The sequence below is a fragment of the Salmo salar genome, chromosome 09 (assembly GCF_965601325.2).
Source record: "Salmo salar chromosome 09, fSalSal1, whole genome shotgun sequence".
NCBI classification, from domain to species: domain Eukaryota; kingdom Metazoa; phylum Chordata; class Actinopteri; order Salmoniformes; family Salmonidae; genus Salmo; species Salmo salar.
The window spans coordinates 107,696,773-107,985,130 of NC_138299.1; the positions used below are offsets into that span (position 1 = coordinate 107,696,773).

The following is a 288,358-nucleotide window of genomic DNA, read 5'->3' on the forward strand; positions in this document are numbered from 1 at the left end:
TTGGATCAGCATAAAACTTTGCACATACACTGCTGCCAACTAGTGGTCAAAATCTAAATTGCAGCAGGGCTGGAATAATACATTATGGCCTTTCTCTTGCATTTCAAAGATGATGATACAAAGAAAATATAAAAGAAAGGTTGCTTTTTTCTTTGTATTATCTTTTACCAGATCTATTGTTTTATATTCTCCTACATTCAATTCACATTTCCACAAACTTCAAATAGTTTCCTTTCAAATGGTACCAAGAATATGCATATCCTTGCTTCAGGGCCTGAGTTACAGGCAGTTAGATTTGGGTATGTCATTTTAGGTGAAAATTGAAAAAAAGGGGCTGATCCTTATTAAACAGGTGAGAGTCCTAGAAGTGGTTTTATATTACATACACCTCCTCCCTTATTCACACACTAAAGGATTGGGATAACCTGGTTTGGTTATCTTGTTCTATCTAGGTGTAGTCGCTCACCTCTCTCTCTGTCATTGTAAAGCGTGTCTGACCCAGGTTGTGTTCAGTAAAGAACAACATTGTCGAAAGTTCAGATAGAAATGATTATAATCATATCATCTCTATTATTAGGCCTACAAACTATCTTCGACGTGTGTGTATAGTCATCCATCTGAACTCAACCCTGTTGATGCTGCTCTTTATTGAAGATGGGTTGTGTTCATTAGAGCACACACCATAACAAAACGTGTTCCAAATGAAAAAAAACTAAACAAGCGTTTTGATATTGAACAAGTTCAGATAGTATTCTACTTCCTGTTTCATTGTGTTTTCTGACATGTTTTGCCTTCTGAACATTACCCTGTCCTTTACTGACTTCTCTGTCCGTCTGCGTTGAGCCGGGCTATGAGGTACTAGTGGACTTGTCTAGATGGAGAGACAGAGGCAGGAGGAGCCTACAGGGGAGGAGTGGCTGTGGGTGTTGAGGTGGTGCACGTGCCAGTCCATGCCTGGGGGCCAGAGAGGGCCGAGTAGATAGCAGCTGAGCCGCTTTGCTCTGCCCTCCCTACAGACACTGGTGGGAGGCAGCCTCAGTAAATGACGCAGGAACATGTGAAGAATGGATGAAGAGAGAGAGAGAGAGAGAGAGAGAGAGAGAGAGAGAGAGAGAGAGAGAGAGAGAGAGACGTGTACTGTAGTACAACAAGCAGGCTTAACATCCAGACGTGGTACAGTACTGTAGTACAACAAGCAGGCTTAACATCCATACATTCACATACTTTACTTATTTACACAAGGCTCCATGGGAAATTAAATACCTATTTGATCCGACCACCTTTTGCGAAAATGTTTTGAAGTTGACTATCAGTCTGCAACTGCCACAAGACAGTCCTATCTTCATCCTTCCCTTCCTGACATTTACATTTTTTGTAATTTAGCAGACGCTCTTATCCAGAGCGATTTCCATGAACAATTAGTGTTTAAAAGTGCCTTGCTCAAGGGCACATCGGCATATTTTTCACCTTTTGCTCTGGGATTCGAACTAGTGACCTTTCGGTTACTGGTCCAGTGTTCTAACCGGTGATGTAAGATACCTGCATTTTAATATTCTCTTTCATCTTCCCTAACATACAGTGGCATTTTTCCTATTTTGTTGCGTTACAACCTGGAATTAAAATTGATTTTTGGGGGGGTTGTATCATTTGATTTACACAACATGCCTACCACTTTGAAGATGCAAAATATTTTTTATTGTGACACAAGCAAGAAATAAGACAAAAAAACAGAACTTGAGCGTGCATAATTATTCACCCCCCTATTTCTGACTTTTGTGACTCCTCTACTTGGCTGGAAAATGTTTGTATGCTTTTGTAAGTGGGGCGCTGTCCTCAGATAATCGCATGGTATGCTTTTGCCGTAAAGCCTTTTTGAAATCTGACACAGCGACTGGATTAACAAGAAATTAATCTTTAAGCCGATGTATAACACTTGTATATTTTATGAATGTTTATTATGAGTATTTCTGTATTTTGAATTTGGCGCTCTGCAATTTCACCGGATGTTGGCCAGGTGGGACATTACCGTCCCACCTGCCCATAAGAAGTTTTTAAGAACAGCCCTTAACTGTGGTATATTGGCCATAACCAGTGTTTTCGGAAAGTATTCAGACCCCTTGACTTTTTCCACATTTTGTTATGTTACCCCATAATGACTAAGTGGAAATAGTTTTTTAGAAATTTTTGCTAATTTATTAAAAATAAAAAACAAAAGTTTGGACACACCTACTCATTCCAGGGTTTTTCTTTATTTTTACTATTTTCTACATTGTAGAATTATAGTGAAGACAATCGAACTATGAAATAACACATATGGAATCATGTAGTAACCAAAAAAGTGTTAAACAAATCAAAATATATTGGATATTTTAGATTCTTCAAAGCAGCCACCCTTTGCCTTGATGACACCCAGTAAAATACTACTTGAGTAAAAGTCTAAAAGTATTTGGTTTTAAATATACTTAACTATCAAAAGTAAAAGTATATATAATTTCACATTTGGACCCTATTTTAAAAATGTTCACCGACAATGACATACCCAAATCTAACTCCCTGTAGCCCAGGCCCTAAAATGACAGACCCAAATCTAACTGCCTGTAGCCCAGGCCCTAAAATGACAGACCCAAATCTAACTGCCTGTAGCCCAGGCCCTAAAATGACAGACCCAAATCTAACTGCCTGTAGCCCAGTATCTGAAGCAAGGATATGCATACACATCAAATTTTATCAGTCACATGCGCCGAATACAACAGGTGTAGACCTTACCTTGAAATGCTGAACTACTTACTTACAAGCCCTTATCCAACAATGCAGTTTTAAGAAAAATAAGAGTTAAGTAAAAACATAGATAAGTAAAAAATAACAAATAATTAAAGAGCAGCAGTAAAATAACAGTAACAAGGCTATATACAGGGGGTACCGGTACAGAGTCAATGTGCTGTTAGTCAAGGTAATTGAGGTAATATGTACATGTAGGTAGAGTTATTAAAGTAACTATGCACAGATAACCAGAGAGTAGCAGCAGCGTAAAAGAGGGGGTGGGGTGGGGGGGGGGGGGGGGATGCAAATAGTCCGGGTAGCCATTTCATTAGATGTTCCTGGGGGTAGAAGCTGTTAAGAAACCTTTTGGACCTAGACTTGGTGCTCCAGGTACTGCTTGCCGTGCGGTAGCAGAGAGAACAGTCTGTGACTAGGGTGGCTGGAGTCATTGACAATTTATAGGACCTTCCTCTGACATCGTCTGGTATAGAGGTCCTGGATGGCAGGAAGCTTAGCCCCAGTGATGTACTGGGCCGTACGCACTATCCTCTGTAGTGCCTTGCGGTCGGAGGCCGAGCAGTTGCCATACCAGGCTGTGATGCAACCAGTCAGGATGCTCTCAATGGTGCAGCTGTAGAACTTTTTGAGGATCTGAGTACCCATACCAAATCTTTTCAGTCTCCTGAGGGGGAATAGGTTTTGTCGTGCCCTCTTCTCGACTGTCTTGGTGTGCTTGGACCATGATAATTTGTTGGTGATGTGGACACCAAGGGACTTGAAGCTCTCAATCAGCTCAACTACAGCCCTGTCGATGAGAATGGGGACATGCTCCATCCTTCTTTTCCTGTAGTGTATAAACTATTTGCATGTTTCCATCAAATTAACTTGTTCCGGATTTAAGACTGCCCGTGATGACATTGTGCACAAAATAATAACTTTTGCGGTTAAATTCCAAATAAATGTACCAAATTAAAAAATACAACGTGATGAGATGATTATGGACAGAAGAGCAAGATTCTCGCTCTTATCCATAATGTCATCATGTAGACTAGCCTACCAGCACTGTATCTGGGAGCTGTTGGCTGGAGAGCACATGCCAAGACCAGAGGAGGCACATTGACTACACAACACTATCGGTACAGTTGAAAATGGGATAGAAACACATTGGACATTTAATACATTGAACATTTAGATTTGATTCGAACAAACTTCCGTGAAAAAGTACATTTTGCGTCATCACGCACTGGTTTTGGAAAACACACCACTGCTGGGAAAAAGTGGTTTCTACTGACAATTGAGATGTATAAACTATGCCATAAGGAGACAACGAGCAGATAAGAGGCAAACCATAATTTCAATTAAGACATTAATGAGCGAGCCCGGATGGACATAGTCAATATAACTATTTCTTCAGCACTTCTGAAATGTACAGGGACAGAATTCAGAACATGGGCCATTATTACCTGTACACCAAGTCAGAACCGTAGGATAAATAAAGGGGGCATATAAGCAGACAATGAAAGCTCTTACAATATTCAATGATTACATGTATCTAAAATTAGCTATAGGCAGATTGCCATGTCTCATTTTCGATTAATTGAAAATTATCCATTTTTTCAAAGTATCTCTCTTTTTCAAACAAGCATTGCAGAGTTGGCTACAATTTCATCCCCCTGAAAAGATAGAACAAATATTATGGCTGAACTCAAACATGCTGGTTGATAAAATACCTGTATTTATGGGAAAGATGTTTGAAAAGGGTATTTTATTCTTAAATTATATTGTAAATTGGAATGGTAGAGTTATGTCCTTTGTGGAGTTATCAGAATTGTATGGGAAGGTCTGCTCAATCCAAGAGTACAACCAATTGATTACAGCATTACCCCAAAAATGGAGGAGGCAGGTGGCAGCGGGAGGAGGTAGGGAACTGGTCTTTCTGCCCAATATAAAGGATCAAAACTGGCGGAGGAATAAAAATAGCATAAATAGGAAAGTATACCAGTTTCATTTGAGGACCAGGATGTTGACAACTGTGCCATACAGATTGCAAAATAGTTGGGAAGAGATTTTTGATGTACCGATTCCATGGTACATGGTGTATGAGTTGATATACACTGCTCAAAAAAATAAAGGGAACACTTAAACAACACAATGTAACTCCAAGTCAATCATACTTCTGTGAAATCAAACTGTCCACTTAGGAAGCAACACTGATTGACAATAAATTTCACATGCTGTTGTGCAAATGGAGTAGACAACAGGTGGAAATTATAGGCAATTAGCAAGACACCCCCAATAAAGGAGTGGTTCTGCAGGTGGTAACCACAGACCACTTCTCAGTTCCTATGCTTCCTGGCTGATGTTTTGGTCACTTTTGAATGCTGGCAGTGCTTTCACTCTAGTGGTAGCATGAGACGGAGTCTACAACCCACACAAGTGGCTCAGGTAGTGCAGCTCATCCAGGATGGCACATCAATGCGAGCTGTGGCAAGAAAGTTTGCTGTGTCTGTCAGCGTAGTGTCCAGAGCATGGAGGCGCTACCAGGAGACAGGCCAGTACATCAGGAGACGTGGAGGAGGCCGTAGGAGGGCAACAACCCAGCAGCAGGACCGCTACCTCCGCCTTTGTGCAAGGAGGAGCAGGAGAAGCACTGCCAGAGCCCTGCAAAATGACCTCCAGCAGGCCACAAATGTGCATGTGTCTGCTCAAATGGTCAGAAACAGACTCCATGAAGGTGGTATGAGGGCCCAACGTCCACAGGTGGCGGTTGTGCTTACAGCCCAACACCGTGCAGGACGTTTGGCATTTGCCAGAGAACACCAAGATTGGCAAATTCGCCATTGGCGCCCTGTGCTCTTCACAGATGAAAGCAGGTTCACACTGAGCACGTGACAGACGTGACAGAGTCTGGAGACACCGTGGAGAACGTTCTGCTGCCTGCAACATCCTCCAGCATGACCGGTTTGGCGGTGGGTCAGTCATGGTGTGGGGTGGCATTTCTTTGGGGGGCCGCACAGCCCTCCATGTGCTCGCCAGAGGTAGCCTGACTGCCATTAGGTACCGAGATGAGATCCTCAGACCCCTTGTGAGACCATATGCTGGTGCGGTTGGCCCTGGGTTCCTCCTAATGCAAGACAATGCTAGACCTCATGTGGCTGGAGTGTGTCAGCAGTTCCTGCAAGAGGAAGGCATTGATGCTATGGACTGGCCCGCCCGTTCCCCAGACCTGAATCCAATTGAGCACATCTGGGACATCATGTCTCAATAAAAATTCAAAAATAAAACATAATAAAAAGTACATTTGAATGACACTGAGGGACAGTGTTTTTACAACTAATGCCGGTTTGCCTGAGGCTGATGCGGGCAGTTGTTTGTACACATGCATATACACACGCTCTCATTCAAATAAACACATACAAGAACACACACATACATGTAATAGTGCCAGACATGCACACAAACATACAGTTGGCATTGCTGTTATGATTTCACTTGTCCTTGATGTCCTTTGTTTTAAATGTATTATTTTGTTGTATTTTTTTTTGCATTGTTGTTTGATGTTTTCTTCTGTCTTTTCCTTTTTTCTCTTTAGTTCATTCTCTTGGTTGTTGGTGCATTGGGGGGTTCTTGGGGGTGGGGAATGGAATGGAATGAATTGTATTTTTTATTTTTCTTCCTGGGGGGGGTTGTAGGAGGGGTCTCGAATGGTGGAGGGACAGCTACTGGGGAACTATGGGGGGGATCTTGGAGGGTTCGGGTTCACGTTTTTTGGCCTGGTGGTAGATCTGTCAACGTGCCCTTGAGCAGGGCATTGACCCTGGATGCTTCTGTGTGTCGCTCTGAATGGGAGTCTGTTGGATGACTGGTATGATGTAGTTGTTGGGCGGCTTCCCTGCAAGTATATTGTATATTCAATAAATTAAAAAAATATAATTATAAAAAATAAAAAATGTTAAAAAGCAGACAATGAAAGTTCTTACAATATTCAATGATTACTTTTATCTAAAACAGGCTATAGGCTACATGCGCCACCAAGTCAGAACAGTAGGCTAAGTTATGAGGGGGAAAGGGACCAAATTATTAGGGTGAGGCACATGGGCTACTAACAGCTTACTACACAACATACACTTAGTATTACTTTCTTAGCTACAGTATACATATCTCCCTGGTATATTACATAATTTATGCAGCATCATAAAATACATTTTTGGACTCACCTCATTGTGCTGTGCTCACTCGAACAGGAAGGTGGCGCAGGGGTCCCTATTGTGGGCAAATTCTGTCATCAACCTTTGTCATCAATCTGGCATTCTGTGGATTTATGGTGCTTTCAAGACAACTGGAAACTCAGGAAAAAAAAATAGTTTGAATCATGTCGTCAGTGATCTTCAGGTCGGCGCTCTATGTAACAGGTAGGAAATAGCTGTTTTTATAAGGTTTTTTCTCAGATCAGTCTTGGGAAGTTGAACAATAAACAGAGCTGTGTCTCTGTTGCCCAACTCATGTAACCTCACCACAGTACTTAGTAGTAGTGGCACCTTTCCTAATAGTATAGGGTGAAATGTTACAAATAACTCACTGTATGCAGCCCCTCAGATTATGTGGGTTAATACCATGGAGAATCCACCTGTAATACATCCCAATACCTAAGGCAGGTTAGGTCCCCTACTCCAAGGCAGTAGTAATGAAAAGAAAGTTCTGCTTTAAAATAATGAAAATATATTGTCAGTTTTAGGCAACAACACTATCAGGCACAATTTCACAGTTCACAGAATAACCTACCTCACGTGCAGCCTAGCTTGAAGACAACCAATGAAAACATAGCAATACAACCTAGCAGTCTTACAGCATTTATCTCAGATATCACAATAACGAAACAAAACTGAAATAAAGAATGACAGCCGTTACGGTGTTCATGGAGTCTGTATGAGGTCCAGCAGGGACTCAAATAATAGAGGAAGTCTGCAACGTTGTCACGGAAATATTATTCTCCTTTGAATGGCTAATTAGGCCTACATGTTTGTTATTGACAGTGTCCCTTCTTATCCTTGCACTACTATGTAAAGTCAAACAACTGAAAAGTCCACAACTTCAGATGTCCTCTTCTTTCAGGACATAAACAGGAAGTTCAATTACTTCCACGGGAATCTTTTATAACTAAATCACTTCAACTCATAGCTCTCCTCTGGTGTTGGTAACAATTATTTGATGTCTATCATTCTGGTGGGTAGCTAGCAAGCATCACTCTGGCTGGTAGCTAGCTCCATCGAATGAACTCACGTTAATCCCAAAGGTGAAAATGACAGTAATTCGGTAGTATGGAACAATCCTCTTCCAGAACCAGCACGTCCTCTTTCTCCAACGATACTAATCGTTATCGTTCTCTCTCTCCTCCTTTTGCAACACACTTGCCTGTGCACTCCCTCGCACCACCTCCCCCCAGGACCTTTTTAGAGCCGGCCGTGAAGTTACCTGACTCATAGTAGTCTTGGAAAGTCCCTGAACAGAACAGCAATAGCCATATCCCATATCCGCCACATCCGCCATATCTAGAAAGAGGCTTGAGTTCCCGACTTGGAATTCCGAGTTTTCCTAGTCGGAGCTCTTTTTTTCAGAGTTCCCAGTTGTCTTGAACTCATTGAAGTCTGAGATTTCCCAGTTCCGAGTTTCCAGTTGTTTTTAACAAGGCAGTAGTCATGCTGGATTGACAGCGTGGTCAATGTATTCAACTTTTTCTGGCCCATGGTGTGCTGCGAGGGAATGTTTATCCTTTTAAGCTTGGAAAAGAGATCCTTAAACCAAGACTTGGACCTCACACCCTCTCCACTGAATAGCAGGCTAGTGATTGCTTTGCAACGTATGCAGTTAACCGCTGATTCCTTCCAAACCACTCATTGTTGAATTTACAATGTCCAACTTGTTGTGTAATGTTTATGGCCAATGAGCACCCATACGTTTTATCTATAATTTCTCTTTATATGTCAAGGATTGAAAAGATAGAAAAGGATTTGCCAGAAGATTGTCTACTTGTTTCATAATGATATCTGCTAGCTAAGATTTTGAAAGTATGATGCTGACATTATCAGTCCAATCAAAGGTACGGTAGATATAACTGGATTAGATGTAGTTTTATCTGTGGCCAATGACCTTGAGCATTCTTGGATGGGCACTTCTAATATAACTCTATGGCAGTACCCAAGGGGGCTTGAATTTTTTAGTTCTCCCCGTAGATTTGGCAGTGACGTAGTGTCCCCATGAGTGACAGAACACTGAGCCAATCACGGCGTAACTGGAGAGATTATCAACCAGTACGCTCTGTATTTTCTGCTGGCTTGCCCCACCACCACAGACAGCACTGAGCTAGGCTGAAACACCTGCCTTTTGGAGTTGCCCCACCACCACAGAAAGCACTGAGCTGGGCTGAAACACCTGCATTTTGGAGCTGCCCCACCACCACAGAAAGCACTGAGATGGGCTGAAACACCTGCATTTTGGAGCTGCCCCACCACCACAGAAAGCACTGAGCTAGGCTGAAACACCTACATTTTGGAGCTGCCCCACCACCACAGAAAGCACTGAGCTAGGCTGAAACACCTGCATTATGGAGCTGCCCCACCACCACAGAAAGCACTGAGATGGGCTGAAACACCTGCATTTTGGAGCTGCCCCACCACCACAGAAAGCACTGAGCTAGGCTGAAACACCTGCATTATGGAGCTGCGCTACCACCACAGAAAGCACTGAGCTAGGCTGAAACACCTGCATTTTGGAGCTGCCCTACCACCACAGAAAGCACTGAGCTACTCTGAAACACCTGCATTTTGGAGCTGCCTTACTCAAGAAAACCAGAAAGAGACCATGTTTTGTATGCAGCTTTATTAACTGTTTTTTCCTCTTTTTTTTTACATTGTTTGCAAACTGATATGTGACACGTATTAATGCCAAAATGACATGCAAAACAGGCAACAACAAAACAAACAAACAAAAAGAAAGCTAAACAGCTCTGTCCCACGTGCCCTGAAGGACAGGTCGCCACTGAACTCAACTCAACCAAAGATGTTATGAGAACTAAACCAGAGGTGGTTTGCCGTGCCCCAAATTCAGAGAATGCTTTATGAAAAAATATATACATTTCTCTGTGTATTTATGGTGTTTTGCTCCTTCTTCAGCTTCTATGTTGCATTTTATGATGGTTTCCCATGCATGCATGTGCTGCATTTACCACAAGGAGCTCATCTTATTGCTTGAAAACATCCACATTTTTCAGAACCCACCAGTCCTTGAGCATATCAATGGACGTTTTTGTGACATACTTGGCTAAACACCAACAGACAGGAGAGGAGAAATGCACAGTGAAAAGGTCCCTGCATCTCTCTCTCTATCTATCTCTCTAATTCAAGGGGTTTTATTGGCATGTGTTAACATTGAAAAAGCAAATTAAGTAGATAATAAACAAAAGTGAAATAAACAATAAAAATGACCAGTAAACATTACACTCACAGAAGTTCCAAAATAATAAAGACAATTCAAATGTCATATTATGTATATATACAGTCTCTCTTCTCTCTCTGTCTCTCTCTTTCGCTGTCTCTCTCTGTCTCTCTCTCTCTCTCTCTCTGTGTGTGTGTGTGTCTCTCCCTCTGTGTGTGTGTCTCTCTCTCTCTCTGTGTGTCTCTCTCTCTCTCTGTGTGTGTCTCTCTCTCTCTCTGTGTGTGTCTCTCTCTCTCAGCCTGGAGACGAGCTTGTTACTATCAGAGTGACATGACTTGACGTGTGGTTGAAAGACTGACATTAAGGAAGTATGGTGTCTATGGATCAGAATGTATCCCTAGGCTATCAGTGGACACATGTTAGCGTGGCATATTTAGTCACAACAACCTCTGAAATGTGGGCATTAGTCTAATGCATTGATGTTATAACCTGGAGTAAACCTAATATAATGCATTGGTGTTATAACCTGGAGTAAACCTATTAGTCTAACGCATTGATGTTATAACCTGGAGTAAACCTAATATAATGCATTGATGTTATAACCTGGAGTAAACCTAATATAATGCATTGGTGTTATAACCTGGAGTAAACCTAATATAATGCATTGGTGTTATAACCTGGAGTAAACCTAATATAATGCATTGGTGTTATAACCTGGAGTAAACCTAATAGCTGCAGATAACTTCCAACAACAACAAAACAGCTGTGTTCGAATACTCATACAAACGCACTAACCATGCTATTTGTGACGTACTTTGAGTATGTAGTATGCTTATTGGTCATAGTATACAAGCAGTGGACACTATTTCTGTGCTTTTAGGTCCCATAATGTAATTCTTTAGAAAATGGGGGTGGAAAATATGCAGCCGGAGTCATAGGAGAGCGGAAAATGTTGATAATAAAGTAATGACTTTTCAAATAAGTTACGTTACATGTTATTTTGGCTGGCAATTTGTTAATTTTAGAACAGACAATCTGACAACACTCTGGTACACCAGAGTGAATTTACGAACATATCCATAGTGTGTCAGAGCGCAGAATAACTGATAAACGTCGGCCCCAAAAAAAAGGCATAATTAAATTGTTGCTGGCAGCACAGTTACAGTCACCAACGCTCTGGATAACATGAAAACAGCTCTGCTAGGGGGAGTAAAATGGTCAGAGTGAGGTGCTCTCTCATTTGTTTCTGGAAGTAGCTAGCCAACGTTAGCCAGCAAGCCTACCCCACGGCCAGAGCATCCAGTGTGCGCTCTGAATTTACGCCCAGAGCGCACTCTCCGGTAGTCACTCTCCTGTAGTCACTCTTCCGTAGTCACTCTCCGGTAGTCACTCTCCGGTAGTCACTCTTCCGTAGTCACTCTTCCGTAGGTCGAGCTAGTAATATGTTACAGGTAGCAAGAGGTTGCATAGCAACAGCATCAACTTCCGGTAGACAGGCGAAGCGCTAGTACGCTCGGTATACTAAAATGAACTAATAGTATGTAATAAATACACATTAAGTATGTAGTATACAGTATGTTAGTATGGGTATTGGAACACAGCTCTTGGTTTTACATGCACAATCATTATACAATGAATGACCCTGTGTTGCAACAAACCTTCTTCACAAATACAAGTAATATCAATACTGTAGACACAAACAAAATTATTATTATTATTTGCCCAAGGTTTGGTTCTGTTATTTTTGGGCTAAGTTCCAATGAACAGTGCAGTGAATGGTTACGCAGAAGGCCAGTCAACAGAGTACCGTTGACACTGAGGCACACAGCATGGTCAAGGTCCGGAATCTTCACTTTCTCTTTGTTTAGGGCTTTTAGCCATTTGGTGTCACAGCAGTTGAAAGAGTTGCCACTGACATACAACACATCAAGACATTGAGACAAACGATCAACCAAAGATTCATTCATAGACGTTAGACTGTTATTTCTCACGTCAAGTTCCATCAAAGGAGAACAGCCGATGATGCTCGGGAAGACATCTACATTGTTGTTGGACATGTTGAGTCGTCTCAATGCTTTCAGACAAGGCAGAGACAAGGCTGAGGTTGCCATGTTGTTCCCACTGATACTCAGAGACTGGAGACTACTCTGCAACCCTTCTAGAGCGCCAATATCCAAGATTATATCTACATTGCTGGCCAGGTTGAGAGAAACCAAAGGGGTTCTTTCAAATGTGTTCCGATGGAGTGTTTTGATCCCGTTGTCTTGGAGATCTAGACTTCTCAGAGTTTTGATATTCCAGAAGGAAACACAGGAGGACATATTATTAGGACTAACTCTCGTTGTCTGAGATGGTCCCAGTTGGTCCTTTGGATCACAAGGCCTCACAGAGTTCTCCTTCAGGTTTAATGTCTCTATGTTTGGTAGGGCTTCCAGGAAGAAGGTGGAGAGTTGTCGAAGGCCGTTGTTCTGCAGGTCGAGGTAGCGTAGGGACGGAAAGGTCAAGGAAGGTTGGTGGTAGCCTCCAACATGGTCGCTGCAGCACTTCGTTGTGTTATAGCTGATGTCCTGTAGACAGTTCTGGCTGAGGTTCAGCGTCACCAAAGACGTCAGATGGCTCAGAGTCTCCACAGGTAGAGACCTGAAGTGGTTACTACTGAGGTCCATGTAAACTAACGGCATCAGTTTCCAGTTAGAGTATATGTTGTTGTCTGCAGGATAATTTACCTCATCTTCACTTGTTAGTTCTCTGTACAGAGAGTCTGCCTCTGATATTAGGGTGTCTGTCTCTAAGGTCCCCACCATGTTGTTCTGTAGGTGGAGGTATCTCAACCTGTTGGTCTTGGGAACCATGGGGAAATAGATGAGGTTGTTGAAGCTCAGATCTAAGATCTCCAACTCGTATGGGTGACCGTCCTCACGGGTGACAAAGAACTCTATGGAATTCCTGCTAAGATTCAAGAGTTTCACCTGATGGAGTTTAAAATCACAGATGTAGACTAGATTATTTCTGGCTAAATTTAAGATCTTGAGTTTCTTCAACGGTTCAAACGTTCCCTCCTCTATTGCCGTGATCAGATTGTTCTCGATGCGAATGCTTCTCACGCTCAGGCTCTCTGCAAACAGCTTGGTCGTGAGTCGCGTCAAAACGTTGCCCATGAGATCTAGGTGTTCTAGAATTGATTTGTCACGAAGGTAAAGTTCCGCCGCGTCATCATCCAGACCGTTCATAGAGATATCCAACCTCCTCAGTCTGTGGAGAGACCCAAGAGCTTGGCTGTTACTGTCCACATTGTGGTTCAATGCATTCCTGGCCAAGTTCAGCTCTTGAAGCTGGGCCACGTCTCTGAAAGCCCCTTCAGATATGATCTCCAGCTGGTTGTAGCTGAGGTCCAGTCTCAGTAGGGATGGAAGACCCAGACTCTGGCTGTTTATATGTCTTATAACGTTGTTGGACACGTCCAGCTTCCTCAGCCTCACGTCCAGCCCCTCAGGAACAGATGATAGGTTCCTGAACCGCCAGGAAGTTGTCTCCTTGAAACGAGAAAGATGAGAGAAACTACAAAGCTTTCAACACCGTCTATAAAGTGTTTTGATGTATGAAATAAAATTAAGCAGAAATATAAAGGGTTTTGATGTATGAAATAAAATGAAGCAGAAAAGTACTCTCCATCGTCAAAATAACAATGTCTGTTTGACATGCTATTTCAGCAAACCAAAAGCCTTCCAGTGACCAAAACCTGTCACTCAATAGTCTAATTCCATATATGTAAAATCAACCTAAGAAGCCGTGACAGTACAGTGTTACTGAGCTCTGTATTCAGATGTGTCAAAGGTGACACCAACTGGGTTTAAACACTGGTCTCCTGCCTGCCACAAGAACATGCTTTTCCTCTGAGTTAAACCCTTCAAATTAACTCAGAAAGCTAACGCACGTGTTCAGGTCTCAGGCAAGGTTACTCATCAAGTGAGAATGTTTCATTGAATCAGATCCATTAAATCTACATTACTTCTCTGACTTTTATATTGAAAAGATTTCGCCAGCCTACCTGTTGGTCATCATGTAGCCTTCCAGTCACAGTGTTGAACTGCATGAGACTGTGAGACAGAGAGCAGTACAGCAGTAGGACTAGCAGTAGCACTAAGCTGAATGTGGTAGCTGTGGGTCTGATCATTCTCCTGTCTCTGTCCTAACAACGCGACACTGAGCTACATCAGTCCTCAACACCCATCTCAGCCATTTATAGCTGACGGTCATTAAAAAAAAAAAAAAAAAAGAGATGAAAAAAAGGCTGTGGACACCAGATACGCTTTGTGGACCTTCTGTTTACTCAACAAACTCATTACACATTGTTACACTACAGAGATACATATCTACAAGTCGGAGACGGACAGAAATTACACGTATTATTATTGACACGTTTGTTATTAGTGTATCAAAATAAGCTCTTTTATAGAATAGAAATAAAAATAAAAATACAATAAAATGGGCTGTGGCATTGAAAATAACCATAAAACATGTCCTTATTTAGACATGTGACATGTTTGATAATCACAATTATTGTGTCATTTAGAATAGATTTTATGTCAACCGGTCTGGAAAATCTGTCCCTCCTAGCCAGGTATATTGATCCTCTGTTTGTTCCTGCTATAGTCCTGGGGAAACGGAACCTATCCAGGTATATTTATCCTCTGTTTGTTCCTGCTATAGTCCTGGGAAAACAGAAACCTTTCCGAAATAGAAAGGAAGAATAAATAAACGAGGAGAGTGGGAGGAAGGAAATCCTGAAAGGTATCAACAAACACACAGAAATACTCTGTGATGACAGAACACACACACACACACACACACACACACACACACACACACACACACACACACACACACACACACACACACACACACACACACACACACACACACACACACACACACACACACACACACACACACACAGACACACACACAGAGAAAACCCTGTTGATAGAGTTATGCATAGCACACAACCAACCAGGTGGACCAGGACTACCAGAAAACTTTATTACACTTGAACTATTGACACATATGGAAACAAAACATTTAACGTACGCTGGACATCACCCATACTCAGCACAACAGCATTCAAGGTCTATTTCATACTGGCAGATTATTCACATGAAAATAGTTTAGAAAAATAACACTTCTGCTCCCACCCATCTTCCACTCCACATCATCCTGTCAGAGGAGGACATCCACAAAAAAAAAAGCATAATCCTGCTCATGGCATCAAGTCCCACACCTCCCGCTGGTGACTTCTGTCTCCTGGTAGTCAGTTCAGCCGTATGATGCCAAAGAAGGTTGAGTCTGCGTCCATGGAGACCTGGGCTTGGGGACGATCTGGGATCACCAGCTCCAGCTCGTCTTCTCTCTCCAGCTTCACCATGCCTGAGACAGAACAGACAATCATACACAAGAAGACCTCATAGAGACGATGAAGTAACTCTGTAGGACAGCTCAGCCCCAGAAGTGACTCTTCGTACCAACTGAATTCAAGAATTTGCTACGTGTTGCCTGGAATTCAACACTCTCCGTGTTGGTCTCTCCAACCCCCATTGGCTCACGTCTGAGAAGTAGAGGTTACATCCTGTAAGTCTGATATCTGATTGGAGGTTAACTTTACAGTAATACTATTGGTCAACAACTCTGGTTTTGAATCCAAACAACTCAGATGCTTATAAAAGGGTCTAAGATTCATTGTTCTTTCTGTTATGTGTTCCTGACCTGCTGTGGTGAGATTCTCTCTCTCTCTCTCTCACTCTCTCTCTCTCTCTCTGACCATCTTGTAATGCTTGATAATGTCTTGTATGTGAATCCATTCATTTGACAAAGTCATTAAATATACTTGAATTTAGAATACATTCTGACACATTTCTTCATTGCCTATTACTGAAACTCAACTATAGTGTTACATTACTGTAACTATAGTGTTCTATTACTGTAACTATAGTGTTATATTACAGTAACTGGTGTTAAATTACTGTAACTATAGTGTTCTATTACTGTGTTCTATTATAGTGTTCTATTACTGTAACTATAGTGTTCTGTTACTGTAACTATAGTGTTCTGTTACTGTAACTATAGTGTTCTATTACTGTAACTATAGTGTTATATTACTGTAACTATAGTGTTATATTACAGTAACTATAGTGTTAAATTACTGTAACTATAGTGTTCTATTACTGTAACTATAGTGTTAAATTACTGTAACTATAGTGTTCTATTACAGTAACTATAGTGGTCTATTACTGTAACTATAGTGTTTTATTACTGTAACTATAGTGTTTTATTACTGTAACTATTGTGTTCTATTACTGTAACTGTTGTGTTCTGTTACTGTAACTATAGTGTTATATTACAGTAACTGGTGTTAAATTACTGTAACTATAGTGTTCTATTACTGTGTTCTATTATAGTGTTCTATTACTGTAACTATAGTGTTCTGTTACTGTAACTATAGTGTTCTGTTACTGTAACTATAGTGTTCTATTACTGTAACTATAGTGTTATATTACTGTAACTATAGTGTTATATTACAGTAACTATAGTGTTAAATTACTGTAACTATAGTGTTCTATTACTGTAACTATAGTGTTAAATTACTGTAACTATAGTGTTCTATTACAGTAACTATAGTGGTCTATTACTGTAACTATAGTGTTTTATTACTGTAACTATAGTGTTTTATTACTGTAACTATTGTGTTCTATTACTGTAACTGTTGTGTTCTGTTACTGTAACTATAGTGTTCTGTTACTGTAACTATAGTGTTCTGTTACTGTAACTATAGTGTTATGTTACTGAAACTCAACTATAGTGTTGTATTACAGTAACGATAGTGTTCCATTACTGTAACTATAGTGTTCTGTTACTGCAACTATAGTGTTCTGTTACTGTAACTATAGTGTTCTGTTACTGTAACTATAGCGTTCTGTTACTGTAACTATAGCGTTCTATTACTGTAACTATAGTGTTATATTACAGTAACTAGAGTGTTCTATTCCTGTAACTCAACTATAGTGTTCTATTACTGTAACTATAGTGTTCTATTACTGTAACTATAGTGTTCTATTACTGTAACTATAGTGTTCTATTACTGTAACTACAGTTTTCTATTACTGTAACTAGAGTGATATTACTGTAACTAGAGTGTTTCATTACTGTAACTCAACTATAGTGTTATATTACAGTAACTATAATGTTCTATTACTGTAACTATAGTGTTCTATTACTGTAACTATAGTGTTATATTACAGTAACTAGTGTTAATGGAGGAAAACTCGCCTCCCTGCGGACCTGGCATCCTTTCACTCCCTCCTCTCTACATTTTCCTCTTCTGTCTCTGCTGCTAAAGCCACTTTCTACCACTCTAAACTCCAAGCATCTGCCTCTAACCCTAGGAAGCTCTTTGCTACCTTCTCCTCCCTCCTGAATCCTCCTCCCGCTCCCCCCCCTCCTCCCTCTCTGCGGATGACTTCGTCAACCATTTTGAAAAGAAGGTTGACGACATCCGATCCTCGTTTGCTAAGTCAAACGACACTGCTGGTCCTGCTCACACTGCCCTACCCTGTGCTTTGACCTCTTTCTCCCCTCTCTCTCCAGATGAAATCTCGCGTCTTGTGACGACCGGCCGCCCAACAACCTGCCCACTTGACCCTATCCCCTCCTCTCTTCTCCAGACCATTTCCGGAGACCTTCTCCCCTACCTCACCTCGCTCATCAACTCATCCTTGACCGCTGGCTACGTCCCTTCCGTCTTCAAGAGAGCGAGAGTTGCACCCCTTCTGAAAAAACCTACACTCGATCCCTCCGATGTCAACAACTACAGACCAGTATCCCTTCTTTCCTTTCTCTCCAAAACTCTTGAACGCGCCGTCCTTGGCCAGCTCTCTTGCTATCTCTCTCAGAATGACCTTCTTGATCCTAAACAGTCAGGTTTCAAGACTGGGCATTCAACTGAGAATGCTCTTCTCTGTGTCACGGAGGCTCTCCGCACTGCTAAAGCTAACTCTCTCTCCTCTGCTCTCATCCTTCTAGACCTATCTGCTGCCTTTGATACCGTGAACCATCAGATCCTCCTCTCCACCCTCTCCGAGCTGGGCATCTCCGGCACTGCGCACGCTTGGATTGCGTCCTACCTGACAGGTCGCTCCTACCAGGTGGCGTGGCGAGAATCTGTCTCCGCACCACGTGCTCTCACCACTGGTGTCCCCCAGGGCTCTGTTCTTGGCCCACTCCTATTCTCGCTATACACCAAGTCACTTGGCTCTGTCATATCCTCACATGGTCTCTCATATCATTGCTATGCAGATGACACACAATTAATCTTCTCCTTTCCCCCTTCTGACAACCAGGTGGCGAATCGCATCTCTGCATGTCTGGCAGACATATCAGTGTGGATGATGGATCACCACCTCAAGCTGAACCTCGGCAAGACGGAGCTGCTCTTCCTCCCGGGGAAGGACTGCCCGTTCCATGATCTCGCCATCACGGTTGACAACTCCATTGTGTCCTCCTCCCAGAGTGCTAAGAGCCTTGGCGTGACCCTGGACAACACCCTGTCGTTCTTCACCAACATCAAGGCGGTGACCCGATCCTGTAGGTTCATGCTCTACAACATTCGCAGAGTACGACCCTGCCTCACACAGGAAGCGGCGCAGGTCCTAATCCAGGCACTTGTCATCTCCCGTCTGGATTATTGCAACTCGCTGTTGGCTGGGCTCCCTGCCTGTGCCATTAAACCCCTACAACTCATCCAGAACGCCGCAGCCCGTCTGGTGTTCAACCTTCCCAAGTTCTCTCACGTCACCCCGCTCCTCCGCTCTCTCCACTGGCTTCCAGTCGAAGCTCGCATCCGCTACAAGACCATGGTGCTTGCCTACGGAGCTGTGAGGGGAACGGCACCTCCGTACCTTCAGGCTCTGATCAGGCCCTACACCCAAACGAGGGCACTCCGTTCATCCACCTCTGGCCTGCTCGCCTCCCTACCTCTGAGGAAGCACAGTTCCCGCTCAGCCCAGTCAAAACTGTTCGCTGCTCTGGCACCCCAATGGTGGAACAAGCTCCCTCACGACGCCAGGACAGCGGAGTCAATCACCACCTTCCGGAGACACCTGAAACCCCACCTCTTCAAGGAATACCTGGGATAGGATAAAGTAATCCTTCTAACCCCCCCCTTAAAAGATTTAGATGCACTATTGTAAAGTGGTTGTTCCACTGGATATTATAAGGTGAATGCACCAATTTGTAAGTCGCTCTGGATAAGAGCGTCTGCTAAATGACTAAAATGTAAATGTAAATGTTAAATTACTGTAACTATAGTGTTCTATTACTGTGTTCTATTATAGTGTTCTATTACTGTAACTATAGTGTTCTGTTACTGTAACTATAGTGTTCTGTTACTGTAACTATAGTGTTCTGTTACTGTAACTATAGTGTTCTGTTACTGTAACTATAGTGTTATATTACTGTAACTATAGTGTTATATTACTGTAACTATAGTGTTATATTACAGTAACTATAGTGTTAAATTACTGTAACTATAGTGTTCTATTACTGTAACTATAGTGTTAAATTACTGTAACTATAGTGTTATATTACTGTAACTATAGAGTTAAATTACTGTAACTCAACTATAGTGTTCTATTACTGTATCTATAGTGTTATGTTACTGTATCTATAGTGTTCTATTACTGTATCAATAGTGTTCTATTACTGTAACTCAACTATAGTGTTCTATTACTGTAACTATAGTGTTCTATTAATGTAATTATAGTGATCTATTACTGTATCTCTACTATAGTGTTCTATTACTGTAACTATAATGTTCTATTACTGTAACTATAGTGTTATATTACTGTAACTATAGTGTTCTTTTACGGTAACTCAACTATAGTGTTATATTACTGTAACTCAACTATAGTGTTCTATTACTGGTCTTCCATTCATTTGACAAAGTCAATAAATATACTTTAATTTAGAATACATTCTGACACATTTCTTCATTGCCTATTACTGAAACTCAACTATAGTGTTCTATTACTGTAACTATAGTGTTATATTACAGTAACTATAGTGTTATATTACAGAAACTAGTGTTAAATTACTGTAACTATAGTGTTCTATTACTGTGTTCTATTATAGTGTTCTATTACTGTAACTATAGTGTTTTATTACTGTAACTATATTGTTCTGTTACTGTAACTATAGTGTTCTGTTACTGTAACTATAGTGTTATATTACTGTAACTATAGTGTTATATTACAGTAACTATAGTGTTATATTACAGTAACTAGTGTTAAATTACTGTAACTATAGTGTTCTATTACTGTGTTCTATTATAGTGTTCTATTACTGTAAATATAGTGTTCTGTTACTGTAACTATAGTGTTCTGCTACTGTAACTATAGTGTTATATTACAGTAACTATAGTGTTAAATTATTGTAACTATAGTGTTCTATTACTGTAACTATAGTGTTATATTACTGTAACTATAGTGTTATATTACAGTAACTATAGTGTTAAATTACTGTAACTATAGTGTTCTATTACTGTAATTATAGTGTTCTATTACTGTATCTCTACTATAGTGTTCTATTACAGTAACTATAGTGTTATATTACAGTAACTATAGTGTTAAATTACTGTAACTATAGTGTTCTATTACTGTAATTATAGTGTTCTATTACTGTATCTCTACTATAATGTTCTATTACTGTAACTATAATGTTATATTACTGTAACTATAGTGTTATTTTACTGTAACTCAACTATAGTGTTATATTACTGTAACTCACTATAGTATTCTATTACTGGTCTTCCATTCATTTGACAAAGTCAATAAATATACTTTAATTTAGAATACATTCTGACACATTTCTTCATTGCCTATTACTGAAACTCAACTATAGTGTTCTATTACTGTAACTATAGTGTAATATTACAGTAACTATAGTGTTATATTACAGTAACTAGTGTTAAATTACTGTAACTATAGTGTTCTATTACTGTGTTCTATTATAGTGTTCTATTACTCTAACTATAGGGTTTTATTACTGTAACTATAGTGTTCTGTTACTGTAACTATAGTGTTCTGTTACTGTAACTATAGTGTTATATTACTGTAACTATAGTGTTATATTACAGTAACTATAGTGTTATATTACAGTAACTAGTGTTAAATTACTGTAACTATAGTGTTCTATTACTGTGTTCTATTATAGTGTTCTATAACTGTAAATATAGTGTTCTGTTACTGTAACTATAGTGTTCTGTTACTGTAACTATAGTGTTATATTACATTAACTATAGTGTTAAATTATTGTAACTATAGTGTTCTATTACTGTAACTATAGTGTTCTATTACTGTAACTATAGGTTTCTATTACAGTAACTATTGTGGTCTATTACTGTAACTATAGTGTTTTATTACTGTAACTATAGTGTTTTATTACTGTAACTATTGTGTTCTATTACTGTAACTGTTGTCTTCTGTTACTGTAACTATAGTGTTCTGTTACTGTAACTATAGTGTTCTGTTACTGTAACTATAGTGTTATATTACTGAAACTCAACTATAGTGTTATATTACAGTAACTATAGTGTTCTATTACTGTAACTATAGTGTTCTGTTACTGCAACTATAGTGTTCTGCTACTGTAACTATAGTGTTCTGTTACTGTAACTATAGTGTTCTATTACTGTAACTATAGAGTTCTATTACTGTAACTATAGTGTTATATTACAGTAACTATAGTGTTCTATTACTGTAACTCAACTATAGTGTTCTATTCCTGTAACTCAACTATAGTGTTCTATTACTGTAACTATAGTGGTCTATTACAGTAACTATAGTGGTCTATTACTGTAACTATAGTGTTTTATTACTGTAACTATAGTGTTCTATTACTGTAACTATTGTGTTCTGTTACTGTAACTATAGTGTTCTGTTACTGTAACTATAGCGTTCTGTTACTGTAACTATAGCGTTCTATTACTGTAACTATAGTGTTATATTACAGTAACTATAGTGTTCTATTCCTGTAACTCAACTATAGTGTTCTATTACTGTAACTATAGTGTTCTATTACTGTAACTATAGTGTTCTATTACTGTAACTATAGTGTTCTATTACTGTAACTATAGTGTTCTATTACTGTAACTACAGTTTTCTATTACTGTAACTAGAGTGATATTACTGTAACTACAGTGTTTCATTACTGTAACTCAACTATAGTGTTATATTACAGTAACTATAATGTTCTATTACTGTAACTATAGTGTTCTATTACTGTAACTATAGTGTTATATTACAGTAACTAGTGTTAATGGAGGAAAACTCGCCTCCCTGCGGACCTGGCATCCTTTCACTCCCTCCTCTCTACATTTTCCTCTTCTGTCTCTGCTGCTAAAGCCACTTTCTACCACTCTAAACTCCAAGCATCTGCCTCTAACCCTAGGAAGCTCTTTGCTACCTTCTCCTCCCTCCTGAATCCTCCTCCCCCTCCCCCCCTCCTCCCTCTCTGCGGATGACTTCGTCAACCATTTTGAAAAGAAGGTTGACGACATCCGATCCTCGTTTGCTAAGTCAAATGACACTGCTGGTCCTGCTCACACTGCCCTACCCTGTGCTTTGACCTCTTTCTCCCCTCTCTCTCCAGATGAAATCTCGCGTCTTGTGACGGCCAGCCGCCCAACAACCTGCCCACTTGACCCTATCCCCTCCTCTCTTCTCCAGACCATTTCCGGAGACCTTCTCCCCTACCTCACCTCGCTCATCAACTCATCCTTGACCGCTGGCTACGTCCCTTCCGTCTTCAAGAGAGCGAGAGTTGCACCCCTTCTGAAAAAACCTACACTCGATCCCTCCGATGTCAACAACTACAGACCAGTATCCCTTCTTTCCTTTCTCTCCAAAACTCTTGAACGCGCCGTCCTTGGCCAGCTCTCTTGCTATCTCTCTCAGAATGACCTTCTTGATCCTAATCAGTCAGGTTTCAAGACTGGGCATTCAACTGAGACTGCTCTTCTCTGTATCACGGAGGCTCTCCGCACTGCTAAAGCTAACTCTCTCTCCTCTGCTCTCATCCTTCTAGACCTATCTGCTGCCTTTGATACCGTGAACCATCAGATCCTCCTCTCCACCCTCTCCGAGCTGGGCATCTCCGGCACCGCGCACGCTTGGATTGCGTCCTACCTGACAGGTTGCTCCTACCAGTTGGCGTGGCGAGAATCTGTCTCCGCACCACGTGCTCTCACAACTGGTGTCCCCCAGGGCTCTGTTCTTGGCCCACTCCTATTCTCGCTATACACCAAGTCACTTGGCTCTGTCATATCCTCACATGGTCTCTCATATCATTGCTATGCAGATGACACACAATTAATCTTCTCCTTTCCCCCTTCTGACAACCAGGTGGCGAATCGCATCTCTGCATGTCTGGCAGACATATCAGTGTGGATGACGGATCACCACCTCAAGCTGAACCTCGGCAAGACGGAGCTGCTCTTCCTCCCGGGGAAGGACTGCCCGTTCCATGATCTCGCCATCACGGTTGACAACTCCATTGTGTCCTCCTCCCAGAGTGCTAAGAGCCTTGGCGTGACCCTGGACAACACCCTGTCGTTCTCCACCAACATCAAGGCGGTGACCCGATCCTGTAGGTTCATGCTCTACAACATTCGCAGTGTACGACCCTGCCTCACACAGGAAGCGGCGCAGGTCCTAATCCAGGCACTTGTCATCTCCCGTCTGGATTATTGCAACTCGCTGTTGGCTGGGCTCCCTGCCTGTGCCATTAAACCCCTACAACTCATCCAGAACGCCGCAGCCCGTCTGGTGTTCAACCTTCCCAAGTTCTCTCACGTCACCCCGCTCCTCCGCTCTCTCCACTGGCTTCCAGTCGAAGCTCGCATCCGCTTCAAGACCATGGTGCTTGCCTACGGAGCTGTGAGGGGAACGGCACCTCCGTACCTTCAGGCTCTGATCAGGCCCTACACCCAAACGAGGGCACTCCGTTCATCCACCTCTGGCCTGCTCGCCTCCCTACCTCTGAGGAAGCACAGTTCCCGCTCAGCCCAGTCAAAACTGTTCGCTGCTCTGGCACCCCAATGGTGGAACAAGCTCCCTCACGACGCCAGGACAGCGGAGTCAATCACCACCTTCCGGAGACACCTGAAACCCCACCTCTTCAAGGAATACCTGGGATAGGATAAAGTAATCCTTCTAACCCCCCCCTTAAAAGATTTAGATGCACTATTGTAAAGTGGTTGTTCAACTGGATATTATAAGGTGAATGCACCAATTTGTAAGTCGCTCTGGATAAGAGCGTCTGCTAAATGACTAAAATGTAAATGTAAATGTTAAATTACTGTAACTATAGTGTTCTATTACTGTGTTCTATTATAGTGTTCTATTACTGTAACTATAGTGTTCTGTTACTGTAACTATAGTGTTCTGTTACTGTAACTATAGTGTTCTGTTACTGTAAATATAGTGTTCTGTTACTGTAACTATAGAGTTATATTACTGTAACTATAGTGTTATATTACTGTAACTATAGTGTTATATTACAGTAACTATAGTGTTAAATTACTGTAACTATAGTGTTCTATTACTGTAACTATAGTGTTAAATTACTGTAACTATAGTGTTATCTTACTGTAACTATAGAGTTAAATTACTGTAACTCAACTATAGTGTTCTATTACTGTAACTATAATGTTCTATTACTGTAACTATAGTGTTATATTACTGTAACTATAGTGTTCTTTTACTGTAACTCAACTATAGTGTTATATTACTGTAACTCAACTATAGTGTTCTATTACTGGTCTTCCATTCATTTGACAAAGTCAATAAATATACTTTAATTTAGAATACATTCTGACACATTTCTTCATTGCCTATTACTGAAACTCAACTATAGTGTTCTATTACTGTAACTATAGTGTTATATTACAGTAACTATAGTGTTATATTACAGTAACTAGTGTTAAATTACTGTAACTATAGTGTTCTATTACTGTGTTCTATTATAGTGTTCTATTACTGTAAATATAGTGTTCTGTTACTGTAACTATAGTGTTCTGCTACTGTAACTATAGTGTTATATTACAGTAACTATAGTGTTAAATTATTGTAACTATAGTGTTCTATTACTGTAACTATAGTGTTATATTACTGTAACTATAGTGTTATATTACAGTAACTATCGTGTTCTATTACTGTAACTCAACTATAGTGTTCTATTCCTGTAACTATAGTGTTCTATAGTTACAGTAACTTTTGAGTTCTATTACTGTAACTATAGTGCTATATTAAAGTAACTATAGTGTCCTATTACTGTAACTACAGTGTTAAATTACTGTAACTATAGTGTTATATTACTGTAACTATAGTGTTCTATTACTGTAACTCAACTATAGTGTTCTATTACTGTAACTATAGTGTTCTATTACTGTAACTCAACTATAGAGTTCTATTACTGTAACTATAGTGTTATATTACAGTAACTATAGTGTTCTATTACTGTAACTCAACTATAGTGTTCTATTCCTGTAACTCAACTATAGTGTTCTATTACTGTAACTATAGTGTTCTATTACTGTAACTATAGTGTTCTATTACTGTAACTATAGTGTTCTATTACTGTAACTACAGTTTTCTATTACTGTAACTATAGTGTTAAATTACTGTAACTATAGTGTTCTATTACTGTAACTATAGTGTTAAATTACTGTAACTATAGTGTTCTATTACTGTAACTATAGTGGTCTATTACAGTAACTATAGTGGTCTATTACTGTAACTATAGTGTTTTATTACTGTAACTATAGTGTTCTATTACTGTAACTATTGTGTTCTGTTACTGTAACTATAGTGTTCTGTTACTGTAACTATAGTGTTATATTACTGAAACTCAACTATAGTGTTATATTACAGTAACTATAGTGTTCTAATACTGTAACTATAGTGTTCTGTTACTTCAACTATAGTGTTCTGTAACTATAGTGTTCTGTTACTGTAACTATAGTGTTCTATTACTGTAACTATAGAGTTCTATTACTGTAACTATAGTGTTATATTACTGTAACTATCGTGTTCTATTACTGTAACTCAACTATAGTGTTCTATTCCTGTAACTATAGTGTTCTATAGTTACAGTAACTATTGAGTTCTATTACTGTAACTATAGTGCTATATTAAAGTAACTATAGTGTTCTATTACTGTAACTACAGTGTTAAATTACTGTAACTATAGTGTTATATTACTGTAACTATAGTGTTCTATTACTGTAACTCAACTATAGTGTTCTATTACTGTAACTATAGTGTTCTATTACTGTAACTCAACTATAGTGTTCTATTACTGTAGCTATAGTATTCTATTACTGTTACTATAGTGTTCTATTACTGTAACTATAGTGTTCTGTTACTGTAACTATAGAGTTCTATTACTGTAACAATAGTGTTATATTACAGTAACTATAGTGTTCTATTACTGTAACTCAACTATAGTGTTCTATTCCTGTAACTCAACTATAGTGTTCTATTACTGTAACTATAGTGTTCTATTACTGTAACTATAGTGTTCTATTACTGTAACTATAGTGTTCTATTACTGTAACTATAGTGTTAAATTACTGTAACTATAGTGTTCTATTACTGTAACTATAGTGTTAAATTACTGTAACTATAGTGTTCTATTACTGTAACTAATAGTGGTCTATTACAGTAACTATAGTGGTCTATTACTGTAACTATAGTGTTCTATTACTGTAACTATTGTGTTCTGTTACTGTAACTATAGTGTTCTGTTACTGTAACTATAGTGTTATATTACTGAAACTCAACTATAGTGTTATATTACAGTAACTATAGTGTTCTAATACTGTAACTATAGTGTTCTGTTACTTCAACTATAGTGTTCTGTAACTATAGTGTTCTGTTACTGTAACTATAGTGTTCTATTACTGTAACTATAGAGTTATATTACTGTAACTATAGTGTTATATTACAGTAACTATCGTGTTCTATTACTGTAACTCAACTATAGTGTTATATTACAGTAACTATCGTGTTCTATTACTGTAACTCAACTATAGTGTTCTATTCCTGTAACTCAACTATAGTGTTCTATTACTGTAACTATAGTGTTCTATTACTGTAACTACAGTTTTCTATTACTGTAACTAGAGTGATATTACTATAACTAGAGTGTTCCATTACTGTAACTCAACTATAGTGTTATATTACAGTAACTATAATGTTCTATTACTGTAACTATAGCGTTCTATTACTGTAACTACAGTGTTCTATTACTGTAACTACAGTGTTCTATTACCGTAACTCAACTATAGTGTTATATTACAGTAACTATAGTGTTCTATTACTGTAACTCAACTATAGTGTTCTATTACTGTAACTATAGTGTTCTATTAATGTAATTATAGTGTTCTATTACTGTATCGCTACTATAGTGTTCTATTACTGTAACTATAATGTTCTATTACTGTAACTATAGTGTTCTTTTACTGTAACTCAACTATAGTGTTATATTACTGTAACTCAACTATAGTGTTCTATTACTGGTCTTCCATTCATTTGACAAAGTCAATAAATATACTTTAATTTAGAATACATTCTGACACATTTCTTCATTGCCTATTACTGAAACTCAACTATAGTGTTCTATTACTGTAACTATAGTGTTATATTACAGTAACTATAGTGTTATATTACAGTAACTAGTGTTAAATTACTGTAACTATAGTGTTCTATTACTGTGTTCTATTATAGTGTTCTATTACTGTAAATATAGTGTTCTGTTACTGTAACTATAGTGTTCTGCTACTGTAACTATAGTGTTATATTACAGTAACTATAGTGTTAAATTATTGTAACTATAGTGTTCTATTACTGTAACTATAGTGTTATATTACTGTAACTATAGTGTTATATTACAGTAACTATCGTGTTCTATTACTGTAACTCAACTATAGTGTTCTATTCCTGTAACTATAGTGTTCTATAGTTACAGTAACTTTTGAGTTCTATTACTGTAACTATAGTGCTATATTAAAGTAACTATAGTGTCCTATTACTGTAACTACAGTGTTAAATTACTGTAACTATAGTGTTATATTACTGTAACTATAGTGTTCTATTACTGTAACTCAACTATAGTGTTCTATTACTGTAACTATAGTGTTCTATTACTGTAACTCAACTATAGAGTTCTATTACTGTAACTATAGTGTTATATTACAGTAACTATAGTGTTCTATTACTGTAACTCAACTATAGTGTTCTATTCCTGTAACTCAACTATAGTGTTCTATTACTGTAACTATAGTGTTCTATTACTGTAACTATAGTGTTCTATTACTGTAACTATAGTGTTCTATTACTGTAACTACAGTTTTCTATTACTGTAACTATAGTGTTAAATTACTGTAACTATAGTGTTCTATTACTGTAACTATAGTGTTAAATTACTGTAACTATAGTGTTCTATTACTGTAACTATAGTGGTCTATTACAGTAACTATAGTGGTCTATTACTGTAACTATAGTGTTTTATTACTGTAACTATAGTGTTCTATTACTGTAACTATTGTGTTCTGTTACTGTAACTATAGTGTTCTGTTACTGTAACTATAGTGTTATATTACTGAAACTCAACTATAGTGTTATATTACAGTAACTATAGTGTTCTAATACTGTAACTATAGTGTTCTGTTACTTCAACTATAGTGTTCTGTAACTATAGTGTTCTGTTACTGTAACTATAGTGTTCTATTACTGTAACTATAGAGTTCTATTACTGTAACTATAGTGTTATATTACTGTAACTATCGTGTTCTATTACTGTAACTCAACTATAGTGTTCTATTCCTGTAACTATAGTGTTCTATAGTTACAGTAACTATTGAGTTCTATTACTGTAACTATAGTGCTATATTAAAGTAACTATAGTGTTCTATTACTGTAACTACAGTGTTAAATTACTGTAACTATAGTGTTATATTACTGTAACTATAGTGTTCTATTACTGTAACTCAACTATAGTGTTCTATTACTGTAACTATAGTGTTCTATTACTGTAACTCAACTATAGTGTTCTATTACTGTAGCTATAGTATTCTATTACTGTTACTATAGTGTTCTATTACTGTAACTATAGTGTTCTGTTACTGTAACTATAGAGTTCTATTACTGTAACAATAGTGTTATATTACAGTAACTATAGTGTTCTATTACTGTAACTCAACTATAGTGTTCTATTCCTGTAACTCAACTATAGTGTTCTATTACTGTAACTATAGTGTTCTATTACTGTAACTATAGTGTTCTATTACTGTAACTATAGTGTTCTATTACTGTAACTATAGTGTTAAATTACTGTAACTATAGTGTTCTATTACTGTAACTATAGTGTTAAATTACTGTAACTATAGTGTTCTATTACTGTAACTAATAGTGGTCTATTACAGTAACTATAGTGGTCTATTACTGTAACTATAGTGTTCTATTACTGTAACTATTGTGTTCTGTTACTGTAACTATAGTGTTCTGTTACTGTAACTATAGTGTTATATTACTGAAACTCAACTATAGTGTTATATTACAGTAACTATAGTGTTCTAATACTGTAACTATAGTGTTCTGTTACTTCAACTATAGTGTTCTGTAACTATAGTGTTCTGTTACTGTAACTATAGTGTTCTATTACTGTAACTATAGAGTTATATTACTGTAACTATAGTGTTATATTACAGTAACTATCGTGTTCTATTACTGTAACTCAACTATAGTGTTATATTACAGTAACTATCGTGTTCTATTACTGTAACTCAACTATAGTGTTCTATTCCTGTAACTCAACTATAGTGTTCTATTACTGTAACTATAGTGTTCTATTACTGTAACTACAGTTTTCTATTACTGTAACTAGAGTGATATTACTATAACTAGAGTGTTCCATTACTGTAACTCAACTATAGTGTTATATTACAGTAACTATAATGTTCTATTACTGTAACTATAGCGTTCTATTACTGTAACTACAGTGTTCTATTACTGTAACTACAGTGTTCTATTACCGTAACTCAACTATAGTGTTATATTACAGTAACTATAGTGTTCTATTACTGTAACTCAACTATAGTGTTCTATTACTGTAACTATAGTGTTCTATTAATGTAATTATAGTGTTCTATTACTGTATCGCTACTATAGTGTTCTATTACTGTAACTATAATGTTCTATTACTGTAACTATAGTGTTCTTTTACTGTAACTCAACTATAGTGTTATATTACTGTAACTCAACTATAGTGTTCTATTACTGGTCTTCCATTCATTTGACAAAGTCAATAAATATACTTTAATTTAGAATACATTCTGACACATTTCTTCATTGCCTATTACTGAAACTCAACTATAGTGTTCTATTACTGTAACTATAGTGTTATATTACAGTAACTATAGTGTTATATTACAGTAACTAGTGTTAAATTACTGTAACTATAGTGTTCTATTACTGTGTTCTATTATAGTGTTCTATTACTGTAAATATAGTGTTCTGTTACTGTAACTATAGTGTTCTGCTACTGTAACTATAGTGTTATATTACAGTAACTATAGTGTTAAATTATTGTAACTATAGTGTTCTATTACTGTAACTATAGTGTTATATTACTGTAACTATAGTGTTATATTACAGTAACTATCGTGTTCTATTACTGTAACTCAACTATAGTGTTCTATTCCTGTAACTATAGTGTTCTATAGTTACAGTAACTTTTGAGTTCTATTACTGTAACTATAGTGCTATATTAAAGTAACTATAGTGTCCTATTACTGTAACTACAGTGTTAAATTACTGTAACTATAGTGTTATATTACTGTAACTATAGTGTTCTATTACTGTAACTCAACTATAGTGTTCTATTACTGTAACTATAGTGTTCTATTACTGTAACTCAACTATAGAGTTCTATTACTGTAACTATAGTGTTATATTACAGTAACTATAGTGTTCTATTACTGTAACTCAACTATAGTGTTCTATTCCTGTAACTCAACTATAGTGTTCTATTACTGTAACTATAGTGTTCTATTACTGTAACTATAGTGTTCTATTACTGTAACTATAGTGTTCTATTACTGTAACTACAGTTTTCTATTACTGTAACTATAGTGTTAAATTACTGTAACTATAGTGTTCTATTACTGTAACTATAGTGTTAAATTACTGTAACTATAGTGTTCTATTACTGTAACTATAGTGGTCTATTACAGTAACTATAGTGGTCTATTACTGTAACTATAGTGTTTTATTACTGTAACTATAGTGTTCTATTACTGTAACTATTGTGTTCTGTTACTGTAACTATAGTGTTCTGTTACTGTAACTATAGTGTTATATTACTGAAACTCAACTATAGTGTTATATTACAGTAACTATAGTGTTCTAATACTGTAACTATAGTGTTCTGTTACTTCAACTATAGTGTTCTGTAACTATAGTGTTCTGTTACTGTAACTATAGTGTTCTATTACTGTAACTATAGAGTTCTATTACTGTAACTATAGTGTTATATTACTGTAACTATCGTGTTCTATTACTGTAACTCAACTATAGTGTTCTATTCCTGTAACTATAGTGTTCTATAGTTACAGTAACTATTGAGTTCTATTACTGTAACTATAGTGCTATATTAAAGTAACTATAGTGTTCTATTACTGTAACTACAGTGTTAAATTACTGTAACTATAGTGTTATATTACTGTAACTATAGTGTTCTATTACTGTAACTCAACTATAGTGTTCTATTACTGTAACTATAGTGTTCTATTACTGTAACTCAACTATAGTGTTCTATTACTGTAGCTATAGTATTCTATTACTGTTACTATAGTGTTCTATTACTGTAACTATAGCGTTCTGTTACTGTAACTATAGAGTTCTATTACTGTAACAATAGTGTTATATTACAGTAACTATAGTGTTCTATTACTGTAACTCAACTATAGTGTTCTATTCCTGTAACTCAACTATAGTGTTCTATTACTGTAACTATAGTGTTCTATTACTGTAACTATAGTGTTCTATTACTGTAACTATAGTGTTCTATTACTGTAACTATAGTGTTAAATTACTGTAACTATAGTGTTCTATTACTGTAACTATAGTGTTAAATTACTGTAACTATAGTGTTCTATTACTGTAACTAATAGTGGTCTATTACAGTAACTATAGTGGTCTATTACTGTAACTATAGTGTTCTATTACTGTAACTATTGTGTTCTGTTACTGTAACTATAGTGTTCTGTTACTGTAACTATAGTGTTATATTACTGAAACTCAACTATAGTGTTATATTACAGTAACTATAGTGTTCTAATACTGTAACTATAGTGTTCTGTTACTTCAACTATAGTGTTCTGTAACTATAGTGTTCTGTTACTGTAACTATAGTGTTCTATTACTGTAACTATAGAGTTATATTACTGTAACTATAGTGTTATATTACAGTAACTATCGTGTTCTATTACTGTAACTCAACTATAGTGTTATATTACAGTAACTATCGTGTTCTATTACTGTAACTCAACTATAGTGTTCTATTCCTGTAACTCAACTATAGTGTTCTATTACTGTAACTATAGTGTTCTATTACTGTAACTACAGTTTTCTATTACTGTAACTAGAGTGATATTACTATAACTAGAGTGTTCCATTACTGTAACTCAACTATAGTGTTATATTACAGTAACTATAATGTTCTATTACTGTAACTATAGCGTTCTATTACTGTAACTACAGTGTTCTATTACTGTAACTACAGTGTTCTATTACCGTAACTCAACTATAGTGTTATATTACAGTAACTATAGTGTTCTATTACTGTAACTCAACTATAGTGTTCTATTACTGTAACTATAGTGTTCTATTAATGTAATTATAGTGTTCTATTACTGTATCGCTACTATAGTGTTCTATTACTGTAACTATAATGTTCTATTACTGTAACTATAGTGTTATTTTACTGTAACTCAACTATAGTGTTATATTACTGTAACTCAACTATAGTGTTCTATTACTGGTCTTCCATTCATTTGACAAAGTCATTAAATATACTTGAATTTAGAATACATTCTGACACATTTCTTCATTGCCTATTACTGAAACTCAACTATAGTGTTACATTACTGTAACTATAGTGTTCTATTACTGTAACTATAGTGTTATATTACAGTAACTATAGTGTTATATTACAGTAACTAGTATTAAATTACTGTAACTACAGTGTTCTATTACTGTGTTCTATTATAGTGTTCTATTACTGTAACTATAGTGTTCTATTACTGTAACTATAGTGTTCTGTTACTGTAACTATAGTGTTCTGTTACTGTAACTATAGTGTTCTGTTACTGTAACTATAGTGTTATATTACTGTAACTATAGTGTTATATTACAGTAACTATAGTTTTCTATTCCTGTAACTATAGTGTTCTATAGTTACAGTAACTATTGAGTTCTATTACTGTAACTATAGTGCTATATTAAAGTAACTATAGTGTTCTATTACTGTAACTACAGTGTTAAATTACTGTAACTATAGTGTTATATTACTGTAACTATAGTGTTCATTTACTGTAACTCAACTATAGTGTTCTATTACTGTAACTATAGTGTTCTATTACTGTAACTCAACTATAGTGTTCTATTACTGTAGCTATAGTATTCTATTACTGTTACTATAGTGTTCTATTACTGTAACTATAGTGTTCTGTTACTGTAACTATAGAGTTCTATTACTGTAACTATAGTGTTATATTACAGTAACTATAGTATTCTATTACTGTAACTCAACTATAGTGTTCTATTCCTGTAACTCAACTATAGTGTTCTATTACTGTAACTTTAGTGTTCTATTACTGTAACTAAAGTGTTCTATTACTGTAACTATAGTGTTCTATTACTGTAACTACAGTTTTCTATTACTGTAACTATAGTGTTAAATTACTGTAACTATAGTGTTCTATTACTGTAACTATAGTGTTCTATTACTGTAACTATAGTGGTCTATTACAGTAACTATAGTGGTCTATTACTGTAACTATAGTGTTCTATTACTGTAACTATTGTGTTCTGTTACTGTAACTATAGTGTTCTGTTACTGTAACTATAGTGTTCTGTTACTGTAACTATAGTGTTATATTACTGAAACTCAACTATAGTGTTATATTACAGTAACTATAGTGTTCTAATACTGTAACTATAGTGTTCTGATACTTCAACTATAGTGTTCTGTAACTATAGTGTTCTGTTACTGTAACTATAGTGTTCTATTACTGTAACTATAGAGTTCTATTACTGTAACTATAGTGTTATATTACAGTAACTATCGTGTTCTATTACTGTAACTCAACTATAGTGTTATATTACAGTAACTATCGTGTTCTATTACTGTAACTCAACTATAGTGTTCTATTCCTGTAACTCAAATATAGTGTTCTATTACTGTAACTATAGTGTTCTATTACTGTAACTAGAGTGATATTACTGTAACTAGAGTATTCCATTACTGTAACTCAACTATAGTGTTATATTACAGTAACTATAATGTTCTATTACTGTAACTATAGCGTTCTATTACTGTAAATATAGTGTTCTATTACTGTAACTACAGTGTTCTATTACTGTAACTACAGTGTTCTATTACCGTAACTCAACTATAGTGTTATATTACAGTAACTATAGTGTTCTATTACTGTAACTCAACTATAGTGTTCTATTACTGTAACTATAGTGTTCTATTAATGTAATTATAGTGTTCTATTACTGTATCGCTACTATAGTGTTCTATTACTGTAACTATAATGTTCTATTACTGTAACTATAGTGTTATTTTACTGTAACTCAACTATAGTGTTATATTACTGTAACTCAACTATAGTGTTCTATTACTGGTCTTCCATTCATTTGACAAAGTCATTAAATATACTTGAATTTAGAATACATTCTGACACATTTCTTCATTGCCTATTACTGAAACTCAACTATAGTGTTACATTACTGTAACTATAGTGTTCTATTACTGTAACTATAGTGTTATATTACAGTAACTATAGTGTTATATTACAGTAACTAGTATTAAATTACTGTAACTACAGTGTTCTATTACTGTGTTCTATTATAGTGTTCTATTACTGTAACTATAGTGTTCTATTACTGTAACTATAGTGTTCTGTTACTGTAACTATAGTGTTCTGTTACTGTAACTATAGTGTTCTGTTACTGTAACTATAGTGTTATATTACAGTAACTATAGTGTTAAATTACTGTAACTATAGTGTTCTATTACTGTAACTATAGTGTTAAATTACTGTAACTATAGTGTTCTATTACTGTAACTATAGTGTTTTATTACTGTAACTAGTGTTCTATTACTGTAACTATAGTGTTATATTACAGTAACTATCGTGTTCTATTACTGTAACTCAACTATAGTGTTCTATTCCTGTAACTATAGTGTTCTATTACTGTAACTCAACTATAGTGTTCTATTACTGTAACTATAGTGTTCTATTACTGTAACTCAACTATAGTGTTCTATTACTGTAACTATAGTGTTCTGTTACTGTAACTATAGAGTTCTATTACTGTAACTATAGTGTTATATTACAGTAACTATAGTGTTCTATTACTGTAACTCAACTATAGTGTTCTATTCCTGTAACTCAACTATAGTGTTCTATTACTGTAACTATAGTGTTCTATTACTGTAACTATAGTGTTCTATTACTGTAACTATAGTGTTCTATTACTGTAACTACAGTTTTCTATTACTGTAACTATAGTGTTAAATTACTGTAACTATAGTGTTCTATTACTGTAACTATAGTGTTAAATTACTGTAACTATAGTGTTCTATTACTGTAACTATAGTGGTCTATTACAGTAACTATAGTGGTCTATTACTGTAACTCAACTATAGTGTTCTATTACTGTAACTATAGTGTTCTATTACTGTAACTATAGTGTTCTGTTACTGTAACTATAGTGTTATATTACTGTAACTATAGTGTTATATTACAGTAACTAAAGTGTTAAATTACTGTAACTATAGTGTTCTATTACTGTAACTATAGTGTTAAATTACTGTAACTATAGTGTTCTATTACTGTAACTATAGTGTTTTATTACTGTAACTAGTGTTTTATTACTGTAACTATAGTGTTATATTACAGTAACTATAGTGTTATATTACAGTAACTAGTATTAAATTACTGTAACTACAGTGTTCTATTACTGTGTTCTATTATAGTGTTCTATTACTGTAACTATAGTGTTCTGTTACTGTAACTACAGTGTTAAATTACTGTAACTATAGTGTTCTATTACTGTAACTATAGTGGTCTATTACAGTAACAATAGTGTTATATTACAGTAACTAGTATTACATTACTGTAACTACAGTGTTCTATTACTGTGTTCTATTATAGTGTTCTATTACTGTAACTATAGTGTTCTGTTACTGTAACTATAGTGTTAAATTACTGTAACTATAGTGTTCTATTACTGTAACTTTAGTGGTCTATTACAGTAACTATAGTGTTCTTTTACTGTAACTATAGTTTTATATTACTGAAACTCAACTATAGTGTTATATTACAGGAACTATAGTGTTCTAATACTGTAACTATAGTGTTCTGTTACTGTAACTATAGTGTTCTGTTACTGTAACTATAGTGTTCTTTTACTGAAACTCAATATAGTGTTCTATTACTGTAACTATAGTGTTGTATTACTGTAACTACAGTTTTCTATTACTGTAACTAGAGTGATATTACTGTAACTAGAGTGTTCCATTACAGTAACTATAGAGTTCTATTACTGTAACTATAGTGTTCTATTACTGTAACTATAGTGTTCTATTACTGTATCTATAGTGTTGTATTACTGAAACTCAACTATAGTGTTATATTACAGTAACTATAGTGTTCCAATACTGTAACTATAGTGTTCTGTTACTGCAACTATAGTGTTCTGTTACTGTAACTATAGTGTTCTGTTACTGTAACTATAGTGTTCTATTACTGTAACTATAGAGTTCTATTACTGTAATTATAGTGTTCTATTACTGTAACTACAGTTTTCTATTACTGTAACTAGAGTGATATTACTGTAACTAGAGTGTTCTATTACTGTAAATATAGTGTTCTATTACTGTAACTATAGTGTTCTATTACTGTAACTATAGTGTTCTATTACTGTAACTCAACTATAGTGTTCTATTCCTGTAACTCAACTATAGTGTTCTATTACTGTAACTATAGTGTTCTATTACTGTAACTATAGTGTTCTATTACTGTAACTATAGTGTTCTAATACTGTAACTACAGTTTTCTATTACTGTAACTAGAGTGATATTACTGTAACTAGAGTGTTCCATTACAGTAACTTTAATGTTCTATTACTGTAACTATAGTGTTCTATTACTGTAACTATAGTGTTAATTACTGTATCTATAGTGTTCTATTACTGTAACTATAGTGGTCTATTACAGTAACTATAGTGGTCTATTACTGTAACTATAGTGTTTTATTACTGTAACTATAGTGTTCTATTACTGTAACTATTGTGTTCTGTTACTGTAACTATAGTGTTCTGTTACTGTAACTATAGTGTTCTCTTACTGTAACTATAGTGTTCTATTACTGTAACTATAGTGTTGTATTACTGTAACTACAGTTTTCTATTACTGTAACTAGAGTGATATTACTGTAACTAGAGTGTTCCATTACAGTAACTATAGAGTTCTATTACTGTAACTATAGTGTTCTATTACTGTAACTATAGTGTTCTATTACTGTATCTATAGTGTTGTATTACTGTATCTATAGTGTTATATTACTGTAACTATAGTGTTATATTACTGTAACTCAACTATAGTGTTCTATTACTGTAACTATAGTGTTCTATAGTTACAGTAACTATTGAGTTCTATTACTGTAACTATAGTGCTATATTACAGTAACTATAGTGTTCTATTACTGTAACTACAGTGTTAAATTACTGTAACAATAGTGTTATATTACTGTAACTATAGTGTTCTATTACTGAAACTCAACTATAGTGTTGTATTACTGTAACTATAGTGTTCTATTACTGTAACTCAACTATAGTGTTCTATTACTGTAGCTATAGTATTCTATTACTGTTACTATAGTGTTCTATTACTGTAACTATAGTGGTCTATTACAGTAACTATAGTGGTCTATTACTGTAACTATAGTGTTTTATTACTGTAACTATAGTGTTCTATTACTGTAACTATTGTGTTCTGTTACTGTAACTATAGTGTTCTGTTACTGTAACTATAGTGTTCTGTTACTGTAACTATAGTGTTATATTACTGAAACTCAACTATAGTGTTATATTACAGTAACTATAGTGTTCTAATACTGTAACTATAGTGTTCTGTTACTTCAACTATAGTGTTCTGTAACTATAGTGTTCTGTTACTGTAACTATAGTGTTCTATTACTGTAACTATAGAGTTCTATTACTGTAACTATAGTGTTATATTACAGTAACTATCGTGTTCTATTACTGTAACTCAACTATAGTGTTCTATTCCTGTAACTATAGTGTTCTACAGTTACAGTAACTATTGAGTTCTATTACTGTAACTATAGTGCTATATTAAAGTAACTATAGTGTTCTATTACTGTAACTACAGTGTTAAATTACTGTAACTATAGTGTTATATTACTGTAACTATAGTGTTCTATTACTGTAACTCAACTATAGTGTTCTATTACTGTAACTATAGTGTTCTATTACTGTAACTCAACTATAGTGTTCTATTACTGTAGCTATAGTATTCTATTACTGTTACTATAGTGTTCTATTACTGTAACTATAGTGTTCTGTTACTGTAACTATAGAGTTCTATTACTGTAACTATAGTGTTATATTACAGTAACTATAGTGTTCTATTACTGTAACTCAACTATAGTGTTCTATTCCTGTAACTCAACTATAGTGTTCTATTACTGTAACTATAGTGTTCTATTACTGTAACTATAGTGTTCTATTACTGTAACTATAGTGTTAAATTACTATAACTATAGTGTTCTATTACTGTAACTATAGTGGTCTATTACAGTAACTATAGTGGTCTATTACTGTAACTATAGTGTTTTATTACTGTAACTATAGTGTTCTATTACTGTAACTATTGTGTTCTGTTACTGTAACTATAGTGTTCTGTTACTGTAACTATAGTGTTCTGTTACTGTACCTATAGTGTTATATTACTGAAACTCAACTATAGTGTTATATTACAGTAAATATAGTGTTCTAATACTGTAACTATAGTGTTCTGTTACTTCAACTATTGTGTTCTGTAACTATAGTGTTCTGTTACTGTAACTATAGTGTTCTATTACTGTAACTATAGAGTTCTATTACTGTAACTATAGTGTTATATTACAGTAACTATCGTGTTCTATTACTGTAACTCAACTATAGAGTTATATTACAGTAACTATCGTGTTCTATTACTGTAACTCAACTATAGTGTTCTATTCCTGTAACTCAACTATAGTGTTCTATTACTGTAACTATAGTGTTCTATTACTGTAACTACAGTTTTCTATTACTGTAACTAGAGTGATATTACTGTAACTAGAGTGTTCCATTACTGTAACTCAACTATAGTGTTATATTACAGTAACTATAATGTTCTATTACTGTAACTATAGCGTTCTATTACTGTAAATATAGTGTTCTATTACTGTAACTACAGTGTTCTATTACTGTAACTACAGTGTTCTATTACCGTAACTCAACTATAGTGTTCTATTACTGTAACTCAACTATAGTGTTCTATTACTGTAACTATAGTGTTCTATTAATGTAATTATAGTGTTCTATTACTGTATCGCTACTATAGTGTTCTATTACTGTAACTATAATGTTCTATTACTGTAACTATAGTGTTATTTTACTGTAACTCAACTATAGTGTTATATTACTGTAACTCAACTATAGTGTTCTATTACTGGTCTTCCATTCATTTGACAAAGTCATTAAATATACTTGAATTTAGAATACATTCTGACACATTTCTTCATTGCCTATTACTGAAACTCAACTATAGTGTTACATTACTGTAACTATAGTGCTCTATTACTGTAACTATAGTGTTATATTACAGTAACTATAGTGTTATATTACAGTAACTAGTATTAAATTACTGTAACTACAGTGTTCTATTACTGTGTTCTATTATAGTGTTCTATTACTGTAACTATAGTGTTCTATTACTGTAACTATAGTGTTCTGTTACTGTAACTATAGTGTTCTGTTACTGTAACTATAGTGTTCTGTTACTGTAACTATAGTGTTATATTACTGTAACTATAGTGTTATATTACAGTAACTATAGTGTTAAATTACTGTAACTATAGTGTTCTATTATGTAACTATAGTGTTAAATTACTGTAACTATAGTGTTCTATTACTGTAACTATAGTGTTTTATTACTGTAACTAGTGTTTTATTACTGTAACTATTGTGTTCTATTACTGTAACTATTGTGTTCTGTTACTGTAACTATAGTGTCCTGTTACTGAAACTATAGTGTTCTGTTACTGTAACTATAGTGTTATATTACTGAAACTCAACTATAGTGTTATATTACAGTAACTATAGTGTTCTATTACTGTACCTATAGTGTTCTGTTACTGCAACTATAGTGTTCTGCTACTGTAACTATAGTGTTCTATTACTGTAACTATAGAGTTCTATTACTGTAACTATAGTGTTATATTACAGTAACTATAGTGTTCTATTACTGTAACTCAACTATAGTGTTCTATTCCTGTAACTCAACTATAGTGTTCTATTTCTTTAACTATAGTGTTCTATTACTGTAACTATAGTGTTTTATTACTGTAACTAGTGTTCTATTACTGTAACTATAGTGTTATATTACAGTAACTATCGTGTTCTATTACTGTAACTCAACTATAGTGTTCTATTCCTGTAACTATAGTGTTCTATTACTGTAACTCAACTATAGTGTTCTATTACTGTAACTATAGTGTTCTATTACTGTAACTCAACTATAGTGTTCTATTACTGTAACTATAGTGTTCTGTTACTGTAACTATAGAGTTCTATTACTGTAACTATAGTGTTATATTACAGTAACTATAGTGTTCTATTACTGTAACTCAACTATAGTGTTCTATTCCTGTAACTCAACTATAGTGTTCTATTACTGTAACTATAGTGTTCTATTACTGTAACTATAGTGTTCTATTACTGTAACTATAGTGTTCTATTACTGTAACTACAGTTTTCTATTACTGTAACTATAGTGTTAAATTACTGTAACTATAGTGTTCTATTACTGTAACTATAGTGTTAAATTACTGTAACTATAGTGTTCTATTACTGTAACTATAGTGGTCTATTACAGTAACTATAGTGGTCTATTACTGTAACTCAACTATAGTGTTCTATTACTGTAACTATAGTGTTCTATTACTGTAACTATAGTGTTCTGTTACTGTAACTATAGTGTTATATTACTGTAACTATAGTGTTATATTACAGTAACTAAAGTGTTAAATTACTGTAACTATAGTGTTCTATTACTGTAACTATAGTGTTAAATTACTGTAACTATAGTGTTCTATTACTGTAACTATAGTGTTTTATTACTGTAACTAGTGTTTTATTACTGTAACTATAGTGTTATATTACAGTAACTATAGTGTTATATTACAGTAACTAGTATTAAATTACTGTAACTACAGTGTTCTATTACTGTGTTCTATTATAGTGTTCTATTACTGTAACTATAGTGTTCTGTTACTGTAACTACAGTGTTAAATTACTGTAACTATAGTGTTCTATTACTGTAACTATAGTGGTCTATTACAGTAACAATAGTGTTATATTACAGTAACTAGTATTACATTACTGTAACTACAGTGTTCTATTACTGTGTTCTATTATAGTGTTCTATTACTGTAACTATAGTGTTCTGTTACTGTAACTATAGTGTTAAATTACTGTAACTATAGTGTTCTATTACTGTAACTTTAGTGGTCTATTACAGTAACTATAGTGTTCTTTTACTGTAACTATAGTTTTATATTACTGAAACTCAACTATAGTGTTATATTACAGGAACTATAGTGTTCTAATACTGTAACTATAGTGTTCTGTTACTGTAACTATAGTGTTCTGTTACTGTAACTATAGTGTTCTGTTACTGTAACTATAGTGTTCTTTTACTGAAACTCAATATAGTGTTCTATTACTGTAACTATAGTGTTGTATTACTGTAACTACAGTTTTCTATTACTGTAACTAGAGTGATATTACTGTAACTAGAGTGTTCCATTACAGTAACTATAGAGTTCTATTACTGTAACTATAGTGTTCTATTACTGTAACTATAGTGTTCTATTACTGTATCTATAGTGTTGTATTACTGAAACTCAACTATAGTGTTATATTACAGTAACTATAGTGTTCCAATACTGTAACTATAGTGTTCTGTTACTGCAACTATAGTGTTCTGTTACTGTAACTATAGTGTTCTGTTACTGTAACTATAGTGTTCTATTACTGTAACTATAGAGTTCTATTACTGTAATTATAGTGTTCTATTACTGTAACTACAGTTTTCTATTACTGTAACTAGAGTGATATTACTGTAACTAGAGTGTTCTATTACTGTAAATATAGTGTTCTATTACTGTAACTATAGTGTTCTATTACTGTAACTATAGTGTTCTATTACTGTAACTCAACTATAGTGTTCTATTCCTGTAACTCAACTATAGTATTCTATTACTGTAACTATAGTGTTCTATTACTGTAACTATAGTGTTCTATTACTGTAACTATAGTGTTCTAATACTGTAACTACAGTTTTCTATTACTGTAACTAGAGTGATATTACTGTAACTAGAGTGTTCCATTACAGTAACTTTAATGTTCTATTACTGTAACTATAGTGTTCTATTACTGTAACTATAGTGTTAATTACTGTATCTATAGTGTTCTATTACTGTAACTATAGTGGTCTATTACAGTAACTATAGTGGTCTATTACTGTAACTATAGTGTTTTATTACTGTAACTATAGTGTTCTATTACTGTAACTATTGTGTTCTGTTACTGTAACTATAGTGTTCTGTTACTGTAACTATAGTGTTCTCTTACTGTAACTATAGTGTTCTATTACTGTAACTATAGTGTTGTATTACTGTAACTACAGTTTTCTATTACTGTAACTAGAGTGATATTACTGTAACTAGAGTGTTCCATTACAGTAACTATAGAGTTCTATTACTGTAACTATAGTGTTCTATTACTGTAACTATAGTGTTCTATTACTGTATCTATAGTGTTGTATTACTGTATCTATAGTGTTATATTACTGTAACTATAGTGTTATATTACTGTAACTCAACTATAGTGTTCTATTACTGTAACTATAGTGTTCTATAGTTACAGTAACTATTGAGTTCTATTACTGTAACTATAGTGCTATATTACAGTAACTATAGTGTTCTATTACTGTAACTACAGTGTTAAATTACTGTAACAATAGTGTTATATTACTGTAACTATAGTGTTCTATTACTGAAACTCAACTATAGTGTTGTATTACTGTAACTATAGTGTTCTATTACTGTAACTCAACTATAGTGTTCTATTACTGTAGCTATAGTATTCTATTACTGTTACTATAGTGTTCTATTACTGTAACTATAGTGGTCTATTACAGTAACTATAGTGGTCTATTACTGTAACTATAGTGTTTTATTACTGTAACTATAGTGTTCTATTACTGTAACTATTGTGTTCTGTTACTGTAACTATAGTGTTCTGTTACTGTAACTATAGTGTTCTGTTACTGTAACTATAGTGTTATATTACTGAAACTCAACTATAGTGTTATATTACAGTAACTATAGTGTTCTAATACTGTAACTATAGTGTTCTGTTACTTCAACTATAGTGTTCTGTAACTATAGTGTTCTGTTACTGTAACTATAGTGTTCTATTACTGTAACTATAGAGTTCTATTACTGTAACTATAGTGTTATATTACAGTAACTATCGTGTTCTATTACTGTAACTCAACTATAGTGTTCTATTCCTGTAACTATAGTGTTCTACAGTTACAGTAACTATTGAGTTCTATTACTGTAACTATAGTGCTATATTAAAGTAACTATAGTGTTCTATTACTGTAACTACAGTGTTAAATTACTGTAACTATAGTGTTATATTACTGTAACTATAGTGTTCTATTACTGTAACTCAACTATAGTGTTCTATTACTGTAACTATAGTGTTCTATTACTGTAACTCAACTATAGTGTTCTATTACTGTAGCTATAGTATTCTATTACTGTTACTATAGTGTTCTATTACTGTAACTATAGTGTTCTTTTACTGTAACTATAGAGTTCTATTACTGTAACTATAGTGTTATATTACAGTAACTATAGTGTTCTATTACTGTAACTCAACTATAGTGTTCTATTCCTGTAACTCAACTATAGTGTTCTATTACTGTAACTATAGTGTTCTATTACTGTAACTATAGTGTTCTATTACTGTAACTATAGTGTTAAATTACTATAACTATAGTGTTCTATTACTGTAACTATAGTGGTCTATTACAGTAACTATAGTGGTCTATTACTGTAACTATAGTGTTTTATTACTGTAACTATAGTGTTCTATTACTGTAACTATTGTGTTCTGTTACTGTAACTATAGTGTTCTGTTACTGTAACTATAGTGTTCTGTTACTGTACCTATAGTGTTATATTACTGAAACTCAACTATAGTGTTATATTACAGTAAATATAGTGTTCTAATACTGTAACTATAGTGTTCTGTTACTTCAACTATTGTGTTCTGTAACTATAGTGTTCTGTTACTGTAACTATAGTGTTCTATTACTGTAACTATAGAGTTCTATTACTGTAACTATAGTGTTATATTACAGTAACTATCGTGTTCTATTACTGTAACTCAACTATAGAGTTATATTACAGTAACTATCGTGTTCTATTACTGTAACTCAACTATAGTGTTCTATTCCTGTAACTCAACTATAGTGTTCTATTACTGTAACTATAGTGTTCTATTACTGTAACTACAGTTTTCTATTACTGTAACTAGAGTGATATTACTGTAACTAGAGTGTTCCATTACTGTAACTCAACTATAGTGTTATATTACAGTAACTATAATGTTCTATTACTGTAACTATAGCGTTCTATTACTGTAAATATAGTGTTCTATTACTGTAACTACAGTGTTCTATTACTGTAACTACAGTGTTCTATTACCGTAACTCAACTATAGTGTTCTATTACTGTAACTCAACTATAGTGTTCTATTACTGTAACTATAGTGTTCTATTAATGTAATTATAGTGTTCTATTACTGTATCGCTACTATAGTGTTCTATTACTGTAACTATAATGTTCTATTACTGTAACTATAGTGTTATTTTACTGTAACTCAACTATAGTGTTATATTACTGTAACTCAACTATAGTGTTCTATTACTGGTCTTCCATTCATTTGACAAAGTCATTAAATATACTTGAATTTAGAATACATTCTGACACATTTCTTCATTGCCTATTACTGAAACTCAACTATAGTGTTACATTACTGTAACTATAGTGCTCTATTACTGTAACTATAGTGTTATATTACAGTAACTATAGTGTTATATTACAGTAACTAGTATTAAATTACTGTAACTACAGTGTTCTATTACTGTGTTCTATTATAGTGTTCTATTACTGTAACTATAGTGTTCTATTACTGTAACTATAGTGTTCTGTTACTGTAACTATAGTGTTCTGTTACTGTAACTATAGTGTTCTGTTACTGTAACTATAGTGTTATATTACTGTAACTATAGTGTTATATTACAGTAACTATAGTGTTAAATTACTGTAACTATAGTGTTCTATTATGTAACTATAGTGTTAAATTACTGTAACTATAGTGTTCTATTACTGTAACTATAGTGTTTTATTACTGTAACTAGTGTTTTATTACTGTAACTATTGTGTTCTATTACTGTAACTATTGTGTTCTGTTACTGTAACTATAGTGTCCTGTTACTGAAACTATAGTGTTCTGTTACTGTAACTATAGTGTTATATTACTGAAACTCAACTATAGTGTTATATTACAGTAACTATAGTGTTCTATTACTGTACCTATAGTGTTCTGTTACTGCAACTATAGTGTTCTGCTACTGTAACTATAGTGTTCTGTTACTGTAACTATAGTGTTCTATTACTGTAACTATAGAGTTCTATTACTGTAACTATAGTGTTATATTACAGTAACTATAGTGTTCTATTACTGTAACTCAACTATAGTGTTCTATTCCTGTAACTCAACTATAGTGTTCTATTTCTTTAACTATAGTGTTCTATTACTGTAACTATAGTGCTATATTACAGTAACTATAGTGTTCTATTACCGTAACTACAGTGTTAAATTACTGTAACTATAGTGTTATATTACTGTAACTATAGTGTTCTATTACTGTAACTCAACTATAGTGTTCTATTACTGTAACTATAGTGTTCTATTACTGTAACTCAACTATAGTGTTATATTACTGTAGCTATAGTATTCTATTACTGTTACTATAGTGTTCTATTACTGTAACTATAGTGTTCTGTTACTGTAACTATAGTGTTATATTACTGTAACTACAGTGTTCTATTACTGTGTTCTATTATAGTGTTCTATTACTGTAACTATAGTGTTCTATTACTGTAACTATAGTGTTCTGTAACTGTAACTATAGTGTTCTGTTACTGTAACTATAGTGTTATACTACTGTAACTATAGTGTTATATTACAGTAACTAAGGTGTTAAATTACTGTAACTATAGTGTTCTATTACTGTAACTATAGTGTTAAATTACTGTAACTATAGTGTTCTATTACTGTAACTATAGTGTTTTATTACTGTAACTAGTGTTTTATTACTGTAACTATTGTGTTCTATTACTGTAACTATTGTGTTCTGTTACTGTAACTATAGTGTTCTGTTACTGTAACTATAGTGTTCTGTTACTGTAACTATAGTGTTCTGTTACTGTAACTATAGTGTTCTGTTACTGTAACTATAGTGTTCTGTTACTGTAACTATAGTGTTATATTACTGAAACTCAACTATAGTGTTATATTACAGTAACTATAGTGTTCTATTACTGTAACTATAGTGTTCTGTTACTGCAACTATAGTGTTCTGCTACTGTAACTATAGTGTTCTGTTACTGTAACTATAGTGTTCTATTACTGTAACTATAGAGTTCTATTACTGTAACTATAGTGTTATATTACTGTAACTATAGTGTTCTATTACTGTAACTCAACTATAGTGTTCTATTACTGTAACTATAGTGTTCTATTACTGTAACTCAACTATAGTGTTCTATTACTGTAGCTATGGTATTCTATTACTGTTACTATAGTGTTCTATTACTGTAACTATAGTGTTCTGTTACTGTAACTATAGAGTTCTATTACTGTAACTATAGTGTTATATTACAGTAACTATAGTGTTCTATTACTGTAACTCAACTATAGTGTTCTATTCCTGTAACTCAACTATAGTGTTCTGTTACTGCAACTATAGTGTTCTGCTACTGTAACTATAGTGTTCTGTTACTGTAACTATAGTGTTCTATTACTGTAACTGTAGAGTTCTATTACTGTAACTATAGTGTTATATTACTGTAACTATAGTGTTCTATTACTGTAACTATTGTGTTCTGTTACTGTAACTATAGTGTTCTGTTACTGTAACTATAGTGTTCTGTTACTGTAACTATAGTGTTATATTACTGAAACTCAACTATAGTGTTATATTACAGTAACTATAGTGTTCTAATACTGTAACTATAGTGTTCTGTTACTTCAACTATAGTGTTCTGTAACTATAGTGTTCTGTTACTGTAACTATAGTGTTCTATTACTGTAACTATAGAGTTCTATTACTGTAACTATAGTGTTATATTACAGTAACTATCGTGTTCTATTACTGTAACTCAACTATAGTGTTCTATTCCTGTAACTATAGTGTTCTACAGTTACAGTAACTATTGAGTTCTATTACTGTAACTATAGTGCTATATTAAAGTAACTATAGTGTTCTATTACTGTAACTACAGTGTTAAATTACTGTAACTATAGTGTTATATTACTGTAACTATAGTGTTCTATTACTGTAACTCAACTATAGTGTTCTATTACTGTAACTATAGTGTTCTATTACTGTAACTCAACTATAGTGTTCTATTACTGTAGCTATAGTATTCTATTACTGTTACTATAGTGTTCTATTACTGTAACTATAGTGTTCTGTTACTGTAACTATAGAGTTCTATTACTGTAACTATAGTGTTATATTACAGTAACTATAGTGTTCTATTACTGTAACTCAACTATAGTGTTCTATTCCTGTAACTCAACTATAGTGTTCTATTACTGTAACTATAGTGTTCTATTACTGTAACTATAGTGTTCTATTACTGTAACTATAGTGTTAAATTACTATAACTATGGTGTTCTATTACTGTAACTATAGTGGTCTATTACAGTAACTATAGTGGTCTATTACTGTAACTATAGTGTTTTATTACTGTAACTATAGTGTTCTATTACTGTAACTATAGTGTTATATTACAGTAACTATAGTGTTAAATTACTGTAACTATAGTGTTCTATTATGTAACTATAGTGTTAAATTACTGTAACTATAGTGTTATATTACAGTAACTATAGTGTTAAATTACTGTAACTATAGTGTTCTATTATGTAACTATAGTGTTAAATTACTGTAACTATAGTGTTCTATTACTGTAACTATAGTGTTTTATTACTGTAACTAGTGTTTTATTACTGTAACTATTGTGTTCTATTACTGAAACTATAGTGTTCTTTTACTGTAACTATAGTGTTATATTACTGAAACTCAACTATAGTGTTATATTACAGTAACTATAGTGTTCTATTACTGTAACTATAGTGTTCTGTTACTGCAACTATAGTGTTCTGCTACTGTAACTATAGTGTTCTGTTACTGTAACTATAGTGTTCTATTACTGTAACTATAGAGTTCTATTACTGTAACTATAGTGTTATATTACAGTAACTATAGTGTTCTATTCCTGTAACTCAACTATAGTGTTCTATTACTTTAACTATAGTGTTCTATTACTGTAACTATAGTGCTATATTACAGTAACTATAGTGTTCTATTACCGTAACTACAGTGTTAAATTACTGTAACTATAGTGTTATATTACTGTAACTATAGTGTTCTATTACTGTAACTCAACTATAGTGTTCTATTACTGTAACTATAGAGTTCTATTACTGTAACTCAACTATAGTGTTATATTAATGTAGCTATAGTATTCTATTACTGTTACTATAGTGTTCTATTACTGTAACTATAGTGTTCTGTTACTGTAACTATAGTGTTATATTACTGTAACTACAGTGTTCTATTACTGTGTTCTATTATAGTGTTCTATTACTGTAACTATAGTGTTCTATTACTGTAACTATAGTGTTCTGTTACTGTAACTATAGTGTTCTGTAACTGTAACTATAGTGTTCTGTTACTGTAACTATAGTGTTATATTACTGTAACTATAGTGTTATATTACAGTAACTATAGTGTTAAATTACTGTAACTATAGTGTTCTATTACTGTAACTATAGTGTTAAATTACTGTAACTATAGTGTTCTATTACTGTAACTATAGTGTTTTATTACTGTAACTAGTGTTTTATTACTGTAACTATTGTGTTCTATTACTGTAACTATTGTGTTCTGTTACTGTAACTATAGTGTTCTGTTACTGTAACTATAGTGTTCTGTTACTGTAACTATAGTGTTCTGTTACTGTAACTATAGTGTTATATTACTGAAACTCAACTATAGTGTTATATTACAGTAACTATAGTGTTCTATTACTGTAACTATAGTGTTCTGTTACTGCAACTATAGTGTTCTGCTACTGTAACTATAGTGTTCTGTTACTGTAACTATAGTGTTCTATTACTGTAACTATAGTGTTCTATTACTGTAACTCAACTATAGTGTTCTATTACTGTAGCTATGGTATTCTATTACTGTTACTATAGTGTTCTATTACTGTAACTATAGTGTTCTGTTACTGTAACTATAGAGTTCTATTACTGTAACTATAGTGTTATATTACAGTAACTATAGTGTTCTATTACTGTAACTCAACTATAGTGTTCTATTCCTGTAACTCAACTATAGTGTTCTGTTACTGCAACTATAGTGTTCTGCTACTGTAACTATAGTGTTCTGTTACTGTAACTATAGTGTTCTATTACTGTAACTGTAGAGTTCTATTACTGTAACTATAGTGTTATATTACTGTAACTATAGTGTTCTATTACTGTAACTATTGTGTTCTGTTACTGTAACTATAGTGTTCTGTTACTGTAACTATAGTGTTCTGTTACTGTAACTATAGTGTTATATTACTGAAACTCAACTATAGTGTTATATTACAGTAACTATAGTGTTCTAATACTGTAACTATAGTGTTCTGTTACTTCAACTATAGTGTTCTGTAACTATAGTGTTCTGTTACTGTAACTATAGTGTTCTATTACTGTAACTATAGAGTTCTATTACTGTAACTATAGTGTTATATTACAGTAACTATCGTGTTCTATTACTGTAACTCAACTATAGTGTTCTATTCCTGTAACTATAGTGTTCTAAAGTTACAGTAACTATTGAGTTCTATTACTGTAACTATAGTGCTATATTAAAGTAACTATAGTGTTCTATTACTGTAACTACAGTGTTAAATTACTGTAACTATAGTGTTATATTACTGTAACTATAGTGTTCTATTACTGTAACTCAACTATAGTGTTCTATTACTGTAACTATAGTGTTCTATTACTGTAACTCAACTATAGTGTTCTATTACTGTAGCTATAGTATTCTATTACTGTTACTATAGTGTTCTATTACTGTAACTATAGTGTTCTGTTACTGTAACTATAGAGTTCTATTACTGTAACTATAGTGTTATATTACAGTAACTATAGTGTTCTATTACTGTAACTCAACTATAGTGTTCTATTCCTGTAACTCAACTATAGTGTTCTATTACTGTAACTATAGTGTTCTATTACTGTAACTATAGTGTTCTATTACTGTAACTATAGTGTTAAATTACTATAACTATAGTGTTCTATTACTGTAACTATAGTGGTCTATTACAGTAACTATAGTGGTCTATTACTGTAACTATAGTGTTTTATTACTGTAACTATAGTGTTCTATTACTGTAACTATTGTGTTCTGTTACTGTAACTATAGTGTTCTGTTACTGTAACTATAGTGTTCTGTTACTGTACCTATAGTGTTATATTACTGAAACTCAACTATAGTGTTATATTACAGTAACTATAGTGTTCTAATACTGTAACTATAGTGTTCTGTTACTTCAACTATTGTGTTCTGTAACTATAGGCTGCTGTCGTGCTTACTGTAACTATAGAGTTCTATTACTGTAACTATAGTGTTATATTACAGTAACTATCGTGTTCTATTACTGTAACTCAACTATAGAGTTATATTACAGTAACTATCGTGTTCTATTACTGTAACTCAACTATAGTGTTCTATTCCTGTAACTCAACTATAGTGTTCTATTACTGTAACTATAGTGTTCTATTACTGTAACTACAGTTTTCTATTACTGTAACTAGAGTGATATTACTGTAACTAGAGTGTTCCATTACTGTAACTCAACTATAGTGTTATATTACAGTAACTATAATGTTCTATTACTGTAACTATAGCGTTCTATTACTGTAAATATAGTGTTCTATTACTGTAACTACAGTGTTCTATTACTGTAACTACAGTGTTCTATTACCGTAACTCAACTATAGTGTTATATTACAGTAACTATAGTGTTCTATTACTGTAACTCAACTATAGTGTTCTATTACTGTAAATTTAGTGTTCTATTAATGTAATTATAGTGTTCTATTACTGTATCGCTACTATAGTGTTCTATTACTGTAACTATAATGTTCTATTACTGTAACTATAGTGTTATTTTACTGTAACTCAACTATAGTGTTATATTACTGTAACTCAACTATAGTGTTCTATTACTGGTCTTCCATTCATTTGACAAAGTCATTAAATATTCTTGAATTTAGAATACATTCTGACACATTTCTTCATTGCCTATTACTGAAACTCAACTATAGTGTTACATTACTGTAACTATAGTGTTCTATTACTGTAACTATAGTGTTATATTACAGTAACTATAGTGTTATATTACAGTAACTAGTATTAAATTACTGTAACTACAGTGTTCTATTACTGTGTTCTATTATAGTGTTCTATTACTGTAACTAAAGTGTTCTATTACTGTAACTATAGTGTTCTGTTACTGTAACTATAGTGTTCTATTACTGTAACTATAGTGTTCTGTTACTGTAACTATAGTGTTCTGTTACTGTAACTATAGTGTTATATTACTGTAACTATAGTGTTATATTACAGTACCTATAGTGTTAAATTACTGTAACTATAGTGTTCTATTATGTAACTATAGTGTTAAATTACTGTAACTATAGTGTTCTATTACTGTAACTATAGTGTTTTATTACTGTGACTAGTGTTTTATTACTGTAACTATTGTGTTCTATTACTGTAACTATTGTGTTCTGTTACTGTAACTATAGTGTTCTGTTACTGTAACTATACTGTTCTGTTACTGAAACTATAGTGTTCTGTTACTGTAACTATAGTGTTATATTACTGAAACTCAACTATAGTGTTATATTACAGTAACTATAGTGTTCTATTACTGTAACTATAGTGTTCTGTTACTGCAACTATAGTGTTCTGCTACTGTAACTATAGTGTTCTGTTACTGTAACTATAGTGTTCTATTACTGTAACTATAGAGTTCTATTACTGTAACTATAGTGTTATATTACAGTAACTATAGTGTTCTATTACTGTAACTCAACTATAGTGTTCTATTCCTGTAACTCAACTATAGTGTTCTATTACTTTAACTATAGTGTTCTATTACTGTAACTATAGTGCTATATTACAGTAACTATAGTGTTCTATTACCGTAACTACAGTGTTAAATTACTGTAACTATAGTGTTATATTACTGTAACTATAGTGTTCTATTACTGTAACTCAACTATAGTGTTCTATTACTGTAACTATAGTGTTCTATTACTGTAACTCAACTATAGTGTTATATTACTGTAGCTATAGTATTCTATTACTGTTACTATAGTGTTCTATTACTGTAACTATAGTGTTCTGTTACTGTAACTATAGTGTTATATTACTGTAACTACAGTGTTCTATTACTGTGTTCTATTATAGTGTTCTATTACTGTAACTATAGTGTTCTATTACTGTAACTATAGTGTTCTGTTACTGTAACTATAGTGTTCTGTAACTGTAACTATAGTGTTCTGTTACTGTAACTATAGTGTTATATTACTGTAACTATAGTGTTATATTACAGTAACTATAGTGTTAAATTACTGTAACTATAGTGTTCTATTACTGTAACTATAGTGTTAAATTACTGTAACTATAGTGTTCTATTACTGTAACTATAGTGTTTTATTACTGTAACTAGTGTTTTATTACTGTAACTATTGTGTTCTATTACTGTAACTATTGTGTTCTGTTACTGTAACTATAGTGTTCTGTTACTGTAACTATAGTGTTCTGTTACTGTAACTATAGTGTTCTGTTACTGTAACTATAGTGTTATATTACTGAAACTCAACTGTAGTGTTATATTACAGTAACTATAGTGTTCTATTACTGTAACTATAGTGTTCTGTTACTGCAAGTATAGTGTTCTGCTACTGTAACTATAGTGTTCTGTTACTGTAACTATAGTGTTCTATTACTGTAACTATAGAGTTCTATTACTGTAACTATAGTGTTATATTACTGTAACTATAGTGTTCTATTACTGTAACTCAACTATAGTGTTCTATTACTGTAACTATAGTGTTCTATTACTGTAACTCAACTATAGTGTTCTATTACTGTAGCTATGGTATTCTATTACTGTTACTATAGTGTTCTATTACTGTAACTATAGTGTTCTGTTACTGTAACTATAGAGTTCTATTACTGTAACTATAGTGTTATATTACAGTAACTATAGTGTTCTATTACTGTAACTCAACTATAGTGTTCTATTCCTGTAACTCAACTATAGTGTTCTGTTACTGCAACTATAGTGTTCTGCTACTGTAACTATAGTGTTCTGTTACTGTAACTATAGTGTTCTATTACTGTAACTATAGAGTTCTATTACTGTAACTATAGTGTTATATTACTGTAACTATAGTGTTCTATTACTGTAACTCAACTATAGTGTTCTATTACTGTAACTATAGTGTTCTATTACTGTAACTCAACTATAGTGTTCTATTACTGTAACTATAGTGTTCTATTACTGTAACTCAACTATAGTGTTCTATTACTGTAGCTATAGTATTCTATTACTGTTACTATAGTGTTCTATTACTGTAACTATAGTGTTCTGTTACTGTAACTATAGTGTTATATTACTGTAACTACAGTGTTCTATTACTGTGTTCTATTATAGTGTTCTATTACTGTAACTATAGTGTTCTATTACTGTAACTATAGTGTTCTGTTACTGTAACTATAGTGTTCTGTAACTGTAACTATAGTGTTCTGTTACTGTAACTATAGTGTTATATTACTGTAACTATAGTGTTATATTACAGTAACTATAGTGTTAAATTACTGTAACTATAGTGTTCTATTACTGTAACTATAGTGTTAAATTACTGTAACTATAGTGTTCTATTACTGTAACTATAGTGTTTTATTACTGTAACTAGTGTTTTATTACTGTAACTATTGTGTTCTATTACTGTAACTATTGTGTTCTGTTACTGTAACTATAGTGTTCTGTTACTGTAACTATAGTGTTCTGTTACTGTAACTATAGTGTTCTATTACTGTAACTATAGTGTTATATTACTGAAACTCAACTATAGTGTTATATTACAGTAACTATAGTGTTCTATTACTGTAACTATAGTGTTCTGTTACTGTAACTATAGTGTTATATTACTGTAACTACAGTGTTCTATTACTGTGTTCTATTATAGTGTTCTATTACTGTAACTATAGTGTTCTGTTACTGTAACTATAGTGTTCTGTAACTGTAACTATAGTGTTCTGTTACTGTAACTATAGTGTTATATTACTGTAACTATAGTGTTATATTACAGTAACTATAGTGTTAAATTATTGTAACTATAGTGTTCTATTACTGTAACTATAGTGTTAAATTACTGTAACTATAGTGTTCTATTACTGTAACTATAGTGTTTTATTACTGTAACTAGTGTTTTATTACTGTAACTATTGTGTTCTATTACTGTAACTATTGTGTTCTGTTACTGTAACTATAGTGTTCTGTTACTGTAACTATAGTGTTCTGTTACTGTAACTATAGTGTTCTGTTACTGTAACTATAGTGTTATATTACTGAAACTCAACTATAGTGTTATATTACAGTAACTATAGTGTTCTATTACTGTAACTATAGTGTTCTGTTACTGCAACTATAGTGTTCTGCTACTGTAACTATAGTGTTCTGTTACTGTAACTATAGTGTTCTATTAATGTAACTATAGAGTTCTATTACTGTAACTATAGTGTTATATTACTGTCACTATAGTGTTCTATTACTGTAACTCAACTATAGTGTTCTATTACTGTAACTATAGTGTTCTATTACTGTAACTCAACTATAGTGTTCTATTACTGTAGCTATAGTATTCTATTACTGTTACTATAGTGTTCTATTACTGTAACTATAGTGTTCTGTTACTGTAACTATAGAGTTCTATTACTGTAACTATAGTGTTATATTACAGTAACTATAGTGTTCTATTACTGTAACTCAACTATAGTGTTCTATTCCTGTAACTCAACTATAGTGTTCTATTACTGTAACTATAGTGTTCTATTACTGTAACTATAGTGTTCTATTACTGTAACTATAGTGTTCTATTACTGTAACTACAGTTTTCTATTACTGTAACTATAGTGTTAAATTACTGTAACTATAGTGTTCTATTACTGTAACTATAGTGTTAAATTACTGTAACTATAGTGTTCTATTACTGTAACTATAGTGGTCTATTACAGTAACTATAGTGGTCTATTACTGTAACTCAACTATAGTGTTCTATTACTGTAACTATAGTGTTCTATTACTGTAACTATAGTGTTCTGTTACTGTAACTATAGTGTTATATTACTGTAACTATAGTGTTATATTACAGTAACTATAGTGTTAAATTACTGTAACTATAGTGTTCTATTACTGTAACTATAGTGTTAAATTACTGTAACTATAGTGTTCTATTACTGTAACTATAGTGTTTTATTACTGTAACTAGTGTTTTATTACTGTAACTATAGTGTTATATTACAGTAACTATAGTGTTATATTACAGTAACTAGTATTAAATTACTGTAACTACAGTGTTCTATTACTGTGTTCTATTATAGTGTTCTATTACTGTAACTATAGTGTTCTGTTACTGTAACTATAGTGTTAAATTACTGTAACTATAGTGTTCTATTACTGTAACTATAGTGGTCTATTACTGTAACTACAGTTTTCTATTACTGTAACTATAGTGTTAAATTACTGTAACTATAGTGTTCTATTACTGTAACTATAGTGTTAAATTACTGTAACTATAGTGTTCTATTACTGTAACTATAGTGGTCTATTACAGTAACTATAGTGGTCTATTACTGTAACTCAACTATAGTGTTCTATTACTGTAACTATAGTGTTCTATTACTGTAACTATAGTGTTCTGTTACTGTAACTATAGTGTTATATTACTGTAACTATAGTGTTATATTACAGTAACTATAGTGTTAAATTACTGTAACTATAGTGTTCTATTACTGTAACTATAGTGTTAAATTACTGTAACTATAGTGTTCTATTACTGTAACTATAGTGTTTTATTACTGTAACTAGTGTTTTATTACTGTAACTATAGTGTTATATTACAGTAACTATAGTGTTATATTACAGTAACTAGTATTAAATTACTGTAACTACAGTGTTCTATTACTGTGTTCTATTATAGTGTTCTATTACTGTAACTATAGTGTTCTGTTACTGTAACTATAGTGTTAAATTACTGTAACTATAGTGTTCTATTACTGTAACTATAGTGGTCTATTACAGTAACAATAGTGTTATATTACAGTAACTAGTATTAAATTACTGTAACTACAGTGTTCTATTACTGTGTTCTATTATAGTGTTCTATTACTGTAACTATAGTGTTCTGTTACTGTAACTATAGTGTTAAATTACTGTAACTATAGTGTTCTATTACTGTAACTTTAGTGGTCTATTACAGTAACTATAGTGTTCTTTTACTGTAACTATACTGTTATATTACTGAAACTCAACTATAGTGTTATATTACAGGAACTATAGTGTTCTAATACTGTAACTATAGTGTTCTGTTACTGCAACTATAGTGTTCTGTTACTGTAACTATAGTGTTCTGTTACTGTAACTATAGTGTTCTATTACTGTAACTATAGAGTTCTATTACTGTAATTATAGTGTTCTATTACTGTAACTACAGTTTTCTATTACTGTAACTAGAGTGATATTACTGTAACTAGAGTGTTCTATTACTGTAAATATAGTGTTCTATTACTGTAACTATAGTGTTCTATTACTGTAACTATAGTGTTCTATTACTGTAACTCAACTATAGTGTTCTATTCCTGTAACTCAACTATAGTGTTCTATTACTGTAACTATAGTGTTCTATTAGTGTAACTATAGTGTTCTATTACTGTAACTACAGTTTTCTATTACTGTAACTAGAGTGATATTACTGTAACTAGAGTGTTCCATTACAGTAACTTTAATGTTCTATTACTGTAACTGTAGTGTTCTATTACTGTAACTATAGTGTTATTTACTGTAACTATAGTGTTCTATTACTGTAACTATAGTGGTCTATTACAGTAACTATAGTGGTCTATTACTGTAACTATAGTGTTTTATTACTGTAACTATAGTGTTCTATTACTGTAACTATTGTGTTGTATTACTGTAACTACAGTTTTCTATTACTGTAACTAGAGTGATATTACTGTAACTAGAGTGTTCCATTACAGTAACTATAGAGTTCTATTACTGTAACTATAGTGTTCTATTACTGTAACTATAGTGTTATATTACAGTAACTATAGTGTTATATTACAGTAACTAGTATTAAATTACTGTAACTACAGTGTTCTATTACTGTGTTCTATTATAGTGTTCTATTAATGTAACTATAGTGTTCTGTTACTGTAACTATAGTGTTAAATTACTGTAACTATAGTGTTCTATTACTGTAACTATAGTGGTCTATTACAGTAACAATAGTGTTATATTACAGTAACTAGTATTAAATTACTGTAACTACAGTGTTCTATTACTGTGTTCTATTATAGTGTTCTATTACTGTAACTATAGTGTTCTGTTACTGTAACTATAGTGTTAAATTACTGTAACTATAGTGTTCTATTACTGTAACTTTAGTGGTCTATTACAGTAACTATAGTGTTCTTTTACTGTAACTATACTGTTATATTACTGAAACTCAACTATAGTGTTATATTACAGGAACTATAGTGTTCTAATACTGTAACTATAGTGTTCTGTTACTGCAACTATAGTGTTCTGTTACTGTAACTATAGTGTTCTGTTACTGTAACTATAGTGTTCTATTACTGTAACTATAGAGTTCTATTACTGTAATTATAGTGTTCTATTACTGTAACTACAGTTTTCTATTACTGTAACTAGAGTGATATTACTGTAACTAGAGTGTTCTATTACTGTAAATATAGTGTTCTATTACTGTAACTATAGTGTTCTATTACTGTAACTATAGTGTTCTATTACTGTAACTCAACTATAGTGTTCTATTCCTGTAACTCAACTATAGTGTTCTATTACTGTAACTATAGTGTTCTATTAGTGTAACTATAGTGTTCTATTACTGTAACTACAGTTTTCTATTACTGTAACTAGAGTGATATTACTGTAACTAGAGTGTTCCATTACAGTAACTTTAATGTTCTATTACTGTAACTGTAGTGTTCTATTACTGTAACTATAGTGTTATTTACTGTAACTATAGTGTTCTATTACTGTAACTATAGTGGTCTATTACAGTAACTATAGTGGTCTATTACTGTAACTATAGTGTTTTATTACTGTAACTATAGTGTTCTATTACTGTAACTATTGTGTTGTATTACTGTAACTACAGTTTTCTATTACTGTAACTAGAGTGATATTACTGTAACTAGAGTGTTCCATTACAGTAACTATAGAGTTCTATTACTGTAACTATAGTGTTCTATTACTGTAACTATAGTGTTCTATTACTGTATCTATAGTGTTGTATTACTGAAACTCAACTATAGTGTTATATTACAGTAACTATAGTGTTCCAATACTGTAACTATAGTGTTCTGTTACTGCAACTATAGTGTTCTGTTACTGTAACTATAGTGTTCTGTTACTGTAACTATAGTGTTCTATTACTGTAACTATAGTGTTTTATTACTGTAACTAGTGTTTTATTACTGTAACTATTGTGTTCTATTACTGAAACTATAGTGTTCTGTTACTGTAACTATAGTGTTATATTACTGAAACTCAACTATAGTGTTATATTACAGTAACTATAGTGTTCTATTACTGTAACTATAGTGTTCTGTTACTGCAACTATAGTGTTCTGCTACTGTAACTATAGTGTTCTGTTACTGTAACTATAGTGTTCTATTACTGTAACTATAGAGTTCTATTACTGTAACTATAGTGTTATATTACAGTAACTATAGTGTTCTATTCCTGTAACTCAACTATAGTGTTCTATTACTTTAACTATAGTGTTCTATTACTGTAACTATAGTGCTACATTACAGTAACTATAGTGTTCTATTACCGTAACTACAGTGTTAAATTACTGTAACTATAGTGTTATATTACTGTAACTATAGTGTTCTATTACTGTAACTCAACTATAGTGTTCTATTACTGTAACTATAGAGTTCTATTACTGTAACTCAACTATAGTGTTATATTAATGTAGCTATAGTATTCTATTACTGTTACTATAGTGTTCTATTACTGTAACTATAGTGTTCTGTTACTGTAACTATAGTGTTATATTACTGTAACTACAGTGTTCTATTACTGTGTTCTATTATAGTGTTCTATTACTGTAACTATAGTGTTCTATTACTGTAACTATAGTGTTCTGTTACTGTAACTATAGTGTTCTGTAACTGTAACTATAGTGTTCTGTTACTGTAACTATAGTGTTATATTACTGTAACTATAGTGTTATATTACAGTAACTATAGTGTTAAATTACTGTAACTATAGTGTTCTATTACTGTAACTATAGTGTTAAATTACTGTAACTATAGTGTTCTATTACTGTAACTATAGTGTTTTATTACTGTAACTAGCGTTTTATTACTGTAACTATTGTGTTCTATTACTGTAACTATTGTGTTCTGTTACTGTAACTATAGTGTTCTGTTACTGTAACTATAGTGTTCTGTTACTGTAACTATAGTGTTCTGTTACTGTAACTATAGTGTTATATTACTGAAACTCAACTATAGTGTTATATTACAGTAACTATAGTGTTCTATTACTGTAACTATAGTGTTCTGTTACTGCAACTATAGTGTTCTGCTACTGTAACTATAGTGTTCTGTTACTGTAACTATAGTGTTCTATTACTGTAACTATAGAGTTCTATTACTGTAACTATAGTGTTATATTACTGTAACTATAGTGTTCTATTACTGTAACTCAACTATAGTGTTCTATTACTGTAACTATAGTGTTCTATTACTGTAACTCAACTATAGTGTTCTATTACTGTAGCTATGGTATTCTATTACTGTTACTATAGTGTTCTATTACTGTAACTATAGTGTTCTGTTACTGTAACTATAGAGTTCTATTACTGTAACTATAGTGTTATATTACAGTAACTATAGTGTTCTATTACTGTAACTCAACTATAGTGTTCTATTCCTGTAACTCAACTATAGTGTTCTGTTACTGCAACTATAGTGTTCTGCTACTGTAACTATAGTGTTCTGTTACTGTAACTATAGTGTTCTATTACTGTAACTGTAGAGTTCTATTACTGTAACTATAGTGTTATATTACTGTAACTATAGTGTTCTATTACTGTAACTATTGTGTTCTGTTACTGTAACTATAGTGTTCTGTTACTGTAACTATAGTGTTCTGTTACTGTAACTATAGTGTTATATTACTGAAACTCAACTATAGTGTTATATTACAGTAACTATAGTGTTCTAATACTGTAACTATAGTGTTCTGTTACTTCAACTATAGTGTTCTGTAACTATAGTGTTCTGTTACTGTAACTATAGTGTTCTATTACTGTAACTATAGAGTTCTATTACTGTAACTATAGTGTTATATTACAGTAACTATCGTGTTCTATTACTGTAACTCAACTATAGTGTTCTATTCCTGTAACTATAGTGTTCTAAAGTTACAGTAACTATTGAGTTCTATTACTGTAACTATAGTGCTATATTAAAGTAACTATAGTGTTCTATTACTGTAACTACAGTGTTAAATTACTGTAACTATAGTGTTATATTACTGTAACTATAGTGTTCTATTACTGTAACTCAACTATAGTGTTCTATTACTGTAACTATAGTGTTCTATTACTGTAACTCAACTATAGTGTTCTATTACTGTAGCTATAGTATTCTATTACTGTTACTATAGTGTTCTATTACTGTAACTATAGTGTTCTGTTACTGTAACTATAGAGTTCTATTACTGTAACTATAGTGTTATATTACAGTAACTATAGTGTTCTATTACTGTAACTCAACTATAGTGTTCTATTCCTGTAACTCAACTATAGTGTTCTATTACTGTAACTATAGTGTTCTATTACTGTAACTATAGTGTTCTATTACTGTAACTATAGTGTTAAATTACTATAACTATAGTGTTCTATTACTGTAACTATAGTGGTCTATTACAGTAACTATAGTGGTCTATTACTGTAACTATAGTGTTTTATTACTGTAACTATAGTGTTCTATTACTGTAACTATTGTGTTCTGTTACTGTAACTATAGTGTTCTGTTACTGTAACTATAGTGTTCTGTTACTGTACCTATAGTGTTATATTACTGAAACTCAACTATAGTGTTATATTACAGTAACTATAGTGTTCTAATACTGTAACTATAGTGTTTTGTTACTTCAACTATTGTGTTCTGTAACTATAGTGTTCTTTTACTGTAACTATAGTGTTCTATTACTGTAACTATAGAGTTCTATTACTGTAACTATAGTGTTATATTACAGTAACTATCGTGTTCTATTACTGTAACTCAACTATAGAGTTATATTACAGTAACTATCGTGTTCTATTACTGTAACTCAACTATAGTGTTCTATTCCTGTAACTCAACTATAGTGTTCTATTACTGTAACTATAGTGTTCTATTACTGTAACTACAGTTTTCTATTACTGTAACTAGAGTGATATTACTGTAACTAGAGTGTTCCATTACTGTAACTCAACTATAGTGTTATATTACAGTAACTATAATGTTCTATTACTGTAACTATAGCGTTCTATTACTGTAAATATAGTGTTCTATTACTGTAACTACAGTGTTCTATTACTGTAACTACAGTGTTCTATTACCGTAACTCAACTATAGTGTTATATTACAGTAACTATAGTGTTCTATTACTGTAACTCAACTATAGTGTTCTATTACTGTAAATTTAGTGTTCTATTAATGTAATTATAGTGTTCTATTACTGTATCGCTACTATAGTGTTCTATTACTGTAACTATAATGTTCTATTACTGTAACTATAGTGTTATTTTACTGTAACTCAACTATAGTGTTATATTACTGTAACTCAACTATAGTGTTCTATTACTGGTCTTCCATTCATTTGACAAAGTCATTAAATATTCTTGAATTTAGAATACATTCTGACACATTTCTTCATTGCCTATTACTGAAACTCAACTATAGTGTTACATTACTGTAACTATAGTGTTCTATTACTGTAACTATAGTGTTATATTACAGTAACTATAGTGTTATATTACAGTAACTAGTATTAAATTACTGTAACTACAGTGTTCTATTACTGTGTTCTATTATAGTGTTCTATTACTGTAACTAAAGTGTTCTATTACTGTAACTATAGTGTTCTGTTACTGTAACTATAGTGTTCTATTACTGTAACTATAGTGTTCTGTTACTGTAACTATAGTGTTCTGTTACTGTAACTATAGTGTTATTTTACTGTAACTATAGTGTTATATTACAGTAACTATAGTGTTAAATTACTGTAACTATAGTGTTCTATTATGTAACTATAGTGTTAAATTACTGTAACTATAGTGTTCTATTACTGTAACTATAGTGTTTTATTACTGTAACTAGTGTTTTATTACTGTAACTATTGTGTTCTATTACTGTAACTATTGTGTTCTGTTACTGTAACTATAGTGTTCTGTTACTGTAACTATAGTGTTCTGTTACTGAAACTATAGTGTTCTGTTACTGTAACTATAGTGTTATATTACTGAAACTCAACTATAGTGTTATATTACAGTAACTATAGTGTTCTATTACTGTAACTATAGTGTTCTGTTACTGCAACTATAGTGTTCTGCTACTGTAACTATAGTGTTCTGTTACTGTAACTATAGTGTTCTATTACTGTAACTATAGAGTTCTATTACTGTAACTATAGTGTTATATTACAGTAACTATAGTGTTCTATTACTGTAACTCAACTATAGTGTTCTATTCCTGTAACTCAACTATAGTGTTCTATTACTTTAACTATAGTGTTCTATTACTGTAACTATAGTGCTATATTACAGTAACTATAGTGTTCTATTACCGTAACTACAGTGTTAAATTACTGTAACTATAGTGTTATATTACTGTAACTATAGTGTTCTATTACTGTAACTCAACTATAGTGTTCTATTACTGTAACTATAGTGTTCTATTACTGTAACTCAACTATAGTGTTATATTACTGTAGCTATAGTATTCTATTACTGTTACTATAGTGTTCTATTACTGTAACTATAGTGTTCTGTTACTGTAACTATAGTGTTATATTACTGTAACTACAGTGTTCTATTACTGTGTTCTATTATAGTGTTCTATTACTGTAACTATAGTGTTCTATTACTGTAACTATAGTGTTCTGTTACTGTAACTATAGTGTTCTGTAACTGTAACTATAGTGTTCTGTTACTGTAACTATAGTGTTATATTACTGTAACTATAGTGTTATATTACAGTAACTATAGTGTTAAATTACTGTAACTATAGTGTTCTATTACTGTAACTATAGTGTTAAATTACTGTAACTATAGTGTTCTATTACTGTAACTATAGTGTTTTATTACTGTAACTAGTGTTTTATTACTGTAACTATTGTGTTCTATTACTGTAACTATTGTGTTCTGTTACTGTAACTATAGTGTTCTGTTACTGTAACTATAGTGTTCTGTTACTGTAACTATAGTGTTCTGTTACTGTAACTATAGTGTTATATTACTGAAACTCAACTATAGTGTTATATTACAGTAACTATAGTGTTCTATTACTGTAACTATAGTGTTCTGTTACTGCAAGTATAGTGTTCTGCTACTGTAACTATAGTGTTCTGTTACTGTAACTATAGTGTTCTATTACTGTAACTATAGAGTTCTATTACTGTAACTATAGTGTTATATTACTGTAACTATAGTGTTCTATTACTGTAACTCAACTATAGTGTTCTATTACTGTAACTATAGTGTTCTATTACTGTAACTCAACTATAGTGTTCTATTACTGTAGCTATGGTATTCTATTACTGTTACTATAGTGTTCTATTACTGTAACTATAGTGTTCTGTTACTGTAAATATAGAGTTCTATTACTGTAACTATAGTGTTATATTACAGTAACTATAGTGTTCTATTACTGTAACTCAACTATAGTGTTCTATTCCTGTAACTCAACTATAGTGTTCTGTTACTGCAACTATAGTGTTCTGCTACTGTAACTATAGTGTTCTGTTACTGTAACTATAGTGTTCTATTACTGTAACTATAGAGTTCTATTACTGTAACTATAGTGTTATATTACTGTAACTATAGTGTTCTATTACTGTAACTCAACTATAGTGTTCTATTACTGTAACTATAGTGTTCTATTACTGTAACTCAACTATAGTGTTCTATTACTGTAACTATAGTGTTCTATTGCTGTAACTCAACTATAGTGTTCTATTACTGTAGCTATAGTATTCTATTACTGTTACTATAGTGTTCTATTACTGTAACTATAGTGTTCTGTTACTGTAACTATAGTGTTATATTACTGTAACTACAGTGTTCTATTACTGTGTTCTATTATAGTGTTCTATTACTGTAACTATAGTGTTCTATTACTGTAACTATAGTGTTCTGTTACTGTAACTATAGTGTTCTGTAACTGTAACTATAGTGTTCTGTTACTGTAACTATAGTGTTATATTACTGTAACTATAGTGTTATATTACAGTAACTATAGTGTTAAATTACTGTAACTATAGTGTTCTATTACTGTAACTATAGTGTTAAATTACTGTAACTATAGTGTTCTATTACTGTAACTATAGTGTTTTATTACTGTAACTAGTGTTTTATTACTGTAACTATTGTGTTCTATTACTGTAACTATTGTGTTCTGTTACTGTAACTATAGTGTTCTGTTACTGTAACTATAGTGTTCTGTTACTGTAACTATAGTGTTCTGTTACTGTAACTATAGTGTTATATTACTGAAACTCAACTATAGTGTTATATTACAGTAACTATAGTGTTCTATTACTGTAACTATAGTGTTCTGTTACTGTAACTATAGTGTTATATTACTGTAACTACAGTGTTCTATTACTGTGTTCTATTATAGTGTTCTATTACTGTAACTATAGTGTTCTGTTACTGTAACTATAGTGTTCTGTAACTGTAACTATAGTGTTCTGTTACTGTAACTATAGTGTTATATTACTGTAACTATAGTGTTATATTACAGTAACTATAGTGTTAAATTACTGTAACTATAGTGTTCTATTACTGTAACTATAGTGTTAAATTACTGTAACTATAGTGTTCTATTACTGCAACTATAGTGTTTTATTACTGTAACTAGTGTTTTATTACTGTAACTATTGTGTTCTATTACTGTAACTATTGTGTTCTGTTACTGTAACTATAGTGTTCTGTTACTGTAACTATAGTGTTCTGTTACTGTAACTATAGTGTTCTGTTACTGTAACTATAGTGTTATATTACTGAAACTCAACTATAGTGTTATATTACAGTAACTATAGTGTTCTATTACTGTAACTATAGTGTTCTGTTACTGCAACTATAGTGTTCTGCTACTGTAACTATAGTGTTCTGTTACTGTAACTATAGTGTTCTATTAATGTAACTATAGAGTTCTATTACTGTAACTATAGTGTTATATTACTGTAACTATAGTGTTCTATTACTGTAACTCAACTATAGTGTTCTATTACTGTAACTATAGTGTTCTATTACTGTAACTCAACTATAGTGTTCTATTACTGTAGCTATAGTATTCTATTACTGTTACTATAGTGTTCTATTACTGTAACTATAGTGTTCTGTTACTGTAACTATAGAGTTCTATTACTGTAACTATAGTGTTATATTACAGTAACTATAGTGTTCTATTACTGTAACTCAACTATAGTGTTCTATTCCTGTAACTCAACTATAGTGTTCTATTACTGTAACTATAGTGTTCTATTACTGTAACTATAGTGTTCTATTACTGTAACTATAGTGTTCTATTACTGTAACTACAGTTTTCTATTACTGTAACTATAGTGTTAAATTACTGTAACTATAGTGTTCTATTACTGTAACTATAGTGTTAAATTACTGTAACTATAGTGTTCTATTACTGTAACTATAGTGGTCTATTACAGTAACTATAGTGGTCTATTACTGTAACTATAGTGTTTTATTACTGTAACTATTGTGTTCTATTACTGTAACTATTGTGTTCTGTTACTGTAACTATAGTGTTCTGTTACTGTAACTATAGTGTTCTGTTACTGTAACTATAGTGTTATATTACTGAAACTCAAATATAGTGTTATATTACAGTAACTATAGTGTTCTAATACTGTAACTATAGTGTTCTGTTACTTCAACTATAGTGTTCTGTAACTATAGTGTTCTGTTACTGTTACTATAGTGTTCTATTACTGTAACTATAGAGTTCTATTACTGTAACTATAGTGTTATATTACAGTAACTATCGTGTTCTATTACTGTAACTCAACTATAGTGTTCTATTCCTGTAACTCAACTATACTGTTCTATTACTGTAACTATAGTGTTCTATTACTGTAACTACAGTTTTCTATTACTGTAACTAGAGTGATATTACTGTACCTAGAGTGTTCCATTACTGTAACTCAACTATAGTGTTATATTACAGTAACTATAATGTTCTATTACTGTAACTATAGCGTTCTATTACTGTAAATATAGTGTTCTATTACTGTAACTACAGTGTTCTATTACTGTAACTACAGTGTTCTATTACCGTAACTCAACTATAGTGTTATATTACAGTAACTATAGTGTTCTATTACTGTAACTCAACTATAGTGTTCTATTACTGTAACTATAGTGTTCTATTAATGTAATTATAGTGTTCTATTACTGTATCGCTACTATTGTGTTCTATTACTGTAACTATAGTGTTAAATTACTGTAACTATAGTGTTCTATTACTGTAACTATAGTGGTCTATTACAGTAACTATAGTGGTCTATTACTGTAACTATAGTGTTCTATTACTGTAACTATTGTGTTCTGTTACTGTAACTATAGTGTTCTGTTACTGTAACTATAGTGTTCTGTTACTGTAACTATAGTGTTATATTACTGAAACTCAACTATAGTGTTATATTACAGTAACTATAGTGTTCTAATACTGTAACTATAGTGTTCTGATAGTTCAACTATAGTGTTCTGTAACTATAGTGTTCTGTTACTGTAACTATAGTGTTCTATTACTGTAACTATAGAGTTCTATTACTGTAACTATAGTGTTATATTACAGTAACTATCGTGTTCTATTACTGTAACTCAACTATAGTGTTATATTACAGTAACTATCGTGTTCTATTACTGTAACTCAACTATAGTGTTCTATTCCTGTAACTCAACTATAGTGTTCTATTACTGTAACTATAGTGTTCTATTACTGTAACTACAGTTTTCTATTACTGTAACTAGAGTGATATTACTGTAACTAGAGTGTTCCATTACTGTAACTCAACTATAGTGTTATATTACAGTAACTATAATGTTCTATTACTGTAACTATAGCGTTCTATTACTGTAAATATAGTGTTCTATTACTGTAACTACAGTGTTCTATTACTGTAACTACAGTGTTCTATTACCGTAACTCAACTATAGTGTTATATTACAGTAACTATAGTGTTCTATTACTGTAACTCAACTATAGTGTTCTATTACTGTAACTATAGTGTTCTATTAATGTAATTATAGTGTTCTATTACTGTATCGCTACTATAGTGTTCTATTACTGTAACTATAATGTTCTATTACTGTAACTATAGTGTTATTTTACTGTAACTCAACTATAGTGTTATATTACTGTAACTCAACTATAGTGTTCTATTACTGGTCTTCCATTCATTTGACAAAGTCATTAAATATACTTGAATTTAGAATACATTCTGACACATTTCTTCATTGCCTATTACTGAAACTCAACTATAGTGTTACATTACTGTAACTATAGTGTTCTATTACTGTAACTATAGTGTTATATTACAGTAACTATAGTGTTATATTACAGTAACTAGTATTAAATTACTGTAACTACAGTGTTCTATTACTGTGTTCTATTATAGTGTTCTATTACTGTAACTATAGTGTTCTATTACTGTAACTATAGTGTTCTGTTACTGTAACTATAGTGTTCTGTTACTGTAACTATAGTGTTCTGTTACTGTAACTATAGTGTTATATTACAGTAACTATAGTGTTAAATTACTGTAACTATAGTGTTCTATTACTGTAACTATAGTGTTAAATTACTGTAACTATAGTGTTCTATTACTGTAACTATAGTGTTTTATTACTGTAACTAGTGTTCTATTACTGTAACTATAGTGTTATATTACAGTAACTATCGTGTTCTATTACTGTAACTCAACTATAGTGTTCTATTCCTGTAACTATAGTGTTCTATAGTTACAGTAACTTTTGAGTTCTATTACTGTAACTATAGTGCTATATTAAAGTAACTATAGTGTTCTATTACTGTAACTACAGTGTTAAATTACTGTAACTATAGTGTTATATTACTGTAACTATAGTGTTCTATTACTGTAACTCAACTATAGTGTTCTATTACTCTAACTATAGTGTTCTATTACTGTAACTCAACTATAGTGTTCTATTACTGTAGCTATAGTGTTCTATTACTGTAACTATAGAGTTCTATTACTGTAACTATAGTGTTATATTACAGTAACTATCGTGTTCTATTACTGTAACTCAACTATAGTGTTCTATTCCTGTAACTCAACTATAGTGTTCTATTACTGTAACTATAGTGTTCTATTACTGTAACTACAGTTTTCTATTACTGTAACTAGAGTGATATTACTGTACCTAGAGTGTTCCATTACTGTAACTCAACTATAGTGTTATATTACAGTAACTATAATGTTCTATTACTGTAACTATAGCGTTCTATTACTGTAAATATAGTGTTCTATTACTGTAACTACAGTGTTCTATTACTGTAACTACAGTGTTCTATTACCGTAACTCAACTATAGTGTTATATTACAGTAACTATAGTGTTCTATTACTGTAACTCAACTATAGTGTTCTATTACTGTAACTATAGTGTTCTATTAATGTAATTATAGTGTTCTATTACTGTATCGCTACTATTGTGTTCTATTACTGTAACTATAGTGTTAAATTACTGTAACTATAGTGTTCTATTACTGTAACTATAGTGGTCTATTACAGTAACTATAGTGGTCTATTACTGTAACTATAGTGTTCTATTACTGTAACTATTGTGTTCTGTTACTGTAACTATAGTGTTCTGTTACTGTAACTATAGTGTTCTGTTACTGTAACTATAGTGTTATATTACTGAAACTCAACTATAGTGTTATATTACAGTAACTATAGTGTTCTAATACTGTAACTATAGTGTTCTGATAGTTCAACTATAGTGTTCTGTAACTATAGTGTTCTGTTACTGTAACTATAGTGTTCTATTACTGTAACTATAGAGTTCTATTACTGTAACTATAGTGTTATATTACAGTAACTATCGTGTTCTATTACTGTAACTCAACTATAGTGTTATATTACAGTAACTATCGTGTTCTATTACTGTAACTCAACTATAGTGTTCTATTCCTGTAACTCAACTATAGTGTTCTATTACTGTAACTATAGTGTTCTATTACTGTAACTACAGTTTTCTATTACTGTAACTAGAGTGATATTACTGTAACTAGAGTGTTCCATTACTGTAACTCAACTATAGTGTTATATTACAGTAACTATAATGTTCTATTACTGTAACTATAGCGTTCTATTACTGTAAATATAGTGTTCTATTACTGTAACTACAGTGTTCTATTACTGTAACTACAGTGTTCTATTACCGTAACTCAACTATAGTGTTATATTACAGTAACTATAGTGTTCTATTACTGTAACTCAACTATAGTGTTCTATTACTGTAACTATAGTGTTCTATTAATGTAATTATAGTGTTCTATTACTGTATCGCTACTATAGTGTTCTATTACTGTAACTATAATGTTCTATTACTGTAACTATAGTGTTATTTTACTGTAACTCAACTATAGTGTTATATTACTGTAACTCAACTATAGTGTTCTATTACTGGTCTTCCATTAATTTGACAAAGTCATTAAATATACTTGAATTTAGAATACATTCTGACACATTTCTTCATTGCCTATTACTGAAACTCAACTATAGTGTTACATTACTGTAACTATAGTGTTCTATTACTGTAACTATAGTGTTATATTACAGTAACTATAGTGTTATATTACAGTAACTAGTATTAATTTACTGTAACTACAGTGTTCTATTACTGTGTTCTATTATAGTGTTCTATTACTGTAACTATAGTGTTCTATTACTGTAACTATAGTGTTCTGTTACTGTAACTATAGTGTTCTGTTACTGTAACTATAGTGTTCTGTTACTGTAACTATAGTGTTATATTACAGTAACTATAGTGTTAAATTACTGTAACTATAGTGTTCTATTACTGTAACTATAGTGTTAAATTACTGTAACTATAGTGTTCTATTACTGTAACTATAGCGTTTTATTACTGTAACTAGTGTTCTATTACTGTAACTATAGTGTTATATTACAGTAACTATCGTGTTCTATTACTGTAACTCAACTATAGTGTTCTATTCCTGTAACTATAGTGTTCTATAGTTACAGTAACTATTGAGTTCTATTACTGTAACTATAGTGCTATATTAAAGTAACTATAGTGTTCTATTACTGTAACTACAGTGTTAAATTACTGTAACTATAGTGTTATATTACTGTAACTATAGTGTTCTATTACTGTAACTCAACTATAGTGTTCTATTACTCTAACTATAGTGTTCTATTACTGTAACTCAACTATAGTGTTCTATTACTGTAGCTATAGTATTCTATTACTGTTACTATAGTGTTCTATTACTGTAACTATAGTGTTCTGTTACTGTAACTATAGAGTTCTATTACTGTAACTATAGTGTTATATTACAGTAACTATAGTGTTCTATTACTGTAACTCAACTATAGTGTTCTATTCCTGTAACTCAAATATAGTGTTCTATTACTGTAACTATAGTGTTCTATTACTGTAACTATAGTGTTCTATTACTGTAACTATAGTGTTCTATTACTGTAACTACAGTTTTCTATTACTGTAACTATAGTGTTAAATTACTGTAACTATAGAGTTCTATTACTGTAACTATAGTGTTAAATTACTGTAACTATAGTGTTCTATTACTGTAACTATAGTGGTCTATTACAGTAACTATAGTGGTCTATTACTGTAACTCAACTATAGTGTTCTATTACTGTAACTATAGTGTTCTATTACTGTAACTATAGTGTTCTGTTACTGTAACTATAGTGTTATATTACTGTAACTATAGTGTTATATTACAGTAACTATAGTGTTAAATTACTGTAACTATAGTGTTCTATTACTGTAACTATAGTGTTAAATTACTGTAACTATAGTGTTCTATTACTGTAACTATAGTGTTTTATTACTGTAACTAGTGTTTTATTACTGTAACTATAGTGTTATATTACAGTAACTATAGTGTTATATTACAGTAACTAGTATTAAATTACTGTAACTACAGTGTTCTATTACTGTGTTCTATTATAGTGTTCTATTACTGTAACTATAGTGTTCTGTTACTGTAACTATAGTGTTAAATTACTGTAACTATAGTGTTCTATTACTGTAACTATAGTGGTCTATTACAGTAACAATAGTGTTATATTACAGTAACTAGTATTAATTTACTGTAACTACAGTGTTCTATTACTGTGTTCTATTATAGTGTTCTATTACTGTAACTATAGTGTTCTGTTACTGTAACTATAGTGTTAAATTACTGTAACTATAGTGTTCTATTACTGTAACTTTAGTGGTCTATTACAGTAACTATAGTGTTCTTTTACTGTAACTATACTGTTATATTACTGAATCTCAACTATAGTGTTATATTACAGGAACTATAGTGTTCTAATACTGTAACTATAGTGTTCTGTTACTGCAACTATAGTGTTCTGTTACTGTAACTATAGTGTTCTATTACTGTAACTCAACTATAGTGTTCTATTCCTGTAACTCAACTATAGTGTTCTATTACTGTAACTATAGTGTTCTATTAGTGTAACTATAGTGTTCTATTACTGTAACTACAGTTTTCTATTACTGTAACTAGAGTGATATTACTGTAACTAGAGTGTTCCATTACAGTAACTTTAATGTTCTATTACTGTAACTGTAGTGTTCTATTACTGTAACTATAGTGTTATTTACTGTAACTATAGTGTTCTATTACTGTAACTATAGTGGTCTATTACAGTAACTATAGTGGTCTATTACTGTAACTATAGTGTTTTATTACTGTAACTATAGTGTTCTATTACTGTAACTATTGTGTTCTGTTACTGTAACTATAGTGTTCTGTTACTGTAACTATAGTGTTCTATTACTGTAACTATAGTGTTATATTACTGAAACTCAACTATAGTGTTCTATTACTGTAACTATAGTGTTGTATTACTGTAACTACAGTTTTCTATTACTGTAACTAGAGTGATATTACTGTAACTAGAGTGTTCCATTACAGTAACTATAGAGTTCTATTACTGTAACTATAGTGTTCTATTACTGTAACTATAGTGTTCTATTACTGTATCTATAGTGTTGTATTACTGAAACTCAACTATAGTGTTATATTACAGTAACTATAGTGTTCCAATACTGTAACTATAGTGTTCTGTTACTGCAACTATAGTGTTCTGTTACTGTAACTATAGTGTTCTGTTACTGTAACTATAGTGTTCTATTACTGTAACTATGGAGTTCTATTACTGTAATTATAGTGTTCTATTACTGTAACTACAGTTTTCTATTACTGTAACTAGAGTGATATTACTGTAACTAGAGTGTTCTATTACTGTAAATATAGTGTTCTATTACTGTAACTATAGTGTTCTATTACTGTAACTATAGTGTTCTATTACTGTAACTCAACTATAGTGTTCTATTCCTGTAACTCAACTATAGTGTTCTATTACTGTAACTATAGTGTTCTATTACTGTAACTATAGTGTTCTATTACTGTAACTATAGTGTTCTAATACTGTAACTACAGTTTTCTATTACTGTAACTAGAGTGATATTACTGTAACTAGAGTGTTCCATTACAGTAACTTTAATGTTCTATTACTGTAACTATAGTGTTCTATTACTGTAACTATTGTGTTCTGTTACTGTAACTATAGTGTTCTGTTACTGTAACTATAGTGTTCTGTTACTGTAACTATAGTGTTATATTACTGAAACTCAACTATAGTGTTCTATTACTGTAACTATAGTGTTGTATTACTGTAACTACAGTTTTCTATTACTGTAACTAGAGTGATATTACTGTAACTAGAGTGTTCCATTACAGTAACTATAGAGTTCTATTACTGTAACTATAGTGTTCTATTACTGTAACTATAGTGTTCTATTACTGTATCTATAGTGTTGTATTACTGTATCTATAGTGTTATATTACTGTAACTATAGTGTTATATTACTGTAACTCAACTATAGTGTTCTATTACTGTAACTATAGTGTTCTATAATTACAGTAACTATTGAGTTCTATTACTGTAACTATAGTGCTATATTACAGTAACTATAGTGTTCTATTACTGTAACTACAGTGTTAAATTACTGTAACAATAGTGTTATATTACTGTAACTATAGTGTTCTATTACTGTAACTCAACTATAGTGTTCTATTACTGTAACTATAGTGTTCTATTACTGTAACTCAACTATAGTGTTCTATTACTGTAGCTATAGTATTCTATTACTGTTACTATAGTGTTCTATTACTGTAACTATAGTGTTCTGTTACTGTAACTATAGTGTTCTATTACTGTAACTATAGTGTTAAATTACTGTAACTATAGTGTTCTATTACTGTAACTATAGTGGTCTATTACAGTAACTATAGTGGTCTATTACTGTAACTATAGTGTTTTATTACTGTAACTATAGTGTTCTATTACTGTAACTATTGTGTTCTGTTACTGTAACTATAGTGTTCTGTTACTGTAACTATAGTGTTCTGTTACTGTAACTATAGTGTTATATTACTGAAACTCAACTATAGTGTTATATTACAGTAACTATAGTGTTCTAATACTGTAACTATAGTGTTCTGTTACTTCAACTATAGTGTTCTGTAACTATAGTGTTCTGTTACTGTAACTATAGTGTTCTATTACTGTAACTATAGAGTTCTATTACTGTAACTATAGTGTTATATTACAGTAACTATCGTGTTCTATTACTGTAACTCAACTATAGTGTTCTATTCCTGTAACTATAGTGTTCTACAGTTACAGTAACTATTGAGTTCTATTACTGTAACTATAGTGCTATATTAAAGTAACTATAGTGTTCTATTACTGTAACTACAGTGTTAAATTACTGTAACTATAGTGTTATATTACTGTAACTATAGTGTTCTATTACTGTAACTCAACTATAGTGTTCTATTACTGTAACTATAGTGTTCTATTACTGTAACTCAACTATAGTGTTCTATTACTGTAGCTATAGTATTCTATTACTGTTACTATAGTGTTCTATTACTGTAACTATAGTGTTCTGTTACTGTAACAATAGAGTTCTATTACTGTAACTATAGTGTTATATTACAGTAACTATAGTGTTCTATTACTGTAACTCAACTATAGTGTTCTATTCCTGTAACTCAAATATAGTGTTCTATTACTGTAACTATAGTGTTCTATTACTGTAACTATAGTGTTCTATTACTGTAACTATAGTGTTCTATTACTGTAACTACAGTTTTCTATTACTGTAACTATAGTGTTAAATTACTGTAACTATAGAGTTCTATTACTGTAACTATAGTGTTAAATTACTGTAACTATAGTGTTCTATTACTGTAACTATAGTGGTCTATTACAGTAACTATAGTGGTCTATTACTGTAACTCAACTATAGTGTTCTATTACTGTAACTATAGTGTTCTATTACTGTAACTATAGTGTTCTGTTACTGTAACTATAGTGTTATATTACTGTAACTATAGTGTTATATTACAGTAACTATAGTGTTAAATTACTGTAACTATAGTGTTCTATTACTGTAACTATAGTGTTAAATTACTGTAACTATAGTGTTCTATTACTGTAACTATAGTGTTTTATTACTGTAACTAGTGTTTTATTACTGTAACTATAGTGTTATATTACAGTAACTATAGTGTTATATTACAGTAACTAGTATTAAATTACTGTAACTACAGTGTTCTATTACTGTGTTCTATTATAGTGTTCTATTACTGTAACTATAGTGTTCTGTTACTGTAACTATAGTGTTAAATTACTGTAACTATAGTGTTCTATTACTGTAACTATAGTGGTCTATTACAGTAACAATAGTGTTATATTACAGTAACTAGTATTAATTTACTGTAACTACAGTGTTCTATTACTGTGTTCTATTATAGTGTTCTATTACTGTAACTATAGTGTTCTGTTACTGTAACTATAGTGTTAAATTACTGTAACTATAGTGTTCTATTACTGTAACTTTAGTGGTCTATTACAGTAACTATAGTGTTCTTTTACTGTAACTATACTGTTATATTACTGAATCTCAACTATAGTGTTATATTACAGGAACTATAGTGTTCTAATACTGTAACTATAGTGTTCTGTTACTGCAACTATAGTGTTCTGTTACTGTAACTATAGTGTTCTATTACTGTAACTCAACTATAGTGTTCTATTCCTGTAACTCAACTATAGTGTTCTATTACTGTAACTATAGTGTTCTATTAGTGTAACTATAGTGTTCTATTACTGTAACTACAGTTTTCTATTACTGTAACTAGAGTGATATTACTGTAACTAGAGTGTTCCATTACAGTAACTTTAATGTTCTATTACTGTAACTGTAGTGTTCTATTACTGTAACTATAGTGTTATTTACTGTAACTATAGTGTTCTATTACTGTAACTATAGTGGTCTATTACAGTAACTATAGTGGTCTATTACTGTAACTATAGTGTTTTATTACTGTAACTATAGTGTTCTATTACTGTAACTATTGTGTTCTGTTACTGTAACTATAGTGTTCTGTTACTGTAACTATAGTGTTCTATTACTGTAACTATAGTGTTATATTACTGAAACTCAACTATAGTGTTCTATTACTGTAACTATAGTGTTGTATTACTGTAACTACAGTTTTCTATTACTGTAACTAGAGTGATATTACTGTAACTAGAGTGTTCCATTACAGTAACTATAGAGTTCTATTACTGTAACTATAGTGTTCTATTACTGTAACTATAGTGTTCTATTACTGTATCTATAGTGTTGTATTACTGAAACTCAACTATAGTGTTATATTACAGTAACTATAGTGTTCCAATACTGTAACTATAGTGTTCTGTTACTGCAACTATAGTGTTCTGTTACTGTAACTATAGTGTTCTGTTACTGTAACTATAGTGTTCTATTACTGTAACTATGGAGTTCTATTACTGTAATTATAGTGTTCTATTACTGTAACTACAGTTTTCTATTACTGTAACTAGAGTGATATTACTGTAACTAGAGTGTTCTATTACTGTAAATATAGTGTTCTATTACTGTAACTATAGTGTTCTATTACTGTAACTATAGTGTTCTATTACTGTAACTCAACTATAGTGTTCTATTCCTGTAACTCAACTATAGTGTTCTATTACTGTAACTATAGTGTTCTATTACTGTAACTATAGTGTTCTATTACTGTAACTATAGTGTTCTAATACTGTAACTACAGTTTTCTATTACTGTAACTAGAGTGATATTACTGTAACTAGAGTGTTCCATTACAGTAACTTTAATGTTCTATTACTGTAACTATAGTGTTCTATTACTGTAACTATTGTGTTCTGTTACTGTAACTATAGTGTTCTGTTACTGTAACTATAGTGTTCTGTTACTGTAACTATAGTGTTATATTACTGAAACTCAACTATAGTGTTCTATTACTGTAACTATAGTGTTGTATTACTGTAACTACAGTTTTCTATTACTGTAACTAGAGTGATATTACTGTAACTAGAGTGTTCCATTACAGTAACTATAGAGTTCTATTACTGTAACTATAGTGTTCTATTACTGTAACTATAGTGTTCTATTACTGTATCTATAGTGTTGTATTACTGTATCTATAGTGTTATATTACTGTAACTATAGTGTTATATTACTGTAACTCAACTATAGTGTTCTATTACTGTAACTATAGTGTTCTATAATTACAGTAACTATTGAGTTCTATTACTGTAACTATAGTGCTATATTACAGTAACTATAGTGTTCTATTACTGTAACTACAGTGTTAAATTACTGTAACAATAGTGTTATATTACTGTAACTATAGTGTTCTATTACTGTAACTCAACTATAGTGTTCTATTACTGTAACTATAGTGTTCTATTACTGTAACTCAACTATAGTGTTCTATTACTGTAGCTATAGTATTCTATTACTGTTACTATAGTGTTCTATTACTGTAACTATAGTGTTCTGTTACTGTAACTATAGTGTTCTATTACTGTAACTATAGTGTTAAATTACTGTAACTATAGTGTTCTATTACTGTAACTATAGTGGTCTATTACAGTAACTATAGTGGTCTATTACTGTAACTATAGTGTTTTATTACTGTAACTATAGTGTTCTATTACTGTAACTATTGTGTTCTGTTACTGTAACTATAGTGTTCTGTTACTGTAACTATAGTGTTCTGTTACTGTAACTATAGTGTTATATTACTGAAACTCAACTATAGTGTTATATTACAGTAACTATAGTGTTCTAATACTGTAACTATAGTGTTCTGTTACTTCAACTATAGTGTTCTGTAACTATAGTGTTCTGTTACTGTAACTATAGTGTTCTATTACTGTAACTATAGAGTTCTATTACTGTAACTATAGTGTTATATTACAGTAACTATCGTGTTCTATTACTGTAACTCAACTATAGTGTTCTATTCCTGTAACTATAGTGTTCTACAGTTACAGTAACTATTGAGTTCTATTACTGTAACTATAGTGCTATATTAAAGTAACTATAGTGTTCTATTACTGTAACTACAGTGTTAAATTACTGTAACTATAGTGTTATATTACTGTAACTATAGTGTTCTATTACTGTAACTCAACTATAGTGTTCTATTACTGTAACTATAGTGTTCTATTACTGTAACTCAACTATAGTGTTCTATTACTGTAGCTATAGTATTCTATTACTGTTACTATAGTGTTCTATTACTGTAACTATAGTGTTCTGTTACTGTAACTATAGAGTTCTATTACTGTAACTATAGTGTTATATTACAGTAACTATAGTGTTCTATTACTGTAACTATAGTGTTCTATTACTGTAACTATAGTGTTCTATTACTGTAACTATAGTGTTAAATTACTATAACTATAGTGTTCTATTACTGTAACTATAGTGGTCTATTACAGTAACTATAGTGGTCTATTACTGTAACTATAGTGTTTTATTACTGTAACTATAGTGTTCTATTACTGTAACTATTGTGTTCTGTTACTGTAACTATAGTGTTCTGTTACTGTAACTATAGTGTTCTGTTACTGTACCTATAGTGTTATATTACTGAAACTCAACTATAGTGTTATATTACAGTAACTATAGTGTTCTAATACTGTAACTATAGTGTTCTGTTACTTCAACTATTGTGTTCTGTAACTATAGTGTTCTGTTACTGTAACTATAGTGTTATATTACAGTAACTATCGTGTTCTATTACTGTAACTCAACTATAGAGTTATATTACAGTAACTATCGTGTTCTATTACTGTAACTCAACTATAGTGTTCTATTCCTGTAACTCAACTATAGTGTTCTATTACTGTAACTATAGTGTTCTATTACTGTAACTACAGTTTTCTATTACTGTAACTAGAGTGATATTACTGTAACTAGAGTGTTCCATTACTGTAACTCAACTATAGTGTTATATTACAGTAACTATAATGTTCTATTACTGTAACTATAGCGTTCTATTACTGTAAATATAGTGTTCTATTACTGTAACTACAGTGTTCTATTACTGTAACTACAGTGTTCTATTACCGTAACTCAACTATAGTGTTATATTACAGTAACTATAGTGTTCTATTACTGTAACTCAACTATAGTGTTCTATTACTGTAACTATAGTGTTCTATTAATGTAATTATAGTGTTCTATTACTGTATCGCTACTATAGTGTTCTATTACTGTAACTATAATGTTCTATTACTGTAACTATAGTGTTATTTTACTGTAACTCAACTATAGTGTTATATTACTGTAACTCAACTATAGTGTTCTATTACTGGTCTTCCATTCATTTGACAAAGTCATTAAATATACTTGAATTTAGAATACATTCTGACACATTTCTTCATTGCCTATTACTGAAACTCAACTATAGTGTTACATTACTGTAAATATAGTGTTCTATTACTGTAACTATAGTGTTATATTACAGTAACTATAGTGTTATATTACAGTAACTAGTATTAAATTACTGTAACTACAGTGTTCTATTACTGTGTTCTATTATAGTGTTCTATTACTGTAACTATAGCGTTCTATTACTGTAACTATAGTGTTCTGTTACTGTAACTATAGTGTTCTGTTACTGTAACTATAGTGTTCTGTTACTGTAACTATAGTGTTATATTACTGTAACTATAGTGTTATATTACAGTAACTATAGTGTTAAATTACTGTAACTATAGTGTTCTATTATGTAACTATAGTGTTAAATTACTGTAACTATAGTGTTCTATTACTGTAACTATAGTGTTTTATTACTGTAACTAGTGTTTTATTACTGTAACTATTGTGTTCTATTACTGTAACTATTGTGTTCTGTTACTGTAACTATAGTGTTCTGTTACTGTAACTATAGTGTTCTGTTACTGAAACTATAGTGTTCTGTTACTGTAACTATAGTGTTATATTACTGAAACTCAACTATAGTGTTATATTACAGTAACTATAGTGTTCTATTACTGTAACTATAGTGTTCTGTTACTGCAACTATAGTGTTCTGCTACTGTAACTATAGTGTTCTGTTACTGTAACTATAGTGTTCTATTACTGTAACTATAGTGTTATATTACAGTAACTATAGTGTTAAATTACTGTAACTATAGTGTTATATTATGTAACTATAGTGTTAAATTACTGTAACTATAGTGTTCTATTACTGTAACTATAGTGTTTTATTACTGTAACTAGTGTTTTATTACTGTAACTATTGTGTTCTATTACTGTAACTATTGTGTTCTGTTACTGTAACTATAGTGTTCTGTTACTGTAACTATAGTGTTCTGTTACTGAAACTATAGTGTTCTGTTACTGTAACTATAGTGTTATATTACTGAAACTCAACTATAGTGTTATATTACAGTAACTATAGTGTTCTATTACTGTAACTATAGTGTTCTGTTACTGCAACTATAGTGTTCTGCTACTGTAACTATAGTGTTCTGTTACTGTAACTATAGTGTTCTATTACTGTAACTATAGAGTTCTATTACTGTAACTATAGTGTTATATTACAGTAACTATAGTGTTCTATTACTGTAACTCAACTATAGTGTTCTATTCCTGTAACTCAACTATAGTGTTCTATTACTTTAACTATAGTGTTCTATTACTGTAACTATAGTGCTATATTACAGTAACTATAGTGTTCTATTACCGTAACTACAGTGTTAAATTACTGTAACTATAGTGTTATATTACTGTAACTATAGTGTTCTATTACTGTATCTCAACTATAGTGTTCTATTACTGTAACTATAGTGTTCTGTTACTGCAACTCAACTATAGTGTTATATTACTGTAGCTATAGTATTCTATTACTGTTACTATAGTGTTCTATTACTGTAACTATAGTGTTCTGTTACTGTAACTATAGTGTTATATTACTGTAACTACAGTGTTCTATTACTGTGTTCTATTATAGTGTTCTATTACTGTAACTATAGTGTTCTATTACTGTAACTATAGTGTTCTGTTACTGTAACTATAGTGTTCTGTAACTGTAACTATAGTGTTCTGTTACTGTAACTATAGTGTTATATTACTGTAACTATAGTGTTATATTACAGTAACTATAGTGTTAAATTACTGTAACTATAGTGTTCTATTACTGTAACTATAGTGTTAAATTACTGTAACCATAGTGTTCTATTACTGTAACTATAGTGTTTTATTACTGTAACTAGTGTTTTATTACTGTAACTATTGTGTTCTATTACTGTAACTATTGTGTTCTGTTACTGTAACTATAGTGTTCTGTTACTGTAACTATAGTGTTCTGTTACTGTAACTATAGTGTTCTGTTACTGTAACTATAGTGTTATATTACTGAAACTCAACTATAGTGTTATATTACAGTAACTATAGTGTTCTATTACTGTAACTATAGTGTTCTGTTACTGCAACTATAGTGTTCTGCTACTGTAACTATAGTGTTCTGTTACTGTAACTATAGTGTTCTATTACTGTAACTATAGAGTTCTATTACTGTAACTATAGTGTTATATTACTGTAACTATAGTGTTATATTACTGTAACTCAACTATAGTGTTCTATTACTGTAACTATAGTGTTCTATTACTGTAACTCAACTATAGTGTTCTATTACTGTAGCTATGGTATTCTATTACTGTTACTATAGTGTTCTATTACTGTAACTATAGTGTTCTGTTACTGTAACTATAGAGTTCTATTACTGTAACTATAGTGTTATATTACAGTAACTATAGTGTTCTATTACTGTAACTCAACTATAGTGTTCTATTCCTGTAACTCAACTATAGTGTTCTGTTACTGCAACTATAGTGTTCTGCTACTGTAACTATAGTGTTCTGTTACTGTAACTATAGTGTTCTATTACTGTAACTATAGAGTTCTATTACTGTAACTATAGTGTTATATTACTGTAACTATAGTGTTCTATTACTGTAACTCAACTATAGTGTTCTATTACTGTAACTATAGTGTTCTATTACTGTAACTCAACTATAGTGTTCTATTACTGTAGCTATGGTATTCTATTACTGTTACTATAGTGTTCTATTACTGTAACTATAGTGTTCTGTTACTGTAACTATAGAGTTCTATTACTATAACTATAGTGTTATATTACAGTAACTATAGTGTTCTATTACTGTAACTCAACTATAGTGTTCTATTCCTGTAACTCAACTATAGTGTTCTATTACTGTAACTATAGTGTTCTATTACTGTAACTATAGTGTTCTATTACTGTAACTATAGTGTTCTATTACTGTAACTACAGTTTTCTATTACTGTAACTATAGTGCTATATTACAGTAACTATAGTGTTCTATTACCGTAACTACAGTGTTAAATTACTGTAACTATAGTGTTATATTACTGTAACTATGGTGTTCTATTACTGTAACTCAACTATAGTGTTCTATTACTGTAACTATAGTGTTCTATTACTGTAACTCAACTATAGTGTTCTATTACTGTAGCTATAGTATTCTATTACTGTTACTATAGTGTTCTATTACTGTAACTATAGTGTTCTGTTACTGTAACTATAGTGTTATATTACTGTAACTACAGTGTTCTATTACTGTGTTCTATTATAGTGTTCTATTACTGTAACTATAGTGTTCTATTACTGTAACTATAGTGTTCTGTTACTGTAACTATAGTGTTCTGTAACTGTAACTATAGTGTTCTGTTACTGTAACTATAGTGTTATATTACTGTAACTCTAGTGTTATATTACAGTAACTATAGTGTTAAATTACTGTAACTATAGTGTTAAATTACTGTAACTATAGTGTTCTATTACTGTAACTATAGTGTTTTATTACTGTAACTAGTGTTTTATTACTGTAACTATTGTGTTCTATTACTGTAACTATTGTGTTCTGTTACTGTAACTATAGTTTTCTGTTACTGTAACTATAGTGTTCTGTTACTGTAACTATAGTGTTATATTACTGAAACTCAACTATAGTGTTATATTACAGTAACTATAGTGTTCTATTACTGTAACTATAGTGTTCTGTTACTGTAACTATAGTGTTATATTACTGTAACTACAGTGTTCTATTACTGTGTTCTATTATAGTGTTCTATTACTGTAACTATAGTGTTCTGTTACTGTAACTATAGTGTTCTGTAACTGTAACTATAGTGTTCTGTTACTGTAACTATAGTGTTATATTACTGTAACTATAGTGTTATATTACAGTAACTATAGTGTTAAATTACTGTAACTATAGTGTTCTATTACTGTAACTATAGTGTTAAATTACTGTAACTATAGTGTTCTATTACTGTAACTATAGTGTTTTATTACTGTAACTAGTGTTTTATTACTGTAACTATTGTGTTCTATTACTGTAACTATTGTGTTCTGTTACTGTAACTATAGTGTTCTGTTACTGTAACTATAGTGTTCTGTTACTGTAACTATAGTGTTCTGTTACTGTAACTATAGTGTTATATTACTGAAACTCAACTATAGTGTTATATTACAGTAACTATAGTGTTCTATTACTGTAACTATAGTGTTCTGTTACTGCAACTATAGTGTTCTGCTACTGTAACTATAGTGTTCTGTTACTGTAACTATAGTGTTCTATTACTGTAACTATAGAGTTCTATTACTGTAACTATAGTGTTATATTACTGTAACTATAGTGTTCTATTACTGTAACTCAACTATAGTGTTCTATTACTGTAACTATAGTGTTCTATTACTGTAACTCAACTATAGTGTTCTATTACTGTAGCTATAGTATTCTATTACAGTTACTATAGTGTTCTATTACTGTAACTATAGTGTTCTGTTACTGTATCTATAGAGTTCTATTACTGTAACTATAGTGTTATATTACAGTAACTATAGTGTTCTATTACTGTAACTCAACTATAGTGTTCTATTCCTGTAACTCAACTATAGTGTTCTATTACTGTAACTATAGTGTTCTATTACTGTAACTATAGTGTTCTATTACTGTAACTATAGTGTTCTATTACTGTAACTACAGTTTTCTATTACTGTAACTATAGTGTTAAATTACTGTAACTATAGTGTTCTATTACTGTAACTATAGTGTTAAATTACTGTAACTATAGTGTTCTATTACTGTAACTATAGTGGTCTATTACAGTAACTATAGTGGTCTATTACTGTAACTATAGTGTTTTATTACTGTAACTATTGTGTTCTATTACTGTAACTATTGTGTTCTGTTACTGTAACTATAGTGTTCTGTTATTGTAACTATAGTGTTCTGTTACTGTAACTATAGTGTTATATTACTGAAACTCAAATATAGTGTTATATTACAGTAACTATAGTGTTCTAATACTGTAACTATAGTGTTCTGTTACTTCAACTATAGTGTTCTGTAACTATAGTGTTCTGTTACTGTTACTATAGTGTTCTATTACTTTAACTATAGAGTTCTATTACTGTAACTATAGTGTTATATTACAGTAACTATCGTGTTCTATTACTGTAACTCAACTATAGTGTTCTATTCCTGTAACTCAACTATAGTGTTCTATTACTGTAACTATAGTGTTCTATTACTGTAACTACAGTTTTCTATTACTGTAACTAGAGTGATATTACTGTAACTAGAGTGTTCCATTACTGTAACTCAACTATAGTGTTATATTACAGTAACTATAATGTTCTATTACTGTAACTATAGCGTTCTATTACTGTAAATATAGTGTTCTATTACTGTAACTACAGTGTTCTATTACTGTAACTACAGTGTTCTATTACCGTAACTCAACTATAGTGTTATATTACAGTAACTATAGTGTTCTATTACTGTAACTCAACTATAGTGTTCTATTACTGTAACTATAGTGTTCTATTAATGTAATTATAGTGTTCTATTACTGTATCGCTACTATAGTGTTCTATTACTGTAACTATAATGTTCTATTACTGTAACTATAGTGTTATTTTACTGTAACTCAACTATAGTGTTATATTACTGTAACTCAACTATAGTGTTCTATTACTGGTCTTCCATTCATTTGACAAAGTCATTAAATATACTTGAATTTAGAATACATTCTGACACATTTCTTCATTGCCTATTACTGAAACTCAACTATAGTGTTACATTACTGTAACTATAGTGTTCTATTACTGTAACTATAGTGTTATATTACAGTAACTATAGTGTTATATTACAGTAACTAGTATTAAAGTACTGTAACTACAGTGTTCTATTACTGTGTTCTATTATAGTGTTCTATTACTGTAACTATAGTGTTCTATTACTGTAACTATAGTGTTCTGTTACTGTAACTATAGTGTTCTGTTACTGTAACTATAGTGTTCTGTTACTGTAACTATAGTGTTATATTACTGTAACTATAAGTGTTATATTACAGTAACTATAGTGTTAAATTACTGTAACTATAGTGTTCTATTACTGTAACTATAGTGTTAAATTACTGTAACTATAGTGTTCTATTACTGTAACTATAGTGTTTTATTACTGTAACTAGTGTTTTATTACTGTAACTATTGTGTTCTATTACTGTAACTATTGTGTTCTGTTACTGTAACTATAGTGTTCTGTTACTGTAACTATAGTGTTCTGTTACTGAAACTATAGTGTTCTGTTACTGTAACTATAGTGTTATATTACTGAAACTCAACTATAGTGTTATATTACAGTAACTATAGTGTTCTATTACTGTAACTATAGTGTTCTGTTACTGCAACTATAGTGTTCTGCTACTGTAACTATAGTGTTCTGTTACTGTAACTATAGTGTTCTATTACTGTAACTATAGAGTTCTATTACTGTAACTATAGTGTTATATTACAGTAACTATAGTGTTCTATTACTGTAACTCAACTATAGTGTTCTATTCCTGTAACTATACTATAGTGTTCTATTACTGTAACTATAGTGTTCTATTACTGTAACTATAGTGTTCTATTACTGTAACTATAGTGTTCTATTACTGTAACTACAGTTTTCTATTACTGTAACTAGAGTGATATTACTGTAACTAGAGTGTTCCATTACTGTAACTATAGATTTCTATTACTGTAACTATAGTGTTCTATTACTGTAACTATAGTGTTCTGTTACTGTATCTATGGTGTTGTATTACTGTATCTATAGTGTTATATTACTGTAACTATAATGTTCTATTACTGTAACTCAACTATAGTGTTCTATTACTGTAACTATAGTGTTCTATAGTTACAGTAACTATTGAGTTCTATTACTGTAACTATAGTGCTATATTACAGTAACTATAGTGTTCTATTACCATAACTACAGTGTTAAATTACTGTAACTATAGTGATATATTACTGTAACTATAGTGTTCTATTACTGTAACTATAGTGTTCTATTACTGTAACTCAACTATAGTGTTCTATTACTGTAGCTATAGTATTCTATTACTGTTACTATAGTGTTCTATTACTGTAACTATAGTGTTCTGTTACTGTAACTATAGTGTTATATTACTGTAACTACAGTGTTCTATTACTGTGTTCTATTATAGTGTTCTATTACTGTAACTATAGTGTTCTATTACTGTAACTATAGTGTTCTGTTACTGTAACTATAGTGTTCTGTAACTGTAACTATAGTGTTCTGTTACTGTAACTATAGTGTTATATTACTGTAACTATAGTGTTATATTACAGTAACTATAGTGTTAAATTACTGTAACTATAGTGTTCTATTACTGTAACTATAGTGTTAAATTACTGTAACTATAGTGTTCTATTACTGTAACTATAGTGTTTTATTACTGTAACTAGTGTTTTATTACTGTAAATATTGTGTTCTATTACTGTAACTAGTGTGTTCTGTTACTGTAACTATAGTGTTCTGTTACTGTAACTATAGTGTTCTGTTACTGTAAATATAGTGTTCTGTTACTGTAACTATAGTGTTATATTACTGAAACTCAACTATAGTGTTATATTACAGTAACTATAGCGTTCTATTACTGTAACTATAGTGTTCTGTTACTGCAACTATAGTGTTCTGCTACTGTAACTATAGTGTTCTGTTACTGTAACTATAGTGTTCTATTACTGTAACTATAGAGTTCTATTACTGTAACTATAGTGTTATATTACAGTAACTATAGTGTTCTATTACTGTAACTCAACTATAGTGTTCTATTCCTGTAACTCAACTATAGTGTTCTATTACTGTAACTATAGTGTTCTATTACTGTAACTATAGTGTTCTATTACTGTAACTATAGTGTTCTATTACTGTAACTACAGTTTTCTATTACTGTAACTATAGTGCTATATTACAGTAACTATAGTGTTCTATTACCGTAACTACAGTGTTAAATTACTGTAACTATAGTGTTATATTACTGTAACTATAGTGTTCTATTACTGTAACTCAACTATAGTGTTCTATTACTGTAACTATAGTGTTCTATTACTGTAACTCAACTATAGTATTCTATTACTGTAGCTATAGTATTCTATTACTGTTACTATAGTGTTCTATTACTGTAACTATAGTGTTCTGTTACTGTAACTATAGTGTTATATTACTGTAACTACAGTGTTCTATTACTGTGTTCTATTATAGTGTTCTATTACTGTAACTATAGTGTTCTATTACTGTAACTATAGTGTTCTGTTACTGTAACTATAGTGTTCTGTAACTGTAACTATAGTGTTCTCTTACTGTAACTATAGTGTTATATTACTGTAACTATAGTGTTATATTACAGTAACTATAGTGTTAAATTACTGTAACTATAGTGTTCTATTACTGTAACTATAGTGTTAAATTACTGTAACTATAGTGTTCTATTACTGTAACTATAGTGTTTTATTACTGTAACTAGTGTTTTATTACTGTAACTATTGTGTTCTATTACTGTAACTATTGTGTTCTGTTACTGTAACTATAGTGTTCTGTTACTGTAACTATAGTGTTATATTACTGAAACTCAACTATAGTGTTATATTACAGTAACTATAGTATTCTATTACTGTTACTATAGTGTTCTATTACTGTAACTATAGTGTTCTGTTACTGTAACTATAGAGTTCTATTACTGTAACTATAGTGTTATATTACAGTAACTATAGTGTTCTATTACTGTAACTCAACTATAGTGTTCTATTACTGTAACTATAGTGTTCTATTACTGTAACTATAGTGTTCTATTACTGTAACTATAGTGTTCTATTACTGTAACTACAGTTTTCTATCACTGTAACTATAGTGTTAAATTACTGTAACTATAGTGTTCTATTACTGTAACTATAGTGTTAAATTACTGTAACTATAGTGTTCTATTACTGTAACTATAGTGGTCTATTACAGTAACTATAGTGGTCTATTACTGTAACTATAGTGTTTTATTACTGTAACTATTGTGTTCTATTACTGTAACTATTGTGTTCTGTTACTGTAACTATAGTGTTCTGTTACTGTAACTATAGTGTTCTGTTACTGTAACTATAGTGTTATATTACTGAAACTCAACTATAGTGTTATATTACAGTAACTATAGTGTTCTAATAGTGTAACTATAGTGTTCTGTTACTTCAACTATAGTGTTCTGTAACTATAGTGTTCTGTTACTGTAACTATAGTGTTCTATTACTGTAACTATAGAGTTCTATTACTGTAACTATAGTGTTATATTACTGTAACTACAGTTTTCTATTACTGTAACTAGAGTGATATTACTGTAACTAGAGTGTTCCATTACTGTAACTCAACTATAGTGTTATATTACAGTAACTATAATGTTCTATTACTGTAACTATAGCGTTCTATTACTGTAAATATAGTGTTCTATTACTGTAACTACAGTGTTCTATTACTGTAACTACAGTGTTCTATTACCGTAACTCAACTATAGTGTTATATTACAGTAACTATAGTGTTCTATTACTGTAACTCAACTATAGTGTTCTATTACTGTAACTATAGTGTTCTATTATTTTAATTATAGTGTACTATTACTGTATCGCTACTATAGTGTTCTATTACTGTAACTATAATGTTCTATTACTGTAACTATAGTGTTATTTTACTGTAACTCAACTATAGTGTTCTATTACTGTAACTCAACTATAGTGTTCTATTACTGGTCTTCCATTCATTTGACAAAGTCATTAAATATACTTGAATTTTGAATACATTCTGACACATATCTTCATTGCCTATTACTGAAACTCAACTATAGTGTTACATTACTGTAACTATAGTGTTCTATTACTGTAACTATAGTGTTATATTACAGTAACTATAGTGTTATATTACAGTAACTAGTATTAAATTACTGTAACTACAGTGTTCTATTACGTGTTCTATTATAGTGTTCTATTACTGTAACTATAGTGTTCTGTTACTGTAACTATAGTGTTCTGTTACTGTAACTATAGTGTTCTGTTACTGTAACTATAGTGTTATATTACTGTAACTATAAGTGTTATATTACAGTAACTATAGTGTTAAATTACTGTAACTATAGTGTTCTATTACTGTAACTATAGTGTTAAATTACTGTAACTATAGTGTTCTATTACTGTAACTATAGTGTTTTATTACTGTAACTAGTGTTTTATTACTGTATCTATTGTGTTCTATTACTGTAACTATTGTGTTCTGTTACTGTAACTATAGTGTTCTGTTACTGAAACTATAGTGTTCTGTTACTGTAACTATAGTGTTATATTACTGAAACTCAACTATAGTGTTATATTACAGTAAATATAGTGTTCTATTACTGTAACTATAGTGTTCTGTTACTGCAACTATAGTGTTCTGCTACTGTAACTATAGTTTTCTGTTACTGTAACTATAGTGTTCTATTACTGTAACTATAGAGTTCTATTACTGTAACTATAGTGTTATATTACAGTAACTATAGTGTTCTATTACTGTAACTCAACTATAGTGTTCTATTCCTGTAACTCAACTATAGTGTTCTATTACTGTAACTATAGTGTTCTATTACTGTAACTATAGTGTTCTATTACTGTAACTATAGTGTTCTATTACTGTAACTACATTTTTCTATTACTGTAACTAGAGTGATATTACTGTAACTAGAGTGTTCCATTACAGTAACTATAGATTTCTATTACTGTAACTATAGTGTTCTATTACTGTAACTATAGTGTTCTATTACTGTATCTATAGTGTTGTATTACTGTATCTATAGTGTTATATTACTGTAACTATAGTGTTCTATTACTGTAACTCAACTATAGTGTTCTATTACTGTAACTATAGTGTTCTATAGTTACAGTAACTATTGAGTTCTATTACTGTAACTATAGTGCTATATTACAGTAACTATAGTGTTCTATTACCGTAACTACAGTGTTAAATTACTGTAACTATAGTGTTATATTACTGTAACTATAGTGTTCTATTACTGTAACTATAGTGTTCTATTACTGTAACTCAACTATAGTGTTCTATTACTGTAGCTATAGTATTCTATTACTGTTACTATAGTGTTCTATTACTGTAACTATAGTGTTCTGTTACTGTAACTATAGTGTTATATTACTGTAACTACAGTGTTCTATTACTGTGTTCTATTATAGTGTTCTATTACTGTAACTATAGTGTTATATTACTGTAACTATAGTGTTCTATTACTGTAACTCAACTATAGTGTTCTATTACTGTAACTATAGTATTCTATTACTGTAACTATAGTGTTCTATTACTGTAACTATAGTGTTCTATTACTGTAACTACAGTTTTCTATTACTGTAACTAGAGTGATATTACTGTAACTAGAGTGTTCCATTACAGTAACTATAATGTTCTATTACTGTAACTATAGTGTTCTATTACTGTAACTATAGTGTTAAATTACTGTAACTATAGTGTTAAATTACTGTAACTATAGTGGTCTATTACAGTAACTATAGTGGTCTATTACTGTAACTATAGTGTTTTATTACTGTAACTATAGTGTTCTATTACTGTAACTCAACTATAGTGTTCTATTACTGTAACTATAGTGTTCTATTACTGTAACTCAACTATAGTGTTCTATTACAGTAGCTATAGTATTCTATTACTGTTACTATAGTGTTCTATTACTGTAACTATAGTGTTCTGTTACTGTAACTATAGAGTTCTATTACTGTAACTATAGTGTTATATTACAGTAACTATTGTGTTCTATTACTGTAACTCAACTATAGTGTTCTATTACTGTAACTATAGTGTTCTGTTACTGTAACTACAGTTTTCTATTACTGTAACTATAGTGTTAAATTACTGTAACTATAGTGGTCTATTACAGTAACTATAGTGGTCTATTACTGTAACTATAGTGTTTTATTACTGTAACTATAGTGTTCTATTACTGTAACTATAGTGTTCTGTTACTGTAACTATAGTGTTATATTACTGTAACTACAGTGTTCTATTACTGTGTTCTATTATAGTGTTCTATTACTGTAACTATAGTGTTCTATTACTGTAACTATAGTGTTCTGTTACTGTAACTATAGTGTTCTGTAACTGTAACTATAGTGTTCTGTTACTGTAACTATAGTGTTATATTACTGTAACTATAGTGTTCTATTACTGTAACTATAGTGTTAAATTACTGTAACTATAGTGTTCTATTACTGTAACTATAGTGTTTTATTACTGTAACTAGTGTTTTATTACTGTAACTATTGTGTTCTATTACTGTAACTATTGTGTTCTGTTACTGTAACTATAGTGTTCTGTTACTGTAACTATAGTGTTATATTACTGAAACTCAACTATAGTGTTATATTACAGTAACTATAGTGTTCTATTACTGTAACTATAGTGTTCTGTTACTGTAACTATAGTGTTCTGTTACTGTAACTATAGTGTTCTGTTACTGTAACTATAGTGTTATATTACTGTAACTATAAGTGTTATATTACAGTAACTATAGTGTTAAATTACTGTAACTATAGTGTTCTATTACTGTAACTATAGTGTTAAATTACTGTAACTATAGTGTTCTATTACTGTAACTATAGTGTTTTATTACTGTAACTAGTGTTTTATTACTGTAACTATTGTTTTCTATTACTGTAACTATTGTGTTAAATTACTGTAACTATAGTGTTCTATTACTGTAACTATAGTGTTAAATTACTGTAACTATAGTGTTCTATTACTGTAACTATAGTGGTCTATTACAGTAACTATAGTGGTCTATTACTGTAACTATAGTGTTTTATTACTGTAACTATTGTGTTCTATTACTGTAACTATTGTGTTCTGTTACTGTAACTATAGTGTTCTGTTACTGTAACTATAGTGTTATATTACTGAAACTCAACTATAGTGTTATATTACAGTAACTATAGTGTTCTAATAGTGTAACTATAGTGTTCTGTTACTTCAACTATAGTGTTCTGTAACTATAGTGTTCTGTTACTGTAACTATAGTGTTCTATTACTGTAACTATAGAGTTCTATTACTGTAACTATAGTGTTATATTACAGTAACTATCGTGTTCTATTACTGTAACTCAACTATAGTGTTCTATTCCTGTAACTCACCTATAGTGTTCTATTACTGTAACTATAGTGTTCTATTACTGTAACTACAGTTTTCTATTACTGTAACTAGAGTGATATTACTGTAACTAGAGTGTTCCATTACTGTAACTCAACTATAGTGTTATATTACAGTAACTATAATGTTCTATTACTGTAACTATAGCGTTCTATTACTGTAAATATAGTGTTCTATTACTGTAACTACAGTGTTCTATTACTGTAACTACAGTGTTCTATTACCGTAACTCAACTATAGTGTTATATTACAGTAACTATAGTGTTCTATTACTGTAACTCAACTATAGTGTTCTATTACTGTAACTATAGTGTTCTATTAATGTAATTATAGTGTTCTATTACTGTATTGCTACTATAGTGTTCTATTACTGTAACTATAATGTTCTATTACTGTAACTATAGTGTTATTTTACTGTAACTCAACTATAGTGTTATATTACTGTAACTCAACTATAGTGTTCTATTACTGGTCTTCCATTCATTTGACAAAGTCATTAAATATACTTGAATTTAGAATACATTCTGACACATTTCTTCATTGCCTATTACTGAAACTCAACTATAGTGTTACATTACTGTAACTATAGTGTTCTATTACTGTAACTATAGTGTTATATTACAGTAACTATAGTGTTATATTACAGTAACTAGTATTAAATTACTGTAACTACAGTGTTCTATTACTGTGTTCTATTATAGTGTTCTATTACTGTAACTATAGTGTTCTATTACTGTAACTATAATGTTCTGTTACTGTAACTATAGTGTTCTGTTACTGTAACTATAGTGTTCTGTTACTGTAACTATAGTGTTATATTACTGTAACTATAGAGTTATATTACAGTAACTATAGTGTTAAATTACTGTAACTATAGTGTTCTATTACTGTAACTATAGTGTTAAATTACTGTAACTATAGTGTTCTATTACTGTAACTATAGTGTTTTATTACTGTAACTAGTGTTTTATTACTGTAACTATTGTGTTCTGTTACTGTAACTATAGTGTTCTGTTACTGTAACTATAGTGTTCTGTTACTGAAACTATAGTGTTCTGTTACTGTAACTATAGTGTTATATTACTGAAACTCAACTATAGTGTTCTATTACTGTAACTCAACTATAGTGTTCTATTACTGTAACTATAGTGTTCTATTAATGTAATTATAGTGTTCTATTACTGTATCGCTACTATAGTGTTCTATTACTGTAACTATAATGTTCTATTACTGTAACTATAGTGTTATTTTACTGTAACTCAACTATAGTGTTATATTACTGTAACTCAACTATAGTGTTCTATTACTGGTCTTCCATTCATTTGACAAAGTCATTAAATATACTTGAATTTAGAATACATTCTGACACATTTCTTCATTGCCTATTACTGAAACTCAACTATAGTGTTACATTACTGTAACTATAGTGTTCTATTACTGTAACTATAGTGTTATATTACAGTAACTATAGTGTTATATTACAGTAACTAGTATTAAATTACTGTAACTACAGTGTTCTATTACTGTGTTCTATTATAGTGTTCTATTACTGTAACTATAGTGTTCTATTACTGTAACTATAGTGTTCTGTTACTGTAACTATAGTGTTCTGTTACTGTAACTATAGTGTTATATTACTGTAACTATAAGTGTTATATTACAGTAACTATAGTGTTAAATTACTGTAACTATAGTGTTCTATTACTGTAACTATAGTGTTAAATTACTGTAACTATAGTGTTCTATTACTGTAACTATAGTGTTTTATTACTGTAACTAGTGTTTTATTACTGTAACTATTGTGTTCTATTACTGTAACTATTGTGTTCTGTTACTGTAACTATAGTGTTCTGTTACTGTAACTATAGTGTTCTGTTACTGAAACTATAGTGTTCTGTTACTGTAACTATAGTGTTCTATTACTGTAACTATAGAGTTCTATTACTGTAACTATAGTGTTATATTACAGTAACTATAGTGTTCTATTACTGTAACTATAGTGTTCTGTTACTGCAACTATAGTGTTCTGCTACTGTAACTATAGTGTTCTGTTACTGTAACTATAGTGTTCTATTACTGTAACTATAGAGTTCTATTACTGTAACTATAGTGTTATATTACAGTAACTATAGTGTTCTATTACTGTAACTATAGTGTTCTGTTACTGCAACTATAGTGTTCTGCTACTGTAACTATAGTGTTCTGTTACTGTAACTATAGTGTTCTATTACTGTAACTATAGAGTTCTATTACTGTAACTATAGTGTTATATTACAGTAACTATAGTGTTCTATTACTGTAACTCAACTATAGTGTTCTATTCCTGTAACTCAACTATAGTGTTCTATTACTGTAACTATAGTGTTCTATTACTGTAACTATAGTGTTCTATTACTGTAACTACATTTTTCTATTACTGTAACTAGAGTGATATTACTGTAACTAGAGTGTTCCATTACAGTAACTATAGATTTCTATTACTGTAACTATAGTGTTCTATTACTGTAACTATAGTGTTCTATTACTGTATCTATAGTGTTGTATTACTGTATCTATAGTGTATCTATACTGTATCTAGCCTTCCCTGTAGCTCAGTTGGTAGAGCATGGTGTTTGCAACACCAGGGTTGTGGGTTCGATTCCCACGGGGGGCCAGCACAGAAAAAAAAAATGTATATAATTGTATGAATTGTATGAAATGTATGCATTCACTACTGTAAGTCGCTCTGGATAAGAGCGTCTGCTAAATGACTAAAATGTAAATGTAAAAATGTTATATTACTGTAACTATAGTGTTCTATTACTGTAACTCAACTATAGTGTTCTATTACTGTAACTATAGTGTTCTATAGTTACAGTAACTATTGAGTTCTATTACTGTAACTATAGTGCTATATTACAGTAAAAATAGTGTTCTATTACCGTAACTACAGTGTTAAATTACTGTAACTATAGTGTTATATTACTGTAACTATAGTGTTCTATTACTGTAACTATAGTGTTCTATTACTGTAACTCAACTATAGTGTTCTATTACTGTAGCTATAGTATTCTATTACTGTTACTATAGTGTTCTATTACTGTAACTATAGTGTTCTGTTACTGTAACTATAGTGTTATATTACTGTAACTACAGTGTTCTATTACTGTGTTCTATTATAGTGTTCTATTACTGTAACTATAGTGTTCTATTACTGTAACTATAGTGTTCTGTTACTGTAACTATAGTGTTCTGTAACTGTAACTATAGTGTTCTGTTACTGTAACTATAGTGTTATATTACTGTAACTATAGTGTTATATTACAGTAACTATAGTGTTAAATTACTGTAACTATAGTGTTCTATTACTGTAACTATAGTGTTAAATTACTGTAACTATAGTGTTCTATTACTGTAACTATAGTGTTTTATTACTGTAACTAGTGTTTTATTACTGTAACTATTGTGTTCTATTACTGTAACTATTGTGTTCTGTTACTGTAACTATAGTGTTCTGTTACTGTAACTATAGTGTTGTGTTACTGTAACTATAGTGTTCTGTTACTGTAACTATAGTGTTCTATTACTGTAACTATAGAGTTCTATTACTGTAACTATAGTGTTATATTACTGTAACTATAGTGTTCTATTACTGTAACTTAACTATAGTGTTCTATTACTGTAACTATAGTGTTCTATTACTGTAACTATAGTGTTCTATTACTGTAACTACAGTTTTCTATTACTGTAACTAGAGTGATATTACTGTAACTATAGTGTTCTATTACTGTAACTCAACTATAGTGTTCTATTACTGTAACTATAGTGTTCTATTACTGTAACTATAGTGTTCTGTTACTGCAACTATAGTGTTCTGCTTCTGTAACTATAGTGTTCTGTTACTGTAACTATAGTGTTCTATTACTGTAACTATAGAGTTCTATTACTGTAACTATAGTGTTATATTACTGTAACTATAGTGTTCTATTACTGTAACTCAACTGTAGTGTTCTATTACTGTAACTATAGTGTTCTATTACTGTAACTATAGTGTTCTATTACTGTAATTATAGTGTTCTATTACTGTAACTACAGTTTTCTATTACTGTAACTAGAGTGATATTACTGTAACTAGAGTGTTCCATTACAGTAACTATAATGTTCTATTACTGTAACTATAGTGTTCTATTACTGTAACTATAGTGTTAAATTACTGTAACTATAGTGTTAAATTACTGTAACTATAGTGTTCTATTACTGTAACTATAGTGGTCTATTACAGTAACTATAGTGGTCTATTACTGTAACTATAGTGTTTTATTACTGTAACTATAGTGTTCTATTACTGTAACTCAACTATAGTGTTCTATTACTGTAACTATAGTGTTCTATTACTGTAACTCAACTATAGTGTTCTATTACTGTAACTATAGTGTTCTGTTACTGTAACTATAGTGTTATATTACTGTAACTACAGTGTTCTATTACTGTGTTCTATTATAGTGTTCTATTACTGTAACTATAGTGTTCTATTACTGTAACTATAGTGTTCTGTTACTGTAACTATAGTGTTCTGTAACTGTAACTATAGTGTTCTGTTACTGTAACTATAGTGTTATATTACTGTAACTATAGTGTTATATTACAGTAACTATAGTGTTAAATAACTGTAACTATAGTGTTCTATTACTGTAACTATAGTGTTAAATTACTGTAACTATAGTGTTCTATTACTGTAACTCAACTATAGTGTTCTATTACAGTAGCTATAGTATTCTATTACTGTTACTATAGTGTTCTATTACTGTAACTATAGTGTTCTGTTACTGTAACTATAGAGTTCTATTACTGTAACTATAGTGTTATATTACAGTAACTATAGTGTTCTATTACTGTAACTCAACTATAGTGTTCTATTACTGTAACTATAGTGTTCTGTTACTGTAACTACAGTTTTCTATTACTGTAACTATAGTGTTAAATTACTGTAACTATAGTGTTCTATTACTGTAACTATAGTGTTAAATTACTGTAACTATAGTGTTCTATTACTGTAACTATAGTGTTAAATTACTGTAACTATAGTGTTCTATTACTGTAACTATAGTGTTTTATTACTGTAACTAGTGTTTTATTACTGTAACTATTGTGTTCTGTTACTGTAACTATAGTGTTCTGTTACTGTAACTATAGTGTTCTGTTACTGTAACTATAGTGTTATATTACTGAAACTCAACTATAGTGTTCTATTACTGTAACTCAACTATAGTGTTCTATTACTGTAACTATAGTGTTCTATTAATGTAATTATAGTGTTCTATTACTGTATCGCTACTATAGTGTTCTATTACTGTAACTATAATGTTCTATTACTGTAACTATAGTGTTATTTTACTGTAACTCAACTATAGTGTTATATTACTGTAACTCAACTATAGTGTTCTATTACTGGTCTTCCATTCATTTGACAAAGTCATTAAATATACTTGAATTTAGAATACATTCTGACACATTTCTTCATTGCCTATTACTGAAACTCAACTATAGTGTTACATTACTGTAACTATAGTGTTCTATTACTGTAACTATAGTGTTATATTACAGTAACTATAGTGTTATATTACAGTAACTAGTATTAAATTACTGTAACTACAGTGTTCTATTACTGTGTTCTATTATAGTGTTCTATTACTGTAACTATAGTGTTCTATTACTGTAACTATAGTGTTCTGTTACTGTAACTATAGTGTTCTGTTACTGTAACTATAGTGTTAAATTACTGTAACTATAGTGTTCTATTACTGTAACTATAGTGTTAAATTACTGTAACTATAGTGTTCTATTACTCTAACTATAGTGTTTTATTACTGTAACTAGTGTTTTATTACTGTAACTATTGTGTTCTGTTACTGTAACTATAGTGTTCTGTTACTGTAACTATAGTGTTCTGTTACTGTAACTATAGTGTTATATTACTGAAACTCAACTATAGTGTTCTATTACTGTAACTCAACTATAGTGTTCTATTACTGTAACTATAGTGTTCTATTAATGTAATTATAGTGTTCTATTACTGTATCGCTACTATAGTGTTCTATTACTGTAACTATAATGTTCTATTACTGTAACTATAGTGTTATTTTACTGTAACTCAACTATAGTGTTATATTACTGTAACTCAACTATAGTGTTCTATTACTGGTCTTCCATTCATTTGACAAAGTCATTAAATATACTTGAATTTAGAATACATTCTGACACATTTCTTCATTGCCTATTACTGAAACTCAACTATAGTGTTACATTACTGTAACTATAGTGTTCTATTACTGTAACTATAGTGTTATATTACAGTAACTATAGTGTTATATTACAGTAACTAGTATTAAATTACTGTAACTACAGTGTTCTATTACTGTGTTCTATTATAGTGTTCTATTACTGTAACTATAGTGTTCTATTACTGTAACTATATTTTTCTGTTACTGTAACTATAGTGTTCTGTTACTGTAACTATAGTGTTATATTACTGTAACTATAAGTGTTATATTACAGTAACTATAGTGTTAAATTACTGTAACTATAGTGTTCTATTACTGTAACTATAGTGTTAAATTACTGTAACTATAGTGTTCTATTACTGTAACTATAGTGTTTTATTACTGTAACTAGTGTTTTATTACTGTAACTATTGTGTTCTATTACTGTAACTATTGTGTTCTGTTACTGTAACTATAGTGTTCTGTTACTGTAACTATAGTGTTCTGTTACTGAAACTATAGTGTTCTGTTACTGTAACTATAGTGTTCTATTACTGTAACTATAGAGTTCTATTACTGTAACTATAGTGTTATATTACAGTAACTATAGTGTTCTATTACTGTAACTATAGTGTTCTGTTACTGCAACTATAGTGTTCTGCTACTGTAACTATAGTGTTCTGTTACTGTAACTATAGTGTTCTATTACTGTAACTACAGTTTTCTATTACTGTAACTAGAGTGATATTACTGTAACTAGAGTGTTCCATTACAGTAACTATAATGTTCTATTACTGTAACTATAGTGTTATATTACAGTAACTATAGTGTTATATTACAGTAACTAGTATTAAATTACTGTAACTACAGTGTTCTATTACTGTGTTCTATTATAGTGTTCTATTACTGTAACTATAGTGTTCTATTACTGTAACTATAGTGTTCTGTTACTGTAACTATAGTGTTCTGTTACTGTAACTATAGTGTTATATTACTGTAACTATAAGTGTTATATTACAGTAACTATAGTGTTAAATTACTGTAACTATAGTGTTCTATTACTGTAACTATAGTGTTAAATTACTGTAACTATAGTGTTCTATTACTGTAACTATAGTGTTTTATTACTGTAACTAGTGTTTTATTACTGTAACTATTGTGTTCTATTACTGTAACTATTGTGTTCTGTTACTGTAACTATAGTGTTCTGTTACTGTAACTATAGTGTTCTGTTACTGAAACTATAGTGTTCTGTTACTGTAACTATAGTGTTCTATTACTGTAACTATAGAGTTCTATTACTGTAACTATAGTGTTATATTACAGTAACTATAGTGTTCTATTACTGTAACTATAGTGTTCTGTTACTGCAACTATAGTGTTCTGCTACTGTAACTATAGTGTTCTGTTACTGTAACTATAGTGTTCTATTACTGTAACTATAGAGTTCTATTACTGTAACTATAGTGTTATATTACTGTAACTATAGTGTTCTATTACTGTAACTATAGTGTTCTATTACTGTAACTATAGTGTTCTATTACTGTAACTATAGTGTTCTATTACTGTAACTACAGTTTTCTATTACTGTAACTAGAGTGATATTACTGTAACTAGAGTGTTCCATTACAGTAACTATAATGTTCTATTACTGTAACTATAGTGTTCTATTACTGTAACTATAGTGTTAAATTACTGTAACTATAGTGTTCTATTACTGTAACTATAGTGGTCTATTACAGTAACTATAGTGGTCTATTACTGTAACTAAGTTTTTTTTTTACTGTAACTATAGTGTTCTATTACTGTAACTCAACTATAGTGTTCTATTACTGTAACTCAACTATAGTGTTCTATTACTGTAGCTATAGTATTCTATTACTGTTACTATAGTGTTCTATTACTGTAACTATAGTGTTCTATTACTGTAACTATAGTGTTATATTACAGTAACTATAGTGTTCTATTACTGTAACTCAACTATAGTGTTCTATTACTGTAACTATAGTGTTCTGTTACTGTAACTACAGTTTTATATTACTGTAACTATAGTGTTAAATTACTGTAACTATAGTGTTCTATTACTGTAACTATAGTGTTAAATTACTGTAACTATAGTGTTCTATTACTGTAACTATAGTGGTCTATTACAGTAACTATAGTGGTCTATTACTGTAACTATAGTTTTTTATTACTGTAACTATAGTGTTCTATTACTGTAACTCAACTATAGTGTTCTATTACTGTAGCTATAGTATTCTATTACTGTTACTATAGTGTTCTGTTACTGTAACTATAGAGTTCTATTACTGTAACTATAGTGTTATATTACAGTAACTATAGTGTTCTATTACTGTAACTCAACTATAGTGTTCTATTACTGTAGCTATAGTATTCTATTACTGTTACTATAGTGTTCTATTACTGTAACTATAGAGTTCTATTACTGTAACTATAGTGTTATATTACAGTAACTATAGTGTTCTATTACTGTAACTCAACTATAGTGTTCTATTACTGTAACTATAGTGTTCTGTTACTGTAACTACAGTTTTCTATTACTGTAACTATAGTGTTAAATTACTGTAACTATAGTGTTCTATTACTGTAACTATAGTGTTCTGTTACTGCAACTATAGTGTTCTGCTACTGTAACTATAGTGTTCTGTTACTGTAACTATAGTGTTCTATTACTGTAACTATAGAGTTCTATTACTGTAACTATAGTGTTATATTACTGTAACTATAGTGTTCTATTACTGTAACTCAACTATAGTGTTCTATTACTGTAACTATAGTGTTCTATTACTGTAACTCAACTATAGTGTTCTATTACTGTAGCTATAGTATTCTATTACAGTTACTATAGTGTTCTATTACTGTAACTATAGTGTTCTGTTACTGTATCTATAGAGTTCTATTACTGTAACTATAGTGTTATATTACAGTAACTATAGTGTTCTATTACTGTAACTCAACTATAGTGTTCTATTCCTGTAACTCAACTATAGTGTTCTATTACTGTAACTATAGTGTTCTATTACTGTAACTATAGTGTTCTATTACTGTAACTATAGTGTTCTATTACTGTAACTACAGTTTTCTATTACTGTAACTATAGTGTTAAATTACTGTAACTATAGTGTTCTATTACTGTAACTATAGTGTTAAATTACTGTAACTATAGTGTTCTATTACTGTAACTATAGTGGTCTATTACAGTAACTATAGTGGTCTATTACTGTAACTATAGTGTTTTATTACTGTAACTATTGTGTTCTATTACTGTAACTATTGTGTTCTGTTACTGTAACTATAGTGTTCTGTTATTGTAACTATAGTGTTCTGTTACTGTAACTATAGTGTTATATTACTGAAACTCAAATATAGTGTTATATTACAGTAACTATAGTGTTCTAATACTGTAACTATAGTGTTCTGTTACTTCAACTATAGTGTTCTGTAACTATAGTGTTCTGTTACTGTTACTATAGTGTTCTATTACTTTAACTATAGAGTTCTATTACTGTAACTATAGTGTTATATTACAGTAACTATCGTGTTCTATTACTGTAACTCAACTATAGTGTTCTATTCCTGTAACTCAACTATAGTGTTCTATTACTGTAACTATAGTGTTCTATTACTGTAACTACAGTTTTCTATTACTGTAACTAGAGTGATATTACTGTAACTAGAGTGTTCCATTACTGTAACTCAACTATAGTGTTATATTACAGTAACTATAATGTTCTATTACTGTAACTATAGCGTTCTATTACTGTAAATATAGTGTTCTATTACTGTAACTACAGTGTTCTATTACTGTAACTACAGTGTTCTATTACCGTAACTCAACTATAGTGTTATATTACAGTAACTATAGTGTTCTATTACTGTAACTCAACTATAGTGTTCTATTACTGTAACTATAGTGTTCTATTAATGTAATTATAGTGTTCTATTACTGTATCGCTACTATAGTGTTCTATTACTGTAACTATAATGTTCTATTACTGTAACTATAGTGTTATTTTACTGTAACTCAACTATAGTGTTATATTACTGTAACTCAACTATAGTGTTCTATTACTGGTCTTCCATTCATTTGACAAAGTCATTAAATATACTTGAATTTAGAATACATTCTGACACATTTCTTCATTGCCTATTACTGAAACTCAACTATAGTGTTACATTACTGTAACTATAGTGTTCTATTACTGTAACTATAGTGTTATATTACAGTAACTATAGTGTTATATTACAGTAACTAGTATTAAAGTACTGTAACTACAGTGTTCTATTACTGTGTTCTATTATAGTGTTCTATTACTGTAACTATAGTGTTCTATTACTGTAACTATAGTGTTCTGTTACTGTAACTATAGTGTTCTGTTACTGTAACTATAGTGTTCTGTTACTGTAACTATAGTGTTATATTACTGTAACTATAAGTGTTATATTACAGTAACTATAGTGTTAAATTACTGTAACTATAGTGTTCTATTACTGTAACTATAGTGTTAAATTACTGTAACTATAGTGTTCTATTACTGTAACTATAGTGTTTTATTACTGTAACTAGTGTTTTATTACTGTAACTATTGTGTTCTATTACTGTAACTATTGTGTTCTGTTACTGTAACTATAGTGTTCTGTTACTGTAACTATAGTGTTCTGTTACTGAAACTATAGTGTTCTGTTACTGTAACTATAGTGTTATATTACTGAAACTCAACTATAGTGTTATATTACAGTAACTATAGTGTTCTATTACTGTAACTATAGTGTTCTGTTACTGCAACTATAGTGTTCTGCTACTGTAACTATAGTGTTCTGTTACTGTAACTATAGTGTTCTATTACTGTAACTATAGAGTTCTATTACTGTAACTATAGTGTTATATTACAGTAACTATAGTGTTCTATTACTGTAACTCAACTATAGTGTTCTATTCCTGTAACTATACTATAGTGTTCTATTACTGTAACTATAGTGTTCTATTACTGTAACTATAGTGTTCTATTACTGTAACTATAGTGTTCTATTACTGTAACTACAGTTTTCTATTACTGTAACTAGAGTGATATTACTGTAACTAGAGTGTTCCATTACTGTAACTATAGATTTCTATTACTGTAACTATAGTGTTCTATTACTGTAACTATAGTGTTCTGTTACTGTATCTATGGTGTTGTATTACTGTATCTATAGTGTTATATTACTGTAACTATAATGTTCTATTACTGTAACTCAACTATAGTGTTCTATTACTGTAACTATAGTGTTCTATAGTTACAGTAACTATTGAGTTCTATTACTGTAACTATAGTGCTATATTACAGTAACTATAGTGTTCTATTACCATAACTACAGTGTTAAATTACTGTAACTATAGTGATATATTACTGTAACTATAGTGTTCTATTACTGTAACTATAGTGTTCTATTACTGTAACTCAACTATAGTGTTCTATTACTGTAGCTATAGTATTCTATTACTGTTACTATAGTGTTCTATTACTGTAACTATAGTGTTCTGTTACTGTAACTATAGTGTTATATTACTGTAACTACAGTGTTCTATTACTGTGTTCTATTATAGTGTTCTATTACTGTAACTATAGTGTTCTATTACTGTAACTATAGTGTTCTGTTACTGTAACTATAGTGTTCTGTAACTGTAACTATAGTGTTCTGTTACTGTAACTATAGTGTTATATTACTGTAACTATAGTGTTATATTACAGTAACTATAGTGTTAAATTACTGTAACTATAGTGTTCTATTACTGTAACTATAGTGTTAAATTACTGTAACTATAGTGTTCTATTACTGTAACTATAGTGTTTTATTACTGTAACTAGTGTTTTATTACTGTAAATATTGTGTTCTATTACTGTAACTAGTGTGTTCTGTTACTGTAACTATAGTGTTCTGTTACTGTAACTATAGTGTTCTGTTACTGTAAATATAGTGTTCTGTTACTGTAACTATAGTGTTATATTACTGAAACTCAACTATAGTGTTATATTACAGTAACTATAGCGTTCTATTACTGTAACTATAGTGTTCTGTTACTGCAACTATAGTGTTCTGCTACTGTAACTATAGTGTTCTGTTACTGTAACTATAGTGTTCTATTACTGTAACTATAGAGTTCTATTACTGTAACTATAGTGTTATATTACAGTAACTATAGTGTTCTATTACTGTAACTCAACTATAGTGTTCTATTCCTGTAACTCAACTATAGTGTTCTATTACTGTAACTATAGTGTTCTATTACTGTAACTATAGTGTTCTATTACTGTAACTATAGTGTTCTATTACTGTAACTACAGTTTTCTATTACTGTAACTATAGTGCTATATTACAGTAACTATAGTGTTCTATTACCGTAACTACAGTGTTAAATTACTGTAACTATAGTGTTATATTACTGTAACTATAGTGTTCTATTACTGTAACTCAACTATAGTGTTCTATTACTGTAACTATAGTGTTCTATTACTGTAACTCAACTATAGTATTCTATTACTGTAGCTATAGTATTCTATTACTGTTACTATAGTGTTCTATTACTGTAACTATAGTGTTCTGTTACTGTAACTATAGTGTTATATTACTGTAACTACAGTGTTCTATTACTGTGTTCTATTATAGTGTTCTATTACTGTAACTATAGTGTTCTATTACTGTAACTATAGTGTTCTGTTACTGTAACTATAGTGTTCTGTAACTGTAACTATAGTGTTCTCTTACTGTAACTATAGTGTTATATTACTGTAACTATAGTGTTATATTACAGTAACTATAGTGTTAAATTACTGTAACTATAGTGTTCTATTACTGTAACTATAGTGTTAAATTACTGTAACTATAGTGTTCTATTACTGTAACTATAGTGTTTTATTACTGTAACTAGTGTTTTATTACTGTAACTATTGTGTTCTATTACTGTAACTATTGTGTTCTGTTACTGTAACTATAGTGTTCTGTTACTGTAACTATAGTGTTATATTACTGAAACTCAACTATAGTGTTATATTACAGTAACTATAGTATTCTATTACTGTTACTATAGTGTTCTATTACTGTAACTATAGTGTTCTGTTACTGTAACTATAGAGTTCTATTACTGTAACTATAGTGTTATATTACAGTAACTATAGTGTTCTATTACTGTAACTCAACTATAGTGTTCTATTACTGTAACTATAGTGTTCTATTACTGTAACTATAGTGTTCTATTACTGTAACTATAGTGTTCTATTACTGTAACTACAGTTTTCTATCACTGTAACTATAGTGTTAAATTACTGTAACTATAGTGTTCTATTACTGTAACTATAGTGTTAAATTACTGTAACTATAGTGTTCTATTACTGTAACTATAGTGGTCTATTACAGTAACTATAGTGGTCTATTACTGTAACTATAGTGTTTTATTACTGTAACTATTGTGTTCTATTACTGTAACTATTGTGTTCTGTTACTGTAACTATAGTGTTCTGTTACTGTAACTATAGTGTTCTGTTACTGTAACTATAGTGTTATATTACTGAAACTCAACTATAGTGTTATATTACAGTAACTATAGTGTTCTAATAGTGTAACTATAGTGTTCTGTTACTTCAACTATAGTGTTCTGTAACTATAGTGTTCTGTTACTGTAACTATAGTGTTCTATTACTGTAACTATAGAGTTCTATTACTGTAACTATAGTGTTATATTACTGTAACTACAGTTTTCTATTACTGTAACTAGAGTGATATTACTGTAACTAGAGTGTTCCATTACTGTAACTCAACTATAGTGTTATATTACAGTAACTATAATGTTCTATTACTGTAACTATAGCGTTCTATTACTGTAAATATAGTGTTCTATTACTGTAACTACAGTGTTCTATTACTGTAACTACAGTGTTCTATTACCGTAACTCAACTATAGTGTTATATTACAGTAACTATAGTGTTCTATTACTGTAACTCAACTATAGTGTTCTATTACTGTAACTATAGTGTTCTATTATTTTAATTATAGTGTACTATTACTGTATCGCTACTATAGTGTTCTATTACTGTAACTATAATGTTCTATTACTGTAACTATAGTGTTATTTTACTGTAACTCAACTATAGTGTTCTATTACTGTAACTCAACTATAGTGTTCTATTACTGGTCTTCCATTCATTTGACAAAGTCATTAAATATACTTGAATTTTGAATACATTCTGACACATATCTTCATTGCCTATTACTGAAACTCAACTATAGTGTTACATTACTGTAACTATAGTGTTCTATTACTGTAACTATAGTGTTATATTACAGTAACTATAGTGTTATATTACAGTAACTAGTATTAAATTACTGTAACTACAGTGTTCTATTACGTGTTCTATTATAGTGTTCTATTACTGTAACTATAGTGTTCTGTTACTGTAACTATAGTGTTCTGTTACTGTAACTATAGTGTTCTGTTACTGTAACTATAGTGTTATATTACTGTAACTATAAGTGTTATATTACAGTAACTATAGTGTTAAATTACTGTAACTATAGTGTTCTATTACTGTAACTATAGTGTTAAATTACTGTAACTATAGTGTTCTATTACTGTAACTATAGTGTTTTATTACTGTAACTAGTGTTTTATTACTGTATCTATTGTGTTCTATTACTGTAACTATTGTGTTCTGTTACTGTAACTATAGTGTTCTGTTACTGAAACTATAGTGTTCTGTTACTGTAACTATAGTGTTATATTACTGAAACTCAACTATAGTGTTATATTACAGTAAATATAGTGTTCTATTACTGTAACTATAGTGTTCTGTTACTGCAACTATAGTGTTCTGCTACTGTAACTATAGTTTTCTGTTACTGTAACTATAGTGTTCTATTACTGTAACTATAGAGTTCTATTACTGTAACTATAGTGTTATATTACAGTAACTATAGTGTTCTATTACTGTAACTCAACTATAGTGTTCTATTCCTGTAACTCAACTATAGTGTTCTATTACTGTAACTATAGTGTTCTATTACTGTAACTATAGTGTTCTATTACTGTAACTATAGTGTTCTATTACTGTAACTACATTTTTCTATTACTGTAACTAGAGTGATATTACTGTAACTAGAGTGTTCCATTACAGTAACTATAGATTTCTATTACTGTAACTATAGTGTTCTATTACTGTAACTATAGTGTTCTATTACTGTATCTATAGTGTTGTATTACTGTATCTATAGTGTTATATTACTGTAACTATAGTGTTCTATTACTGTAACTCAACTATAGTGTTCTATTACTGTAACTATAGTGTTCTATAGTTACAGTAACTATTGAGTTCTATTACTGTAACTATAGTGCTATATTACAGTAACTATAGTGTTCTATTACCGTAACTACAGTGTTAAATTACTGTAACTATAGTGTTATATTACTGTAACTATAGTGTTCTATTACTGTAACTATAGTGTTCTATTACTGTAACTCAACTATAGTGTTCTATTACTGTAGCTATAGTATTCTATTACTGTTACTATAGTGTTCTATTACTGTAACTATAGTGTTCTGTTACTGTAACTATAGTGTTATATTACTGTAACTACAGTATTCTATTACTGTTACTATAGTGTTCTATTACTGTAACTATAGTGTTCTGTTACTGTAACTATAGTGTTATATTACTGTAACTACAGTGTTCTATTACTGTGTTCTATTATAGTGTTCTATTACTGTAACTATAGTGTTATATTACTGTAACTATAGTGTTCTATTACTGTAACTCAACTATAGTGTTCTATTACTGTAACTATAGTATTCTATTACTGTAACTATAGTGTTCTATTACTGTAACTATAGTGTTCTATTACTGTAACTACAGTTTTCTATTACTGTAACTAGAGTGATATTACTGTAACTAGAGTGTTCCATTACAGTAACTATAATGTTCTATTACTGTAACTATAGTGTTCTATTACTGTAACTATAGTGTTAAATTACTGTAACTATAGTGTTAAATTACTGTAACTATAGTGGTCTATTACAGTAACTATAGTGGTCTATTACTGTAACTATAGTGTTTTATTACTGTAACTATAGTGTTCTATTACTGTAACTCAACTATAGTGTTCTATTACTGTAACTATAGTGTTCTATTACTGTAACTCAACTATAGTGTTCTATTACAGTAGCTATAGTATTCTATTACTGTTACTATAGTGTTCTATTACTGTAACTATAGTGTTCTGTTACTGTAACTATAGAGTTCTATTACTGTAACTATAGTGTTATATTACAGTAACTATTGTGTTCTATTACTGTAACTCAACTATAGTGTTCTATTACTGTAACTATAGTGTTCTGTTACTGTAACTACAGTTTTCTATTACTGTAACTATAGTGTTAAATTACTGTAACTATAGTGGTCTATTACAGTAACTATAGTGGTCTATTACTGTAACTATAGTGTTTTATTACTGTAACTATAGTGTTCTATTACTGTAACTATAGTGTTCTGTTACTGTAACTATAGTGTTATATTACTGTAACTACAGTGTTCTATTACTGTGTTCTATTATAGTGTTCTATTACTGTAACTATAGTGTTCTATTACTGTAACTATAGTGTTCTGTTACTGTAACTATAGTGTTCTGTAACTGTAACTATAGTGTTCTGTTACTGTAACTATAGTGTTATATTACTGTAACTATAGTGTTCTATTACTGTAACTATAGTGTTAAATTACTGTAACTATAGTGTTCTATTACTGTAACTATAGTGTTTTATTACTGTAACTAGTGTTTTATTACTGTAACTATTGTGTTCTATTACTGTAACTATTGTGTTCTGTTACTGTAACTATAGTGTTCTGTTACTGTAACTATAGTGTTATATTACTGAAACTCAACTATAGTGTTATATTACAGTAACTATAGTGTTCTATTACTGTAACTATAGTGTTCTGTTACTGTAACTATAGTGTTCTGTTACTGTAACTATAGTGTTCTGTTACTGTAACTATAGTGTTATATTACTGTAACTATAAGTGTTATATTACAGTAACTATAGTGTTAAATTACTGTAACTATAGTGTTCTATTACTGTAACTATAGTGTTAAATTACTGTAACTATAGTGTTCTATTACTGTAACTATAGTGTTTTATTACTGTAACTAGTGTTTTATTACTGTAACTATTGTTTTCTATTACTGTAACTATTGTGTTAAATTACTGTAACTATAGTGTTCTATTACTGTAACTATAGTGTTAAATTACTGTAACTATAGTGTTCTATTACTGTAACTATAGTGGTCTATTACAGTAACTATAGTGGTCTATTACTGTAACTATAGTGTTTTATTACTGTAACTATTGTGTTCTATTACTGTAACTATTGTGTTCTGTTACTGTAACTATAGTGTTCTGTTACTGTAACTATAGTGTTATATTACTGAAACTCAACTATAGTGTTATATTACAGTAACTATAGTGTTCTAATAGTGTAACTATAGTGTTCTGTTACTTCAACTATAGTGTTCTGTAACTATAGTGTTCTGTTACTGTAACTATAGTGTTCTATTACTGTAACTATAGAGTTCTATTACTGTAACTATAGTGTTATATTACAGTAACTATCGTGTTCTATTACTGTAACTCAACTATAGTGTTCTATTCCTGTAACTCACCTATAGTGTTCTATTACTGTAACTATAGTGTTCTATTACTGTAACTACAGTTTTCTATTACTGTAACTAGAGTGATATTACTGTAACTAGAGTGTTCCATTACTGTAACTCAACTATAGTGTTATATTACAGTAACTATAATGTTCTATTACTGTAACTATAGCGTTCTATTACTGTAAATATAGTGTTCTATTACTGTAACTACAGTGTTCTATTACTGTAACTACAGTGTTCTATTACCGTAACTCAACTATAGTGTTATATTACAGTAACTATAGTGTTCTATTACTGTAACTCAACTATAGTGTTCTATTACTGTAACTATAGTGTTCTATTAATGTAATTATAGTGTTCTATTACTGTATTGCTACTATAGTGTTCTATTACTGTAACTATAATGTTCTATTACTGTAACTATAGTGTTATTTTACTGTAACTCAACTATAGTGTTATATTACTGTAACTCAACTATAGTGTTCTATTACTGGTCTTCCATTCATTTGACAAAGTCATTAAATATACTTGAATTTAGAATACATTCTGACACATTTCTTCATTGCCTATTACTGAAACTCAACTATAGTGTTACATTACTGTAACTATAGTGTTCTATTACTGTAACTATAGTGTTATATTACAGTAACTATAGTGTTATATTACAGTAACTAGTATTAAATTACTGTAACTACAGTGTTCTATTACTGTGTTCTATTATAGTGTTCTATTACTGTAACTATAGTGTTCTATTACTGTAACTATAATGTTCTGTTACTGTAACTATAGTGTTCTGTTACTGTAACTATAGTGTTCTGTTACTGTAACTATAGTGTTATATTACTGTAACTATAGAGTTATATTACAGTAACTATAGTGTTAAATTACTGTAACTATAGTGTTCTATTACTGTAACTATAGTGTTAAATTACTGTAACTATAGTGTTCTATTACTGTAACTATAGTGTTTTATTACTGTAACTAGTGTTTTATTACTGTAACTATTGTGTTCTGTTACTGTAACTATAGTGTTCTGTTACTGTAACTATAGTGTTCTGTTACTGAAACTATAGTGTTCTGTTACTGTAACTATAGTGTTATATTACTGAAACTCAACTATAGTGTTCTATTACTGTAACTCAACTATAGTGTTCTATTACTGTAACTATAGTGTTCTATTAATGTAATTATAGTGTTCTATTACTGTATCGCTACTATAGTGTTCTATTACTGTAACTATAATGTTCTATTACTGTAACTATAGTGTTATTTTACTGTAACTCAACTATAGTGTTATATTACTGTAACTCAACTATAGTGTTCTATTACTGGTCTTCCATTCATTTGACAAAGTCATTAAATATACTTGAATTTAGAATACATTCTGACACATTTCTTCATTGCCTATTACTGAAACTCAACTATAGTGTTACATTACTGTAACTATAGTGTTCTATTACTGTAACTATAGTGTTATATTACAGTAACTATAGTGTTATATTACAGTAACTAGTATTAAATTACTGTAACTACAGTGTTCTATTACTGTGTTCTATTATAGTGTTCTATTACTGTAACTATAGTGTTCTATTACTGTAACTATAGTGTTCTGTTACTGTAACTATAGTGTTCTGTTACTGTAACTATAGTGTTATATTACTGTAACTATAAGTGTTATATTACAGTAACTATAGTGTTAAATTACTGTAACTATAGTGTTCTATTACTGTAACTATAGTGTTAAATTACTGTAACTATAGTGTTCTATTACTGTAACTATAGTGTTTTATTACTGTAACTAGTGTTTTATTACTGTAACTATTGTGTTCTATTACTGTAACTATTGTGTTCTGTTACTGTAACTATAGTGTTCTGTTACTGTAACTATAGTGTTCTGTTACTGAAACTATAGTGTTCTGTTACTGTAACTATAGTGTTCTATTACTGTAACTATAGAGTTCTATTACTGTAACTATAGTGTTATATTACAGTAACTATAGTGTTCTATTACTGTAACTATAGTGTTCTGTTACTGCAACTATAGTGTTCTGCTACTGTAACTATAGTGTTCTGTTACTGTAACTATAGTGTTCTATTACTGTAACTATAGAGTTCTATTACTGTAACTATAGTGTTATATTACAGTAACTATAGTGTTCTATTACTGTAACTATAGTGTTCTGTTACTGCAACTATAGTGTTCTGCTACTGTAACTATAGTGTTCTGTTACTGTAACTATAGTGTTCTATTACTGTAACTATAGAGTTCTATTACTGTAACTATAGTGTTATATTACAGTAACTATAGTGTTCTATTACTGTAACTCAACTATAGTGTTCTATTCCTGTAACTCAACTATAGTGTTCTATTACTGTAACTATAGTGTTCTATTACTGTAACTATAGTGTTCTATTACTGTAACTACATTTTTCTATTACTGTAACTAGAGTGATATTACTGTAACTAGAGTGTTCCATTACAGTAACTATAGATTTCTATTACTGTAACTATAGTGTTCTATTACTGTAACTATAGTGTTCTATTACTGTATCTATAGTGTTGTATTACTGTATCTATAGTGTATCTATACTGTATCTAGCCTTCCCTGTAGCTCAGTTGGTAGAGCATGGTGTTTGCAACACCAGGGTTGTGGGTTCGATTCCCACGGGGGGCCAGCACAGAAAAAAAAAATGTATATAATTGTATGAATTGTATGAAATGTATGCATTCACTACTGTAAGTCGCTCTGGATAAGAGCGTCTGCTAAATGACTAAAATGTAAATGTAAAAATGTTATATTACTGTAACTATAGTGTTCTATTACTGTAACTCAACTATAGTGTTCTATTACTGTAACTATAGTGTTCTATAGTTACAGTAACTATTGAGTTCTATTACTGTAACTATAGTGCTATATTACAGTAAAAATAGTGTTCTATTACCGTAACTACAGTGTTAAATTACTGTAACTATAGTGTTATATTACTGTAACTATAGTGTTCTATTACTGTAACTATAGTGTTCTATTACTGTAACTCAACTATAGTGTTCTATTACTGTAGCTATAGTATTCTATTACTGTTACTATAGTGTTCTATTACTGTAACTATAGTGTTCTGTTACTGTAACTATAGTGTTATATTACTGTAACTACAGTGTTCTATTACTGTGTTCTATTATAGTGTTCTATTACTGTAACTATAGTGTTCTATTACTGTAACTATAGTGTTCTGTTACTGTAACTATAGTGTTCTGTAACTGTAACTATAGTGTTCTGTTACTGTAACTATAGTGTTATATTACTGTAACTATAGTGTTATATTACAGTAACTATAGTGTTAAATTACTGTAACTATAGTGTTCTATTACTGTAACTATAGTGTTAAATTACTGTAACTATAGTGTTCTATTACTGTAACTATAGTGTTTTATTACTGTAACTAGTGTTTTATTACTGTAACTATTGTGTTCTATTACTGTAACTATTGTGTTCTGTTACTGTAACTATAGTGTTCTGTTACTGTAACTATAGTGTTGTGTTACTGTAACTATAGTGTTCTGTTACTGTAACTATAGTGTTCTATTACTGTAACTATAGAGTTCTATTACTGTAACTATAGTGTTATATTACTGTAACTATAGTGTTCTATTACTGTAACTTAACTATAGTGTTCTATTACTGTAACTATAGTGTTCTATTACTGTAACTATAGTGTTCTATTACTGTAACTACAGTTTTCTATTACTGTAACTAGAGTGATATTACTGTAACTATAGTGTTCTATTACTGTAACTCAACTATAGTGTTCTATTACTGTAACTATAGTGTTCTATTACTGTAACTATAGTGTTCTGTTACTGCAACTATAGTGTTCTGCTTCTGTAACTATAGTGTTCTGTTACTGTAACTATAGTGTTCTATTACTGTAACTATAGAGTTCTATTACTGTAACTATAGTGTTATATTACTGTAACTATAGTGTTCTATTACTGTAACTCAACTGTAGTGTTCTATTACTGTAACTATAGTGTTCTATTACTGTAACTATAGTGTTCTATTACTGTAATTATAGTGTTCTATTACTGTAACTACAGTTTTCTATTACTGTAACTAGAGTGATATTACTGTAACTAGAGTGTTCCATTACAGTAACTATAATGTTCTATTACTGTAACTATAGTGTTCTATTACTGTAACTATAGTGTTAAATTACTGTAACTATAGTGTTAAATTACTGTAACTATAGTGTTCTATTACTGTAACTATAGTGGTCTATTACAGTAACTATAGTGGTCTATTACTGTAACTATTGTGTTTTATTACTGTAACTATAGTGTTCTATTACTGTAACTCAACTATAGTGTTCTATTACTGTAACTATAGTGTTCTATTACTGTAACTCAACTATAGTGTTCTATTACTGTAACTATAGTGTTCTGTTACTGTAACTATAGTGTTATATTACTGTAACTACAGTGTTCTATTACTGTGTTCTATTATAGTGTTCTATTACTGTAACTATAGTGTTCTATTACTGTAACTATAGTGTTCTGTTACTGTAACTATAGTGTTCTGTAACTGTAACTATAGTGTTCTGTTACTGTAACTATAGTGTTATATTACTGTAACTATAGTGTTATATTACAGTAACTATAGTGTTAAATAACTGTAACTATAGTGTTCTATTACTGTAACTATAGTGTTAAATTACTGTAACTATAGTGTTCTATTACTGTAACTCAACTATAGTGTTCTATTACAGTAGCTATAGTATTCTATTACTGTTACTATAGTGTTCTATTACTGTAACTATAGTGTTCTGTTACTGTAACTATAGAGTTCTATTACTGTAACTATAGTGTTATATTACAGTAACTATAGTGTTCTATTACTGTAACTCAACTATAGTGTTCTATTACTGTAACTATAGTGTTCTGTTACTGTAACTACAGTTTTCTATTACTGTAACTATAGTGTTAAATTACTGTAACTATAGTGTTCTATTACTGTAACTATAGTGTTAAATTACTGTAACTATAGTGTTCTATTACTGTAACTATAGTGTTAAATTACTGTAACTATAGTGTTCTATTACTGTAACTATAGTGTTTTATTACTGTAACTAGTGTTTTATTACTGTAACTATTGTGTTCTGTTACTGTAACTATAGTGTTCTGTTACTGTAACTATAGTGTTCTGTTACTGTAACTATAGTGTTATATTACTGAAACTCAACTATAGTGTTCTATTACTGTAACTCAACTATAGTGTTCTATTACTGTAACTATAGTGTTCTATTAATGTAATTATAGTGTTCTATTACTGTATCGCTACTATAGTGTTCTATTACTGTAACTATAATGTTCTATTACTGTAACTATAGTGTTATTTTACTGTAACTCAACTATAGTGTTATATTACTGTAACTCAACTATAGTGTTCTATTACTGGTCTTCCATTCATTTGACAAAGTCATTAAATATACTTGAATTTAGAATACATTCTGACACATTTCTTCATTGCCTATTACTGAAACTCAACTATAGTGTTACATTACTGTAACTATAGTGTTCTATTACTGTAACTATAGTGTTATATTACAGTAACTATAGTGTTATATTACAGTAACTAGTATTAAATTACTGTAACTACAGTGTTCTATTACTGTGTTCTATTATAGTGTTCTATTACTGTAACTATAGTGTTCTATTACTGTAACTATAGTGTTCTGTTACTGTAACTATAGTGTTCTGTTACTGTAACTATAGTGTTAAATTACTGTAACTATAGTGTTCTATTACTGTAACTATAGTGTTAAATTACTGTAACTATAGTGTTCTATTACTCTAACTATAGTGTTTTATTACTGTAACTAGTGTTTTATTACTGTAACTATTGTGTTCTGTTACTGTAACTATAGTGTTCTGTTACTGTAACTATAGTGTTCTGTTACTGTAACTATAGTGTTATATTACTGAAACTCAACTATAGTGTTCTATTACTGTAACTCAACTATAGTGTTCTATTACTGTAACTATAGTGTTCTATTAATGTAATTATAGTGTTCTATTACTGTATCGCTACTATAGTGTTCTATTACTGTAACTATAATGTTCTATTACTGTAACTATAGTGTTATTTTACTGTAACTCAACTATAGTGTTATATTACTGTAACTCAACTATAGTGTTCTATTACTGGTCTTCCATTCATTTGACAAAGTCATTAAATATACTTGAATTTAGAATACATTCTGACACATTTCTTCATTGCCTATTACTGAAACTCAACTATAGTGTTACATTACTGTAACTATAGTGTTCTATTACTGTAACTATAGTGTTATATTACAGTAACTATAGTGTTATATTACAGTAACTAGTATTAAATTACTGTAACTACAGTGTTCTATTACTGTGTTCTATTATAGTGTTCTATTACTGTAACTATAGTGTTCTATTACTGTAACTATATTTTTCTGTTACTGTAACTATAGTGTTCTGTTACTGTAACTATAGTGTTATATTACTGTAACTATAAGTGTTATATTACAGTAACTATAGTGTTAAATTACTGTAACTATAGTGTTCTATTACTGTAACTATAGTGTTAAATTACTGTAACTATAGTGTTCTATTACTGTAACTATAGTGTTTTATTACTGTAACTAGTGTTTTATTACTGTAACTATTGTGTTCTATTACTGTAACTATTGTGTTCTGTTACTGTAACTATAGTGTTCTGTTACTGTAACTATAGTGTTCTGTTACTGAAACTATAGTGTTCTGTTACTGTAACTATAGTGTTCTATTACTGTAACTATAGAGTTCTATTACTGTAACTATAGTGTTATATTACAGTAACTATAGTGTTCTATTACTGTAACTATAGTGTTCTGTTACTGCAACTATAGTGTTCTGCTACTGTAACTATAGTGTTCTGTTACTGTAACTATAGTGTTCTATTACTGTAACTACAGTTTTCTATTACTGTAACTAGAGTGATATTACTGTAACTAGAGTGTTCCATTACAGTAACTATAATGTTCTATTACTGTAACTATAGTGTTATATTACAGTAACTATAGTGTTATATTACAGTAACTAGTATTAAATTACTGTAACTACAGTGTTCTATTACTGTGTTCTATTATAGTGTTCTATTACTGTAACTATAGTGTTCTATTACTGTAACTATAGTGTTCTGTTACTGTAACTATAGTGTTCTGTTACTGTAACTATAGTGTTATATTACTGTAACTATAAGTGTTATATTACAGTAACTATAGTGTTAAATTACTGTAACTATAGTGTTCTATTACTGTAACTATAGTGTTAAATTACTGTAACTATAGTGTTCTATTACTGTAACTATAGTGTTTTATTACTGTAACTAGTGTTTTATTACTGTAACTATTGTGTTCTATTACTGTAACTATTGTGTTCTGTTACTGTAACTATAGTGTTCTGTTACTGTAACTATAGTGTTCTGTTACTGAAACTATAGTGTTCTGTTACTGTAACTATAGTGTTCTATTACTGTAACTATAGAGTTCTATTACTGTAACTATAGTGTTATATTACAGTAACTATAGTGTTCTATTACTGTAACTATAGTGTTCTGTTACTGCAACTATAGTGTTCTGCTACTGTAACTATAGTGTTCTGTTACTGTAACTATAGTGTTCTATTACTGTAACTATAGAGTTCTATTACTGTAACTATAGTGTTATATTACTGTAACTATAGTGTTCTATTACTGTAACTATAGTGTTCTATTACTGTAACTATAGTGTTCTATTACTGTAACTATAGTGTTCTATTACTGTAACTACAGTTTTCTATTACTGTAACTAGAGTGATATTACTGTAACTAGAGTGTTCCATTACAGTAACTATAATGTTCTATTACTGTAACTATAGTGTTCTATTACTGTAACTATAGTGTTAAATTACTGTAACTATAGTGTTCTATTACTGTAACTATAGTGGTCTATTACAGTAACTATAGTGGTCTATTACTGTAACTAAGTTTTTTTTTTACTGTAACTATAGTGTTCTATTACTGTAACTCAACTATAGTGTTCTATTACTGTAACTCAACTATAGTGTTCTATTACTGTAGCTATAGTATTCTATTACTGTTACTATAGTGTTCTATTACTGTAACTATAGTGTTCTATTACTGTAACTATAGTGTTATATTACAGTAACTATAGTGTTCTATTACTGTAACTCAACTATAGTGTTCTATTACTGTAACTATAGTGTTCTGTTACTGTAACTACAGTTTTATATTACTGTAACTATAGTGTTAAATTACTGTAACTATAGTGTTCTATTACTGTAACTATAGTGTTAAATTACTGTAACTATAGTGTTCTATTACTGTAACTATAGTGGTCTATTACAGTAACTATAGTGGTCTATTACTGTAACTATAGTTTTTTATTACTGTAACTATAGTGTTCTATTACTGTAACTCAACTATAGTGTTCTATTACTGTAGCTATAGTATTCTATTACTGTTACTATAGTGTTCTGTTACTGTAACTATAGAGTTCTATTACTGTAACTATAGTGTTATATTACAGTAACTATAGTGTTCTATTACTGTAACTCAACTATAGTGTTCTATTACTGTAGCTATAGTATTCTATTACTGTTACTATAGTGTTCTATTACTGTAACTATAGAGTTCTATTACTGTAACTATAGTGTTATATTACAGTAACTATAGTGTTCTATTACTGTAACTCAACTATAGTGTTCTATTACTGTAACTATAGTGTTCTGTTACTGTAACTACAGTTTTCTATTACTGTAACTATAGTGTTAAATTACTGTAACTATAGTGTTCTATTACTGTAACTATAGTGTTAAATTACTGTAACTATAGTGTTCTATTACTGTAACTATAGTGGTCTATTACAGTAACTATAGTGGTCTATTACTGTAACTATAGTGTTTTATTACTGTAACTATAGTGGTCTATTACAGTAACTATAGTGGTCTATTACTGTAACTAAGTTTTTTTTTTACTGTAACTATAGTGTTCTATTACTGTAACTCAACTATAGTGTTCTATTACTGTAACTATAGTGTTCTATTACTGTAACTCAACTATAGTGTTCTATTACTGTAGCTATAGAGTTCTATTACTGTAACTATAGTGTTATATTACAGTAACTATAGTGTTCTATTACTGTAACTCAACTATAGTGTTCTATTACTGTAACTATAGTGTTCTGTTACTGTAACTACAGTTTTCTATTACTGTAACTATAGTGTTATATTACAGTAACTATAGTGTTCTATTACTGTAACTCAACTATAGTGTTCTATTACTGTAACTATAGTGTTCTGTTACTGTAACTACAGTTTTCTATTACTGTAACTATAGTGTTAAATTACTGTAACTATAGTGTTCTATTACTGTAACTATAGTGTTAAATTACTGTAACTATAGTGTTCTATTACTGTAACTATAGTGGTCTATTACAGTAACTATAGTGGTCTAATTACTGTAACTATAGTGTTCTATTACTGTAACTCAACTATAGTGTTCTATTACTGTAGCTATAGTATTCTATTACTGTTACTATAGTGTTCTGTTACTGTAACTATAGAGTTCTATTACTGTAACTATAGTGTTATATTACAGTAACTATAGTGTTCTATTACTGTAACTCAACTATAGTGTTCTATTACTGTAGCTATAGTATTCTATTACTGTTACTATAGTGTTCTATTACTGTAACTATAGAGTTCTATTACTGTAACTATAGTGTTATATTACAGTAACTATAGTGTTCTATTACTGTAACTCAACTATAGTGTTCTATTACTGTAACTATAGTGTTCTGTTACTGTAACTACAGTTTTCTATTACTGTAACTATAGTGTTAAATTACTGTAACTATAGTGTTCTATTACTGTAACTATAGTGTTAAATTACTGTAACTATAGTGTTCTATTACTGTAACTATAGTGGTCTATTACAGTAACTATAGTGGTCTATTACTGTAACTATAGTGTTTTATTACTGTAACTATAGTGTTCTATTACTGTAACTCAACTATAGTGTTCTATTACTGTAGCTATAGTATTCTATTACTGTTACTATAGTGTTCTGTTACTGTAACTATAGAGTTCTATTACTGTAACTATAGTGTTATATTACAGTAACTATAGTGTTCTATTACTGTAACTCAACTATAGTGTTCTATTACTGTAACTATAGTGTTCTGTTACTGTAACTACAGTTTTCTATTACTGTAACTATAGTGTTCTGTTACTGTAACTACAGTTTTCTATTACTGTAACTATAGTGTTAAATTACTGTAACTATAGTGTTCTATTACTGTAACTATAGTGTTAAATTACTGTAACTATAGTGTTCTATTACTGTAACTATAGTGTTCTATTACTGTAGATATAGTATTCTATTACTGTTACTATAGTGTTCTATTACTGTAACTATAGTGTTCTGTTACTGTAACTATAGTGTTATATTACTGTAACTACAGTGTTCTATTACTGTGTTCTATTATAGTGTTCTATTACTGTAACTATAGTGTTCTATTACTGTAACTATAGTGGTCTGTTACTGTAACTATAGTGTTCTGTAACTGTAACTATAGTGTTCTGTTTCTGTAACTATAGTGTTATATTACTGTAACTATAGTGTTATATTACAGTAACTATAGTGTTAAATTACTGTAACTATAGTGTTCTATTACTGTAACTATAGTGTTAAATTACTGTAACTATAGTGTTCTATTACTGTAACTATAGTGTTTTATTACTGTAACTAGTGTTTTATTACTGTAACTATTGTGTTCTATTACTGTAACTATTGTGTTCTGTTACTGTAACTATAGTGTTCTGTTACTGTAACTATAGTGTTCTGTTACTGTAACTGTAGTGTTATATTACTGAAACTCAACTATAGTGTTATATTACAGTAACTATAGTGTTCTATTACTGTAACTATAGTGTTCTGTTACTGCAACTATAGTGTTCTGCTACTGTAACTATAGTGTTCTGTTACTGTAACTATAGTGTTCTATTACTGTAACTATAGAGTTCTATTACTGTAACTATACTGTTATATTACTGTAACTATAGTGTTCTATTACTGTAACTCAACTATAGTGTTCTATTACTGTAACTATAGTGTTCTATTACTGTAACTATAGTGTTCTATTACTGTAACTATAGTGTTCTATTACTGTAACTACAGTTTTCTATTACTGTAACTAGAGGTATATTACTGTAACTAGAGTGTTCCATTACAGTAACTATAATGTTCTATTACTGTAACTATAGTGTTCTATTACTGTAACTATAGTGTTAAATTACTGTAACTATAGTGTTAAATTACTGTAACTATAGTGTTCTATTACTGTAACTATAGTGGTCTATTACAGTAACTATAGTGGTCTATTACTGTAACTATAGTGTTTTATTACTGTAACTATAGTGTTCTATTACTGTAACTATTGTGTTCTGTTACTGTAACTATAGTGTTCTGTTACTGTAACTATAGTGTTCTGTTACTGTAACTATAGTGTTCTTTTACTGTAACTATAGTGTTATATTACTGAAACTCAACTATAGTGTTATATTACAGGAACTATAGTGTTCTATTACTGTAACTATAGTGTTCTGTTACTGTAACTACAGTTTTCTATTACTGTAACTATAGTGTTCTGTTACTGTAACTACAGTTTTCTATTACTGTAACTATAGTGTTAAATTACTGTAACTATAGTGTTCTATTACTGTAACTATAGTGTTAAATTACTGTAACTATAGTGTTCTATTACTGTAACTATAGTGTTCTATTACTGTAGATATAGTATTCTATTACTGTTACTATAGTGTTCTATTACTGTAACTATAGTGTTCTGTTACTGTAACTATAGTGTTATATTACTGTAACTACAGTGTTCTATTACTGTGTTCTATTATAGTGTTCTATTACTGTAACTATAGTGTTCTATTACTGTAACTATAGTGGTCTGTTACTGTAACTATAGTGTTCTGTAACTGTAACTATAGTGTTCTGTTTCTGTAACTATAGTGTTATATTACTGTAACTATAGTGTTATATTACAGTAACTATAGTGTTAAATTACTGTAACTATAGTGTTCTATTACTGTAACTATAGTGTTAAATTACTGTAACTATAGTGTTCTATTACTGTAACTATAGTGTTTTATTACTGTAACTAGTGTTTTATTACTGTAACTATTGTGTTCTATTACTGTAACTATTGTGTTCTGTTACTGTAACTATAGTGTTCTGTTACTGTAACTATAGTGTTCTGTTACTGTAACTGTAGTGTTATATTACTGAAACTCAACTATAGTGTTATATTACAGTAACTATAGTGTTCTATTACTGTAACTATAGTGTTCTGTTACTGCAACTATAGTGTTCTGCTACTGTAACTATAGTGTTCTGTTACTGTAACTATAGTGTTCTATTACTGTAACTATAGAGTTCTATTACTGTAACTATAGTGTTATATTACTGTAACTATAGTGTTCTATTACTGTAACTCAACTATAGTGTTCTATTACTGTAACTATAGTGTTCTATTACTGTAACTATAGTGTTCTATTACTGTAACTATAGTGTTCTATTGCTGTAACTACAGTTTTCTATTACTGTAACTAGAGGTATATTACTGTAACTAGAGTGTTCCATTACAGTAACTATAATGTTCTATTACTGTAACTATAGTGTTCTATTACTGTAACTATAGTGTTAAATTACTGTAACTATAGTGTTAAATTACTGTAACTATAGTGTTCTATTACTGTAACTATAGTGGTCTATTACAGTAACTATAGTGGTCTATTACTGTAACTATAGTGTTTTATTACTGTAACTATAGTGTTCTATTACTGTAACTATTGTGTTCTGTTACTGTAACTATAGTGTTCTGTTACTGTAACTATAGTGTTCTGTTACTGTAACTATAGTTTTCTTTTACTGTAACTATAGTGTTATATTACTGAAACTCAACTATAGTGTTATATTACAGGAACTATAGTGTTCTAATACTGTAACTATAGTGTTCTGTTACTGCAACTATAGTGTTCTGTTACTGTAACTATAGTGTTCTGTTACTGTAACTATAGTGTTCTATTACTGTAACTATAGAGTTCTATTACTGTAATTATAGTGTTCTATTACTGTAACTACAGTTTTCTATTACTGTAACTAGAGTGATATTACTGTAACTAGAGTGTTCTATTACTGTAACTATAGTGTTCTATTACTGTAACTATAGTGTTCTATTACTGTAACTCAACTATAGTGTTCTATTCCTGTAACTCAACTATAGTGTTCTATTACTGTAACTATAGTGTTCTATTACTGTAACTATAGTGTTCTATTACTGTAACTACAGTTTTCTATTACTGTAAATAGAGTGATATTACTGTAACTAGAGTGTTCCATTACAGTAACTTTAATGTTCTATTACTGTAGCTATAGTGTTCTTTTACTGTAACTATAGTGTTATATTACTGAAACTCAACTATAGTGTTATATTACAGGAACTATAGTGTTCTAATACTGTAACTATAGTGTTCTGTTACTGCAACTATAGTGTTCTGTTACTGTAACTATAGTGTTCTGTTACTGTCACTATAGTGTTCTATTACTGTAACTATAGAGTTCTATTACTGTAATTATAGTGTTCTATTACTGTAACTACAGTTTTCTATTACTGTAACTAGAGTGATATTACTGTAACTACAGTGTTCTATTACTGTAAATATAGTGTTCTATTACTGTAACTATAGTGTTCTATTACTGTAACTATAGTGTTCTATTACTGTAACTCAACTATAGTGTTCTATTCCTGTAACTCAACTATAGTGTTCTATTACTGTAACTATAGTGTTCTATTACTGTAACTATAGAGTTCTATTACTGTAACTATAGTGTTATATTACAGTAACTATAGTGTTCTATTACTGTAACTATAGTGTTCTGTTACTGCAACTATAGTGTTCTGCTACTGTAACTATAGTGTTCTGTTACTGTAACTATAGTGTTCTATTACTGTAACTATAGAGTTCTATTACTGTAACTATAGTGTTATATTACAGTAACTATAGTGTTCTATTACTGTAACTATAGTGTTCTATTACTGTAACTATAGTGGTCTATTACTGTAACTACAGTTTTCTATTACTGTAACTAGAGTGATATTACTGTAACTAGAGTGTTCCATTACAGTAACTATAGATTTCTATTACTGTAACTATAGTGTTCTATTACTGTAACTATAGTGTTCTATTACTGTATCTATAGTGTTGTATTACTGTATCTATAGTGTTATATTACTGTAACTATTGTGTTCTATTACTGTAACTCAACTATAGTGTTCTATTACTGTAACTATAGTGTTCTATAGTTACAGTAACTATTGAGTTCTATTACTGTAACTATAGTGCTATATTACAGTAGCTATAGTGTTCTATTACCGTAACTACAGTGTTAAATTACTGTAAATATAGTGTTATATTACTGTAACTATAGTGTTCTATTACTGTAACTATAGTGTTCTATTACTGTAACTCAACTATAGTGTTCTATTACTGTAGCTATAGTATTCTATTACTGTTACTATAGTGTTCTATTACTGTAACTATAGTGTTCTGTTACTGTAACTATAGTGTTATATTACTGTAACTACAGTGTTCTATTACTGTGTTCTATTATAGTGTTCTATTACTGTAACTATAGTGTTCTATTACTGTAACTATAGTGTTCTGTTACTGTAACTATAGTGTTCTGTAACTGTAACTATAGTGTTCTGTTACTGTAACTATAGTGTTATATTACTGTAACTATAGTGTTATATTACAGTAACTATAGTGTTAAATTACTGTAACTATAGTGTTCTATTACTGTAACAATAGTGTTAAATTACTCTAACTATAGTGTTCTATTACTGTAACTATAGTGTTTTATTACTGGAACTAGTGTTTTATTACTGTAACTATTGTGTTCTATTACTGTAACTATTGTGTTCTGTTACTGTAACTATAGTGTTCTGTTACTGTAACTATAGTGTTCTGTTACTGTAACTATAGTGTTCTGTTACTGTAACTATAGTGTTATATTACTGTAACTATAGTGTTATATTACAGTAACTATAGTGTTAAATTACTGTAACTATAGTGTTCTATTACTGTAACAATAGTGTTAAATTACTCTAACTATAGTGTTCTATTACTGTAACTATAGTGTTTTATTACTGTAACTAGTGTTTTATTACTGTAACTATTGTGTTCTATTACTGTAACTATTGTGTTCTGTTACTGTAACTATAGTGTTCTGTTACTGTAACTATAGTGTTCTGTTACTGTAACTATAGTGTTCTGTTACTGTAACTATAGTGTTATATTACTGAAACTCAACTATAGTGTTATATTACAGTAACTATAGTGTTCTATTACTGTAACTATAGTGTTCTGTTACTGCAACTATAGTGTTTTATTACTGTAACTATAGTGTTCTATTACTGTAACTCAACTATAGTGTTCTATTACTGTAACTATAGTGTTCTATTACTGTAACTCAACTATAGTGTTCTATTACTGTAACTCAACTATAGTGTTCTATTACTGTAACTATAGTGTTCTATTACTGTAACTCAACTATAGTGTTCTATTACTGTAGCTATAGTATTCTATTACTGTTACTATAGTGTTCTATTACTGTAACTATAGTGTTCTGTTACTGTAACTATAGAGTTCTATTACTGTAACTATAGTGTTATATTACAGTAACTATAGTGTTCTATTACTGTAACTCAACTATAGTGTTCTATTACTGTAACTATAGTGTTCTGTTACTGTAACTACAGTTTTCTATTACTGTAACTATAGTGTTAAATTACTGTAACTATAGTGTTCTATTACTGTAACTATAGTGTTAAATTACTGTAACTATAGTGTTCTATTACTGTAACTATAGTGGTCTATTACAGTAACTATAGTGGTCTATTACTGTAACTATAGTGTTTTATTACTGTAACTCAACTATAGTGTTCTATTACTGTAGCTATAGTATTCTATTACTGTTACTATAGTGTTCTATTACTGTAACTATAGTGTTCTATTACTGTAGCTATAGTATTCTATTACTGTTACTATAGTGTTCTATTACTGTAACTATAGTGTTCTATAGTTACAGTAACTATTGAGTTCTATTACTGTAACTATAGTGCTATATTACAGTAGCTATAGTGTTCTATTACCGTAACTACAGTGTTAAATTACTTTAAATATAGTGTTATATTACTGTAACTATAGTGTTCTATTACTGTAACTATAGTGTTCTATTACTGTAACTCAACTATAGTGTTCTATTACTGTAGCTATAGTATTCTATTACTGTTACTATAGTGTTCTATTACTGTAATTATAGTGTTCTGTTACTGTAACTATAGTGTTATATTACTGTAACTACAGTGTTCTATTACTGTGTTCTATTATAGTGTTCTATTACTGTAACTATAGTGTTCTATTACTGTAACTATAGTGTTCTGTTACTGTAACTATAGTGTTCTGTAACTGTAACTATAGTGTTCTGTTACTGTAACTATAGTGTTATATTACTGTAACTATAGTGTTATATTACAGTAACTATAGTGTTAAATTACTGTAACTATAGTGTTCTATTACTGTAACTATAGTGTTAAATTACTGTAACTATAGTGTTCTATTACTGTAACTATAGTGTTTTATTACTGTAACTAGTGTTTTATTACTGTAACTATTGTGTTCTATTACTGTAACTATTGTGTTCTGTTACTGTAACTATAGTGTTCTGTTACTGTAACTATAGTGTTCTGTTACTGTAACTATAGTGTTCTGTTACTGTAACTATAGTGTTATATTACTGAAACTCAACTATAGTGTTATATTACAGTAACTATAGTGTTCTATTACTGTAACTATAGTGTTCTGTTACTGCAACTATAGTGTTTTATTACTGTAACTATAGTGTTCTATTACTTTAACTCAACTATAGTGTTCTATTACTGTAACTATAGTGTTCTATTACTGTAACTCAACTATAGTGTTCTATTACTGTAACTCAACTATAGTGTTCTATTACTGTAACTATAGTGTTCTATTACTGTAACTCAACTATAGTGTTCTATTACTGTAGCTATAGTATTCTATTACTGTTACTATAGTGTTCTATTACTGTAACTATAGTGTTCTGTTACTGTAACTATAGAGTTCTATTACTGTAACTATAGTGTTATATTACAGTAACTATAGTGTTCTATTACTGTAACTCAACTATAGTGTTCTATTACTGTAACTATAGTGTTCTGTTACTGTAACTACAGTTTTCTATTACTGTAACTATAGTGTTAAATTACTGTAACTATAGTGTTCTATTACTGTAACTATAGTGTTAAATTACTGTAACTATAGTGTTCTATTACTGTAACTATAGTGGTCTATTACAGTAACTATAGTGGTCTATTACTGTAACTACAGTGTTCTATTACTGTAAATATAGTGTTCTATTACTGTAACTATAGTGTTCTATTACTGTAACTATAGTGTTCTATTACTGTAACTCAACTATAGTGTTCTATTCCTGTAACTCAACTATAGTGTTCTATTACTGTAACTATAGTGTTCTATTACTGTAACTATAGAGTTCTATTACTGTAACTATAGTGTTATATTACAGTAACTATAGTGTTCTATTACTGTAACTATAGTGTTCTGTTACTGCAACTATAGTGTTCTGCTACTGTAACTATAGTGTTCTGTTACTGTAACTATAGTGTTCTATTACTGTAACTATAGAGTTCTATTACTGTAACTATAGTGTTATATTACAGTAACTATAGTGTTCTATTACTGTAACTATAGTGTTCTATTACTGTAACTATAGTGGTCTATTACTGTAACTACAGTTTTCTATTACTGTAACTAGAGTGATATTACTGTAACTAGAGTGTTCCATTACAGTAACTATAAATTTCTATTACTGTAACTATAGTGTTCTATTACTGTAACTATAGTGTTCTATTACTGTATCTATAGTGTTGTATTACTGTATCTATAGTGTTATATTACTGTAACTATTGTGTTCTATTACTGTAACTCAACTATAGTGTTCTATTACTGTAACTATAGTGTTCTATAGTTACAGTAACTATTGAGTTCTATTACTGTAACTATAGTGCTATATTACAGTAGCTATAGTGTTCTATTACCGTAACTACAGTGTTAAATTACTGTAAATATAGTGTTATATTACTGTAACTATAGTGTTCTATTACTGTAACTATAGTGTTCTATTACTGTAACTCAACTATAGTGTTCTATTACTGTAGCTATAGTATTCTATTACTGTTACTATAGTGTTCTATTACTGTAACTATAGTGTTCTGTTACTGTAACTATAGTGTTATATTACTGTAACTACAGTGTTCTATTACTGTGTTCTATTATAGTGTTCTATTACTGTAACTATAGTGTTCTATTACTGTAACTATAGTGTTCTGTTACTGTAACTATAGTGTTCTGTAACTGTAACTATAGTGTTCTGTTACTGTAACTATAGTGTTATATTACTGTAACTATAGTGTTATATTACAGTAACTATAGTGTTAAATTACTGTAACTATAGTGTTCTATTACTGTAACAATAGTGTTAAATTACTCTAACTATAGTGTTCTATTACTGTAACTATAGTGTTTTATTACTGTAACTAGTGTTTTATTACTGTAACTATTGTGTTCTATTACTGTAACTATTGTGTTCTGTTACTGTAACTATAGTGTTCTGTTACTGTAACTATAGTGTTCTGTTACTGTAACTATAGTGTTCTGTTACTGTAACTATAGTGTTATATTACTGTAACTATAGTGTTATATTACAGTAACTATAGTGTTAAATTACTGTAACTATAGTGTTCTATTACTGTAACAATAGTGTTAAATTACTCTAACTATAGTGTTCTATTACTGTAACTATAGTGTTTTATTACTGTAACTAGTGTTTTATTACTGTAACTATTGTGTTCTATTACTGTAACTATTGTGTTCTGTTACTGTAACTATAGTGTTCTGTTACTGTAACTATAGTGTTCTGTTACTGTAACTATAGTGTTCTGTTACTGTAACTATAGTGTTATATTACTGAAACTCAACTATAGTGTTATATTACAGTAACTATAGTGTTCTATTACTGTAACTATAGTGTTCTGTTACTGCAACTATAGTGTTTTATTACTGTAACTATAGTGTTCTATTACTGTAACTCAACTATAGTGTTCTATTACTGTAACTATAGTGTTCTATTACTGTAACTCAACTATAGTGTTCTATTACTGTAACTCAACTATAGTGTTCTATTACTGTAACTATAGTGTTCTATTACTGTAACTCAACTATAGTGTTCTATTACTGTAGCTATAGTATTCTATTACTGTTACTATAGTGTTCTATTACTGTAACTATAGTGTTCTGTTACTGTAACTATAGAGTTCTATTACTGTAACTATAGTGTTATATTACAGTAACTATAGTGTTCTATTACTGTAACTCAACTATAGTGTTCTATTACTGTAACTATAGTGTTCTGTTACTGTAACTACAGTTTTCTATTACTGTAACTATAGTGTTAAATTACTGTAACTATAGTGTTCTATTACTGTAACTATAGTGTTAAATTACTGTAACTATAGTGTTCTATTACTGTAACTATAGTGGTCTATTACAGTAACTATAGTGGTCTATTACTGTAACTATAGTGTTTTATTACTGTAACTCAACTATAGTGTTCTATTACTGTAGCTATAGTATTCTATTACTGTTACTATAGTGTTCTATTACTGTAACTATAGTGTTCTATTACTGTAGCTATAGTATTCTATTACTGTTACTATAGTGTTCTATTACTGTAACTATAGTGTTCTATAGTTACAGTAACTATTGAGTTCTATTACTGTAACTATAGTGCTATATTACAGTAGCTATAGTGTTCTATTACCGTAACTACAGTGTTAAATTACTTTAAATATAGTGTTATATTACTGTAACTATAGTGTTCTATTACTGTAACTATAGTGTTCTATTACTGTAACTCAACTATAGTGTTCTATTACTGTAGCTATAGTATTCTATTACTGTTACTATAGTGTTCTATTACTGTAATTATAGTGTTCTGTTACTGTAACTATAGTGTTATATTACTGTAACTACAGTGTTCTATTACTGTGTTCTATTATAGTGTTCTATTACTGTAACTATAGTGTTCTATTACTGTAACTATAGTGTTCTGTTACTGTAACTATAGTGTTCTGTAACTGTAACTATAGTGTTCTGTTACTGTAACTATAGTGTTATATTACTGTAACTATAGTGTTATATTACAGTAACTATAGTGTTAAATTACTGTAACTATAGTGTTCTATTACTGTAACTATAGTGTTAAATTACTGTAACTATAGTGTTCTATTACTGTAACTATAGTGTTTTATTACTGTAACTAGTGTTTTATTACTGTAACTATTGTGTTCTATTACTGTAACTATTGTGTTCTGTTACTGTAACTATAGTGTTCTGTTACTGTAACTATAGTGTTCTGTTACTGTAACTATAGTGTTCTGTTACTGTAACTATAGTGTTATATTACTGAAACTCAACTATAGTGTTATATTACAGTAACTATAGTGTTCTATTACTGTAACTATAGTGTTCTGTTACTGCAACTATAGTGTTTTATTACTGTAACTATAGTGTTCTATTACTGTAACTCAACTATAGTGTTCTATTACTGTAACTATAGTGTTCTATTACTGTAACTCAACTATAGTGTTCTATTACTGTAACTCAACTATAGTGTTCTATTACTGTAACTATAGTGTTCTATTACTGTAACTCAACTATAGTGTTCTATTACTGTAGCTATAGTATTCTATTACTGTTACTATAGTGTTCTATTACTGTAACTATAGTGTTCTGTTACTGTAACTATAGAGTTCTATTACTGTAACTATAGTGTTATATTACAGTAACTATAGTGTTCTATTACTGTAACTCAACTATAGTGTTCTATTACTGTAACTATAGTGTTCTGTTACTGTAACTACAGTTTTCTATTACTGTAACTATAGTGTTAAATTACTGTAACTATAGTGTTCTATTACTGTAACTATAGTGTTAAATTACTGTAACTATAGTGTTCTATTACTGTAACTATAGTGGTCTATTACAGTAACTATAGTGGTCTATTACTGTAACTATAGTGTTTTATTACTGTAACTCAACTATAGTGTTCTATTACTGTAGCTATAGTATTCTATTACTGTTACTATAGTGTTCTATTACTGTAACTATAGTGTTCTGTTACTGTAACTATAGTGTTATATTACTGTAACTACAGTGTTCTATTACTGTGTTCTATTATAGTGTTCTATTACTGTAACTATAGTGTTCTATTACTGTAACTATAGTGTTCTGTTACTGTAACTATAGTGTTCTGTAACTGTAACTATAGTGTTCTGTTACTGTAACTATAGTGTTATATTACAGTAACTATAGTGTTATATTACAGTAACTATAGTGTTAAATTACTGTAACTATAGTGTTCTATTACTGTAACTATAGTGTTTTATTACTGTAACTAGTGTTTTATTACTGTAACTATTGTGTTCTATTACTGTAACTATTGTGTTCTGTTACTGTAACTATAGTGTTCTGTTACTGTAACTATAGTGTTCTATTACTGTAACTATAGAGTTCTATTACTGTAACTATAGTGTTATATTACTGTAACTATAGTGTTCTATTACTGTAACTCAACTATAGTGTTCTATTACTGTAACTATAGTGTTCTATTACTGTAACTATAGTGTTCTATTACTGTAACTATAGTGTTCTATTACTGTAACTACAGTTTTCTATTACTGTAACTAGAGTGATATTACTGTAACTAGAGTGTTCCATTACAGTAACTATAATGTTCTATTACTGTAACTATAGTGTTCTATTACTGTAACTATAGTGTTAAATTACTGTAACTATAGTGTTCTATTACTGTAACTATAGTGGTCTATTACAGTAACTATAGTGGTCTATTACTGTAACTATAGTGTTTTATTACTGTAACTATAGTGTTCTATTACTGTAACTCAACTATAGTGTTCTATTACTGTAACTATAGTGTTCTATTACTGTAACTCAACTATAGTGTTCTATTACTGTAGCTATAGTATTCTATTACTGTTACTATAGTGTTCTATTACTGTAACTATAGTGTTCTGTTACTGTAACTATAGAGTTCTATTACTGTAACTATAGTGTTATATTACAGTAACTATAGTGTTCTATTACTGTAACTCAACTATAGTGTTCTATTACTGTAACTATAGTGTTCTGTTACTGTAACTACAGTTTTCTATTACTGTAACTATAGTGTTAAATTACTGTAACTATAGTGTTCTATTACTGTAACTATAGTGTTAAATTACTGTAACTATAGTGTTCTATTACTGTAACTATAGTGGTCTATTACAGTAACTATAGTGGTCTATTACTGTAACTATAGTGTTTTATTACTGTAACTATAGTGTTCTATTACTGTAACTCAACTATAGTGTTCTATTACTGTAACTATAGTGTTCTATTACTGTAACTCAACTATAGTGTTCTATTACTGTAGCTATAGTATTCTATTACTGTTACTATAGTGTTCTATTACTGTAACTATAGTGTTCTGTTACTGTAACTATAGAGTTCTATTACTGTAACTATAGTGTTATATTACAGTAACTATAGTGTTCTATTACTGTAACTCAACTATAGTGTTCTATTACTGTAACTATAGTGTTCTGTTACTGTAACTACAGTTTTCTATTACTGTAACTATAGTGTTAAATTACTGTAACTATAGTGTTCTATTACTGTAACTATAGTGTTAAATTACTGTAACTATAGTGTTCTATTACTGTAACTATAGTGGTCTATTACAGTAACTATAGTGGTCTATTACTGTAACTATAGTGTTTTATTACTGTAACTATAGTGTTCTATTACTGTAACTCAACTATAGTGTTCTATTACTGTAGCTATAGTATTCTATTACTGTTACTATAGTGTTCTATTACTGTAACTATAGTGTTCTGTTACTGTAACTATAGTGTTATATTACTGTAACTACAGTGTTCTATTACTGTGTTCTATAATAGTGTTCTATTACTGTAACTATAGTGTTCTATTACTGTAACTATAGTGTTCTGTTACTGTAACTATAGTGTTCTGTAACTGTAACTATAGTGTTCTGTTACTGTAACTATAGTGTTATATTACTGTAACTATAGTGTTATATTACAGTAACTATAGTGTTAAATTACTGTAACTATAGTGTTCTATTACTGTAACTATAGTGTTAAATTACTGTAACTATAGTGTTCTATTACTGTAACTATAGTGTTTTATTACTGTAACTAGTGTTTTATTACTGTAACTATTGTGTTCTATTACTGTAACTATTGTGTTCTGTTACTGTAACTATAGTGTTCTGTTACTGTAACTATAGTGTTCTGTTACTGTAACTATAGTGTTCTGTTACTGTAACTATAGTGTTATATTACTGAAACTCAACTATAGTGTTATATTACAGTAACTATAGTGTTCTATTACTGTAACTATAGTGTTCTGTTACTGCAACTATAGTGTTCTGCTACTGTAACTATAGTGTTCTGTTACTGTAACTATAGTGTTCTATTACTGTAACTATAGAGTTCTATTACTGTAACTATAGTGTTATATTACTGTAACTATAGTGTTCTATTACTGTAACTCAACTATAGTGTTCTATTACTGTAACTATAGTGTTCTATTACTGTAACTATAGTGTTCTATTACTGTAACTATAGTGTTCTATTACTGTAACTACAGTTTTCTATTACTGTAACTAGAGGTATATTACTGTAACTAGAGTGTTCCATTACAGTAACTATAATGTTCTATTACTGTAACTATAGTGTTCTATTACTGTAACTATAGTGTTAAATTACTGTAACTATAGTGTTAAATTACTGTAACTATAGTGTTCTATTACTGTAACTATAGTGGTCTATTACAGTAACTATAGTGGTCTATTACTGTAACTATAGTGTTTTATTACTGTAACTATAGTGTTCTATTACTGTAACTATTGTGTTCTTGTACTGTAACTATAGTGTTCTGTTACTGTAACTATAGTGTTCTGTTACTGTAACTATAGTGTTCTTTTACTGTAACTATAGTGTTATATTACTGAAACTCAACTATAGTGTTATATTACAGGAACTATAGTGTTCTAATACTGTAACTATAGTGTTCTGTTACTGCAACTATAGTGTTCTGTTACTGTAACTATAGTGTTCTGTTACTGTAACTATAGTGTTCTATTACTGTAACTATAGAGTTCTATTACTGTAATTATAGTGTTCTATTACTGTAACTACAGTTTTCTATTACTGTAACTAGAGTGATATTACTGTAACTAGAGTGTTCTATTACTGTAACTATAGTGTTCTATTACTGTAACTATAGTGTTCTATTACTGTAACTCAACTATAGTGTTCTATTCCTGTAACTCAACTATAGTGTTCTATTACTGTAACTATAGTGTTCTATTACTGTAACTATAGTGTTCTATTACTGTAACTATAGTGTTCTATTACTGTAACTACAGTTTTCTATTACTGTAACTAGAGTGATATTACTGTAACTAGAGTGTTCCATTACAGTAACTTTAATGTTCTATTACTGTAACTATAGTGTTCTTTTACTGTAACTATAGTGTTATATTACTGAAACTCAACTATAGTGTTATATTACAGGAACTATAGTGTTCTAATACTGTAACTATAGTGTTCTGTTACTGCAACTATAGTGTTCCGTTACTGTAACTATAGTGTTCTGTTACTGTCACTATAGTGTTCTATTACTGTAACTATAGAGTTCTATTACTGTAATTATAGTGTTCTATTACTGTAACTACAGTTTTCTATTACTGTAACTAGAGTGATATTACTGTAACTACAGTGTTCTATTACTGTAAATATAGTGTTCTATTACTGTAACTATAGTGTTCTATTACTGTAACTATAGTGTTCTATTACTGTAACTCAACTATAGTGTTCTATTCCTGTAACTCAACTATAGTGTTCTATTACTGTAACTATAGTGTTCTATTACTGTAACTATAGTGTTCTATTACTGTAACTATAGTGTTCTATTACTGTAACTACAGTTTTCTATTACTGTAACTAGAGTGTTCCATTACTGTAACTATAGTGTTCTATTACTGTAACTATAGTGTTAATTACTGTAACTATAGTGTTCTATTACTGTAACTATAGTGGTCTATTACAGTAACTATAGTGGTCTATTACTGTAACTATAGTGTTTTATTACTGTAACTATAGTGTTCTATTACTGTAACTATTGTGTTCTGTTACTGTAACTATAGTGTTCTGTTACTGTAACTATAGTGTTCTGTTACTGTAACTATAGTGTTATATTACTGAAACTCAACTATAGTGTTATATTACAGTAACTATAGTGTTCTAATACTGTAACTATAGTGTTCTGTTACTTCAACTATAGTGTTCTGTAACTATAGTGTTCTGTTACTGTAACTATAGTGTTCTATTACTGTAACTATAGAGTTCTATTACTGTAACTATAGTGTTATATTACAGTAACTATCGTGTTCTATTACTGTAACTCAACTATAGTGTTCTATTCCTGTAACTCAACTATAGTGTTCTATTACTGTAACTATAGTGTTCTATTACTGTAACTATAGCGTTCTATTACTGTAAATATAGTGTTCTATTACTGTAACTACAGTGTTCTATTACTGTAACTACAGTGTTCTATTACCGTAACTCAACTATAGTGTTATATTACAGTAACTATAGTGTTCTATTACTGTAACTCAACTATAGTGTTCTATTACTGTAACTATAGTGTTCTATTAATGTAATTATAGTGTTCTATTACTGTATCGCTACTATAGTGTTCTATTACTGTAACTATAATGTTCTATTACTGTAACTATAGTGTTATTTTACTGTAACTCAACTATAGTGTTATATTACTGTAACTCAACTATAGTGTTCTATTACTGGTCTTCCATTCATTTGACAAAGTCATTAAATATACGTGAATTTAGAATACATTCTGACACATTTCTTCATTGCCTATTACTGAAACTCAACTATAGTGTTACATTACTGTAACTATAGTGTTCTATTACTGTAACTATAGTGTTATACTACAGTAACTATAGTGTTATATTACAGTAACTAGTATTAAATTACTGTAACTACAGTGTTCTATTACTGTGTTCTATTATAGTGTTCCATTACTGTAACTATAGTGTTCTATTACTGTAACTATAGTGTTCTGTTACTGTAACTATAGTGTTCTGTTACTGTAACTATAGTGTTCTGTTACTGTAACTATAGTGTTATATTACTGTAACTATAGTGTTATATTACAGTAACTATAGTGTTAAATTACTGTAACTATAGTGTTCTATTACTGTAACTATAGTGTTAAATTACTGTAACTATAGTGTTCTATTACTGTAACTATAGTGTTTTATTACTGTAACTAGTGTTTTATTACTGTAACTATTGTGTTCTATTACTGTAACTATTGTGTTCTGTTACTGTATTGCTACTATAGTGTTCTATTACTGTAACTATAATGTTCTATTACTGTAACTATAGAGTTATTTTACTGTAACTCAACTATAGTGTTATATTACTGTAACTCAACTATAGTGTTCTATTACTGGTCTTCCATTCATTTGACAAAGTCATTAAATATACTTGAATTTAGAATACATTCTGACACATTTCTTCATTGCCTATTACTGAAACTCAACTATAGTGTTACATTACTGTAACTATAGTGTTCTATTACTGTAACTATAGTGTTATATTACAGTAACTATAGTGTTATATTACAGTAACTAGTATTAAATTACTGTAACTACAGTGTTCTATTACTGTGTTCTATTATAGTGTTCTATTACTTTAACTATAGTGTTCTATTACTGTAACTATAGTGTTCTGTTACTGTAACTATAGTGTTCTGTTACTGTAACTATAGTGTTCTGTTACTGTAACTATAGTGTTATATTACTGTAACTATAGAGTTATATTACAGTAACTATAGTGTTAAATTACTGTAACTATAGTGTTCTATTACTGTAACTATAGTGTTAAATTACTGTAACTATAGTGTTCTATTACTGTAACTATAGTGTTTTATTACTGTAACTAGTGTTTTATTACTGTAACTATTGTGTTCTGTTACTGTAACTATAGTGTTCTGTTACTGTAACTATAGTGTTCTGTTACTGAAACTATAGTGTTCTGTTACTGTAACTATAGTGTTATATTACTGAAACTCAACTATAGTGTTATATTACAGTAACTATAGTGTTCTATTACTGTAACTATAGTGTTCTGTTACTGCAACTATAGTGTTCTGCTACTGTAACTATAGTGTTCTGTTACTGTAACTATAGTGTTCTATTACTGTAACTATAGAGTTCTATTACTGTAACTATAGTGTTATATTACAGTAACTATAGTGTTCTATTACTGTAACTCAACTATAGTGTTCTATTCCTGTAACTCAACTATAGTGTTGTATTACTGTAACTATAGTGTTCTATTACTGTAACTATAGTGTTCTATTACTGTAACTATAGTGTTCTATTACTGTAACTACAGTTTTCTATTACTGTAACTAGAGTGATATTACTGTAACTAGAGTGTTCCATTACAGTAACTATAGAGTTCTATTACTGTAACTATAGTGTTCTATTACTGTAACTATAGTGTTCTATTACTGTATCTATAGTGTTGTATTACTGTATCTATAGTGTTCTATTACTGTAACTATAGTGTTCTATTACTGTAACTCAACTATAGTGTTCTATTACTGTAACTATAGTGTTCTATAGTTACAGTAACTATTGAGTTCTATTACTGTAACTATAGTGCTATATTACAGTAACTATAGTGTTCTATTACCGTAACTACAGTGTTAAATTACTGTAACTATAGTGTTATATTACTGTAACTATAGTGTTCTATTACTGTAACTCAACTATAGTGTTCTATTACTGTAACTATAGTGTTCTATTACTGTAACTCAACTATAGTGTTCTATTACTGTAGCTATAGTATTCTATTACTGTTACTATAGTGTTCTATTACTGTAACTATAGTGTTCTGTTACTGTAACTATAGTGTTATATTACTGTAACTACAGTGTTCTATTACTGTGTTCTATTATAGTGTTCTATTACTGTAACTATAGTGTTCTGTTACTGTAACTATAGTGTTCTGTAACTGTAACTATAGTGTTCTGTTACTGTAACTATAGTGTTATATTACTGTAACTATAGTGTTATATTACAGTAACTATAGTGTTAAATTACTGTAACTATAGTGTTCTATTACTGTAACTATAGTGTTAAATTACTGTAACTATAGTGTTCTATTACTGTAACTATAGTGTTTTATTACTGTAACTAGTGTTTTATTACTGTAACTATTGTGTTCTGTTACTGTAACTATAGTGTTCTGTTACTGTAACTATAGTGTTCTGTTACTGTAACTATAGTGTTCTGTTACTGTAACTATAGTGTTATATTACTGAAACTCAACTATAGTGTTATATTACAGTAACTATAGTGTTCTATTACTGTAACTATGGTGTTCTGTTACTGCAACTATAGTGTTCTGCTACTGTAACTATAGTGTTCTGTTACTGTAACTATAGTGTTCTATTACTGTAACTATAGAGTTCTATTACTGTAACTATAGTGTTATATTACTGTAACTATAGTGTTCTATTACTGTAACTCAACTATAGTGTTCTATTACTGTAACTATAGTGTTCTATTACTATAACTATAGTGTTCTATTACTGTAACTATAGTGTTCTATTACTGTAACTACAGTTTTCTATTACTGTAACTAGAGTGATATTACTGTAACTAGAGTGTTCCATTACAGTAACTATAATGTTCTATTACTGTAACTATAGTGTTCTATTACTGTAACTATAGTGTTAAATTACTGTAACTATAGTGTTAAATTACTGTAACTATAGTGTTCTATTACTGTAACTATAGTGGTCTTTTACAGTAACTATAGTGGTCTATTACTGTAACTATAGTGTTTTATTACTGTAACTATAGTGTTCTATTACTGTAACTATTGTGTTCTGTTACTGTAACTATAGTGTTCTGTTACTGTAACTATAGTGTTCTGTTACTGTAACTATAGTGTTCTTTTACTGTAACTATAGTGTTATATTACTGAAACTCAACTATAGTGTTATATTACAGGAACTATAGTGGTCTATTACAGTAACTATAGTGGTCTATTACTGTAACTATAGTGTTTTATTACTGTAACTACAGTTTTCTATTACTGTAACTAGAGTGATATTACTGTAACTAGAGTGTTCCATTACAGTAACTATAGAGTTCTATTACTGTAACTATAGTGTTCTATTACTGTAACTATAGTGTTCTATTACTGTATCTATAGTGTTATATTACTGTATCTATAGTGTTATATTACTGTAACTATAGTGTTCTATTACTGTAACTCAACTATAGTGTTCTATTACTGTAACTATAGTGTTCTATAGTTACAGTAACTATTGAGTTCTATTACCGTAACTATAGTGCTATATTACAGTAACTATAGTGTTCTATTTCCGTAACTACAGTGTTAAATTACTGTAACAATAGTGTTATATTACTGTAACTATAGTGTTCTATTACTGTAACTCAACTATAGTGTTCTAATGCTGTAACTATAGTGTTCTATTACTGTAACTCAACTATAGTGTTCTATTACTGTAGCTATAGTATTCTATTACTGTTACTATAGTGTTCTATTACTGTAACTATAGTGTTCTGTTACTGTAACTATAGTGTTATATTACTGTAACTACAGTGTTCTATTACTGTGTTCTATTATAGTGTTCTATTACTGTAACTATAGTGTTCTATTACTGTAACTATAGTGTTCTGTTACTGTAACTATAGTGTTCTGTAACTGTAACTATAGTGTTCTGTTACTGTAACTATAGTGTTATATTACTGTAACTATAGTGTTATATTACTGTAACTATAGTGTTAAATTACTGTAACTATAGTGTTCTATTACTGTAACTATAGTGTTAAATTACTGTAACTATAGTGTTCTATTACTGTAACTATAGTGTTTTATTACTGTAACTAGTGTTTTATTACTGTAACTATTGTGTTCTATTACTGTAACTATTGTGTTCTGTTACTGTAACTATAGTGTTCTGTTACTGTAACTATAGTGTTCTGTTACTGTAACTATAGTGTTCTGTTACTGTAACTATAGTGTTATATTACTGAAACTCAACTATAGTGTTATATTACAGTAACTATAGTGTTCTATTACTGTAACTATAGTGTTCTGTTACTGCAACTATAGTGTTCTGCTACTGTAACTATAGTGTTCTGTTACTGTAACTATAGTGTTCTATTACTGTAACTATAGAGTTCTATTACTGTAACTATAGTGTTATATTACTGTAACTATAGTGTTCTATTACTGTAACTCAACTATAGTGTTCTATTACTGTAACTATAGTGTTCTATTACTGTAACTATAATGTTCTATTACTGTAACTACAGTTTTCTATTACTGTAACTAGAGTGATATTACTGTAACTAGAGTGTTCCATTACAGTAACTATAATGTTCTATTACTGTAACTATAGTGTTCTATTACTGTAACTATAGTGTTAAATTACTGTAACTATAGTGTTAAATTACTGTAACTATAGTGTTCTATTACTGTAACTATAGTGGTCTATTACAGTAACTATAGTGGTCTATTACTGTAACTATAGTGTTTTATTACTGTAACTATAGTGTTCTATTACTGTAACTATTGTGTTCTGTTACTGTAACTATAGTGTTCTGTTACTGTAACTATAGTGTTCTGTTACTGTAACTATAGTGTTCTTTTACTGTAACTATAGTGTTATATTACTGAAACTCAACTATAGTGTTATATTACAGGAACTATAGTGTTCTAATACTGTAACTATAGTGTTCTGTTACTGCAACTATAGTGTTCTGTTACTGTAACTATAGTGTTCTGTTACTGTAACTATAGTGTTCTATTACTGTAACTATAGAGTTCTATTACTGTAATTATAGTGTTCTATTACTGTAACTACAATTTTCTATTACTGTAACTAGAGTGATATTACTGTAACTAGAGTGTTCTATTACTGTAACTATAGTGTTCTATTACTGTAACTATAGTGTTCTATTACTGTAACTCAACTATAGTGTTCTATTCCTGTAACTCAACTATAGTGTTCTATTACTGTAACTATAGTGTTCTATTACTGTAACTATAGTGTTCTATTACTGTAACTATAGTGTTCTATTACTGTAACTACAGTTTTCTATTACTGTAACTAGAGTGATATTACTGTAACTAGAGTGTTCCATTATAGTAACTTTAATGTTCTATTACTGTAACTATAGTGTTCTTTTACTGTAACTATAGTGTTATATTACTGAAACTCAACTATAGTGTTATATTACAGGAACTATAGTGTTCTAATACTGTAACTATAGTGTTCTGTTACTGCAACTATAGTGTTCTGTTACTGTAACTATAGTGTTCTGTTACTGTCACTATAGTGTTCTATTACTGTAACTATAGAGTTCTATTACTGTAATTATAGTGTTCTATTACTGTAACTACAGTTTTCTATTACTGTAACTAGAGTGATATTACTGTAACTAGAGTGTTCTATTACTGTAAATATAGTGTTCTATTACTGTAACTATAGTGTTCTATTACTGTAACTATAGTGTTCTATTACTGTAACTCAACTATAGTGTTCTATTCCTGTAACTCAACTATAGTGTTCTATTACTGTAACTATAGTGTTCTACTACTGTAACTATAGTGTTCTATTACTGTAACTATAGTGTTCTATTACTGTAACTACAGTTTTCTATTACTGTAACTAGAGTGATATTACTGTAACTAGAGTGTTCCATTACTGTAACTATAGTGTTCTATTACTGTAACTATAGTGTTAATTACTGTAACTATAGTGTTCTATTACTGTAACTATAGTGGTCTATTACAGTAACTATAGTGGTCTATTACTGTAACTATAGTGTTTTATTACTGTAACTATAGTGTTCTGTTACTGTAACTATAGTGTTCTGTTACTGTAACTATAGTGTTATATTACTGAAACTCAACTATAGTGTTATATTACAGTAACTATAATGTTCTAATACTGTAACTATAGTGTTCTGTTACTTCAACTATAGTGTTCTGTAACTATAGTGTTCTGTTACTGTAGCTATAGTATTCTATTACTGTTACTATAGTGTTCTATTACTGTAACTATAGTGTTCTGTTACTGTAACTATAGTGTTATATTACTGTAACTACAGTGTTCTATTACTGTGTTCTATTATAGTGTTCTATTACTGTAACTATAGTGTTCTGTTACTGTAACTATAGTGTTCTGTAACTGTAACTATAGTGTTCTGTTACTGTAACTATAGTGTTATATTACTGTAACTATAGTGTTATATTACAGTAACTATAGTGTTAAATTACTGTAACTATAGTGTTCTATTACTGTAACTATAGTGTTAAATTACTGTAACTATAGTGTTCTATTACTGTAACTATAGTGTTTTATTACTGTAACTAGTGTTTTATTACTGTAACTATTGTGTTCTGTTACTGTAACTATAGTGTTCTGTTACTGTAACTATAGTGTTCTGTTACTGTAACTATAGTGTTCTGTTACTGTAACTATAGTGTTATATTACTGAAACTCAACTATAGTGTTATATTACAGTAACTATAGTGTTCTATTACTGTAACTATGGTGTTCTGTTACTGCAACTATAGTGTTCTGCTACTGTAACTATAGTGTTCTGTTACTGTAACTATAGTGTTCTATTACTGTAACTATAGAGTTCTATTACTGTAACTATAGTGTTATATTACTGTAACTATAGTGTTCTATTACTGTAACTCAACTATAGTGTTCTATTACTGTAACTATAGTGTTCTATTACTATAACTATAGTGTTCTATTACTGTAACTATAGTGTTCTATTACTGTAACTACAGTTTTCTATTACTGTAACTAGAGTGATATTACTGTAACTAGAGTGTTCCATTACAGTAACTATAATGTTCTATTACTGTAACTATAGTGTTCTATTACTGTAACTATAGTGTTAAATTACTGTAACTATAGTGTTAAATTACTGTAACTATAGTGTTCTATTACTGTAACTATAGTGGTCTTTTACAGTAACTATAGTGGTCTATTACTGTAACTATAGTGTTTTATTACTGTAACTATAGTGTTCTATTACTGTAACTATTGTGTTCTGTTACTGTAACTATAGTGTTCTGTTACTGTAACTATAGTGTTCTGTTACTGTAACTATAGTGTTCTTTTACTGTAACTATAGTGTTATATTACTGAAACTCAACTATAGTGTTATATTACAGGAACTATAGTGGTCTATTACAGTAACTATAGTGGTCTATTACTGTAACTATAGTGTTTTATTACTGTAACTACAGTTTTCTATTACTGTAACTAGAGTGATATTACTGTAACTAGAGTGTTCCATTACAGTAACTATAGAGTTCTATTACTGTAACTATAGTGTTCTATTACTGTAACTATAGTGTTCTATTACTGTATCTATAGTGTTATATTACTGTATCTATAGTGTTATATTACTGTAACTATAGTGTTCTATTACTGTAACTCAACTATAGTGTTCTATTACTGTAACTATAGTGTTCTATAGTTACAGTAACTATTGAGTTCTATTACCGTAACTATAGTGCTATATTACAGTAACTATAGTGTTCTATTACCGTAACTACAGTGTTAAATTACTGTAACAATAGTGTTATATTACTGTAACTATAGTGTTCTATTACTGTAACTCAACTATAGTGTTCTAATGCTGTAACTATAGTGTTCTATTACTGTAACTCAACTATAGTGTTCTATTACTGTAGCTATAGTATTCTATTACTGTTACTATAGTGTTCTATTACTGTAACTATAGTGTTCTGTTACTGTAACTATAGTGTTATATTACTGTAACTACAGTGTTCTATTACTGTGTTCTATTATAGTGTTCTATTACTGTAACTATAGTGTTCTATTACTGTAACTATAGTGTTCTGTTACTGTAACTATAGTGTTCTGTAACTGTAACTATAGTGTTCTGTTACTGTAACTATAGTGTTATATTACTGTAACTATAGTGTTATATTACTGTAACTATAGTGTTAAATTACTGTAACTATAGTGTTCTATTACTGTAACTATAGTGTTAAATTACTGTAACTATAGTGTTCTATTACTGTAACTATAGTGTTTTATTACTGTAACTAGTGTTTTATTACTGTAACTATTGTGTTCTATTACTGTAACTATTGTGTTCTGTTACTGTAACTATAGTGTTCTGTTACTGTAACTATAGTGTTCTGTTACTGTAACTATAGTGTTCTGTTACTGTAACTATAGTGTTATATTACTGAAACTCAACTATAGTGTTATATTACAGTAACTATAGTGTTCTATTACTGTAACTATAGTGTTCTGTTACTGCAACTATAGTGTTCTGCTACTGTAACTATAGTGTTCTGTTACTGTAACTATAGTGTTCTATTACTGTAACTATAGAGTTCTATTACTGTAACTATAGTGTTATATTACTGTAACTATAGTGTTCTATTACTGTAACTCAACTATAGTGTTCTATTACTGTAACTATAGTGTTCTATTACTGTAACTATAGTGTTCTATTACTGTAACTACAGTTTTCTATTACTGTAACTAGAGTGATATTACTGTAACTAGAGTGTTCCATTACAGTAACTATAATGTTCTATTACTGTAACTATAGTGTTCTATTACTGTAACTATAGTGTTAAATTACTGTAACTATAGTGTTAAATTACTGTAACTATAGTGTTCTATTACTGTAACTATAGTGGTCTATTACAGTAACTATAGTGGTCTATTACTGTAACTATAGTGTTTTATTACTGTAACTATAGTGTTCTATTACTGTAACTATTGTGTTCTGTTACTGTAACTATAGTGTTCTGTTACTGTAACTATAGTGTTCTGTTACTGTAACTATAGTGTTCTTTTACTGTAACTATAGTGTTATATTACTGAAACTCAACTATAGTGTTATATTACAGGAACTATAGTGTTCTAATACTGTAACTATAGTGTTCTGTTACTGCAACTATAGTGTTCTGTTACTGTAACTATAGTGTTCTGTTACTGTAACTATAGTGTTCTATTACTGTAACTATAGAGTTCTATTACTGTAATTATAGTGTTCTATTACTGTAACTACAATTTTCTATTACTGTAACTAGAGTGATATTACTGTAACTAGAGTGTTCTATTACTGTAACTATAGTGTTCTATTACTGTAACTATAGTGTTCTATTACTGTAACTCAACTATAGTGTTCTATTCCTGTAACTCAACTATAGTGTTCTATTACTGTAACTATAGTGTTCTATTACTGTAACTATAGTGTTCTATTACTGTAACTATAGTGTTCTATTACTGTAACTACAGTTTTCTATTACTGTAACTAGAGTGATATTACTGTAACTAGAGTGTTCCATTATAGTAACTTTAATGTTCTATTACTGTAACTATAGTGTTCTTTTACTGTAACTATAGTGTTATATTACTGAAACTCAACTATAGTGTTATATTACAGGAACTATAGTGTTCTAATACTGTAACTATAGTGTTCTGTTACTGCAACTATAGTGTTCTGTTACTGTAACTATAGTGTTCTGTTACTGTCACTATAGTGTTCTATTACTGTAACTATAGAGTTCTATTACTGTAATTATAGTGTTCTATTACTGTAACTACAGTTTTCTATTACTGTAACTAGAGTGATATTACTGTAACTAGAGTGTTCTATTACTGTAAATATAGTGTTCTATTACTGTAACTATAGTGTTCTATTACTGTAACTATAGTGTTCTATTCCTGTAACTCAACTATAGTGTTCTATTACTGTAACTATAGTGTTCTACTACTGTAACTATAGTGTTCTATTACTGTAACTATAGTGTTCTATTACTGTAACTACAGTTTTCTATTACTGTAACTAGAGTGATATTACTGTAACTAGAGTGTTCCATTACTGTAACTATAGTGTTCTATTACTGTAACTATAGTGTTAATTACTGTAACTATAGTGTTCTATTACTGTAACTATAGTGGTCTATTACAGTAACTATAGTGGTCTATTACTGTAACTATAGTGTTTTATTACTGTAACTATAGTGTTCTGTTACTGTAACTATAGTGTTCTGTTACTGTAACTATAGTGTTATATTACTGAAACTCAACTATAGTGTTATATTACAGTAACTATAATGTTCTAATACTGTAACTATAGTGTTCTGTTACTTCAACTATAGTGTTCTGTAACTATAGTGTTCTGTTACTGTAACTATAGTGTTCTATTACTGTAACTATAGAGTTCTATTACTGTAACTATAGTGTTATATTACAGTAACTATCGTGTTCTATTACTGTAACTCAACTATAGTGTTATATTACAGTAACTATCGTGTTCTATTACTGTAACTACAGTTTTCTATTACTGTAACTAGAGTGATATTACTGTAACTAGAGTGTTCCATTACTGTAACTCAACTATAGTGTTATATTACAGTAACTATAATGTTCTATTACTGTAACTATAGCGTTCTATTACTGTAAATATAGTGTTCTGTTACTGTAACTACAGTGTTCTATTACTGTAACTACAGTGTTCTATTACCGTAACTCAACTATAGTGTTATATTACAGTAACTATAGTGTTCTATTACTGTAACTCAACTATAGTGTTCTCTTACTGTAACTATAGTGTTCTATTAATGTAATTATAGTGTTCTATTACTGTATCGCTACTATAGTGTTCTATTACTGTAACTATAATGTTCTATTACTGTAACTATAGTGTTATTTTACTGTAACTCAACTATAGTGTTATATTACTGTAACTCAACTATAGTGTTCTATTACTGGTCTTCCATTCATTTGACAAAGTCATTAAATATACTTGAATTTAGAATACATTCTGACACATTTCTTCATTGCCTATTACTGAAACTCAACTATAGTGTTACATTACTGTAACTATAGTGTTCTATTACTGTAACTATAGTGTTATATTACAGTAACTATAGTGTTATATTACAGTAACTAGTATTAAATTACTGTAACTACAGTGTTCTATTACTGTGTTCTATTATAGTGTTCTATTACTGTAACTATAGTGTTCTATTACTGTAACTATAGTGTTCTGTTACTGTAACTATAGTGTTCTGTTACTGTAACTATAGTGTTCTGTTACTGTAACTATAGTGTTATATTACTGTAACTATAAGTGTTATATTACAGTAACTATAGTGTTAAATTACTGTAACTATAGTGTTCTATTACTGTAACTATAGTGTTAAATTACTGTAACTATAGTGTTCTATTACTGTAACTATAGTGTTTTATTACTGTAACTAGTGTTTTATTACTGTAACTATTGTGTTCTATTACTGTAACTATTGTGTTCTGTTACTGTAACTATAGTGTTCTGTTACTGTAACTATAGTATTCTGTTAGTGAAACTATAGTGTTCTGTTACTGTAACTATAGTGTTATATTACTGAAACTCAACTATAGTGTTATATTACAGTAACTATAGTGTTCTATTACTGTAACTATAGTGTTCTGTTACTGCAACTATAGTGTTCTGCTACTGTAACTATAGTGTTCTGTTACTGTAACTATAGTGTTCTATTACTGTAACTATAGAGTTCTATTACTGTAACTATAGTGTTATATTACAGTAACTATAGTGTTCTATTACTGTAACTCAACTATAGTGTTCTATTCCTGTAACTCAACTATAGTGTTCTATTACTATAACTATAGTGTTCTATTACTGTAACTATAGTGTTCTATTACTGTAACTACAGTTTTCTATTACTGTAACTAGAGTGATATTACTGTAACTAGAGTGTTCCATTACAGTAACTATAGATTTCTATTACTGTAACTATAGTGTTCTATTACTGTAACTATAGTGTTCTATTACTGTAACTATAGTGTTCTGTTACTGTAACTATAGTGTTCTGTTACTGTAACTATAGTGTTCTGTTACTGTAACTATAGTGTTATATTACTGTAACTATAGTGTTATATTACAGTAACTATAGTGTTAAATTACTGTAACTATAGTGTTCTATTACTGTAACTATAGTGTTAAATTACTGTAACTATAGTGTTCTATTACTGTAACTTTAGTGTTTTATTACTGTAACTAGTGTTTTATTACTGTAACTATTGTGTTCTATTACTGTAACTATTGTGTTCTGTTACTGTAACTATTGTGTTCTGTTACTGTAACTATAGTGTTCTGTTACTGTAACTATAGTGTTCTGTTACTGTAACTATAGTGTTATATTACTGAAACTCAACTATAGTGTTATATTACAGTAACTATAGTGTTCTATTACTGTAACTATAGTGTTCTGTTACTGCAACTATAGTGTTCTGCTACTGTAACTATAGTGTTCTGTTACTGTAACTATAGTGTTCTATTACTGTAACTATAGAGTTCTATTACTGTAACTATAGTGTTATATTACTGTAACTATAGCGTTCTATTACTGTAACTCAACTATAGTGTTCTATTACTGTAACTATAGTGTTCTATTACTGCAACTCAACTATAGTGTTCTATTACTGTAGCTATAGTATTCTATTACTGTTACTATAGTGTTCTATTACTGTAACTATAGTGTTCTGTTACTGTAACTATAGAGTTCTATTACTGTAACTATAGTGTTATATTACAGTAACTATAGTGTTCTATTACTGTAACTCAACTATAGTGTTCTATTCCTGTAACTCAACTATAGTGTTCTATTACTGTAACTATAGTGTTCTATTACTGTAACTATAGTGTTCTATTACTGTAACTATAGTGTTCTATTACTGTAACTACAGTTTTCTATTACTGTAACTGTAGTGTTAAATTACTGTAAGTATAGTGTTCTATTACTGTAACTATAGTGTTAAATTACTGTAACTATAGTGTTCTATTACTGTAACTATAGTGGTCTATTACAGTAACTATAGTGGTCTATTACTGTAACTATAGTGTTTTATTACTGTACCTATAGTGTTCTATTACTGTAACTATTGTGTTCTGTTACTGTAACTATAGTGTTCTGTTACTGTAACTATAGTGTTCTGTTACTGTAACTATAGTGTTATATTACTGAAACTCAACTATAGTGTTATATTACAGTAACTATAGTGTTCTAATACTGTAACTATAGTGTTCTGTTACTTCAACTATAGTGTTCTGTAACTATAGTGTTATGTTACTGTAACTATAGTGTTCTATTACTGTAACTATAGAGTTCTATTACTGTAACTATAGTGTTATATTACAGTAACTATCGTGTTCTATTACTGTAACTCAACTATAGTGTTCTATTTCTGTAACTCAACTATAGTGTTCTATTACTGTAACTATAGTGTTCTATTACTGTAACTACAGTTTTCTATTACTGTAACTAGAGTGATATTACTGTAACTATAGTGTTCTATTACTGTAACTACAGTTTTCTATTACTGTAACTAGAGTGATATTACTGTAACTAGAGTGTTCCATTACTGTAACTCAACTATAGTGTTATATTACAGTAACTATAATGTTCTATTACTGTAACTATAGCGTTCTATTACTGTAAATATAGTGTTCTATTACTGTAACTACAGTGTTCTATTCCTGTAACTACAGTGTTCTATTACCGTAACTCAACTATAGTGTTATATTACAGTAACTATAGTGTTCTATTACTGTAACTCAACTATAGTGTTCTATTACTGTAACTATAGTGTTCTATTAATGTAATTATAGTGTTCTATTACTGTATCGCTACTATAGTGTTCTATTACTGTAACTATAATGTTCTATTACTGTAACTATAGTGTTATTTTACTGTAACTCAACTATAGTGTTATATTACTGTAACTCAACTATAGTGTTCTATTACTGGTCTTCCATTCATTTGACAAAGTCATTAAATATACTTGAATTTAGAATACATTCTGACACATTTCTTCATTGCCTATTACTGAAACTCAACTATAGTGATACATTACTGTAACTATAGTGTTCTATTACTGTAACTATAGTGTTATATTACAGTAACTATAGTGTTATATTACAGTAACTAGTATTGAATTACTGTAACTACAGTGTTCTATTACTGTGTTCTATTATAGTGTTCTATTACTGTAACTATAGTGTTCTATTACTGTAACTATAGTGTTCTGTTACTGTAACTATAGTGTTCTGTTACTGTAACTATAGTGTTCTGTTACTGTAACTATAGTGTTATATTACTGTAACTATAGTGTTATATTACAGTAACTATTGTGTTAAATTACTGTAACTATAGTGTTCTATTACTGTAACTATAGTGTTCTATTACTGTAACTATAGTGTTTTATTACTGTAACTAGTGTTTTATTACTGTAACTATTGTGTTCTATTACTGTAACTATTGTGTTCTGTTACTGTAACTATAGTGTTCTGTTACTGTAACTATAGTGTTCTGTTACTGAAACTATAGTGTTCTGTTACTGTAACTATAGTGTTATATTACTGAAACTCAACTATAGTGTTATATTACAGTAACTATAGTGTTCTATTACTGTAACTATAGTGTTCTGTTACTGCAACTATAGTGTTCTGCTACTGTAACTATAGTGTTCTGTTACTGTAACTATAGTGTTCTATTACTGTAACTATAGAGTTCTATTACCGTAACAATAGTGTTTTATTACAGTAACTATAGTGTTCTATTACTGTAACTCAACTATAGTGTTCTATTCCTGTAACTCAACTATAGTGTTCTATTACTTTAACTATAGTGTTCTATTACTGTAACTATAGTGTCCTATTACTGTAACTATAGTGTTCTATTACTGTAACTACAGTTTTCTATTACTGTAACTAGAGTGATATTACTGTAACTAGAGTGTTCCATTACAGTAACTATAGAGTTCTATTACTGTAACTATAGTGTTCTATTACTGTAACTATAGTGTTCTATTACTGTATCTATAGTGTTGTATTACTGTATCTATAGTGTTATATTACTGTAACTATAGTGTTCTATTACTGTAACTCAACTATAGTGTTCTATTACTGTAACTATAGTGCTATATTACAGTAACTATAGTGTTCTATTACCGTAACTACAGTGTTAAATTACTGTAACTATAGTGTTATATTACTGTAACTATAGTGTTCTATTACTGTAACTCAACTATAGTGTTCTATTTCTGTAACTATAGTGTTCTATTACTGTAACTCAACTATAGTGTTCTATTACTGTAGCTATAGTATTCTATTACTGTTACTATAGTGTTCTATTACTGTAACTATAGTGTTCTGTTACTGTAACTATAGTGTTATATTACTGTAACTACAGTGTTCTATTACTGTGTTCTATTATAGTGTTCTATTACTGTAACTATAGTGTTCTATTACTGTTACTATAGTGTTCTGTTACTGTAACTATAGTGTTCTGTAACTGTAACTATAGTGTCCTGTTACTGTAACTATAGTGTTATATTACAGTAACTATAGTGTTAAATTACTGTAACTATAGTGTTCTATTACTGTAACTATAGTGTTAAATTACTGTAACTATAGTGTTCTATTACTGTAACTATAGTGTTTTATTACTGTAACTAGTGTTTTATTACTGTAACTATTGTGTTCTATTACTGTAACTATTGTGTTCTGTTACTGTAACTATTGTGTTCTGTTACTGTAACTATAGTGTTCTGTTACTGTAACTATAGTGTTCTGTTACTGTAACTATAGTGTTATATTACTGAAACTCAACTGTAGTGTTATATTACAGTAACTATAGTGTTCTATTACTGTAACTATAGTGTTCTGTTACTGCAACTATAGTGTTCTGCTACTGTAACTATAGTGTTCTGTTACTGTAACTATAGTGTTCTATTACTGTAACTATAGAGTTCTATTACTGTAACTATAGTGTTATATTACTGTAACTATAGTGTTCTATTACTGTAACTCAACTATAGTGTTCTATTACTGTAACTATAGTGTTCTATTACTGTAACTCAACTATAGTGTTCTATTACTGTAGCTATAGTATTCTATTACTGTAACTATAGTGTTCTGTTACTGTAACTATAGAGTTCTATTACTGTAACTATAGTGTCATATTACAGTAACTATAGTGTTCTATTACTGTAACTCAACTATAGTGTTCTATTCCTGTAACTCAACTATAGTGTTCTATTACTGTAACTATAGTGTTCTATTACTGTAACTATAGTGTTCTATTACTGTAACTACAGTTTTCTATTACTGTAACTATAGTGTTAAATTACTGTAACTATAGTGTTCTATTACTGTAACTATAGTGTTAAATTACTGTAACTATAGTGTTCTATTACTGTAACTATAGTGGTCTATTACAGTAACTATAGTGTTTTATTACTGTAACTATTGTGTTCTATTACTGTAACTATTGTGTTCTGTTACTGTAACTATAGTGTTCTGTTACTGTAACTATAGTGTTCTGTTACTGTAACTATAGTGTTCTGTTACTGTAACTATAGTGTTATATTACTGAAACTCAACTATAGTGTTATATTACAGTAACTATAGTGTTCTAATACTGTAACTATAGTGTTCTGTTACTTCAACTATAGTGTTCTGTAACTATAGTGTTCTGTTACTGTAACTATAGTGTTCTATTACTGTAACTATAGAGTTCTATTACTGTAACTATAGTGTTATATTACAGTAACTATCGTGTTCTATTACTGTAACTCAACTATAGTGTTCTATTCCTGTAACTCAACTATAGTGTTCTATTACTGTAACTATAGTGTTCTATTACTGTAACTACAGTTTTCTATTACTGTAACTAGAGTGATATTACTGTAACTAGAGTGTTCCATTACTGTAACTCAACTATAGTGTTATATTACAGTAACTATAATGTTCTATTACTGTAACTATAGCATTCTATTACTGTAAATATAGTGTTCTGTTACTGTAACTACAGTGTTCTATTACTGTAACTACAGTGTTCTATTACCGTAACTCAACTATAGTGTTATATTACAGTAACTATAGTGTTCTATTACTGTAACTCAACTATAGTGTTCTATTACTGTAACTATAGTGTTCTATTAATGTAATTATAGTGTTCTATTACTGTATCGCTACTATAGTGTTCTATTACTGTAACTATAATGTTCTATTACTGTAACTATAGTGTTATTTTACTGTAACTCAACTATAGTGTTATATTACTGTAACTCAACTATAGTGTTCTATTACTGGTCTTCCATTCATTTGACAAAGTCATTAAATATACTTGAATTTAGAATACATTCTGACACATTTCTTCATTGCCTATTACTGAAACTCAACTATAGTGATACATTACTGTAACTATAGTGTTCTATTACTGTAACTATAGTGTTATATTACAGTAACTATAGTGTTATATTACAGTAACTAGTATTGAATTACTGTAACTACAGTGTTCTATTACTGTGTTCTATTATAGTGTTCTATTACTGTAACTATAGTGTTCTATTACTGTAACTATAGTGTTCTGTTACTGTAACTATAGTGTTCTGTTACTGTAACTATAGTGTTCTGTTACTGTAACTATAGTGTTATATTACTGTAACTATAGTGTTATATTACAGTAACTATTGTGTTAAATTACTGTAACTATAGTGTTCTATTACTGTAACTATAGTGTTCTATTACTGTAACTATAGTGTTTTATTACTGTAACTAGTGTTTTATTACTGTAACTATTGTGTTCTATTACTGTAACTATTGTGTTCTGTTACTGTAACTATAGTGTTCTGTTACTGTAACTATAGTGTTCTGTTACTGAAACTATAGTGTTCTGTTACTGTAACTATAGTGTTATATTACTGAAACTCAACTATAGTGTTATATTACAGTAACTATAGTGTTCTATTACTGTAACTATAGTGTTCTGTTACTGCAACTATAGTGTTCTGCTACTGTAACTATAGTGTTCTGTTACTGTAACTATAGTGTTCTATTACTGTAACTATAGAGTTCTATTACCGTAACTATAGTGTTATATTACAGTAACTATAGTGTTCTATTACTGTAACTCAACTATAGTGTTCTATTCCTGTAACTCAACTATAGTGTTCTATTACTTTAACTATAGTGTTCTATTACTGTAACTATAGTGTCCTATTACTGTAACTATAGTGTTCTATTACTGTAACTACAGTTTTCTATTACTGTAACTAGAGTGATATTACTGTAACTAGAGTGTTCCATTACAGTAACTATAGAGTTCTATTACTGTAACTATAGTGTTCTATTACTGTAACTATAGTGTTGTATTACTGTATCTATAGTGTTATATTACTGTAACTATAGTGTTCTATTACTGTAACTCAACTATAGTGTTCTATTACTGTAACTATAGTGTTCTATAGTTACAGTAACTATTGAGTTCTATTACTGTAACTATAGTGCTATATTACAGTAACTATAGTGTTCTATTACCGTAACTACAGTGTTAAATTACTGTAACTATAGTGTTATATTACTGTAACTATAGTGTTCTATTACTGTAACTCAACTATAGTGTTCTATTTCTGTAACTATAGTGTTCTATTACTGTAACTCAACTATAGTGTTCTATTACTGTAGCTATAGTATTCTATTACTGTTACTATAGTGTTCTATTACTGTAACTATAGTATTCTGTTACTGTAACTATAGTGTTATATTACTGTAACTACAGTGTTCTATTACTGTGTTCTATTATAGTGTTCTATTACTGTAACTATAGTGTTCTATTACTGTTACTATAGTGTTCTGTTACTATAACTATAGTGTTCTGTAACTGTAACTATAGTGTCCTGTTACTGTAACTATAGTGTTATATTACAGTAACTATAGTGTTAAATTACTGTAACTATAGTGTTCTATTACTGTAACTATAGTGTTAAATTACTGTAACTATAGTGTTCTATTACTGTAACTATAGTGTTTTATTACTGTAACTAGTGTTTTATTACTGTAACTATTGTGTTCTATTACTGTAACTATTGTGTTCTGTTACTGTAACTATTGTGTTCTGTTACTGTAACTATAGTGTTCTGTTACTGTAACTATAGTGTTCTGTTACTGTAACTATAGTGTTATATTACTGAAACTCAACTGTAGTGTTATATTACAGTAACTATAGTGTTCTATTACTGTAACTATAGTGTTCTGTTACTGCAACTATAGTGTTCTGCTACTGTAACTATAGTGTTCTGTTACTGTAACTATAGTGTTCTATTACTGTAACTATAGAGTTCTATTACTGTAACTATAGTGTTATATTACTGTAACTATAGTGTTCTATTACTGTAACTCAACTATAGTGTTCTATTACTGTAACTATAGTGTTCTATTACTGTAACTCAACTATAGTGTTCTATTACTGTAGCTATAGTATTCTATTACTGTAACTATAGTGTTCTGTTACTGTAACTATAGAGTTCTATTACTGTAACTATAGTGTCATATTACAGTAACTATAGTGTTCTATTACTGTAACTCAACTATAGTGTTCTATTCCTGTAACTCAACTATAGTGTTCTATTACTGTAACTATAGTGTTCTATTACTGTAACTATAGTGTTCTATTACTGTAACTACAGTTTTCTATTACTGTAACTATAGTGTTAAATTACTGTAACTATAGTGTTCTATTACTGTAACTATAGTGTTAAATTACTGTAACTATAGTGTTCTATTACTGTAACTATAGTGGTCTATTACAGTAACTATAGTGTTTTATTACTGTAACTATTGTGTTCTATTACTGTAACTATTGTGTTCTGTTACTGTAACTATAGTGTTCTGTTACTGTAACTATAGTGTTCTGTTACTGTAACTATAGTGTTCTGTTACTGTAACTATAGTGTTATATTACTGAAACTCAACTATAGTGTTATATTACAGTAACTATAGTGTTCTAATACTGTAACTATAGTGTTCTGTTACTTCAACTATAGTGTTCTGTAACTATAGTGTTCTGTTACTGTAACTATAGTGTTCTATTACTGTAACTATAGAGTTCTATTACTGTAACTATAGTGTTATATTACAGTAACTATCGTGTTCTATTACTGTAACTCAACTATAGTGTTCTATTCCTGTAACTCAACTATAGTGTTCTATTACTGTAACTATAGTGTTCTATTACTGTAACTACAGTTTTCTATTACTGTAACTAGAGTGATATTACTGTAACTAGAGTGTTCCATTACTGTAACTCAACTATAGTGTTATATTACAGTAACTATAATGTTCTATTACTGTAACTATAGCATTCTATTACTGTAAATATAGTGTTCTGTTACTGTAACTACAGTGTTCTATTACTGTAACTACAGTGTTCTATTACCGTAACTCAACTATAGTGTTATATTACAGTAACTATAGTGTTCTATTACTGTAACTCAACTATAGTGTTCTATTACTGTAACTATAGTGTTCTATTAATGTAATTATAGTGTTCTATTACTGTATCGCTACTATAGTGTTCTATTACTGTAACTATAATGTTCTATTACTGTAACTATAGTGTTATTTTACTGTAACTCAACTATAGTGTTATATTACTGTAACTCAACTATAGTGTTCTATTACTGGTCTTCCATTCATTTGACAAAGTCATTAAATATACTTGAATTTAGAATACATTCTGACACATTTCTTCATTGCCTATTACTGAAACTCAACTATAGTGTTACATTACTGTAACTATAGTGTTCTATTACTGTAACTATAGTGTTATATTACAGTAACTATAGTGTTATATTACAGTAACTAGTATTAAATTACTGTAACTACAGTGTTCTATTACTGTGTTCTATTATAGTGTTCTATTACTGTAACTATAGTGTTCTATTACTGTAACTATAGTGTTCTGTTACTGTAACTATAGTGTTCTGTTACTGTAACTATAGTGTTCTGTTACTGTAACTATAGTGTTATATTACTGTAACTATAAGTGTTATATTACAGTAACTATAGTGTTAAATTACTGTAACTATAGTGTTCTATTACTGTAACTATAGTGTTAAATTACTGTAACTATAGTGTTCTATTACTGTAACTATAGTGTTTTATTACTGTAACTAGTGTTTTATTACTGTAACTATTGTGTTCTATTACTGTAACTATTGTGTTCTGTTACCGTAACTATAGTGTTCTGTTACTGTAACTATAGTATTCTGTTACTGAAACTATAGTGTTCTGTTACTGTAACTATAGTGTTATAATACTGAAACTCAACTATAGTGTTATATTACAGTAACTATAGTGTTCTATTACTGTAACTATAGTGTTCTGTTACTGCAACTATAGTGTTCTGCTACTGTAACTATAGTGTTCTGTTACTGTAACTATAGTGTTCTATTACTGTAACTATAGAGTTCTATTACTGTAACTATAGTGTTATATTACAGTAACTATAGTGTTCTATTACTGTAACTCAACTATAGTGTTCTATTCCTGTAACTCAACTATAGTGTTCTATTACTGTAACTATAGTGTTCTATTACTGTAACTATAGTGGTCTATTACTGTAACTACAGTTTTCTATTACTGTAACTAGAGTGATATTACTGTAACTAGAGTGTTCCATTACAGTAACTATAGATTTCTATTACTGTAACTATAGTGTTCTATTACTGTAACTATAGTGTTCTATTACTGTATCTATAGTGTTGTATTACTGTATCTATAGTGTTATATTACTGTAACTATAGTGTTCTATTACTGTAACTCAACTATAGTGTTCTATTACTGTAACTATAGTGTTCTATAGTTACAGTAACTATTGAGTTCTATTACTGTAACTATAGTGCTATATTACAGTAACTATAGTGTTCTATTACCGTAACTACAGTGTTAAATTACTGTAACTATAGTGTTATATTACTGTAACTATAGTGTTCTATTACTGTAACTCAACTATAGTGTTCTATTACTGTAACTATAGTGTTCTATTACTGTAACTCAACTATAGTGTTCTATTACTGTAGCTATAGTATTCTATTACTGTTACTATAGTGTTCTATTACTGTAACTATAGTGTTCTGTTACTGTAACTATAGTGTTATATTACTGTAACTACAGTGTTCTATTACTGTGTTCTATTATAGTGTTCTATTACTGTAACTATAATGTTCTATTACTGTAACTATAGTGTTCTGTTATTGTAACTATAGTGTTCTGTTACTGTAACTATAGTGTTCTGTTACTGTAACTATAGTGTTATATTACTGTAACTATAGTGTTATATTACAGTAACTATAGTGTTAAATTACTGTAACTATAGTGTTCTATTACTGTAACTATAGTGTTAAATTACTGTAACTATAGTGTTCTATTACTGTAACTTTAGTGTTTTATTACTGTAACTAGTGTTTTATTACTGTAACTATTGTGTTCTATTACTGTAACTATTGTGTTCTGTTACTGTAACTATAGTGTTCTGTTACTGTAACTATAGTGTTCTGTTACTGTAACTATAGTGTTCTGTTACTGTAACTATAGTGTTATATTACTGAAACTCAACTATAGTGTTATATTACAGTAACTATAGTGTTCTGTTACTGTAACTATAGTGTTCTATTACTGTAACTATAGAGTTCTATTACTGTAACTATAGTGTTATATTACTGTAACTATAGTGTTCTATTACTGAAACTCAACTATAGTGTTCTATTACTGTAACTATAGTGTTCTATTACTGTAACTCAACTATAGTGTTCTATTACTGTAGCTATAGTATTCTATTACTGTTACTATAGTGTTCTATTACTGTAACTATAGTGTTCTGTTACTGTAACTATAGAGTTCTATTACTGTAACTATAGTGTTATATTACAGTAACTATAGTGTTCTATTACTGTAACTCAACTATAGTGTTCTATTCCTGTAACTCAACTATAGTGTTCTATTACTGTAACTATAGTGTTCTATTACTGTAACTATAGTGTTCTATTACTGTAACTATAGTGTTCTATTACTGTAACTACAGTTTTCTATTACTGTAACTATAGTGTTAAATTACTGTAACTATAGTGTTCTATTACTGTAACTATAGTGTTAAATTACTGTAACTATAGTGTTCTATTACTGTAACTATAGTGGTCTATTACAGTAACTATAGTGGTCTATTACTGTAACTATAGTGTTTTATTACTGTAACTATTGTGTTCTATTACTGTAACTATTGTGTTCTGTTACTGTAACTATAGTGTTCTGTTACTGTAACTATAGTGTTCTGTTACTGTAACTATAGTGTTATATTACTGAAACTCAACTATAGTGTTATATTACAGTAACTATAGTGTTCTAATACTGTAACTATAGTGTTCTGTTACTTCAACTATAGTGTTCTGTAACTATAGTGTTCTGTTACTGTAACTATAGTGTTCTATTACTGTAACTATAGAGTTCTATTACTGTAACTATAGTGTTATATTACAGTAACTATCGTGTTCTATTACTGTAACTCAACTATAGTGTTCTATTCCTGTAACTCAACTATAGTGTTCTATTACTGTAACTATAGTGTTCTATTACTGTAACTACAGTTTTCTATTACTGTAACTAGAGTGATATTACTGTAACTAGAGTGTTCCATTACTGTAACTCAACTATAGTGTTATATTACAGTAACTATAATGTTCTATTACTGTAACTATAGCGTTCTATTACTGTAAATATAGTGTTCTGTTACTGTAACTACAGTGTTCTATTACTGTAACTACAGTGTTCTATTACCGTAACTCAACTATAGTGTTATATTACAGTAACTATAGTGTTCTATTACTGTAACTCAACTATAGTGTTCTATTACTGTAACTATAGTGTTCTATTAATGTAATTATAGTGTTCTATTACTGTATCGCTACTATAGTGTTCTATTACTGTAACTATAATGTTCTATTACTGTAACTATAGTGTTATTTTACTGTAACTCAACTATAGTGTTATATTACTGTAACTCAACTATAGTGTTCTATTACTGGTCTTCCATTCATTTGACAAAGTCATTAAATATACTTGAATTTAGAATACATTCTGACACATTTCTTCATTGCCTATTACTGAAACTCAACTATAGTGTTACATTACTGTAACTATAGTGTTCTATTACTGTAACTATAGTGTTATATTACAGTAACTATAGTGTTATATTACAGTAACTAGTATTAAATTACTGTAACTACAGTGTTCAATTACTGTGTTCTATTATAGTGTTCTATTACTGTAACTATAGTGTTCTATTACTGTAACTATAGTGTTCTGTTACTGTAACTATAGTGTTCTGTTACTGTAACTATAGTGTTCTGTTACTGTAACTATAGTGTTATATTACTGTAACTATAAGTGTTATATTACAGTAACTATAGTGTTAAATTACTGTAACTATAGTGTTCTATTACTGTAACTATAGTGTTAAATTACTGTAACTATAGTGTTCTATTACTGTAACTATAGTGTTTTATTACTGTAACTAGTGTTTTATTACTGTAACTATTGTGTTCTATTACTGTAAATATTGTGTTCTGTTACTGTAACTATAGTGTTCTGTTACTGTAACTATAGTATTCTGTTACTGAAACTATAGTGTTCTGTTACTGTAACTATAGTGTTATATTACTGAAACTCAACTATAGTGTTATATTACAGTAACTATAGTGTTCTATTACTGTAACTATAGTGTTCTGTTACTGCAATTATAGTGTTCTGCTACTGTAACTATAGTGTTCTGTTACTGTAACTATAGTGTTCTATTACTGTAACTATAGAGTTCTATTACTGTAACTATAGTGTTATATTACAGTAACTATAGTGTTCTATTACTGTAACTCAACTATAGTGTTCTATTCCTGTAACTCAACTATAGTGTTCTATTACTGTAACTATAGTGTTCTATTACTGTAACTATAGTGTTCTATTACTGTAACTACAGTTTTCTATTACTGTAACTAGAGTGATATTACTGTAACTAGAGTGTTCCATTACAGTAACTATAGATTTCTATTACTGTAACTATAGTGTTCTATTACTGTAACTATAGTGTTCTATTACTGTATCTATAGTGTTGTATTACTGTATCTATAGTGTTATATTCCTGTAACTATAGTGTTCTATTACTGTAACTCAACTATAGTGTTCTATTACTGTAACTATAGTGTTCTATAGTTACAGTAACTATTGAGTTCTATTACTGTAACTATAGTGCTATATTACAGTAACTATAGTGTTCTATTACCGTAACTACAGTGTTAAATTACTGTAACTATAGTGTTATATTACTGTAACTATAGTGTTCTATTACTGTAACTCAACTATAGTGTTCTATTACTGTAACTATAGTGTTCTATTACTGTTACTCAACTATAGTGTTCTATTACTGTAGCTATAGTATTCTATTACTGTTACTATAGTGTTCTATTACTGTAACTATAGTGTTCTGTTACTGTAACTATAGTGTTATATTACTGTAACTACAGTGTTCTATTACTGTGTTCTATTATAGTGTTCTATTACTGTAACTATAATGTTCTATTACTGTAACTATAGTGTTCTGTTACTGTAACTATAGTGTTCTGTTACTGTAACTATAGTGTTCTGTTACTGTAACTATAGTGTTATATTACTGTAACTATAGTGTTATATTACAGTAACTATAGTGTTAAATTACTGTAACTATAGTGTTCTATTACTGTAACTATAGTGTTAAATTACTGTAACTATAGTGTTCTATTACTGTAACTTTAGTGTTTTATTACTGTAACTAGTGTTTTATTACTGTAACTATTGTGTTCTGTTACTGTAACTATAGTGTTATATTACTGAAACTCAACTATAGTGTTATATTACAGTAACTATAGTGTTCTATTACTGTAACTATAGTGTTCTGTTACTGCAACTATAGTGTTCTGCTACTGTAACTATAGTGTTCTGTTACTGTAACTATAGTGTTCTATTACTGTAACTATAGAGTTCTATTACTGTAACTATAGTGTTATATTACTGTAACTATAGTGTTCTATTACTGAAACTCAACTATAGTGTTCTATTACTGTAACTATAGTGTTCTATTACTGTAACTCAACTATAGTGTTCTATTACTGTAGCTATAGTATTCTATTACTGTTACTATAGTGTTCTATTACTGTAACTATAGTGTTCTGTTACTGTAACTATAGAGTTCTATTACTGTAACTATAGTGTTATATTACAGTAACTATAGTGTTCTATTACTGTAACTCAACTATAGTGTTCTATTCCTGTAACTCAACTATAGTGTTCTATTACTGTAACTATAGTGTTCTATTACTGTAACTATAGTGTTCTGTTACTGTAACTATAGTGTTCTGTTACTGTAACTATAGTATTCTGTTACTGAAACTATAGTGTTCTGTTACTGTAACTATAGTGTTATATTACTGAAACTCAACTATAGTGTTATATTACAGTAACTATCGTGTTCTATTACTGTAACTATAGTGTTCTGTTACTGCAACTATAGTGTTCTGCTACTGTAACTATAGTGTTCTGTTACTGTAACTATAGTGTTCTATTACTGTAACTATAGAGTTCTATTACTGTAACTATAGTGTTATATTACAGTAACTATAGTGTTCTATTACTGTAACTCAACTATAGTGTTCTATTCCTGTAACTCAACTATAGTGTTCTATTACTGTAACTATAGTGTTCTATTACTGTAACTATAGTGTTCTATTACTGTAACTACAGTTTTCTATTACTGTAACTAGAGTGATATTACTGTAACTAGAGTGTTCCATTACAGTAACTATAGATTTCTATTACTGTAACTATAGTGTTCTATTACTGTAACTATAGTGTTCTATTACTGTATCTATAGTGGTGTATTACTGTATCTATAGTGTTATATTACTGTAACTATAGTGTTCTATTACTGTAACTCAACTATAGTGTTCTATTACTGTAACTATAGTGTTCTATAGTTACAGTAACTATTGAGTTCTATTACTGTAACTATAGTGCTATATTACAGTAACTATAGTGTTCTATTACCGTAACTACAGTGTTAAATTACTGTAACTATAGTGTTATATTACTGTAACTATAGTGTTCTATTACTGTAACTCAACTATAGTGTTCTATTACTGTAACTATAGTGTTCTATTACTGTAACTCAACTATAGTGTTCTATTACTGTAGCTATAGTATTCTATTACTGTTACTATAGTGTTCTATTACTGTAACTATAGTGTTCTGTTACTGTAACTATAGTGTTATATTACTGTAACTACAGTGTTCTATTACTGTGTTCTATTATAGTGTTCTATTACTGTAACTATAATGTTCTATTAATGTAACTATAGTGTTCTGTTACTGTAACTATAGTGTTCTGTTACTGTAACTATAGTGTTCTGTTACTGTAACTATAGTGTTATATTACTGTAACTATAGTGTTATATTACAGTAACTATAGTGTTAAATTACTGTAACTATAGTGTTCTATTACTGTAACTATAGTGTTAAATTACTGTAACTATAGTGTTCTATTACTGTAACTTTAGTGTTTTATTACTGTAACTAGTGTTTTATTACTGTAACTATTGTGTTCTGTTACTGTAACTATAGTGTTATATTACTGAAACTCAACTATAGTGTTATATTACAGTAACTATAGTGTTCTATTACTGTAACTATAGTGTTCTGTTACTGCAACTATAGTGTTCTGCTACTGTAACTATAGTGTTCTGTTACTGTAACTATAGTGTTCTATTACTGTAACTATAGAGTTCTATTACTGTAACTATAGTGTTATATTACTGTAACTATAGTGTTCTATTACTGAAACTCATCTATAGTGTTCTATTACTGTAACTATAGTGTTCTATTACTGTAACTCAACTATAGTGTTCTATTACTGTAGCTATAGTATTCTATTACTGTTACTATAGTGTTCTATTACTGTAACTATAGTGTTCTGTTACTGTAACTATAGAGTTCTATTACTGTAACTATAGTGTTATATTACAGTAACTATAGTGTTCTATTACTGTAACTCAACTATAGTGTTCTATTCCTGTAACTCAACTATAGTGTTCTATTACTGTAACTATAGTGTTCTATTACTGTAACTATAGTGTTCTGTTACTGTAACTATAGTGTTCTGTTACTGTAACTATAGTATTCTGTTACTGAAACTATAGTGTTCTGTTACTGTAACTATAGTGTTATATTACTGAAACTCAACTATAGTGTTATATTACAGTAACTATCGTGTTCTATTACTGTAACTATAGTGTTCTGTTACTGCAACTATAGTGTTCTGCTACTGTAACTATAGTGTTCTGTTACTGTAACTATAGTGTTCTATTACTGTAACTATAGAGTTCTATTACTGTAACTATAGTGTTATATTACAGTAACTATAGTGTTCTATTACTGTAACTCAACTATAGTGTTCTATTCCTGTAACTCAACTATAGTGTTCTATTACTGTAACTATAGTGTTCTATTACTGTAACTATAGTGTTCTATTACTGTAACTACAGTTTTCTATTACTGTAACTAGAGTGATATTACTGTAACTAGAGTGTTCCATTACAGTAACTATAGATTTCTATTACTGTAACTATAGTGTTCTATTACTGTAACTATAGTGTTCTATTACTGTATCTATAGTGGTGTATTACTGTATCTATAGTGTTATATTACTGTAACTATAGTGTTCTATTACTGTAACTCAACTATAGTGTTCTATTACTGTAACTATAGTGTTCTATAGTTACAGTAACTATTGAGTTCTATTACTGTAACTATAGTGCTATATTACAGTAACTATAGTGTTCTATTACCGTAACTACAGTGTTAAATTACTGTAACTATAGTGTTATATTACTGTAACTATAGTGTTCTATTACTGTAACTCAACTATAGTGTTCTATTACTGTAACTATAGTGTTCTATTACTGTAACTCAACTATAGTGTTCTATTACTGTAGCTATAGTATTCTATTACTGTTACTATAGTGTTCTATTACTGTAACTATAGTGTTCTGTTACTGTAACTATAGTGTTATATTACTGTAACTACAGTGTTCTATTACTGTGTTCTATTATAGTGTTCTATTACTGTAACTATAATGTTCTATTACTGTAACTATAGTGTTCTGTTACTGTAACTATAGTGTTCTGTTACTGTAACTATAGTGTTCTGTTACTGTAACTATAGTGTTATATTACTGTAACTATAGTGTTATATTACAGTAACTATAGTGTTAAATTACTGTAACTATAGTGTTCTATTACTGTAACTATAGTGATAAATTACTGTAACTATAGTGTTCTATTACTGTAACTTTAGTGTTTTATTACTGTAACTAGTGTTTTATTACTGTAACTATAGTGTTCTGTTACTGTAACTATAGTGTTCTGTTACTGTAACTATAGTGTTCTGTTACTGTAACTATAGTGTTATATTACTGAAACTCAACTATAGTGTTATATTACAGTAACTATAGTGTTCTATTACTGTAACTATAGTGTTCTGTTACTGCAACTATAGTGTTCTGCTACTGTAACTATAGTGTTCTGTTACTGTAAATATAGTGTTCTATTACTGTAACTATGGAGTTCTATTACTGTAACTATAGTGTTATATTACTGTAACTATAGTGTTCTATTACTGAAACTCAACTATAGTGTTCTATTACTGTAACTATAGTGTTCTATTACTGTAACTCAACTATAGTGTTCTATTACTGTAGCTATAGTATTCTATTACTGTTACTATAGTGTTCTATTACTGTAACTATAGTGTTCTGTTACTGTAACTATAGAGTTCTATTACTGTAACTATAGTGTTATATTACAGTAACTATAGTGTTCTATTACTGTAACTCAACAATAGTGTTCTATTCCTGTAACTCAACTATAGTGTTCTATTACTGTAACTATAGTGTTCTATTACTGTAACTATAGTGTTCTATTACTGTAACTACAGTTTTCTATTACTGTAACTGTAGTGTTAAATTACTGTAACTATAGTGTTCTATTACTGTAACTATAGTGTTAAATTACTGTAACTATAGTGTTCTATTACTGTAACTATAGTGGTCTATTACAGTAACTATAGTGGTCTATTACTGTAACTATAGTGTTTTATTACTGTAACTATAGTGTTCTATTACTGTAACTATTGTGTTCTGTTACTGTAACTATAGTGTTCTGTTACTGTAACTATAGTCTTCTGTTACTGTAACTATAGTGTTATATTACTGAAACTCAACTATAGTGTTATATTACAGTAACTATAGTGTTCTAATACTGTAACTATAGTGTTCTGTTACTTCAACTATAGTGTTCTGTAACTATAGTGTTCTGTTACTGTAACTATAGTGTTCTATTACTGTAACTATAGAGTTCTATTACTGTAACTATAGTGTTATATTACAGTAACTATCGTGTTCTATTACTGTAACTCAACTATAGTGTTATATTCCTGTAACTCAACTATAGTGTTCTATTACTGTAACTATAGTGTTCTATTACTGTAACTACAGTTTTCTATTACTGTAACTATAGTGTTAAATTACTGTAACTATAGTGTTCTATTACTGTAACTATAGTGTTCTATTACTGTAACTACAGTTTTCTATTACTGTAACTAGAGTGATATTACTGTAACTAGAGTGTTCCATTACAGTAACTATAGATTTCTATTACTGTAACTATAGTGTTCTATTACTGTAACTATAGTGTTCTATTACTGTATCTATAGTGGTGTATTACTGTATCTATAGTGTTATATTACTGTAACTATAGTGTTCTATTACTGTAACTCAACTATAGTGTTCTATTACTGTAACTATATTGTTCTATAGTTACAGTAACTATTGAGTTCTATTACTGTAACTATAGTGCTATATTACAGTAACTATAGTGTTCTATTACCGTAACTACAGTGTTAAATTACTGTAACTATAGTGTTATATTACTGTAACTATAGTGTTCTATTACTGTAACTCAACTATAGTGTTCTATTACTGTAACTATAGTGTTCTATTACTGTAACTCAACTATAGTGTTCTATTACTGTAGCTATAGTATTCTATTACTGTTACTATAGTGTTCTATTACTGTAACTATAGTGTTCTGTTACTGTAACTATAGTGTTATATTACTGTAACTACAGTGTTCTATTACTGTGTTCTATTATAGTGTTCTATTACTGTAACTATAATGTTCTATTACTGTAACTATAGTGTTCTGTTACTGTAACTATAGTGTTCTGTTACTGTAACTATAGTGTTCTGTTACTGTAACTATAGTGTTATATTACTGTAACTATAGTGTTATGTTACAGTAACTATAGTGTTAAATTACTGTAACTATAGTGTTCTATTACTGTAACTATAGTGTTAAATTACTGTAACTATAGTGTTCTATTACTGTAACTTTAGTGTTTTATTACTGTAACTAGTGTTTTATTACTGTAACTATTGTGTTCTGTTACTGTAACTATAGTGTTCTGTTACTGTAACTATAGTGTTCTGTTACTGTAACTATAGTGTTCTGTTACTGTAACTATAGTGTTATATCACTGAAACTCAACTATAGTGTTATATTACAGTAACTATAGTGTTCTATTACTGTAACTATAGTGTTCTGTTACTGCAACTATAGTGTTCTGCTACTGTAACTATAGTGTTCTGTTACTGTAACTATAGTGTTCTATTACTGTAACTATAGAGTTCTATTACTGTAACTATAGTGTTATATTACTGTAACTATAGTGTTCTATTACTGAAACTCAACTATAGTGTTCTATTACTGTAACTATAGTGTTCTATTACTGTAACTCAACTATAGTGTTCTATTACTGTAACTATAGTGTTCTATTACTGTAACTACAGTTTTCTATTACTGTAACTATAGTGTTAAATTACTGTAACTATAGTGTTCTATTACTGTAACTATAGTGTTCTATTACTGTAACTACAGTTTTCTATTACTGTAACTAGAGTGATATTACTGTAACTAGAGTGTTCCATTACAGTAACTATAGATTTCTATTACTGTAACTATAGTGTTCTATTACTGTAACTATAGTGTTCTATTACTGTATCTATAGTGGTGTATTACTGTATCTATAGTGTTATATTACTGTAACTATAGTGTTCTATTACTGTAACTCAACTATAGTGTTCTATTACTGTAACTATAGTGTTCTATAGTTACAGTAACTATTGAGTTCTATTACTGTAACTATAGTGCTATATTACAGTAACTATAGTGTTCTATTACCGTAACTACAGTGTTAAATTACTGTAACTATAGTGTTATATTACTGTAACTATAGTGTTCTATTACTGTAACTCAACTATAGTGTTCTATTACTGTAACTATAGTGTTCTATTACTGTAACTCAACTATAGTGTTCTATTACTGTAGCTATAGTATTCTATTACTGTTACTATAGTGTTCTATTACTGTAACTATAGTGTTCTGTTACTGTAACTATAGTGTTATATTACTGTAACTACAGTGTTCTATTACTGTGTTCTATTATAGTGTTCTATTACTGTAACTATAATGTTCTATTACTGTAACTATAGTGTTCTGTTACTGTAACTATAGTGTTCTGTTACTGTAACTATAGTGTTATATTACTGTAACTATAGTGTTATATTACAGTAACTATAGTGTTAAATTACTGTAACTATAGTGTTCTATTACTGTAACTATAGTGTTAAATTACTGTAACTATAGTGTTCTATTACTGTAACTTTAGTGTTTTATTACTGTAACTAGTGTTTTATTACTGTAACTATAGTGTTCTGTTACTGTAACTATAGTGTTCTGTTACTGTAACTATAGTGTTCTGTTACTGTAACTATAGTGTTATATTACTGAAACTCAACTATAGTGTTATATTACAGTAACTATAGTGTTCTATTACTGTAACTATAGTGTTCTGTTACTGCAACTATAGTGTTCTGCTACTGTAACTATAGTGTTCTGTTACTGTAACTATAGTGTTCTATTACTGTAACTATAGAGTTCTATTACTGTAACTATAGTGTTATATTACTGTAACTATAGTGTTCTATTACTGAAACTCAACTATAGTGTTCTATTACTGTAACTATAGTGTTCTATTACTGTAACTCAACTATAGTGTTCTATTACTGTAGCTATAGTATTCTATTACTGTTACTATAGTGTTCTATTACTGTAACTATAGTGTTCTGTTACTGTAACTATAGAGTTCTATTACTGTAACTATAGTGTTATATTACAGTAACTATAGTGTTCTATTACTGTAACTCAACTATAGTGTTCTATTCCTGTAACTCAACTATAGTGTTCTATTACTGTAACTATAGTGTTCTATTACTGTAACTATAGTGTTCTATTACTGTAACTATAGTGTTCTATTACTGTAACTACAGTTTTCTATTACTGTAACTGTAGTGTTAAATTACTGTAACTATAGTGTTCTATTACTGTAACTATAGTGTTAAATTACTGTAACTATAGTGTTCTATTACTGTAACTATAGTGGTCTATTACAGTAACTATAGTGGTCTATTACTGTAACTATAGTGTTTTATTACTGTAACTATAGTGTTCTATTACTGTAACTATTGTGTTCTGTTACTGTAACTATAGTGTTCTGTTACTGTAACTATAGTCTTCTGTTACTGTAACTATAGTGTTATATTACTGAAACTCAACTATAGTGTTATATTACAGTAACTATAGTGTTCTAATACTGTAACTATAGTGTTCTGTTACTTCAACTATAGTGTTCTGTAACTATAGTGTTCTGTTACTGTAACTATAGTGTTCTATTACTGTAACTATAGAGTTCTATTACTGTAACTATAGTGTTATATTACAGTAACTATCGTGTTCTATTACTGTAACTCAACTATAGTGTTCTATTCCTGTAACTCAACTATAGTGTTCTATTACTGTAACTATAGTGTTCTATTACTGTAACTACAGTTTTCTATTACTGTAACTAGAGTGATATTACTGTAACTAGAGTGTTCCATTACTGTAACTCAACTATAGTGTTATATTACAGTAACTATAATGTTCTATTACTGTAACTATAGCGTTCTATTACTGTAAATATAGTGTTCTATTACTGTAACTACAGTGTTCTATTACTGTAACTACAGTGTTCTATTACCGTAACTCAACTATAGTGTTATATTACAGTAACTATAGTGTTCTATTACTGTAACTCAACTATAGTGTTCTATTACTGTAACTATAGTGTTCTATTAATGTAATTATAGTGTTCTATTACTGTATTGCTACTATAGTGTTCTATTACTGTAACTATAATGTTCTATTACTGTAACTATAGTGTTATTTTACTGTAACTCAACTATAGTGTTATATTACTGTAACTCAACTATAGTGTTCTATTACTGGTCTTCCATTCATTTGACAAAGTCATTAAATATACTTGAATTTAGAATACATTCTGACACATTTCTTCATTGCCTATTACTGAAACTCAACTATAGTGTTACATTACTGTAACTATAGTGTTCTATTACTGTAACTATAGTGTTATATTACAGTAACTATAGTGTTATATTACAGTAACTAGTATTAAATTACTGTAACTACAGTGTTCTATTACTGTGTTCTATTATAGTGTTCTATTACTGTAACTATAGTGTTCTATTACTGTAACTATAGTGTTCTGTTACTGTAACTATAGTGTTCTGTTACTGTAACTATAGTGTTCTGTTACTGTAACTATAGTGTTATATTACTGTAACTATAGAGTTATATTACAGTAACTATAGTGTTAAATTACTGTAACTATAGTGTTCTATTACTGTAACTATAGTGTTAAATTACTGTAACTATAGTGTTCTATTACTGTAACTATAGTGTTTTATGACTGTAACTAGTGTTTTATTACTGTAACTATTGTGTTCTGTTACTGTAACTATAGTGTTATGTTACTGTAACTATAGTGTTCTGTTACTGAAACTATAGTGTTCTGTTACTGTAACTATAGTGTTATATTACTGAAACTCAACTATAGTGTTATATTACAGTAACTATAGTGTTATATTACTGTAACTATAGTGTTCTGTTACTGCAACTATAGTGTTCTGCTACTGTAACTATAGTGTTCTGTTACTGTAACTATAGTGTTCTATTACTGTAACTATAGAGTTCTATTACTGTAACTCAACTATAGTGTTCTATTCCTGTAACTCAACTATAGTGTTCTATAACTGTAACTATAGTGTTCTATTACTGTAACTATAGTGTTCTATTACTGTAACTATAGTGTTCTATTACTGTAACTACAGTTTTCTATTACTGTAACTAGAGTGATATTACTGTAACTAGAGTGTTCCATTACAGTAACTATAGAGTTCTATTACTGTAACTATAGTGTTCTATTACTGTAACTATAGTGTTCTATTACTGTATCTATAGTGTTGTATTACTGTATCTATAGTGTTATATTACTAACTATAGTGTTCTATTACTGTAACTCAACTATAGTGTTCTATTACTGTAACTATAGTGTTCTATAGTTACAGTAACTATTGAGTTCTATTACTGTAACTATAGTGCTATATTACAGTATCTATAGTGTTCTATTACCGTAACTACAGTGTTAAATTACTGTAACTATAGTGTTATATTACTGTAACTATAGTGTTCTATTACTGTAACTCAACTATAGTGTTCTATTACTGTAACTATAGTGTTCTATTACTGTAACTCAACTATAGTGTTTTATTACTGTAGCTATAGTATTCTATTACTGTTACTATAGTGTTCTATTACTGTAACTATAGTGTTCTGTTACTGTAACTATAGTGTTATATTACTGTAACTACAGTGTTCTATTACTGTGTTCTATTATAGTGTTCTATTACTGTAACTATAGTGTTCTATTACTGTAACTATAGTGTTCTGTTACTGTAACTATAGTGTTATATTACAGTAACTATAGTGTTAAACTACTGTAACTATAGTGTTCTATTACTGTAACTATAGTGTTAAATTACTGTAACTATAGTGTTCTATTACTGTAACTATAGTGTTTTAATACTGTAACTAGTGTTTTATTACTGTAACTATTGTGTTCTATTACTGTAACTATTGTGTTCTGTTACTGTAACTATAGTGTTCTGTTACTGTAACTATAGTGTTCTGTTACTGTAACTATAGTGTTCTGTTACTGTAACTATAGTTTTATATTACTGAAACTCAACTATAGTGTTATATTACAGTAACTATAGTGTTCTATTACTGTAACTATAGTGTTCTGTTACTGCAACTATAGTGTTCTGCTACTGTAACTATAGTGTTCTGTTACTGTAACTATAGTGTTCTATTACTGTAACTATAGAGTTCTATTACTGTAACTATAGTGTTATATTACAGTAACTATAGTGTTCTATTACTGTAACTCAACTATAGTGTTCTATTCCTGTAACTCAACTATAATGTTCTATTACTGTAACTATAGTGTTCTATTACTGTAACTATAGTGTTCTATTACTGTAACTACAGTTTTCTATTACTGTAACTAGAGTGATATTACTGTAACTAGAGTGTTCCATTACAGTAACTATAATGTTCTATTACTGTAACTATAGTGTTCTATTACTGTAACTATAGTGTTAAATTACTGTAACTATAGTGTTAAATTACTGTAACTATAGTGTTCTATTACTGTAACTATAGTGGTCTATTACAGTAACTATAGTGGTCTATTACTGTAACTATAGTGTTTTATTACTGTAACTATAGTGTTCTATTACTGTAACTATTGTGTTCTGTTACTGTAACTATAGTGTTCTGTTACTGTAACTATAGTGTTCTTTTACTGTAACTATAGTGTTATATTACTAAAACTCAACTATAGTGTTATATTACAGGAACTATAGTGTTCTAATACTGTAACTATAGTGTTCTGTTACTGCAACTATAGTGTTCTGTTACTGTAACTATAGTGTTCTGTTACTGTAACTATAGTGTTCTATTACTGTAACTATAGAGTTCTATTACTGTAATTATAGTGTTCTATTACTGTAACTACAGTTTTCTATTACTGTAACTAGAGTGATATTACTGTAACTAGAGTGTTCTATTACTGTAACTATAGTGTTCTATTACTGTAACTATAGTGTTCTATTACTGTAACTCAACTATAGTGTTCTATTCCTGTAACTCAACTATAGTGTTCTATTACTGTAACTATAGTGTTCTATTACTGTAACTATAGTGTTCTATTACTGTAACTATAGTGTTCTATTACTGTAACTACAGTTTTCTATTACTGTAACTAGAGTGATATTACTGTAACTAGAGTGTTCCATTACATTAACTTTAATGTTCTATTACTGTAACTATAGTGTTCTATTACTGTAAATATAGTGTTCTATTACTGTAACTATAGTGTTCTATTACTGTAACTATAGTGTTCTATTACTGTAACTATAGTGTTCTATAGTTACAGTAACTATTGAGTTCTATTACTGTAACTATAGTGCTATATTACAGTATCTATAGTGTTCTATTACCGTAACTACAGTGTTAAATTACTGTAACTATAGTGTTATATTACTGTAACTATAGTGTTCTATTACTGTAACTCAACTATAGTGTTCTATTACTGTAACTATAGTGTTCTATTACTGTAACTCAACTATAGTGTTTTATTACTGTAGCTATAGTATTCTATTACTGTTACTATAGTGTTCTATTACTGTAACTATAGTGTTCTGTTACTGTAACTATAGTGTTATATTACTGTAACTACAGTGTTCTATTACTGTGTTCTATTATAGTGTTCTATTACTGTAACTATAGTGTTCTATTACTGTAACTATAGTGTTCTGTTACTGTAACTATAGTGTTCTGTAACTGTAACTATAGTGTTCTGTTACTGTAACTATAGTGTTATATTACTGTAACTATAGTGTTATATTACAGTAACTATAGTGTTAAACTACTGTAACTATAGTGTTCTATTACTGTAACTATAGTGTTAAATTACTGTAACTATAGTGTTCTATTACTGTAACTATAGTGTTTTAATACTGTAACTAGTGTTTTATTACTGTAACTATTGTGTTCTATTACTGTAACTATTGTGTTCTGTTACTGTAACTATAGTGTTCTGTTACTGTAACTATAGTGTTCTGTTACTGTAACTATAGTGTTCTGTTACTGTAACTATAGTTTTATATTACTGAAACTCAACTATAGTGTTATATTACAGTAACTATAGTGTTCTATTACTGTAACTATAGTGTTCTGTTACTGCAACTATAGTGTTCTGCTACTGTAACTATAGTGTTCTGTTACTGTAACTATAGTGTTCTATTACTGTAACTATAGAGTTCTATTACTGTAACTATAGTGTTATATTACAGTAACTATAGTGTTCTATTACTGTAACTCAACTATAGTGTTCTATTCCTGTAACTCAACTATAATGTTCTATTACTGTAACTATAGTGTTCTATTACTGTAACTATAGTGTTCTATTACTGTAACTACAGTTTTCTATTACTGTAACTAGAGTGATATTACTGTAACTAGAGTGTTCCATTACAGTAACTATAATGTTCTATTACTGTAACTATAGTGTTCTATTACTGTAACTATAGTGTTAAATTACTGTAACTATAGTGTTAAATTACTGTAACTATAGTGTTCTATTACTGTAACTATAGTGGTCTATTACAGTAACTATAGTGGTCTATTACTGTAACTATAGTGTTTTATTACTGTAACTATAGTGTTCTATTACTGTAACTATTGTGTTCTGTTACTGTAACTATAGTGTTCTGTTACTGTAACTATAGTGTTCTTTTACTGTAACTATAGTGTTATATTACTAAAACTCAACTATAGTGTTATATTACAGGAACTATAGTGTTCTAATACTGTAACTATAGTGTTCTGTTACTGCAACTATAGTGTTCTGTTACTGTAACTATAGTGTTCTGTTACTGTAACTATAGTGTTCTATTACTGTAACTATAGAGTTCTATTACTGTAATTATAGTGTTCTATTACTGTAACTACAGTTTTCTATTACTGTAACTAGAGTGATATTACTGTAACTAGAGTGTTCTATTACTGTAACTATAGTGTTCTATTACTGTAACTATAGTGTTCTATTACTGTAACTCAACTATAGTGTTCTATTCCTGTAACTCAACTATAGTGTTCTATTACTGTAACTATAGTGTTCTATTACTGTAACTATAGTGTTCTATTACTGTAACTATAGTGTTCTATTACTGTAACTACAGTTTTCTATTACTGTAACTAGAGTGATATTACTGTAACTAGAGTGTTCCATTACAGTAACTTTAATGTTCTATTACTGTAACTATAGTGTTCTATTACTGTAAATATAGTGTTCTATTACTGTAACTATAGTGTTCTATTACTGTAACTATAGTGTTCTATTACTGTAACTCAACTATAGTGTTCTATTCCTGTAACTCAACTATAGTGTTCTATTACTGTAACTATAGTGTTCTATTACTGTAACTATAGTGTTCTATTACTGTAACTATAGTGTTCTATTACTGTAACTACAGTTTTCTATTACTGTAACTAGAGTGATATTACTGTAACTAGAGTGTTCCATTACTGTAACTATAGTGTTCTATTACTGTAACTATAGTGTTAATTACTGTAACTATAGTGTTCTATTACTGTAACTATAGTGGTCTATTACAGTAACTATAGTGGTCTATTACTGTAACTATAGTGTTTTATTACTGTAACTATAGTGTTCTATTACTGTAACTATTGTGTTCTGTTACTGTAACTATAGTGTTCTGTTACTGTAACTATAGTGTTCTGTTACTGTAACTATAGTGTTCTGTTACTGTAACTATAGTGTTAAATTACTGTAACTATAGTGTTCTATTACTGTAACTATAGTGTTTTATTACTGTAACTAGTGTTTTATTACTGTAACTATTGTGTTCTATTACTGTAACTATAGTGTTCTGTTACTGTAACTATAGTGTTCTGTTACTGTAACTATAGTGTTATATTACTGAAACTCAACTATAGTGTTATATTACAGTAACTATAGTGTTCTATTACTGTAACTATAGTGTTCTGTTACTGCAACTATAGTGTTCTGCTACTGTAACTATAGTGTTCTGTTACTGTAACTATAGTGTTCTATTACTGTAACTATAGTGTTCTATTACAGTAACTATAGTGTTCTATTACAGTAACTATAGTGTTCTATTACTGTAACTCAACTATAGTGTTCTATTCCTGTAACTCAACTATAGTGTTCTATTACTGTAACTATAGTGTTCTATTACTGTAACTATAGTGTTCTATTACTGTAACTATAGTGTTCTATTGCTGTAACTACAGTTTTCTATTACTGTAACTAGAGTGATATTACTGTAACTAGAGTGTTCCATTACAGTAACTATAGAGTTCTATTACTGTAACTATAGTGTTCTATTACTGTAACTATAGTGTTCTATTACTGTATCTATAGTGTTGTATTACTGTATCTATAGTGTTCTATTACTGTAATTCAACTATAGTGTTCTATTACTGTAACTATAGTGTTCTATAGTTACAGTAACTATTGAGTTCTATTACTGTAACTATAGTGCTATATTACAGTAACTATAGTGTTCTATTACTGTAACTACAGTGTTAAATTACTGTAACTATAGTGTTATATTACTGTAACTATAGTGTTCTATTACTGTAACTCAACTATAGTGTTCTATTACTGTAACTATAGTGTTCTATTACTGTAACTCAACTATAGTGTTCTTTTACTGTAGCTATAGTATTCTATTACTGTTACTATAGTGTTCTATTACTGTAACTATAGTGTTCTGTTACTGTAACTATAGAGTTCTATTACTGTAACTATAGTGTTATATTACAGTAACTATAGTGTTCTATTACTGTAACTCAACTATAGTGTTCTATTCCTGTAACTCAACTATAGTGTTCTATTACTGTATCTATAGTGTTAAATTACTGTAACTATAGTGTTCTATTACTGTAACTATAGTGTTCTATTACTGTAACTATAGTGTTCTATTACTGTAACTATAGTGTTCTATTACTGTAACTACAGTTTTCTATTACTGTAACTAGAGTGATATTACTGTAACTAGAGTGTTCCATTACTGTAACTATAGTGTTCTATTACTGTAACTATAGTGTTAATTACTGTAAAATATAGTGTTCTATTACTGTAACTATAGTGGTCTATTACAGTAACTATAGTGGTCTATTACTGTAACTATAGTGTTTTATTACTGTAACTATAGTGTTCTATTACTGTAACTATTGTGTTCTGTTACTGTAACTATAGTGTTATATTACAGTAACTATAGTGTTAAATTACTGTAACTATAGTGTTCTATTACTGTAACTATAGTGTTAAATTACTGTAACTATAGTGTTCTATTACTGTAACTATAATGTTTTATTACTGTAACTAGTGTTTTATTACTGTAACTATTGTGTTCTATTACTGTAACTATAGTGTTCTGTTACTGTAACTATAGTGTTATATTACTGAAACTCAACTATAGTGTTATATTACAGTAACTATAGTGTTCTATTACTGTAACTATAGTGTTCTGTTACTGCAACTATAGTGTTCTGCTACTGTAACTATAGTGTTCTGTTACAGTAACTATAGTGTTCTATTACTGTAACTCAACTATAGTGTTCTATTCCTGTAACTCAACTATAGTGTTCTATTACTGTAACTATAGTGTTAAATTACTGTAACTATAGTGTTCTATTACTGTAACTATTGTATTCTGTTACTGTAACTATAGTGTTCTGTTACTGTAACTATAGTGTTCTGTTACTGTAACTATAGTGTTCTTTTACTGTAACTATAGTGTTATATTACTGAAACTCAACTATAGTGTTATATTACAGGAACTATAGTGTTCTATTACTGTAACTATAGTGTTCTATTACTGTAACTATAGTGTTCTATTACTGTAACTACAGTTTTCTATTACTGTAACTAGAGTGATATTACTGTAACTAGAGTGTTCCATTACAGTAACTTTAATGTTCTATTACTGTAACTATAGTGTTCTATTACTGTAAATATAGTGTTCTATTACTGTAACTATAGTGTTCTATTACTGTAACTACAGTTTTCTATTACTGTAACTAGAGTGATATTACTGTAACTAGAGTGTTCCATTACAGTAACTTTAATGTTCTATTACTGTAACTATAGTGTTCTATTACTGTAAATATAGTGTTCTATTACTGTAACTATAGTGTTCTATTACTGTAACTATAGTGTTCTATTACTGTAACTCAACTATAGTGAACTATTCCTGTAACTCAACTATAGTGTTCTATTACTGTAACTATAGTGTTCTATTACTGTAACTATAGTGTTCTATTACTGTAACTATAGTGTTCTATTACTGTAACTACAGTTTTCTATTACTGTAACTAGAGTGATATTACTGTAACTAGAGTGTTCCATTACTGTAACTATAGTGTTCTATTACTGTAACTATAGTGTTAATTACTGTAACTATAGTGTTCTATTACTGTAACTATAGTGGTCTATTACAGTAACTATAGTGGTCTATTACTGTAACTATAGTGTTTTATTACTGTAACTATAGTGTTCTATTACTGTAACTATTGTGTTCTGTTACTGTAACTATAGTGTTCTGTTACTGTAACTATAGTGTTCTGTTACTGTAACTATAGTGTTATATTACAGTAACTATAGTGTTAAATTACTGTAACTATAGTGTTCTATTACTGTAACTATAGTGTTTTATTACTGTAACTAGTGTTTTATTACTGTAACTATTGTGTTCTATTACTGTAACTATAGTGTTCTGTTACTGTAACTACAGTGTTAAATTACTGTAACTATAGTGTTATATTACTGTAACTATAGTGTTCTATTACTGTAACTCAACTATAGTGTTCTATTACTGTAACTATAGTGTTCTATTACTGTAACTCAACTATAGTGTTCTTTTACTGTAGCTATAGTATTCTATTACTGTTACTATAGTGTTCTATTACTGTAACTATAGTGTTCTGTTACTGTAACTATAGAGTTCTATTACTGTAACTATAGTGTTATATTACAGTAACTATAGTGTTCTATTACTGTAACTCAACTATAGTGTTCTATTCCTGTAACTCAACTATAGTGTTCTATTACTGTAACTATAGTGTTAAATTACTGTAACTATAGTGTTCTATTACTGTAACTATAGTGTTCTATTACTGTAACTATAGTGTTCTATTACTGTAACTATAGTGTTCTATTACTGTAACTACAGTTTTCTATTACTGTAACTAGAGTGATATTACTGTAACTAGAGTGTTCCATTACTGTAACTATAGTGTTCTATTACTGTAACTATAGTGTTAATTACTGTAACTATAGTGTTCTATTTCTGTAACTATAGTGGTCTATTACAGTAACTATAGTGGTCTATTACTGTAACTATAGTGTTTTATTACTGTAACTATAGTGTTCTATTACTGTAACTATTGTGTTCTGTTACTGTAACTATAGTGTTCTGTTACTGTAACTATAGTGTTCTGTTACTGTAACTATAGTGTTATATTACAGTAACTATAGTGTTAAATTACTGTAACTATAGTGTTCTATTACTGTAACTATAGTGTTTTATTACTGTAACTAGTGTTTTATTACTGTAACTATTGTGTTCTATTACTGTAACTATAGTGTTCTGTTACTGTAACTATAGTGTTATATTACTGAAACTCAACTATAGTGTTATATTACAGTAACTATAGTGTTCTATTACTGTAACTATAGTGTTCTGTTACTGCAACTATAGTGTTCTGCTACTGTAACTATAGTGTTCTGTTACAGTAACTATAGTGTTCTATTACTGTAACTCAACTATAGTGTTCTATTCCTGTAACTCAACTATAGTGTTCTATTACTGTAACTATAGTGTTAAATTACTGTAACTATAGTGTTCTATTACTGTAACTATTGTGTTCTGTTACTGTAACTATAGTGTTCTGTTACTGTAACTATAGTGTTCTGTTACTGTAACTATAGTGTTCTTTTACTGTAACTATAGTGTTATATTACTGAAACTCAACTATAGTGTTATATTACAGGAACTATAGTGTTCTAATACTGTAACTATAGTGTTCTGTTACTGCAACTATAGTGTTCTGTTACTGTAACTATAGTGTTCTGTTACTGTAACTATAGTGTTCTATTACTGTAACTATAGAGTTCTATTACTGTAATTATAGTGTTCTATTACTGTAACTACAGTTTTCTATTACTGTAACTAGAGTGATATTACTGTAACTAGAGTGTTCTATTACTGTAACTATAGTGTTCTATTACTGTAACTATAGTGTTCTATTACTGTAACTCAACTATAGTGTTCTATTCCTGTAACTCAACTATAGTGTTCTATTACTGTAACTATAGTGTTCTATTACTGTAACTATAGTGTTCTATTACTGTAACTATAGTGTTCTATTACTGTAACTACAGTTTTCTATTACTGTAACTAGAGTGATATTACTGTAACTAGAGTGTTCCATTACAGTAACTTTAATGTTCTATTACTGTAACTATAGTGTTCTATTACTGTAAATATAGTGTTCTATTACTGTAACTATAGTGTTCTATTACTGTAACTATAGTGTTCTATTACTGTAACTCAACTATAGTGTTCTATTCCTGTAACTCAACTATAGTGTTCTATTACTGTAACTATAGTGTTCTATTACTGTAACTATAGTGTTCTATTACTGTAACTATAGTGTTCTATTACTGTAACTACAGTTTTCTATTACTGTAACTAGAGTGATATTACTGTAACTAGAGTGTTCCATTACTGTAACTATAGTGTTCTATTACTGTAACTATAGTGTTAATTACTGTAACTATAGTGTTCTATTACTGTAACTATAGTGGTCTATTACAGTAACTATAGTGGTCTATTACTGTAACTATAGTGTTTTATTACTGTAACTATAGTGTTCTATTACTGTAACTATTGTGTTCTGTTACTGTAACTATAGTGTTCTGTTACTGTAACTATAGTGTTCTGTTACTGTAACTATAGTGTTCTGTTACTGTAACTATAGTGTTAAATTACTGTAACTATAGTGTTCTATTACTGTAACTATAGTGTTTTATTACTGTAACTAGTGTTTTATTACTGTAACTATTGTGTTCTATTACTGTAACTATAGTGTTCTGTTACGGTAACTATAGTGTTCTGTTACTGTAACTATAGTGTTATATTACTGAAACTCAACTATAGTGTTATATTACAGTAACTATAGTGTTCTATTACTGTAACTATAGTGTTCTGTTACTGCAACTATAGTGTTCTGCTACTGTAACTATAGTGTTCTGTTACTGTAACTATAGTGTTCTATTACTGTAACTATAGTGTTCTATTACAGTAACTATAGTGTTCTATTACAGTAACTATAGTGTTCTATTACTGTAACTCAACTATAGTGTTCTATTCCTGTAACTCAACTATAGTGTTCTATTACTGTAACTATAGTGTTCTATTACTGTAACTATAGTGTTCTATTACTGTAACTATAGTGTTCTATTGCTGTAACTACAGTTTTCTATTACTGTAACTAGAGTGATATTACTGTAACTAGAGTGTTCCATTACAGTAACTATAGAGTTCTATTACTGTAACTATAGTGTTCTATTACTGTAACTATAGTGTTCTATTACTGTATCTATAGTGTTGTATTACTGTATCTATAGTGTTCTATTACTGTAATTCAACTATAGTGTTCTATTACTGTAACTATAGTGTTCTATAGTTACAGTAACTATTGAGTTCTATTACTGTAACTATAGTGCTATATTACAGTAACTATAGTGTTCTATTACTGTAACTACAGTGTTAAATTACTGTAACTATAGTGTTATATTACTGTAACTATAGTGTTCTATTACTGTAACTCAACTATAGTGTTCTATTACTGTAACTATAGTGTTCTATTACTGTAACTCAACTATAGTGTTCTTTTACTGTAGCTATAGTATTCTATTACTGTTACTATAGTGTTCTATTACTGTAACTATAGTGTTCTGTTACTGTAACTATAGAGTTCTATTACTGTAACTATAGTGTTATATTACAGTAACTATAGTGTTCTATTACTGTAACTCAACTATAGTGTTCTATTCCTGTAACTCAACTATAGTGTTCTATTACTGTAACTATAGTGTTAAATTACTGTAACTATAGTGTTCTATTACTGTAACTATAGTGTTCTATTACTGTAACTATAGTGTTCTATTACTGTAACTATAGTGTTCTATTACTGTAACTACAGTTTTCTATTACTGTAACTAGAGTGATATTACTGTAACTAGAGTGTTCCATTACTGTAACTATAGTGTTCTATTACTGTAACTATAGTGTTAATTACTGTAACTATAGTGTTCTATTTCTGTAACTATAGTGGTCTATTACAGTAACTATAGTGGTCTATTACTGTAACTATAGTGTTTTATTACTGTAACTATAGTGTTCTATTACTGTAACTATTGTGTTCTGTTACTGTAACTATAGTGTTCTGTTACTGTAACTATAGTGTTCTGTTACTGTAACTATAGTGTTATATTACAGTAACTATAGTGTTAAATTACTGTAACTATAGTGTTCTATTACTGTAACTATAGTGTTTTATTACTGTAACTAGTGTTTTATTACTGTAACTATTGTGTTCTATTACTGTAACTATAGTGTTCTGTTACTGTAACTATAGTGTTATATTACTGAAACTCAACTATAGTGTTATATTACAGTAACTATAGTGTTCTATTACTGTAACTATAGTGTTCTGTTACTGCAACTATAGTGTTCTGCTACTGTAACTATAGTGTTCTGTTACAGTAACTATAGTGTTCTATTACTGTAACTCAACTATAGTGTTCTATTCCTGTAACTCAACTATAGTGTTCTATTACTGTAACTATAGTGTTAAATTACTGTAACTATAGTGTTCTATTACTGTAACTATTGTGTTCTGTTACTGTAACTATAGTGTTCTGTTACTGTAACTATAGTGTTCTGTTACTGTAACTATAGTGTTCTTTTACTGTAACTATAGTGTTATATTACTGAAACTCAACTATAGTGTTATATTACAGGAACTATAGTGTTCTAATACTGTAACTATAGTGTTCTGTTACTGCAACTATAGTGTTCTGTTACTGTAACTATAGTGTTCTGTTACTGTAACTATAGTGTTCTATTACTGTAACTATAGAGTTCTATTACTGTAATTATAGTGTTCTATTACTGTAACTACAGTTTTCTATTACTGTAACTAGAGTGATATTACTGTAACTAGAGTGTTCTATTACTGTAACTATAGTGTTCTATTACTGTAACTATAGTGTTCTATTACTGTAACTCAACTATAGTGTTCTATTCCTGTAACTCAACTATAGTGTTCTATTACTGTAACTATAGTGTTCTATTACTGTAACTATAGTGTTCTATTACTGTAACTATAGTGTTCTATTACTGTAACTACAGTTTTCTATTACTGTAACTAGAGTGATATTACTGTAACTAGAGTGTTCCATTACAGTAACTTTAATGTTCTATTACTGTAACTATAGTGTTCTATTACTGTAAATATAGTGTTCTATTACTGTAACTATAGTGTTCTATTACTGTAACTATAGTGTTCTATTACTGTAACTCAACTATAGTGTTCTATTCCTGTAACTCAACTATAGTGTTCTATTACTGTAACTATAGTGTTCTATTACTGTAACTATAGTGTTCTATTACTGTAACTACAGTTTTCTATTACTGTAACTAGAGTGATATTACTGTAACTAGAGTGTTCCATTACTGTAACTATAGTGTTCTATTACTGTAACTATAGTGTTAATTACTGTAACTATAGTGTTCTATTACTGTAACTATAGTGGTCTATTACAGTAACTATAGTGGTCTATTACTGTAACTATAGTGTTTTATTACTGTAACTATAGTGTTCTATTACTGTAACTATTGTGTTCTGTTACTGTAACTATAGTGTTCTGTTACTGTAACTATAGTGTTCTGTTACTGTAACTATAGTGTTCTGTTACTGTAACTATAGTGTTAAATTACTGTAACTATAGTGTTCTATTACTGTAACTATAGTGTTTTATTACTGTAACTAGTGTTTTATTACTGTAACTATTGTGTTCTATTACTGTAACTATAGTGTTCTGTTACGCTAACTATAGTGTTCTGTTACTGTAACTATAGTGTTATATTACTGAAACTCAACTATAGTGTTATATTACAGTAACTATAGTGTTCTATTACTGTAACTATAGTGTTCTGTTACTGCAACTATAGTGTTCTGCTACTGTAACTATAGTGTTCTGTTACTGTAACTATAGTGTTCTATTACTGTAACTATAGTGTTCTATTACAGTAACTATAGTGTTCTATTACAGTAACTATAGTGTTCTATTACTGTAACTCAACTATAGTGTTCTATTCCTGTAACTCAACTATAGTGTTCTATTACTGTAACTATAGTGTTCTATTACTGTAACTATAGTGTTCTATTACTGTAACTATAGTGTTCTATTGCTGTAACTACAGTTTTCTATTACTGTAACTAGAGTGATATTACTGTAACTAGAGTGTTCCATTACAGTAACTATAGAGTTCTATTACTGTAACTATAGTGTTCTATTACTGTAACTATAGTGTTCTATTACTGTATCTATAGTGTTGTATTACTGTATCTATAGTGTTCTATTACTGTAATTCAACTATAGTGTTCTATTACTGTAACTATAGTGTTCTATAGTTACAGTAACTATTGAGTTCTATTACTGTAACTATAGTGCTATATTACAGTAACTATAGTGTTCTATTACTGTAACTACAGTGTTAAATTACTGTAACTATAGTGTTATATTACTGTAACTATAGTGTTCTATTACTGTAACTCAACTATAGTGTTCTATTACTGTAACTATAGTGTTCTATTACTGTAACTCAACTATAGTGTTCTTTTACTGTAGCTATAGTATTCTATTACTGTTACTATAGTGTTCTATTACTGTAACTATAGTGTTCTGTTACTGTAACTATAGAGTTCTATTACTGTAACTATAGTGTTATATTACAGTAACTATAGTGTTCTATTACTGTAACTCAACTATAGTGTTCTATTCCTGTAACTCAACTATAGTGTTCTATTACTGTAACTATAGTGTTAAATTACTGTAACTATAGTGTTCTATTACTGTAACTATAGTGTTCTATTACTGTAACTATAGTGTTCTATTACTGTAACTATAGTGTTCTATTACTGTAACTACAGTTTTCTATTACTGTAACTAGAGTGATATTACTGTAACTAGAGTGTTCCATTACTGTAACTATAGTGTTCTATTACTGTAACTATAGTGTTAATTACTGTAACTATAGTGTTCTATTACTGTAACTATAGTGGTCTATTACAGTAACTATAGTGGTCTATTACTGTAACTATAGTGTTTTATTACTGTAACTATAGTGTTCTATTACTGTAACTATTGTGTTCTGTTACTGTAACTATAGTGTTCTGTTACTGTAACTATAGTGTTCTGTTACTGTAACTATAGTGTTATATTACAGTAACTATAGTGTTAAATTACTGTAACTATAGTGTTCTATTACTGTAACTATAGTGTTAAATTACTGTAACTATAGTGTTCTATTACTGTAACTATAGTGTTTTATTACTGTAACTAGTGTTTTATTACTGTAACTATTGTGTTCTATTACTGTAACTATAGTGTTCTGTTACTGTAACTATAGTGTTATATTACTGAAACTCAACTATAGTGTTATATTACAGTAACTATAGTGTTCTATTACTGTAACTATAGTGTTCTGTTACTGCAACTATAGTGTTCTGCTACTGTAACTATAGTGTTCTGTTACAGTAACTATAGTGTTCTATTACTGTAACTCAACTATAGTGTTCTATTCCTGTAACTCAACTATAGTGTTCTATTACTGTAACTATAGTGTTAAATTACTGTAACTATAGTGTTCTATTACTGTAACTATAGTGTTAAATTACTGTAACTATAGTGTTCTATTACTGTAACTATAGTGGTCTATTACAGTAACTATAGTGGTCTATTACTGTAACTATAGTGTTTTATTACTGTAACTATAGTGTTCTATTACTGTAACTATTTTGTTCTGTTACTGTAACTGTAGTGTTCTGTTACTGTAACTATAGTGTTCTGTTACTGTAACTATAGTGTTATATTACTGAAACTCAACTATAGTGTTATATTACAGTAACTATAGCGTTCTAATACTGTAACTATAGTGTTCTGTTACTTCAACTATAGTGTTCTGTAACTATAGTCTTCTGTTACTGTAACTATAGTGTTCTATTACTGTAACTATAGAGTTCTATTACTGTAACTATAGTGTTATATTACAGTAACTATCGTGTTCTATTACTGTAACTCAACTATAGTGTTCTATTCCTGTAACTCAACTATAGTGTTCTATTACTGTAACTATAGTGTTCTATTACTGTAACTACAGTTTTCTATTACTGTAACTAGAGTGATATTACTGTAACTAGAGTGTTCCATTACTGTAACTCAACTATAGTGTTATATTACAGTAACTATAATGTTCTATTACTGTAACTATAGTGTTCTATTACTGTAAATATAGTGTTCTATTACTGTAACTACAGTGTTCTATTACTGTAACTATAGTGTTCTATTACTGTAACTCAACTATAGTGTTCTATTGAGATCTATTACTGTAACTATAGTGCTATATTACAGTAACTATAGTGTTCTATTACCGTAACTACAGTGTTAAATTACTGTAACTATAGTGTTATATTACTGTAACTATAGTGTTCTATTACTGTAACTCAACTATAGTGTTCTATTACTGTAACTATAGTGTTCTATTACTGTAACTCAACTATAGTGTTCTATTACTGTAGCTATAGTATTCTATTACTGTTACTATAGTGTTCTATTACTGTAACTATAGTGTTCTGTTACTGTAACTATAGTGTTATATTACTGTAACTACAGTGTTCTATTACTGTGTTCTATTATAGTGTTCTATTACTGTAACTATAGTGTCCTATTACTGTAACTATAGTGTTCTGTTACTGTAACTATAGTGTTCTGTAACTGTAACTATAGTGTTCTGTTACTGTAACTATAGTGTTATATTCCTGTAACTCAACTATAGTGTTCTATTACTGTAACTATAGTGTTCTATTACTGTAACTATAGTGTTCTATTACTGTAACTATAGTGTTCTATTACTGTAACTACAGTTTTCTATTACTGTAACTAGAGTGATATTACTGTAACTAGAGTGTTCCATTACAGTAACTTTAATGTTCTATTACTGTAACTATAGTGTTCTATTACTGTAAATATAGTGTTCTATTACTGTAACTATAGTGTTCTATTACTGTAACTATAGTGTTCTATTACTGTAACTCAACTATAGTGTTCTATTCCTGTAACTCAACTATAGTGTTCTATTACTGTAACTATAGTGTTCTATTACTGTAACTATAGTGTTCTATTACTGTAACTACAGTTTTCTATTACTGTAACTAGAGTGATATTACTGTAACTAGAGTGTTCCATTACTGTAACTATAGTGTTCTATTACTGTAACTATAGTGTTAATTACTGTAACTATAGTGTTCTATTACTGTAACTATAGTGGTCTATTACAGTAACTATAGTGGTCTATTACTGTAACTATAGTGTTTTATTACTGTAACTATAGTGTTCTATTACTGTAACTATTGTGTTCTGTTACTGTAACTATAGTGTTCTGTTACTGTAACTATAGTGTTCTGTTACTGTAACTATAGTGTTATATTACAGTAACTATAGTGTTAAATTACTGTAACTATAGTGTTCTATTACTGTAACTATAGTGTTAAATTACTGTAACTATAGTGTTCTATTACTGTAACTATAGTGTTTTATTACTGTAACTAGTGTTTTATTACTGTAACTATTGTGTTCTATTACTGTAACTATAGTGTTCTGTTACTGTAACTATAGTGTTATATTACTGAAACTCAACTATAGTGTTATATTACAGTAACTATAGTGTTCTATTACTGTAACTATAGTGTTCTGTTACTGCAACTATAGTGTTCTGCTACTGTAACTATAGTGTTCTGTTACAGTAACTATAGTGTTCTATTACTGTAACTCAACTATAGTGTTCTATTCCTGTAACTCAACTATAGTGTTCTATTACTGTAACTATAGTGTTAAATTACTGTAACTATAGTGTTCTATTACTGTAACTATAGTGTTAAATTACTGTAACTATAGTGTTCTATTACTGTAACTATAGTGGTCTATTACAGTAACTATAGTGGTCTATTACTGTAACTATAGTGTTTTATTACTGTAACTATAGTGTTCTATTACTGTAACTATTTTGTTCTGTTACTGTAACTGTAGTGTTCTGTTACTGTAACTATAGTGTTCTGTTACTGTAACTATAGTGTTATATTACTGAAACTCAACTATAGTGTTATATTACAGTAACTATAGCGTTCTAATACTGTAACTATAGTGTTCTGTTACTTCAACTATAGTGTTCTGTAACTATAGTCTTCTGTTACTGTAACTATAGTGTTCTATTACTGTAACTATAGAGTTCTATTACTGTAACTATAGTGTTATATTACAGTAACTATCGTGTTCTATTACTGTAACTCAACTATAGTGTTCTATTCCTGTAACTCAACTATAGTGTTCTATTACTGTAACTATAGTGTTCTATTACTGTAACTACAGTTTTCTATTACTGTAACTAGAGTGATATTACTGTAACTAGAGTGTTCCATTACTGTAACTCAACTATAGTGTTATATTACAGTAACTATAATGTTCTATTACTGTAACTATAGTGTTCTATTACTGTAAATATAGTGTTCTATTACTGTAACTACAGTGTTCTATTACTGTAACTATAGTGTTCTATTACTGTAACTCAACTATAGTGTTCTATTGAGATCTATTACTGTAACTATAGTGCTATATTACAGTAACTATAGTGTTCTATTACCGTAACTACAGTGTTAAATTACTGTAACTATAGTGTTATATTACTGTAACTATAGTGTTCTATTACTGTAACTCAACTATAGTGTTCTATTACTGTAACTATAGTGTTCTATTACTGTAACTCAACTATAGTGTTCTATTACTGTAGCTATAGTATTCTATTACTGTTACTATAGTGTTCTATTACTGTAACTATAGTGTTCTGTTACTGTAACTATAGTGTTATATTACTGTAACTACAGTGTTCTATTACTGTGTTCTATTATAGTGTTCTATTACTGTAACTATAGTGTCCTATTACTGTAACTACAGTGTTCTGTTACTGTAACTATAGTGTTCTGTAACTGTAACTATAGTGTTCTGTTACTGTAACTATAGTGTTATATTACTGTAACTATAGTGTTATATTACAGTAACTATAGTGTTAAATTACTGTAACTATAGTGTTCTATTACTGTAACTATAGTGTTAAATTATTGTAACTATAGTGTTCTATTACTGTAACTATAGTGTTTTATTACTGTAACTAGTGTTTATTACTGTAACTATTGTGTTATATTACTGTAACTATTGTGTTCTGTTACTGTAACTATAGTGTTCTGTTACTGTAACTATAGTGTTCTGTTACTGTAACTATAGTGTTCTGTTACTGTAACTATAGTGTTATATTACTGAAACTCAAATATAGTGTTATATTACAGTAACTATAGTGTTCTATTACTGTAACTATAGTGTTCTGTTACTGCAACTATAGTGTTCTGCTACTGTAACTATAGTGTTCTGTTACTGTAACTATAGTGTTCTATTACAGTAACTATAGAGTTCTATTACTGTAACTATAGTGTTATATTACAGTAACTATAGTGTTCTATTACTGTAACTCAAATATAGTGTTCTATTCCTGTAACTCAACTATAGTGTTCTATTACTGTAACTATAGTGTTCTATTACTGTAACTATAGTGTTCTATTACTGTAACTACAGTTTTCTATTACTGTAACTAGAGTGATGTTACTGTAACTAGAGTGTTCCATTACAGTAACTATAATGTTCTATTACTGTAACTATAGTGTTCTATTACTGTAACTATAGTGTTAAATTACTGTAACTATAGTGTTAATTACTGTAACTATAGTGTTCTATTACTGTAACTATAGTGGTCTATTACAGTAACTATAGTGGTCTATTACTGTAACTATAGTGTTTTATTACTGTAACTATAGTGTTCTATTACTGTAACTAATGTGTTCTGTTACTGTAACTATAGTGTTCTGTTACTGTAACTATAGTGTTCTTTTACTGTAACTATAGTGTTATATTACTGAAACTCAACTATAGTGTTATATTACAGGAACTATAGTGTTCTAATACTGTAACTATAGTGTTCTGTTACTGTAACTATAGTGTTCTGTTACTGTAACTATAGTGTTCTGTTACTGTAACTATAGTGTTCTGTTACTGTAACTATAGTGTTCTTTTACTGTAACTATAGTGTTATATTACTGAAACTCAACTATAGTGTTATATTACAGTAACTATAGTGTTCTAATACTGTAACTATAGTGTTCTGTTACTGCAACTATAGTGTTCTGTTACTGTAACTATAGTGTTCTGTTACTGTAACTATAGTGTTCTATTACTGTAACTATAGAGTTCTATTACTGTAATTATAGTGTTCTATTACTGTAACTACAGTTTTCTATTACTGTAACTAGAGTGATATTACTGTAACTAGAGTGTTCTATTACTGTAAATATAGTGTTCTTTTACTGTAACTATAGTGTTCTATTACTGTAACTATAGTGTTCTATTACTGTAACTCAACTATAGTGTTCTATTCCTGTAACTCAACTATAGTGTTCTATTCCTGTAACTCAACTATAGTGTTCTATTACTGTAACTATAGTGTTCTATTACTGTAACTATAGTGTTCTATTACTGTAACTATAGTGTTCTATTACTGTAACTACAGTTTTCTATTACTGTAACTACAGTTTTCTATTACTGTAACTAGAGTGTTCCATTACAGTAACTTTAATGTTCTATTACTGTAACTATAGTTTTCTATTACTGTAACTATAGTGTTAATTACAGTAACTATAGTGTTCTATTACTGTAACTAGAGTGATATTACTGTAACTAGAGTGTTCCATTACTGTAACTCAACTATAGTGTTATATTACAGTAACTATAATGTTCTATTACTGTAACTATAGCGTTCTATTACTGTAAATATAGTGTTCTATTACTGTAACTACAGTGTTCTATTACTGTAACTACAGTGTTCTATTACCGTAACTCAACTATAGTGTTATATTACAGTAACTATAGTGTTCTATTACTGTAACTCAACTATAGTGTTCTATTACTGTAACTATAGTGTTCTATTAATGTAATTATAGTGTTCTATTACTGTATCGCTACTATAGTGTTCTATTACTGTAACTATAATGTTCTATTACTGTAACTATAGTGTTATTTTACTGTAACTCAACTATAGTGTTATATTACTGTAACTCAACTATAGTGTTCTATTACTGGTCTTCCATTAATTTGACAAAGTCATTAAATATACTTGAATTTAGAATACATTCTGACACATTTCTTCATGGCCTTTTACTGAAACTCAACTATAGTGTTACATTACTGTAACTATAGTGTTCTATTACTGTAACTATAGTGTTATATTACAGTAACTATAGTGTTATATTACAGTAACTAGTATTGAATTACTGTAACTACAGTGTTCTATTACTGTGTTCTATTATAGTGTTCTATTACTGTAACTATAGTGTTCTATTACTGTAACTATAGTGTTCTGTTACTGTAACTATAGTGTTCTGTTACTGTAACTACAGTGTTCTGTTACTGTAACTATAGTGTTATATTACTGTAACTATAGTGTTATATTACAGTAACTATTGTGTTAAATTACTGTAACTATAGTGTTCTATTACTGTAACTATAGAGTTCTATTACTGTAATTATAGTGTTCTATTACTGTAACTACAGTTTTCTATTACTGTAACTAGAGTGATATTACTGTAACTAGAGTGTTCTATTACTGTAAATATAGTGTTCTTTTACTATAGTGTTCTATTCCTGTAACTCAACTATAGTGTTCTATTACTGTAACTATAGTGTTCTATTACTGTAACTACAGTTTTCTATTACTGTAACTAGAGTGATATTACTGTAACTAGAGTGTTCCATTACAGTAACTATAATGTTCTATTACTGTAACTATAGTGTTCTATTACTGTAACTATAGTGTTAAATTACTGTAACTATAGTGTTAAATTACTGTAACTATAGTGTTCTGTTACTGTAACTATAGTGTTCTGTTACTGTAACTATAGTGTTCTGGTACTGTAACTATAGTGTTCTTTTACTGTAACTATAGTGTTATATTACTGAAACTCAACTATAGTGTTATATTACAGGAACTATAGTGTTCTAATACTGTAACTATAGTGTTCTGTTACTGCAACTATAGTGTTCTGTTACTGTAACTATAGTGTTCTGTTACTGTAACTATAGTGTTCTATTACTGTAACTATAGAGTTCTATTACTGTAATTATAGTGTTCTATTACTGTAACTACAGTTTTCTATTACTGTAACTAGAGTGATATTACTGTAACTAGAGTGTTCTATTACTGTAACTATAGTGTTCTATTACTGTAACTATAGTGTTCTATTACTGTAACTCAACTATAGTGTTATATTACAGGAACTATAGTGTTCTAATACTGTAACTATAGTGTTCTGTTACTGCAACTATAGTGTTCTGTTACTGTAACTATAGTGTTCTGTTACTGTAACTATAGTGTTCTATTACTGTAACTATAGAGTTCTATTACTGTAATTATAGTGTTCTATTACTGTAACTACAGTTTTCTATTACTGTAACTAGAGTGATATTACTGTAACTAGAGTGTTCTATTACTGTAAATATAGTGTTCTATTACTGTAACTATAGTGTTCTATTACTGTAACTATAGTGTTCTATTACTGTAACTCAACTATAGTGTTCTATTCCTGTAACTCAACTATAGTGTTCTATTACTGTAACTATAGTGTTCTATTACTGTAACTATAGTGTTCTATTACTGTAACTATAGTGTTCTATTACTGTAACAAATTTTTCTATTACTGTAACTAGAGTGATATTACTGTAACTAGAGTGTTCCATTACTGTAACTATAGTGTTCTATTACTGTAACTATAGTGTTAATTACTGTAACTATAGTGTTCTATTACTGTAACTATAGTGGTCTATTACAGTAACTATAGTGGTCTATTACTGTAACTATAGTGTTTTATTACTGTAACTATAGTGTTCTATTACTGTAACTATTGTGTTCTGTTACTGTAACTATAGTGTTCTGTTACTGTAACTATAGTGTTCTGTTACTGTAACTATAGTGTTCTGTTACTGTAACTATAGTGTTATATTACAGTAACTATAGTGTTAAATTACTGTAACTATAGTGTTCTATTACTGTAACTATAGTGTTAAATTATTGTAACTATAGTGTTCTATTACTGTAACTATAGTGTTTTATTACTGTAACTAGTGTTTTATTACTGTAACTATTGTGTTCTATTAATGTAACTATAGTGTTCTGTTACTGTAACTATAGTGTTCTGTTACTGTAACTATAGTGTTATATTACTGAAACTCAACTATAGTGTTATATTACAGTAACTATAGTGTTCTATTACTGTAACTATAGTGTTCTGTTACTGCAACTATAGTGTTCTGCTACTGTAACTATAGTGTTCTGTTACTGTAACTATAGTGTTCTATTACTGTAACTATAGTGTTCTATTACAGTAACTATAGTGTTCTATTACTGTAACTCAACTATAGTGTTCTATTCCTGTAACTCAACTATAGTGTTCTATTACTGTAACTATAGTGTTCTATTACTGTAGCTATAGTGTTCTATTACTGTAACTATAGTGTTCTATTACTGTAACTACAGTTTTCTATTCCTATAACTAGAGTGATATTACTGTAACTAGAGTGTTCCATTACAGTAACTATAGAGTTCTATTACTGTAACTATAGTGTTCTATTACTGTAACTATAGTGTTCTTTTACTGTATCTATAGTGTTGTATTACTGTATCTATAGTGTTCTATTACTGTAATTCAACTATAGTGTTCTATTACTGTAACTATAGTGTTCTATAGTTACAGTAACTATTGAGTTCTATTACTGTAACTATAGTGCTATATTACAGTAACTATAGTGTTCTATTACTGTAACTAGTGTTAAATTACTGTAACTATAGTGTTATATTACTGTAACTATAGTGTTCTATTACTGTAACTCAACTATAGTGTTCTATTACTTTAACTATAGTGTTCTATTACTGTAACTCAACTATAGTGTTCTTTTACTGTAGCTATAGTATTCTATTACTGTTACTATAGTGTTCTATTACTGTAACTATAGTGTTCTGTTACTGTAACTATAGAGTTCTACTACTGTAACTATAGTGTTATATTACAGTAACTATAGTGTTCTATTACTGTAACTCAACTATAGTGTTCTATTCCTGTAACTCAACTATAGTGTTCTATTACTGTAACTATAGTGTTAAATTACTGTAAATTAGTGTTCTATTACTGTAACTATAGTGTTAAATTACTGTAACTATAGTGTTCTATTACTGTAACTATAGTGTTCTATTACTGTAACTACAGTTTTCTATTACTGTAACTAGAGTGATATTACTGTAACTAGAGTGTTCCATTACTGTAACTATAGTGTTCTATTACTGTAACTATAGTGTTAATTACTGTAACTATAGTGTTAAATTACTGTAACTATAGTGTTCTATTACTGTAACTATAGTGTTAAATTACTGTAACTATAGTGTTCTATTACTGTAACTATAGTGTTTTATTACTGTAACTAGTGTTTTATTACTGTAACTATTGTGTTCTATTACTGTAACTATAATGTTCTGTTACTGTAACTATAGTGTTCTGTTACTGTAACTATAGTGTTATATTACTGAAACTCAACTATAGTGTTATATTACAGTAACTATAGTGTTCTATTACTGTAACTATAGTGTTCTGTTACTGCAACTATAGTGTTCTGCTACTGTAACTATAGTGTTCTGTTACAGTAACTATAGTGTTCTATTACTGTAACTCAACTATAGTGTTCTATTCCTGTAACTCAACTATAGTGTTCTATTACTGTAACTATAGTGTTAAATTACTGTAACTATAGTGTTCTATTACTGTAACTATAGTGTTAAATTACTGTAACTATAGTGTTCTATTACTGTAACTATAGTGGTCTATTACAGTAACTATTGAGATCTATTACTGTAACTATAGTGCTATATTACAGTAACTATAGTGTTCTATTACCGTAACTACAGTGTTCTATTACTGTAACTATAGTGTTAAATTACTGTAACTATAGTGTTCTATTACTGTAACTATAGTGTTAAATTACTGTAACTATAGTGTTCTATTACTGTAACTATAGTGGTCTATTACAGTAACTATAGTGGTCTATTACTGTAACTATAGTGTTTTATTACTGTAACTATAGTGTTCTATTACTGTAACTATTGTGTTCTGTTACTGTAACTATAGTGTTCTGTTACTGTAACTATAGTGTTCTGTTACTGTAACTATAGTGTTATATTACTGAAACTCAACTATAGTGTTATATTACAGTAACTATAGCGTTCTAATACTGTAACTATAGTGTTCTGTTACTTCAACTATAGTGTTCTGTAACTATAGTCTTCTGTTACTGTAACTATAGTGTTCTATTACTGTAACTATAGAGTTCTATTACTGTAACTATAGTGTTATATTACAGTAACTATCGTGTTCTATTACTGTAACTCAACTATAGTGTTCTATTCCTGTAACTCAACTATAGTGTTCTATTACTGTAACTATAGTGTTCTATTACTGTAACTACAGTTTTCTATTACTGTAACTAGAGTGATATTACTGTAACTAGAGTGTTCCATTACTGTAACTCAACTATAGTGTTATATTACAGTAACTATAATGTTCTATTACTGTAACTATAGTGTTCTATTACTGTAAATATAGTGTTCTATTACTGTAACTACAGTGTTCTATTACTGTAACTATAGTGTTCTATTACTGTAACTCAACTATAGTGTTCTATTACTGTAACTATAGTGTTCTATAGTTACAGTAACTATTGAGATCTATTACTGTAACTATAGTGCTATATTACAGTAACTATAGTGTTCTATTACCGTAACTACAGTGTTAAATTACTGTAACTATAGTGTTATATTACTGTAACTATAGTGTTCTATTACTGTAACTCAACTATAGTGTTCTATTACTGTAACTATAGTGTTCTATTACTGTAACTCAACTATAGTGTTCTATTACTGTAGCTATAGTATTCTATTACTGTAACTACAGTTTTCTATTACTGTAACTAGAGTGTTCCATTACAGTAACTTTAATGTTCTATTACTGTAACTATAGTTTTCTATTACTGTAACTATAGTGTTAATTACAGTAACTATAGTGTTCTATTACTGTAACTAGAGTGATATTACTGTAACTAGAGTGTTCCATTACTGTAACTCAACTATAGTGTTATATTACAGTAACTATAATGTTCTATTACTGTAACTATAGCGTTCTATTACTGTAAATATAGTGTTCTATTACTGTAACTACAGTGTTCTATTACTGTAACTACAGTGTTCTATTACCGTAACTCAACTATAGTGTTATATTACAGTAACTATAGTGTTCTATTACTGTAACTCAACTATAGTGTTCTATTACTGTAACTATAGTGTTCTATTAATGTAATTATAGTGTTCTATTACTGTATCGCTACTATAGTGTTCTATTACTGTAACTATAATGTTCTATTACTGTAACTATAGTGTTATTTTACTGTAACTCAACTATAGTGTTATATTACTGTAACTCAACTATAGTGTTCTATTACTGGTCTTCCATTAATTTGACAAAGTCATTAAATATACTTGAATTTAGAATACATTCTGACACATTTCTTCATTGCCTTTTACTGAAACTCAACTATAGTGTTACATTACTGTAACTATAGTGTTCTATTACTGTAACTATAGTGTTATATTACAGTAACTATAGTGTTATATTACAGTAACTAGTATTGAATTACTGTAACTACAGTGTTCTATTACTGTGTTCTATTATAGTGTTCTATTACTGTAACTATAGTGTTCTATTACTGTAACTATAGTGTTCTGTTACTGTAACTATAGTGTTCTGTTACTGTAACTACAGTGTTCTGTTACTGTAACTATAGTGTTATATTACTGTAACTATAGTGTTATATTACAGTAACTATTGTGTTAAATTACTGTAACTATAGTGTTCTATTACTGTAACTATAGAGTTCTATTACTGTAATTATAGTGTTCTATTACTGTAACTACAGTTTTCTATTACTGTAACTAGAGTGATATTACTGTAACTAGAGTGTTCTATTACTGTAAATATAGTGTTCTTTTACTATAGTGTTCTATTCCTGTAACTCAACTATAGTGTTCTATTACTGTAACTATAGTGTTCTATTACTGTAACTACAGTTTTCTATTACTGTAACTAGAGTGATATTACTGTAACTAGAGTGTTCCATTACAGTAACTATAATGTTCTATTACTGTAACTATAGTGTTCTATTACTGTAACTATAGTGTTAAATTACTGTAACTATAGTGTTAAATTACTGTAACTATAGTGTTCTGTTACTGTAACTATAGTGTTCTGTTACTGTAACTATAGTGTTCTGGTACTGTAACTATAGTGTTCTTTTACTGTAACTATAGTGTTATATTACTGAAACTCAACTATAGTGTTATATTACAGGAACTATAGTGTTCTAATACTGTAACTATAGTGTTCTGTTACTGCAACTATAGTGTTCTGTTACTGTAACTATAGTGTTCTGTTACTGTAACTATAGTGTTCTATTACTGTAACTATAGAGTTCTATTACTGTAATTATAGTGTTCTATTACTGTAACTACAGTTTTCTATTACTGTAACTAGAGTGATATTACTGTAACTAGAGTGTTCTATTACTGTAACTATAGTGTTCTATTACTGTAACTATAGTGTTCTATTACTGTAACTCAACTATAGTGTTATATTACAGGAACTATAGTGTTCTAATACTGTAACTATAGTGTTCTGTTACTGCAACTATAGTGTTCTGTTACTGTAACTATAGTGTTCTGTTACTGTAACTATAGTGTTCTATTACTGTAACTATAGAGTTCTATTACTGTAATTATAGTGTTCTATTACTGTAACTACAGTTTTCTATTACTGTAACTAGAGTGATATTACTGTAACTAGAGTGTTCTATTACTGTAAATATAGTGTTCTATTACTGTAACTATAGTGTTCTATTACTGTAACTATAGTGTTCTATTACTGTAACTCAACTATAGTGTTCTATTCCTGTAACTCAACTATAGTGTTCTATTACTGTAACTATAGTGTTCTATTACTGTAACTATAGTGTTCTATTACTGTAACTATAGTGTTCTATTACTGTAACAAATTTTTCTATTACTGTAACTAGAGTGATATTACTGTAACTAGAGTGTTCCATTACTGTAACTATAGTGTTCTATTACTGTAACTATAGTGTTAATTACTGTAACTATAGTGTTCTATTACTGTAACTATAGTGGTCTATTACAGTAACTATAGTGGTCTATTACTGTAACTATAGTGTTTTATTACTGTAACTATAGTGTTCTATTACTGTAACTATTGTGTTCTGTTACTGTAACTATAGTGTTCTGTTACTGTAACTATAGTGTTCTGTTACTGTAACTATAGTGTTCTGTTACTGTAACTATAGTGTTATATTACAGTAACTATAGTGTTAAATTACTGTAACTATAGTGTTCTATTACTGTAACTATAGTGTTAAATTATTGTAACTATAGTGTTCTATTACTGTAACTATAGTGTTTTATTACTGTAACTAGTGTTTTATTACTGTAACTATTGTGTTCTATTAATGTAACTATAGTGTTCTGTTACTGTAACTATAGTGTTCTGTTACTGTAACTATAGTGTTATATTACTGAAACTCAACTATAGTGTTATATTACAGTAACTATAGTGTTCTATTACTGTAACTATAGTGTTCTGTTACTGCAACTATAGTGTTCTGCTACTGTAACTATAGTGTTCTGTTACTGTAACTATAGTGTTCTATTACTGTAACTATAGTGTTCTATTACAGTAACTATAGTGTTCTATTACAGTAACTATAGTGTTCTATTACTGTAACTCAACTATAGTGTTCTATTCCTGTAACTCAACTATAGTGTTCTATTACTGTAACTATAGTGTTCTATTACTGTAGCTATAGTGTTCTATTACTGTAACTATAGTGTTCTATTACTGTAACTACAGTTTTCTATTCCTATAACTAGAGTGATATTACTGTAACTAGAGTGTTCCATTACAGTAACTATAGAGTTCTATTACTGTAACTATAGTGTTCTATTACTGTAACTATAGTGTTCTTTTACTGTATCTATAGTGTTGTATTACTGTATCTATAGTGTTCTATTACTGTAATTCAACTATAGTGTTCTATTACTGTAACTATAGTGTTCTATAGTTACAGTAACTATTGAGTTCTATTACTGTAACTATAGTGCTATATTACAGTAACTATAGTGTTCTATTACTGTAACTAGTGTTAAATTACTGTAACTATAGTGTTATATTACTGTAACTATAGTGTTCTATTACTGTAACTCAACTATAGTGTTCTATTACTTTAACTATAGTGTTCTATTACTGTAACTCAACTATAGTGTTCTTTTACTGTAGCTATAGTATTCTATTACTGTTACTATAGTGTTCTATTACTGTAACTATAGTGTTCTGTTACTGTAACTATAGAGTTCTATTACTGTAACTATAGTGTTATATTACAGTAACTATAGTGTTCTATTACTGTAACTCAACTATAGTGTTCTATTCCTGTAACTCAACTATAGTGTTCTATTACTGTAACTATAGTGTTAAATTACTGTAAATTAGTGTTCTATTACTGTAACTATAGTGTTAAATTACTGTAACTATAGTGTTCTATTACTGTAACTATAGTGTTCTATTACTGTAACTACAGTTTTCTATTACTGTAACTAGAGTGATATTACTGTAACTAGAGTGTTCCATTACTGTAACTATAGTGTTCTATTACTGTAACTATAGTGTTAATTACTGTAACTATAGTGTTAAATTACTGTAACTATAGTGTTCTATTACTGTAACTATAGTGTTAAATTACTGTAACTATAGTGTTCTATTACTGTAACTATAGTGTTTTATTACTGTAACTAGTGTTTTATTACTGTAACTATTGTGTTCTATTACTGTAACTATAATGTTCTGTTACTGTAACTATAGTGTTCTGTTACTGTAACTATAGTGTTATATTACTGAAACTCAACTATAGTGTTATATTACAGTAACTATAGTGTTCTATTACTGTAACTATAGTGTTCTGTTACTGCAACTATAGTGTTCTGCTACTGTAACTATAGTGTTCTGTTACAGTAACTATAGTGTTCTATTACTGTAACTCAACTATAGTGTTCTATTCCTGTAACTCAACTATAGTGTTCTATTACTGTAACTATAGTGTTAAATTACTGTAACTATAGTGTTCTATTACTGTAACTATAGTGTTAAATTACTGTAACTATAGTGTTCTATTACTGTAACTATAGTGGTCTATTACAGTAACTATTGAGATCTATTACTGTAACTATAGTGCTATATTACAGTAACTATAGTGTTCTATTACCGTAACTACAGTGTTCTATTACTGTAACTATAGTGTTAAATTACTGTAACTATAGTGTTCTATTACTGTAACTATAGTGTTAAATTACTGTAACTATAGTGTTCTATTACTGTAACTATAGTGGTCTATTACAGTAACTATAGTGGTCTATTACTGTAACTATAGTGTTTTATTACTGTAACTATAGTGTTCTATTACTGTAACTATTGTGTTCTGTTACTGTAACTATAGTGTTCTGTTACTGTAACTATAGTGTTCTGTTACTGTAACTATAGTGTTATATTACTGAAACTCAACTATAGTGTTATATTACAGTAACTATAGCGTTCTAATACTGTAACTATAGTGTTCTGTTACTTCAACTATAGTGTTCTGTAACTATAGTCTTCTGTTACTGTAACTATAGTGTTCTATTACTGTAACTATAGAGTTCTATTACTGTAACTATAGTGTTATATTACAGTAACTATCGTGTTCTATTACTGTAACTCAACTATAGTGTTCTATTCCTGTAACTCAACTATAGTGTTCTATTACTGTAACTATAGTGTTCTATTACTGTAACTACAGTTTTCTATTACTGTAACTAGAGTGATATTACTGTAACTAGAGTGTTCCATTACTGTAACTCAACTATAGTGTTATATTACAGTAACTATAATGTTCTATTACTGTAACTATAGTGTTCTATTACTGTAAATATAGTGTTCTATTACTGTAACTACAGTGTTCTATTACTGTAACTATAGTGTTCTATTACTGTAACTCAACTATAGTGTTCTATTACTGTAACTATAGTGTTCTATAGTTACAGTAACTATTGAGATCTATTACTGTAACTATAGTGCTATATTACAGTAACTATAGTGTTCTATTACCGTAACTACAGTGTTAAATTACTGTAACTATAGTGTTATATTACTGTAACTATAGTGTTCTATTACTGTAACTCAACTATAGTGTTCTATTACTGTAACTATAGTGTTCTATTACTGTAACTCAACTATAGTGTTCTATTACTGTAGCTATAGTATTCTATTACTGTTACTATAGTGTTCTATTACTGTAACTATAGTGTTCTGTTACTGTAACTATAGTGTTATATTACTGTAACTACAGTGTTCTATTACTGTGTTCTATTATAGTGTTCTATTACTGTAACTATAGTGTCCTATTACTGTAACTATAGTGTTCTGTTACTGTAACTATAGTGTTCTGTAACTGTAACTATAGTGTTCTGTTACTGTAACTATAGTGTTATATTACTGTAACTATAGTGTTATATTACAGTAACTATAGTGTTAAATTACTGTAACTATAGTTTTCTATTACTGTAACTATAGTGTTAAATTATTGTAACTATAGTGTTCTATTACTGTAACTATAGTGTTTTATTACTGTAACTAGTGTTTTATTACTGTAACTATTGTGTTATATTACTGTAACTATTGTGTTCTGTTACTGTAACTATAGTGTTCTGTTACTGTAACTATAGTGTTCTGTTACTGTAACTATAGTGTTCTGTTACTGTAACTATAGTGTTATATTACTGAAACTCAACTATAGTGTTATATTACAGTAACTATAGTGTTCTATTACTGTAACTATAGTGTTCTGTTACTGCAACTATAGTGTTCTGCTACTGTAACTATAGTGTTCTGTTACTGTAACTATAGTGTTCTATTACTGTAACTATAGAGTTCTATTACTGTAACTATAGTGTTATATTACAGTAACTATAGTGTTCTATTACTGTAACTCAACTATAGTGTTCTATTCCTGTAACTCAACTATAGTGTTCTATTACTGTAACTATAGTGTTCTATTACTGTAACTATAGTGTTCTATTACTGTAACTACAGTTTTCTATTACTGTAACTAGAGTGATGTTACTGTAACTAGAGTGTTCCATTACAGTAACTATAATGTTCTATTACTGTAACTATAGTGTTCTATTACTGTAACTATAGTGTTAAATTACTGTAACTATAGTGTTAATTACTGTAACTATAGTGTTCTATTACTGTAACTATAGTGGTCTATTACAGTAACTATAGTGGTCTATTACTGTAACTATAGTGTTTTATTACTGTAACTATAGTGTTCTATTACTGTAACTAATGTGTTCTGTTACTGTAACTATAGTGTTCTGTTACTGTAACTATAGTGTTCTTTTACTGTAACTATAGTGTTATATTACTGAAACTCAACTATAGTGTTATATTACAGGAACTATAGTGTTCTAATACTGTAACTATAGTGTTCTGTTACTGTAACTATAGTGTTCAGTTACTGTAACTATAGTGTTCTGTTACTGTAACTATAGTGTTCTGTTACTGTAACTATAGTGTTCTTTTACTGTAACTATAGTGTTATATTACTGAAACTCAACTATAGTGTTATATTACAGTAACTATAGTGTTCTAATACTGTAACTATAGTGTTCTGTTACTGCAACTATAGTGTTCTGTTACTGTAACTATAGTGTTCTGTTACTGTAACTATAGTGTTCTATTACTGTAACTATAGAGTTCTATTACTGTAATTATAGTGTTCTATTACTGTAACTACAGTTTTCTATTACTGTAACTAGAGTGATATTATTGTAACTAGAGTGTTCTATTACTGTAAATATAGTGTTCTATTACTGTAACTATAGTGTTCTATTACTGTAACTATAGTGTTCTATTACTGTAACTCAACTATAGTGTTCTATTCCTGTAACTCAACTATAGTGTTCTATTACTGTAACTATAGTGTTCTATTATTGTAACTATAGTGTTCTATTACTGTAACTATAGTGTTCTATTACTGTAACTACAGTTTTCTATTACTGTAACTAGAGTGATATTACTGTAACTAGAGTGTTCCATTACTGTAACTATAGTGTTCTATTACTGTAACTATAGTGTTAATTACTGTAACTATAGTGTTCTATTACTGTAACTATAGTGGTCTATTACAGTAACTATAGTGGTCTATTACTGTAACTATAGTGTTTTATTACTGTAACTATAGTGTTTTATTACTGTAACTATAGTGTTCTATTACTGTAACTATTGTGTTCTGTTACTGTAACTATAGTGTTCTGTTACTGTAACTATAGTGTTCTGTTACTGTAACTATAGTGTTCTGTTACTGTAACTATAGTGTTATATTACAGTAACTATAGTGTTAAATTACTGTAACTATAGTGTTCTATTACTGTAACTATAGTGTTAAATTACTGTAACTATAGTGTTCTATTACTGTAACTATAGTGTTTTATTACTGTAACTAGTGTTTTATTACTGTAACTATTGTGTTCTATTACTGTAACTATAGTGTTCTGTTACTGTAACTATAGTGTTCTGTTACTGTAACTATAGTGTTATATTACTGAAACTCAACTATAGTGTTATATTACAGTAACTATAGTGTTCTATTACTGTAACTATAGTGTTCTGTTACTGCAACTATAGTGTTCTGCTACTGTAACTATAGTGTTCTGTTACTGTAACTATAGTGTTCTATTACTGTAACTATAGTGTTCTATTACAGTAACTATAGTGTTCTATTACAGTAACTATAGTGTTCTATTACTGTAACTCAACTATAGTGTTCTATTCCTGTAACTCAACTATAGTGTTCTATTACTGTAACTATAGTGTTCTATTACTGTAACTATAGTGTTCTATTACTGTAACTATAGTGTTCTATTACTGTAACTACAGTTTTCTATTACTGTAACTAGAGTGATATTACTGTAACTAGAGTGTTCCATTACAGTAACTATAGAGTTCTATTACTGTAACTATAGTGTTCTATTACTGTAACTATAGTGTTCTATTACTGTATCTATAGTGTTGTATTACTGTATCTATAGTGTTCTATTACTGTAATTCAACTATAGTGTTCTATTACTGTAACTATAGTGTTCTATTACTGTAACTCAACTATAGTGTTCTTTTACTGTAGCTATAGTATTCTATTACTGTTACTATAGTGTTCTATTACTGTAACTATATTGTTCTGTTACTGTAGCTATAGAGTTCTATTACTGTAACTATAGTGTTATATTACAGTAACTATAGTGTTCTATTACTGTAACTCAACTATAGTGTTCTATTCCTGTAACTCAACTATAGTGTTCTATTACTGTAACTATAGTGTTAAATTACTGTAACTATAGTGTTCTATTACTGTAACTATAGTGTTAAATTACTGTAACTATAGTGTTCTATTACTGTAACTATAGTGTTCTATTACTGTAACTACAGTTTTCTATTACTGTAACTAGAGTGATATTACTGTAACTAGAGTGTTCCATTACAGTAACTATAATGTTCTATTACTGTAACTATAGTGTTCTATTACTGTAACTATAGTGGTCTATTACTGTAACTATAGTGTTTTATTACTGTAACTATAGTGTTCTATTACTGTAACTATTGTGTTCTGTTACTGTAACTATAGTGTTCTGTTACTGTAACTATAGTGTTCTGTTACTGTAACTATAGTGTTATATTACTGAAACTCAACTATAGTGTTATATTACAGTAACTATAGCGTTCTAATACTGTAACTATAGTGTTCTGTTACTTCAACTATAGTGTTCTGTAACTATAGTCTTCTGTTACTGTAACTATAGTGTTCTATTACTGTAACTATAGAGTTCTATTACTGTAACTATAGTGTTATATTACAGTAACTATCGTGTTCTATTACTGTAACTCAACTATAGTGTTCTATTCCTGTAACTCAACTATAGTGTTCTATTACTGTAACTATAGTGTTCTATTACTGTAACTACAGTTTTCTATTACTGTAACTAGAGTGATATTACTGTAACTAGAGTGTTCCATTAGTGTAACTCAACTATAGTGTTATATTACAGTAACTATAATGTTCTATTACTGTAACTATAGTGTTCTATTACTGTAAATATAGTGTTCTATTACTGTAACTACAGTGTTCTATTACTGTAACTATAGTGTTCTATTACTGTAACTCAACTATAGTGTTCTATTACTGTAACTATAGTGTTCTATAGTTACAGTAACTATTGAGATCTATTACTGTAACTATAGTGCTATATTACAGTAACTATAGTGTTCTATTACCGTAACTACAGTGTTAAATTACTGTAACTATAGTGTTATATTACTGTAACTATAGTGTTCTATTACTGTAACTCAACTATAGTGTTCTATTACTGTAACTATAGTGTTCTATTACTGTAACTCAACTATAGTGTTCTATTACTGTAGCTATAGTATTCTATTACTGTTACTATAGTGTTCTATTACTGTAACTATAGTGTTCTGTTACTGTAACTATAGTGTTATATTACTGTAACTACAGTGTTCTATTACTGTGTTCTACTTTAGTGTTCTATTACTGTAACTATAGTGTCCTATTACTGTAACTATAGTGTTCTGTTACTGTAACTATAGTGTTCTGTAACTGTAACTATAGTGTTCTGTTACTGTAACTATAGTGTTCTGTTACTGTAACTATAGTGTTATATTACTGTAACTACAGTGTTCTATTACTGTGTTCTACTTTAGTGTTCTATTACTGTAACTATAGTTTTCTATTACTGTAACTATAGTGTTAAATTATTGTAACTATAGTGTTCTATTACTGTAACTATAGTGTTTTATTACTGTAACTAGTGTTTTATTACTGTAACTATTGTGTTATATTACTGTAACTATTGTGTTCTGTTACTGTAACTATAGTGTTCTGTTACTGTAACTATAGTGTTCTGTTACTGTAACTATAGTGTTCTGTTACTGTAACTATAGTGTTATATTACTGAAACTCAACTATAGTGTTATATTACAGTAACTATAGTGTTCTATTACTGTAACTATAGTGTTCTGTTACTGCAACTATAGTGTTCTGCTACTGTAACTATAGTGTTCTGTTACTGTAACTATAGTGTTCTATTACTGTAACTATAGAGTTCTATTACTGTAACTATAGTGTTATATTACAGTAACTATAGTGTTCTATTACTGTAACTCAACTATAGTGTTCTATTCCTGTAACTCAACTATAGTGTTCTATTACTGTAACTATAGTGTTCTATTACTGTAACTATAGTGTTCTATTACTGTAACTACAGTTTTCTATTACTGTAACTAGAGTGATGTTACTGTAACTAGAGTGTTCCATTACAGTAACTATAATGTTCTATTACTGTAACTATAGTGTTCTATTACTGTAACTATAGTGTTAAATTACTGTAACTATAGTGTTAATTACTGTAACTATAGTGTTCTATTACTGTAACTATAGTGGTCTATTACAGTAACTATAGTGGTCTATTACTGTAACTATAGTGTTTTATTACTGTAACTATAGTGTTCTATTACTGTAACTAATGTGTTCTGTTACTGTAACTATAGTGTTCTGTTACTGTAACTATAGTGTTCTTTTACTGTAACTATAGTGTTATATTACTGAAACTCAACTATAGTGTTATATTACAGGAACTATAGTGTTCTAATACTGTAACTATAGTGTTCTGTTACTGTAACTATAGTGTTCAGTTACTGTAACTATAGTGTTCTGTTACTGTAACTATAGTGTTCTGTTACTGTAACTATAGTGTTCTTTTACTGTAACTATAGTGTTATATTACTGAAACTCAACTATAGTGTTATATTACAGTAACTATAGTGTTCTAATACTGTAACTATAGTGTTCTGTTACTGCAACTATAGTGTTCTGTTACTGTAACTATAGTGTTCTGTTACTGTAACTATAGTGTTCTATTACTGTAACTATAGAGTTCTATTACTGTAATTATAGTGTTCTATTACTGTAACTACAGTTTTCTATTACTGTAACTAGAGTGATATTATTGTAACTAGAGTGTTCTATTACTGTAAATATAGTGTTCTATTACTGTAACTATAGTGTTCTATTACTGTAACTATAGTGTTCTATTACTGTAACTCAACTATAGTGTTCTATTCCTGTAACTCAACTATAGTGTTCTATTACTGTAACTATAGTGTTCTATTACTGTAACTATAGTGTTCTATTACTGTAACTATAGTGTTCTATTACTGTAACTACAGTTTTCTATTACTGTAACTAGAGTGATATTACTGTAACTAGAGTGTTCCATTACTGTAACTATAGTGTTCTATTACTGTAACTATAGTGTTAATTACTGTAACTATAGTGTTCTATTACTGTAACTATAGTGGTCTATTACAGTAACTATAGTGGTCTATTACTGTAACTATAGTGTTTTATTACTGTAACTATAGTGTTTTATTACTGTAACTATAGTGTTCTATTACTGTAACTATTGTGTTCTGTTACTGTAACTATAGTGTTCTGTTACTGTAACTATAGTGTTCTGTTACTGTAACTATAGTGTTCTGTTACTGTAACTATAGTGTTATATTACAGTAACTATAGTGTTAAATTACTGTAACTATAGTGTTCTATTACTGTAACTATAGTGTTAAATTACTGTAACTATAGTGTTCTATTACTGTAACTATAGTGTTTTATTACTGTAACTAGTGTTTTATTACTGTAACTATTGTGTTCTATTACTGTAACTATAGTGTTCTGTTACTGTAACTATAGTGTTCTGTTACTGTAACTATAGTGTTATATTACTGAAACTCAACTATAGTGTTATATTACAGTAACTATAGTGTTCTATTACTGTAACTATAGTGTTCTGTTACTGCAACTATAGTGTTCTGCTACTGTAACTATAGTGTTCTGTTACTGTAACTATAGTGTTCTATTACTGTAACTATAGTGTTCTATTACAGTAACTATAGTGTTCTATTACAGTAACTATAGTGTTCTATTACTGTAACTCAACTATAGTGTTCTATTCCTGTAACTCAACTATAGTGTTCTATTACTGTAACTATAGTGTTCTATTACTGTAACTATAGTGTTCTATTACTGTAACTATAGTGTTCTATTAATGTAACTACAGTTTTCTATTACTGTAACTAGAGTGATATTACTGTAACTAGAGTGTTCCATTACAGTAACTATAGAGTTCTATTACTGTAACTATAGTGTTCTATTACTATAACTATAGTGTTCTATTACTGTATCTATAGTGTTGTATTACTGTATCTATAGTGTTCTATTACTGTAATTCAACTATAGTGTTCTATTACTGTAACTATAGTGTTCTATTACTGTAACTCAACTATAGTGTTCTTTTACTGTAGCTATAGTATTCTATTACTGTTACTATAGTGTTCTATTACTGTAACTATAGTGTTCTGTTACTGTAACTATAGAGTTCTATTACTGTAACTATAGTGTTCTATTACTGTAACTATAGTGTTCTATTACTGTAACTATAGTGTTCTATTACTGTAACTACAGTTTTCTATTACTGTAACTAGAGTGATATTACTGTAACTAGAGTGTTCCATTACAGTAACTATAGAGTTCTATTACTGTAACTATAGTGTTCTATTACTGTAACTATAGTGTTCTATTACTGTATCTATAGTGTTGTATTACTGTATCTATAGTGTTCTATTACTGTAATTCAACTATAGTGTTCTATTACTGTAACTATAGTGTTCTATTACTGTAACTCAACTATAGTGTTCTTTTACTGTAGCTATAGTATTCTATTACTGTTACTATAGTGTTCTATTACTGTAACTATAGTGTTCTGTTACTGTAACTATAGAGTTCTATTACTGTAACTATAGTGTTATATTACAGTAACTATAGTGTTCTATTACTGTAACTCAACTATAGTGTTCTATTCCTGTAACTCAACTATAGTGTTCTATTACTGTAACTATAGTGTTAAATTACTGTAACTATAGTGTTCTATTACTGTAACTATAGTGTTAAATTACTGTAACTATAGTGTTCTATTACTGTAACTATAGTGTTCTATTACTGTAACTACAGTTTTCTATTACTGTAACTAGAGTGATATTACTGTAACTAGAGTGTTCCATTACTGTAACTATAGTGTTCTATTACTGTAACTATAGTGTTAATTACTGTAACTATAGTGTTCTATTACTGTAACTATAGTGGTCTATTACAGTAACTATAGTGGTCTATTACTGTAACTATAGTGTTTTATTACTGTAACTATAGTGTCCTATTACTGTAACTATTGTGTTCTGTTACTGTAACTATAGTGTTATATTACTGAAACTCAACTATAGTGTTATATTACAGTAACTATAGTGTTCTATTACTGTAACTATAGTGGTCTATTACAGTAACTATAGTGGTCTATTACTGTAACTATAGTGTTTTATTACTGTAACTATAGTGTTCTATTACTGTAACTAATGTGTTCTGTTACTGTAACTATAGTGTTCTGTTACTGTAACTATAGTGTTCTTTTACTGTAACTATAGTGTTATATTACTGAAACTCAACTATAGTGTTATATTACAGGAACTATAGTGTTCTAATACTGTAACTATAGTGTTCTGTTACTGTAACTATAGTGTTCTGTTACTGTAACTATAGTGTTCTGTTACTGTAACTATAGTGTTCTTTTACTGTAACTATAGTGTTATATTACTGAAACTCAACTATAGTGTTATATTACAGTAACTATAGTGTTCTAATACTGTAACTATAGTGTTCTGTTACTGCAACTATAGTGTTCTGTTACTGTAACTATAGTGTTCTATTACTGTAACTATAGTGTTCTATTACTGTAACTATAGAGTTCTATTACTGTAATTATAGTGTTCTATTACTGTAACTACAGTTTTCTATTACTGTAACTAGAGTGATATTACTGTAACTAGAGTGTTCTATTACTGTAAATATAGTGTTCTTTTACTGTAACTATAGTGTTCTATTACTGTAACTATAGTGTTCTATTACTGTAACTCAACTATAGTGTTTTATTACTGTAACTATAGTGTTCTATTACTGTAACTATTGTGTTCTGTTACTGTAACTATAGTGTTCTGTTACTGTAACTATAGTGTTCTGGTACTGTAACTATAGTGTTCTTTTACTGTAACTATAGTGTTATATTACTGAAACTCAACTATAGTGTTATATTACAGGAACTATAGTGTTCTAATACTGTAACTATAGTGTTCTGTTACTGCAACTATAAGGTTCTGTTACTGTAACTATAGTGTTCTGTTACTGTAACTATAGTGTTCTATTACTGTAACTATAGAGTTCTATTACTGTAATTATAGTGTTCTATTACTGTAACTACAGTTTTCTATTACTGTAACTAGAGTGATATTACTGTAACTAGAGTGTTCTATTACTGTAACTATAGTGTTCTATTACTGTAACTATAGTGTTCTATTACTGTAACTCAACTATAGTGTTCTATTCCTGTAACTCAACTATAGTGTTCTATTACTGTAACTATAGTGTTCTATTACTGTAACTATAGTGTTCTATTACTGTAACTACAGTTTTCTATTACTGTAACTAGAGTGATATTACTGTAACTAGAGTGTTCCATTACAGTAACTTTAATGTTCTATTACTGTAACTATAGTGTTCTTTTACTGTAACTATAGTGTTATATTACTGAAACTCAACTATAGTGTTATATTACAGGAATTATAGTGTTCTAATACTGTGACTATAGTGTTCTGTTACTGCAACTATAGTGTTCTGTTACTGTAACTATAGTGTTCTATTACTGTAACTATAGAGTTCTATTACTGTAATTATAGTGTTCTATTACTGTAACTACAGTTTTCTATTACTGTAACTAGAGTGATATTACTGTAACTAGAGTGTTCTATTACTGTAAATATAGTGTTCTATTACTGTAACTATAGTGTTCTATTACTGTAACTATAGTGTTCTATTACTGTAACTCAACTATAGTGTTCTATTCCTGTAACTCAACTATAGTGTTCTATTACTGTAACTATAGTGTTCTATTACTGTAACTATAGTGTTCTATTACTGTAACTATAGTGTTCTATTACTGTAACTACAGTTTTCTATTACTGTAACTAGATTGATATTACTGTAACTAGAGTGTTCCATTACAGTAACTTTAATGTTCTATTACTGTAACTATAGTGTTCTATTACTGTAACTATAGTGTTAATTACTGTAACTATAGTGTTCTATTACTGTAACTATAGTGGTCTATTACAGTAACTATAGTGGTCTATTACTGTAACTATAGTGTTTTATTACTGTAACTATAGTGTTCTATTACTGTAACTATTGTGTTCTGTTACTGTAACTATAGTGTTCTGTTACTGTAACTATAGTGTTCTGTTACTGTAACTATAGTGTTATATTACTGAAACTCAACTATAGTGTTATATTACAGGAATTATAGTGTTCTAATACTGTGACTATAGTGTTCTGTTACTGCAACTATAGTGTTCTGTTACTGTAACTATAGTGTTCTATTACTGTAACTATAGAGTTCTATTACTGTAATTATAGTGTTCTATTACTGTAACTACAGTTTTCTATTACTGTAACTAGAGTGATATTACTGTAACTAGAGTGTTCTATTACTGTAAATATAGTGTTCTATTACTGTAACTATAGTGTTCTATTACTGTAACTATAGTGTTCTATTACTGTAACTCAACTATAGTGTTCTATTCCTGTAACTCAACTATAGTGTTCTATTACTGTAACTATAGTGTTCTATTACTGTAACTATAGTGTTCTATTACTGTAACTATAGTGTTCTATTACTGTAACTACAGTTTTCTATTACTGTAACTAGAGTGATATTACTGTAACTAGAGTGTTCCATTACAGTAACTTTAATGTTCTATTACTGTAACTATAGTGTTCTATTACTGTAACTATAGTGTTAATTACTGTAACTATAGTGTTCTATTACTGTAACTATAGTGGTCTATTACAGTAACTATAGTGGTCTATTACTGTAACTATAGTGTTTTATTACTGTAACTATAGTGTTCTATTACTGTAACTATTGTGTTCTGTTACTGTAACTATAGTGTTCTGTTACTGTAACTATAGTGTTCTGTTACTGTAACTATAGTGTTATATTACTGAAACTCAACTATAGTGTTATATTACAGTAAATATAGTGTTCTAATACTGTAACTATAGTGTTCTGTTACTGCAACTACAGTGTTCTGTAACTATAGTGTTCTGTTACTGTAACTATAGTGTTCTATTACTGTGACTATAGAGTTCTATTACTGTAACTATAGTGTTATATTACAGTAACTATAGTGTTCTATTACTGTAACTCAACAATAGTGTTCTATTCCTGTAACTCAACTATAGTGTTCTATTACTGTAACTATAGTGTTCTATTACTGTAACTACAGTATTCTATTACTGTAACTAGAGTGATATTACTGTAACTAGAGTGTTCCATTACTGTAACTCAACTATAGTGTTATATTACAGTAACTATAATGTTCTATTACTGTAACTATAGCGTTCTATTACTGTAAATATAGTGTTCTATTACTGTAACTACAGTGTTCTATTACTGTAACTACAGTGTTCTATTACCGTAACTCAACTATAGTGTTATATTACAGTAACTATAGTGTTCTATTACTGTATCTCAACTATAGTGTTCTATTACTGTAACTATAGTGTTCTATTAATGTAATGATAGTGTTCTATTACTGTATCTCTACTATATTGTTCTATTACTGTAACTATAATGTTCTATTACTGTAACTATAGTGTTATTTTACTGTAACTCAACTATAGTGTTATATTACTGTAACTCAACTATAGTGTTCTATTACTGGTCTTCCATTCATTTGACAAAGTCATTAAATATACTTGAATTTAGAATACATTCTGACACATTTCTTCATTGCCTATTACTGAAACTCAACTATAGTGTTACATTACTGTAACTATAGTGTTCTATTACTGTAACTATAGTGTTATATTACAGTAACTATAGTGTTATATTACAGTAACTAGTATTAAATTACTGTAACTACAGTGTTCTATTACTGTGTTCTATTATAGTGTTCTATTACTGTAACTATAGTGTTCTATTACTGTAACTATAGTGTTCTGTTACTGTAACTATAGTGTTCTGTTACTGTAACTATAGTATTCTGTTACTGTAACTATAGTGTTATATTACTGTAACTATAGTGTTATATTACAGTAACTATAGTGTTAAATTACTGTAACTATAGTGTTCTATTACTGTAACTATAGTGTTAAATTACTGTAACTATAGTGTTCTATTACTGTAACTATAGTGTTTTATTACTGTAACTATTGTGTTCTGTTACTGTAACTATAGTGTTATGTTACTGTAACTATAGTGTTCTGTTACTGTAACTATAGTGTTATATTACTGAAACTCAACTATAGTGTTATATTACAGTAACTATAGTGTTCTATTACTGTAACTATAGTGTTCTGTTACTGCAACTATAGTGTTCTGCTACTGTAACTACAGTGTTCTGTTACTGTAACTATAGTGTTCTATTACTGTAACTATAGTGTTCTATTACAGTAACTATAGTGTTCTATTACTGTAACTCAACTATAGTGTTCTATTCCTGTAACTCAACTATAGTGTTCTATTACTGTAACTATAGTGTTCTATTACTGTAACTATAGTGTTCTATTACTGTAACTACAGTTTTCTCTTACTGTAACTAGAGTGATATTACTGTAACTAGAGTGTTCCATTACAGTACCTATAATGTTCTATTACTGTAACTATAGTGTTCTATTACTGTAAATATAGTGTTCTATTACTGTAACTACAGTGTTCTATTACTGTAACTAGAGTGTTCTATTACTGTAATTCAACTATTGAGTTCTATTACTGTAACTATAGTGCTATATTACAGTAACTATAGTGTTCTATTACTGTAACTATAGTGTTATATTACAGTAACTATAGTGTTATATTACTGTAACTACAGTGTTAAATTACTGTAACTATAGTGTTATATTACTGTAACTATAGTGTTCTATTACTGTAACTCAACTATAGTGTTCTATTACTGTAACTATAGTGTTCTATTACTGTAACTCAACTATAGTGTTCTATTACTGTAGCTATAGTATTCTATTACTGTTACTATAGTGTTCTATTACTGTAACTCTAGTGTTCTATTACTGTAACTATAGTGTTCAATTACTGTAACTATAGTGTTCAATTACTGTAACTATAGTGTTATATTACTGTAACTATAGAGTTAAATTACTGTAACTCAACTATAGTGTTCTATTACTGCATCTATAGTGTTATATTACTGTATCTATAGTGTTCTATTACTGTATCTATAGTGTTCTATTACTGTAACTCAACTATAGTGTTCTATTACTGTAACTATAGTGTTCTATTACTGTAACTATTGTGTTCTGTTACTGTAACTATAGTGTTCTGTTACTGTAACTATAGTGTTCTGTTACTGTAACTATAGTGTTCTGTTACTGTAACTATAGTGTTATATTACAGTAACTATAGTGTTAAATTACTGTAACTATAGTGTTCTATTACTGTAACTATAGTGTTAAATTACTGTAACTATAGTGTTCTATTACTGTAACTATAGTGTTTTATTACTGTAACTAGTGTTTTATTACTGTAACTATTGTGTTCTATTACTGTAACTATAGTGTTCTGTTACTGTAACTATAGTGTTCTGTTACTGTAACTATAGTGTTATATTACTGAAACTCAACTATAGTGTTATATTACAGTAACTATAGTGTTCTATTACTGTAACTATAGTGTTCTGTTACTGCAACTATAGTGTTCTGCTACTGTAACTATAGTGTTCTGTTACTGTAACTATAGTGTTCTATTACTGTAACTATAGTGTTCTATTACAGTAACTATAGTGTTCTATTACAGTAACTATAGTGTTCTATTACTGTAACTCAACTATAGTGTTCTATTCCTGTAACTCAACTATAGTGTTCTATTACTGTAACTATAGTGTTCTATTACTGTAACTATAGTGTTCTATTACTGTAACTATAGTGTTCTATTAATGTAACTACAGTTTTCTATTACTGTAACTAGAGTGATATTACTGTAACTAGAGTGTTCCATTACAGTAACTATAGAGTTCTATTACTGTAACTATAGTGTTCTATTACTATAACTATAGTGTTCTATTACTGTATCTATAGTGTTGTATTACTGTATCTATAGTGTTCTATTACTGTAATTCAACTATAGTGTTCTATTACTGTAACTATAGTGTTCTATTACTGTAACTCAACTATAGTGTTCTTTTACTGTAGCTATAGTATTCTATTACTGTTACTATAGTGTTCTATTACTGTAACTATAGTGTTCTGTTACTGTAACTATAGAGTTCTATTACTGTAACTATAGTGTTCTATTACTGTAACTATAGTGTTCTATTACTGTAACTATAGTGTTCTATTACTGTAACTACAGTTTTCTATTACTGTAACTAGAGTGATATTACTGTAACTAGAGTGTTCCATTACAGTAACTATAGAGTTCTATTACTGTAACTATAGTGTTCTATTACTGTAACTATAGTGTTCTATTACTGTATCTATAGTGTTGTATTACTGTATCTATAGTGTTCTATTACTGTAATTCAACTATAGTGTTCTATTACTGTAACTATAGTGTTCTATTACTGTAACTCAACTATAGTGTTCTTTTACTGTAGCTATAGTATTCTATTACTGTTACTATAGTGTTCTATTACTGTAACTATAGTGTTCTGTTACTGTAACTATAGAGTTCTATTACTGTAACTATAGTGTTATATTACAGTAACTATAGTGTTCTATTACTGTAACTCAACTATAGTGTTCTATTCCTGTAACTCAACTATAGTGTTCTATTACTGTAACTATAGTGTTAAATTACTGTAACTATAGTGTTCTATTACTGTAACTATAGTGTTAAATTACTGTAACTATAGTGTTCTATTACTGTAACTATAGTGTTCTATTACTGTAACTACAGTTTTCTATTACTGTAACTAGAGTGATATTACTGTAACTAGAGTGTTCCATTACTGTAACTATAGTGTTCTATTACTGTAACTATAGTGTTAATTACTGTAACTATAGTGTTCTATTACTGTAACTATAGTGGTCTATTACAGTAACTATAGTGGTCTATTACTGTAACTATAGTGTTTTATTACTGTAACTATAGTGTCCTATTACTGTAACTATTGTGTTCTGTTACTGTAACTATAGTGTTATATTACTGAAACTCAACTATAGTGTTATATTACAGTAACTATAGTGTTCTATTACTGTAACTATAGTGGTCTATTACAGTAACTATAGTGGTCTATTACTGTAACTATAGTGTTTTATTACTGTAACTATAGTGTTCTATTACTGTAACTAATGTGTTCTGTTACTGTAACTATAGTGTTCTGTTACTGTAACTATAGTGTTCTTTTACTGTAACTATAGTGTTATATTACTGAAACTCAACTATAGTGTTATATTACAGGAACTATAGTGTTCTAATACTGTAACTATAGTGTTCTGTTACTGTAACTATAGTGTTCTGTTACTGTAACTATAGTGTTCTGTTACTGTAACTATAGTGTTCTTTTACTGTAACTATAGTGTTATATTACTGAAACTCAACTATAGTGTTATATTACAGTAACTATAGTGTTCTAATACTGTAACTATAGTGTTCTGTTACTGCAACTATAGTGTTCTGTTACTGTAACTATAGTGTTCTATTACTGTAACTATAGTGTTCTATTACTGTAACTATAGAGTTCTATTACTGTAATTATAGTGTTCTATTACTGTAACTACAGTTTTCTATTACTGTAACTAGAGTGATATTACTGTAACTAGAGTGTTCTATTACTGTAAATATAGTGTTCTTTTACTGTAACTATAGTGTTCTATTACTGTAACTATAGTGTTCTATTACTGTAACTCAACTATAGTGTTTTATTACTGTAACTATAGTGTTCTATTACTGTAACTATTGTGTTCTGTTACTGTAACTATAGTGTTCTGTTACTGTAACTATAGTGTTCTGGTACTGTAACTATAGTGTTCTTTTACTGTAACTATAGTGTTATATTACTGAAACTCAACTATAGTGTTATATTACAGGAACTATAGTGTTCTAATACTGTAACTATAGTGTTCTGTTACTGCAACTATAAGGTTCTGTTACTGTAACTATAGTGTTCTGTTACTGTAACTATAGTGTTCTATTACTGTAACTATAGAGTTCTATTACTGTAATTATAGTGTTCTATTACTGTAACTACAGTTTTCTATTACTGTAACTAGAGTGATATTACTGTAACTAGAGTGTTCTATTACTGTAACTATAGTGTTCTATTACTGTAACTATAGTGTTCTATTACTGTAACTCAACTATAGTGTTCTATTCCTGTAACTCAACTATAGTGTTCTATTACTGTAACTATAGTGTTCTATTACTGTAACTATAGTGTTCTATTACTGTAACTACAGTTTTCTATTACTGTAACTAGAGTGATATTACTGTAACTAGAGTGTTCCATTACAGTAACTTTAATGTTCTATTACTGTAACTATAGTGTTCTTTTACTGTAACTATAGTGTTATATTACTGAAACTCAACTATAGTGTTATATTACAGGAATTATAGTGTTCTAATACTGTGACTATAGTGTTCTGTTACTGCAACTATAGTGTTCTGTTACTGTAACTATAGTGTTCTATTACTGTAACTATAGAGTTCTATTACTGTAATTATAGTGTTCTATTACTGTAACTACAGTTTTCTATTACTGTAACTAGAGTGATATTACTGTAACTAGAGTGTTCTATTACTGTAAATATAGTGTTCTATTACTGTAACTATAGTGTTCTATTACTGTAACTATAGTGTTCTATTACTGTAACTCAACTATAGTGTTCTATTCCTGTAACTCAACTATAGTGTTCTATTACTGTAACTATAGTGTTCTATTACTGTAACTATAGTGTTCTATTACTGTAACTATAGTGTTCTATTACTGTAACTACAGTTTTCTATTACTGTAACTAGATTGATATTACTGTAACTAGAGTGTTCCATTACAGTAACTTTAATGTTCTATTACTGTAACTATAGTGTTCTATTACTGTAACTATAGTGTTAATTACTGTAACTATAGTGTTCTATTACTGTAACTATAGTGGTCTATTACAGTAACTATAGTGGTCTATTACTGTAACTATAGTGTTTTATTACTGTAACTATAGTGTTCTATTACTGTAACTATTGTGTTCTGTTACTGTAACTATAGTGTTCTGTTACTGTAACTATAGTGTTCTGTTACTGTAACTATAGTGTTATATTACTGAAACTCAACTATAGTGTTATATTACAGGAATTATAGTGTTCTAATACTGTGACTATAGTGTTCTGTTACTGCAACTATAGTGTTCTGTTACTGTAACTATAGTGTTCTATTACTGTAACTATAGAGTTCTATTACTGTAATTATAGTGTTCTATTACTGTAACTACAGTTTTCTATTACTGTAACTAGAGTGATATTACTGTAACTAGAGTGTTCTATTACTGTAAATATAGTGTTCTATTACTGTAACTATAGTGTTCTATTACTGTAACTATAGTGTTCTATTACTGTAACTCAACTATAGTGTTCTATTCCTGTAACTCAACTATAGTGTTCTATTACTGTAACTATAGTGTTCTATTACTGTAACTATAGTGTTCTATTACTGTAACTATAGTGTTCTATTACTGTAACTACAGTTTTCTATTACTGTAACTAGAGTGATATTACTGTAACTAGAGTGTTCCATTACAGTAACTTTAATGTTCTATTACTGTAACTATAGTGTTCTATTACTGTAACTATAGTGTTAATTACTGTAACTATAGTGTTCTATTACTGTAACTATAGTGGTCTATTACAGTAACTATAGTGGTCTATTACTGTAACTATAGTGTTTTATTACTGTAACTATAGTGTTCTATTACTGTAACTATTGTGTTCTGTTACTGTAACTATAGTGTTCTGTTACTGTAACTATAGTGTTCTGTTACTGTAACTATAGTGTTATATTACTGAAACTCAACTATAGTGTTATATTACAGTAAATATAGTGTTCTAATACTGTAACTATAGTGTTCTGTTACTGCAACTACAGTGTTCTGTAACTATAGTGTTCTGTTACTGTAACTATAGTGTTCTATTACTGTGACTATAGAGTTCTATTACTGTAACTATAGTGTTATATTACAGTAACTATAGTGTTCTATTACTGTAACTCAACAATAGTGTTCTATTCCTGTAACTCAACTATAGTGTTCTATTACTGTAACTATAGTGTTCTATTACTGTAACTACAGTATTCTATTACTGTAACTAGAGTGATATTACTGTAACTAGAGTGTTCCATTACTGTAACTCAACTATAGTGTTATATTACAGTAACTATAATGTTCTATTACTGTAACTATAGCGTTCTATTACTGTAAATATAGTGTTCTATTACTGTAACTACAGTGTTCTATTACTGTAACTACAGTGTTCTATTACCGTAACTCAACTATAGTGTTATATTACAGTAACTATAGTGTTCTATTACTGTATCTCAACTATAGTGTTCTATTACTGTAACTATAGTGTTCTATTAATGTAATGATAGTGTTCTATTACTGTATCTCTACTATATTGTTCTATTACTGTAACTATAATGTTCTATTACTGTAACTATAGTGTTATTTTACTGTAACTCAACTATAGTGTTATATTACTGTAACTCAACTATAGTGTTCTATTACTGGTCTTCCATTCATTTGACAAAGTCATTAAATATACTTGAATTTAGAATACATTCTGACACATTTCTTCATTGCCTATTACTGAAACTCAACTATAGTGTTACATTACTGTAACTATAGTGTTCTATTACTGTAACTATAGTGTTATATTACAGTAACTATAGTGTTATATTACAGTAACTAGTATTAAATTACTGTAACTACAGTGTTCTATTACTGTGTTCTATTATAGTGTTCTATTACTGTAACTATAGTGTTCTATTACTGTAACTATAGTGTTCTGTTACTGTAACTATAGTGTTCTGTTACTGTAACTATAGTATTCTGTTACTGTAACTATAGTGTTATATTACTGTAACTATAGTGTTATATTACAGTAACTATAGTGTTAAATTACTGTAACTATAGTGTTCTATTACTGTAACTATAGTGTTAAATTACTGTAACTATAGTGTTCTATTACTGTAACTATAGTGTTTTATTACTGTAACTATTGTGTTCTGTTACTGTAACTATAGTGTTATGTTACTGTAACTATAGTGTTCTGTTACTGTAACTATAGTGTTATATTACTGAAACTCAACTATAGTGTTATATTACAGTAACTATAGTGTTCTATTACTGTAACTATAGTGTTCTGTTACTGCAACTATAGTGTTCTGCTACTGTAACTATAGTGTTCTGTTACTGTAACTATAGTGTTCTATTACTGTAACTATAGTGTTCTATTACAGTAACTATAGTGTTCTATTACTGTAACTCAACTATAGTGTTCTATTCCTGTAACTCAACTATAGTGTTCTATTACTGTAACTATAGTGTTCTATTACTGTAACTATAGTGTTCTATTACTGTAACTACAGTTTTCTCTTACTGTAACTAGAGTGATATTACTGTAACTAGAGTGTTCCATTACAGTACCTATAATGTTCTATTACTGTAACTATAGTGTTCTATTACTGTAAATATAGTGTTCTATTACTGTAACTACAGTGTTCTATTACTGTAACTAGAGTGTTCTATTACTGTAATTCAACTATTGAGTTCTATTACTGTAACTATAGTGCTATATTACAGTAACTATAGTGTTCTATTACTGTAACTATAGTGTTATATTACAGTAACTATAGTGTTATATTACTGTAACTACAGTGTTAAATTACTGTAACTATAGTGTTATATTACTGTAACTATAGTGTTCTATTACTGTAACTCAACTATAGTGTTCTATTACTGTAACTATAGTGTTCTATTACTGTAACTCAACTATAGTGTTCTATTACTGTAGCTATAGTATTCTATTACTGTTACTATAGTGTTCTATTACTGTAACTCTAGTGTTCTATTACTGTAACTATAGTGTTCAATTACTGTAACTATAGTGTTCAATTACTGTAACTATAGTGTTATATTACTGTAACTATAGAGTTAAATTACTGTAACTCAACTATAGTGTTCTATTACTGCATCTATAGTGTTATATTACTGTATCTATAGTGTTCTATTACTGTATCTATAGTGTTCTATTACTGTAACTCAACTATAGTGTTCTATTACTGTAACTATAGTGTTCTATTAATGTAATTATAGTGTTCTATTACTGTATCTCTACTATAGTGTTCTATTACTGTAACTATAATGTTCTATTACTGTAACCATAGTGTTATATTACTGTAACTATAGTGTTCTTTTACTGTAACTCAACTATAGTGTTATATTACTGTAACTATAGTGTTCTGTTACTGTAACTATAGTGTTCTATTACTGTAACTATAGCGTTATATTACTGTAACTCAACTATTACTGTAACTATAGTGTTATATTACTGTAACTACAGTGTTGTATTACTGTAAATCAACTATAGTGTTCTATTACTGTAACTATAGTGTTATATTACTGCAATTATAGTGGTCTATTACTGTAACTCCACCATAGTCTCTTGCATATTGCTTATTTTCTTTATGTAGTCAGATCAATATTTTAATATGCTAATTGCTTAGTCTCATTACGAGTCACGTGAGGTATTTATAGTATCATACATGATAAATATTTCTGTCCCCTACAACTCAACTCCCATTTTCACAACACTGATGGAAGTACCACCAAAGGGTATCCCACTAGTGGAAACACCACAGGTGTTGGGTTGGGTTCACCTCCAGTGTGGCAGGTATTGGCACAGTTGGTCTGGGGCATCTCCTGTAGACAGCGGAGCAGCTCTGTGGATCTCTGACTGGTTCCTCGACTACGCACTATGTGACCCATGATGGTGCCTGGACTCTGGAACAACACCTGGGAAACAACAGGACGAACCATGTAGTCATCGTAATGTAGTACACTGGCTGACAGGGTTCTAACCCAGGTCTCCTGTGTCCCAGATTAGCCTGCTGAGCCAAACACCTAGGGGGGCCTCAAGCAAGGTTAGCATGGTGACCAAATCGTTCACAAACATTGGCACATTCTAAGATCCCATGACAGTATCGGTAATGTGTTTTCGGACCCTCCCTTGGTCGTATTCTCGCGGGGCAGAAATCTCAGAGATCAATTGGTAAACTCTGATTTACCACCCCAAGATATTCTTGCACATCGTCTATTTGCGCCCCTACTGGATGGAAACTACAACTGTAATGGCTGTACTCAATGCAATGGCACTTATAAATGTAGATCCTTTAAACACCCCCAAACAGGGAAACAGATCCCAATCAAAGGTGTTATCACATGCTCCACTAAGGCAGTTATTTATCTTATAACTTGTCCTTGTGGTAAAAATGATGTGGGTAAAAAAAAGCGTCAATTAAAAGTACAAATCTCGGAGCATCGTAGCACCATTAGGTGCAAAAACTTGACTTACCCAGTTGCAGCCCACTTTTTGGAAGCAAACCACTCCATTTCGTCCCTACGTTATATTGGCATCGAACACGTCAGCCTCCCTAGGAGAGAGGGGTGACCTCGACAATTTATTGTTAAAACGAGAGGCTGCCTGGATCTTTAATTTAAAGACCCTTGCTCCCTTCGGTCTCAACATAGACTTTGATCTGAAGCCATTCTTGTGATTATTATGATTTTGCTATTGTAAAAGTGTGTAGGCTTATAGAGCCAAATTGTATCTATGATCGTACGCTATCCATTTATGTTTTTTGTATACTATTTTAATATATGATAATTAACCAATGATATCAGGCCACACCCGGCCATGATTACAGACACCTGTGTGTGTCCTTTGACATGATATAAACGAGTCATCCTGCAGTGTTTGTCATTACACCCTGATGAAGACAGCTTGTCTGTCCAAACGTTGGTTATTACATTATTACATCTGAGCTCCTAGAGTGTGCGGCTCTCCTTTAATTTTTCAAGTGTTCTACTTCGCTAGCCAGCACCTCGCCTAAATAGGTGTGCGTTTCTATCACCTCTAGATTAGCATGGTGACTGAACCATCTCCCAAGCCCAGGGCCTCAAGCAAGGTTAGCATGGTCACCAAACCATCTCCCAAGCCCAGGGCCTCAAGGAAGGTTAGCATGGTGACCAAACCATCTCCCAAGCCCAGGGCTTCAAGGAAGGTTAGCATGGTGACTAAACCATCTCCCAAGCCTAGGGCCTCAAGCAAGGTTAGCATGGTGACCAAACCATCTCCCAAGCTAAGGCCTCAAGGAAGGTTAGCATGGTGACCAAACCATCTCCCAAGCCCAGGGCCTCAAGGAAGGTTAGCATGGTGACCAAACCATCTCCCAAGCCTAGGGCCTCAAGCAAGGTTAGCATGGTGACCGACCCATCTCCCAAGCCCTCAAGGAAGGCTAGCATGGTGCCCGACCCATCTCCCAAGCCCAGGGCCTCAAGGAAGGTTAGCATGGTGACCGAACCATCTCCCAAGCCCAGGGCCTCAAGGAAGGTTAGCATGGTGACTGAACCATCTCCCAAGCCTGGGGCCTCAAGGAAGGTTAGCATGGTGACCAAACCATCTCCCTTACATTTTCCGCATAAACCATTAAGTACATTGATATGCAAGACAAAGGGGTGGTATCTCTGACAGTATACCTGGCCAAACACCATGAAGAAGCCTTCTTGTTGGATGATGATTCTGTCTCCAGTGGAAGAGATGGCTTCCCCTTGATGCAAGGCAACTGTCCAAGGAATCACCGTCACATTTCCTGGGGAAGAAAAATAACATAAGTCGCAAATTGTTTTGGGGGGGAGCCCCATCTGGGACATGAACCAGCGACTAACAACCCACCACAATTAGCTGTTACACCAAGAGATCCTAACTCCTTGGTGAGGTTGTTTGTTGTTTTGTTAAGGTTGTTAGAACACGTCTAGCTTGTGATGGAGATTGAACCAAAAATTAAAATGAGTAAAGTATTTACCTCTAACAAATGGCTGTTCCTTTGTGTTGGCTGACAGCTGCAGAAACGACTGCTGAACTACTGACAGAAAAGTTAGTGAGATACTTAAGGTGGCATAAAAACATGAACTGTCCTCAAAGACCTAAATGCTCAATGACACTAACTCATACCTACTGTACCTCCACTACAGCCTGCCTGCTCCCATTTCATTCTCAGAGAGGATGCTGTTGGTGAACACAGAGTCTGAGAGTCTTTCTCTGTCTGTCTCTGTTGCTGTGAATTTAGGGAAGCTGCTTGCTTTGATCTCTGACAGGAAACAGAAGGCAAATAAAAGTATCTCCCTTTACATACAGGGGGGTCAGGGTAGCCTAGTGGTTAGAGTGTTGGGCTAGTAACCGAAAAGTTGCAAGTTCGAATCCCCAAGCTGACATGGTACAAATCTGTTGTTCTGCTCCTGAACAAGGCAGTTAACCCGCTGTTCCTAGGCCGTCATTGAAAATAAGAATTTGTTCTTAACCTACTTGCCTAGTTAAATAAAGGTAAAATTAAACATGTCCTCCTCAGAACATAAGACAATGCAATAAACATTATGCTCCTTAGAGCTTTTAAACAATAGTGGAGTAAATTATCTCTATGTTATCCACACGTTAGTCTTGTGCAAGCTATCCTTAGAACATAAACCTGTGTAGTAACTGCTACCTATATACACAATTTAAAAATCACATACCTCCCATGTTCTGGACATACCAGTGATCATCCTGTCAGTGGATTCTTTAGAATGTGGCATTAGGTTTGAAATATCTCCTCTGAGTTTGTTAATATCATCTTGTAGAACTGTTACTTTGTATACAAGGAAGAAGCTAAAAAATACAGTTAATGTTGATACAAATAGTAAAACACCGTACAGCATGGTCAGGCATAGAGATATGTCCTCACAACACACTGACAGGGTGTTGTCACACTTCAATAATGGCCACACTTCCCAATGGAACTCTATTCCCTTTTTAGCGCACTACTTTTGCTCAGGGCCTATAGGCATTTGGGATGCACCCATAACATTTTCTTGACCCCGGAAGTTTAGAATGTGTTTCCGTTTCAGAATCAAAACATAAATGAGGAAGTATTTTTTTAAAGACAGCCACTGTTATTGTTTCTGTAGAATTGGCTTTGGTGGAAAGGGTGCATTAGGGAGGCAGCCTGTACAACCTGTTTAGAGTGAGTTCAGATTAGGGCAGACAGCAGAGTGAGTTCCGATTAGGGCAGACAGCAGAGTGACTTCAGATTAGGGAAGACAGCAGAGTGAGTTCAGATTAGGGCAGACAGCAGAGTGAGTTCAGATTAGGGCAGACAGCAGAGTGAGTTTGCAGTTGATTGTGAAACTCCCAGACTCACATACTGTGCATTCAGAAAGTATTCAGACCCATTCCCTTTTTCCACATTTTGCAGCTTTATTCTAAAATGGATTAAATAATAAATAATCCTCATCAATCTTCACACAACACCCCATAATGACAACGAGTCGACAGATTTTTAGAAATATAGAAATATCTTATTTACATAAGTATTCAGACCCTTTGCTAACCTCTATCAATCAATACCACAGGCTGGGAGAATTCAGGCACCATACAAATGTTATAAAACAGTATGTGTCAGCGCAGTATCCTTCCTGTTTATAAAAACGTGTTTATCTTTCAGATTAGAGAACCAAGACTACAGTAAATAAAAATATTTGACTGGCTAGAACCAGAACTGTCTAAAATGGCCTCCTGTCTTCATCAGGGGGCTCGGGAAAGCATTATTAAACTAAAAATGGCCTCCTGTCTTTATCAGCGGGCTCAGGAAAGCATTATTAAACTAAAATGGCCTCCTGTCTTTATCAGTGGGCTCAGGAAAGCATTATTAAACTAAAATGGCCTCCTGTCTTTATCAGGGGGCTCAGGAAAGCATTATTAAACGAAAATGGCCTCCTGTCTTCATCAGAGGGCTCAGGAAAGCATTATTTAACTAAAATGGCCATCTGTCTTTATCAGGGGGCTCAGGAAAGCATTATTAAACTAAAATGGCCACCTGTCTTAATCAGCGGGCTCAGGAAAGCATTATTTTGGGAAAGGTGAAAGTAATCAACTGGTCTTCAGCACTATGATGATCTGAATCAGGTGTTTCACGGTGGAGCGGGGACAACGATCTGCTGTAGTACTGTAGTAGTACGATCTGAATCAGGTGTTTCACGACAGAGCGGGGACAACGATCTGCTGTAGTACGGCAGAGCGGGGACAACGATCTGCTGTAGTACTGTAGTAGTACGATCTGAATCAGGTGTTTCACGGCAGAGCGGGGACAACGATCTGCTGTAGTACTGTAGTAGTACGATCTGAATCAGGTGTTTCACGACAGAGCGGGGACAACGATCTGCTGTAGTACGGCAGAGCGGGGACAACGATCTGCTGTAGTACTGTAGTAGTACGATCTGAATCAGGTGTTTCACGGCAGAGCGGGGACAACGATCTGCTGTAGTACTGTAGTAGTACGATCTGAATCAGGTGTTTCACGACAGAGCGGCAGAGTGGGGACAACGATCTGCTGTAGTACTGTAGTAGTACGATCTGAATCAGGTGTTTCACGACAGAGCGGGGACAACGATCTGCTGTAGTACTGTAGTAGTACGATCTGAATCAGGTGTTTCACGACAGAGCGGCAGAGCGGGGACAACGATCTGCTGTAGTACTGTAGTAGTACGATCTGAATCAGGTGTTTCACGACAGAGCGGGGACAACGATCTGCTGTAGTACTGTAGTAGTACGATCTGAATCAGGTGTTTCACGGCAGAGCGGGGACAACGATCTGCTGTAGTACTGTAGTAGTACGATCTGAATCAGGTGTTTCACGACAGAGCGGGGACAACGATCTGATGTAGTACTGTAGTACTACGATCTGAATCAGGTGTTTCACGGCAGAGTGGGGACAACGATCTGCTGTAGTACTGTAGTAGTATGTACAGTCATGGTCCTGATTCCGACCGGAGTTAAGAGCGTGAAAATGGAATGTTATTCCCTTTTTATGCAATTTTCTCTTTATGCATATTCTGACCTTGAACGCAAGCATGAGAACAGCATACTATTTACACTGCTATTCATTCAGGGTAGAGATCAAATCAATGAAGGTGTGGTGAAGGAGATGGTTGTGGACTACAGGAAAAGGAGGACCGAGCACACCCCCATTCTCATCGATGGGGCTGTAGTGGAGCAGGTTGAGAGCTTCAAGTTCCTTGGTGTTCACATCACCAACAAACAAACATGGTTCAAGCACACCGAGACAGTCGTGAAGAGGGCACGACAAAACCTATTTCCCTTTAGGAGACTGAAAAGATTTGGCGTGGATCTCCAGATCCTCAAAAAGTTCTACAGCTGCAACATCGAGAGCATCCTGACGGGTTGCATCACTGCCTAGTATGGCAACTGCTCGGCCTCCGACCTCAAGACACTACAAAGGGTAATGTGTACAGCCCAGTACATCACTGGGGCTAAGCTTCCTGCCATCCAGGACCTCTATACCAGGCGGTGTCAGAAGAAGGCCCTAAAAATTGTCAAAGACTCCGGCCACACAAGTCATGGACTGTTCTCTCTGCTACCGCACGGCAAGTGGTACCGGAGCGCCAAGTCTAGGTCCAAGAGGCTTCTAAACAGCTTCTACCCCCAAGCCATAAGACTCCTGAACATCTAATCAAATGGCTACCCAGACTATTTCCATAATAGTTTAAAAAATGTCTGTTGCAAAACGTTTTGGTACGGAAGGCACTAATGAATATGACCCTGGTGTGATTGATTGTACTACATAGTAGTGTCCAGTAGTGGGAGTCTCCCCCAGCCGGACGCTCCACAGGAACCTAGTGTGATTGGTCATGGAGCGCCAGAAAGGAGGTGTGATTGGTCAGGGAGCCCCAGGCAGTGGTGCCGTATTGGTCATACCCCAGGAAGGTAGTATGATTGGTCATGCTGATCAGCGTGTCATCATAGACCATCCTGATGGAGATCCTTTGTCCCGCCCTCAGCAGGCTGACGTGTAACATGTGTTGAACTTCCTCTGACCTGTCTCGATGCTGCAGGTACAACGCAGGAAGGGGCTGGAGTCTACCATCACCTCGTAGCTGGCAATGTCCGTGAAGTTGAGATAGTACACCTGGTGAACAGAGGGAGGAGAAGGAGAGAGAGAAGATGAACACAACTGGCAGAGGTAGGGGTAGAGGAGGAAGAGGAGAGGGTCAGGGGAAGTGGAGATAGTACACCTGGGGAACAGAGGGAGGAGAAGGAGAGAGAAAAGTCCAAAAGGTTTACTCAAGTTTGCCAAAAAAGCACCTGGATGATCATCAAGACTCTTGGAATAATGTTCTATGGACAGATGAGTCAAAAGTATAACTTTTTGGATGAGATGGGTCCCATTATGCCTGGCGAAAACCAAACACTTCATACCACAGTAAGAACCTTATGCCAATGGACAAGCATGGTGGTGGTAGTGTGATGGTTTGGGGATGCTTTTCTAGAAGGAACCATAAATTCTGCTCTGTATCAGAGAATTCTACAGGAGAATATCAGGTCATCCGTCTGTGAACTGAAGCTGAACCACCGCTGGGCCATGCAGCAAGACAATTATCCAAAATACACAATCAAGTCAACATGAAAATGGTTAAAAAGCAACACATTTTAGCCTCCTGGGTGGCGCAGTGGTCTAAGGCAGTGCTAGCTGTGACACCAGAGACTCTGGCTGCGACCGGGAGGCCCATGGGGCGGTGCACAATTGGCCCAGTGTTGTCTGGGTTAGGGAGTGTTTGGCCGGCAGGGATATCCTTGTCTCATCGCGCACTAGCGACTCCTGTGGCGGGCCGGGCGCAGTGCACGCTGACCAGGTCGCCAGGTGTACAGTGTTTCCTCTGACACATTGGTGCGGCTGGCTTCTGGGTTAAGTGGGGCACTGTGTCAAGAAGCAGTGCAGCTTGGTTGGGTTGTGTTTCGGAGGACGCATGGCTCTCAACCTTCGCCTCTCCCGAGTCCGTATGGGAGTTGCAGCGATGAGACAAGACAGTAATTACTAACAAGACAGTAACTACTAACAATTGGATACGATGAAATTGGGGATAAAAAGCGGGTAAAAATAAATAAATAAAAAATGCAACACATTTGAGGTTTTGTAGTGGCCTAGTCAAAGTCTAGACTTAATCCCAAGTGAGATGTTGTGGCAGGACTTGAAACGACCAGTTCATGCTAGACAACTGAGAGACTGATCAACAACTACAGGAAGTGTTTGGTTTGAGTCATTGAAGCTAAAGGTGAAACAACCAGTTATTGAGTCTAAGGGGCAAAACTTTTTCACACAGGGGAATTGGGTGTTGCATAATTTTGCGAATTAAATAAATAAAATAAGTATCTGTGTTTCTGTTTTTCTGTGTGTGTTTGTGTGTCTATTTATCTGTGTGTTTGTGTGTCTGTGTCTGTCCCCTGGGGCTGTGGAGTGGCCATCCGGCTGTCTGTGAATACTGCTGCTGTCCCCTGAGGCTGTGGGGGGTCTGGTAGGGTGGCCATCCGGCTGTCTGTGAATACTGCTGCTGTCCTCTGGGGCTGTGGGGGGTCTGGTGGGGTGGCCATCCGGCTGTCTGTGAATACTGCTGCTGTCCCCTGGGGCTGGAAGGGTGGCCATTAGGCTGTCTGTGAATACTGCTGCTGTCCCCTGGGGCTGTGGGGGGTCTGGTGGGGTGGCCATCCGGCTGTCTGTGAATACCGCTGCTGTCCCCTGTGGCTGTGTGTGTGTGTGTGTGTGTGTGGGGGGGGGGGGGGTCTGGTAGGGTGGCCATCCGGCTGTCTGTGAATACTGCTGCTGTCCCCTGGGGCTGGAAGGGTGGCCATTAGGCTGTCTGTGAATACTGCTGCTGTCCCCCTCAAGCTGCATACTAGACCCTATTCCAACTAAACTACTGAAAGAGCTGCTTTCTGTGTTTGGCCCTCCTATGTTGAACATAATAAACGGCTCTCTATCCACCGGATGTGTACCAAACTCACTAAAAGAGGCAGTAATAAAGTCTGTCCTGAATAAGCCAAATCTTGACCCAGAAATGATAAAAAACTATCGGCCTATATCGAATCTTCCATTCCTCTTAAACATTTTTGAAAAAGCTGTTGCACAGCAACTCACTGCCTTCCTGAAGACAAACAATGTATACGAACACTTCAGTCTGGTTTTAGACCCCATCATAGCACTGAGACTGCACTTGTGAAGGTGGTAAATGACCTTTTAATGACGTCAGACCGAGGTTCTGCGTCTGTCCTCGTGCTCCTAGATCTTAGTGCTGCTTTTGATACCATTGATCACCACATTCTTTTGGAGAGATTGGAAACCCAAATTGGTCTACATGGACAAGTTCTGGCCTGGTTTAGGTCTTATCTGTCGGAAAGATATCAGTTTGTCTCTGTGAATGGTTTGTCCTCTGACAAATCAACTGTAAATTTCAGTGTTCCTCAAGGTTCCGTTTTAGGACCACTATTGTTTTCACTATATATTTTACCTCTTGGGGATGTCATTCGAAAACATAATGTTAAATTTCACTGCTATGCGGATGACACACAGCTGTACATTTCAATGAAACATGGTGAAGCCCCAAAATTGCCCTCGCTAGAAGCCTGTGTCTCAGACATAAGGAAGTGGATGGCTGCAAACTTTCTACTCTTAAACTCGGACAAAACAGAGATGCTTGTTCTGGGTCCCAAGAAACAAAGAGATCTTCTGTTGAATCTGACAATTAATCTGGATGGTTGTACAGTCGTCTCAAATAAAACTGTGAAGGACCTCGGCGTTACTCTGGACCCTGATCTCGCTTTTGAAGAACATATCAAGACTGTTTCAAGGACAGCTTTTTTCCATCTACGTAACATTGCAAAAATCAGAAACTTTCTGTCCAAAAATGATGCAGAAAAATTAATCCATGCTTTTGTTACTTCTAGGTTGGACTACTGCAATGCTCTACTTTCCGGCTACCCAGATAAAGCACTAAATAAACTTCAGTTAGTGCTAAATACGGCTGCTAGAATCCTGACTAGAACCAAAAAATTTGATCATATTACTCCAGTGCTAGCCTCCCTACACTGGCTTCCTGTTAAGGCAAGGGCTGATTTCAAGGTTTTACTGCTAACCTACAAAGCATTACATGGGCTTGCTCCTACCTATCTTTCCGATTTGGTCCTGCGTACATACCTACACGTACGCTACGGTCACAAGACGCGGGCCTCCTAATTGTTCCTAATTGTTCTAAGCAAACAGCTGGAGGCAGGGCTTTCTCCTATAGAGCTCCATTTTTATGGAATAGTCTGCCTACCCATGTGAGAGACGCAGACTCAGTCTCAACCTTTAAGTCTTTACTGAAGACATATCTCTTCAGTAGGTCCTATGATTAAGTGTAGTCTGGCCCAGGGGTGTGAAGGTGAACGGAAAGGCTGGAGCAACGAACCGCCCTTGCTGTCTCTGCCTGGCCGGTTTCCCCTCTTTCCACTGGGATTCTCTGCCTCTACCCCTATTACGGGGGCTGTGTCACTGGCTTACTGGTGTTCTTCCATGCCGTCCCTGGGAGGGGTGCGTCACTTGAGTGGGTTGAGTCACTGACGTGGTCTTCCTGTCTGGGTTGGCGCCCCCCCTTGGGCTGTGCTGTGGCGGAGATCTTTGTGGGCTATACTCGGCCTTGTCCCGGGATGGTATGTTGGTGGTTGGAGATATCCCTCCAGTGGTGTGGAGGCTGTGCTTTGGCAAAGTGGGTGGGGTTATATCCTACCTGTTTGGCCCTGTCTGGGGCTTTCATCGGATGGGGCCACAGTGTCTCCTGACCCCTCCTGTCTCAGCCTCCAGGATTTATGCTGCAGTAATTTATGTGTCGGGGGGCTAGGGTCAGTCTGTCACATCTGGAGTATTTCTCTTGTCTTTTCCGGTGTCCTGTGTGAATTTAAATATGCTCTCTCTAATTCTCTCTTTCTCTTTCTTTCTTTCTCTGTCTCGGAGGACCTGAGCCCTAGGACCATGCCTCAGGACTACCTGGCTTGATGACTCCTTGCTGTCCCCAGTTCACCTGGCCATGCTGCTGCTCCAGTTCCAACTGTTCTGCCTGCAGCTATGGAACCCTGACCTGTTCACCGGACGTGCTACCTGTCCCAGACCTGTTGTCCCAGACCTGCTAGAACCCTGACCTATTCACTGGACGTGCTACCTGTCCCAGACCTGCTGTTTTCAACTCTCTAGAGACAGCAGGAGCGGTAGAGATACTCTCAAAGATCGGCTATGAAAAAGCCAACTGACACTTACTCTTGTGTTACTGACTTGTTGCACCCTCGACAACTACTATGGTTATTATTATTTGACAAATGCTGGTCATTTATGAACATTTGAACATCTAGGCCATGTGCTGTTATAATCTCCACCCGGCACAGCCAGAAGAGGACTGGCCACCCCTCAAAGCCTGATTCCTTTCTAGGTTTCTTCCTAGGTTTTGGCCTTTCTAGGGAGTTTTTCCTAGCCACCGTGCTTCTACACCTGCATTGCTTGCTGTTTGGGGTTTTAGGCTGGGTTTCTGTACAGCACTTTGTGATATCAGCTGATGTAAGAAGGGCTATATAAATACATTTGATTTGATTTGGTTTGATTTGGTAGGGTGGCCATCCGGCTGTCTGTGAATACTGCTGCTGTCCCCTGGGGCTGTGGGGGGTCTGGTAGCGTGGCCATCCGGCTGTCTGTGAATACCGTTGCTGTCCCCTGGGGCTGTGTGTGTGTGTGTGTGTGTGGGGGGGGGGGTCTGGTAGGGTGGCCATCTGGCTGTCTGTGGATACTGCTGCAGTCCCCTGGGGCTGTGAGGGGTCTGGTAGGGTGGCAATCCGGCTGTCTGTGAATACTGCTGCTATCCCCTGGGGGGGGGGTCTGGTAGGGTGGCCATCCGGCTGTCTGTGGAGCAACCGCTCCTGTTCAAACAGAAACATAACACTACTCAGAATAGTAATATTTAAGCCTACCCCTGATCAAATGAATGGACTGCCTTATGAAGTCTTCCTCAGGCAGAGACATTTTGACATAGTAAAAGTATGATAATAAATAAAATCATCAAATTAAATTGTATTTGACACATGACGAACAGTAGAGTTCAGTACAGTAGAGAGTAGTTCTCTAGTTCAGTAGAGAATAGTTCAGTAGAGAATAGTTCAGTAGAGAATAGTTCAGTACAATAGAGAATAGTACAGTAGAGAATAGTTCAGTAGAGAATAGTTCAGTAGAGAATAGTTCAGTACAATAGAGAATAGTACAGTAGAGAATAGTTCAGTACCGTAGAGAATAGTTCAGTAGAGAATAGTTCAGTACAATAGAAAATAGTTCAATAGAGAATAGTTCAGTAGAGAATAGTTCAGCAGAGAAGAGTTCAGTAGCGAATAGTTCAGTAGAGAATACTTCAGTACAATAGGGAATAGTTCAGTAGAGAATAGTACAGTACAATAGAGAATAGTTCGGTAGAGAATAGTTCAGTAGATAATAGTTCAGTAGAGAATAGTTCAGTAGAGAAGAGTTCAGTTTAGAATAGTATAGTAGGGAATAGTTCAGTAGAGAGTTGTATAGTAGATAATAGTACAGTTCAGTAGAGAATAGTTCAGTAGAGAATAGTTCAGTAGATAATAGTTCAGTATAGTAGAGAATAGAAGAGTTCAGTAGACAATAGTTCAGTACAATAGAGAATAGTTCAGTAGAGAATAGTTCAGGTCAATAGAGAATAGTTCAGTAGAGAATAGTACAGTAGAGAAAAGTTCAGTACAATAGAGAATAGTTCAGTAGAGAATTGTTCAGCATAGAATAGTTCAGTACAGTAGACAATAGTTCAGTAGAGAATACTACAGTACAATAGAGAATTGTTCAGTAGAGAATAGTTCAGAAGAATATAGTCCAGTAGAGAATAGTTCAGTAGGGAATAGTTCAGCTTAGAATAGTTCAGTACAGTAGACAATAGTTCAGCAGAGAATAGTCCAGTACAATAGAGAATAGTTCAGTAGATAATAGTTCAGTAGAGAACAGTTCAGTACAATATAGAATAGTTCAGTAGAGAATAGTTCAGTAGAGAATAGTTCAGTACAATAGAGAATAGTTCAGAGGAGAATAGTGTAGTAGAGAACAGTACTGTTCAGTAGAGAATAGAACAGTAGAGAATAGTTCAGTAAAGTAGAAAATAGTTCAGTAGAGAATAGTTCAGTAGAAAATAGTTCAGTAGAGAATAGTTCAGTATAGTAGATAATAGAAGAGTTCAGTAGATAATAGTTCAGTACAATAGAAAATAGTTCAGTAGATAATAGTTCAGTAGAGAATAGTTCAGTACAATAGAGAATAGTTCAGTAAAATAGACAATATTTCAGTAGAGAACAGTTCAGTAGAGAATAGTTCAGTAGAGAATAGTTCAGTAGAAAATAGTTCAGTAGAGAAAAGTATAGTAGAGAATAGTTCAGTAGAGAATAGTACAGTAGAGAATAGTACAGTAGAGAATAGTTCAGTAGATAATAGTTCAGTACAGAAGAGAAAATTTCAGTAGAGAATAGTTAAGTACAATAGAAAATAGTTCAGTAGAGAATAGTTCAGTAGATAATAGTTCAGTAGAGAATAGTTCAGTAGAAAATAGTACAGTAGAGAATAGTTCAGTACAGTAGAGAATAGTTCAGCACAATATGAAATAGTTCAGTAGAGAATAGTTAAGTAGATAATATTTCAGTAGAGAACAGTTCAGTAGAGAATAGTCCAGTAGAGAATAGTTCAGTAGAAAATAGTTCAGTAGAGAATAGTATAGTAGAGAATAGTTCAGTAGAGAATAGTACAGTAGAGAATAGTACAGTAGAGAATAGTACAGTAGATAATAGTTCAGTACAGAAGAGAAAAGTTCAGTAGAGAATAGTTAAGTACAATAGAAAATAGTTCAGTAGAATAGTTCAGTAGAGAATAGTACAGTACAATAGAGAATAGTTCGGTAGAGAATAGTTCAGTAGATAATAGTTCAGTAGAGAATAGTTCAGTAGAGAAGAGTTCAGTTTAGAATAGTATAGTAGGGAATAGTTCAGTAGAGAGTTGTATAGTAGATAATAGTACAGTTCAGTAGAGAATAGTTCAGTAGAGAATAGTTCAGTAGATAATAGTTCAGTATAGTAGAGAATAGAAGAGTTCAGTAGACAATAGTTCAGTACAATAGAGAATAGTTCAGTAGAGAATAGTTCAGGTCAATAGAGAATAGTTCAGTAGAGAATAGTACAGTAGAGAAAAGTTCAGTACAATAGAGAATAGTTCAGTAGAGAATTGTTCAGCATAGAATAGTTCAGTACAGTAGACAATAGTTCAGTAGAGAATACTACAGTACAATAGAGAATTGTTCAGTAGAGAATAGTTCAGAAGAATATAGTCCAGTAGAGAATAGTTCAGTAGGGAATAGTTCAGCTTAGAATAGTTCAGTACAGTAGACAATAGTTCAGCAGAGAATAGTCCAGTACAATAGAGAATAGTTCAGTAGATAATAGTTCAGTAGAGAACAGTTCAGTACAATATAGAATAGTTCAGTAGAGAATAGTTCAGTAGAGAATAGTTCAGTACAATAGAGAATAGTTCAGAGGAGAATAGTGTAGTAGAGAACAGTACTGTTCAGTAGAGAATAGAACAGTAGAGAATAGTTCAGTAAAGTAGAAAATAGTTCAGTAGAGAATAGTTCAGTAGAAAATAGTTCAGTAGAGAATAGTTCAGTATAGTAGATAATAGAAGAGTTCAGTAGATAATAGTTCAGTACAATAGAAAATAGTTCAGTAGATAATAGTTCAGTAGAGAATAGTTCAGTACAATAGAGAATAGTTCAGTAAAATAGACAATATTTCAGTAGAGAACAGTTCAGTAGAGAATAGTTCAGTAGAGAATAGTTCAGTAGAAAATAGTTCAGTAGAGAAAAGTATAGTAGAGAATAGTTCAGTAGAGAATAGTACAGTAGAGAATAGTACAGTAGAGAATAGTTCAGTAGATAATAGTTCAGTACAGAAGAGAAAATTTCAGTAGAGAATAGTTAAGTACAATAGAAAATAGTTCAGTAGAGAATAGTTCAGTAGATAATAGTTCAGTAGAGAATAGTTCAGTAGAAAATAGTACAGTAGAGAATAGTTCAGTACAGTAGAGAATAGTTCAGCACAATATGAAATAGTTCAGTAGAGAATAGTTAAGTAGATAATATTTCAGTAGAGAACAGTTCAGTAGAGAATAGTCCAGTAGAGAATAGTTCAGTAGAAAATAGTTCAGTAGAGAATAGTATAGTAGAGAATAGTTCAGTAGAGAATAGTACAGTAGAGAATAGTACAGTAGAGAATAGTACAGTAGATAATAGTTCAGTACAGAAGAGAAAAGTTCAGTAGAGAATAGTTAAGTACAATAGAAAATAGTTCAGTAGAGAATAGTTCAGTAGATAATAGTTCAGTAGAGAATAGTTCAGTAGAGAATAGTACAGTAGAGCATAGTTCGGGTCAATAGAGAATAGTTCAGTAGAGAATAGTTCAGGTCAATAGAGAAAAGTTCAGTAGAGAATAGTTCAGTAGAGAATAGTTCAGTAGAGAATAGTACAGTAGAGAATAGTACAGTAGAGAATAGTTCAGTAGATAATAGTTCAGTACAGAAGAGAAAAGTTCAGTAGAGAATAGTTAAGTACAATAGAAAATAGTTCAGTAGAGAATAGTTCAGTAGAGAATAGTACAGTAGAGCATAGTTCGGGTCAATAGAGAATAGTTCAGTAGAGAATAGTTCAGGTCAATAGAGAAAAGTTCAGTAGAGAATAGTTCAGTAGAGAATAGTTCAGTACAATAGAGAATAGTTCAGAGGAGAATAGTGTAGTAGAGAACAGTTTAGTTAAGTAGAGAATAGTACAGTAGAGAAAAGTTCAGTACAATAGAGAATAGTTCAGTAGAGAATAGTTCAGCATAGAATAATTCAGTACAGTAGACAACAGTTCAGTAGAGAATACTACAGTACAATAGAGAATTGTTCAGTAGAGAATAGTTCAGAAGAGAATAGTCCAGTATAGAATAGTTCAGTACAATAGAGAATAGTTCAGTAGAGAATAGTTAAGTACAATAGAAAATAGTTCATTAGAGAATAGTTCAGTAGATAATAGTTCAGTAGAGAATAGTTCAGTAGAAAATAGTACAGTAGAGAATAGTTCAGTACAGTAGAGAATAGTTCAGTAGAGATTAGTTCAGCACAATATAAAATAGTTCAGTAGAGAATAGATCAGTAGATAATATTTCAGTAGAGAACCATTCAGTAGAGAACAGTTCAGTAGAGAATAGTTCAGTAGATAATAGTTCAGTACAGAAGAGAAAAGTTCAGTAGAGAATAGTTAAGTACAATAGAAAATAGTTCAGTAGAAAATAGTTCAGTAGAGAATAGTTCAGTAGAGAATAGTTCAGTAGAGAATAGTACAGTAGAGAATAGTTCAGTACAGTAGAGAATAGTTCAGTAGAGAAAAGTTCAGGTCAATAGAGAATAGTTCAGTAGAGAATAGTTCAGGTCAATAGAGAATAGTTCAGTAGAGAATAGTTCAGTAGAGAATAGAAGAGTTCAGTAGAGAATAGTTCAGTACAATAGAGAATAGTTCAGTAGAAAATAGTTCAGGTCAATAGAGAATAGTTCAGTAGAGAATAGTTCAGTAGAGAATAGTACAGTAGAGAATAGTTCAGTACAGTAGAGAATAGTTCAGTAGAGAACAGTTCAGGTCAATAGAGAATAGTTCAGTTGAGAATAGTTCAGTAGAGAATAGTTCAGTACAGTAGAGAATAGTTTAGTAGAGAATAGTTCAGTAGATAATAGTTGAATAGGGAATAGTACAGTAGAGAATTGTACAGTAGAGGAAAGTTCAGTTCAATAGAGAATAGTTCAGTAGAGAATAGTACAGTAGAGAATAGTACAGTAGAGAATAGTACGGCTGAGAAAAGTAGAGTAGAGAATATTTCAGTAGAGAATAGTTCAGTAAAGAATTGTTCAGTACAATAGAGAATAGTTCAGTAGAGAATAGTTCAGTAGAGAATAGGTCAGTACAATAGAGAATAGTTCAGTAGAGAATAGTACAGTAGAGAATTGTACAGTTCAGTAGAGAATAGTACAGTAGAGAATAGTTCAGTAGAGTATAGTTAAGTGGGGAAAAGTTCAGTAGAGAATAGTTCAGTACAATAGAGAATAGTTCAGTAGATAATAGTTCAGGTCAATAGAGATTAGTTCAGTAGAGAATAGTTCAGTAGAGAATAGTACAGTAAAGAATAGTAGAGTACAATAGAGAATAGTTCAGTAGAGAATAGTTCTGTAGAGAATAGATCCGTACAATAGAGAATAGTTCAGTAGACAATAGTTCAGTAGAGAATAGTTCAGTAGATAATAGTTCAGTAGATAATAGTTCAGTATAGTAGAGAATAGAAGAGTTCAGTAGAGAAGAGTTCAGTACAATAGAGAATAGTTCAGAAGAGAATAGTTCAGGTCAATAGGGAATAGTTCAGTAGAGAATAGTAGAGTATATCATAATTCAGTAGAGAATAGTACAGTAGAGAATAGTTCAGTAGAGAATAGTTCTGTAGAGAATAGTTCAGTACAGTAGAGAATAGTTCAGTAGAGAATACTACAGTACAATAGAGAATAGTTCAGTAGAGAATAGTTCAGTAGAGAATAGTTCAGTACAATAGAGAATAGTTCAGTAGAGAATAGTTCAGTAGAGAATAGTTCAGTATAGAATAGTTCAGTACAATAGATAATAGTTCAGAGGAGAATAGTGTAGTAGAGAACAGTTCAGTTCAGTAGAGAATAGTACAGTAGAGAAAAGTTCAGTACAATAGAGAATAGTTCAGTAGAGAATAGTTCAGTAGAGACTAGTTCAGTACAATAGAGAATAGTTCAGTAGATAATAGTTCAGTAGAGAACAGTTAAATACAATAGAGAATAGTTCAGTAGAGAATAGTTCAGTAGAGAATAGTTCATTACAATAGAGAATAGTTCAGAGGAGAATAGTGTAGTAGAGAACAGTACAGTTCAGTATTGAATAGTACAGTAGAGGATAGTTCAGTACAGTAGAGAGTAGTGTAGTAGAGAATTGTACAGTTCAGTAGAGAATAGTTCAGTACAATAGAGAATTGTTCAGAAGAGAATAGTTCAGGTCAATAGGGAATAGTTCAGTAGAGAATAGTAGAGTATATCATAATTCAGTAGAGAATAGTACAGTAGAGAATAGTTCAGTAGAGAATAGTTCTGTAGAGAATAGTTCAGTACAGTAGAGAATAGTTCAGTAGAGAATACTACAGTACAATAGAGAATAGTTCAGTAGAGAATAGTTCAGTAGAGAATAGTTCAGTAGAGAATAGTTCAGTAGAATAGAGAATAGTTCAGTAGAGAATAGTTCAGTAGAGAATAGTTCAGTAGAATAGAGTATAGTAGAGAATAGAAGAGTTCAGTAGATAATAGTTCAGTAGATAATAGTTCAGTAGATAATAGTTCAGTAGATCATTGTTCAGTAGAGAATAGTACAGTAGAGAATAGTTCAGTAGATAATAGTTCAGTACAGAAGAGAAAAGTTCAGTCGAGAATAGTTCAGTACAAGAGAGAATATTTCAGTAGAGAACAGTTCAGTAGAGAATAGCTCAGTAGAGAATAGTTCAGAAGAAAATAGTTCAATAGAGAATAGTATAGTAGAGAATAGTTCAGTAGAGAATAGTACAGTAGAGAATAGTTCAGTACAATAGGGAATAGTTCAGTAGAGAATAGTTCAGTAGATAATAGTTCAGTACAGCAGAGTTCAGTTTAGAATAGTATAGTAGAGAATAGTTCAGTAGAGAGAAGTATAGTAGAGAATAGTACAATTCAGTAGAGAATAGTTCAGTAGAGAATAGTTCAGTAGAATAGAGAATAGTTCAGGAGAGAATAGTTCAGGTCAATAGGGAATAGTTCAGTAGAGAATAGTACAGTATATCATAATTCAGTCGAGAATAGTAAAGTAGGCAATAGTTCAGTAGAGAATAGTTCAGTACAATAGAGAATAGTTCAGTAGAGAATAGTTCAGTAGAGAATAGTTCAGTAGAGAATAGTTCAGTAGAGAATAGTTCAGTAGAGACTAGTTCAGTACAATAGAGAATAGTTCAGTAGAGAATAGTTCTGTAGAGAATAGTTCAGTACAGTAGAGAATAGTTCAGTAGAGAATACTACAGTACAATAGAGAATAGTTCAGTAGAGAATAGTTCAGTAGAGAATAGTTCAGTAGAGAATAGTTCAGTAGAATAGAGAATAGTTCAGTAGAGAATAGTTCAGTAGAGAATAGTTCAGTAGATAATAGTTCAGTATAGTAGAGAATAGAAGAGTTCAGTAGATAATAGTTCAGTAGATAATAGTTCAGTAGATAATAGTTCAGTAGATCATTGTTCAGTAGAGAATAGTACAGTAGAGAATAGTTCAGTAGATAATAGTTCAGTACAGAAGAGAATAGTTCAGTAGAGAATACTACAGTACAATAGAGAATAGTTCATTAGAGAATAGTTCAGTAGAGAATAGTTCAGTAGAGAATAGTTCAGTAGAATAGAGTATAGTAGAGAATAGAAGAGTTCAGTAGATAATAGTTCAGTAGATAATAGTTCAGTAGATAATAGTTCAGTAGATCATTGTTCAGTAGAGAATAGTACAGTAGAGAATAGTTCAGTAGATAATAGTTCAGTACAGAAGAGAAAAGTTCAGTCGAGAATAGTTCAGTACAAGAGAGAATATTTCAGTAGAGAACAGTTCAGTAGAGAATAGCTCAGTAGAGAATAGTTCAGAAGAAAATAGTTCAATAGAGAATAGTATAGTAGAGAATAGTTCAGTAGAGAATAGTACAGTAGAGAATAGTTCAGTACAATAGGGAATAGTTCAGTAGAGAATAGTTCAGTAGATAATAGTTCAGTACAGCAGAGTTCAGTTTAGAATAGTATAGTAGAGAATAGTTCAGTAGAGAGAAGTATAGTAGAGAATAGTTCAGTAGAGAATAGTTCAGTTCAATAGAGAATAGTACAGTAGAGAATAGTTAAGTAGAGAATAGTTCAGTAGAGAATAGTTCAGTACAGTAGAGAATAGATCAGTAGAGAATAGTTCAGTAGAGAATAGTACAGTAGAAAATAGTTCAGTAGAGAATAGTTCAGTAGAGAAAAGTACAGTAGAGAACAGTTCAGTAGAGAATAGTTCAGTTCAATAGAGAATAGTACAGTAGAGAATAGTTAAGTAGAGAATAGTTCAGTAGAGAATAGTTCAGTACAGTAGAGAATAGATCAGTAGAGAATAGTTCAGTAGAGAATAGTACCGTAGAGAATAGTTCAGTAGAGAATAGTATAGTAGAGAATAGTAGAGAATAGTTAAGTAGAGAATAGTATAGTAAAGAATAGTTCAGTAGAGAATAGTACAGTAGAGAATAGTTCAGTAGAGAATAGTTCAGTAGAGTATAGTATTGTAGAGAATAGTTCAGTAAAGAATAGTTCAGTAGAGAATAGTTCAGTAGAGAATAGTATAGTAGAGAATAGTTCAGTAGAGTATAGTAGAGAATAGTTCAGTAGAGAATAGTTCAGTAGAGAATAGTTCAGTAGAGAATAGTTCAGTAGAGAATTGTTCAGTTCAGTAGAGAATAGTTCAGTAGGTAATTATTCAGTAGAGAATAGTTCAGTTCAGTGGAGAATAGTTCAGTAGAGAATATTTCAGTAGTGTATAGTTCAGTACAATAGTGAATAGTCTTGGACAATAGAGAGTTGTTCAGTAGAGAATAGTTCAGTAGAGAATAGTATAGTAGAGAATAGTTCAGTTCAATAGAGAATAGTTCAGTAGAGAATAGTTCAGTGGAGAATAGTTCAGTAGAGAATAGTATAGTAGGGAATAGTTCAGTACAATAGAGAATAGTTCATTAGAGAATAGTTCAGTAGAGAATAGTTCAGTAGAGAATAGTATAGTAGAGAATAGTTCAGTTCAATAGAGAATAGTACAGTAGAGAATAGTTCAGTAGATAATAGTTCAGTACAGCAGAGTTCAGTTTAGAATAGTATAGTAGAGAATAGTTCAGTAGAGAGAAGTATAGTAGAGAATAGTACAATTCAATAGAGAATAGTTCAGTAGAGAATAGTTCAGTAGAATAGAGAATAGTTCAGGAGAGAATAGTTCAGGTCAATAGGGAATAGTTCAGTAGAGAATAGTACAGTATATCATAATTCAGTCGAGAATAGTAAAGTAGGCAATAGTTCAGTAGAGAATAGTTCAGTACAATAGAGAATAGTTCAGTAGAGAATAGTTCAGTAGAGAATAGTTCAGTAGAGAATAGTTCAGTACAATAGATAATAGTTCAGAGGAGAATAGTGTAGTAGAGAACAGTTCAGTTCAGTAGAGAATAGTACAGTAGAGAAAAGTTCAGTACAATAGAGAATAGTTCAGTAGAGAATAGTTCAGTAGAGACTAGTTCAGTACAATAGAGAATAGTTCAGTAGATAATAGTTCAGTAGAGAACAGTTCAGTACAATAGAGAATAGTTCAGTAGAGAATAGTTCAGTACAATAGATAATAGTTCAGAGGAGAATAGTGTAGTAGAGAACAGTTCAGTTCAGTAGAGAATAGTACAGTAGAGAATAGTTCAGGTCAATAGAGAATAGTTCAGGAGAGAATAGTTCAGGTCAATAGAGAATAGTTCAGAAGAGAATAGTACAGTATATCATAATTCAGTCGAGAATAGTAAAGTAGACAATAGTTCAGTAGAGAATAGTTCAGTACAATAGAAAATAGTTCAATAGAGAATAGTATAGTAGAGAATAGTTCAGTAGAGAATAGTACAGTAGAGAATAGTTCAGTACAATAGGGAATAGTTCAGTAGAGAATAGTTCAGTAGATAATAGTTCAGTACAGCAGAGTTCAGTTTAGAATAGTATAGTAGAGAATAGTTCAGTAGAGAGAAGTATAGTAGAGAATAGTTCAGTAGAGAATAGTTCAGTTCAATAGAGAATAGTACAGTAGAGAATAGTTAAGTAGAGAATAGTTCAGTAGAGAATAGTTCAGTACAGTAGAGAATAGATCAGTAGAGAATAGTTCAGTAGAGAATAGTACAGTAGAAAATAGTTCAGTAGAGAATAGTTCAGTAGAGAAAAGTACAGTAGAGAACAGTTCAGTAGAGAATAGTTCAGTTCAATAGAGAATAGTACAGTAGAGAATAGTTAAGTAGAGAATAGTTCAGTAGAGAATAGTTCAGTACAGTAGAGAATAGATCAGTAGAGAATAGTTCAGTAGAGAATAGTACCGTAGAGAATAGTTCAGTAGAGAATAGTATAGTAGAGAATAGTAGAGAATAGTTAAGTAGAGAATAGTATAGTAAAGAATAGTTCAGTAGAGAATAGTACAGTAGAGAATAGTTCAGTAGAGAATAGTTCAGTAGAGTATAGTATTGTAGAGAATAGTTCAGTAAAGAATAGTTCAGTAGAGAATAGTTCAGTAGAGAATAGTATAGTAGAGAATAGTTCAGTAGAGTATAGTAGAGAATAGTTCAGTAGAGAATAGTTCAGTAGAGAATAGTTCAGTAGAGAATAGTTCAGTAGAGAATTGTTCAGTTCAGTAGAGAATAGTTCAGTAGGTAATTATTCAGTAGAGAATAGTTCAGTTCAGTGGAGAATAGTTCAGTAGAGAATATTTCAGTAGTGTATAGTTCAGTACAATAGTGAATAGTCTTGGACAATAGAGAGTTGTTCAGTAGAGAATAGTTCAGTAGAGAATAGTATAGTAGAGAATAGTTCAGTTCAATAGAGAATAGTTCAGTAGAGAATAGTTCAGTGGAGAATAGTTCAGTAGAGAATAGTATAGTAGGGAATAGTTCAGTACAATAGAGAATAGTTCATTAGAGAATAGTTCAGTAGAGAATAGTTCAGTAGAGAATAGTATAGTAGAGAATAGTTCAGTTCAATAGAGAATAGTACAGTAGAGAATAGTTCAGTAGATAATAGTTCAGTACAGCAGAGTTCAGTTTAGAATAGTATAGTAGAGAATAGTTCAGTAGAGAGAAGTATAGTAGAGAATAGTACAATTCAATAGAGAATAGTTCAGTAGAGAATAGTTCAGTAGAATAGAGAATAGTTCAGGAGAGAATAGTTCAGGTCAATAGGGAATAGTTCAGTAGAGAATAGTACAGTATATCATAATTCAGTCGAGAATAGTAAAGTAGGCAATAGTTCAGTAGAGAATAGTTCAGTACAATAGAGAATAGTTCAGTAGAGAATAGTTCAGTAGAGAATAGTTCAGTAGAGAATAGTTCAGTACAATAGATAATAGTTCAGAGGAGAATAGTGTAGTAGAGAACAGTTCAGTTCAGTAGAGAATAGTACAGTAGAGAAAAGTTCAGTACAATAGAGAATAGTTCAGTAGAGAATAGTTCAGTAGAGACTAGTTCAGTACAATAGAGAATAGTTCAGTAGATAATAGTTCAGTAGAGAACAGTTCAGTACAATAGAGAATAGTTCAGTAGAGAATAGTTCAGTACAATAGATAATAGTTCAGAGGAGAATAGTGTAGTAGAGAACAGTTCAGTTCAGTAGAGAATAGTACAGTAGAGAATAGTTCAGGTCAATAGAGAATAGTTCAGGAGAGAATAGTTCAGGTCAATAGAGAATAGTTCAGAAGAGAATAGTACAGTATATCATAATTCAGTCGAGAATAGTAAAGTAGACAATAGTTCAGTAGAGAATAGTTCAGTACAATAGAGAATAGTTCAGTAGAGAATAGTTCAGTAGAGAATAGTTCAGTAGAGAATAGTTCAGTACAATAGATAATAGTTCAGAGGAGAATAGTGTAGTAGAGAACAGTTCAGTTCAGTAGAGAATAGTACAGTAGAGAAAAGTTCAGTACAATAGAGAATAGTTCAGTAGAGAATAGTTCAGTAGAGACTAGTTCAGTACAATAGAGAATAGTTCAGTAGATAATAGTTCAGTAGAGAACAGTTCAGTACAATAGAGAATAGTTCAGTAGAGAATAGTTCAGTACAATAGATAATAGTTCAGAGGAGAATAGTGTAGTAGAGAACAGTTCAGTTCAGTAGAGAATAGTACAGTAGAGAAAAGTTCAGTACAATAGAGAATAGTTCAGTAGAGAATAGTTCAGTAGAGACTAGTTCAGTACAATAGAGAATAGTTCAGTAGATAATAGTTCAGTAGAGAACAGTTCAGTACAATAGAGAATAGTTCAGAGGAGAATAGTGTAGTAGAGAACAGTACAGTTCAGTAGAGAATAGTACAGTAGAGGATAGTTCAGTACAGTAGAGAGTAGTGTAGTAGAGAATTGTACAGTTCAGTAGAGAATAGTTCAGTACAATAGAGAATAGTTCAGAAGAGAATAGTTCAGGTCAATAGGGAATAGTTCAGTAGAGAATAGTAGAGTATATCACAATTCAGTAGAGAATAGTACAGTAGAGAATAGTTCAGTAGAGAATAGTTCTGTAGAGAATAGTTCAGTACAGTAGAGAATAGTTCAGTAGAGAATACTACAGTACAATAGAGAATAGTTCAGTAGAGAATAGTTCAATAGAGAATAGTTCAGTAGAGAAAAGTTCAGTACAATAGAGAATAGTTCAGTAGAGAATAGTTCAGTAGAGACTAGTTCAGTACAATAGAGAATAGTTCAGTAGATAATAGTTCAGTAGAGAACAGTTCAGTACAATAGAGAATAGTTCAGTAGAGAATAGTTCAGTACAATAGATAATAGTTCAGAGGAGAATAGTGTAGTAGAGAACAGTTCAGTTCAGTAGAGAATAGTACAGTAGAGAATAGTTCAGGTCAATAGAGAATAGTTCAGGAGAGAATAGTTCAGGTCAATAGAGAATAGTTCAGAAGAGAATAGTACAGTATATCATAATTCAGTCGAGAATAGTAAAGTAGACAATAGTTCAGTAGAGAATAGTTCAGTACAATAGAGAATAGTTCAGTAGAGAATAGTTCAGTAGAGAATAGTTCAGTAGAGAATAGTTCATTACAATAGATAATAGTTCAGAGGAGAATAGTGTAGTAGAGAACAGTTCAGTTCAGTAGAGAATAGTACAGTAGAGAAAAGTTCAGTACAATAGAGAATAGTTCAGTAGAGAATAGTTCAGTAGAGACTAGTTCAGTACAATAGAGAATAGTTCAGTAGATAATAGTTCAGTAGAGAACAGTTCAGTACAATAGAGAATAGTTCAGTAGAGAATAGTTCAGTACAATAGATAATAGTTCAGAGGAGAATAGTGTAGTAGAGAACAGTTCAGTTCAGTAGAGAATAGTACAGTAGAGAAAAGTTCAGTACAATAGAGAATAGTTCAGTAGAGAATAGTTCAGTAGAGACTAGTTCAGTACAATAGAGAATAGTTCAGTAGATAATAGTTCAGTAGAGAACAGTTCAGTACAATAGAGAATAGTTCAGTAGAGAATAGTTCAGTAGAGAATAGTTCAGTACAATAGAGAATAGTTCAGAGGAGAATAGTGTAGTAGAGAACAGTACAGTTCAGTAGAGAATAGTACAGTAGAGGATAGTTCAGTACAGTAGAGAGTAGTGTAGTAGAGAATTATACAGTTCAGTAGAGAATAGTTCAGTACAATAGAGAATAGTTCAGAAGAGAATAGTTCAGGTCAATAGGGAATAGTTCAGTAGAGAATAGTAGAGTATATCATAATTCAGTAGAGAATAGTACAGTAGAGAATAGTTCAGTAGAGAATAGTTCTGTAGAGAATAGTTCAGTACAGTAGAGAATAGTTCAGTAGAGAATACTACAGTACAATAGAGAATAGTTCAGTAGAGAATAGTTCAATAGAGAATAGTTCAGTAGAGAATAGTTCAGTAGAGAATAGTTCAGTAGATAATAGTTCAGTATAGTAGAGAATAGAAGAGTTCAGTAGATAATAGTTCAGTAGATAATAGTTCAGTAGATAATAGTTCAGTAGATCATTGTTCAGTAGAGAATAGTACAGTAGAGAATAGTTCAGTAGAGAATAGTATAGTAGGGAATAGTTCAGTACAATAGAGAATAGTTCATTAGAGAATAGTTCAGTAGAGAATAGTTCAGTAGAGAATAGTATAGTAGAGAATAGTTCAGTTCAATAGAGAATAGTACAGTAGAGAATAGTTCAGTAGATAATAGTTCAGTACAGCAGAGTTCAGTTTAGAATAGTATAGTAGAGAATAGTTCAGTAGAGAGAAGTATAGTAGAGAATAGTACAATTCAATAGAGAATAGTTCAGTAGAGAATAGTTCAGTAGAATAGAGAATAGTTCAGGAGAGAATAGTTCAGGTCAATAGGGAATAGTTCAGTAGAGAATAGTACAGTATATCATAATTCAGTCGAGAATAGTAAAGTAGGCAATAGTTCAGTAGAGAATAGTTCAGTACAATAGAGAATAGTTCAGTAGAGAATAGTTCAGTAGAGAATAGTTCAGTAGAGAATAGTTCAGTACAATAGATAATAGTTCAGAGGAGAATAGTGTAGTAGAGAACAGTTCAGTTCAGTAGAGAATAGTACAGTAGAGAAAAGTTCAGTACAATAGAGAATAGTTCAGTAGAGAATAGTTCAGTAGAGACTAGTTCAGTACAATAGAGAATAGTTCAGTAGATAATAGTTCAGTAGAGAACAGTTCAGTACAATAGAGAATAGTTCAGTAGAGAATAGTTCAGTACAATAGATAATAGTTCAGAGGAGAATAGTGTAGTAGAGAACAGTTCAGTTCAGTAGAGAATAGTACAGTAGAGAATAGTTCAGGTCAATAGAGAATAGTTCAGGAGAGAATAGTTCAGGTCAATAGAGAATAGTTCAGAAGAGAATAGTACAGTATATCATAATTCAGTCGAGAATAGTAAAGTAGACAATAGTTCAGTAGAGAATAGTTCAGTACAATAGAGAATAGTTCAGTAGAGAATAGTTCAGTAGAGAATAGTTCAGTAGAGAATAGTTCAGTACAATAGATAATAGTTCAGAGGAGAATAGTGTAGTAGAGAACAGTTCAGTTCAGTAGAGAATAGTACAGTAGAGAAAAGTTCAGTACAATAGAGAATAGTTCAGTAGAGAATAGTTCAGTAGAGACTAGTTCAGTACAATAGAGAATAGTTCAGTAGATAATAGTTCAGTAGAGAACAGTTCAGTACAATAGAGAATAGTTCAGTAGAGAATAGTTCAGTACAATAGATAATAGTTCAGAGGAGAATAGTGTAGTAGAGAACAGTTCAGTTCAGTAGAGAATAGTACAGTAGAGAAAAGTTCAGTACAATAGAGAATAGTTCAGTAGAGAATAGTTCAGTAGAGACTAGTTCAGTACAATAGAGAATAGTTCAGTAGATACTAGTTCAGTAGAGAACAGTTCAGTACAATAGAGAATAGTTCAGAGGAGAATAGTGTAGTAGAGAACAGTACAGTTCAGTAGAGAATAGTACAGTAGAGGATAGTTCAGTACAGTAGAGAGTAGTGTAGTAGAGAATTGTACAGTTCAGTAGAGAATAGTTCAGTACAATAGAGAATAGTTCAGAAGAGAATAGTTCAGGTCAATAGGGAATAGTTCAGTAGAGAATAGTAGAGTATATCACAATTCAGTAGAGAATAGTACAGTAGAGAATAGTTCAGTAGAGAATAGTTCTGTAGAGAATAGTTCAGTACAGTAGAGAATAGTTCAGTAGAGAATACTACAGTACAATAGAGAATAGTTCAGTAGAGAATAGTTCAATAGAGAATAGTTCAGTAGAGAAAAGTTCAGTACAATAGAGAATAGTTCAGTAGAGAATAGTTCAGTAGAGACTAGTTCAGTACAATAGAGAATAGTTCAGTAGATAATAGTTCAGTAGAGAACAGTTCAGTACAATAGAGAATAGTTCAGTAGAGAATAGTTCAGTACAATAGATAATAGTTCAGAGGAGAATAGTGTAGTAGAGAACAGTTCAGTTCAGTAGAGAATAGTACAGTAGAGAATAGTTCAGGTCAATAGAGAATAGTTCAGGAGAGAATAGTTCAGGTCAATAGAGAATAGTTCAGAAGAGAATAGTACAGTATATCATAATTCAGTCGAGAATAGTAAAGTAGACAATAGTTCAGTAGAGAATAGTTCAGTACAATAGAGAATAGTTCAGTAGAGAATAGTTCAGTAGAGAATAGTTCAGTAGAGAATAGTTCATTACAATAGATAATAGTTCAGAGGAGAATAGTGTAGTAGAGAACAGTTCAGTTCAGTAGAGAATAGTACAGTAGAGAAAAGTTCAGTACAATAGAGAATAGTTCAGTAGAGAATAGTTCAGTAGAGACTAGTTCAGTACAATAGAGAATAGTTCAGTAGATAATAGTTCAGTAGAGAACAGTTCAGTACAATAGAGAATAGTTCAGTAGAGAATAGTTCAGTACAATAGATAATAGTTCAGAGGAGAATAGTGTAGTAGAGAACAGTTCAGTTCAGTAGAGAATAGTACAGTAGAGAAAAGTTCAGTACAATAGAGAATAGTTCAGTAGAGAATAGTTCAGTAGAGACTAGTTCAGTACAATAGAGAATAGTTCAGTAGATAATAGTTCAGTAGAGAACAGTTCAGTACAATAGAGAATAGTTCAGTAGAGAATAGTTCAGTAGAGAATAGTTCAGTACAATAGAGAATAGTTCAGAGGAGAATAGTGTAGTAGAGAACAGTACAGTTCAGTAGAGAATAGTACAGTAGAGGATAGTTCAGTACAGTAGAGAGTAGTGTAGTAGAGAATTATACAGTTCAGTAGAGAATAGTTCAGTACAATAGAGAATAGTTCAGAAGAGAATAGTTCAGGTCAATAGGGAATAGTTCAGTAGAGAATAGTAGAGTATATCATAATTCAGTAGAGAATAGTACAGTAGAGAATAGTTCAGTAGAGAATAGTTCTGTAGAGAATAGTTCAGTACAGTAGAGAATAGTTCAGTAGAGAATACTACAGTACAATAGAGAATAGTTCAGTAGAGAATAGTTCAATAGAGAATAGTTCAGTAGAGAATAGTTCAGTAGAGAATAGTTCAGTAGATAATAGTTCAGTATAGTAGAGAATAGAAGAGTTCAGTAGATAATAGTTCAGTAGATAATAGTTCAGTAGATAATAGTTCAGTAGATCATTGTTCAGTAGAGAATAGTACAGTAGAGAATAGTTCAGTAGATAATAGTTCAGTACAGAAGAGAAAAGTTCAGTCGAGAATAGTTCAGTACAAGAGAGAATATTTCAGTAGAGAACAGTTCAGTAGAGAATAGCTCAGTAGAGAATAGTTCAGAAGAAAATAGTTCAGTAGAGAATAGTATAGTAGAGAATAGTTCAGTAGAGAATAGTACAGTATATCATAATTCAGTCGAGAATAGTAAAGTAGACAATAGTTCAGTAGAGAATAGTTCAGTACAATAGAGAATAGTTCGGTAGAGAATAGTTCAGTAGAGAATAGTTCAGTAGAGAATAGTTCAGTACAATAGATAATAGTTCAGAGGAGAATAGTGTAGTAGAGAACATTTCAGTTCATTAGAGAATTGTACAGTAGAGAAAAGTTCAGTACAATAGAGAATAGTTCAGTAGAGAATAGTTCAGTAGAGACTAGTTCAGTACAATAGAGAATAGTTCAGTAGATAATAGTTCAGTAGAGAACAGTTCAGTACAATAGAGAATAGTTCAGTAGAGAATAGTTCAGAGGAGAATTGTGTAGTAGAGAACAGTACAGTTCAGTAGAGAATAGTACAGTAGAGAATAGTTCAGTACAGTAGAGAGTAGTATAGTAGAGAATAGTACAGTTCAGTAGAGAATAGTTCAGTAGAGAATAGTTCAGTAGATAATAGTTCAGTATAGTAGAGAATAGAAGAGTTCAGTAGACAATAGTTCAGTACAATAGAGAATTGTTCAGTAGAGAATAGTTCAGGTCAATAGAGAATAGTTCAGTAGAGAATAGTTCAGTAGAGAATAGTACAGTAAAGAATAGTAGAGTACAATAGAGAATAGTTCAGTAGAGAATAGTTCTGTAGAGAATAGATCCGTACAATAGAGAATAGTTCAGTAGAGAATAGTTCAGTAGAGAATAGTTCAGTAGATAATAGTTCAGTAGATAATAGTTCAGTATAGTAGAGAATAGAAGAGTTCAGTAGAGAAGAGTTCAGTACAATAGAGAATAGTTCAGAAGAGAATAGTTCAGGTCAATAGGGAATAGTTCAGTAGAGAATAGTAGAGTATATCATAATTCAGTAGAGAATAGTACAGTAGAGAATAGTTCAGTAGAGAATAGTTCTGTAGAGAATAGTTCAGTACAGTAGAGAATAGTTCAGTAGAGAATACTACAGTACAATAGAGAATAGTTCAGTAGAGAATAGTTCAGTAGAGAATAGTTCAGTAGAGAATAGTTCAGTAGAATAGAGAATAGTTCAGTAGAGAATAGTTCAGTAGAGAATAGTTCAGTAGAGAATAGTTCAGTAGATAATAGTTCAGTATAGTAGAGAATAGAAGAGTTCAGTAGATAATAGTTCAGTAGATAATAGTTCAGTAGAGAATAGTTCAGTACAATAGAAAATAGTTCAGTAGAGAATAGTTCAGTAGAGAATAGTTCAGTAGAGAATTGTAAAGTAGAGGAAAGTTCAGTTCAATAGAGAATAGTTCAGTAGAGAATAGTACAGTAGAGAATAGTACAGTAGAGAATAGTACAGTAGAGGAAAGTTCAGTTCAATAGAGAATAGTTCAGTAGAGAATAGTACAGTAGAGAATAGTACAGTAGAGAATAGTTCAGTACAGAATAGTTCAGGTCAATAGAGAATAGTTCAATAGAGAATAGTTCAGGTCAATAGAGAATAGTTCAGTAGAGAATAGTACAGTATATCATAATTCAGTCGAGAATAGTAAAGTAGAGAATAGTTCAGTAGAGAATAGTTCAGTACAATAGAGAATAGTTCAGTAGAGAATAGTTCAGTAGAGAATAGTTCAGTATAGAATAGTTCAGTACAATAGATAATAGTTCAGTAGAGAATAGTTCAGTAGATAATAGTTCAGTAGATAATAGTTCAGTATAGTAAAGAATAGAAGAGTTCAGTAGAGAAGAGTTCAGTACAATAGAGAATAGTTCAGAAGAGAATAGTTCAGGTCAATAGGGAATAGTTCAGTAGAGAATAGTAGAGTATATCATAATTCAGTAGAGAATAGTACAGTAGAGAATAGTTCAGTAGAGAATAGTTCTGTAGAGAATAGTTCAGTACAGTAGAGAATAGTTCAGTAGAGAATACTACAGTACAATAGAGAATAGTTCAGTAGAGAATAGTTCAGTAGAGAATAGTTCAGTAGAGAATAGTTCAGTAGAATAGAGAATAGTTCAGTAGAGAATAGTTCAGTAGAGAATAGTTCAGTAGAGAATAGTTCAGTAGATAATAGTTCAGTATAGTAGAGAATAGAAGAGTTCAGTAGATAATAGTTCAGTAGATAATAGTTCAGTAGAGAATAGTTCAGTACAATAGAGAATAGTTCAGTAGAGAATAGTTCAGTAGAGAATAGTTCAGTAGAGAATAGTAAAGTAGAGGAAAGTTCAGTTCAATAGAGAATAGTTCAGTAGAGAATAGTACAGTAGAGAATAGTACAGTAGAGAATAGTACAGTGCAGGAAAGTTCAGTTCAATAGAGAATAGTTCAGTAGAGAATAGTACAGTAGAGAATAGTACAGTAGAGAATAGTTCAGTACAGAATAGTTCAGGTCAATAGAGAATAGTTCAATAGAGAATAGTTCAGGTCAATAGAGAATAGTTCAGTAGAGAATAGTACAGTATATCATAATTCAGTCGAGAATAGTAAAGTAGAGAATAGTTCAGTAGAGAATAGTTCAGTACAATAGAGAATAGTTCAGTAGAGAATAGTTCAGTAGAGAATAGTTCAGTATAGAATAGTTCAGTACAATAGATAATAGTTCAGAGGAGAATAGTGTAGTAGAGAACAGTTCAGTTCAGTAGAGAATAGTACAGTAGAGAAAAGTTCAGTACAATAGAGAATAGTTCAGTAGAGAATAGTTCAGTAGAGACTAGTTCAGTACAATAGAGAATAGTTCAGTAGATAATAGTTCAGTAGAGAACAGTTCAGTACAATAGAGAATAGTTCAGTAGAGAATAGTTCAGTAGAGAATAGTTCAGTACAATAGAGAATAGTTCAGAGGAGAATAGTGTAGTAGAGAACAGTACAGTTCAGTAGAGAATAGTACAGTAGAGGATAGTTCAGTACAGTAGAGAGTAGTGTAGTAGAGAATTGTACAGTTCAGTAGAGAATAGTTCAGTACAATAGAGAATAGTTCAGAAGAGAATAGTTCAGGTCAATAGGGAATAGTTCAGTAGAGAATAGTAGAGTATATCATAATTCAGTAGAGAATAGTACAGTAGAGAATAGTTCAGTAGAGAATAGTTCTGTAGAGAATAGTTCAGTACAGTAGAGAATAGTTCAGTAGAGAATACTACAGTACAATAGAGAATAGTTCAGTAGAGAATAGTTCAGTAGAGAATAGTTCAGTAGAGAATAGTTCAGTAGAATAGAGAATAGTTCAGTAGAGAATAGTTCAGTAGATAATAGTTCAGTATAGTAGAGAATAGAAGAGTTCAGTAGATAATAGTTCAGTAGATAATAGTTCAGTAGATCATTGTTCAGTAGAGAATAGTACAGTAGAGAATAGTTCAGTAGATAATAGTTCAGTACAGAAGAGAAAATTTCAGTCGAGAATAGTTCAGTACAAGAGAGAATATTTCAGTAGAGAACAGTTCAGTAGAGAATAGCTCAGTAGAGAATAGTTCAGAAGAAAATAGTTCAGTAGAGAATAGTATAGTAGAGAATAGTTCAGTAGAGAATAGTACAGTAGAGAATAGTTCAGTACAATAGGGAATAGTTCAGTAGAGAATAGTTCAGGTCAATAGAGAATAGTTCAGGAGAGAATAGTTCAGGTCAATAGAGAATAGTTCAGAAGAGAATAGTACAGTATATCATAATTCAGTCGAGAATAGTAAAGTAGACAATAGTTCAGTAGAGAATAGTTCAGTACAATAGAGAATAGTTCAGTAGAGAATAGTTCAGTAGAGAATAGTTCAGTAGAGAATAGTTCAGTACAATAGATAATAGTTCAGAGGAGAATAGTGTAGTAGAGAACAGTTCAGTTCAGTAGAGAATTGTACAGTAGAGAAAAGTTCAGTACAATAGAGAATAGTTCAGTAGAGAATAGTTCAGTAGAGACTAGTTCAGTACAATAGAGAATAGTTCAGAGGAGAATAGTGTAGTAGAGAACAGTTCAGTTCAGTAGAGAATAGTACAGGGTGGCAATCCGGCTGTCTGTGAATACTGCTGCTATCCCCTGGGGCTGTGGGGGGTCTGGTAGGGTGGCCATCCGGCTGTCTGTGGAGCAACCGCTCCTGTTCAAACAGAAACATAACACTACTCAGAATAGTAATATTTAAGCCTACCCTGATCAAATGAATGGACTGCCTTATGAAGTCTTCCTTACGCAGAGACATTTTGACATAGAAATAGTATGATAATAAATAAAATCATCAAATTAAATTGTATTTGACACATGACGAACAGTAGAGTTCAGTACAGTAGAGAGTAGTTCTCTAGTTCAGTAGAGAATAGTTCAGTACAATAGAAAATAGTTCAGTAGAGAATAGTTCAGTAGAGAATAGTTCAGCATAGAATAGTTCAGTACAGTAGACAATAGTTCAGTAGAGAATACTACAGTACAATAGAGAATTGTTCAGTAGAGAATAGTTCAGAAGAGAATAGTCCAGTATAGAATAGTTCAGTACAATAGAGAATAGTTCAGTAGAGAATAGTTAAGTACAATAGAAAATAGTTCAGTAGAGAATAGTTCAGTAGATAATAGTTCAGTAGAGAATAGTTCAGTAGAAAATAGTACAGTAGAGAATAGTTCAGTACAGTAGAGAATAGTTCAGTAGAGATTAGTTCAGCACAATATAAAATAGTTCAGTAGAGAATAGATCAGTAGATAATATTTCAGTAGAGAACAGTTCAGTAGAGAACAGTTCAGTAGAGAATAGTTCAGTAGATAATAGTTCAGTACAGAAGAGAAAAGTTCAGTAGAGAATAGTTAAGTACAATAGAAAATAGTTCAGTAGAAAATAGTTCAGTAGATAATAGTTCAGTAGAGAATAGTTCAGTAGAGAATAGTACAGTAGAGAATAGTTCAGTACAGTAGAGAATAGATCAGTAGAGAAAAGTTCAGGTCAATAGAGAATAGTTCAGTAGAGAATAATTCAGGTCAATAGAGAATAGTTCAGTAGAGAATAGTTCAGTAGACAATAGAAGAGTTCAGTAGAGAATAGTTCAGTACAATAGAGAATAGGTCAGTAGAAAATAGTTCAGGTCAATAGAGAATAGTTCAGTAGAGAATAGTTCAGTAGAGAATAGTACAGTAGAGAATAGTTCAGTACAGTAGAGAATAGTTCAGTAGAGAATAGTTCAGGTCAATAGAGAATAGTTCAGTTGAGAATAGTTTAGTAGAGAATAGTTCAGTACAGTAGAGAATAGTTTAGAGAATAGTTCAGTAGATAATAGTTGAATAGAGAATAGTACAGTAGAGAATTGTACAGTAGAGGAAAGTTCAGTTCAATAGAGAATAGTTCAGTAGAGAATAGTACAGTAGAGAATAGTACAGTAGAGAATAGTACGGCTGAGAAAAGTAGAGTAGAGAATAGTTCAGTAGAGAAGAGTTCAGTAAAGAATTGTTCAGTACAATAGAGAATAGTTCAGTAGAGAATAGTTCAGTAGAGAATAGTTCAGTACAATAGAGAATAGTTCAGTAGAGAATAGTACAGTAGAGAATTGTACAGTTCAGTAGAGAATAGTACAGTAGAGAATAGTTCAGTAGAGTATAGTTAAGTGGGGAAAAGTTCAGTAGAGAATAGTTCAGTACAATAGAGAATAGTTCAGTAGATAATAGTTCAGGTCAATAGAGAATAGTTCAGAAGAGAATAGTTCAATAGAGAATAGTACAGTAAAGAATAGTAGAGTACAATAGAGAATAGTTCAGTAGAGAATAGTTCTGTAGAGAATAGATCCGTACAATAGAGAATAGTTCAGTAGAGAATAGTTCAGTAGAGAATAGTTCAGTAGAGAATAGTTCAGTAGATAATAGTTCAGTAGATAATAGTTCAGTATAGTAGAGAATAGAAGAGTTCAGTAGAGAAGAGTTCAGTACAATAGAGAATAGTTCAGAAGAGTATAGTTCAGGTCAATAGGGAATAGTTCAGCAGAGAATAGTAGAGTATATCATAATTCAGTAGAGAATAGTACAGTAGAGAATAGTTCAGTAGAGAATAGTTCTGTAGAGAATAGTTCAGTACAGTAGAGAATAGTTCAGTAGAGAATACTACAGTACAATAGAGAATAGTTCAGTAGAGAATAGTTCAGTAGAGAATAGTTCAGTAGAGAATAGTTCAGTAGAATAGAGAATAGTTCAGTAGAGAATAGTTCAGTAGAGAATAGTTCAGTAGAGAATAGTTCAGTAGATAATAGTTCAGTTTTGTAGAGAATAGAAGAGTTCAGTAGATAATAGTTCAGTAGAGAATAGTTCAGTAGAGAATAGTACAGTAGAGAATAGTTCAGTAGATAAAAGTTCAGTACAGAAGAGAAAAGTTCAGTCGAGAATAGTTCAGTACAAGAGAGAATATTTCAGTAGAGAACAGTTCAGTAGAGAATAGCTCAGTAGAGAATAGTTCAGTAGAGAATAGTATAGTAGAGAATAGTTCAGTAGAGAATAGTACAGTTGAGAATAGTTCAGTAGATAATAGTTCAGTACAGAAGAGAAAAGTTCAGTAGAGAATAGTTCAGTACAATAGAAAATAGTTCAGTAGAGAATAGTTCAGTAGAGAATAGTTCAGTAGAGATTAGTACAGTAGAGAATAGTAAAGTAGAGAATAGTACAGTAGAGAATAGTACAGTAGAGGAAAGTTCAGTTCAATAGAGAATAGTTCAGTAGAGAATAGTACAGTAGAGAATAGTTCAGTACAGAATAGTTCAGTAGAGAATAGTTCAGTAGAGAATAGTTCAGTAGAGAGTAGTATAGTAGAGAATAGTACAATTCAGTAGAGAATAGTTCAGTAGAGAATAGTTCAGGTCAATAGAGAATAGTTCAGTAGAGAATAGTTCAGGTCAATAGAGAATAGTTCAGTAGAGAATAGTACAGTATATCATAATTCAGTCGAGAATAGTAAAGTAGAGAATAGTTCAGTAGAGAATAGTTCAGTACAATAGAGAATAGTTCAGTAGAGAATAGTTCAGTAGAGAATAGTTCAGTATAGAATAGTTCAGTACAATAGATAATAGTTCAGAGGAGAATAGTGTAGTAGAGAACAGTTCAGTTCAGTAGAGAATAGTACAGTAGAGAAAAGTTCAGTACAATAGAGAATAGTTCAGTAGAGAATAGTTCAGTAGAGACTAGTTCAGTACAATAGAGAATAGTTCAGTAGATAATAGTTCAGTAGAGAACAGTTCAGTACAATAGAGAATACTTCAGTAGAGAATAGTTCAGTAGAGAATAGTTCAGTACAATAGAGAATAGTTCAGAGGAGAATAGTGTAGTAGAGAACAGTACAGTTCAGTAGAGAATAGTACAGTAGAGAATAGTTCAGTACAGTAGAGAGTAGTATAGTAGAGAATTGTACAGTTCAGTAGAGAATAGTTCAGTACAATAGAGAATAGTTCAGAAGAGAATAGTTCAGGTCAATAGGGAATAGTTCAGTAGAGAAAAGTAGAGTATATCATAATTCAGTAGAGAATAGTACAGTAGAGAATAGTTCAGTAGAGAATAGTTCTGTAGAGAATAGTTCAGTACATTAGAGAATAGTTCAGTAGAGAATACTACAGTACAATAGAGAATAGTTCAGTAGAGAATAGTTCAGTAGAGAATAGTTCAGTAGAGTATAGTTCAGTAGAATAGAGAATAGTTCAGTAGATAATAGTTCAGTATAGTAGAGAATAGAAGAGTTCAGTAGATTATAGTTCAGTATAGTAGAGAATAGAAGAGTTCAGTAGATAATAGTTCAGTAGATAATTGTTCAGTAGAGAATAGTTCAGTAGATAATAGTACAGTAGAGAATAGTTCAGTAGATAATAGTTCAGTACAGAAGAGAAAAGTTCAGTCGAGAATATTTCAGTACAAGAGAGAATATTTCAGTAGAGAACAGTTCAGTAGAGAATAGCTCAGTAGAGAATAGTTCAGAAGAAAATAGTTCAGTAGAGAATAGTATAGTAGAGAATAGTTCAGTAGAGAATAGTACAGTTGAGAATAGTTCAGTAGATAATAGTTCAATACAGAATAGAAAAGTTCAGTCGAGAATAGTTCAGTACAAGAGAGAATATTTCAGTAGAGAACAGTTCAGTAGAGAATAGCTCAGTAGAGAATAGTTCAGTAGAGAATAGTATAGTAGAGAATAGTTCAGTAGAGAATAGTACAGTTGAGAATAGTTCAGTAGATAATAGTTCAGTACAGAAGAGAAAAGTTCAGTAGAGAATAGTTCAGTACAATAGAAAATAGTTCAGTAGAGAATAGTTCAGTAGAGAATAGTTCAGTAGAGATTAGTACAGTAGAGAATAGTAAAGTAGAGAATAGTACAGTAGAGAATAGTACAGTAGAGGAAAGTTCAGTTCAATAGAGAATAGTTCAGTAGAGAATAGTACAGTAGAGAATAGTTCAGTACAGAATAGTTCAGTAGAGAATAGTTCAGTAGAGAATAGTTCAGTAGAGAATAGTTCAGTAGAGAGTAGTATAGTAGAGAATAGTACAATTCAGTAGAGAATAGTTCAGTAGAGAATAGTTCAGGTCAATAGAGAATAGTTCAGTAGAGAATAGTTCAGGTCAATAGAGAATAGTTCAGTAGAGAATAGTACAGTATATCATAATTCAGTCGAGAATAGTAAAGTAGAGAATAGTTCAGTAGAGAATAGTTCAGTCCAATAGAGAATAGTTCAGTAGAGAATAGTTCAGTAGAGAATAGTTCAGTATAGAATAGTTCAGTACAATAGATAATAGTTCAGAGGAGAATAGTGTAGTAGAGAACAGTTCAGTTCAGTAGAGAATAGTACAGTAGAGAAAAGTTCAGTACAATAGAGAATAGTTCAGTAGAGAATAGTTCAGTAGAGACTAGTTCAGTACAATAGAGAATAGTTCAGTAGATAATAGTTCAGTAGAGAACAGTTCAGTACAATAGAGAATACTTCAGTAGAGAATAGTTCAGTAGAGAATAGTTCAGTACAATAGAGAATAGTTCAGAGGAGAATAGTGTAGTAGAGAACAGTACAGTTCAGTAGAGAATAGTACAGTAGAGAATAGTTCAGTACAGTAGAGAGTAGTATAGTAGAGAATTGTACAGTTCAGTAGAGAATAGTTCAGTACAATAGAGAATAGTTCAGAAGAGAATAGTTCAGGTCAATAGGGAATAGTTCAGTAGAGAAAAGTAGAGTATATCATAATTCAGTAGAGAATAGTACAGTAGAGAATAGTTCAGTAGAGAATAGTTCTGTAGAGAATAGTTCAGTACATTAGAGAATAGTTCAGTAGAGAATACTACAGTACAATAGAGAATAGTTCAGTAGAGAATAGTTCAGTAGAGAATAGTTCAGTAGAGTATAGTTCAGTAGAATAGAGAATAGTTCAGTAGATAATAGTTCAGTATAGTAGAGAATAGAAGAGTTCAGTAGATTATAGTTCAGTATAGTAGAGAATAGAAGAGTTCAGTAGATAATAGTTCAGTAGATAATAGTTCAGTAGATAATTGTTCAGTAGAGAATAGTTCAGTAGATAATAGTACAGTAGAGAATAGTTCAGTAGATAATAGTTCAGTACAGAAGAGAAAAGTTCAGTCGAGAATATTTCAGTACAAGAGAGAATATTTCAGTAGAGAACAGTTCAGTAGAGAATAGCTCAGTAGAGAATAGTTCAGAAGAAAATAGTTCAGTAGAGAATAGTATAGTAGAGAATAGTTCAGTAGAGAATAGTACAGTTGAGAATAGTTCAGTAGATAATAGTTCAATACAGAATAGAAAAGTTCAGTAGAGAATAGTTCAGTACAATAGAAAATAGTTCAGTAGAGAATAGTTCAGTAGAGAATAGTTCAGTAGAGATTAGTACAGTAGAGAATAGTACAGTAGAGAATAGTTCAGTACAGAATAGTTCAGTAGAGAATAGTTCAGTAGAGAATAGTTCAGTAGGGAATAGTTCAGTAGAGAAGAGTTCAGTTTAGAATAGTATAGTAGAGAATAGTTCAGTAGAGAGTAGTATAGTAGAGAATAGTACAATTCAGTAGAGAATAGTTCAGTAGAGAATAGTTCAGGTCAATAGAGAATAGTTCAGTAGAGAATAGTTCAGGTCAATAGAGAATAGTTCAGTAGAGAATAGTACAGTATATCATAATTCAGTCGAGAATAGTAAAGTAGAGAATAGTTCAGTAGAGAATAGTTCAGTACAATAGAGAATAGTTCAGTAGAGAATAGTTCAGTAGAGAATAGTTCAGTAGAGAGTAGTATAGTAGAGAATAGTACAATTCAGTAGAGAATAGTTCAGTAGAGAATAGTTCAGGTCAATAGAGAATAGTTCAGTAGAGAATAGTTCAGGTCAATAGAGAATAGTTCAGTAGAGAATAGTACAGTATATCATAATTCAGTCGAGAATAGTAAAGTAGAGAATAGTTCAGTAGAGAATAGTTCAGTACAATAGAGAATAGTTCAGTAGAGAATAGTTCAGTAGAGAATAGTTCAGTATAGAATAGTTCAGTACAATAGATAATAGTTCAGAGGAGAATAGTGTAGTAGAGAACAGTTCAGTTCAGTAGAGAATAGTACAGTAGAGAAAAGTTCAGTACAATAGAGAATAGTTCAGTAGAGAATAGTTCAGTAGAGACTAGTTCAGTACAATAGAGAATAGTTCAGTAGATAATAGTTCAGTAGAGAACAGTTCAGTACAATAGAGAATACTTCAGTAGAGAATAGTTCAGTAGAGAATAGTTCAGTACAATAGAGAATAGTTCAGAGGAGAATAGTGTAGTATAGAACAGTACAGTTCAGTAGAGAATAGTACAGTAGAGAATAGTTCAGTACAGTAGAGAGTAGTATAGTAGAGAATTGTACAGTTCAGTAGAGAATAGTACAGTAGAGGATAGTTCAGTACAGTAGAGAGTAGTGTAGTAGAGAATTGTACAGTTCAGTAGAGAATAGTTCAGTACAATAGAGAATAGTTCAGAAGAGAATAGTTCAGGTCAATAGGGAATAGTTCAGTAGAGAATAGTAGAGTATATCATAATTCAGTAGAGAATAGTACAGTAGAGAATAGTTCAGTAGAGAATAGTTCTGTAGAGAATAGTTCAGTACAGTAGAGAATAGTTCAGTAGAGAATACTACAGTACAATAGAGAATAGTTCAGTAGAGAATAGTTCAGTAGAGAATAGTTCAGTAGAGAATAGTTCAGTAGAATAGAGAATAGTTCAGTAGAGAATAGTTCAGTAGATAATAGTTCAGTATAGTAGAGAATAGAAGAGTTCAGTAGATAATAGTTCAGTAGATAATAGTTCAGTAGATCATTGTTCAGTAGAGAATAGTACAGTAGAGAATAGTTCAGTAGATAATAGTTCAGTACAGAAGAGAAAAGTTCAGTCGAGAATAGTTCAGTACAAGAGAGAATATTTCAGTAGAGAACAGTTCAGTAGAGAATAGCTCAGTAGAGAATAGTTCAGAAGAAAATAGTTCAGTAGAGAATAGTATAGTAGAGAATAGTTCAGTAGAGAATAGTACAGTAGAGAATAGTTCAGTACAATAGGGAATAGTTCAGTAGAGAATAGTTCAGGTCAATAGAGAATAGTTCAGGAGAGAATAGTTCAGGTCAATAGAGAATAGTTCAGAAGAGAATAGTACAGTATATCATAATTCAGTCGAGAATAGTAAAGTAGACAATAGTTCAGTAGAGAATAGTTCAGTACAATAGAGAATAGTTCAGTAGAGAATAGTTCAGTAGAGAATAGTTCAGTAGAGAATAGTTCAGTACAATAGATAATAGTTCAGAGGAGAATAGTGTAGTAGAGAACAGTTCAGTTCAGTAGAGAATTGTACAGTAGAGAAAAGTTCAGTACAATAGAGAATAGTTCAGTAGAGAATAGTTCAGTAGAGACTAGTTCAGTACAATAGAGAATAGTTCAGAGGAGAATAGTGTAGTAGAGAACAGTTCAGTTCAGTAGAGAATAGTACAGGGTGGCAATCCGGCTGTCTGTGAATACTGCTGCTATCCCCTGGGGCTGTGGGGGGTCTGGTAGGGTGGCCATCCGGCTGTCTGTGGAGCAACCGCTCCTGTTCAAACAGAAACATAACACTACTCAGAATAGTAATATTTAAGCCTACCCTGATCAAATGAATGGACTGCCTTATGAAGTCTTCCTTACGCAGAGACATTTTGACATAGAAATAGTATGATAATAAATAAAATCATCAAATTAAATTGTATTTGACACATGACGAACAGTAGAGTTCAGTACAGTAGAGAGTAGTTCTCTAGTTCAGTAGAGAATAGTTCAGTACAATAGAAAATAGTTCAGTAGAGAATAGTTCAGTAGAGAATAGTTCAGCATAGAATAGTTCAGTACAGTAGACAATAGTTCAGTAGAGAATACTACAGTACAATAGAGAATTGTTCAGTAGAGAATAGTTCAGAAGAGAATAGTCCAGTATAGAATAGTTCAGTACAATAGAGAATAGTTCAGTAGAGAATAGTTAAGTACAATAGAAAATAGTTCAGTAGAGAATAGTTCAGTAGATAATAGTTCAGTAGAGAATAGTTCAGTAGAAAATAGTACAGTAGAGAATAGTTCAGTACAGTAGAGAATAGTTCAGTAGAGATTAGTTCAGCACAATATAAAATAGTTCAGTAGAGAATAGATCAGTAGATAATATTTCAGTAGAGAACAGTTCAGTAGAGAACAGTTCAGTAGAGAATAGTTCAGTAGATAATAGTTCAGTACAGAAGAGAAAAGTTCAGTAGAGAATAGTTAAGTACAATAGAAAATAGTTCAGTAGAAAATAGTTCAGTAGATAATAGTTCAGTAGAGAATAGTTCAGTAGAGAATAGTACAGTAGAGAATAGTTCAGTACAGTAGAGAATAGATCAGTAGAGAAAAGTTCAGGTCAATAGAGAATAGTTCAGTAGAGAATAATTCAGGTCAATAGAGAATAGTTCAGTAGAGAATAGTTCAGTAGACAATAGAAGAGTTCAGTAGAGAATAGTTCAGTACAATAGAGAATAGGTCAGTAGAAAATAGTTCAGGTCAATAGAGAATAGTTCAGTAGAGAATAGTTCAGTAGAGAATAGTACAGTAGAGAATAGTTCAGTACAGTAGAGAATAGTTCAGTAGAGAATAGTTCAGGTCAATAGAGAATAGTTCAGTTGAGAATAGTTTAGTAGAGAATAGTTCAGTACAGTAGAGAATAGTTTAGAGAATAGTTCAGTAGATAATAGTTGAATAGAGAATAGTACAGTAGAGAATTGTACAGTAGAGGAAAGTTCAGTTCAATAGAGAATAGTTCAGTAGAGAATAGTACAGTAGAGAATAGTACAGTAGAGAATAGTACGGCTGAGAAAAGTAGAGTAGAGAATAGTTCAGTAGAGAAGAGTTCAGTAAAGAATTGTTCAGTACAATAGAGAATAGTTCAGTAGAGAATAGTTCAGTAGAGAATAGTTCAGTACAATAGAGAATAGTTCAGTAGAGAATAGTACAGTAGAGAATTGTACAGTTCAGTAGAGAATAGTACAGTAGAGAATAGTTCAGTAGAGTATAGTTAAGTGGGGAAAAGTTCAGTAGAGAATAGTTCAGTACAATAGAGAATAGTTCAGTAGATAATAGTTCAGGTCAATAGAGAATAGTTCAGAAGAGAATAGTTCAATAGAGAATAGTACAGTAAAGAATAGTAGAGTACAATAGAGAATAGTTCAGTAGAGAATAGTTCTGTAGAGAATAGATCCGTACAATAGAGAATAGTTCAGTAGAGAATAGTTCAGTAGAGAATAGTTCAGTAGAGAATAGTTCAGTAGATAATAGTTCAGTAGATAATAGTTCAGTATAGTAGAGAATAGAAGAGTTCAGTAGAGAAGAGTTCAGTACAATAGAGAATAGTTCAGAAGAGTATAGTTCAGGTCAATAGGGAATAGTTCAGCAGAGAATAGTAGAGTATATCATAATTCAGTAGAGAATAGTACAGTAGAGAATAGTTCAGTAGAGAATAGTTCTGTAGAGAATAGTTCAGTACAGTAGAGAATAGTTCAGTAGAGAATACTACAGTACAATAGAGAATAGTTCAGTAGAGAATAGTTCAGTAGAGAATAGTTCAGTAGAGAATAGTTCAGTAGAATAGAGAATAGTTCAGTAGAGAATAGTTCAGTAGAGAATAGTTCAGTAGAGAATAGTTCAGTAGATAATAGTTCAGTTTAGTAGAGAATAGAAGAGTTCAGTAGATAATAGTTCAGTAGAGAATAGTTCAGTAGAGAATAGTACAGTAGAGAATAGTTCAGTAGATAAAAGTTCAGTACAGAAGAGAAAAGTTCAGTCGAGAATAGTTCAGTACAAGAGAGAATATTTCAGTAGAGAACAGTTCAGTAGAGAATAGCTCAGTAGAGAATAGTTCAGTAGAGAATAGTATAGTAGAGAATAGTTCAGTAGAGAATAGTACAGTTGAGAATAGTTCAGTAGATAATAGTTCAGTACAGAAGAGAAAAGTTCAGTAGAGAATAGTTCAGTACAATAGAAAATAGTTCAGTAGAGAATAGTTCAGTAGAGAATAGTTCAGTAGAGATTAGTACAGTAGAGAATAGTAAAGTAGAGAATAGTACAGTAGAGAATAGTACAGTAGAGGAAAGTTCAGTTCAATAGAGAATAGTTCAGTAGAGAATAGTACAGTAGAGAATAGTTCAGTACAGAATAGTTCAGTAGAGAATAGTTCAGTAGAGAATAGTTCAGTAGAGAATAGTTCAGTAGAGAGTAGTATAGTAGAGAATAGTACAATTCAGTAGAGAATAGTTCAGTAGAGAATAGTTCAGGTCAATAGAGAATAGTTCAGTAGAGAATAGTTCAGGTCAATAGAGAATAGTTCAGTAGAGAATAGTACAGTATATCATAATTCAGTCGAGAATAGTAAAGTAGAGAATAGTTCAGTAGAGAATAGTTCAGTACAATAGAGAATAGTTCAGTAGAGAATAGTTCAGTAGAGAATAGTTCAGTATAGAATAGTTCAGTACAATAGATAATAGTTCAGAGGAGAATAGTGTAGTAGAGAACAGTTCAGTTCAGTAGAGAATAGTACAGTAGAGAAAAGTTCAGTACAATAGAGAATAGTTCAGTAGAGAATAGTTCAGTAGAGACTAGTTCAGTACAATAGAGAATAGTTCAGTAGATAATAGTTCAGTAGAGAACAGTTCAGTACAATAGAGAATACTTCAGTAGAGAATAGTTCAGTAGAGAATAGTTCAGTACAATAGAGAATAGTTCAGAGGAGAATAGTGTAGTAGAGAACAGTACAGTTCAGTAGAGAATAGTACAGTAGAGAATAGTTCAGTACAGTAGAGAGTAGTATAGTAGAGAATTGTACAGTTCAGTAGAGAATAGTTCAGTACAATAGAGAATAGTTCAGAAGAGAATAGTTCAGGTCAATAGGGAATAGTTCAGTAGAGAAAAGTAGAGTATATCATAATTCAGTAGAGAATAGTACAGTAGAGAATAGTTCAGTAGAGAATAGTTCTGTAGAGAATAGTTCAGTACATTAGAGAATAGTTCAGTAGAGAATACTACAGTACAATAGAGAATAGTTCAGTAGAGAATAGTTCAGTAGAGAATAGTTCAGTAGAGTATAGTTCAGTAGAATAGAGAATAGTTCAGTAGATAATAGTTCAGTATAGTAGAGAATAGAAGAGTTCAGTAGATTATAGTTCAGTATAGTAGAGAATAGAAGAGTTCAGTAGATAATAGTTCAGTAGAAAATAGTTCAGTAGAGAATAGTTCAGTAGAGAATAGTTCAGCATAGAATAGTTCAGTACAGTAGACAATAGTTCAGTAGAGAATACTACAGTACAATAGAGAATTGTTCAGTAGAGAATAGTTCAGAAGAGAATAGTCCAGTATAGAATAGTTCAGTACAATAGAGAATAGTTCAGTAGAGAATAGTTTAATACAATAGAAAATAGTTCAGTAGAGAATAGTTCAGTAGATAATAGTTCAGTAGAGAATAGTTCAGAAGAAATTAGTACAGTAGAGAATAGTTCAGTAGAGATTAGTTCAGCACAATATAAAATAATTCAGTAGAGAATAGATCAGTAGATAATATTTCAGTAGAGAACAGTTCAGTAGAGAACAGTTCAGTAGAGAATAGTTCAGTAGATAATAGTTCAGTACAGAAGAGAAAAGTTCAGTAGAGAATAGTTAACTACAATAGAAAATAGTTCAGTAGAAAATTGTTCAGTAGATAATAGTTCAGTAGAGAATAGTACAGTAGAGAATAGTTCAGTACAGTAGAGAGTAGTATAGTAGAGAATTGTACAGTTCAGTAGAGAATAGTTCAGTACAATAGAGAATAGTTCAGAAGAGAATAGTTCAGGTCAATAGGGAATAGTTCAGTAGAGAATAGTAGAGTATATCATAATTCAGTCGAGAATAGTACAGTAGAGAATAGTTCAGTAGAGAATAGTTCTGTAGAGAATAGTTCAGCACAGTAGAGAATAGTTCAGTTGAGAATACTACAGTACAATAGAGAATAGTTCAGTAGAGAATAGTTCAGTAGAGAATAGTTCAGTAGAGAATAGTTCAGTAGAATAGAGAATAGTTCAGTAGATAATAGTTCAGTATAGTAGAGAATAGAAGAGTTCAGTAGATAATAGTTCAGTATAGTAGAGAATAGAAGAGTTCAGTAGATAATATGTCAGTAGATAATAGTTCAGTAGATAATTGTTCAGTAGAGAATAGTTCAGTAGATAATAGTACAGTAGAGAATAGTTCAGTAGATAATAGTTCAGTACAGAAGAGAAAAGTTCAGTCGAGAATAGTTCAGTACAAGAGAGAATATTTCAGTAGAGAACAGTTCAGTAGAGAATAGCTCAGTAGAGAATAGTTCAGAAGAAAATAGTTCAGTAGAGAATAGTATAGTAGAGAATAGTTCAGTAGAGAATAGTACAGTTGAGAATAGTTCAGTAGATAATAGTTCAGTACAGAAGAGAAAAGTTCAGTAGAGAATAGTTCAGTACATTAGAAAATAGTTCAGTAGAGAATAGTTCAGTAGAGAATAGTACAGTAGAGAATAGTACAGTAGAGAATAGTACAGTAGAGGGAAGTTCAGTTCAATAGAGAATAGTTCAGTAGAGAATAGTACAGTAGAGAATAGTACAGTAGAGAATAGTTCAGTACAGAATAGTTCAGTAGAGAATAGTTCAGTAGAGAATAGTTCAGTAGAGAATAGTTCAGTAGATAATAGTTCAGTATAGTAGAGAATAGAAGAGTTCAGTAGACAACAGTTCATTACAATAGAGAATAGTTCAGTAGAGAATAGTTCAGGTCAATAGAGAGTAGTTCAGTAGAGAATAGTTCAGTAGAGAATAGTTCAGTACAATAGAGAATAGTTCAGAGGACAATAGTGTAGTAGAGAACAGTTCAGTTCAGTAGAGAATAGTACAGGGTGGCAATCTGGCTGTCTGTGAATACTGCTGCTATCCCCTGGGGCTGTGGGGGGTCTGGTAGGGTGGCCATCCGGCTGTCTGTGGAGCAACCGCTCCTGTTCAAACAGAAACATAACACTACTCAGAATAGTAATATTTAAGCCTACCCCTGATCAAATGAATGGACTGCCTTATGAAGTCTTCCTTACGCAGAGACATTTTGACATAGAAATAGTATGATAATAAATAAAATCATCAAATTAAATTGTATTTGACACATGACGAACAGTAGAGTTCAGTACAGTAGAGAGTAGTTCTCTAGTTCAGTAGAGAATAGTTCAGTAGAGAATAGTTCAGTACAATAGAGAATAGTACAGTAGAGAATAGTTCAGTAGAGAATAGTTCAGTAGAGAATAGTTCAGTACAATAGAGAATAGTACAGTAGAGAATAGTTCAGTACCGTGGAGAATAGTTCAGTAGAGAATAGTTCAGTACAATAGAAAATAGTTCAGTAGAGAATAGTTCAGTAGAGAATAGTTCAGCATAGAATAGTTCAGTACAGTAGACAATAGTTCAGTAGAGAATACTACAGTACAATAGAGAATTGTTCAGTAGAGAATAGTTCAGAAGAGAATAGTCCAGTATAGAATAGTTCAGTACAATAGAGAATAGTTCAGTAGAGAATAGTTTAATACAATAGAAAATAGTTCAGTAGAGAATAGTTCAGTAGATAATAGTTCAGTAGAGAATAGTTCAGTAGAAATTAGTACAGTAGAGAATAGTTCAGTAGAGATTAGTTCAGCACAATATAAAATAATTCAGTAGAGAATAGATCAGTAGATAATATTTCAGTAGAGAACAGTTCAGTAGAGAACAGTTCAGTAGAGAATAGTTCAGTAGATAATAGTTCAGTACAGAAGAGAAAAGTTCAGTAGAGAATAGTTAAGTACAATAGAAAATAGTTCAGTAGAAAATTGTTCAGTAGATAATAGTTCAGTAGAGAATAGTACAGTAGAGAATAGTTCAGTACAGTAGAGAGTAGTATAGTAGAGAATTGTACAGTTCAGTAGAGAATAGTTCAGTACAATAGAGAATAGTTCAGAAGAGAATAGTTCAGGTCAATAGGGAATAGTTCAGTAGAGAATAGTAGAGTATATCATAATTCAGTCGAGAATAGTACAGTAGAGAATAGTTCAGTAGAGAATAGTTCTGTAGAGAATAGTTCAGTACAGTAGAGAATAGTTCAGTTGAGAATACTACAGTACAATAGAGAATAGTTCAGTAGAGAATAGTTCATTAGAGAATAGTTCAGTAGAGAATAGTTCAGTAGAATAGAGAATAGTTCAGTAGATAATAGTTCAGTATAGTAGAGAATAGAAGAGTTCAGTAGATAATAGTTCAGTATAGTAGAGAATAGAAGAGTTCAGTAGATAATATGTCAGTAGATAATAGTTCAGTAGATAATTGTTCAGTAGAGAATAGTTCAGTAGATAATAGTACAGTAGAGAATAGTTCAGTAGATAATAGTTCAGTACAGAAGAGAAAAGTTCAGTCGAGAATAGTTCAGTACAAGAGAGAATATTTCAGTAGAGAACAGTTCAGTAGAGAATAGCTCAGTAGAGAATAGTTCAGAAGAAAATAGTTCAGTAGAGAATAGTATAGTAGAGAATAGTTCAGTAGAGAATAGTACAGTTGAGAATAGTTCAGTAGATAATAGTTCAGTACAGAAGAGAAAAGTTCAGTAGAGAATAGTTCAGTACATTAGAAAATAGTTCAGTAGAGAATAGTTCAGTAGAGAATAGTACAGTAGAGAATAGTACAGTAGAGAATAGTACAGTAGAGGGAAGTTCAGTTCAATAGAGAATAGTTCAGTAGAGAATAGTACAGTAGAGAATAGTACAGTAGAGAATAGTTCAGTACAGAATAGTTCAGTAGAGAATAGTTCAGTAGAGAATAGTTCAGTAGAGAATAGTTCAGTAGATAATAGTTCAGTATAGTAGAGAATAGAAGAGTTCAGTAGACAATAGTTCATTACAATAGAGAATAGTTCAGTAGAGAATAGTTCAGGTCAATAGAGAGTAGTTCAGTAGAGAATAGTTTAGTAGAGAATAGTTCAGTACAATAGAGAATAGTTCAGAGGAGAATAGTGTAGTAGAAACCAGTACAGTTCAGTAGAGAATAGTACAGTAGAGAATAGTTCAGTACTGTAGAGAGTAGTATAGTAGAGAATTATACAGTTCAGTAGAGAATAGTTCAGTACAATAGAGAATAGTTCAGAAGAGAATAGTTCAGGTCAATAGGGAATAGTTCAGTAGAGAATAGTAGAGTATATCATAATTCAGTAGAGAATAGTACAGTAGAGAATAGTTCAGTAGAGAATAGTTCTGTAGAGAATAGTTCAGTACAGTAGAGAATAGTTCAGTAGAGAATAGTACAGTACAATAGAGAATAGTTCAGTAGAGAATAGTTCAGTAGAGAATAGTTCAGTAGCGTATAGTTCAGTAGAATAGAGAATAGTTCAGTAGATAATAGTTCAGTATAGTAGAGAATAGAAGAGTTCAGTAGATAATAGTTCAGTATAGTAGAGAATAGAAGAGTTCAGTAGATAATAGTTCAGTAGATAATAGTTCAGTAGATAATTGTTCAGTAGAGAATTGTTCAGTAGATAATAGTACAGTAGAGAATAGTTCAGTAGATAATAGTTCAGTACAGAAGAGAAAAGTTCAGTCGAGAATAGTTCAGTACAAGAGAGAATATTTCAGTAGAGAACAGTTCAGTAGAGAATAGCTCAGTAGAGAATAGTTCAGAAGAAAATAGTTCAGTAGAGAATAGTATAGTAGAGAATAGTTCAGTAGAGAATAGTACAGTTGAGAATAGTTCAGTAGATAATAGTTCAGTACAGAAGAGAAAAGTTCAGTAGAGAATAGTTCAGTACAATAGAAAATAGTTCAGTAGAGAATAGTTCAGTAGAGAATAGTACAGTAGAGAATAGTACAGTAGAGAATAGTACAGTAGAGGGAAGTTCAGTTCAATAGAGAATAGTTCAGTAGAGAATAGTACAGTAGAGAGTAGTACAGTAGAGAATAGTTCAGTACAGAATAGTTCAGTAGAGAATAGTTCAGTAGAGAATAGTTCAGTAGATAATAGTTCAGTATAGTAGAGAATAGAAGAGTTCAGTAGACAATAGTTCATTACAATAGAGAATAGTTCAGTAGAGAATAGTTCAGGTCAATAGAGAATAGTTCAGTAGAGAATAGTTCAGTAGAGAATAGTTCAGTACAATAGAGAATAGTTCAGAGGAGAATAGTGTAGTAGAGAACAGTACAGTTCAGTAGAGAATAGTACAGTAGAGAATAGTTCAGTACTGTAGAGAGTAGTATAGTAGAGAATTGTACAGTTCAGTAGAGAATAGTTCAGTACAATAGAGAATAGTTCAGAAGAGAATAGTTCAGGTCAATAGGGAATAGTTCAGTAGAGAATAGTAGAGTATATCATAATTCAGAATAGAATAGTACAGTAGAGAATAGTTCAGTAGAGAATAGTTCTGTAGAGAATAGTTCAGTACAGTAGAGAATAGTTCAGTAGAGAATACTACAGTACAATAGAGAATAGTTCAGTAGAGAATAGTTCAGTAGGGAATAGTTCAGTAGAGTATAGTTCAGTAGAATAGAGAATAGTTCAGTAGATAATAGTTCAGTATAGTAGAGAATAGAAGAGTTCAGTAGATAATAGTTCAGTATAGTAGAGAATAGAAGAGTTCAGTAGATAATAGTTCAGTAGATAATAGTTCAGTAGATAATTGTTCAGTAGAGAATAGTTCAGTAGATAATAGTACAGTAGAGAATAGTTCAGTAGATAATAGTTCAGTACAGAAGAGAAAAGTTCAGTCGAGAATAGTTCAGTACAAGAGAGAATATTTCAGTAGAGAACAGTTCAGTAGAGAATAGCTCAGTAGAGAATAGTTCAGAAGAAAATAGTTCAGTAGAGAATAGTATAGTAGAGAATAGTTCAGTAGAGAATAGTACAGTTGAGAATAGTTCAGTAGATAATAGTTCAGTACAGAAGAGAAAAGTTCAGTAGAGAATAGTTCAGTACAATAGAAAATAGTTCAGTAGAGAATAGTTCAGTAGAGAATAGTACAGTAGAGAATAGTACAGTAGAGAATAGTACAGTAGAGGGAAGTTCAGTTCAATAGAGAATAGTTCAGTAGAGAATAGTACAGTAGAGAATAGTACAGTAGAGAATAGTTCAGTACAGAATAGTTCAGTAGAGAATAGTTCAGTAGAGAATAGTTCAGTAGATAATAGTTCAGTATAGTAGAGAATAGAAGAGTTCAGTAGACAATAGTTCATTACAATAGAGAATAGTTCAGTAGAGAATAGTTCAGGTCAATAGAGAATAGTTCAGTAGAGAATAGTTCAGTAGAGAATAGTTCAGTACAATAGAGAATAGTTCAGAGGAGAATAGTGTAGTAGAGAACAGTTCAGTTCAGTAGAGAATAGTACAGGGTGGCAATCTGGCTGTCTGTGAATACTGCTGCTATCCCCTGGGGCTGTGGGGGGTCAGGTAGGGTGGCCAGCCGGCTGTCTGTGGAGCAACCGCTCCTGTTCAAACAGAAACATAACACTACTCAGAATAGTAATATTTAAGCCTACCCCTGATCAAATGAATGGACTGCCTTATGAAGTCTTCCTTACGCAGAGACATTTTGACATAGAAATAGTATGATAATAAATAAAATCATCAAGTTAAATTGTATTTGACACATGACGAACAGTAGAGTTCAGTACAGTAGAGAGTAGTTCTCTAGTTCAGTAGAGAATAGTTCAGTAGAGAATAGTTCAGTAGAGAATAGTTCAGTACAATAGAGAATAGTACAGTAGAGAATAGTTCAGTAGAGAATAGTTCAGTACAATAGAGAATAGTACAGTAGAGAATAGTTCAGTACCGTGTAGAATAGTTCAGTAGAGAATAGTTCAGTACAATAGAAAATAGTTCAGTAGAGAATAGTTCAGTAGAGAATAGTTCAGCATAGAATAGTTCAGTACAGTAGACAATAGTTCAGTAGAGAATACTACAGTACAATAGAGAATTGTTCAGTAGAGAATAGTTCAGAAGAGAATAGTCCAGTATAGAATAGTTCAGTACAATAGAGAATAGTTCAGTAGAGAATAGTTAAGTACAATAGAAAATAGTTCAGTAGAGAATAGTTCAGTAGATAATAGTTCAGTAGAGAATAGTTCAGTAGAAAAAAGTACAGTAGAGAATAGTTCAGTACAGTAGAGAATAGTTCAGTAGAGATTAGTTCAGCACAATATAAAATAGTTCAGTAGAGAATAGATCAGTAGAGAATACTACAGTACAATAGAGAATTGTTCAGTAGAGAATAGTTCAGAAAAGAATAGTTCAGTATAGAATAGTTCAGTACAATAGAGAATAGTTCAGTAGAGAATAGTTAATTACAATAGAAAATAGTTCAGTAGAGAATAGTTCAGTAGAGAATAGTTCAGTACAATAGAGAATAGTTCAGAGGAGAATAGTGTAGTAGAGAACAGTTCAGTTCAGTAGAGAATAGTACAGGGTGGCAATCCGGCTGTCTGTGAATACTGCTGCTATCCCCTGGGGCTGTGGGGGGTCTGGTAGGGTGGCCAGCCGGCTGTCTGTGGAGCAACCGCTCCTGTTCAAACAGAAACATAACACTACTCAGAATAGTAATATTTAAGCCTACCCCTGATCAAATGAATGGACTGCCTTATGAAGTCTTCCTTACGCAGAGACATTTTGACATAGAAATAGTATGATAATAAATAAAATCATCAAATTAAATTGTATTTGACACATGACGAACAGTAGAGTTCAGTACAGTAGAGAGTAGTTCTCTAGTTCAGTAGAGAATAGTTCAGTAGAGAATAGTTCAGTAGAGAATAGTTCAGTACAATAGAGAATAGTACAGTAGAGAATAGTTCAGTAGAGAATAGTTCATTAGAGAATAGTTCAGTACAATAGAGAATAGTACAGTAGAGAATAGTTCAGTACCGTGGAGAATAGTTCAGTAGAGAATAGTTCAGTACAATAGAAAATAGTTCAGTAGAGAATAGTTCAGTAGAGAATAGTTCAGCATAGAATAGTTCAGTACAGTAGACAATAGTTCAGTAGAGAATACTACAGTACAATAGAGAATTGTTCAGTAGAGAATAGTTCAGAAGAGAATAGTCCAGTATAGAATAGTTCAGTACAATAGAGAATAGTTCAGTAGAGAATACTTAAGTACAATAGAAAATAGTTCAGTAGAGAATAGTTCAGTAGATAATAGTTCAGTAGAGAATAGTTCAGAAGAAAAAAGTACAGTAGAGAATAGTTCAGTACAGTAGAGAATAGTTCAGTAGAGATTAGTTCAGCACTATATAAAATAGTTCAGTAGAGAATAGATCAGTAGAGAATACTACAGTACAATAGAGAATTGTTCAGTAGAGAATAGTTCAGAAAAGAATAGTCCAGTATAGAATAGTTCAGTACAATAGAGAATAGTTCAGTAGAGAATAGTTAAGTACAATAGAAAATAGTTCAGTAGAGAATAGTTCAGTAGAGAATAGTTCAGTACAATAGAGAATAGTTCAGAGGAGAATAGTGTAGTAGAGAACAGTTCAGTTCATTAGAGAATAGTACAGGGTGGCAATCCGGCTGTCTGTGAATACTGCTGCTATCCCCTGGGGCTGTGGGGGGTCTGGTAGGGTGGCCATCCGGCTGTCTGTGGAGCAACCGCTCCTGTTCAAACAGAAACATAACACTACTCAGAATAGTAATATTTAAGCCTACCCCTGATCAAATGAATGGACTGCCTTATGAAGTCTTCCTTACGCAGAGACATTTTGACATAGAAATAGTATGATAATAAATAAAATCATCAAATTAAATTGTATTTGACACATGACGAACAGTAGAGTTCAGTACAGTAGAGAATAGTTCTCTAGTTCAGTAGTGAATAGTTCAGTAGAGAATAGTTCAGTAGAGAATAGTTCAGTACAATAGAGAATAGTACAGTAGAGAATAGTTCAGTAGAGAATAGTTCAGTAGAGAATAGTTCAGTACAATAGAGAATAGTACAGTAGGGAATAGTTCAGTACCGTGGAGAATAGTTCAGTAGAGAATAGTTCAGTACAATAGAAAATAGTTCAGTAGAGAATAGTTCAGTAGAGAATAGTTCAGCATAGAATAGTTCAGTACAGTAGACAATAGTTCAGTAGAGAATACTACAGTACAATAGAGAATTGTTCAGTAGAGAATAGTTCAGAAGAGAATAGTCCAGTATAGAATAGTTCAGTACAATAGAGAATAGTTCAGTAGAGAATAGTTCAGTAGAGAATAGTACAGTAGAGAATAGTTCAGTACAGTAGAGAATAGTTCAGTAGAGAAAAGTTCAGGTCAATAGACAATAGTTCAGTAGAGAATAGTTCAGGTCAATAGAGAATAGTTCAGTAGAGAATAGTTCAGTAGACAATAGAAGAGTTCAGTAGAGAATAGTTCAGTACAATAGAGAATAGTTCAGTAGAAAATAGTTCAGGTCAATAGAGAATAGTTCAGTAGAGAATAGTTCAGTAGAGAATAGTACAGTAGAGAATAGTTCAGTACAGTAGAGAATAGTTCAGTAGAGAATAGTTCAGGTCAATAGAGAATAGTTTAGAGAATAGTTCAGTAGATAATAGTTGAGTAGAGAATAGTACAGTAGAGAATTGTACAGTAGAGGAAAGTTCAGTTCAATAGAGAATAGTTCAGTAGAGAATAGTACAGTAGAGAATAATTCAGAAGGTAATTATTCAGTAGAGAATAATTCAGTTCAGTAGAGAATAGTATAGTAAAGAATAGTTCAGTAGAGAATTGTACAGTAGAAAATAGTTCAGTAGAGAATAGTTCAGTAGAGAAAAGTACAGTAGAGAACAGTTCAGTAGAGAATAGTTCAGTAGAGAATAGTTCAGTAGATAATTGTACAGTAGAGAATAGTTCAGCAGAGAATAGTTCAGCAGAGAATAGTATAGTAGAGAATAGTTCAGTAGAGAATAGTTCAGTAGAGAATTGTACAGTAGAGAATAGTTCAGTAGAGAATAGTTCAGTTCAATAGAGAATAGTACAGTAGAGAATAGTTAAGTAGAGAATAGTTCAGTAGAGAATAGTTCAGTACAGTAGAGAATAGTTCAGTAGAGAATAGTTCAGTACAGTAGAGAATAGTTCAGTGGAGAATAGTACCGTAGAGAATAGTTCAGTAGAGAATAGTATAGTAGAGAATAGTTCAGTAGAGAATAGTTCAGTAGAGTATAGTATTGTAGAGAATAGTTCAGTAGAGAATAGTTCAGTAGAGAATAGTTCAGTAGAGAATAGTATAGTAGAGAATAGTTCAGTAGAGAATAGTTCAGTAGAGTATAGTAGAGAATAGTTCAGTAGAGAATAGTTCAGTAGAGAATAGTTCAGTAGAGAATTGTTCAGTTCAGTAGAGAATAGTTCAGTAGGTAATTATTCAGTAGAGAATAGTTCAGTTCAGTGGAGAATAGTTCAGTAGAGAATAGTTCAGTAGCTAGTAGTTCAGTAGAGAATAGTATAGTAGAGAATAGTTCAGTACAATAGAGAATAGTACAGTAGAGAATAGTTAAGTAGAGAATAGCATAGTAGAGAATAGTTCAGTACAATAGAGAATAGTTCAGTAGAGAATAGTATAGTAGGGAATAGTTCAGTACATTAGAGAATAGTTCAGTAGAGAATAGTTCATTAGAGAATAGTTCAGTAGAGAATAGTTCAGTACAGTATAGTTCAGTAGAGAATAGTAAATTAGGGAATAGTTCAGTAGAGAATAGTTCAGTAGAGAATACTATAGTAGAGAATAGTTCAGTAGAGAGTAGTATAGTAGAGAATAGTTCAGTAGAGAATAGTATAGTAGAGAATAGTTAAGTACAATAGAGAATAGTATAGTAGAGAATAGTTCAGTACAGTAGAGAATAGTTCAGTAGAGAATAGATCAGTAGAGAATAGTTCAGTACAATTGAGAATAGTTCTGTAGAGAATAGTTCAGTAGAGAATAGCATAGTAGAGAATAGTTCAGTACAATAGAGAATAGTATAGTAGGGAATAGTTCAGTACAATAGAGAATAGTTCATTATAGAATAGTTCAGTAGAGAATAGTTCAGTAGAGAATAGTATAGTAAAGAATAGTTCAGTAGAGAATAGTATAGTAAAGAACAGTTCAGTAGAGAATAGTACAGTAGAGAATAGTTCAGTAGAGAATAGTATAGTAAAGAATAGTTCAGTAGAGAATAGTACAGTAGAGAATAGTTCAGTAGAGAATAGTTCAGTAGAGTATAGTAGAGTATAGTATAGTAGAGAATTGTTCAGTAGAGAATAGTATAGTAGAGAATGGTTCAGTACAATAGAGAATAGTTCAGTAGAGAATAGTTCAGTAGAGAATAGTTCAGTAGAGAATAGTTCAGTTCAGTAGAGAATAGTTCAGTAGAGAATAGTACAGTAGAGAATAGTTCAGTAGAGAATTGTACACTAGAGAATAGTTCAGTAGAGAATAGTTCAGTAGAGAATAGTATAGTAGAGAATAGTTCAGTTCAATAGAGAATAGTATAGTAGAGAATAGTTCAGTACAGTAGAGAATAGATCAGTAGAGAATAGTTCAGTACAATAGAGAATATTTCAGTAGAGAATAGTTCAGTACAATAGAGAATATTTCAGTAGAGAATAGTTCAGATCAGTAGAGAATAGTTCAGTAGAGAATATTTCAGGAGAGAATAGTTCAGTAGCTAATAGTTCAGTAGAGAATAGTATAGTAAAGAATAGTTCAGTACAATAGAGAATAGTTCAGTAGAGAATAGTTCAGTTCAGTAGAGAATATTTCAGTAGAGTATAGTATAGTAGAGAATAGTACAGTAGAGAATAGTTCATTAGAGAATAGTACAATAGAGAATAATTCAGTAGAGAATAGTTTAGTTCGGTTGAGTAGAGAATAGTTCAGTAGAGAATAGTTCAGTAGAGAATAGCATAGTTTAGAATAGTTCAGTTGAGAATTGTTCAGTAGATAATTGTACAGTAGAGAATAGTTCAGTAGAGAATAGTTCAGTAGATACATTTTCAGTACAATAGAGAATAGTTCAGTAGAGAATAGCACAGTAGAGAATAGTACAGTAGAGAATAGTACATTAGAGAATAGTACAGTAGAGAATAGTATAGTAGAAAATAGTATAGTAGAAAATAGTTCAGTAGAAAATAGTATAGTAAAGAATAGTTCAGTACAGTATAGTTCAGTAGAGAATAGTATATGAGAGAATAGTTCAGTAGAGAATAGTTCAGCAGAGAATAATTCAGTAGGTAATTATTCAGTAGAGAATAATTCAGTTCAGTAGAGAATAGTATAGTAAAGAATAGTTCAGTAGAGAATTGTACAGTAGAAAATAGTTCAGTAGAGAATAGTTCAGTAGAGAAAAGTACAGTAGAGAACAGTTCAGTAGAGAATTGTTCAGTAGAGAATAGTTCAGTAGATAATTGTACTGTAGAGAATAGTTCAGCAGAGAATAGTATAGTAGAGAATAGTTCAGTAGAGAATAGTTCAGTAGAGAATTGTACAGTAGAGAATAGTTCAGTAGAGAATAGTTCAGTTCAATAGAGAATAGTACAGTAGAGAATAGTTAAGTAGAGAATAGTTCAGTAGAGAATAGTTCAGTACTGTAGAGAACAGATCAGTAGAGAATAGTTCAGTAGAGAAATGATCAGTACAGTAGAGAATAGTTCAGTAGAGAATAGTACCGTAGAGAATAGTTCAGTAGAGAATAGTATAGTAGAGAATAGTAGAGAATAGTTAAGTAGAGAATAGTATAGTAAAGAATAGTTCAGTAGAGAATAGTACAGTAGAGAATAGTTCAGTAGAGAATAGTTCAGTAGAGTATAGTATTGTAGAGAATAGTTCAGTAGAGAATAGTTCAGTAGAGAATAGTTCAGTAGAGAATAGTATAGTAGAGAATAGTTCAGTAGAGTATAGTAGAGAATAGTTCAGTAGAGAATAGTTCAGTAGAGAATAGTTCAGTAGAGAATAGTTCAGTTCAGTAGAGAATAGTTCAGTAGGTAATTATTCAGTAGAGAATAGTTCAGTTCAGTGGAGAATAGTTCAGTAGAGAATATTTCAGTAGTGTATAGTTCAGTACAATAGTGAATAGTTCAGGACAATAGAGAGTAGTTCAGTAGAGAATAGTTCAGTAGAGAATAGTATAGTAGAGAATAGTTCAGTTCAATAGAGAATAGTTCAGTAGAGAATAGTTCAGTGGAGAATAGTTCAGTAGAGAATAGTATAGTAGGGAATAGTTCAGTACAATAGAGAATAGTTCATTAGAGAATAGTTCAGTAGAGAATAGTTCAGTAGAGAATAGTATAGTAGAGAATAGTTCAGTACAATAGAGAATAGTTCAGTACAATAGAGAATAGTTCAGTAGAGAATAGTTCAGTGGAGAATAGTTCAGTAGAGAATAGTATAGTAGGGAATAGTTCAGTACATTAGAGAATAGTTCAGTAGAGAATAGTTCATTAGAGAATAGTTCAGTAGAGAATAGTTCAGTACAGTATAGTTCAGTAGAGAATAGTAAATTAGAGAATAGTTCAGTAGAGAATAGTTCAGTAGAGAATACTATAGTAGAGAATAGTTCAGTAGAGAGTAGTATAGTAGAGAATAGTTCAGTAGACAATAGTATAGTAGAGAATAGTTCAGTACAATAGAGAATAGTATAGTAGAGAATAGTTCAGTACAGTAGAGAATAGTTCAGTAGAGAATAGATCAGTAGAGAATAGTTCAGTACAATTGAGAATAGTTCAGTAGAGAATAGTTCAGTAGAGAATAGCATAGTAGAGAATAGTTCAGTACAATAGAGAAAAGTATAGTAGGGAATAGATCAGTACAATAGAGAATAGTTCATTATAGAATAGTTCAGTAGAGAATAGTTCAGTAGAGAATAGTATAGTGGAGAATACTATAGTAGAGAATAGTTCAGTAGAGAATAGTATAGTAAAGAATAGTTCAGTAGAGAATAGTATAGTAAAGAACAGTTCAGTAGAGAATAGTACAGTAGAGAATGGTTCAGTAGAGAATAGTATAGTAAAGAATAGTTCAGTAGAGAATAGTACAGTAGAGAATAGTTCAGTAGAGAATAGTATAGTAGAGAATGGTTCAGTACAATAGAGAATAGTTCAGTAGAGAATAGCTCAGTAGAGAATAGTTCAGTAGAGAATAGTTTTGTTCAGTAGAGAATAGTTCAGTAGGTAATTATTCAGTAGAGAATAGTTCAGTTCAGTAGAGAATAGTTCAGTAGAGAATAGTACAGTAGAGAATATTTCAGTAGAGAATTGTACACTAGAGAATAGTTCAGTAGAGAATAGTTCAGTAGAGAATAGTTCAGTTCAGTAGAGAATAGTTCAGTAGGTAATTATTCAGTAGAGAATAGTTCAGTTCAGTAGAGAATAGTTCAGTAGAGAATAGTACAGTAGAGAATAGTTCAGTAGAGAATTGTACACTAGAGAATAGTTCAGTAGAGAATAGTTCAGTACAATAGAGAATAGTTCAGTAGAGAACAGTTCAGTGGAGAATAGTTCAGTAGAGAATAGTATAGTAGGGAATAGTTCAGTACAATAGAGAATAGTTCAGTAGAGAATAGTTCAGTAGAGAATAGTATAGTAAAGAATAGTTCAGTAAAATAGAGAATAGTACAGTAGAGAATAGTTCAGTAGAGAATAGTATAGTAGAGAATAGTTCAGTGGAGAATAGTTCAGTAGAGAATACTATAGTAGGGAATAGTTCAGTACAATAGAGAATAGTTCATTAGAGAATAGTTCAGTAGAGAATATGACAGTAGAGAATAGTTCAGTACAGAATTGTACAGTAGAGAATAGTTCAGTAGAGAATAGTTCAGTAGAGAATAGTTCAGTAGAGAACAGTTCAGTGGAGAATAGTTCAGTAGAGAATAGTTTAGTAGAGAATAGTTCAGTACAATAGAGAATAGTATAGTAGAGAATAGTTCAGTACAATAGAGAATATTTCAGTAGAGAATAGTTCAGATCAGTAGAGAATAGATCAGTAGATAATTATTCAGTAGAGAATAGTTCAGTTCAGTAGAGAATAGTTCAGTAGCTAATAGTTCAGTAGAGAATAGTATAGTAGAGAATAGTTTAGTACAATAGAGAATAGTACAGTAGAGAATAGTTCAGTAGAGAATAGTATAGTAGAGAATAGTTCAGTACAATAGAGAATAGTTCAGTACAATAGAGAATAGTTCAGTAGAGAACAGTTCAGTGGAGAATAGTTCAGTAGAGAATAGTATAGTAGGGAATAGTTCAGTACAATAGAGAATAGTTCAGTAGAGAATAGTTCAGTAGAGAATAGTATAGTAAAGAATAGTTCAGTAAAATAGAGAATAGTATAGTAGAGAATAGTTCAGTTCAATAGAGAATAGTTCAGTAGAGAATAGTTCAGTAGAGAATAGTATAGTAGGGAATAGTTCAGTACAATAGAGAATAGTTCATTAGAGAATAGTTCAGTAGAGAATATTACAGTAGAGAATAGTTCAGTACAGAATTGTACAGTAGAGAATAGTTCAGTAGAGAATAGTTCAGTAGAGAATAGTTCAGTAGAGAACAGTTCAGTGGAGAATAGTTCAGTAGAGAATAGTATAGTAGAGAATAGTTCAGTACAGTAGAGAATAGTTCAGTAGAGAATAGTTCAGTAGAGAATAGTATAGTAGAGAAAAGTTCAGTTCAATAGAGAATAGTATAGTAGAGAATAGTTCAGTACAGTAGAGAATAGATCAGTATAGAATAGTTCAGTACAATAGAGAATAGTTCAGTAGAGAATAGTTCAGTACATAATTATTCAGTAGAGAATAGTTCAGTTCAGTAGAGAATAGTTCAGTAGAGAATAGTTCAGTAGAGAATACTATAGTAGAGAATAGTTCAGTAGAGAGTAGTATAGTAGAGAATAGTTCAGTAGAGAATAGTATAGTAGGGAATAGTTCAGTACAATAGAGAATAGTTCAGTGGGGAATAGTTCAGTAGAGAATAGTTCAGTAGAGAATAGTACAGTAGAGAATAGTATAGTAGAAAATAGTATAGTAGAAAATAGTTCAGTAGAAAATAGTATAGTAAAGAATAGTTCAGTACAGTATAGTTCAGTAGAGAATAGTATATGAGAGAATAGTTCAGTAGAGAATAGTTCAGCAGAGAATAATTCAGTAGGTAATTATTCAGTAGAGAATAATTCAGTAGAGAATAGTATAGTAGAGAATACTATAGTAGAAAATAGTTCAGTAGAGAATATTATAGTAAAGAATAGTTCAGTAGAGAATAGTACAGTAGAGAATAGTTCAGTAGAGAATAGTTCAGTAGAGAATAGTTCAGTACAATAGAGAATAGTATAGTAGAGAATAGTTCAGTACAGTAGAGAATAGTTCAGTAGAGAATAGATCAGTAGAGAATAGTTCAGTACAATAGAGAATAGTTCAGTAGAATATAGTTCAGTTCAGTAGCTAATAGTTCAGTAGAGAATAGTATAGTAAAGAATAGTTCAGTACAATAGAGAATAGTTCAGTAGAGAATAGTTCAGTTCAGTAGAGAATATTTCAGTAGAGTATAGTATAGTAGAGAATAGTACAGTAGAGAATAGTACAGTAGAGAATAGTTCATTAGAGAATAGTACAATAGAGAATAATTCAGTAGAGAATAGTTTAGTTCGGTTCAGTAGAGAATAGTTCAGTAGAGAGTAGTTCAGAAGAGAATAGTTCAATTCAGTAGAGAATAGTTCAGTAGAGAATAGCATAGTTTAGAATAGTTCAGTTGAGAATTGTTCAGTAGATAATTGTACAGTAGAGAATAGTTCAGTAGAGAATAGTTCAGTAGATACATTTTCAGTACAATAGAGAATAGTTCAGTAGAGAATAGCACAGTAGAGAATAGTATAGTAGAGAATAGTTCAGTACAATAGAGAATAGTTCAGTACAATAGAGAATAGTTCAGTAGAGAACAGTTCAGTGGAGAATAGTTCAGTAGAGTATAGTATAGTAGGGAATAGTTCAGTACAATAGAGAATAGTTCAGTAGAGAATAGTTCAGTAGAGAATAGTATAGTAAAGAATAGTTCAGTAAAATAGAGAATAGTATAGTAGAGAATAGTTCAGTTCAATAGAGAATAGTTCAGTAGAGAATAGTTCAGTGGAGAATAGTTCAGTAGAGAATAGTATAGTAGGGAATAGTTCAGTACAATAGAGAATAGTTCATTAGAGAATAGTTCAGTAGAGAATATTACAGTAGAGAATAGTTCAGTAGAGAATTGTACAGTAGAGAATAGTTCAGTAGAGAATAGTTCAGTAGAGAATAGTTCAGTAGAGAACAGTTCAGTGGAGAATAGTTCAGTAGAGAATAGTATAGTAGAGAATAGTTCAGTACAATAGAGAATAGTATAGTAGAGAATAGTTCAGTACAGTAGAGAATAGTTCAGTAGAGAATCGTTCAGTAGAGAATAGTATAGTAGAGAAAAGTTCAGTTCAATAGAGAATAGTATAGTAGAGAATAGTTCAGTACAGTAGAGAATAGATCAGTATAGAATAGTTCAGTACAATAGAGAATAGTTCAGTAGAGAATAGTTCAGTACATAATTATTCAGTAGAGAATAGTTCAGTTCAGTAGAGAATAGTTCAGTAGAGAATAGTTCAGTAGAGAATACTATAGTAGAGAATAGTTCAGTAGAGAGTAGTATAGTAGAGAATAGTTCAGTAGAGAATAGTATAGTAGGGAATAGTTCAGTACAATAGAGAATAGTTCAGTGGGGAATAGTTCAGTAGAGAAAAGTTCAGTAGAGAATAGTACAGTAGAGAATAGTATAGTAGAAAATAGTATAGTAGAAAATAGTTCAGTAGAAAATAGTATAGTAAAGAATAGTTCAGTACAGTATAGTTCAGTAGAGAATAGTATATGAGAGAATAGTTCAGTAGAGAATAGTTCAGCAGAGAATAATTCAGTAGGTAATTATTCAGTAGAGAATAATTCAGTAGAGAATAGTATAGTAGAGAATACTATAGTAGAAAATAGTTCAGTAGAGAATATTATAGTAAAGAATAGTTCAGTAGAGAATAGTACAGTAGAGAATAGTTCAGTAGAGAATAGTTCAGTAGAGAATAGTTCAGTACAATAGAGAATAGTATAGTAGAGAATAGTTCAGTACAGTAGAGAATAGTTCAGTAGAGAATAGATCAGTAGAGAATAGTTCAGTACAATAGAGAATAGTTCAGTAGAATATAGTTCAGTTCAGTAGCTAATAGTTCAGTAGAGAATAGTATAGTAAAGAATAGTTCAGTACAATAGAGAATAGTTCAGTAGAGAATAGTTCAGTTCAGTAGAGAATATTTCAGTAGAGTATAGTATAGTAGAGAATAGTACAGTAGAGAATAGTACAGTAGAGAATAGTTCATTAGAGAATAGTACAATAGAGAATAATTCAGTAGAGAATAGTTTAGTTCGGTTCAGTAGAGAATAGTTCAGTAGAGAGTAGTTCAGAAGAGAATAGTTCAATTCAGTAGAGAATAGTTCAGTAGAGAATAGCATAGTTTAGAATAGTTCAGTTGAGAATTGTTCAGTAGATAATTGTACAGTAGAGAATAGTTCAGTAGAGAATAGTTCAGTAGATACATTTTCAGTACAATAGAGAATAGTTCAGTAGAGAATAGCACAGTAGAGAATAGTATAGTAGAGAATAGTTCAGTACAATAGAGAATAGTTCAGTACAATAGAGAATAGTTCAGTAGAGAACAGTTCAGTGGAGAATAGTTCAGTAGAGAATAGTATAGTAGGGAATAGTTCAGTACAATAGAGAATAGTTCAGTAGAGAATAGTTCAGTAGAGAATAGTATAGTAAAGAATAGTTCAGTAAAATAGAGAATAGTATAGTAGAGAATAGTTCAGTTCAATAGAGAATAGTTCAGTAGAGAATAGTTCAGTGGAGAAT

At 30.7% G+C, this 288,358-nt stretch overlaps 2 protein-coding genes across 6 annotated transcripts; both read right to left on the minus strand.

Annotated features, from left to right (window-relative positions):
- Positions 1 to 9,627: 9,627 nt before the first annotated feature.
- LOC106591895 (transforming growth factor beta activator LRRC32) lies at positions 9,628 to 14,450 on the minus strand. The gene is made up of 2 exons (XM_014183169.3): positions 14,240 to 14,450; positions 9,628 to 13,724 (listed from the first exon to the last, which is right to left on the minus strand). The coding sequence occupies exons 1-2, from the start codon at positions 14,363 to 14,365 to the stop codon at positions 11,817 to 11,819; spliced, it is 2,034 nt and encodes a 677-aa protein (XP_014038644.1). The 5' UTR covers positions 14,366 to 14,450; the 3' UTR covers positions 9,628 to 11,816.
- A 46-nt stretch (positions 14,451 to 14,496) lies between these two features.
- LOC106591189 (tumor necrosis factor ligand superfamily member 13B) lies at positions 14,497 to 228,650 on the minus strand. 5 transcript variants are annotated; one of them, XM_082956119.1, is made up of 7 exons: positions 228,371 to 228,650; positions 227,814 to 227,949; positions 227,665 to 227,724; positions 227,339 to 227,451; positions 225,460 to 225,595; positions 15,711 to 15,793; positions 14,497 to 15,615 (listed from the first exon to the last, which is right to left on the minus strand). In XM_082956119.1, the coding sequence occupies exons 1-6, from the start codon at positions 228,551 to 228,553 to the stop codon at positions 15,720 to 15,722; spliced, it is 702 nt and encodes a 233-aa protein (XP_082812245.1). In that variant the 5' UTR covers positions 228,554 to 228,650; the 3' UTR covers positions 14,497 to 15,615; positions 15,711 to 15,719. The 5 variants fall into 5 exon arrangements, with proteins under 5 accessions (XP_082812245.1, XP_082812242.1, XP_082812244.1 ...); XM_082956116.1 differs by lacking the exon at positions 15,711 to 15,793 and having other exon boundaries at positions 228,371 to 228,628; XM_082956118.1 differs by lacking the exon at positions 15,711 to 15,793 and having other exon boundaries at positions 227,665 to 227,721; positions 227,823 to 227,949; positions 228,371 to 228,627.
- Positions 228,651 to 288,358: the final 59,708 nt, after the last annotated feature.

What these genes read in the sequence shown, in the direction of transcription:
- LOC106591895 (XM_014183169.3), bottom strand. Translation starts at nt 14,365, where the DNA reads ATGATCAGACCCACAGCTACCACATTCAGCTTAGTGCTACTGCTAGTC. An exon ending in GGCTACATGATGACCAACAG is followed by an intron (nt 13,725 to 14,239) that starts GTAGGCTGGCGA and finishes TCTCGTTTCAAG; the next exon opens with GAGACAACTTCCTGGCGGTT.
- LOC106591189 (XM_082956116.1), bottom strand. Translation starts at nt 228,553, where the DNA reads ATGCTGTACGGTGTTTTACTATTTGTATCAACATTAACTGTATTTTTT. An exon ending in CTGTAGTGGAGGTACAGTAG is followed by an intron (nt 227,725 to 227,813) that starts GTATGAGTTAGT and finishes CTTTTCTGTCAG; the next exon opens with TAGTTCAGCAGTCGTTTCTG. An exon ending in TCTTCATGGTGTTTGGCCAG is followed by an intron (nt 225,596 to 227,338) that starts GTATACTGTCAG and finishes GTTGTTTCCCAG; the next exon opens with GTGTTGTTCCAGAGTCCAGG.